Below are 244435 nucleotides of genomic sequence, written 5' to 3'. Positions count from 1 at the left end.
AGCAAACTTGTTCCAAAAGGAAAGATGGATCTTAAGTGCTGAGCTTTTTTCCAAGCGATGCTTGGAAATCAGTCCCCATTGTTATGAAACTCTTTATCATGATACCTAAAATCAGAGGGAATAAATTCCCCCCAACTTTTAGGCATATATGTGCAAATGGCCAGAGTCTCATCTGCAAAGGTAAGAGGACCAGTGACTAGTCCAGCCCTCCTCCTCCTGCTCTGATCATGTGCCTCTTAGCTTCACAGAATTGGTGGGAATGTTGATCTTTGCTTTTCTCTCCCCAGGGACAATCTCCTCCTAAGTCTTGTGGGGGAGAACCAGCAGAGGTGGGGGTGTCTCTTCTATGCGTGAGTCTGCTCTGACACAGATGGCTCCGCCTGAGCCGCGTGCTTGCTCTCTTCCCACTTCTACCTCAAAAGCTGCCTCCCCGATGGGCAGTTCCCAACACAGCCCCCCACCACCTGCAACGAGCTTTCATGAAGAGCTTTGTGGAGTTGATAAGTCAAACCTTATAGAACCCTGAGCATGGACCTTTTTGTTTAAAAAAATAATAATAATAATAATCTGGAGTTCCCGTCGTGGCGCAGTGGTTAACGAATCCGACTAGGAACCATGAGGTTGCAGGTTCGATCCCTGCCCTTGCTCTGTGGGTTAACAATCCGGCGTTGCCGTGAGCTGTAGTGTAGGTCGCAGATGCGGCTCGGATCCCGCGCTGCTGTGGCTCTGGAGTAGGCTGGCAGCTACAGCTCCAATTCGACCCCTAGCCTGGGAAACTCCATATGCTGCGGGAGCGGCCCAAGAAATGGCAAAAAGACAAAAAAAAAAAAAAAACTGACCTATGTTCTCTAAATAATGCCATTTACAGCAACGTAGATGGACCTAGAGATTATCATATGAAGTGAAGTAATTCAGACAGAAAAATAAATACCACGATATTATCTTATATGTGGAATCTAGAATAAGACACAAACGAATCTATCTACAGAAACAGGCTCTCAGACATAGAGGACACACTTGTGGTTGCTAAGGGTTCGGGGAGGGGGGGAAGGCATGGACCGGGAGTTTGGGATTAGCAGGTGCAAACTATTGTGTATAGACTGGGAAAAGCAACAAGGTCCTCCTGGAGAGCACGGGAACTGTATTCAGTATCCTGTAATAAACATAATGGAAAAGAACAAAAAAAGAACTATATTCTTTTTTGTCTTTTTTGTTTGTTTTGTTTTTTGCCTTTTCTAGGGCCGCTCCCTCGGCATATGGAGGTTCCCAGACTAGGGGTCTAATGGGAGATGTAGCCGCTGGCCTCTGCCAGAGCCACAGCAACTCGGGATCCAAGCCTCGTCTGTGACCTACACCACAGCTCACAGCAACGCCGGATCCTTAACTCACTGAGCGAGGCCAGGCAACCTCATGGTTCCGTCGGACTCGTTAACCACTGTGCCATGATGGGAACTCCAAAAAAGAACTATATGTTCTTTACTGAATTCCCATAGCCTTGGCTGTGAAGAATTTGACCTTCCAGAGGATTTGACAGTGATGTTTTTTATGCAGTTGATTTAAGAAATCAGTTTATGTCAAGAGGAACAAAGACAGAAAGAAGAGAGCTACGAAAACAGTTTACTTTTATCAAGAAACTTTTTTCTGAGATGTTTGTCAGCCAGTCACCAGGTTCTGGGAAGGAGCAGAGCTAGTGTTTTCTTCCCCACCTGTGATCCGGGGCGGGGGCAGGAGGAAGGGGAGGCACGAGGTTTGTGTTTTCATTGCAACGACAAGTCACCAAACAGGTTTTGTTTCTTCGCTTCACAACAAGGTTCTTTTCCCCTGCTTCAAGGTATGAACAAGTTCCCATATCTTTTCCTAATCTACCCGCTGGACAAGCCCCACTTTCAGGTATCTGAGAAAGGAGAAGGCAGGGCTGTCAGCTGCCGTGCCCTGGGAAAGTCGGAGCCCTGATCGGGCCCTGCCAGGGAGCGCCACCCGCCGCCTCCCGCGCTGCGCTGAGCCCAGGCCTCCTCTGCCCCTGCTGGCCCTCCCCTGCCAGAAGCACCCCTTCTCCAGGAGAAAAAGCAGTGTTGGGGAAGAGGTCCATGCGTCTGCAGGAGAAAAGCCTGGGCAACAGGACCAGGACGAAAGCGCATTTCCCATCCCATTCTTTTCAGTATAAAAACCATCAGCCTTTGTCTGGGATGGTTGCCATCCTTCTCAAGTGGCTCTGGACTCAAAAAAGTATAATAAATCTCTTTCTGACACATTCCAAATTCATAAGAGTTCAGAAATGCCAATCACTGCCGTCACCAGCAGACTCCCTCCCTCCTGGTTACTGGCCTTCTAGTGGGAACACTGATGACCCCCAGAGCCAGGTGAGGCTGCCCCACCACGTACAAACTTGGCTTTTTTTTTTTTTTTTCTTTTTAGGGCTGCACCCGCAGCATACGGAGATTCCCAGGCTAGAGGTTGAATCGGAGCTGCAGTTGGCGGCCTACGTCACAGCCACAGCAACATGGGATCTGAGCCGTGTCTTCAACCACAGCACACAGCAACACCGGATCCTTAACCCACTGAGTGAGGCCAGGGATCGAAGCAGCAACCTCATGGTTCCTAGTTGGATTCATTTCTGCTGTGCCACAACGGGAACTCCCAAACCTGGCTCTCAATGATGTACTTCAGCCTTGCTTTTATCATCTAAACGGCATGAACTGTCTATGCAATGACAAGCTAAAAGGTGGGGGGACGTGGTGGTTTCCAGAAATGATCCGAAAAAACCTAAACCACAAATAATCCCATATCCTCTGATCTAAGTGGGGAGAACCATAGATGGCCGTCAGGAGCTGAAGGTGCCCGGAGAACTGTGTGCTCCTGGGGTGCCCTCTGCAAAGTTGTGCTTTGCCTCCTGATTCCTTGGCAACCCCTAGATCTGTCTGTCCTGGCCCCTCGAGCCCTCCTGCTTTGGGGGGCACCACAGGGTCTAGAGTCTAGAGGCATCTGTGTGCCCCGCCACCTGCGCCCCCAGTTGAATTCAAGGTAGGCTTTCCTGATTGTCACTGCTTCTTTGGGATCCCTGAGGCCAGCTATTTCTCCGGCTGAGCGGGACTTCTGAGGTTCAGGGAGCATCTTGAGACCCTATCCTTGTTTTGAGGAGGCCCCAGGTTTACCTTCTGGGTGTGGAGGCCCCTAGCTTGGTGGCTTAGGTTCAGGACTCTGTAATTGCCCCCCCCCCCACATCCCCCAGCCCCCCCCCCCCCCCCCCCCCGGTAAAGGCGGCAGCTGTGATGGTCTGACTGGGCCAGAGGTAAGAATTCACATTTGGAAGCCGAGGTTAATGGAATTTAGTCACTGATAAACAGGTCACACGTCATAAACTTCAGCCTCTGAGTCTCCGAGTGAGAAGCAGAGCTGCCAAGGGTAGGAGTAAGCTTAGACATGAAACAGCTCCACGGGGTGGGGCTGAGTCAACAGGGACTCTGCGTGTTGGGCATAGAAGGCCCCAGGGAGCCGGGTGCCCTGTGCACCTGTGCCCGTGGGCTGGGAGGTGGCTGGCCAGCTTCGCCCCTGGCCTTCTCCGACGCTGCTGTGTGGTTACACTCCCTCTGAGTTTGGGAGCCTGCCTGAGAGGCCTGCCCTTGCTACCAAAGGTGCACCTGGGCCTCTGTGGCCTTTGGAGACGTTACCTAATTCCTCATGGAGCCACATCGCTGAAGGGCGCTGCGAAGGGCCTCTAACTAGTTCTGTTGGACAACCAGCTCCGGGACTGCACGAGAGGAGAGAATGTATCTTCTTCCCGAACCATTTGTTCAGTGTCTCAGCATTTTGAGTTTGGGGGGAACAGCCTCTGACTTGTGAAGACAGCTTCAAAGAGCAGGAGGTACAGGCAGGGCCTGTCCACGCAGGGCGAACTGTAGAGGCGGAAGGGCCTCATCTTTAGGGGCTTGGTTTGCAAACTCAGGGCTCGGGGCACACGTGATCGCACTCCCCTGCGTCCACAGCCCCTGTGTTTGCGAAAGTCTGGAAAGCGCTATGTTTTGCCAGTTCCAGCTTAGAGGCCAAAAGAACGGAATCAAAGCGTTTCTCTGTGAAAGGGTTCTCCGAAACTTGTCTTCTTCACCTGCGAGGCTGAGGAAGTGACCTCAGTGGCCCTGAATGTGACTGGCTGTGGGTGAGGCTAAACCCCATCACTCAGTCCTGGTGACCCCGGGGCCTCTTACAGAGGAGAAGACGCAGCCCCCTCCTCCTCACCAGGCCTTGTGGGAGCACTGGGGGCATGCCCCGCTTGGGTGAGCTGCAGACTCCCTGCTTCCCGCTCCTTCAGGGAAGCCACCCGTGATGATGTGCGGTGCCTCCCACCTTCCCTTCTCCCAGATGCCTCTGCTTCTCTCCTGCAGAGCTGCGCCCGTCAGGCCCTGTGCTGCCCTCGCCAGTCCCGCCTGTCATCCCGCTTCAGTTTCCGTGGATGGAGATGGGGCTCGTCTTTAGGGATGAGAGGAGAGGGTAAAAGCGGAAAGGGCATAACAGGGGCCGCCCAGGACCTGAAAGAGGAAAGGCAGGCAGGTGGCAGCCCGGGCCTCTCTGCCAGCCGGCTGGGGTGCCTGGAATCCCGGCATGTGACCTCTGCCTTAGGGGATCCGGTTCGAAGGAGGTCCTTTGGCCCCATCCCTCGCCCTCCTCCCTCGGGACTGGGTTCTGGAGCCCAGAATTGCCAGGGGTAGGGGCGGGGACAAGGGTGGGGGCATGAGCCTCCCACGCACACAGCTGGGTGAGTTCCCCAGGGAGACTCCCAGATCTGCTCCCTGCATGCTTTGAAGTCGAGGCTGTCATTGGAAAGGCAACCTGGCTTCAGTGGAAGGTCGGGGACCTGGCTCCAGGAGCTGGCAGCTCTGGGCAGGGCGAGGCCGGCAGCTGCCCACACCCGGCCTCCACGTTGTCCTCACCAGGGGCCACCTGCACAGAGTGGGGTAGCCTGGGTCTGCGGGGTCAGCCTGTCTCCCCACTGCAAATCCCCAAGCCACATTTCTGTGGGGACACAGCTGCAGCACCAGGTGGTGGTCCCTCTCCTGTAGTGTCATAAATTATTATACTTCTGCCAATATTGTAAGTGGCATTGTTTAAGTTTTTGTCTACACTTTACTGGGAAGCCCCGCTCAGAAAACTGAGTGTCTCCTTGCCTTGGGAGGGTTAACATTTAGCCTAGAAATGTCAATGTTGTTTGTTTGTTTATTTTGTAAATTTCTTCTAGGATAAATAATTTCAGTGATAGTTTGAGCCAATTTTCAAATCGCTTAATTTGTTTTTGTTTTTTTTTTCTTTTTTTGGCTGCACCCTTGGCACATGGAAGTTCCTGGGCCAGGGATCGAAGCTGCACCAGGGCAGGGACTTGGACCACTGCAGTTACAACACTGGATCCTTAACCCACTGCACCACAAGGAAACTCCCATCAATTTGATCTTTTAAACAAAAATGTGTTCTCATCTCAGCCATCCGCCTCACACAGACTTGATTCCAAACGACTATTTGCTGTTTCCAGATATCAGATCCACTTTGAAAGATGTATTTTGCTCTGAGTGTACCATTCAGACCACACACGGACTCCAGCCACATTTGATAAGGGGCAGAGACGGCCAAGAGGACAGAGCGTGTCAAACCGCAAACAGGAGAGACTCGAGAGCCTCTGCGCGTGACTCTGGAGGCTGAGGGCTGTCACAGCATCACACGACAGGAAATTTCAGCTCAACCCCAGGAAGGTGGAGCCTTGAGAGCTAAGGGAAAACGCTGGTGGATAGGAGTGTGAGCACTCACTTCGGTGGAGGTGTGCAGACACAGGACAAAGGCTCTGCAGAGGATGGGCCCATAGAGAGCAGGCTTTGTTACCATCCCGACCTGAGCCAGCCCTACAATTGCTGTGGGACTTAACATCGCTGAGCCTCACTTTATTCTTCCAAGAAAACGGGAGTGAACTAAAATCACCTCATAGAGTGGTTATAAGGACTGAACGAGACCACATATGTTAAGTACTGCTTACGTCAAGTGTATGCCTGTATGCCTGGTACACACCACTATCCTCCCCAGCACCATCAGCACCACCATCCCCATCATCATCCCCACCATTATCACCGTCATCATCCCCATCCCCACCATCATCCCCACCATCATCCCCATCATCATTCCCATCCCCACCATCCCCATCATCCCCATCATCATCCCCATCACCACCATCAGCACCATCCCCATCGTCATCCCCACCATCATCCCCATCACCACCATCAGCACCATCCCCACCATCATCCCCACCATCATCCCCATCATCACCATCCCCATCATCCCCATCATCACCATCATCACCATCCCCATCATCCCCACCATCATCCCCATCATCACCATCCCCATCATCCCCATCACCACCATCAGCACCATCCCCATCGTCATCACCACCATTATCCCCATCACCACCATCAGCACCATCCCATCATCCCCACCATCATCCCCATCATCATCCCCATCATCACCATCCTCATCATCACCATCCCCATCATCACCACCATTATCCCCATTATCATCCCCATCACCATCCCCATCATCCCCACCATCATCCCCATCATCACCATCCCCATCATCCCCATCATCATCCCCATCATCACCATCCCCATCATCCCCATCATCCCCATCAGCACGATTGGCACCATCCCCATCATCCCCACCATTATCCCCATTATCATCCCCATCATCCCCACCATCATCCCCATCATCCCCACCATCATCCCCATCACCATCCCCATCATCCCCATCATCATCCCCATCATCACCATCCCCATCATCCCCATCATCCCCATCAGCACGATTGGCACCATCCCCATCATCCCCACCATTATCCCCATTATCATCCCCATCATCCCCACCATCATCCCCACCATCATCCTCATCATCCCCACCATCATCCCCATCATCATCACCACCATTATCCCCATCACCATCCCCATCACCATTATCACCATCACCATCATCCCCATCACTTTCAAAAACACCACCAACAAAGGCTGAACCAGAATTCCTATAGAGCCTTCCAGAATGGCTCTGATCAAGCCCAGCAGTGTGACGGGTGAGGAGGTGCCAGCCTCACAGCTTGGTTCAGACTCCATCGCTCACCGTGGTCCTAGACATGCAGTCCAGAGGTTACTTCGGCAAAGAAGCGAGCCTTAGATTTAAATTCCACTGCCTACGGAGAAGCAGGGTTTTGCCACTTTCTAAAAATAGGTCTCCGGAGTTTATTTTCCTTCTCCAGGGCTGGGCAGGCCTGGCTTCCTGCTTAGATACACATGGGAGGACTCCCCATCCAAGTTCCCACTTTTCCACGTCTTCTTCCCTCCCCCCGCAGAGCTGGGCTCCCCCGCCGTCTCCCAGGGTCTCCTCCCAGATGAGGAAGTGCCCGCCCGGCCCAGCCCAGTGCCCCAAAGGCTACAGGGAACACTGGGGGATTGTGCGACCAGAGCCCCTTGGCCACCGCGAGGCTGCGGAGGAGGAAGTGCTTATTCTGAGTTGCTGGGCTGGTGGGGCTGGGCCCTCAGACTTTCCATGTTGCCCAGCACACTCCCAGCCAGTCCCCAGGGATCACGGCAGCCTCGCCAGCCAGAGCTTCCAGAGCAGCCGCCACAAAGCAGGTGGGAAGCTCCAGGCCTGCCTAAAGCTGCCTTGGGTCAGGACCCCCTCCCCCCGGCATGGCCCCTCCCCCGGCCTCCTCCACATTCTGGCTGGACGCCCAGAGCGCCTTCTCCAAGCAGTGATTCTCAGCTCGTGATGCCCAGGCCAGCCTCCTTCCAGAGGGATGGTGGACCCTCCCTCCCCGTAAAACGTCCTCCTGGACCTTCCTCTGGAAGTCAACCCCACGGCCCCCAAGAGGACCCATCGCTGCTTTCTCAGCACGCCTAAGGCAGTGGGGACTTTCAGAGGCCACCTGGCCCCTCTGAGCAGGGGCATCATTCCATAGAAAGATCTGGGTGTAAGAGCTGACTCCATCTCTCACCAGCTGTAGGCACTGCAGGTACTCAGGTGGGAGATTTTGAAAGACTAAATGAGAGAACGGGAGTGCAAAACTTCTGAAAACTGTTAGAGCAGTAGAGTCTAGGGCAGAATCAACGTCACCAGGAAGTGTGTTAGAAAGGCCAATTTCTGTACAGCAGGAACTGGCACAACATTGTAAATCTACTCTCCTTTAAAAAATGTTAAAAATAATAAAAAAAAAAGAAAGGTAAATTAGCAGAGTCACCCCAGCTCTACTGAATGAGATCTACTGAAAGGGGACCCAGGAGTCTGGTTTGAACAAGCCCTTGTGTGATGGATGCAACAAAAAACAGGCCCTGTCTTCTGAGCAGCACAGATGGGGAAGTGAGCGAAGATGCAGAAGAGATGCCACACTGTGATACCCTGGAGGCTAGGGACCGCCCCAGTGCCTAGTGTGACATCTGGCACAAAGCAGGTGTTTGGGGAATAGCTCTGACATTGAATAGGTGTGTAAACATAAAAGGACAAGAGTCGCTCTCAAGTCTGCCAGTGAACACACGCTACTTCTAAATTTCAGAAAGCAGATAATCCAGTTTGAGGGAGAGACAGAGACAAGGAGGGAAGGACAGGAGATTTGGGCCACGGTTTTGGTCTTGCCCGTGGCGGCCGCGGAGGAGATGAGCGGGAATGCTCACCTTGACAAGGGGCCAGGCCACACCATGTGGCTTCTGGGCCTCCCTGGAGTGGATCCAGGGGTCACCTGCTGGCCGTGGCCACCATCCACTGATTCCACCTACTTGTGCTGTCCCAGAGGTTGAGGAGACGGCTGTGACCAGGCACACATGGTCCCATCTTCCCAGGCTGGCAGTCCAGGGAGACAAGGAAGCAAGGTAATTGCAAGAAGGCAGCACTGCAAAGAGGAAACACAGGAGCCAGGGACAGAGCAAGGGGCGGCCATCACAGAAGGCGGCTATGCTGAGACTTGAAGGGTTCATGGGGGCTCGTGGGACTATGAGGTGTGTGAACAGTGTTCCAGGCAGAGGGCACGGTCTGTGCAAAGACCCAGAGGCAAGTTGGAACTAAAGCAGTTTGGAGGGGAGGCACCAAGATTGGCTGTCAGTCTCCAGTCACTGTTATGAAACCTCAGGTGAGGAGGGGCTGCAGAGTGAGGGGTGCAGTCCCTGCCCACGTGGCTCTCCATCTAGCAGTCATTCAACAAACACGTGGGCAACTTTCCAGACACAGGGACACAGCAGAACGGAAACAAGTCACAGGAGCAGTGGCTCAGCAGGTTATGAATCTAGCATTGTCACTGCTGTGGCTCTAGTTGTAGTGGTGGCACAGGTACGATCCCTAGCCTGATAACCGTCACATGCATCATATGCGGCCAAAAAAAAGAAAGAAATGAAGCATAACACAGACCCAACTCTTGAGGAGCCCGCATCCTAGTGGTGAAAACAGAAAACTTGCAAAACCAAAGAGGGTGCCTGGGAGAGAGGGAAGCGCAAGGCACGGCTGAAGGCCTGCCAGGGAGAGCGGGTGGGGCCAAGGCAGAGGGAGGTGCTGTCATCACCACGTGGGAATGTGCCACTCGGCCCTCGTGTCACCCTGCCACTCAGGGCTCTGGCTTTAACTGGATGCTTCCAGAATCCTGGTGGACAATCAAAGAGAGAAAAACCACCAAGCTCTCACAAGAGGAACAAGACGAAAGGAGTACTAGGCTATGCTAATACTCTCCTCTAGGGCACATCATCCACACTCCACCACACGCACGAGGCTCTGCTCTACGAAACTAACATAACAGTGCTCATATGCGCCTGTGCTGTACACACCGCACCACACACAGGATGCCACGCGGTGCCACACTAGTACTAACATGGTGCTAAATACTGACCATGGCCTGGGACACTGTACATACTATATACCACACACAGGATGCCACGCGGTGCCACACTAGTACTAACATGGTGCTAAATACTGACCATGGCCTGGGACACTGTACATACTATATACCACACACAGGATGCCACGCGGTGCCACACTAGTACTAACACGGTGCTAAATACTGACCATGGCCTGGGACACTGTACATACTATATACCACACACAGGATGCCACGCGGTGCCACACTAGTACTAACACGGTGCTAAATACTGACCATGGCCTGGGACACTGTACATACTATATACCACACACAGGATGCCACGCGGTGCCACACTAGTACTAACACGGTGCTAAATACTGACCATGGCCTGGGACACTGTACATACTATATACCACACACAGGATGCCACGTGGTACCACACTAGTACTAACATGGTACTAGTACTAACCATAGTCTAGGACACTACATACTATATACACACACAGGATGCCATGCTGGCTATCCTAGTACTAAACATTCTACTCTATTCTACATAGTAAATTACACATACTCTACTATCTAAACAGCCTAGTGCTTGACATACAATCCATCTTATGGAACGTAACGCTTCCCCAGCTGAGAATAGAGAGCCCTATCGGAACACCGGATGCTTAACCCACTGAGCAAGGCCAGGAACTGAACCCACGGCCTCATGGATACTAGTCGGGTTCTTAACCCGCTGAGCCACAATGGGAACACCGAGAGAATGGTTTTTAAAGCTGGGTCCCGCTCCATCCCAGTACCAGACCTGTCCTCATAATTCAGACGGAAGCGTCTGTCACAGGCAGGGAGGGACATTCCGTGTGAAACGTCACCCAGACTAATGACAGCTAATGGAAGCTGAATCCCAGCCACCAGCCACACCTGCCAAGCCTCACCTGAGAGGGTGTGTTTGGTGGGTGTGCCCACCACACTGGCTGCCTCTGGAGGCCTCACCAAGAGTGGGTCCCAACCAGTCAGCCTCTGAACAAAATGCACCCCAGATCCACATTTGGGTTTGGGAGGGAAGAAATGTCTTGGGGGAGGGGGCAGGAGGTATAGTGAGAATAAAGATGGCACTTGGCCACCACTGACAAGCTCTCCAGCCTGGCCTGCGTCACCTCCCACATCTCATTTCCTCAATGCATTAGTCAGGATGCATGAGGCTCTGCTTGGTAACAAATAAACCCCACAGTCCTAGCAGCTTAACAAAATAAAAGGTTCTCTACACAAACTCTCCTTGTGGGGCAAGCACCCCTCCTCCTGGTCACGCGGCTGCAAGGCCAGGCAGCCTTGATCTCCAGGGGCCCTGGCAGGGGAGGAAGAGGCGTCTGGAGGGTCCTGTCTGAGAGTGGCTGCTGTCTCTCCCACACCTCACAGCCTGGACTCATCCCGGGCGTGCCCACGGCTGGAGGCCAAAAGGCGGCCCCTGCCCAGGACGCGAACGAAGCCCTGAGAGCGCCTCCGCCGCTCAACCGTTAAAGCCACCGACTCATTTGTCACTTTGGGAGGGGCCCAAAGGCAGGCGCTACAAGTCTTCCCAGAACTCAGTAGGCGTTCAGGAGGTGAAGACTGACGGGGGGACACCAAAGCGGCACCTCGCCAGCCTGGGCATGGGGCGGGCAGCCGGCTGCGGGCAAGCGTTCCCCGTGTCTGCAGGTGCACGCGTACCTGTGGTTGTTCCAGATTTAAGTGACATGAGGGATGTGTGGCTCACGATTTACACAGAATCCTGAAGACACACAACACAGGCCCACCTCAGAGATACCCCAGGTTCAGTTCCAGACTCAGGAAATAAAAGGGCATATCACAATAAAATGAGTCACATTATTTTTTTGGTTTCCCAGTGCATCTATAAGTTTACACTACACCATAGTCTATTAGCTGTGCAACAGCTTTATGTCTAAAAAAAAGTGCATAGCTTAAGAAATACAGTATTGCTAAAAATTCCTAACCACCATCATCCAAGACTTCAGCGAGCTGCGATCTTTTTTTTTCTCCACCCGTGGCATATAGAGGTTCCCAGGCTAGAGTTCAAATCGGAGCTGCAGCTTCCGGCCTATACCACAGCCACAGCAATGCCAGATCCTTAACCCACTGAGCAAGGCCATGGATCGAACCTGCGTCCTCATGGATACTAGCTGGATTCGTTTCTGCCAAGCCACGATGGGAACTCCAGCAAGCTGTCATCTTTCTGCAGTAGTGACATCAAAGATCACTGATCATAACAAATATAATAATAACTTTAAAAGCTTGAAACGTTGTGAGAATTACCAAAATGCTACACAGAGACACGGAGGGAGCAGATGCTGTTGGAAAAATGGTGCTGATAGATTTGCTCAATACAGGGTTGCCCCAAACCTTCAACTTTTTTTTAAAAATGCAATATCTGCAAAGCACAGCAAAAGGAGCTCGATCTGTACGCTACGCTGTACATTCTGCACAGCCACCTGATTCTCACAGAACGCACAAAGTCTCGCTGACTTTGGCCAAGCCCTGGCAGTCGACCCTGACCAACAAATGGAGTTGCCTCCCCATCAGCTCACTCTTACCCCAACAAACCTATTGTCCTCAAATCTGATATGTGAGCCGGTAAACGATTTCTCACTTTCATATCAATTAGGTGTATTAAACAAACCTTTTTTTTTTTTTTTTTTTTGCTATTTCTTTGGGCCGCTCCCACGGCATATGGAGGTTCCCAGACTAGGGGTCGAATTGGAGCTGTAGCTGCCAGCCTACACCAGGGCCACAGCAACGCAGGATCTGAGCCGCGTCTGCAACCTACACCACAGCTCACGGCAACGCCGGATCGTTAACCCACTGAGCAAGGGCAGGGACCGAACCCGCAACCTCATGGTTCCTAGTCGGATTCGTTAACCACTGCGACTCGACGGGAACTCCTAAACAAACCTTCTTTGACCTGAATAACTTCTTGGCTGAGTCAGATAACCATTTTAAGACACTGGAAAATAATCCCTCCGTTTTTTTGTGTTATTCGAAAACATAATGGCTGCCCTCACTCACTTAAAGGTACCAAGGGCCAACTCCCAATTACACCACCCACCAATCAGAAGAATGTCCCAGAGCTGATCACATGTCCCATAGCCCCCCCCGCCCCCCCATCTTTTTTTTTTTTGGCCTCGCCAAAAGCATGTGGGAGTTTCCCAGCCAGGGATCGAACCCGCACCACAGCAGCAATGCAGCAGTGACAAAGCCAGATCCTTAACCTGCTGTGACATAAGAGCATTTCCCTCACCCTTTCAAAACTTTTCCCTGAAAGGCTTGGTGAAGTTCGGGCCTTTTGAGCACTAGCAGCTGGACCCCTTGCTTGGCACCTGCAATAAATGCTGCACTTCCCTTCACCACAACCTGGCGTCAGTAGATTGGCTTTGCTGTGCGCTGGGCGAGGAGACCCAGGTTTGGTTCAGTGATACCCAGAACCTCAGCTTGGAGCAGGGGTCAGAAAGGAAAGGCCGACTGATGGGCAGAGAAGCCAGGCTGGAGGAGGGAGCAGCGGGGAAGGATTCAGTGGTGGAGAAGGCGAGCGGCAGCTTCTGGGCCGATGGGCTGCAAAGGGAAGGCTCTGGGCCGCTGCCTGGAGAGGGTGTGTGCACAGGAGCAGCTGAGCTGAGGCCTCCCCCAGGAGAACTGTGCCAGCGAGCCAGCTATGCATGCTCAGTCTCCCCACGATGCTGGGGAAGAAGAAAGCAACACAGGTGAAATCAGGCATCTGAGTCCCCAGCTCTCTGACAACCAGGGAGAGGTGGGCAGGACTGGGGGCAGCCGGGGTGAAAACTCCCCATGTGATAGATCCCCACCGGTGGCTGGGAATTCCCGGGGGACTCTCCTCCGTGCTGTGTTTTTTCCGGTTCATGTCCCCCCTCACTTTCTTCCCAGACAGCAACCCTCCCAACAGCCCCAAACCCTAAGCCCTCCCAAGCCCGCCCCACCACGCTCATTTTCTTCTCCGTGGAGCCAGGGGACAGCTGGCCCTTCCCCGGGGACAGAGCCAGGAAGAGCACAGGGCCGAGGCTGCCGGCACCCACTCCCCCACAGCCAGCTGCACCCACCACGCTCTGAGTGAGCAGCCCAGGACAGACAGTCCTGGAATCAAAAATCTCCGAAATGTGACCGCTTTCAAAGCTTTTCTAAAGAAGGCAAAGAAGTGAGGAAACAATCTTTGACCTTGAAGCAAGCGGGGAGAATCAAAGACTCTTCAGGCTGTGGGACACATGACTTGCGACTTTCATGGTAGCTTTTTTTTTTTTTTTTTTCTATTCTGGCCACCCTGCAACCCACGGAGTTCTCAGGCCAGGGATCAGATCTGTGCCCCAGCTGTGAACCACACCCCCACTGCAATGCCAGATCCTTTAACCCGTTGCACTGGGCTAGGGATCAAACCTGCATCCTAGCGTTGCAGAGATGCCACCCATCCTATTGAACTGCAGTGTGAACTCTTTTTTTTTTTTTTTTAATTACATGGCAGGTTTTTATGAAGAGAGTTTAAACGGATGGATAGTACAGCTGAGGGCCATTTGGAGACTGTGTCTCCCCCAAGTAGATAGATGATAGAGTTCATAGCAGGTAGATAGATAGATAGATAGATAGATAGATAGATAGATAGATAGATAGATAGATAGAGAGGCAGGCAGGCGGGCAGACAGACAGACAGACAGCAAGACAGAATTCATACGTATGGGTGGGCACAGCACAGCGAGGGAACCTCCGGTCCCTCAGCTGGTAAGTGTCAGAGCTGAGATTCGAGCCCATGCAGCCTTGTTCCTCACCACACTGACTGCTCTCCTGCACCAGGTCCTGAGCTGGTCCTTCCTCACCCCCTGGGACTCAGGTGCACACAGCCTTGGACCCAGCACGGGCCAGGTGGTGGGCCTGCAGCTCAATCTGGGGGCCCTTCTTTAAGGCAAAGCCTACAAAGCAGTGATGACAAATTGCACAGGTTTTGGAAGCAGCCGTGCCAGTGTCAGGCCCTGGTTTTCAGCTCCGCTGGTCTCATGCAAACAGGCCCCTGCCCCGGGGACCTCTGAGCTGTCAGTCTATCCGTGTAAGGGCTTCTGGGAAGCCTTCGTCTGTCCACTGGCAGCTTGGGAAAGAGAAACGATATCCCAGGAGGGGAAACCATATGGGGGTCTGAGGGAAGCCCCCAAATCGCCCAGCACCCCTCAGCCCACTGCTGCGATGGGTGCTGGAATGTGGGAACCCTGGGCGGGGCCTGTGTGCCAGCTGCTCACAGCCACACAGGCCGGAAGCTGCTGGCACCCAGCCTGCTTTCAAAAAGGCATGAATAAGGAGGGGGAAGATATGGGAAATTTCCTGCCCAGACCTGAAGCTGGTGGGATCATTGAAATGTAACCACCCCCAGACACACACGTGGCTGCAGCACAGGAGGAGGGGACCAGCTTCTCTTGCGCGGCTCCTCTTGTAAGAGTCACAGATGAACCAAGCCAGAGAGCCTCCGTCCCCAGGGAACAGTCCGTGTGAGGGTCACACAGGTCGTCCTGGGTTTCTAAGTCTCAGGAACTGTCATCCCGGCTAGAATGTTCTGTGCTACCAGAGGCTCTCGCAGGCTCTCGTTTCCCTCACCATGTCATCTAGGAGCCACGAGGTGAGGCTGAGCAAGACTGTACATCCGTGCGGGTCGGGATGAGGAGGGCTGCTGTGTGTGTGTGGGGAGGGGGGGGGATGGCCCAGCACAGGGTCTCAGAGCCCAGGGGAGGGTGGGGGGAGGGTGGCATCTTCAGGAGGGAGGGGAAGTGTGACGAGAGCTTAGTCACCCCACACAAGTGACCAAGGAAGGTGCTATGTTAAGGACAGTGTCTGAGAAGGGGCTGAGAACCCTAAAATGAGGCTCTTGGTGTCAACTTGGAATCAGGGGTGCAAGCTGAAAGTGTGTGTGTGCCCTGCAAGTGTTTGGTCTATGTCAACCAAGTGGAAATAAACACAGATGTAACTGTGTGCAGATGCACGTGTGTTTACACACGTTCCGGAGCTCAGTCCCCGGAGAGCGAAGCATCTGGGAGTCCATGGGGTGCCCGTGAGTGGGCTTCTGTAACCCACTGTGAAAGAAAGCGTGACTCAGGACACTTGTGGAAGATGGGAGGTGGGCTGTTTGCTGTGACAGTCGGGGGTGATCACACTCAACTCCAGCTCCAGAGACTCGCCGGGGTGTATGTCCCAGGAGTTGGGGTGCGAGGGTCAGAGGATGGCAGATATCGGGGGAGCATCGAGGCCATTCCAGCCACATGGCTGCCTCACCTCAACAGACCTCTTTTTTTTTTTTTTTTTTTTTGCTTTTAGGGCTACACCTGCGGCATGTGGAGGTTCCCAGGTTGGGGGTCAAATCAGAGCTACAGCTGCCGGCTTACACCACAGCCACAGCAACACCAGATCCGAGCCACATCTGCGACCTACACCATAGCTCACAGCAATGTCAGATCCTTAACCCACTAAGCAAGGCCAGGGATCGAACCCGCAACCTCATGGTTCCTAGTCGGATTCATTTCCACTGAGCCATGACAGGAACTCCAGGGAGGAGGAATTTAATCACACAGTAAGGATGGTCAGACTACAGTGGTGGGCTATTCTGATAAACTGACTTAGCATGGTTCTTGCTCAAATGGGATTCTCCAAGGACAGAGAGGGAGCCCCCAGGTTCCCATAGCAGAAGGCTCAGAGGAGCCTGACTGACTGAAGTCAGATTGAAGAGAATCTCTGTCATCATTCATTCTCCACTAAAGAGTCAGGACCAGAAACCACCAAGATGAACCTAGAACATATTCTTTTTTTTTTTGTCTTTTTAGAGCCACACCTGCAGCATATGGAGATTCCCAGGCTAGGGGTCGAATCAGAGCTGTTGCTGCCGGCCTACACAAGAGCCACAGTAACACAGGATCCCAGCCTCGTCTGCGACCTACACCGCAGCTCACAGCAACACTGGATCCTTAACCCACTGAGCAAGGCCAGGGATCGAACCCGCAACCTCATGATTCCTAGTCAGATTTGTTTCTGCTGCACCATAACGGGAACTCCAAGAACATGTTCTTGTGTGAGCAGATCAGGAAGTGCCCAAAGAACAATAGGGACGTGTCAAAAAGATGCAGAGGCAGGACTGAACGGGCTCCTGTGGACCAGATCTGTGCTGATTTGAGCATCAGGAAAAATAATGATAATAATGAGTCATAACCTAGGAAACCACAAGTCCACACATATGTTAATTGATTAATTACATTAATTAGTTATATTTACTTGTATATTTAGAATTAATTATTAACCATAATTATTTGATGAGTAACTGGTTAGTTACACAGTTTCAAAGGACCTCCCGTGAAACACGGAATAATTAGAAACAAAGACTCACCTCAGGTGGAGATGCTTGGCAGACAGACTTTAATCAAAGGATAGGTTCCATCAGTGATGGAACAAACAGAAAACTGTGCAGCAATGAGAACATGGCACCACTTCCATTCCTACCAAGATTCAGATCCTGAAGCAAAGCATGAGGCAACACCAAAAACCTCAAATTGAGGGACATTCTATAAACAACAGAGTCTGTGCTGCTGAAAAGCACCCAGGTAATGTACGCCAATAAAAGACTGAGAAATGCTTCCCAGGCAGGGGGACTGAAGAGATGTGACAATTAAATGGGACGCATGATCCTGTACCGGGACCTTTCTTTCTTTCTTTCTTTTTTGGCCGCACCTGTGGCACTTGGAATTCCCGGGCCAGAGATCGATCCAAGCCAGAGCTGGAACCTACGCCACAACTACAGCAGTGCTGGATCCTTAACCCACTGCACTAGGCCAGGGATCAAACCAGTGCCTCCACAGAGACAAGTCAGATCATGAACCCCCTGCACCACAGTGGGAATGCCCCCTTTTGCTACAACGGACATTACTGGGGAGGCTGGGGACACCAGGGCTGGGTTGGAACAGGACAGACTGACTGCATTTGATGGTCGTGTTGGAAGAGAACATCCTTGTGTGTAGAAAATACACACCAAAGTATCCAGGGGTATGGCCATCACGTCGGCACTGTATTCTCTAGTGGTTCTGGAAAAACATCTATACCGTACTTGCCACTTTCTGCAAAAGTCTGAGGACGTTTCTAAAGAATCAGTCTTCCGCAGATTGCAGGTCTCAGAGATGGCAGGGAACTCAAGCAATCAGACAGTCTGTCCCTCCCCTGGGGTCCTGGAAGGGTTTTCTTGCCCCCATTTCACTGAAGAGATGGTTGAGACAGAGCAGGTTGTGCAGCCAGCCTTTGGTGGCTTATAAATGGAGCTGGAGGAGGGAAGAGGTGGCCAGAGACCAATCACAGAACAGCGCTGGCCCCTCCCGTTTCCATGGAGCCCTCAGGCCCCCTGCCCTGCCCCATGCAGTCCTTTCCTGACCAAGAAAATGCCACATTGAAAGCAGAAAAGAAGAGTTCCTGCTGTGATGAAACGGGATTGGCGGCACCTTGGGAGTCCCAGGACACAGGTTCAATGCCCAGGCCAGCAGAGTGGATTAAGGATAGAGCATTGCCACAGCTGTGGCTTAGATCTGATCCCTGGACTGGGAACTCCGTATGCCGCAGTGAGGCAAAAAAAAAAAAAAGGCAATAAAGCAGAAATGAAAAAGTAATAGGAATTGGGTATGGACGTTTCGGATGGATGGTCAGGGTTGAGGACCTTCTGCCCGTCTTCAAGGTCCTCTTAAAAAAGCTTTCACCTGGGGAGAGTTCCCTCAGTGGCTCAGTGGTTAACAAACCCAGCTGGTATCCCTGAGCACACAGGTTCAATCCCTGGCCTTGCTCAGCAGGTTAAGGATCCAGCGTTGCCTTGAGCTGCCGTGTAGGTCAAGGGCGAGGCTCGGACTCCACGTTGCTGTGGCTGTGGGGTGTGCTGGCGGCTGCAGCTCCGATTCGACCCCTAGCCTGGCAACTTCCATTCGCCACAGGTGCGGCCCTGAAAAGACAAAAAAAAAAGCTTCCACTGCCGCCCATTCAGGCCCCTGATGCCCATGGGGGAGGGGGTCAGGAGAGGAGGAATCCCTTGGGAAAAGCCTTCTCCGGGAGTCAGGTAGACACTACCAAAGAAACGGGATTGGTGGGAAGAGAGAACAAGTCAGAGATGTTTGTTTCAGGGCAGGCGTCTCAGGAGGAAGCAAACATGGAGAGAGAGGAGGAGACACGGGTGCCATGGGAGGAAGGCTGCCCGCCCCGCCCTGGCCCTTGACCATGAGCGGCTGCCCTGTCTGCGCCTGGAGGGGTCAGGCCCCACTTCCTCTCACTGCACACAGCCCGGACGGAGCTGGACAATGGAATGCGGGGCTTGTCCTCTAAAAGGAGAAATAACCACAGCTGCCAAGGTCCCGTGGCTGGGATGCGACAACACAGGCGGGCTGGCTCCAGAAACACGGACGTGACACCAGGCCGGAGAATCTTACATCTTGTTCCCCTGAAGTCACACCACTTGGTGCGTCAAATCAAAGAGAGCGGTCATCTCTAGAAAGGACGATCTGCCTTAAGGTGGAAGAGAGGGCATTTTCCCAGGCTCGTGGGGACAAAGCCCTGTGGACAGCAGTCACGGGCATTTCTGTTTTCTCTTCTGGAGAAACTGGGCCAGGGCCACTCCACCACCTGGTCATCAGAGTCAGAACCAGAACACGACTTTTCCTCCCCCACCTGCTGTTTTTACCCAGAGAACCTCGGTCTGAATGACACAGAGCCAGGGCTGGCCCATTGTGCTAGAACAGTGACCAGTCAGCCTGCCTGAAACAGGTAATAGGCTAGCAGGCGAGGAGGTTGCCTGGAACAGTCTTGTCTTCTGTGTCCCTACAAACTCACCCCATCAGTTTATTCCCATGAGGTGTGGCGCGTGTAGACCCTACAGCATGGTGTTTCATCCACGTGAGGAATCATAAACTCTACACCCCAAGGGTACTTGGGGAGTCCATCTTTGAGCTGCATTCTTGGGATATCAACCTGCCTGATGACCAAAGAGATTCACCTAATCTTGTTTTAAACAAGATGGAAATCTGCACCTCGCTCGTGGAAAAGTTCAAATGCACAGGCAGAAATAGCACGGCGGCTGCACCACCATCTGGGATCCAGGCCCCGGTAAACCATCCGCTCTGCCATCCTCAACATGTCCTTCCATCTCGTGGCCCAGAATGGCTACTCCAGTACCTGCCATCATGTTTACATTCCAGCCATGAGAAGGGTGGCGTGATGAAAGGCAAGGACACGCCACCTCCTCTGAAGGACAGGACTCAAAATTTGCACACACCTCACTTTCGTACACATTCCATTAGCCAGAACTTTGTCACATAGTCACAGCCAGCTAAGAGCAAGGCTACGAACCTAACAACGTAAGCACTAGTACCATGTAGCAAATGCACACTGGGGCACCGACCAGCAATTCTGCCACAGGAGTAATGCATTTGAGCTGCTCAGAACTAAGAGGAAAGTCTTTTTCTCCAGCGCTAGACTTTCAGGTATAAACCAGACCCAGTTTTCTCTGCTCAGAAGTGCACGCTGGGCCTGGGCCACTAGGCTGCTGTCCGCCCCTCGGCCTCTCTCGGGAATCTGTCCTAACATCGCACACTCTCCCTGATGTCTCTTCTGCATCCTTTCTGCTTTGGGCTTGACCCTGGGCCCCTGCTCTGTCATCCAGTGGGCTGGGGAAGTCACTAGGGCACCTCCTTTTGGACAGTGAGGGTGACGATAGAGGGGTGTCCCCATGCGAAGCAAGCCTCTCTTGGCCAAGGGTGGATCCTGAGCCCGCCCGCCCCACTGGCATGTGGGGAAAGGTGAAAATCATGCTCACCCATGTGTGGGTCTAGTGTGGGCAGCAGATGCCCGAAAACAGCAGGCATACCTGCCCTCGGGCCGGGCTGAGGGGCCGGTTGCACACATGCCTGGCAGCCGCTTTCCTGACTTTCCTTCTTGGCTGAGCCGTCTGGAGCATCCTTCTGCCCCGTGGTGAAGGAAGCACCACATGGTCTGATACGAGGGCCCTTCGGCAGAAGGTCAGAGACATGGAATCTCGCAGTCTTATGTTTAAAAGCTCAGAGACCTGGAGGGCAGTGCAGCCCGGTGGTGAAATACAAGAGCTCTAAAAACTCCTAGACTCCAGTCTGGGCTCCAGCATTTATTAGCTTGGGACAGGATGAGCTACCTGGTGACTCTACATCTGGGTTTCCCATCTATAAAACGGAGATCACTGTCCGGGGGGCGGGGGGGGGCAGTGAGTCAAAGTGAGCTGGCCCTTGTCATCAGCCACCCCTGCTCCTTAACCTCTTGGAGCCTCAGCTTCCTCATGCGTGTGAGCCAGGAAAACTTCTACACCCAGCGTGGGACACTGAGGGTAAATGTCTGGCAATTCTAGAAGGTTCTCTGTGTGTGCACATTCTTCTTCCTTCTCTGCTTTCCTGGGTCTGGCTTCTCTACAAATAGAAGGGAGACAAATGATTATCCCCACCTGTGCCCCGGAGAATTCACACAGCTCTCAATCCAGAGATGGGGTCCGAGAGTGCCTAGCTTGTCTGCTTGGCTTTCCTGCCCTTGATGCTATGTTCTGGTCAACCATGACCCACATGAGTGACACGCCACAGCCTGAGGACACAGGACAGAGGAAGGCAGGCGGGGTGCCCAGTACACACTAGAACCAAAGGCTTTGGGGGCCAGTGACCCAGGAAGCCCTACAGCCCATCCTTCAGTCAAAAGGATGTCATTGTTATCAGCCGCAGCCCCCGGGGGCTGAGGGCTCCGGACCAGATTTCAAGACGGAAGAGGAGGGCTTCAGAAGGGTGGCACCAGTGCCCCTGAGGGCGGGCTCTAGGAGGCTGTCCTTGACAAAACCCGTCTGTCCCCTTAGTCACCCACCTCATCTGCAATGCCCCTCATCTCACTCCGCCAACATCCACTGAGTAATCATGATGTTAGGCAATTTGAGAGCAATTTCGCCGCAACAAAAGTCATCAGAGAACAAATACAAGCTTTGGAAAATGGAGGCAGATTCTGTGCCAAGTCAGTTGCTGTGGCTTTGACTTAGAGACGGGCTGGACTCCAGGGATCCCTCCCTTTTTAGAGGGCATGTGGGACAGATGGCGGTGCAGGAGGACAGGGTGACTGCAGGGCCAAGAGCCTTCAAGAGCTTCCTGACCGTCCTGGTCCAGCCCTTCTGTGTGACCGCCTGGAGGTGGCCCTCTCTCCCGGTTTCCAAGCTTTCTTCTTTCCTTCCACAGTCTGAAGTCCACCTTTCTGTTCCTTGTAGTTTTACTCTGTCCTTGCAGTTCTTTCTACCAAGGTGTCATGAACAGATTTTTTTGTTTGTTCTGTTTTTTGCTTTTTAGGGCTGCGCCCACGGCATACGGAGGTTCCCAGGCTAGGGATCGAATAGGAACTATAGCAGCCGGCCTACACCACAGCCACAGCAACTCCAGATCCGAGCCGCGTCTGCGACCTACACCACAGCTCAAGGCAATGCCAGATCCTTAACCCACTGAGCAAGGCCAGGGATCAAACCCACAACCTCATGGTTCCCAGTCAGATTCATTTCCACTGCACCATAACAGGAACTCCTATCACAACCTTTTAAATCAACTATATTTAAATAAAACTTTAAAAATGAAAAAAATATTATTTAAATGTTCAGAAATGCATGTAAGCCCTGTATACCAGGTCACTACCAGCCTGTCGACAAGATTATAAACGACCGGAGAGGCTGTCTTGTCATCACTGGAGGTTCACGTGGCCCATGGCTGGAGTGACCAGGTGGGAACGCTGTCCCTCTGAGCCTTGAGCAAGTAAATTTAACTCCTGGTATGGAGAGGAGACTGTTTTGTCTTTAAAGTCCAGGAAACTTTTTTCTACTCTATAACACAGCTAGGTTTATTTTCATGGATGATTGCTTTCTCATCACTGAATCCAATGGACATTCTGGGGAGGTACGCCGGGTTGTCAGTGGGCTTTGTCCGTCCCACACAGCACGTTGCCAGGTATCCGCAGGGATTCCCAACCCCAGTCTCAGAAGCCCAGTACTGAGCCATAGAAAGCTTGTTAAAAAGCCAGAGAGAAGAGGGGAAGGCAGAGCATTGAAGGGCTGTCAGTCATTTACACTTTAGTCTAAATGTACTCCCCTCTCCTGAGGAGAAGTTTTAAGGTCAGAAGAGAGGAGCAAGAGGCCCAGGACAGGTAAAGGGCAGCAGAAGGTACAAAGAGGAAGGAGGGAAGCTTGGATTAGCAAAGTCAGCCTTTATCCCTGTGCCTGGCCCCGTACCAGCCCTGATCCTCTGACATCAGCAAGCAGATATTCATAGCATTTGTTACACACCTGCTGGTCCCAGAACATTCCATTCTGAGGCCCCGTGTCAGGGAGACCAAGCCCTGGCTGGGCCCTGAGCCGGCAAGTGACGGAGTCACTGGCACAAAACCAGTGAGTTCAGGCCACACTAAGGATCCACCTGGGAGACCCTTTCCCTCTCCAGGCACCTCTGGCTCCACCTTCAGTCTCAGCTCCTGAGCTGCATGGGCCCCACCCCTGCAGAGCAGGAAGACCTGATAGGGAGCTTCCAGGCCCACCCAGGAGGTGATTTCTGGGCCAGGCAGGAATGACATCATGCTCCCGGCCCTGAGAATTTCCCCACAGGGCCAGGGATGGGCTGCCAGAAGATCTCCCTCCTGCACCGTCTTCACTTCCAGCTGCTGTACCAGCTGCCAGCTGCACACTCGGCTCTCGGGGGTCTGGGAAGGGGCCCGAGCTGGCCCGTACGAGGTTAGAGCAGCCTGTCCCATGCGGCGCCGGAGCCCTTTTAGCAGAGGAAATTTGGGCCTGTTGGAGGGGACGGGGTCTCCTCTTGGCTCGTGTCCACAAAGGGTGGGGGCACAGGGTCCACTTAGTCGAGCTGAGTTCACCCTTTAGGGCCCAAGAAGCTCCCTCGGAGGTAAGACCATGCCTTATGGTTTGAGTCTGGACACCCCCCACCACATCCAAGTGGAGATCTGCCGTCTTCACCGCCTACTGAGCAGCAGGCATCTCGGACTTGGCCGTGATTCTGCCTCGGGTGGACGTCACTGGTGACGGAAAACCAGCAGGAGCTCCCAGGCTTTGGGTATTTCTGGGCCAGGGATGATGCTAAGAGCTTGGCCTTGATTCCTGCTCATGACAAACCCGTGAAGCAGCTCCTTTATCATCTCCACTGAAGAATGGGGAAGCGGGTGGTTAGAGACGCCAAGTCCAGGGGCAAAGAGCCTGCAAGTGACAGTGCCACTGGCACAAAACCCACCTTCCATCGCCCGCTGCCCTCATACCCAGTGCCTGTGGGTGGGATGAGGTGCCCCAGGGACAGGGCTGGCCAGGCTGAATGCCCATGTCCAAGGTCAAACGGGCAGGTCAAGGGCACCATCCAAACGTCCTGTCCCCAGCTCGGCAGAGGTTGATCCAGGCTTACACAAGCTCATTAGAAGGGCTTCCAGCCTCCATCCCAGCAGCCCCAAGATCTAAGTCGCACACAGGGGGTACCTGAGGGCGAGGCGAGGTCACACCCTGCTCACAGGGGACTCTGACCCCGGGTTAAAGGAGCGCTCTAGGATGGGAAGAGCTTCTGCCACATCAGCAGGAAGCAGGGCCTTCCTCTGTCCGCTAAGGCCTCTCTGTTCTTAAATGCACTCATTTCTTTAGTAAACCGGGCGCCAGGGAATGAGGGCTTCGTGCCCACTGACCACACTTCCCAAATCAACAGTCTCCACCCAGGGCCGCCTCCGGGGACAGGGGGCCAAGTGTTTGAAGCCGGGGCTGAACCAAAACCTGGATCCTGCCGCTTTCTGCCCTGCCCCACTCCCCTCCTCCCACCCACCAAGGTGGAACTGGCCAAAGTAAACGGGAGCAAACCCCTGCCAGCCCCCAGGGTCATGGATGGGGTGGGGTGGAGTGTGGGGCCCCACAGAGCAAGGCTTTCTCCCAACCCAACAGGCAGGTTCCAAGAGATGTACATTCTTTCAAGTTTTCTGGAATCCCTTTCTAAAGAGGGGATGTGATTTAGGCTGGATGTGGTTTATGTCAGCTGTGGTGCGCAGGCTTGGGAGGGAGTGGGGATCTCGGCCACAGAGAGCAGCCCTGCCACCCCTGCTCCACCCCACCCACCACAGATGCCCTTCCTGACAATTCTCGAGGGGCCGTGCCTTTGTCACACGGAGCCAGAAATGCAGGGCACAGGCCATGATAAGGCTGTACTGAGGGCGGGCCTCCCTTGAGACCTCGTTCTCCCACCGCAACTCAGGAGTGAGAGCGCTCAGAACCGCAAACACTCTTTATTATCTGACAACAGGGCACATCTCAGAATTTCCTATTCTCCTAAAAAGGGCATTCTGGGGTTAGAAAGGAATTGCCCAAATTCATTTTTCAATGAAAACATCATTTTTTCAAAAAAAAAAAATAATAAGAGCTTTTGGAGAGTTCCCATTGTGACTCAGTAGTAACGAATCTGACTAGCATCCATGAGGATGAGGGTTCAATCCCTGGCCTTGATCAGTCGGTTAGGGATCCGGCGTTGCCATGAGCTGTGGTGTAGGTCACAGACGTGGCTCAGATCTAGCATTGCTGTGGCTGTGGTGTAGGCCAGGGCTACAGGTCCGATTCAACTCCCCAGCCCGGGAACCTCCATATGCTGCAGGTGCGGCCCTAAAAATTTTTAAAAAGGGCGGGGGGGGGGGGAGAAAAGAAAAGAAAAAAGCTTTAACTTTTGGGCCTGGATCAGTACAGAACTGTGTGATCAGGGGTGTGCTGTAGAGAGATGAAGAAAGACACAAGGGCCAAGGAGGGAGAGAGAGGGAAGGACATTAGAGAAGATGCCTGCAGCGGAGGGGCCTCTTAGCTGGGCTCTGGCCGCTTCTCCCCTCCCCCGTCCCAGCAGCAGACCCTGGACCTCGGGCAGGCCTCACACAGCTCCTCGGCCACTCTGGCCTGACCTTGCTCACCCAAAACTGGCCCTGTCTGCAAACACAAACAAGGCCACTTATCTGCGTTGCCTAACCAAGGTAAACAGCCCTGCAAGGGCCCAGGTCCTGCCCTTACCCCCAAGGTTGGGCCGCTGGGCCAAAGGTATGTGCATGGGGAGATTTTTTTGGTGGCTATTTCCTCCTGGCCAGACTTCTGGATTCGAGTGGTTTCGGCTGAGTAGTTCCCTGTCATCACAGAGTCCTGAGTAAGGAGGAGCTTTAAGCTGTTAGCAAGTTCAGTCCCTTGCCCCTCCCCCAGCTGTCTGAGGAAGAAGCCCCATAACTGCCTCTGGCCAACTTGGCAGTGATCCCCCACTTTTTAACCAGGAAACCTTTCCACAGTCTAAGCTAAATCCTTCCTGTTTCGGGGTGGGCCTCTGCCCCTCAGCTCTTGTCTGTCCCGTAAACCGAGGCTGGTACCTGAGGACACACCTCCAGCAGCCTCACCACACACGCAGCCTCAGCGGCTGGAAGACACTGGCCTTTATCCCAAGCATTTGGGAGCTGACAGGCCTGACTTCTGATGCTGGCTGTGCTGCTAGCCAGCTGTGTGACCCTGAGCAAAGCACTTAACCTCTCTTAGCCTCAATGTCCACGCTTGTAAAATGAGGGGGCTGGATTTCTGGGTTTCTGAGGCTCTCTTATGAATAATTCATGTCACCCCGAATTCACCTTAATGTGACTGTACTGGAAGATGAGGCCGTCAGTGGCAATACTGTTGTGGCTCAGCGGGTCATGAACCTGACTAGTATCTGTGAGGATGCAGGTTTGACCCCTGGCCTCCCTCAGTGGGTTAAGGATATGGTGTTGCCATGAGCTGCAGTGTAGGTCACAGATGTGGCTCAGATCCCACATTGCTATGGCTATGGTGTAGGCCAGCAGCTGTAGCTCCAATTGAACCCCTAGCCTGGGAACCTCCACGTGCCACAGGTGAAGCCCTAAAAAGAAAAAAGAAAAAAAAAAGCCTACAAGGAGATAACTAAGGTTAAATGGGGATGTTAGGGTGGGGCCCTAATTCAATAGGGCTGCAGCCCTTATAAGAATGGAAGAGACACCAGGGTACCCTTTCTCACTCCCACAAATGCACAGAGGAAAGGCCACGTGAGAAACAGCTGGAGGGCAGCCGACTGCAAGTCAAGGAGAGAGGCCTCGCCAGCACCTTGATCTTGGACTTCTAGCCTCCAGAACTGTGAGAGTCAAGTGTCTGTGGGACTGGGTTACGGCAGCCGAGGCAGACAGGCCCTTCTCCCTCTGCCATCCTGGAGTCAGGTGGGAAACTCAGCACCCACAGTACCCCCTCGGGTTCTTACAGGGGCTCTGTCCCTGATGTCACCTCTGGCAGCGAGTTGCTGCTTCCACAGAGTTCTTTCAGGTCTAGATCTTTGCCGTCTTTCACCAGCCCCCATGCACCACCCCAGTCTCTTCACACTCCCCCGCCCCGTGACGAGGTGAAGGGATGGAGTACAGGGTGGGGAGGTGAGACAGGGAGAGTGTGAGTGTGTGTGTGTGTGTGTGTACGCGAAAGTGGAGTATGGGGTGAGTAGGGGGAGATTTTGTGTGTGTGTGTGTGGGGGGGAGACATTGAGTGTGTGTGTGTGTGTGTAGAGTATGGGTGAGTAGGGGGAGATTGTATGTGTGTGTGTGTGGAGTACAGGTGAGTAGGGGGAGACAGTGAGGGTGTGTGAGCGTGTGTGTGTGTGTGTGTAGCACAGAGTGGGTAGGGGGAGATAATGAGAGTGTCTCTGTGCATGTGTGTGTGGAGCATGGGGTGGGTGGGGGGGTGATAGCAAGAGTGTCTGTGTGTGTGTGTGTGCTTGGAGTATGGGATGGGTAGGGGGAGATTGTGTGTGTGTGTAGAGTATGGGTGAGTAGGGGGAGATTGTGTGCGTGTGTGTGTGTGTAGTACGGGTGAGTAGGGGGAGAGAGAGTGTGTGCGTGTGTGTGTGGAGCACAGGGTGGGTAGGGGGAGACAGAGTGTGTGTGTGTGTGAATGCTGACTCTAGCAGTGTCCTCTTCCTGGGGTCTTTCCTGTTCCCCATCTCCACCTCCAGGTCACCTCCCTGAGGAGCACTTCTGCCATGACTGTCCGGGGACCTCCTTCACAACCTCGCTGGTGACATCTTTCAGCCCAAAGAGGTGACTGAGGCCTTTGGCTGACCAATACCATCCTCCAGTTATGGCTGTAAGCAACACTCTCTTGGTCCACAGCTGGCAACAGTGCTCTAAAGCCAGGCCTCTGGCTCCTGCAGCCCTGAGACCTCTCTGTGAAACCAAGCAGGACCCTAGAGGGCCTCCTGGGTACAAAAACCCTTCCATGTCCCCCATTTCTTATTTGAGAAAAAGACTTTAGTCTCCTCAGTCTTCCCTGAGCTCCAAAGAGCAGACTCAAGCAGTTACTAATTAGAGAAGTAAAAGAATGCAGAAACAAAGGAAAAGCAAATAAGCAGGCAAAGAAATGAAAAGAGTTCAGCTATAGAACAGAATCCTCATTCCTCCTCAAGGGATCCACACTGCAGTCTGATGCATATCTTCAAGCTGTTCTGCAGAAACTATGACACTCCTCCTCCCCGCCAACACACACATACACACACACGTAGACCCCAGACTGGCTGGAACCAGGAGGTTGATGATTAAAATTCCTGAAATATCATGCTATTACCTCACCACCAACCAATGAGAAGAAAGTCCATGAGCTTTCAATGCTCACCTCAAATGTTGCCTTTAAAGCCCTTCCCATGAAAGCCATCAGGGAGCTCAGGTCTTCTGAGCATGATCGGCCCATTCTCCATGCTTGGGGCCTTGTAATAACGGCTGTACATTCCTTTGCCACAACCAGTGTCAGTAAACTGGCTTTGCTGTGGGTGAGTAGACCTCAGTTCAATTAGGACCATCTGGAGGACCCCATGCATCCCCCGAGCCTGAGCAGACGTCACAGCATTTTCCTGACTCCTGCAGGCCCCATTTATCATCCTCTCCTCATCTGAAGGTTCTCCTCCAGCCTGGCTACATGGGGCTCTGTGCCTGGCACAGTGCCACCTCTAACACCTTCTCCTCTGCCTCCCGCTGGAGGTTTTAGCCAGCACATCCACATCACCAGAGTGGTCCCCACCAGGCCAGCCCTTCCATCTCCCTCCCCTGCTTAGTGGGCTACATCTCTGGGCTCTGGAGCACAGCCAACTTAGCTTCATCCAGACCCCAGTAGCTGGGTGACCTCAGGCAAGCTACCAACCCTGGGCAAAGCTCTGAGCTTGATGCCTGGACACATAAACACGGACTCCAGCTACCTTTATGGGCTCCAAGAACAGGCACTGTGCCTTGGCTGATCACACCCTACCTGTATGGATACAATCCTCAGAGTGGGGAGGCACAGCTTGCCCTTGGGTACCTGCTTCAGCTGGTTCTCCAATATTCTGGTCAATTCTGAGAGCCACAAGTACACTGATGTAAGCAGAGATAATCCCTGTGGTTGGTGAGCAGGGACCCCACTGCATCTCTGGAGCCCCTGCTGGCTAAACACCATACCCCTTTAGGCTCCTGGCTGTTACCCACACACATGGCACCACTGCACACCTCTGGCTTCTGCTTGGGGGGGGGGTGGTTTCCTCTAAAATGGAGTCTTCTTTATCTGAGTAATTCCCATTGCTCTTTGAGAGCTCTCAAGGGTTCCTCCCTTCAGGAAGCCCCTAGCTCACCCCCTTATTCTGTGCTCCTGTAGAACCTGCACATATAACACAAGTGCATCAACCCTGCCAGGCTCTGGGATCCCTGGTGGGGGGACATTGGATCTTCATTCTTCCCCAGGGCCTAGACCATAATGTGTACCTGACAAACATTAGCGGGTGGCAATTAGCAGATATGTTGGGTAGATGCAGAAATGGATGGGTGGATACATGGATGGATGACAAATCATTGTCCCTCTAGTTGCCCCTGCTATGTCTCTCCATTGAGTAATTTCCAGACTAATCTTCCTAATGTCCGGCTTGGCTCACTTCATGACCCAAATACCTTCGGAGTTTGTGTAATGCCTGCCAAATACAGTTTGAACTCCTCAGCCTGGAATCTGGCCCCCACCTACCTTTCCAGTTCTGCTCTCCTTCCCTCCCACTGCTCTCCAGCCAAATCATATCAGATGTTCTCCACACCCTTGCTACTAAGGTGACCCTCTGACCTACAGCATCGGCTTCACCTTGAGAGATTATCAGAACTCTCAAGTCTTATACCAGACTCATGGAATTGAAATCCACATTTTAACAAGACTTCAGGTGAGTCATGCCCACATAAAAGTTTGAGTCACTGCTCTATAGTGTCCCCCAAACTCCTGAAAGTCATGTGTCAAAATCCTGTATGCCATTTAGAATTGCCTATGCCCTGCTGCTGGTTATAGCTCCCATCCCATATGCCCTAGCCACACCTCCTACACGCACACACACACACACACACACACACGCCGTTGCCTTTCTCAGAATGACTGTAGCACTTGGTTCATGTCTCTCTCATCCCAGGGCTCACATTGTCGCTGAGGTATAAACATCTGAGACTCATCCCTCTGCTGTAAATTACAAGAATCTGGTGAATAAGGACCTTGTTAGTCTATTTCATCCTATATCATGTCTCAAAAGATGCCTTGCATCTAGCAAGTGCCAGATGGATGCATTAAATAAATGAACAGATTAATGGAGGAGGAACAAATGAAGATCAGGTTCCTAATATGGGAAGAAGGTCCATCGTATCTGCATCGGTGGCAGCTGCCCAAGGCATCCTAGACCAGAGTTTCGTGTCCTCGGCCCTGCCTTTCTTCCCTGGAACATTTGGGGGCATCTCCATTGGCCTGCCCCCCTGGAGTGATGGGGAGTGAGCTGCAGCCTGTGGTGGCACAGTACCGTGGAGGCCACTTGGCTGTCTCATCCATGGGTGTGGTGAGGAGCTTGACCTTGTCAGGGAAGCACAGCTAAGCCTGCACCAGCATCAGCAGTGCTGAACCTGTCCTCTTTAGCTGTCAGTTCCCACACTCCAACATCAGGACAAACTCACAGACTTCCTGCCTTCAGTGAGCTCTACTTCCTCCCAACCCATCTTCTCAGGAGGCTTTTCAAGATGCTCTTCCTCAGTGCCCCCCCACCCCAACTTCATCAGGGCTAGGTACGTGGTCAGTATATGGTGCTCTCTGTATCATACTGCATGGTTTTTTGTTTTTTGCTTTTTAAGGCCACACCTGCAGGATATGGAACTTCCCAGGGTAGGGGTCGCCCTATAGCTGCCGCCCTATACTACAGCCACAGAAACGTGGGATCCAAGCTGTGTCTGCAACCTACACCACAGCTCATGGCAATGCTGGATCCTTAACCCACTGAACAAGGCCAGGGATCGAACCTGGATGCTAGCCAGGTTCATTACCACTGAGCCACAATGGGAACTCCCTATACTGCTTGGTTAAAAACAGAATACTTTTTCCTAAGATCAGGAGCAAAGCAAGAATGTCCGCTCCCACACTTCAACTGATTACTGTATCAGAGATTCTAGCCAGTGCAATCAGTTAAGAAAAAGAAAAGACATCCAGACTGGGAAGCAGAAGTCAAAGTCATCTGTACTTGCAGATGACGTGATCCTGTACAATGAAAATCCTAAGGAATCACTAAACAACTACTACAACTAATTGGACCAAGCAACATCACAGGATACAAGACCAGTGTAAAAAAAAAATCGACTGCATTTCGAGATGTTAGCAATGAATGATCTGAAAATGAGATTACAAAAACAATTCCATTCATGATAGCTCAAAAACAATATTGCAATTAATACTGAAATCCCAAAAAGATATTTTGTAGACATAGATAAGTTTATTCTAAAAGTTATATGCAGAAGCAAAGGGACTAGATTAGCTAGCAGTCTTGACAAAGAAGGATAAAGTGGGAGGAATCACTCTACCTGATATCAAGGTTTACCACAGAGCTATAATAATCACAACTGTGTGGCTTTAGTGGAGTGACAGACCAAAAGCTCAGTGGAACAGAACAGAGAACCCAGAAATAGAAGCACAGAGTAGAAGTCCCCATTGTGGCTCAGCAGAAATGAGGATGCAGGTTCGATCCCTGGTCTTGTTCAGTGGCTTAAGGACCCCATGTTGCCGTGAGCTGTGGTACACTTGAGGGCACAAATGAGGCTCGGATCTGGCATTGCTGTGGCTGTGGTGCAGGTCAGCAGCTATAGCTCCTATTTGACCCCTAGCATGGGAAGCTCCAAATGCCATGGGTGCAGCCCTAAAAATACAAAACAAAAAAAACAAAACAACCCTCATGGTAGGCTCTGTGGGTTTTTTTCGTTTGTTTTGTTTGGCAAAAGTGCAGAAGCTGTCCAAAGGAGAGATGATAGCCTCTCCAACAAACAGCGCTGGAGCAATTGATCACCCACAGGCTTAAAAAAATAATCTAAACCTCATAGCTTACATCAAAATTAACTCAAAATGGATCATGGACCTAAATGTAAAACGTACAACTATTAAACTTTAAGGACAGTGGAGAACCTTTGAGATCTAGAACTTGTCAAAAAGTAGAGATCTCAGACATGATCCCCCAAAAATAATTTATGGAAAACAAAGATAGGTTGGATTTCATCACAAGTGGGAACTTCCAGCGAACAAAAGACCCTGATCAAAGGCATGCTACAGATTGGGAAAAAAAATATTTGAAAACCATGTATCTGACTTATATCTAAATCTTTGAGAGAATTTAAAGAATTCTCATAATTGAAAACTACAAATGCAATAAATACACAAATGCAGGCCCTGCTTCTAATCATATTAGATAGGCAGAAGATATGAACCAACAATTCATCAAAGAGGAGATACAAATGGCAAATAAATACATGAAAAGATGTTTAACATCAATAGCCAGTAGGGGAACAGAAATCATAATGACAAAGAGATACCAGAAAACACTGATTATATCAGCTAAAATTTAAAAAAAAAAAAAGTGATTAAGACCAAGTGCTGGCAACAATGTGGAGAAACTGGTCTTTCCTACATTGCTGGTGGGAATGTACAATACTGCAGTGACTCCGGCAAAGAGTTTGGCAGTTGTTTAAGAAACTAAACACACACTTACCAACATAATCCAGCAATTGTACTCTTAGGCATTTGTCCCAAATAAACGAAAACCTACATTCATACAAAAACCTGTACACATACTAAATTGCACACTTAAAAATGGTTACAATGGTAAATTTTATGTATATTTTACCACCAAGTTAAAAAAAACACCTTGTCCAGAAATATTCATAGCAGTTTTATTCAGAATAGCCTCAAACTGGAAACCACCCAACGTCCTTTGGCGGTAAGCAGGTTAAGCTCTGGGACCTGCCCACAATGGAGTACCCCTCACACACACACCAGCTTGGGTGGACCTCAAGGGCATCGCAGATCCATACTGTGCAGTTCTATTTATATCACATTCTCAAAATGACAAAACTATACAGGTGAAACCAGGAAACCAGGCTAGTTGCCTCCAGGTGTGATGATTAATTTCACGCATCAACTTGACGGGGCTGAGAGATGCCCAGAGCATTGCGGAGACGTTACTGGGGGTGTCTGTGAGGAGCATTTGCGCCAGCGGACTGAGTAAAGAAGACCCTCCCCCCACACGTGGGTGAGCATCAGCCAGTCCACTGAGGGTGGGGGTAGATGAAGGTAGAAGAAGGGGTTCTCCTCTCTGCTGAGCTGGGCATCCACCTTCTGCTGCCCTCAGACATGGGTGGTTCTCATCTTCAGGGTCAGAGAGGACGGACACCGTTAGCCCCCAGTTCTCAGGCCCTTGAACTTGGACTTAACACCATCAGCATTTCCAGTTCTCAGGCCTTCAGAGTTGGGATTTATTGCAGAACTGAGGTTCCTGCTTCTCTAGTTTACAGACAGCAGATTGGGAGACTTTTTGGCCTCCATAGTTCCATAAGCCTATTCCTATAATAAGCAGCATCCCCACAAATGTCTCCAAGTGTCCTTTTGGTTTTGTTTCTCTGAAGAATTCTAATGTACCAGGGGACAAGGAGGAGCACACAGAAGTGCCTTTGTGGTGATGGAGCATTTCTGTACCTTGATTGTGGTGGTTACTACACACACACACACACACACACACACACACGTGTAAAAACTTGTGGAAACTGAATGAGGTCTACATTTTATTTTTTATTATTTACTTACTTATTTTGCTTTTTAGGGTCATACCCACAGCGTATGGGTTCCCAGGCTAGGGGCTGAATCAGAGCTGCAGCTGCCAGCCTAGGCCACAGCCACACCAACACCAGATCCTTAACCCACTGAGTGAGGCCAGGGATCAAACCCACATCCTCATGGAGAGTCAGATTCGTTACTGCTGAACCACAACAGGAACTCCTATTTATTTTTATTTTTATGGCTGAACGTGTGGCATATGGAAGTTCCCAGGTTAGGGGTTCGGTCAGAGCTTCAGCTGCCGGCCTACACCACAGCCACAGCAATGCCAAATCTGAGCCACATCTTTGACCAACACTACAGCTTGCAGCAATACCAGATCCTTAACCTACTGAGTGAGGCCAGGGATTGAACCTGCATTCTCACAGACACTATGTCAGGTTCTTAACCCTCTGAGCCACAGTGGGAACTCTGAGGTATACAGTTTAGTTACCAGTATTGAACCAAGGTCACTTTCCTGCTTCTGATATTGTACTATTATATAAATGTCACCACTGGGGGAAGCTGGATGAAGGATTTGTAGGACTCTACTATTTTGCAACCTCTGGTGAGTCTGCAATTATTCCTACATAAAACATTTTTTAAAAGTAAAAAGCAATTAGGGATTTTATACTTATTTAGATTTCCTGTCTCCGTTACACACAGGGTGGCCCAGCTCTCATGCACTGGACCCCCATGCTTGTGTGCAGATTGGAGCAGCAGGAACTGAGAGCCCTGGGAGCTAGGATGAAGCACTAGTGCACCATGGATGGGGCGGGACACCAAGGTCACCCAGAGCTGGCTCTAGGACCTAAGTACAGAGATCTTCCCTCCCACCCTCCACCACTCTCAAAGGATAACATTCTCTTGAAGGGACTCCGTGCCAATGGCACCTCCCAGGAGAGGAAGAGGTCGGCCAACAGCTCAAGGTGGGTACCGGTGCTTGTGCTGAGGCTTCAGGAAGCCAGTGGGGGTTTGCAGAGTGAGGCCAGGCCTCCATGAGGGACAGGGCAGCTGTGGCCCTGGGAGGCCCCGGCCTGATCCAGGTGCGCATCCACCAGCCTGGGGCTGCTTGCTCTGCCTCCTGAGTCTCTCATAAACAATGCAAAGCAAACAAAGTCAAATTAAAAAGGAAAATCCAGGTTGGGCAGAACAAAGAGGGAGATCAGCTTACAGTCGGCCCCTTTCTCCCCAGCCTGAGCAGGGCCCCGAGGAGCGCCCCCGACTCCTCTCGCCCTAAAGGCTCTGCAGCTGAACAGCGTCCCAGAGAAGAGGCCTCCTTCCCCTTGCCCAGAGCAACGCAATCTCCTCAGCTCTCTGGTGAGACCTTTGGCTGCTCGTCTGCAGGCTAGGAAGTCTCCAGAAACCAGGTCCGTGTGGCAGGGGCCATTTTCCCTGGCAGCCCGTGAAAACATGCGACGTGGAGCCAGGCCATGCAAATGCTCCATGAGAGAGAGCCCCTGGGGACCAGCCGCACCCACCATCTCCCCACTCTCCATCACCCCAGGTGCGCAGCCAGGACCCCAGCGCTTCTTTCATCCCACCCCACCCCAACATCCACCCACCATCCAGCCCTCTCCCCTCTTTTTGGGGAGGCTGTCCCTTCTGTCCACCGTCACCCCCATCATCGCTCATCCAGGATCTTGCCAGACCCCCCTCCCAGGTCTCCCCAGTTCTACTTTCACCCCTACAATCTGACCTCCTCTCAGCAGCCAGAGGATCCTTGAAAACCAGATGAAATCAATCGCATCGCACCCAGAAGAGCCCAGTTCCCCTCTGGCTCACAAGTGCTCTCCAACACAGGCCCTGCCTCTGCAGCCTCCTCTCCTGTTTCTGCCTTTGCTCCTCAAGACAGAAACTGGTGAGAGGTTTCTCTCTGACCTCTCGTCCGGAATGTGCTCCCGCATCTGCCAGGGGAGCATCCGTCCTTCAGGGGATCCATCGAGGGGCCGCCGGTCATGGTCTCAGGAAAGCAGAGCCTGGGAAGGAGTTTAGAGCATGTGCTGTCCGCTGGGGAGCTCTTGGGATCATCTGCAGTGGAGGGGCAGGCAGGGCGGGGAGAGGGCCACGTCGGCTGGGACACCGGCTTAACAACAGTTGGAATCATCCTGAGTTGGGCCCACGACGAGCCAGGCCTTCAGACTCCTGCTTCCATCAGCCCTTGTGTGTGGGCCTCGCTGGGCCCCGTCCCGAGAGCATTTGCACCGGTGCCCTTCCCAGGGGAGCTGACAGCTGAGGGCCTCCTGCCAACAGCACTCCCGGAAAAAGGGTCTTCAGCATCACGTGCCCACTTCAGCTTCTCTCATTCCGGCTTTTTTTGGCGTTTTTTTTTTTTTTTTTTTTTGCTTTTTAGGGCCGCACCTGCGGCATATGTAGGTTCCCAGGCTAGGGGTTGAATCGGAGCTGTAGCGACCAGCCTACACCACAGCCACAGCAATGCCAGATCTGAGCCGCATCTGTGACCTACACCACAGCTCACGGCAACACTGGATCCTTAACCCACTGAGCAAGGCCAGGGATCAAACCCACAACCTCATGATTCCTAGTCAGACTCGTTTCCACTGAGCCACAATAGGAACTCCAACACCGGATCCTTAACCCACTGAGCGAGGCCAGGGATCGAACCTGCGTCCTCACAGACACAATGTCAGGTTTGTTACTGCTGAGCCACAAGAGGAACACCTCAAATATTTTCCTTAATTTTTCATTCAGTGTGTCTCTCCCCAAGAACGGGAGCTCCACAGAAGCAAGGCTCGCCTGTGTGCCACCAGGACCTCAGCCCAGCGTGGGGTAGGTGCTGAGTCAATGCTTACATTCGAGATCACCCTGGAAAAGCCATCGTTTGATGCTCATGCACAAGTGACTTGCATGAAGCTTAGGCTTAGAAACTTACCCACCGGCTCCCGCCAGCGCCCCACTGCCTCACCGGGATCTCGGGAGGGGCGGCGCCGTGGCTGGTCCTGGGCTGACGTGGTGCACATTCCGTGTGTGGCTCTGAACAAGATTATAAATTACTGGAGGATTTGGGCCATTCCTTACAACACCCCCCAGGCTCAGTGTTTAATCAATGGCAACACGACACAGAAGTCTGTGTGAACCAGCCCAAGTGGCCCTCGTGCTCCACGCACAACGGGTGGTCAATGTGATTAAGGGGGCAGACAACTCTGCTTTCTCTTTTCAACACTGCTGGCTGCTCTGCTGTGCCCATTTCCCTCCTTTGCCAATGTCTTCTCAAGGGAGCCTGGCAGAGATCCCACCTGTCTCAAGAGGACTTTGGAGTCCTCTGGCCCCATTCTGTTGGCTGAAAGAAGGCATCATGCAGGGGGTTTCAAGAATGCCTGTCTCTTCCTAAGAGAATCCTGGGATTTTGCCGGTCTGCCTTCTAACAAGGGTATCGGGCTGGTTTGAGCCAGAAGCCCGTGCTTGTCGGGGACGCCAGGACTCCGAAATTGCCATGCTACTTTGGAGACATACTGAGGACCCCATGTAGTTCGCCTAAATAGTCAAGTGGCCCACCAACCTCCTGCTACTGGAGAAGGAAGAGAGATACAGGGGGGGAAATTTGAGAAAATAAAAAAAATTCTGCCTGAATTAAGTGGCCAGTGATCTCCGGGGAGATAGGGGCTTTATTTCTCACTTTCGCAAAGAAATAAGATGTGGTCCAGGCCTGACTCACCTGAAGGGTGGCATTCCCACTGCCGCTCAGGTGCATTTTTCTGTGGATAACAGAGTTTGTTGGGAGTTATGTGTGATTTTAGCCACCCAGGTCTAAACCTGGTACTCACTCTCTGTACACTCAAAGGGTTTATGCTTCAAGGGCGAGCCAGCTTGCTCAACTCTGTATCCAGCATGCATCTGGCACACAGAAGCTGCGGCGGTAATCTTCCTGCTTCTAGTCAACCTTTCTTGAGCACTTACCACACAACAGCCACTACATTTGGACCCTCATGTGCATTATCGCCTTAATTCCTCATACAACCCTGGTGAGTACTGCCCATTTTACAGATGAGAAAACTGAGGTTTCGAGCCAATGACCACCCAAAGTCATACAAGTAGGAGCATCGGAGCTGGTGCTCAATATACACTTGAGTGAGTGAGGGGGTCCATCTGGCATCTGCGCTGCCTCTGGGCTCCATTGGGAACACGTTCCCAGGCCCGAGGGTTCCCTAGTGTGGTGTGTGCACAGGTGCACACAGCCCCCAGGGGAACGCATGAGCCCACCTGCTCACCTCTGGCCTCACAGAGCAAACAGCATAAGGAATTAGACTGACACTCTGCCCATCAGTCCAGACAAATGTCCTGCCAGTACTGATCCCAAAGTCACCAGGCCACCACCCAGAGTCAGGGTGAATGGGGAAGGGGCAGACTAGCAGAGCCTGTGACCACTTGCTAATTTCCTGGGCTCACCTGGTCAAGCAGACAGGAGAGAGCCCGTGGCGGGTCTGAGGTTCATGGTGTTTGGGTCAAGGGCAGAAGTCCTGCTCTGAACCTGGCAGAACAAGCAGTTCAGAGTGGCCACACGTGCTTCCTGGGGTTGAGAGGTTTCCTCAGAATTCCCGTAGTTGGGGGGCAGGAGGCTCCTGTTGAGCACTTCACAGGGTCCCCCATGCCTGGCCTGGTGCGCCTATATTGGGGCTCTGCTGATCCATTTTGTAAAACAGCCACTAAGCACCACTGTCCGACTAACCTCATCCCCCAAGGGGCAGGCAGGCAGGTAGAGCCCCCCTCAGATGAAGCTCAAGGAAAACATCTAAATCAAATCAGGGAGTGAAGAGACAGCAAAGTTTCCTAGAGGAGGCGAAGCTTAACGACATCTTGAAAGGCCAGCAGAGGCCGGGCAGTCGGAGGACGCGTCTGGCAGAGGAAAGGGCATACGCAAAGGTGATAGCACAAACCCTGCCATGAGCCACATGCCACACTAAGCACTTTACAGACAGAATCACTTCACATTCTGACTCAGGAAAGTAATGCAAGCCACAGACACTAACGTGAGAGCAAGAGCACTGGGGAAATGCTAAGGAATGGCCTCTGGGAGTATTTTATAAAGGACGAGACGACTGGAAGATGCCCATCTACCCATTTAATAGGTTTCCGAAACGCAAGCCAAATAAGACACAACCACACCAAATCTAAATGACAACACTTTATTGCAGCATCGGCAAAGGTCAGATTCCTGAAGCTGGTGAAGATCGGGCAGCATTTCCATGTGAAATGTTACAACTTTACAAGTTTTGTTTCTTATTTAGTTCTACATGCAGAAACTGAAACATGGTAAAAGAAAAAAATGCAAAATAGCTCGAAAAGAAGATGTACTCAAGTTGTAGCATACAGAAGTGCTCTTCAACTAAATTTACTATGCCTACTGGAAAGCAAACGAAAGACAACTATCCTAAGAAATTAACAGACTGCCAGAAACAGACTAAGAACTCTCATTTCTATTTTTTTTGGGGGGGGGAGGGGGAACAAAACAAAACAAAATAAAAACAAAAGCAAAATAAAAGCTCTACTGTTTCCAGACTTTGTTTAGAGACAGAGGCTGTAAACCCATGAAGGTCAACAAAATCTCCAGGCCCCCTTCTCGCTGTCCTTCGTCCATCTTCTGTGACATCTGCCTGGCACGCTGTTTGTTTTCAATGATACTTACAATGGGCTCGACTCTCCCTGTTCTTAGCTGGTGTCAGACTCCCCTCAGCCCCTGGGTTCGTGCTTGTGTACTAATCGTCTTCCCATTTCCTCTGACCCTAACAGGCAATGCTTTGTTACTGACTCTGCTGGATAAAACTGATTGGTCGCCCTCATCCCGTGTTCCTCTTGCAACAAATTCCTAAACGAAACCCTTCCTGGTGGATTACCTGGTATTTGAATATCTTTCATCATTTTGTTGTCCTGCATGTCAGTTTTTACTAGAAGATTTTACTGCTTGCTCTATACTTTACTACTGTAGTCCTGGAGCCCCCAAATGTTTCTTCTTCCAACATGGGATGTTCAATTCAGAGACACTGTAACTCAATCAAGTTTAAACTCAAGTTCATTTCCCCCATACCATTACCATTACAACTGTTTCTTCTCCGGCTCAATCATCTCACTGACGCTCTTCTTGGTGTAACAGCTCAGGAGTCAAGTCAACCATCTCATATCTTGACTGCCATTCTCAAAAGAAGATTTAACCCTCACGTGATTTCCATTACAAAAGGCCTTTTATGCCTTATCTGGAAGCGTTGGCTTGTTCCCGGTGTTGGCAGAGGCTGCTGTTTCCGCCTCATGGCCCCAGCCTGTCCAGGTTTAGATTCTCAACTCTCTAGACCGACATGCTGAGATGTGTCCACTGCTCTCATTCAATTGCTGGAGGACTCCACTATCCACAACATCAGATACAGGACCTAATGAAATGACACGTGCTGCTGGATCAACGTCTCCTAGAGGCACAAACAGGGCAATGTTAAAGAACCAGTACCGAGGACACATCTCAGGCAAGAACAGGTCCCCCAAACACCACCAGCCACTGTTTATTGACGTCTGTGGACAAGCCAGGGCTTTGGTAAGAGTGCACAAACTCCTACAGAGTGACACAAGACTGGACGGGAGACACCAAAAAGAGCAACTCTGACGGTGACCAGATGGGTGGTCCCAGAGCTCCCCTCAACTACTTTCTAAGATGCTGAAAATTCATGGTTTGTGTTGACGGCTGAATTGTGTACCCTCAGATTTGTATGTTGAAGTCTAACCCCAATACCTCAGCATGTCACCCTCTTTGGAGACAGCGTCACTGCAGAGGGAATTAGGACAAGGCCAGACGGGAGTAGGATGAGGCCCCTGATCCAGTGTGACTGTGTCCTCGTCAGAGGGGGACATCTGGACACAGATACACAGCCTGGGAAAACACCACATGAAGATGAAGGCAGCGATCAGATGGTTGTGTGGAAGCCAGAGGATGCCAAAGACTGCTGGCAACCCATCAGAGGCCAGGAGGGAGCCTGGAGCAGATGCTCCCTCTCAGAAGGAACCAACCCTGACCTTAGATTTCGGCCTCCAGAACTGTGAGACAAACAGTTCTGCAGTCTTTAAGTCACAGTTTATCATGCTTTCTTTTGACAACTCTAGCAAACGAATATAGTTTGTCTCTCACAAGGCAAGCTGCACTGGTTTTATTTCCAAGAATGAAATGCAAACATGGAGAAGTATTTCTTTGGCTGGATACACCTGTAAGTCTGTAAGTCGCGCAGTTGTGCAAAAACTGAACTGCATAGAAAAAGGTAAGACAGTTCAGAACTCTCTGAGAGTAAGAAAAAACCTCTCTCCAGATGTCAAGACAAATCAATGTTCTGTAAGAGACTACTTGAGAGAAAGGCGGTGACTGAAAGAAGCAGCGTCCAGTCTGCTAAGTACGGCACGTTTCTCCCAGGCCCTGGCCGCTCAGAGTGTGGCCCACACTCCAGCAGCTCTGATATCACCCGGGAGCGTGTCAGAAATAAACCAGAACCAGCCTTCAGTAAGAGTCAAGATGGCTAAAATATGTGTTTTAAAGTTTAAGGAGTACTGGTATAATCCACATGAATTTATAGCATATATACTATGTTAGTCCTGACACTTGTCAGAGAGACTGAGTCTCAGTTTTTTCAACAGTGGAAAGCAGTCCTGTCCCGCACTACAGAATGCCTGGGTCACTGTGCTGCCGAGAGTGACGCTGGCATTTTAACTCCTAACAAGCAAACGCTTATACTTTTCAGGGCACTACTGCCCAGAGGGGCTGAAATTTTAACTGACAGCCTTATTTCAACTCGGATTAGAAAATATGAAAATCATTATAAATTAATGTCTGGGAGCCCTATCAAAACCCACAGCTAAGAAAAACTTAAAACTGCTTCGATAGCCAGTTTCCAAGTAAATTTCCCTTTATCTGCCATTTAATGTCAACAATATTAACAACTTTTAATACAAGTACTAGCTAAGTTAAGAGTCAAATTGAAAACAGTTTCTCAGACCTCACTCACAGATTTCCTCCTGCCTCCTCTGTACGGGAACGCACCAGGCAGACGGCTGCGGAGCCGCGGCTCTAGACACACATCTTCCTACCAAGTCTGGCCCAGCATTAAAAATAGAAGAGAAGAAAGAGGAGCCAAACCACCGAAAGACTCCACCCCAGGGTTATGTTCTTCCACAGGCTGCACTCCTCACACAGGTTTTAAAAAACAGCAAGAGCCCCTGGCACTCAAACGGCCCAAAAACTCACGCTTTACACGTCTGCTTGTTCCTCTACAACATTCATCTGTACCTGCATTTTAAGAGCACTGGCTTTGAAAATACCATCAAACCAAAAGACTTTACAGAGTCATTATCAAGCATGCTGGACAAGCTAGGGGTTTTTATTTTTTATTTCCCCAAGTCATGATTTTTGGAAAAGATTTTAAACAGGTAGAGCGCGTAGCTCAAGAGTGGGGAGTCACACAAAATCAGGAAAACCAAAGGGAAGGCGAGAGCTCAGGAGCATAAGATAGAAACGTTTATTAAGGGATGAAACATAGGTTTTTAGAAGTCCCTCTGTCCATTCAGCAAATATTTACCGTGCATCTGCTAGGCACCAGGCACCAAGAGCTGTGAGAGAGAAAACGGCCAACAAGACGAGGCTTCTTGCCTGCCCTGGGCTTCACTCTCCTGGGGGTGGAGACAGGCCAGCCTGTGACAGAGCACAAGGTCTGGGGAAACACAGTGACCCGGGGCTGGAAGGTCACACTGGAGTATCAGGGTGAGACCCGAGAGAGGAGCAGGAGTTATCCAGGGGAAGAGCCTGAGAGGGTTCGGTTCAAAGAGAGGGAGGTGAAAAAGAGTCTAACTAGAAGAACCAAAAGGCCAGCTGGGTCACGAGTAGGGGAAAGAAGAGCAAGAGATCCAGCCATGAGGGGAGTGCGCTCCCACCACGCAGGGCACATGAACCAAGCTGAGGAGCTGGGACTCGATCCCACACGCCATGAGGAGCCGCCACGGGGTTTAAGCAGAAAGCTCACTCCCAGTCCAACAGTGGACCTGCATTCAGAAAACACTGGTAGAGCAGAGAGGATGAACTGGAGGGGCTGAACTGAGAGACCAAGAAGCCGCTCGGATGGGGCGGGCAGTAACACAGACGAGAGGGATGGGCGCCCGATCCAGGACCTCGGCGGGGGAGGTGGAGCGAACAGGGCAAGTGCGAGAGAGCCGCTTTCTGGCAGCATCAGGGCATTTGCTGACGGAGGGAGAGGGAAGAGTCAACCCGCAGCCTCCTTTTCTAGTGTGGACACTGGGTGGGCAGTTTCCATTCTCTGAGCCGCAGAGCAGAGGAGCAGAGAGGCTGGTGTTCCCCTGAGCTGCCGAGGCGGGTGTGCAGGGGAAAGCTAGGGGCACACTCACAAAGGAAAATGGAGGCTTGGGCTGGAGACACGGACGATGACTGTCCGTGGACCATGCGGGGGGGAGGGGCACCTCTGCGGAGAGCACGTGGGTCAGGGAGGACCCAGGACCAGCCTGAGGGACACGAACGTCTCCAGGCAGAGGCAAGAAAAGGACCAGAAGAGACGGCAGAGCCACAAAGGTGAAGGGAAGAGACTGGCCCAGAAGAAAGGAGGGTCCTCGTGCAAGGTGCTCCGGGACCACTGAGGGCGACACGAAGCAGCAGTGCCGGGGGGAGGCAGACGCGGCACGAGGCGGCAGAGGGCAAACGTGGCCCATTCCCACTGGAGGGAGAGAAGGAAAACAGAGAGGTAACAGAGCTTTGAAAAGTGGTGGAGTAACTGGTAGCAAGCTAAGAAAAGTTCATACACACAACTGCAGCCGTGTGCATGTCAGCGGACACATCTGTTTCCCTGTTTTTACTCCCTATGGTCTAAGGAAGGCTTGGTACTCAGACTCTCAATCAACAATTTTTTAAACAAATGCATGACTAGGGCAGAATCAGCTCTTTCAAGTACCTAGACAGGTTTCCCCGCTGGACCATAAGCTTGACAGTAAAGACTCTGTCCTCTACGTCTGAATTTTTCCATGGTACAGGACTGAACCCATGGAAGGTGCTAGACAATGTAAGCTGAGGGGAGCAAAGCCTGCTTTGTGCAAAAAGTAATTAAGAATCAAATGTCATATTTACGGATTCTGTAAAGTCACCCAAGCATTAAAAAAATCAGGAAAAGATGCTATATAGTTGCAATATCTGAACAGAGAAGGGACTGGGGACGAATGGACACAGTGCTGTCCAGAGAGGGTTAGACTGCAATACGGCAGGTGAAGCTGATGGAAAACGTCAGGATAAAAATATTCCAATCATGAGACAAGAAGAGAGAACAGACATTACCAACAGCACAACGGTACAAATTTAAAGCCACTCTAAGAAAAGGTAAAAGGAGGAAACTAAAATTTCCAAAAAGGCCTCTTTCTTAACCTGGCTGGCTTCTACATCTTAACTGCAAATAAAAGATATTGTTAATGGACTTTAATGAAGGTAGAGTAATTTAAAATAACCTAATATCTTATGTCTAAATAAAAAGGTTTGTACATCATTTCTTAGATTTCTAAAAAAATCACACTCAAAAGAGACATTAAAAAACAGATCCCTAAACTGTCAGTGGCAAATCAATTTCCTAAACTGCAATCTGATTAGAGCTGTTTTAGCACATAGTTAAAAAAAAAAAAAACCTTATCGGGAAGCACACAAACATATTTACTGAGTGAGAGACACAAAGGCTCTACCCTCTGCATTTCCCCCAAAGCTACTACTCTCAACAGGGACCACTTCTGCTGCCCTGGCACCTGTCTTCTACACCTGCTTGCCTGTCTCCAACAACAAGAGGACATCTGAGGCGGTGAGCAGCTTCAGTCTCAACACTAATGCCCCCAGGGAGGCCCATAAGAGCAGCAAAGCCCATGTCACTTTTGATAATAACCCAAACACGAGACAGAAAACAGAGTTGATGGGTACGAGTCTTTAGACCAGATCCCAGGAAAACTTTGAACAATTTTATTCCTTAAAAAAAGATGAGTGAGGTCTTATTAGAGGATACCTTCTATATGAAATTCCTTACATTTTTAATTATCTCACATTAAGCAACTCAGGTTTAAGAAGAATAGCCATGGATCCCAGCAAACATTTTATAATTTCAAAGCAAACAAAACAAACTCAACCTGTAGGCTTCAAAGTCTAGCAAACAGGTTTTGAGTTTTCGTAAACATCAGGCTTATTTAACAGTGGCTTGAGAGATTCTAATGAAAAGTCTATGACTTCTCTCACACTAATCTATGACTAGTCTTCTCTATAAATGCAAAAGAGAAAATTTTAAAGCTGTAGTAGTCCAATCGGAGAAAGCAAAAGCTGAGAGTGGTGTGGCTGAAATCAAGATTTAAAAACCAAAAAAACCCCCCAAAACTCCACAAAACTTTAACAATTCTATAAATAGGCTTTCTTTCCTCAAATATCTACAACTCAAAGATTTTTCTCTTCTGCTAATAATTAGGCCTTTATCCTTAAAATAATCCGAACTATCTAACTTGTTCACGTGGACACCATGAAAAACGAAGAGCTGAGGCAGAGATAAGAGAGACCATCCTACCTCCCACCAGTCTTAAAGATTAGATCCGCGTTAGGCGCTCCCTTTGGATGTTGGTAACGAGGCCGCCGCTCCCGATTGGTGTTTGCTGGAGCCGGGCGCTGTGCAAGAGACTGCAGCATCTCTGGATCAGGAGCAAAACAGAAAAGGCGTTTAGTGTTGGTACATACTCCCACCCCCGACAAGAAGCACACAAAACCCTAGGGAGATGAGGTTTAGTAGTTCTGTCTAGTAGGTGACCGAAGAAAAGTAAGTATTACACAGACTAAAATGCTTAAGAAGTACCCGAAGAGTAAGATATGCTCTTGAATGTCATTTAATGTCCAATGTTGCCCTTCCAGTTACCGTGGCCACTACCTAAGAGTCCATCGAGTGAGGCAGTGAAGCAGTGTAAGAAGCAGTCCAGCACAACAGCTATGAGCATGCTATTTGGAGTAAGACAATGTTGGCTCAAATCCCAGCTCTGCCACTGATTAGCTAGGGGAGGTTCGGTTCAGTTTCCCCAAATGCAAAACGGGAGTAATAATAAGCACTTATCTCATGGAACTGTTGAGGATTAGATGCTGTGACTAAGTACAGAAACATCCAGCTATAGTAAGCACTTACAGTGAGAAGCAGCTACTGTTATTTATTATTAAGAACAGTGGTTTATCAACTGGAAGGGAAGATTCCAGAAGTGGGATTTAAAGATTAAAAAAACAAATATTTATTTACACAACAAGCTCTTGCACAAACAGTAGTCTGACTATACAGCACTGTAGAAATAATCACACTACGGCTCTAAAATCTGGATTCCGGAGGAATAACAAAAGGCTGGCTTAAAAGGTGTCCAGGGACTCTACAGTCCAAGTTCCGGTTAATCCAAGTGGGCTGGGTATGTCTACATAAAACTGGAATCTTAACTTGATGCCCTCAAAACTGAAGCAACATGGGGTCTATGCCATCAGGATTCTCAAGCACACAAAATGAGATGATTCTTGTTGAATAACAATTTGCTCACAATTGACTGGCAACATGAGGCAATTAAAACTCGATACTACCTCACCTGCAAACATAGCTCTAACAGTATAGAATCTAATGGAACCATGGAGGAAATAAAATACAACAAAAATTAATTAGTGTTATTTTACAAATAAGTGAGAGAAAAATGAAGACAGAATGGAATATAAAAAACAATTTCTCGGAGTTCCCGTCGTGGTGCAGTGGTTAACGAATCCGACTAGGAACCATGAGGTTGCGGGTTCGGTCCCCCCCCTTGCTCAGTGGGTTAACGATCCGGTGTTGCCGTGAGCTGTGGTGTAGGTTGCAGACGCGGCTTGGATCCTGCGTTGCTGTGCCTCTGGTGTAGGCCGGTGGCTGCAGCTCCGATTCAACCCCTAGCCTGGGAACCTCCATATGCCGCGGGAGTGGCCCAAGAAATAGCAACAACAACAACAACAAAAAGACAAAACAAAAAGACAAAAAAAAAAAAAAAAAAACAACAAAAAAACACAATTTCTCAAGCTAAATATACACAAACATGACATGAAAAGGCAGAGAATAACAAAAACCAAACAGCATCACAATTTTCCACTTCTGTCCTGGAAACGATTTGATACCTTGATAATCTTCTTGTTCTTGCCGTTCATTGATATCTAGTGTGAGTTTTTTCATTCTCATCCTCTCTTCTTGTTCTGCCTGTTGTTGGTTCCAATGATTTGCAGCAAGTTGGGAAGACATGGGTACATTAAGGATTTTAAACTGAGAAAAAAATAAAGAAATCACAAATGGCTTGAGAAAATCAAGAGAAAAAAAAGATTTCAAATAAATCAGTATGCAGAATTAAAGAGTTCTGAAAAATAACAATCTTTCCTTTCCTAGTGAGTCAGTAAAGATCGTAGCACTGAAGACCATAAATGGACAACGGTGCTACTCTGCTAGAGACAAACCATGAGGGATGGCTGGGAAGCGGAAAGCCACCAAATGCAACCTCCACGAACAGCAGATGCTCCTCCTTCCTGCACCCTGATGAGAAGTACACATCTAAGCAACAGGGGATCGTTGTCCTTTGTGCAGACACAGCACATACATGCGGCTGTTGTCAGAAAGGGTTTTATACAGCAAGCTGTAATCTGCAGCCTTATCACGTCTACCCTCTGGAACCAGTTCTGCCCTCCTAAACCATATAGAACAAGTCTAGCTCACCTTCCCAATGAACAGACCTGCATATTTCTGAAGACAGCTGTAATGCTGGCAAAGAGAAAGAGATCTATTTCTGCTACAGGGAAGTGTTCTTACCTACGGAATGTTGTTGTGAGCAGGATATGCAAGGTCAATAAACCTAGATGGGATCTATGAACTTACGGACCGTGGCTCCCTGGAAACTGTGAGGTAAGCCACAGAACCACCTGGGTATAAAAGGGAGACATTTCATGACCTAAATTGTCCCTGCTATGTATAACCTGCACATCTCACTTCGGAGACCTCCTCCAATACCCTGGACCAAAAGGCACATCAATTGTGGAACAGAAGGCCTTGAGGAGCAGTGCTCAGGATCTAGGAAGCTTGAATGCTGTATCTTTGAAATTACTAGTAAAGCTTAACACTGCAAAAGATCTCTGATATGCCTAATTTTGAATAATCTGATTCTCTGTATTGTCTTAGGTGTCCTCTCGCGCATTCTTTTTACAATGTACTTTAGTTATTAGTCAATATTCCTCTTAAAGTATAATACTCAGAATACTAAATGACCAGGCCAGATACACCATGGTGATAAATATTAAGTGGGGGTGCTAAACTACTTCCAAAACCAATTAACTCATTTCATATTTATCACAGAGGATCATTAAATATGGTGCATACAAAAATAAAAATACACAAGTTCCCATCGTGGCTTAGCAGAAACGAATCTGACAAGCATCCATGAGGACACAGGTTTGATCCCTGGCCTTGCTCCATGGGTTAAGGATCCAGCGTTGCTGTGAGCTCTGGTGTAGGTCACAGAAGTGGCTTGGATCAGGTGTTGGCTGTGGTGTAGGCCAGCGGCTACAGCTCTGATTTGCCCCCTAGCCTGGGAACCTCCATATGTTGTGGGTGCAGCCCTAAAAAGACAAAAATACGTAAATAAATAAAAAATAAAAATAAAAATATATTCAAGGCAGCCCGTTTAGCTCCCAGTCTAGCAGACCTCCCTCCTCTCCGCAGTGAACTTAGTTTGACAGGACCTGCTCTTCATGTCTTATACCCCCGCGCTCCTTACAACTATCACCTTTTATTTTATGAGCACAAACCCACCACTTAAAAACTGTAACATTAGTCAGGTATATCTGATATAGAGACTGCACATATTTACACACACAATTTGATGAGTTATGATACAGACATACACTCAACAAAACCTCACCTCCAACGAGATAATAAGTATATCCACCACAACCACCCTTCCAACCCAGCTCTTCCTCTCCCCATGCCCAGGCAACCACTGACATGCTTTCTGCCTCTACTGCCTAGTTGGCACTTAACTACAATTTTATATAAAATGCGTCACATATAAAACATATTCTATTTGTCTAAATTCTTTTCCTTAGCATAGTGATTGAGATGCATCCATGTCATAGGAACCGACAGTTTCTTTTTACGGCACAGTATTTTTCCCTTGGATGAACACACCAGTTTGTTTACCCATTCACCTGTTGACAGCATTTAGGGTGTTTCCAGTTTGGAGTTACTATAAATACAGTCATACATTCGTGTACAAAGGCTTATGTGGATGTATGTTTTCATTCCCCTTAAATGAACCATGTTAAGCATGGAAAAGCTGGGAATATCTGGCATGTTTTACTGGTTAAGAAACTTTCATTTTCCAAAGTGGTTGCACCTTTCTGCATTCCTCTAGCAGTGTATGAGAATTCCAGTTCCCTTACAACCTTGCCAACACCTGATTTGGTCAAGTCTTTTTAATTTTAGCCAGTCTAGTGAGTATATAGCGGTATTTTCGTTTTGGTTTTCATTTTCATTTTCCTAATAACTAAAATCATCTGTCTTAAAGCTCAATTTAGAATTATGCTAAAAACTGATATCAAGTTTACTGGAATGTAGAGTTTTCAGAATGTACTTTTTCCTTGATCTTGAAAAAGGAAAGACTTGCCCCCTATGAATCTTTTGACTTCTGTCCCGTTCTGTAGGACTTTTCTGAGCTTAATGACAACTGCTCTACAATTACAGATAATACTCCTTTCAGCCCCTGAGGATATAATATGCTTATGACCTGAAGACTCAGACTCATTTAAAGATGATGAATCATCTCTTTAATACTATCTAACTTTACCCAAATTTTAATTTACCCTTTCAGGCTGAAATCTTTGCTTTTTTCTTTCTTTTTTTTTTTTTTTTGTCTTTTTAGGGCTGCACCCTCAGCACATGGAGATTCCTGGGCCAGGGGTTAAATCAGAGTTGTAGCCACAGGCCTACACCATAGCCACAACAATGCTGGATCTGAGCTGTGTCTGGAACCTACACCACAGCTCATGGCAACGCCAGATCCTTAACCCACTGACCAAGGCCAGGGATTGAACCTGCATCCGCATGGATGCTAGTCAGATTAGTTTCTGCTGAGCCATGATGGGAACTCCGTGAAATCTTTCTTCTCAAAAGTAAAGTAAATAGTTTTTTCTATAATCTCTCCACAAATCGTTCCTTTCCTTATTCCTATAGCTCTGAGCACAGTCTTCTAAAAAAGCACTTTCTTCTTTTTTTTTTTTTGTCTTTTTTCTTTTTAGGGCCGCACCCGTGGCATATGGAGGTTCCCAGGCCAGGGGTCTAATCAGAGCTGTAGCCACCGGCCTACACCACAGCCACAGCAATGCGGGATCCAAGCTGTGTCTTTGAACTACACCACAGCTCACGGTAAGGCCAGATCCTTAACCCACTGAGCAAGGCCAGGAATCGAACCTGCAACCTCATGGTTCCTAGTCAGATTTGTTAACCACTTCGCCACAATGGGAACTCCTAAAAAAAGCACTTTCTCATGCTCCCAAAGCACACCTCCTTTAAAAACTGCTGGTTGTCCACTGAATGGGAAAAAATATTTGCAAATGAGGCAACTGACAAGGGATTAATCTCCAAAATATACCCCAAACTCATGCAGTTAAATATAAAAACAAAAACAACCCAATCAAAAAACAGGGCAAAAGATCTAAATAGACATTTTTCTAAAGAAGACATAAAGACGGCCAAAAAACACATGAAAAAATGCTCAGCATCGCTAATTATTTGAGAAATGCAAATTGAAACTACGAGGTATCATACATACCTCACACCGGTCAGAATGGCCATCAAAAAATCTACCATTAATTTTATAAATTGTACATGTAAGTTGGCCTGGGAACTTTCACATGCCATAGGCACAGACAAAAAAAAAAAAAAAAAGTCTACAAATAACAAATGTTGGAGAGGGTGTAGAGAAAAGGAAACCCTCCTACACTGTTGGTGGGAATGTAAGCTGGTGCAATCACTATGAAAATAGTATGAAGGTTCCTTAAAAAACTATAGAACTACCATATGATCCGGAAATCCCACTCCTGGGCACATATCCAGAGAAAACCATAATTCAAAAAGATACACGCACCCCAATGTTCCCAATGTTCACTGCAGTACTATTTACATAGCCAAGACACGGAAGCAACCTAAATGGATAAAGGACGACTGGATAAAGATGTGTGCGCGTGCATGTGTGTGTGTGCGCGTGCATACGTGCATACACAATGGAATATTACTCAGGCATAAAAAAGAATGAAATAATGCCATTTGCAGATACACAAATGGACCTAGAAATTATCCAAAATGAGGTCAGACAAAGAGAGACAAATATCATGTGAAGTCATTAATATGTGGAATCTAACAAAAACGAGACAAAAGAACTAATACAATAGAAACAGACTCAAAGATTTTGAAACCAAATTTAAGGTTACCAAAGGGGAAAGGAGGGGCAGAAGGGGTAAATTAGGAGGATGGGATTGAAACACACACGCTACCATATATAAAATAGATAGGTAATAAGGGCCTACTGTACAGAACAGGGTAACCTACTCAATATTGTATAATAACCTATGTGGGAAAAGAATCTGAAAAGGAACAGATATATGTATATGTCTAACTGATTGACTTTGCTGTACACCTGCAACTAACGCAACTTTCCAAGTCAACTACACTCCAATAAAATGTTTTTTAAAAAACTGTGTGAGCTGTTTATTTCTAAATCCTAGGGCATGTGTCTGATGATGGTCAATTTTTCCTCCTTCCACAATTACGCATGCTATGCTCTTTTTTTTTTTTTTTGGTCTCGTCCCCAAGTTTCCTTTCATTTCCACAATCAATTCCTTCATAAGATAATACATATTTGCCAGGAAGTGCTGCAGAGAAGTTAAGAACATGGATAGATTAGGTTCATACCTCAGCCCTCTCATTTACTAGTATGACCTAGCAAATCACTTAAGAACACTATTTTTCTCATCTATAAAATGAGGACATCAATACTGTCTTTAGGGCTGCTGTGAGAATTAAATGAGATGCCTAGTGCATATTAGGTACTTCCCTACATATTACCTATTAATAATGCACTTAATTTATTGACATCTGGACTCCTAGTCTCTCTCATTACTTCCTATACACCACGATAAAAAAACTATTAGCAAAATAAAATCACAATTAAAAAAAAATCATCTTCTTAGCAGAACAAGATTAATAACCAACAGGAAGAAACTGAAATCCTTAACTACTTTGTACACCAAAGGCCCATGTAGTAAGTAATCTGAATCAGAAATGAGACTTGTCCCAACTGTTTCTTATTTGTACTAACAAAAACAAATGAAATAAAGTTAAATAAAATGGCCACATTCCCTGTACTAAACTTTTTCATTCATTTTTCAAAATTCAGGAAGACACACAAAAAATAAGTAAATGAAAAAGCTTAATTAACTCAAACACACATACCTAATATGTGAGGCCAAAACTTCATCATAAATTCACTCTTCCTAAGTAGTAGTTATTGTGAGATGTCATAATACCTCACAATGAAATTCTTTATTTCATTTGATTGTACCTGTACTTTCAAATCTAGATGCTGTAAAACTATTAGCAGGAGTTCCCTTGTGGCGCAGTGTTGTCACTGCTGTGGTGTGGGTTTGATCCCTGGGCCCCAAACCAACTATTAGCAGAGAAAAGCTCTACTAAACAGGCACTGGAAACAGAGTTGGGCCAAATTACATGACACCAGAGAGAGAGAGATGGCAAATTCTACAAAGACCACAACTATGAGAATTTCAGAATGAGAACTTTAAGCAAGTTTCCAATCTGTCTCTAATGGAATAATGAAATCTGGTTAGCAGGTATATCCACAAAGACACTCTAAGTTAACAGTTAACCTGTTAGTACAAATTAAAGACACAGCTAAAATAAATCAATACATTAATTTTAAAAGATATGATTACATGTAAATGAACAATGAATTCCATAAATTTTAGTGTTATTGTTATCACAGTTACCTTACTATTTTTATTATAGGTAGGCATTCTGGGCAATACTGAGTATTGTCTCAGTAAAACAGCTATGTTTTTTTTGAGAGTGACGGCTAAATTTTAAGTCATTCTCTATTCAATTAAGATGTCTTTTGAGATGGTAAGGGTTAAAAAGAGGTGAAAGTCTGAGTTTCTTTTTTGTTGTTGTTGTTTGCTCTTTAGGGCTGCGCCCACGCCATATGGAAGTTCCCAGGCTAGGGGTCAAATCAAAGCTGTAGCCACAGGCCTACACCACAGCCACAGCAAGGTGAGATTCAAGCCTCGTCTGTGACCTATACCACAGCTCACGGCAATCCTGGAGCCTTTAACCCACTGAGCAAGACCAGTGGTCAAACTCACATCCTCATGGATACTAGTTAGGGTCTTAACCCGCTGAGCCACAACGGGAACTCCACAAACTGCGAGTTTAAGATGCTTCTATCTGTCACCACATAAACACACTTGGCAATATAACAGGATGGTCACTTAGCTTCCCCTGATTAGTTCTGAAAACATTTGCAATGTCACTCATAATTAAGTAATGGTAAGTCTAATGATGACTATTCTAATCATACTAATAAAATAAAATTGTATTAAAAATTATAAAGAAAACTCATAATGATTTGATCGAAATGTTAAAAATACAGGCTTTCCTTCATTTATAAGACTAAAAATTTTTTCTAGAAAGTTCCAGATCTTCTAAGGGGAAATAATAATAAAAAAAAAAGCCACTCACATATTATGGCCCAAGACAAGTTTTACAAAAGGAAAAGTTCTCAAGCATTACAGACTTAAAAACAACAGAAGAGACAGCAAGAAATACAGAGAGCACAAGAGATGAATTTCCTGGTGCTGCCTTCACCAGGTGTGTTTACTGTAAAGCTGCTAAGATACTTTTGAAAGAGAGGCACCAACTTAGGGCAAATTAGATGACAAGAAGATAGAAGTCACTCAAACTAGATTTGCTGGAGCATGACAATGGCATTAAAGATGATTTTAAACAAAGGTTTTTTTTCTTTTTTTTTTGCTTTTTAGTGCCATACCCACAGCATATGGAAGTTCCCAGGCTAGGGGCTGAATCGGAGCTACAGCTGCTGGCCTTGACCACAGCCATAGCAACACTGGATCCCAGACCCACTGACAGAGGCCAGGGGTCAAACCCACATCCTCAGGGATACTAGTCGGATTTGTTTCTGCTGCACCACAAAATAACCCCAAAATAAAGGCTGTACTTTCAAGCTACTTTGTGGAGTGCCTACTGTGGCACAATGGGCTAAGAACCCAACTGCAGCAGCTCGGGTCACTGAGGAGGCACAGGTTCCATCCCTGGCAAGCACTGTGGGCCAAACAATCCAGCAATGCTCAGGTTGTGTTGTAGGTTGGCAGCTGCAGCTCGGAATCAACCCCTGGCCTGGGAACTTTCATGGTCATTTAAAAAAAAAAAAAAAAAAAAGTGACTTTGTAACTGAAATTGAAATCACACACACACACACACACACACTCCCAAATTACTATGACAGGTAAGTATCAACTACTCCAGTCAAAAGACAAGCAAAACAAATCATAACTTAAATACTAACTCTAAAAAAATGGGTTAAGTATTAAACTATAATAAATATATCGTGCATTTGTTTAAAACAATTGACAAGTTCTTTAGGAGTTCCTGCTGTGGTGCAAGTGGATCAACAGTTTCTCTGCAGAGGTAGGGACGCAGGTTCAATCCCTGACCCAGTGCAGTGGGTTAAGGATCTGGTGTTGCCACAGGCTGCAACTTTGGCGTGGATTTGATCCCTGGCCTTGAGAACTCCATACGCCGCAAAGCAGCCAAAAAAAAAAACCAAAGAGGTTCTTTAAAAGGTTCTATTACATAATGGTTCTACTACATTAAAACTTTTGCTATAATAATCAAAACAGTTTATTTCAATTAATGATTCTAATTCATCGGAATTTAAATCTGGAAGGAAACTGTCCACAGTATTATCCTTCCTTTTCAACTACACACTTCACTGGTACAGATTTCTACTTTCCTACTGACTACAGAAGAAAGTTATTTCTGGACACAAAATTTGGTGCACAAAGAAATCTTTCACTTAAGAACTAAAGATTCCTATAAGGCTATGCATTTCATGTTTCTAGAAAAACTGTTACACCAGAAGGGCCAACACCCAAAACTCAAATAAAGAAATAAAAGTCAGAACAAAATACACTTTCTTTTTCAGGCCACAAAATACCAGTGACGTTTCTTCAAATAATGTTCCTAAAATTGAGCCTTTTCCAAAATTCCAAATAATGTTTCTGAGTTGAAAATTTACTTACTAACCAAGTACTTTTGAGCTCTTGTTTCACGTTTGTTAAAAATTTTTAAATTTAAAAATTTTAAAAATAAAGCTCAATAAAAACATTTCCTTAAACAAAACTTCACATTTTAAGAAACAAGGATTTCACTCCTCATTCTGAAGTTATTTGGGTTACACAGTACATAATCTACTCGCTTTGAATCAAAAACATTTCCTCTAAAATACAGATGCATTGGAGTTCCCATCGTGGCTCAGCGGAAACGAATCCGACTAGGAACCATGAGGTTTCAGGTTCCATTCCTGGCCTTGTTCAGTGGGTTAAGGATCCAGTGTTGCCGTGAGCTGTGGTGTAGGTCGCAGATAAGGCTCGGATCTGGTGTTGCTGTGGCTCTGGCGTAGGCTGGCAGCCATCGCTTCAACTAGAGCCCTAGCCCAGGGACCTCCATATACCGCGGGTGTGACCCTAAAAAGCAAAATAAAGAAAGAAGTAAATACAATAAAATGCAGAGACATAGTCTTATTTCGACCCATACAATTAAGAATTTAGAACTGCTGAATTTTCAAAGCCAAGTTTCTCAAGGTCGGTTTTAATTTACTGGCTGTACATCGTGAAAGAGCAAATGCGGTACACCAACGAACAAAGTTTAGTGAATTTTCACGTATGCCTCAGAAAAAGGAGGGACACACACAAAAAACTTAACTATTTGCTGTTGTGAAATCTGACCTTCACAGAAAGATACTCCTAAGGCCCCTTCTAAATAAGAAAAGTCAAGGCTCAGGAAGTGTGACAATGCAGTAAAAATGTTCGGGAGCTGTGCAGGAATGGGAACCAAGGCCTACTTACTTGAAGTTGCCATGCAATTGCCCTGCCTTTCGCAATTAAAAAAACACAAACCTTTCTTTTTATGCCAAAAAAATCTGGTGATGAGGGGACAGTGAGGGAGAGGAAGGAGGGAGCCAAGAGATTTTAAAGAAAAAGAAAATGAAGCAGTCTCAAAATGTGATGACTGAAATAAAAAAGTCTACCCAGAGAACTAAGTCATCCCTAGAAAAGCAAAGCAAAAACTCTGGGCTATGAGAACCCTGCTAACCATGGTGAACTAGCAGCTCCCAGTGCTCTGAGGAGAGTGGTTTATCAAGATCCCACTCCACCGTCAAGCTTGGGGTCTTGATCAAAAACAAACCCGTATTTCTCTAGGGACCGGGTGAGGGATGAGGGAGATGGAAAGTGCTCGGGCTCAATGCTGGACTGAGGGTGAGAGAGGGCGCAACTTTCCTAAAAATCTGATAACCCCAGAGCCTGGAATGGAGGCCTAGAAAGGACTTCGAAAGACATTTCCTAAAACAGAGCAGTGCTCCGAATCTAAGTCAAGGTTAACTATGTAAACATCAATCATCATGTTTTGAAAAAGCCTTTGTCCACCTTTCCATTCTAGGCTTCTAACTGGTATATAGTTTTAACATCTCGGGATTTACTTACACTACAGCAAAATAACGGTATACTGTGTAACTCTGACCTTTTAAATAACACGAAGTTATCCGACAAAAGCAGCAGGCCTCACCTCCCGGAGGGTGCTAGTGGACAGCGAGCAGAGGACCCCTCTCCTGCCAGAGGACCCTCGCTTGGGGTCTTCCCGACCTCCCGGACCACAACAGCAGTCTCCTCTCATGGCCTCCTCCCCACCCCACGTCTCTTTCTATCCTCTTTTCTTGCTTTATTTTCCTTCATAGCACTGTCCACAACCCAGCATTATTTCTTTTTGACTTTTTTAAAAAAAATTGTATTGGAATATAGTTGATTTACGATGTTGGGTTAACTCCAGGTGTACAGCCAAGTGACTGAGGTACACACATAACCCATTCTTTCTCAGACTCTTTCCCCACACAGGTCACTACAGAACACTGAGCTGAGTTCCCTGTCCTCTACGGTAGGTCCCTGTTGGCTACTGGCATTGTTTCTTTACTGTCTGCCTCCCAACATCAGAACAAAAGCTCTGAGAGAGGAGGGCCTTGATTGACTGATCTATGTTCTGCACATGGAACAGTGCCTGGCATGTAGCAAGTGAACAGTAAGTATTTGTTAAATGACTATTTGAATGAATGTGGGAGCCATTGATTGGACCTGTCTATGATAAGCTGTGGTGGCCACCACATTTCATAGACTCTAACACCCATTAATTATAAGATGCACCATTATTTTACCTATCACTGAAACAGGAAAAAAATGCTGTCGATTATCCCTAGATTCCATTAACTCTAAGAGGCCGCTCGATTTTAGAAAAATTAGTGTGAGTTTTTTCATAATTGGTAATATATGATGCATCCCCGAGTTGTGTCTGAGAGCTGGGCTCTATTTCCTTCAGAGCATTTTTCAGTCTGCAAATATATCATGTTTGTCTCTCTCCCTGGGCAGGGTGTGTGCTCACGAGGCCAGAAGCTTCATCTTGTTCATCACTGAAGCCCCATACTTAGGAAGACAGCACTGGATGAGTGACACATGAATCACAGTGGCAGCTCAGTAGTGGGGAAACAATTCTGAGGGGGAAGGAGGAGAAGGAGGTTTAAGGAGAACAGAGAAGGATCGGGGTCAGGAAACAATGATTTTTCGAAAGAAGTCTTGGCAAGTGAGCACTGTTTTGAGATTACCTACTACCACCTCCCTTCCTTTCCTACTCTGAGCTCACTTGTGAAACCTTCCTCTTCAGAGTCAAGATATTTATACAGTCACACAAACATTCATGGTTTAAACTTTAAAGGTCCTTTCCATTTGAGAGAAGTCAGATGTATCTTCTAAACACACAAGAGATAAATTTCTACCACTGAACATCTTCAATGTCTCCAGGTCTTTTCCCCCTTGTAAACAAAAGATAATTTAGAACCTATAAAATAGTTACTACTTACACTTGATAACTAACAACCCATTGTGAATACACAGTGGACAGATTCTTACCTGCTGTTTATTGCCTTTTCTGGTTAACATAACGAACGGCATCGTATCTGCAGACTCTGCCTCTCCTTCCCCACCCCCGAGTGGGGGCCCTTTCCTCAGCTGGCTTTTGAGATGCAAGGGAATGGCCACATCAAGTTGGTGCACCTTAACAGATTCGCCACTTCGTTGCTTAAAGACCGAAATGAAAAAACTGTGAATATTCCAAGTATACATGAGCATGTGTAAACATAAATGGCAAACAACTCCTTCAGGGCTCTATTCCTTACGACAATCATTAGGACCAGAGTAATCTCTCTGAAACCACAGTGGCATCTCCTGCCACCAACCCTTGCACGTTCCCTGGAAGCATGACGTGACTGGGCTCCTGCTGACCGCTCCAGCGCCTCCCAAGCTCAATGCTGTGGGTTCTACTGTTTCTCTGTTCTTGGATGCACTGTGCTCTTCCTGTCACAGCACACCCCCTCCTCATAATTAGCATGGGCCACAACTGACTGCTTATCCTGACTGCAGTGGGGGGAGTTCAACACTGAACCCTTTCGGTGTCTCTGGCAGTGCTTTATACACAGCAGGAGCTCAATTAATATGCAAGAATGAATGGAATCTATTAATGTTCAGATTAACTTCCTGCATGTTAATATCAATTATTTTTAATAACCATACTGCATTTATCAAAAAATTATTATCATCATCATTATTATTTGTCTTTTTAGGGCCACACCAACAGCATGTGGAGGTTCGCAGGTTAGGGGTCAAATCGGAGCTGCAGCTGCCAGCCTACACCACAACCACAGCAATGCAGATCCGAGCCGCATCTGTAACCTACATCACAGCTCATGGCAATGCCAGACCCTTAACACACTGAGCAAGGCCAGGGGATTGAACCTGCATCCTCATGGATACTAGTCGGGTTCATTACCACTGAGCCACGATGGGAACCCTCAACCAAATGCTTAAAAAAAACCTTCACCAGTGACTTACTGTGTATTAGGCTTGGGGCTATTAATACTAAAAAGAGAGTCTCTACACTCAAAGAGCTCATAAAGTTGTTGAGAGAAATTAATTACAATTCATCTTAGTTATGTATAATTTGTGCTGGGGAGGGAGTGACCATACCAGCCTGGTTGAGAGTGCATAGGTGCTCTGATTTCACAAAAGGCTGAATGAAAATGGGATTTCGAGAACATTAAAGACTTCACATGACTTTTTGCAAGCAGATGGTAAAAGAGCATTTTTGGGGCTATGGAGGGAATTTAGGCAGGAGAAGAACAGGTGCCAAAGCAATAATGTGACAGCAGGTGCATTTAGGGAACTGCAAATAATTTTCTCTGTTTGACGAAAGGTGCACTAATGAGAAAAGAGATGAACATGACTCTTTAAAACTAAACAGGCACCACAGAGAGGACACGAAGATGTTAACCTGCTTTATTGCTATTTAAATAGTCTTGATTTCAACACCATTTTTGCAAAAGACTTGCAAATAAACAAAATGCTAATAAAAGTATAAGGTTGCCCTGTTTTTTATTTCTAAGTTCTAATTTGTTAGAATTTACTTGAAGTTCTCCCAGGTTCATAATATTTATAAAGATTTTTTACTTAAAATTGAAAGAATCATATTAGACGAATCTTGATTTATAAATTATCTTTCTTTCTTGATTATAAAATGAACATATTCTCTTCATAAACTATTTCAATACAAAAATATATTTATTACCCAGTGTGTCCAAACCAGTCCCTCCAGCTACTTCCCTCTGACCAACTCCAAGTGCAACAACTACTAACAATGGGTCATGTGATTCCAGACCTTCTTGCATATCTACACATACACACATATATATGTGTATATGGGTATGTATACATATATATATACACACCCATACACACACATAAACAAGAGCAACCATGATATATATTATTCTATACTAAACATACATGTTTTTCTTCTTTTTAATTCTCACTACCAAACCATTCTGTTCATTTAGTTCCTAAGCAGTTACCACAACCTGAAATTATGTATTTGTTGTTAAATACCTATCTTTACCCCTAAAACTACATTCTCCAAGAGTAGAAAACAGATCTGTTTTTATTTACTACTCTACACTAAGCATAAAGACTGCTAGGCACACAGTAGGTGCTCAGTAAATACTTGCTAGACAAATGAATGACTGAGTAAACTGCTACCAACTCAGGTAAGATAGGAAAATTTTAAGGAGTAAACTGTTTATCACCTCTTCAAAGGGATTATAATGGTTATGTTTTGATGACTAGTGCTCCTAAATGACATGAATATAAGATTTCACAATTAAGAGCTTTTTAGATGTATGCAGAAATTTTAATATATGTAGGATGAAGCAAATTGGCCTAATATGTTTATAATGCTAATTTGTACATTATCACAGTTTTTGGCGTTGGTTGCACCAATGAATGTAAAATCCAGTATTTTGTCCCTAAAGGATTACTCCATCAGCACACACCCCATCATATCCTCTATCTTGAGAATAACCCTCCTCTTTTAACTCTGACCTTCTCTGGCTACATCTGCATTTCTCTCCCCTTTCTAATAAAACTTCTTGAGAGTCAGCTCCAACTGTATCCAGTACTTTCACTTCCTCCTTTTCCATTTTTCACTGAGCCCACCCCATGGGGCTTTTACCCACGTTCCAACAAAAGCAGTCTTCTCAAATCACCAAAGGTTTTAACAACAGCTGTGAATAGGGCTGAAGTAAACAGTCCATAGGATTTTACTTCTGATTACAGAAAAATATAATTATCTAAATCACTGGGAAGATGGAACTTTTTTATAAAATTCAGTATCTTAACATCACGAATATATTAAATAATTAATATTTCTTTAAACATCAAATAAACAATATTCCTCTAGATATTTATATACAAGTTATTCAAATTGTAAATAAGGAGTTCCCATTGTGGATCATGTGTTAAGAACCCAACTGATATCCTTGAGGATGCAGGTTCAATCTGTGGCCTTGCTCTGTGGGTTAAGGATTGCCATGAGCTTTGGTATAGGTCACAGACATGGCTCAGATCCCGAGTGGCTGTGGCTATGACGCAGGTCAGCAGCTATAGCCCCGACCCAACCCCTAGCCTGGGAACTTCCATATGCCACAGGTGCGGCCTTTAAAAGAAAAAAACTTATAAATAAAACTTAAACATTTATTATATTAAATTTCCCCAAATTGCTACCTTCTGCATTGACTCCTAAACAAACTGCAAATAAAGGTCCTTAGAAGTAGAGATATGACTTCAAAGAGAAAAGGCAGAGTCTGATAAATTACTCTGCTCCAAGTCTTACATTTATTACATTTTTCCCAATCTATTTTATTTTATTTTATTTTATTTTTTATTTTCCCAATCTATTTTAAAGGACCGTGGCAAATCAGGATTGGGAGGCAAGGAGTACTGGAGGCTTCAAACTGTTGAAATTAGGAAAAAGTTACTGCAGAGGTAAATGTTTAGATAGTAGAATCCTTCAACCACAATCAAATGTGCTGCCATGTTTTGTACTGAGTACTTTGGAAGCGAGCAACATTTATTACCTGAAGATTTTCCAGCATCATTTTATCCAGAGCTTGAATGAAGTCCTCATCTTCTACACAAGGTACGTGTTTCAGTCCCCCTCCTTTAATCATTACCTCCTTATTGAAACAAAAAGAAACGGGCATTCAGACCAGAAATTTTAACTGTAATGTTTTGTATGGCAGAGCCTTTTGTATTGATAACTTGTTCAACATAACTCAAGGAATGAGTGAGCAAAATATATAACCTTACTAAATATTCAAAGAACCTATTAATAAAGGAAAGGACTTAGGAAAACAAATTGAAAAGAAATACTGTTTCATTAATCATGAAGGCCAAAACTTCAGTGGCTAAAATTAAAATACCATGAAAATGATGCACAATTTCAAAAAGCAAATTTTCAGCCATACATACAGTATTTTCTTCATCAGTTTCATTCTCCTTATTGGAATCTGTGAGGTAATCTGTATTCTCTTCCTCTTCTTCCTCTCCTTCATCATCATCATTATCCGAACCCTCCTGAAATTTAACATTTGTAGAAGATTAAAATTTTGAAAAAATTACATTTCGCATGCCTTAAAAAGATCTTAAAACTTCTGTATAATTATTATTCTCCAGTTTCAGTCTTTTATGCAGTCTGCCTAGAATGGTAGGACAAAGTCAGCCGGCAACACTACATAACACAGTAGCTGAAAACCCACGTCACATCTTCCATTGATCTAATAACACAAAGATCCTTTGTAGTAACTTCCCTTATTTCCACAAGGACCAAGTTTCCTGAACCTTTTGTATTCTTCTACTCCCTAACCTGAGACTGATTTTTCTCAGAGTAGTTCTTTAATACCCATCTAACTCTGAAAGTGAAAATTAATTGTTCAATTAACATCACTACCATCTGAAAGCAAAGACACTACATTTTATAAACTCCTTGGTATACAGAGCATCTGGGTCTGGAAAGTGCTCTCAGATCATTTTGTCTGCTCTACCCAAATGTAAAGAATGATAGGGAAGCTTTATTGTCTTTTTTTTTTTTTTTTGCTTTTTAGGGCTGAACTTGTGTATGGAACTTCCTGAGCCGGGGGTCGAATTGGAACTGCAGTTGCTGGCCTACGCCATACCCACAGCAATGTGGGATCCTTAACCACTGAATGAGGCCAGGGATGGAACCCGCATCCTCATAGACCTAGTCAGGTTCATTTCCGCTGAGCCAGGGGAGGAACTTATTGTCCTCATTTTTATATGTGAAAAAAACTAAGGCTCAGAAAACTGAAGTGACCTGCCCAAGGACACATGCTTCATTAAGCGGAAGAATGAAACATTCTGACTCCCCTTACTCCCCATCCTCTCCTGTGAGTCTATCAGCCAAAATTCCTTTTCAAACAGAAGACTGGGCAGAACCCCAACAGATTTTCAAAGAGGCACCAAAAAAACCAAAACCATGACTATAACCTAAACCAAAAACCACAACCACAGTGGCAGCATTCCATCTGAGTATCCTTCCAACACAATTCATTCCCATTTTGTTCCATGAAAGCTGTTTTTTTTCAAAAGACTAAACTAAACCCAGCTGCTTCTCACTGGGCCAAGAGAAATAAAGTGAATGAGAAATAATTACTAAGAGAAAACAAATGATTTAAATTTGTTACATCTGTAGTATACATAGTAATCAATTCCAAGAATCCAAACAGTGTATTATCAGCGACTACAAAGACATTTGAAAACTTTTAGAGTTTCTAAAGTGGAAATATTTGGGCAAAGTACAGAAATGCATTAATTCTTTTTTCTCAAATGCATTAACTTTTTAAACCTAATTTTATAATTCAAAATTAAAATGCAATAGGAATGGTCTTAAATCGGCCCTTGAAAAAATTAATCATTTCTTAACACTTGAAAGACTCTTCCTATTCAAAAACTAATGGGTTAGCTTTTTTTCCTTCACTGCTTTTTATACTGCTCAGGCAAAATAAAAGATTCACTTTTGAAATTAAAACGTTGAACAAGAATCTCACTGTCCTAATCCTACTACGCAAGGTCAAAATAACCTGTGGGGTGAGGAAGTCAATGGAACACACAACCTGAGCTGGTGGGGAAACAGGATGGGCAGCACTGCAGAAGTCAGCTATCCAAACTCAAGTGCTGGCTTGCTAGGACTTGGGGTAGATTAACGTATCTGTGCCTCACTGCTCACCTAACTCACAGGCTGCCCAGAGATATGCTAACAGGAATATAGTGACCATGTTCAATAAATAACTATTACTGCTATTACAATAATAAATCTTGTGTTTCTTGCAAACTCTATAAATTCTGCAGAAAATCAGAACTCAGCAGAACATTTATTCCATCTTTAAAGAAGAGTACAACTCTCCTGAAGAGTTCCTCTCCAGTCTTATTCCTTCTCGGTCAAGGCAAATATTTATCAAATATCCTACATTGTTCTTATTGCTTTATTTATTTATTTATTTATTATTTATTTATTTATGGCTTTTTTTATGGCCACGCCTGCAGCATATGGAAGTTCCCAGGCTACAGGTCAAATCAGAGCTATTAGCTGCTAGCCTACACCACAGCCACAGCCATGAGGGGATCTGAGCCACATCTGTGACCTACACCACAGCTCACGGCAACACCTGATCCTTAACCCACCCAGGAAGGCCAGGGATTGAACCCACATCCTCATGGATACTAGCTGGGTTTTGTTTCTGCTGAGCCATAATGCGAACTCCTGTTTCTTACCACTTTATAATCAATGTACCTTCTCTCTTTAAAAATGTTCTACTCCCTGTTTAGAGAGAAGTCATGGGAAAAAGTGGCCTCGGGTGGGACAGTAAACGAGTCCAACTCCATTTCCCTAAAGCAAATTACTCCTTCCACTTCTCCCAGACAAGGCACACAGGTCATCCTATCAAACACTGTTCTTCCACTTAGCAAACACACAAATATTACGTATGATATTCACTTTGCAACCAGAAAAGAAATAGTTAAAAATGACACAATTCTTAAAATTACAAAGCTCACTTTTGAGGAGAGAATGCATTTAAAGGAGAAAATATAATACATCACAACTACTGAAATGAAAGTTTATAGGAAAATGAGTCACTCTTTAACGTCACATTTACTGAGGATGTTTAATTTACGAGATCCTGTTTATCTAATTAGCACAGTAGCAAAACCCAAAGACAGTCATAAGAGTAGTCTAAAAATACAAAATGGAAAAACTCATTTCCTTCTGTTCTTATAAAATACTTAATAAGCCAATTTAAGTTGTATAATTGAATGTTTCTATGACAACTTCCTTTTTTAAAAAAGCAATATAGTAGTGTCCATCTATTACACAGAAATCAATTATAGGAACATATTCCAGTTCTAAGTTTTTATCAATTTATTTCTATCTACTTTAGGGGAGTTCTCAGGTTAGAGAAAATGCTGGCAATATAGTATTACATATTTAAAATTTGCTAAAAGAGATCTTAAAAGTTCTCATCACAAGAAAAAACATTTGTAAGTATGTGAGGTGATGAATGTTAACTTATTATGGTAATCAGTTGTGGCTCAGCGGTTGAGGAACTCAACTAGTATCCATGAGGATGCGGGTTCAGTCCCTGGCCTTGCTCAGCAGGTGAAGGATCTGGCATTGCCATGAGCTGTGGTGTAGGTCAAAGATGTGGCTCAGATCCTGTGTTGCTGTGGCTGTGGCGTAGGTCAGCGGCTTCAGCTCAGGTTGGACCCTTAGCCTGGGAACCTCCATATGCCGCAGGTATGGCACTAAAAAGACAAAACAAAACAAAACAAAATTATTATGGTAATCATTTATTTCAGTCTTGTGTCTTTTTTAGGATACACACACACACACTAAAATATATATATTAAAAAATACAGAAAGATATAAAAGCATTATATGTACACCTTAAACTGATATGATGTTATATCTTATATGTCAAAACTGGGGGGAAAAAGTGGTAGCCAAATAACAAAAAAATGCATTTCTACTGCCTATTAAAATTAGCCGATTATAAAAGCCACACATTATAGTTTACACTGCCTTTTACACATACGGTTTTTTTTTAATTAATTAATTTATTTATTTTTGTCTTTTTTTTTTTTTGCTATTTCTTGGGCCGCTCCCGAGGCATATGGAGGTTCCCAGGCTAGGGGTCCAATCAGAGCTGTAGCCACCGGCCTACGCCAGAGCCACAGCAACGCGGGATCCGAGCCGCATCTGCAACCTACACCACAGCTCACGGCAATGCCGGATCCTTAACCCACTGAGCAAGGGCAGGGACCGAACCCGCAACCTTATGGTTCCTAGTCGGATTCGTTAACCACTGCGCCACCACGGGAACTCCTACACATACGTTTTTAACTAACAGCAAAGCTATCTGCTATGCAGCCAAATCATATGAAATGTTGTTTAACAGCTACAGAACTTAAGGGCTAAAAGAAACAAAGATTAAGAGACTTTTATTTCTAACTGTAGAAAATTACAATTACCTTAAATTATGAGTCATTTTTCTTTCATTCTAAATGAAGCTTTCTAAAAACCTAGTTTATGAATCTATTTTATGAATGACTTAATTTACATTCCTTTATTCATTAAACAACTCGTATCCTCTAAATATTTATATTCTATTTTCTCAAATCAAAACTTAATAATTTAATAAATTCAACTTCCCCAAAACATTTAAATATTGATTAAAAATTTAAACTTTTTCAATATTTAATTAAAACCATACTGGTAAATTATCACACTCTCCTAAATGCTTTAAGCACAAAAAAAAAAAACCCACAAATGAAACCAATTATAAGCTTACATTTACACTAAAATAAGTGGAAAAAATGCTAATTCCATGGTTGAAATTTTATATTCACTAGTATTTGTTATTCATCCTTCTTATTTTAACTAATTTCAATGTATATATAGCATGATGAAGCCTTACTTACCCATTACACAACTGAACAACTAAATGGTCAGTTCACAGTTTCTTCTACATCCCCAACTCACTGCACAGTCTACTTAAACATTATGGAGCAAACCCCAGATACTCTATTACTTTAGATAGAAATTTTCAAAATTTAAGCAGGTTTAAGAATTTCCACTGTGGCTCAGCACTAATGAACCCAACTAGTATCCACGAGGATGTGCGTTTGATACCTGGCCCTGCTCAGTAGGCTAAGGATCTGGTGTTGCTGTGAGCTGTGGTGTGGGTTGCAGACATGGCACAGATCCTGTTGCTATGGCTGTGGTGCAGGCTGGCAGCTGCGGCTCCGATTTGACCCCTAGCCTGGGAACTTCCATATGCCCTTCATACAGCCCTAAAAAAAAAAAAAAAAAAAAAAAAAAAGCAGGTTTAGAAGAAAAAAGGAAAGAATTAAAACTGTTAGGTTGAATCATATGAAAATAACACTTTGGTAGGTCCAAAATGGTAGAACAGTCATTTCATGTGGTTTGGGCTAATAGTTATGAAGTAAACGGGCAAGTCAATGATTACAGTGCATGACTTCCAGATTTCATATACTATTAGATCTGGTGGAAATAAACCAGTCATTAATATCTAGTCAGAAAATTTTTCAGGTTAAAAACTCCGTATTCAAAAGTAGATTAAGACACAGAGCAAATCAAATGAATTTTCTTCGAATTGCTTATTAAGTAAAAATTCTAGGCCTAATGATGGATACATGTCATTATACATTTACCTGAACCCACTGAAAGTACACCACCAAGAGTCACCAATAATGCAAACAATGGACTTGGGGTGATTATGCTGTCTTGCTCTAGGTTCATCAACTGTATGTAACACTTTGGTGGGGGACATGCTGATAACTGGGGAAGGCTGTGTAAGAAGGCAGGGGCAGAGGGTATATGGGAAATATCTTTATCGCCTCCTTAGTTGTGCTGTGAAGCTAAAACTGCTCTTAAAAAATGGTCTTTGGAGTTCCCGTCATGGCTCAGCAGTTAACAAACCCGACTAGCATCCATGAGGATGCCAGGTTTGATCCCTGGCCTCGCTCTGTGGGTTAAGGATCCAGTGTTGCCGTGAGCTGTGGTACAGATTGCAGATGCAGCTCAGATCCCACATTGCTGTGGCTATGGTGTATGCCAGTGGCTACAGCTCCAATTGGACCTCTAGTCTGGGAACCTCCATATGCTACAGGTGTGGCCCTAAATAGACAACAAAAAAAAAGGTTTTAATAACAGTAATTTTTAGGAGTTCCTGCTGTGGTACAGTGGGTTAAGAATCCGAATGGATCAGCTAGAGTTGCTGCAGAGACGTGTTTGAACCTCTGCCCGGCGAGGGGAGGTTAAAGGATCTGGCAGTGCCGCAACTGCAGTACAGGGCACAGTTGTGGTTTGGATTCAATCCTTGGCCTGGGAATTTCCATATGCCATGGGTGTGGCCATTAAAAAGAAAAAAAAGGCTAATTTTTTAAAATTCGGAGTTCCTGCTGTGGCTCATCGGAAATGAAACTGACCTAGCATCCATGAGGACACAGGTTCGATCCCTGGCCTCGCTCAGTGGGTTGGGGATCCAGCGTTGCCAGGAGCTGTGGTGTATGTCACAAATGTGGTGCATGTCACAAATGGCATGGATCTGATGTTGCTGTGGCTGTGGTGTAGGCCAGCAACTGCAGATCCAATTTGACCCCTAGCCTGGGAACCTCCATATGCTGTGGGTGCGGCCGTAAAAAGACCAAAAAAAAAAAAAAAAAAAAAAAATCCTATGAACACTATTTTCTTACTTATAAAAAAATCCCTCTTAATTAATCCAAGGATTTTAAAATAGACATATCCTACTAATAAAATTTACCATAATAAAACTAAGAGGGAGACCTTATTTTACACATTAAAAACCTTGGCTCATAAAATCGAAATACTCTTATACAAATGTACCTATTTGCTATAAACAAAAGTCATCACCTCTTCCTCTGGCTCATTCACTTCACTTTCATTTCCAGATTGTTCCTCTGTTTCAGCTCCTCCTTCTTCTTCTTCTTCGTCCTCTTCAAGATTTTCTCCTTCTGTCAGAGAATCTTTTGAGTCTTTGTCATTTACTAGACCTTGAAATGAGGAGAAAGCAGAAAAATGCAAGTTTTCCACAGTGGATATTATACCACATGATTTGAAGTATGTATTAAGATAATCCAACAGCTGTATTGTCAGAACAACAAAATAAGAATAGAATTTAAAACTATTTTGAGAAACATTTAAAAAACCAAATAGTTAGACTTTGATTTCAATGAATAAGTACTGATATATTTCTTAACCACTAGCAAAAATACATCCTGTCTCAGAGCTTCAAACTGTTTATCTCAGTCTCAGATGAACAAGGCAAACAGGAGCAGCACACAAGGTGCTGCTTAAGCCACCTAAGATGCAGCCTTGGTCACACGTTTTAGCAAATGGCATTTCAAGAACCTCTAAAAACTCAAAGATATAATAAAATTATGTTGCTTTCATAGAGAAATCACATTTGGCTATCATTTGAATGTCTGCAAATTAAGACAGGGAAGGAGGCAAAGCCAAATGGTGACACAGCTGCAAGATCACAGCTGTGTCACCACAGAGCTGCTTTTTTCCTTCAGGAACAGCATTTTCCTCCAAAGGGAACTCCCTAGCTAGAATCCGCTTTCCACCTCCCATGTACATCCGCATCTCACTGCCTAGTCAATTCTTCTTTATTATCATTTGAATCCCAAACTACTCTACTTTCCAGATGCACATAACACGGCCAACACGGCTGCATGTGATCTGACCCTTCCTCATTCTCTCTAGTCCCAGTCGTGCCTTCTCCTACAGTTGGGTCACTTTCTCTATCACACAGCACTGTCTGGGAACCTCCTCATCAGATATGCTTCTCAACATACATTATCCTTCAATATGCACTTTCAAATTCTATACATTCTTCTGATTCAGTCTAAGCTTTACTTCCTGCCTAAACCCACTGAGTTTTTCCTCCTACTTACTCCTAAAGTACTTGGAGAATTTATCACAGCACTTTAGATTTAAGGATATACCATGTAATCGTTTTTCTAACGATTTCAATAAATCTTACACAACAACACAAGAGTATAAGACCCCTGACTACAAAAAACTTCTTTTATATATTCAAAACTTCTTAGAGGCCATAGATTGATAAATACACAGTAGGTGTTTAGTAAATACCTGCTTATTCACAGAATCTTAGACAATTAGGGCAGACAGAAACATCAGTGATGAAGTGATTTAGCCCTTTCATCTTATGAGGTATTCTGAGGCCCAGAAACTTGGAATAATTAACACAACCAACAAAAGCCAAAAATTAGTCTAGTGTCTTAAGTCTAAGCAATTAATTAAGAACTGACAAAAACAAAGATGTACAGTGATTAAAGGAGGTACATTAAAGTTTAAAAATTTTTAAAAATTGAGAATAGATAGATGAAGTCAGAGAGATCTATTTTAAAAGGAAAGTAATACTGAGGGGAAAAGTTGCTGTCTCAGATTTAGATTCCATTAACTTTCTATTTTATTTATTTGGACATTCAGAAGCAAAATACTGAGCTGTTATTTATGTTATCAAAGGCAAAAAATTAAAAGTCAGGACTATATAAATCTAAGCACTCTCAATAAAAATATCACAGTGCTGATAAACTCACATTACACATTTTTTATAGCCACTTTAAAATACGTGGCATGGGAAGAACTCTAATGGATAAGGAGCTTTTGTGTGACAGCTAGACTTCTAATTTATAAGGAAAACACTATTTCTAACACATTCTCGTTTGCATTGCAAGTTAGTTTCAAAACAGTCTGTAAATATACTTTGCATTTGCTAAACTGTATACACGGACTTCTAGGACACTGTACATCTAAAATCAACAATGCAGGTTAAAAATGCACATGAAAAAGACAAAGGGTTAATAACCACGAAAAATTTAGACATCAGAATTAAGTGTGCTTGGGAGTTCTTGTTGTGCCTCAGTGGTAATGAACCCAACTAGTATCCATGAGGATGTGGGTTTGATCCCTGGCCCTGCTCAGTGGGTTAAGGATCTGGCGTTGCCGTGAGCTGTGGTGTAGATCACAGATGTGGCTTGTATCTGGTGTTGCTGTGGTTGTGGCGTAGGCTGGCAGCTGCAGCTCCAATTTGACCTCTAGGCTTGGAACCTCCATATGCCACGGATGCAGCCCTAAAAAAAGAAAAAAGAATAAAGTCTGCTTGGGGACCAAAATCAAACACTATTCTCTTCAATGTGAGCTGCTTGGTACCTGAGTTTTCCTACTCCTAACAGAGATAGTAATAATTGTAATACTTCCTTTCAAATGGTTTTCATTTATATTTCTTTTTTTTTTTTCTTTTTTTCTCTTTTTAGGGCCAGACCTGCGGCATACAGAGGTTCCCAGGCTAGGGGTCGAACTGGAGCTGTAGCTGTCGGCCTACACCACAGCCACAGCACCGCGGGATCCAAGCTGCATCTTTGAACTACACCACAGCTCACAGCAACGCCAGATCCTTAACCCACTAAGCGAGGCCAGGGATGGAACCCGCATCCTCATGGATACTACTCGGGTTGGTTAACTGATGAGCCACGAGGGGAACTCCAGTTTTCATTTATATTTCTCTTCTCACTAGATATGTTCAGCATTTTCTCCACAAAGTTAATATGTCAGAAAGAGCAGAGTCTTCGAATTCTGGCTTGATCAGTTAACCTAGTGTTCTGACTTTGGCTTTACTTAATTTATTAGTCAAATATGAATAACACTACCTTTCACTTTAATTCTGGCAAACAGGCAGTACTCAATATAAAAATATCAACTTGTCCCTGCCTCCCCTTACTTGATTAGGCTACATCCAATTATCTATTGGGTGTTCTATTTTATGATCAATTTGCCTGCTCTTACATAAGTGCTAATAATAACCTGGCACAGAAACTACTTTCACTTCAATCTTAGTGATTTTTTTTTCCATTGTATAAAAGTTTTAAACACCCCATTCTGCCTACACATGCGTGCTTTCTTGTATCACTTTAAAATTTAGGAAAAGTAATACCTTTCCAAATATCTGATGATCAGATCTATTTTTAACTTTTTTAAAACGGTTGTATTCATGGCATGTGGAGGTTCCTGGGCCAGGGATGAATCTGAGAAACAGCTGTGACCTACACCATGGCTACAGCAAAGCCGGATCCTTTAATCCATTGTGCCAGGCTGGGGATTGAATCCTGAGTTGCTGCAGTTGGATTCTTAACCCACTGCATCACAGTAGGAAGCCCTATTTTTAACTTTAAAAAAATAAGTGTTTAACTCTTTAACCCATCAGGAGTTTGATTATATATGATGTGGCTCAAAAAAACTTTCCTCCCAGATGTTCATGTGTTGCCTTTATCCTACTTTTAAGATTCCCATTTCATCATATACTAAATTGTTTTGTATTTAATTGGAGCAACTTCTGGGCCTTTTATTTTATTCTACTGATTTTATGCCAAATTTGTGAAATATACTCTTCTGCTTTATAATTTATGCATGACTTTTTTTAACTTTTATTTCCCATTTCTGTTCCTTATAATATAATCTAGAACTTCCAAACCAGAATTAAATTATAATGCCTATTACTATTTTAGTTTGGTTCTTAAAGAGAATGTCTTAGATCCAGCAATTCTATCTATCCTGAGAAAACCAAGATACACACAAAAATAACTAATACTATTTATAGCGGTACAAAACTGGAAAAAAAAACTAAGTGTCAAACAAAAGAATTAACACATTCATACAATGAAATACAGCTTTTTTTTAATTAAAGATTTAGAAAAATATTTTATATAAGGAAGAAATTTCATAATAGATTAGGTAGGAAAAAATCCAGTTATAAAACTGCAAACATGAACAAAAATGTTTAAATAAAAAGAATATTTATCGGAGTTCCCGTCATGGTGCAGTGGTTAATGAATCCAACTAGGAACCATGAGGTTGCAGGTTTGATCCCTGGCCTTGCTCAGTGGGTTAAGGATCCAGCATTGCTGTGAGCTGTGGTGTAGGTTGCAGACCTGGCTCGGATCCGGTGTTGCTGTGGCTCCGGCATAGGCTGGTGGCTACAGCTCCGACTGGACCCCTAGCCTGGGAATCTCCACATGCTGCAGGAGCGGCCCCAGAAAAGGCAAAAAGACAAAAAAAAAAAAAAAAATTTATCAAAAGGTTAACACATGATTATCCTTACACATAGAGTATCAGTGATTTTCATTTTCTTGGCATTTTTCAAATTTTCTGCCACGAATATTTCGTTACTTTTAAAATACTAAAATGATTTTTTAAATATAAAAAAATGCTAATATGTTAGCTCTGAGTTGTTGTATATAAAATTAAAATGACAATGAATTTGCAAGTGCTTGCGAACAAAAAACAAAATGCTTTATTATCTTATGGTTTATCAACAAGAAATAGATTTAGTACAGACACATTCATGTACGTACTCTTAGACTCTAAAACAAAAGGAAAACGGGACAACTTGAGAGCATACTGATTCTAACTACCACCATCTTTAAAGCTGCATTCACACATGGTGACCTATTTTTTCCCTTTTCATATTCTAAACAAGGACAGACTCCTCAAAAGAAGCATGAAGTCCTTTGATTTAACTCTTTGCTCTATCAAGAATCAAGTATACTGCTCTCTTTACTGATACCAAACTGGGTGTCAAACTAGTATTTCCTCATGCCCACTAGACAGAGAGTACCATTCATAAAGCTTTTGAGAAAAAAAGGCTAAGACAACTATTTCAAAGCATATAAAGCAAAGTAAATTAAGTAAATACTCTGCTTGATATGATCATTTTATACAATTAGAAGTCTGAAAAGAAAAAGAAAGTAAACTTGGGACAAAGATGACAGAACAAAAAGCATCACTTATGCCTTCATGGGCTGAGAAGTAGGAAAGGTGAATAATCTGCACAATCAGCACCTTTAAAAATGATGCTCAGGAGTTCCTGTTGTGGCTCAGCGGTAACAAACTCGTCCAGAATCCATGAGGACGTGGCTTCGATCTCTGGCCTTGCTCAGTGGGTTGAAGGATCCAGCATTGCTGTGAGCTGTGGTGTAGGTTGCAGACGTGGCTCAGATCCCATGTTGCTATGGCTGTGGGGTAGGCTAGCGGCTACAGCTCTGATTCAACCCCTAGTCTGGGAACTTCCATATGCTGCGGGAGCGGCCCTAAAAAGCAATAAAAAAATAAAAAAATAAACAATAATGCTCAAATAGAAAACCACAATCATATTCTCAAAAGAAGATTTACTTTGGAAAAAGAAACCCTATTAATATGCTGGATGTAATGTAAAAAATAGTTTTAGAGGAAAAGAATCACCAACGCCTTTGCCATCTGAAAAATGGTTTTTCAGATATACATAGTAAATTTATACAATTAGTCTAAATGGTCAAGGTAAGGGTCTCCTAATAAAATACTAGCTTCAGAGGCTGCAACCTTATGTCACTCTGAAATGTCTAAAATACAACATGCTAAGAACTGTCAGCAAGCAAACCAGACTGGCAAAGCCCCACCGTATTCCAGTTATTTCCACTGGCAACGCTGGTTGGCTCCTACAACCCCTCTAGGGAGCCATTCAAATGCTAACTCTTCTCTAGAACCTCAGAAGGACACTGAGAAAGTACACAGACCAATTCCCCTGTAGCACGTTTCTCCCATTTTCTCTAGTTTTTAGAGAGAGAGACAACTCCCCCAGGGATTCTGCAGGATAGTTTCACACTTCCTTCTATAGTCATAGCCTGCACTGTCCTAGGAAATAATGCCTGTTGAAAATATATTCTGTATATGAGATGCTTTCATCAAAAGCAGATTTTACATTAGCAACCAAAAATTGTAAAATTGAGAGAGGCTGACAGGATTCTGTTTTTTTTCCATCACTATCTTTTGCTTCAAGTTTTACATGACTGTTTTCCTCCAATTTGGGATTATTTAATGAAAGCAAGAAGTGAGCCACCAGGTCTTACCTACCACTACTACGTATAACAACTCAACACTGAAAAACAGTATGCAAAAGTAAACACTAACTGAAAACAATATAAAGCAAATTCTAGACACAATCTGCCAAATATCATCTTTATTTTCTCTCTGTAATTAATTGCTTACCTAGTTTTATTAAGAATTCTCGTTCCAAGTCTTGTACCTGCCTGATGGATTCTTCCAGAGAATTACAGAGTTTGATCTTTGGTCTTAGCAGTTCTAGTGTGTCACTGATCATGTAATCTATGTCAATAGGAAATGGATGGTCTTTTGTCCAAACCTCCAAACTTTTCTTCCACCAAACATAACGCTGATAACAAATGAAAAATAAATTTAGCTATAATGAATAACAAAATATTTTAAAATAATAATCTGTATTGTGACATCACCTAGTTATAATAACTAAGCTAAAGAGTTGTACAAAACACCTACTATTTTTACAAATGGTCAAGAGCAATGATCCTAGCCCATTTATTTCCCCCTATCTGTTCAGTTTCTAAGCCATTTGATGAGTTTAAATATATTCTTTACTATAACTGTCATTATCTTTTTTTAAAGGCAAAGAAAATTATAATACCAAATAAATTTTCAGGTACTGAAACCAGACAGAAACACCACTCCCAAACCCCAAATGAGGCTTAAATATTTAATTTTATTTAAAAAACCAAATACAAGGCCATAGTTTTGATAAAATTTAATTGTTTTCTCTATACTACCCACTTTGATTTTTTTTTTTTTTTTTTTTTTTTTGTCGTTTTGCCATTTCTTGGGCCGCTCCTGCGGCATATGGAGGTTCCCAGGCTAGGGGTCCAATCGGAGCTGCAGCTGCCAGCCTACGCCAGAGCCACAGCAACTCGGGATCCGATCCAGGTCTGCAACCTACACCACAGCTCATGGCAATGCCAGATCCTTAACCCACTGAGCAAGGGCAGGGACCGAACCCGCAACCTCATGGTTCCCAGTCGGATTCGTTAACCACTGTGCCACGACAGGAACTCCCACCCACTTTGATTTTTTAAAGGTCAATTAAAGCATCTGAAGATAGAGTTTCTGAATATATAAAAAAACAGTAATCAACAAGCATTTACTGAACATCTACTGTGTATATGGCATTGTTAACATATTTTCCCTGTCTTCTCCCAGCCTGGTTCCTTGATTCTATTTTGTACTTGTAATTCTTAAGTTTATTCAAACATAAACAGGTGTTCCTCTGAATCTTCCTCTCCAGTGTGTTTCAGATCCTTGCTCCTCTAAATGTGAGAACTAGGAAATTGTTAGACACACAGAATCTTAACCCCCTAGCTCCCCAACCAATGAAACATGTATATCCACTGACGTGTAGAAGCACTGCTGCCAGCGACCTTTTCTCTCTGCCTTCCTACACTTACCCGCACTTTCTATGTTACAGGAGGCACGCAGTGGTCACGTGGCCCAGGGCTCACTCACTTCTTACCCCCCCTGCCCTAAGCATACCCCTGCTATACATTACTGCTATTGAGCAATGTGGAAAATTCTTTTGTCCCTTTCTACTCCTGAATTCTGAGTGGCTCTTTTCTCTTTGCCTGTAATGTCTGAGTGAATGCAAATAAGGATATTCTTCTGAAAGATCCTACTTTGGATACTGATAGTTACAGCTGACATTCTGCAGCAAAACTTTGGCTTTCAATACAGGCACTCTCCAACTTAAGGCAGTTCTTACATGCAACAGAGAATCTGACTCTCAAAAGTGCAAACGCCTCCGCCCCGTTTTTGGCTCATCAATTCAGAAAATAAGGGAGTAACGAGTTATCCTCTAATGCAAAGGTACAGCAGTAGGAGAGAGTTAACAAATGGGTCTTCCCCAAGAGTAGTTACCCCCACTTAACATCAGCAACTATGTGGATGTACTTTTGACGCCTTAGGTTGTATTTTGAAATTCTTCTTCCTCATCAATGGATAAATGAAAACAAAACTAACAATAGGTTACATAGATAGGAATGATCAAACAGAACTGAATGGTACCACTGGTACTTTATTTCAGTAACATCCAGAGAAGTAGATAGTGAGCTATTCCCTCTAATCAGTACTTTTAACACTGCCTTTTAGGGGAAATGGTGATTAGGTTCCAAACAACCAACCTACAAGCTAACTTTTGGAACAAACTGTATAGCAGTTATAGAATTGTCTCTGTATTTATATCTGAATTTGGTTTATACTGTACTTGCTTGCTCTAAATCACAAGTTTACATAAGTAACTTAAATTAAGATATGGGAAGCACAACCCAAAAGCTTAGCAATGAATGAACATATATGTCTTTCAGTGTTAATGATGAGTATTTTTTTCTTAAAAAAATTTTTGCATCATTTAGAAGTAAGAATTCTAGATATAGAACCAGAACACAGGAGTTCCCATTACAGCTCAGCAGTGATGAACCCGGCTAGTATCCGTGAGGATGCAGGTTCAAGCCCTGGCCTCGCTCAGTGGGTTAAGGATCTGGCACTGCCACAAGATGTGGTGTAGGCTACAGAGGCAGTTTGGATCCTGCGGTGCCATGGCTGTGGCACAGTCCAGCAGCTGCAGTTCCAATTCGATCCCTAGCCTGGGAACTTCCATATGCCATGGGTGCGGCCCTAAAATGACAAAAACACCAGAACACAGACGTATAAATGTGAGAAGATTATCAAATGTATAAATATTACAAGTAACTTAATTCATAAATTACTGTATCGAATACAAAATAATCCATACCATACCAAATTTATAAACTGCACCAAAATGTCCCAAATCAATGATCATCATCAATCATAAAACTTAAATTCAGTCAGAATGTTTATGATGGAATTCATCATATATTTTTAAATCTCTAAAGCTAAGTATCCTTGTAAGAAGAATAAATCTAACAGGAATATATCCTAAACATACGAATGCTACAGTGTTTCTCCTCTAATATTTTTGCAACACAAGCAATGTATTATATGATGTCCAACTGCTTATTTTAATTTATATACCTGAAAATACACAAGGAAGCAATCAAGTTTCCGTTTACTGGATCCTCTATCAAAGTACTGGCCACAGGTGTCCAAAATAGTGCACACTAGTCTAATCCTGAAAAGGTGCTCAGGCGGGTCCAGCGAACTTGGAGAGCCATCAGGGTTGACCCCAAATGAAGTAAAAGAATAAAGAGTTCTAAAAATTACAGCCGATTCCACCATTCGGTAATTATAAAGTTCTCCTAAGAACTTGGCACTGCTGATACGTCTCTGATTAAATTTAGGTTGATTAACCTAAAGTAGGAAGGGGAAACAAAAGCAGATTCCCATTAAAGAACAGCAATGTGCTTGAGAAGAGATAAAATTCCTGTCACTTGACAATATCATTCAATGAACAGAGAAAAAAGAATGGGTTCTTTCCTGCTTTTCAAATAGGTGGTCACTTCTGGGTGTCCTTTTTCCTCTCTAGAAAATGGCTATCGAAAATGTTTTCATAAAAAGAGCATGCTAAATATTAAGTGCTAAGCTATTGTTAAATGAATTAATAGTTTTTAAAACAGCTAAAATGGAATTCTCCTTAGCAGCCCTCCGTAACTTATCTTCTCTGCAATCCATGAATTAAGGAAACAACAAGAGGGAGCTGCTTACAGAAATTCCTATCAAATGATAATTCTTCTAATGAATAAATTTATGAATTCTTGTGAGTTCCAGCAGAAACCCAGAAAGAATACAAATTTGCCATATTCTTCTAAAGTTAAGTTTAACTGGACTTGAGAAAAAGAGGCAAAAAAAGAACCTTCAGGGTTAGCCTGAGAGAAAACTAGGAAATCTGACACCACAGGGTTTCTTAAGAAACCACTCTCTCCAAAGAACTAATAGTAAATGACACCATGTGGGGAAACAAGGTTTCCAAATCCTGACTTTTCAATAGCAAGACTTAAAAGCTGTCTAAACTGTCCACAGAGTCCAATTCGGTGCCTTTACAGCAAGTCTTGGTTACCTCCATTCCTAGTCGGATATCTTCTAAAACTCCGTCCACAACATGGATTCCAACATCCTCCTGATAGAGCACTAGTCCTGCCAAGAGATTGGCTACACAATGAATGCTGTTGTACTTCACATTCCAGATGTTTATCATACAACAAATAACATAGTCTTTCACTTCTTGGTCCTGCCAGGGCAACTTTCGCATCTGTCTCAAAACCTAAATGAAGAAATTTTTGTTGAAATTATTAAGATAAACATTTCGTACCCATCATACCCAATAATACAGATATTTTATTATGACCATGCAGTCACAGAACTTTTGAAATGGAAAACACTTTAGAGATTCTCTATGAGCCTCTTCACTTCACAAATAAGAAAAATGAGATTTTTCTAATTATTCGCAAAAGTTTACATTTTCCCTCTATCTTTCTGCAATACTCTCAAATTTCTAAGAGTTGCTAGGACTTCAATCAAGCTAACAGTATATATTCATACTCAGGTCACTGAAAGAAATGCCCCAGATTTAACAAAAATAATGTTTTCTTTTGTACTTCATTCAAGTAAATAACCTCAGACACTTCTTTTTATAAATGAAAAATTCGAGTAAGGAAAAAAATCCAAGGTCAACTGGTTAAAAAATCACTTAAGGTGGAGGACACAAGAGCAAGACTGACACTAAGGTTTCCCCGTACGTAAAAGAGGGAAAGAGGCACTTCCTAAGTCCGCTGTACGGGTGAGACAAGGTGAAGTGTGTGACGACACAGCAAAGTGTCTGGCGCAGTACTAGCACCCCGTAAAAGTTAGCTATTTCTTTCAAAAACTACTGGTAATGAGATAATCCGCAGAGCTCAACTTAGCCTCAAATTCTTTCCATTTTTATTCTGAAAGAAAATGGAAATAATTGGCAGACTGCAGTCTTTTCATCTCCATATCTACAACCATCCTTCAAGCACTAAATATCTGCTTCAAAAGAAATGTTAATATCATCTCCAATGCATAAGCATTCCATGCCTTTCCAACTCCTCGCTGATTCTCAAACAGCTTTCAAATCCTGTCTTAAACAGCTACGGCCTCTGGCTCCCAGAAGGTGGCTTTAGTTTTCAAAGTTGTGCTATCCTATCATTCCTCGTCACCTCCCACCCTGCCCACTATAATACATCTATTATTCCATGCCTCTTATCCTCCTCATGAAGTTTCCCCTGTCCAGAATTTGCTTTTTTTCCTGAAAAGAAAAAAGTTCCATAGTGTTTCAACTTATAGTTAACCCAGAAATGTTTTGTTCAACATGTCTTACTTAAAAGTAAAGGTTCTAACAAGGTAATTATAATAATTAAGGCAATAGGTCAATAGTTCTTAACCTTTTCTGGAAATTGACCTCTGCAGAAAATCTAAAGAAAGCTACAGATCCTCTTCCAGAAAAATACAGACAGGCCCAGAAACTAAGAAGGGCATGAGCATCCTAAAGCCAACTTAAGGTTAAGAACCCCTGTCCTGAAGGCAAATTCATTATAGAATATCAAAGTCAGAGTTTCAAATACATACACAGGATCAAGATTAAATTTAGAAGAATCGCTGTTTAATTAAAATAAGAAGTTACTATCATAAAAGGAAACAGAATCTACACCCCATATATGTTATGTATCATCATATGAATTCCTTGCAATGACTCGCATAGGGTCAATCCTAAGGGTACCGGGGATCTAATCCAAGCTCTCCTAGACTCCACTGCTGTGACTTTAACAGCTCTGCTTCAATTTCTCCATTTACAAAATGTGAATAATGCAAACTCCTTACATTTCTTATTGCTACTCTGTGAGGCACTGAATCAATTTATAAACAAGCTGATATAGGAAAACTGAAATATAAGTCCCTGACCTAAAAGAATTTGGTGCAGAGCTAGAAGCCAAGTGCACTGTTCTCAGTACTATTATCACTGGGATGAAAAAGAATTAATTTGGTTGAATATTATATAAGCTTAGCACTACCACAAACTCAAGGTGACTATTGTTCCATGGTTTCATCAAGATTTACCTTCTCTGTGGTAACCTTGGAGAGATCCTTGTACAAAAGTTTCCGGACATATTCCTGGAGAGGAGGACGTTTCTTTTTCACTGTTTTTTCAGCTGGAGGCGGGTTGCAGTAGTAATAGGCATTCTCCACCATTGTGACATATCTTGCATCGAGATGCATCGCCTGTTTCTTTCTCATCATTTGTTCCTGAGATAAAAACTCTGTATTAGTCAAAATACTTTGATTCTAAGGTTTCTCTGTTCCTAACTAAAGTAATATTCTCAGTGATAAGATTTCAGGATAATGGGGCCAGAAAAGGGAAAAAACAATCACTAGGTATTTCTAAGAGTGGCAAGTGCACTAACTGTTATACCACGAACCATTTTTAGAACAAATTAGTACTTGACTACTTGGTCTTCAAACTTATACAATAAAATACTCAGAGAAGTTGGCTACAAACACAACTTTATTTTTAACTCTGCCAAAATATATGAACTCTACCTAAAACAGGGCTTATGCATGTGTGACTGAAACTAAGGACCAAGAAAATAAAGGGGCGAAGGCCTCTGGCTGTTCCACATAAAACAGCTGAGACTAAGTTTATTTTCAGAGCTTGTGCCCTTCAGTGCTGTACCAGATAAATCTGATATATCTCTACAGACACAAAATGGGGGAAAAAAAGCCTCCAGCCTCTTACTGCTTGCCTGGAGCCCTCAGCATGGACTGAGAGGAAGTGAGTAACAACACAGACCTGATCAATCATCATCTGCTTAAGGTTTCTCAACCTCAGCACTACTGATATCTGAGACCGGAACACTCTTTGTCAGGACGGGCGGGAGAAGGTGGGGGAGTGGTTCTGTGTGCTGTTAAATGCCCTACCCACCGGATGCCGGTTGAGAACCACAGACTAACTAGTTGAAGATCTTCACACAGCACCCCTAGTTCTTCATACAGCACTATACTAAGAATTTTAAGATTACTGAATTTATCCTGCCAATCCACACTTTACTTGGCCCTTCCTATGTGCCAGGCACTATGCTAGGTGCTGGAACTCACCAGTGAGTGAGACAGAGATGGTTCCTACTTTCCTAAAGCCCCAGAATCTCATGTAGGAAGACAGAATAAACAAGCCAACAACAAAATATCTTTCAAATACTAATCGTGATGAGTGGTACAAAGGAAAATGACAAGGCACTAAGATGGAGAGCACCGAGAGCCCACGTTGGTCAGGGTGGCTTAGGGACGCCTGAGAATGAGACATATAGGCTGTGCTCTGAAGGAGGACAAAAGGCTGAGAAGAACCACGGAGAGCGGCAGAAGCAACAGCAAGAACAGAGGCAGTGAGGAGAGAAGGATCCATTACAAGAACGAAATGAAGGCCAGCATGGCACCAACATGGGATGGCAAGAGATCCGCTCTAGGCGACGAGGTGGGGATCAGCTGAGACCAGACTGCAGCACGCTGGGTTCTAAATGCGTAGACAGAAAGCACTGGTGAGCTTCACACAGGTGTCTGAACTGGGGTGGCAGATGGAGGCAAGACTTCAGGTTTTGAAAAGATGGCTGTGTATATACAAGCTCAGGGAGGACTGGGGCTTCAGCGTTTTCACTGTTGTAAACCCACTGACTAAATCAGGGCCCAGCCCAGCACACGGGAGGCCTGCAATTAATTAATTGTTATTAATACATGAATTAAGGATTGAATTTTTAAAAACACATTCAATCTTTTCCATGGTCTGCTTTTTTTTCCACTTTTATGGCCACACCCACAGCATATGGAAGTTCTTGGGCCAGGGACTGAATCTCAGCCATAGCTGCAACCTATGCCATAGCTGCAGCAAAGCCAAATACTTTAACTCACTGCACTGGGCCTGGGATTGAACCCACACCTCCAGAGCAACTCGAGCTGCTGTGGTCGGATTCTGCACCCATGGTGCCACAGCGGGAACTCCTCCCACGGTCTGCTTTTCTTTTCTTTTTCGGCCCCCCACCTCAGCCTATGGAGTTCCCAGGCCAGGGATCAGATCCAACCCACAGTTGTGACCTAAGCCACAGCTGCGGCAATGCTACATCCTTAACCTGCCACGCCAGGCCGGGGATCAAACCTGCATCCCAGTGCTCCCAAGATGCCACCGATCCCATTGTGTCACAGTGGGAACTCCTGGTTTGCTTTTCTATACACATAAAACCAACACAAACTGGGCAGAAATTTTGCTCTTTCTAAGTTCAATGACGGGTATACCAAGTTTCATAACTGTTTCTCTTATCTATGAATACTGCTAAGGTGCATAGGTTATAGCCTAGCTCTTATAATAACATCTATTTTATAATTTGTGAATGCTTATTAAATGTCAACTCTTTCAAACAGAGAACAGTTCCATATTTAATAGGGTTAGAGATGATGACCACATCCTGTAAGTTCTTTAGACAAAACATAATGCATCACTGATCATTTGTACATACATAATACAGTTTTAAACTTAGTAGCAACCTATATATAACAGACAATCAAGAAGGACCTACTGTATAGCACAGGGAATTCTACTCAGTATTCTGTAATAAGCTACATGGGAAAAGAATCTGAAAAAGAATAGATATGTGTATATGCATAACTGAACCACTTTGCTATATACCTGAAATAAACACAATATTGCAAAGCACCTACACTTCAGTAAAAAACAAAATTTAGTTCAAACTTATTAGATTAATTTAGAACCATTTCCCCCAACACAGACGCCAAACTAACTTGAACACTAGCCACAAACAATTTATTTTATTTTTTAATTTTATTTTATTATATTTTATTTTATTTGCTTTTTAGGGCTGCACCTATGGCATATGGAAGTTTCCAGTCTAGGGGTCGAACTGGAGCTGCAATTGCCAACCTATGCCTCAGCCACAGAAACAATGGATCTGAGCCATGTCTGCAACTTATACCACAGCCCACGGCAAACCAGATCCTTAACCCACTGAGCAGGGCCAGGGATGGAACCGGCATCCTCGTGGATACCAGTCAGGTTTGTTACTGCTGAGCCACAGTGGGAACTCCACGTGTTTCCAAACAAATATGGATAGTTTTCAGATTATCCATAAGCATTCACTTTTGTCAGACTCAGCTTCAAATCAGACTCAGTATCTCTTCCCTCCTCCAACTGCCTCATCTCATGTCAGAATCTAGGGTCTTATCTTGGGGGGCATTCCTCTTCCTCACTCCAAATATCTCACAAGTCTCATCAGTCACACTTCCTAAAATTCTTCAGACAGCCAGTCATCATTCCTTATGCCACCGTCCTCACAATTTCTTCACCATTTTCCCAATAGATTTTTGAGAAGTCTTTTCGCTGTTCTGTCTACCTCTGGTCTCAGCCACTTCAATTATCTCCTCCACGCTGATCTTTTTAAAAACAACGAACTGGAGTTCCCGTCATGGCCCAGCGGTTAACAAACCCAACTGGTATCCATGAGGATGTGGATTCCATCCCTGGCCTTGCTTAGTGGGTCAAGGACCCAGTGTTGCCGTGAGCTGTGGTGTAGGTCACAGACACAGTTGGGGTCTGGCGTTGCTGTGGCTGTGGTGCAGGCCAGCAGCTACGGCTCCAGTTCAGCCCCTAGCCTGGGAACCTCCATATGCTGTAAGGGCAGCCCTCAAAAGACAAAAATGAATTAATTAAAAACAACAATCTGATGTCTTCTATCCTACCATAGCTGCCCACTGCCACTGGGGGAAACCCTGGTTCCCCACCACAGCACGGGAGGCTCTTCATAATCTAGTTTGTGCCTACCTGTCCAGTCTTATCTGCAGCCACCTGACTCAGTGTCTCCCTCTTCTCTGCCTTCAAGACTCAGATCAGTCTCTAAACGAAACACCATTTCCCCCAGGAGCCTTTCCTGACATACCCAGACGAGACTGAGCTCCTCTTCTATCTACACACATAACACCCTATGCTGACCCACTTTATTACGCTGCATTCCCTCTCCATTTACTCCCATGGAGGGTTCATTTACTCATCTTTCTGAGTCATCAGACTGTAAACTCCATGACGGCAGGGGCTATTTTTTCACTTTTATATCGAAAGGGTCTGACAGAAGAGTCTGCGCTCCATGAACACTGTGAAGCTGTTAGGGATGATCTTTCCCGACTCACTCAGTCTGGTTTCCATGCGCCTCCACAAGCCCGTAATACCCTCAGCATACCTGTTCAAGCACCCACAACACTGCATTGGAATTGGCACTGGATACAGACCACTCTGAGGATGGCAACTCTGTTTCACTTCTTTGTACTACCCCTCCCAACCAGCCCTAACCTCTCTGCAGAGCTGAGTTCACTGCCTGACACACAGGAAGAGCCCCCCAAGCCATTCTATCATAAATAAACAAGGCTCCTATCCAGAGAGCAGGACAATCAATGATAAAGGCTAGCTGCTTTTGCTACAGGAGGTGGAAAGATCCACTGAGCCAAGAAAACCAATCGGGCAGAAAGACCTTTGGTTTTCTGCAATGGCCTGTGCATTCATACTATCGTGACTAGTAAACACTTTCTCTAATAAGAAATTATAGCGAGTTCAACACTGTAAATAAAAAATAGACACTTTTAAAAGCTAAACTTTTCTGGCCTCTCTACTACATTTTCATCTCTAAGGTTAAAAGGTGTCATCTTGAGCCAAAAGAAGGTTTTTTTCCCTGTTACAATAAAAATTTGAACTTGAAATGACTATTATATGAATAAGCCTAGACAGTGTGTAGCAATCAATTCCACTTGATGGCCTTCAAATTAACATTTTTGTTTATCAGAAATAAATTCCCATGTTTTTTCATTTTAAATATCATTGGCAGAGAAATATTCAAGCTTACAACTAGATTCTAAAAAAATAATATAACTAGAGAGGATGACACAATCAACACTTCTATACAAGCTACGATGCTTTAACGACTGGCTATGCCCAGTGCTCGCTACACTGTTAACAACGTCCTCCCCCCCCACTCTCTCCCTGCAAAGGCTGCAAGCAAACAAATGGATATTATCAATAAGCATGACAATTCAATTGCCTAATCAACTTCATGGCCATTTTGGTATCCTAATTACTTTAAGAAATATCTTCTCCCCCAAGTTAATTTTTCAAGCTAATTTTTTAAATGTTTTTTCATGAAGAATTTTTAAGCTTTATAATGTAGGTGCTTATGGCACAGTAACGATATACCAAGAACATCCATAAAGATGGCTCTAATACAACAGTATTTAAAGTGCCTGCTCCTTTGCCTCATTGGTCAAAAGTTATCTGGGGCTGAATTAAATCCCCCTTTTACAATAACATGAACTCACTGGCAGTCAAATGAGAAAAATTCCTACAGCTCTCCAGAAATGGCTGGAGTTCTAGTTTAGGTAATGTAAGGGCTATTGTAGTTTAGGTAGAAAGGTTTCGATGGCAAAGTAAGATAAGAGGCATTGGTCAAAATTTTTAATCCCTGGAGTAAATCAAGAACCTCAAGCTCTCGACAGGCTCGTCAAGCCCTTACCAAAAGTACACTGGTCCTCAGGTGAGATTCCGGAGATCTGAAAAGAAATCTTCCACATGTTTCCAGCAGGGTACATGCCATTTCAATATGGTGATGGGAGAAGTCTGATAGAAGCATCTGTAATAATAATGATGATGAAAAAACCACGAAACAACATTTCAATGGATTAAAAAAAGAAAACATTATACATCAAATGTGCAACAACTTAAAAAACGTCATCAAAAAAACCCTAGTCTACTTTAGATGCCAAGCTTCATCTCTGTTATCTTTTGAGTTCAGTCATAAAATTTTATCTGAAAACTTCACTGAATTTAATGTCTTTCCTTTTAGATAGATATATGAAAACTAACATATCAAAGCCCTTTCCATATTTTTTAGGAGATGCTATGTATTTAAACAAATGTCATATATACAGCTAACATTTTCTAAATAGCTTTTTGGCTTTGGCCTTTGAAATTCTGACAACGAAAGGCTTGGTGTACAAAATTCAAAAGGACAACACATTACCACATTTTAGTACTTATCTTCCCAATCTTTTTCTGTGCACATTTTCTAAACCAAAACTGATTTAGATATATTATTTAATAACTTGTTTTTTTGGCTAACAGGAGTTAGTAAATAATACAAAGAAATACACTAAAATGTTTAAGTTGTTCAAGGCATGATTCCTTTCAATTATAGCTTTGAAAAAACTTACAACTCCTCTTAAAATGCTGTCCAAAGTTTCCCTAATGTACTTTGTAGTCTCCTGAGATGCTCCAAATAAGTTTAGGAAACTTAACTCCTTGAATATTTACAATGATTATTAATATTTTAAAAACTCTTAAGAAATAATGTAGTAAAGAAATCTGTTTAACTCAGGGTTTTCCAAATGTATTTGAATCCATGAGACTCATTTTGAGTGATATACCTAGCAATATTCCAAGGAAATCGACAAAAAAAAATGTGTTGTTAGTAATGACCAATTCTAAATATAGAAGAACTCTTTCATCTATGCTGCATCAGCTTTACCACATATAATTAGTTACTAACAAATTTCCAGCTTAATTCTATTATGGACAAAAAAACAATATAAATAATTTCAATCTTCTTATATTTGACTTTGGTAAATGATCCAATGCTTTTGAAGAGATTATAAATTCTGATCCTGGTGGGTACAGTGTCAATTACACTACGGTTATTAAGTGTGTTGTTCAGTCTTGTACTTACTTACTGATGCTGTTTGCCTTTTCATTCAGCTACTGAAAGGTGTTTTCAAATCCCTCACTATAATTGTGAATTTCTCTTTCCTTTTTTTTTTTTTTTTTTTTTTTTTTTGGTCTTTTTACCATGGGCCGCTCCCGCAGCATATGGAGGTTCCCAGGCTAGGGGTCGAATCGGAGCTGCAGCTGCCAGCCTATGCCAGGGCCGCAGCAACACAGGATCCGAGCCGTGTCTGCAACCTACACCACAGCTCACGGCAATGGCCGATCGTTAACCCGCTGAGCAAGGGCAGGGATCAAACCCGCAACCTCATGGTTCCTAGTCGGATTCGTTAACCACTGCACCACGGCAGGAACTCCCCTTTTCCATTTTGATTTATGTGTTTTGACGTTACATTACTAAAGGAATACTGATTCAGGAAGGTAACACACTTTCCTATTAAAATGACCTAATCAACGTTATGAACTATTTTTTATTTCTAATATAATGCTTTGTGCCTTAAAATCTACTCTGTCTGATAATAATGAAACCAGGTGTTATTGGGGTTTTGTTTTATTTTGTTTTTTTCTTTAAGTGCTTCCATGGTATATTTCCCCCATCTTTTTACTTTAGGCTTTCTGTTGTTAATATATGTCCTCTCCCTTGCAGGCAGCATATAATGTTGTTTTAATTAAATCCTATATTCTTAAGGATTTTACTTAATGTATTTTGTCATTTTACATGTCATGTAATTACTTAGTAGCTGTATTTGTATACACCATCTTATTATTTGTTCTCTATTTTACTCATCTGTTTAATGTTCCTTTTTATTCCTTTTTTGTCTTCCTTTAGATTAATCAAATATTTCTTAATTTTATCATTTTTTCAGCATTAATAAGTAAAACAAATTTTTCTATTAAAAATATTTCAAATGATTCAGCACAAACCTTTAAACAATGCAGTGTATCATTTTTTGTGAACATCTTAAACTTAGTGAGTTCTCCAATAAATCGAACAGTTTTGTTCTTTGTTTCAATATTGATCTGGTCCTTTTTTCGTACCTACAAATTAGAGCAAAGAGACATTGCTTAGACAATTAACACTTTGAAATCTGTGATAAAGAACTGCTATTTTAATAAGACTGAATTCACTCTAGATATTTTTAATAAATCTGGATATACTTTCTTGCTATTTTCAAATTAAGTTTAGACAAAATAAGTTCTACAGAACACCGGTGCCAGGATGTGCTTTGCAAAAGATCCACAGTCAAATAAACTGGGGAAACAAAGCATTTTATCAGTTTTAAAGATGCTCTCCAATAAAGAAACCTGTTTAACATAATTTAATTCAAGGTTTCTCAAATTTAATTGGCAATATCAGACCCTCTTTTGAAATGTTAATAACTACTAGTTTGTTAATTAATATTATAAGGAATACACTCTTCAGGAAACACTGCTTTAAAAATAATAAATGCCAAGAGCTCACTTAAGCAAAAATATTAAGGCTCAGTATATTACAGTTATGAACTATAATATATACTGCATTTTTATTGTAAATTCATTAGTACAATGAAATTCCCAATATAGTCACTATTCTGTTTTATCAACAATTATAGTCATATATCCAAGTTTATAAAGTCTTTTATCACATCTTTTGCAAACATAAGCCCTCTACTTAGGCACACATTTCAGGAAATACTGACCATAACAAAATCCCAGTTCAACATACAATGTGAACAGACACATCAAGATAAATATAACTGGATTTAACCTCAGAATAACATTTTCATCAGAAAACCAAACCTAGAGTCTAGAAACCTTTCACGTGAACAACAATAACAACAATACGGTAGTGCTCTGAACTAGTTTAATGTTCCTTATTTTTTTCAGACTACTACCCTGTTTTATTTGTTCCACCTTACAACATTCTGAGAGAGGAGCAAAAGCTCTTATAATTCCGATTTAATAGTTAAGACAACAACACAAGAATACAAAGCTGTCAAATGATTTCACCAAGGATCAGTACCAAAACCACAGTCTCCTAACTCACACCTAAGGATTACACTGTTCTAACAGATGCTGGGATTCAAAATAAGTCCTGACTTCACCCACTCCTGGACAATTAGTGACAGTCTTTTACATAAGTATTAAACTTTTACATACTCAGCTTACACTTAAATGGAGTTTTTCATCTTCATTTTTAAGGACCTATGTCCTACAGCAAGCAGAGGAAGGTGTCTGGACTTTCTAGAGCTTTAGGAATAATTTTTAAACAAAACCATTTTTATTCATTTAAAAGATCAGAGCAAACTAGAAACTCACTATGACTGTATTTAATCTAAAGCATCAATAAAACTGGAGCAACTAAAAATCACAAAAACTCAACTTATAGATCATTTAAGCATACAAAATAGCTTTGAGATAAGAGACAAATAGGAAAAAATAGAGCTAACTAGATTCTAGTTTATAATAATAAACTAATATTGAATAAACTTAACTATTTTAGCCTTGCAATTTAGAAAAGGGTACAGCCTTCATAAAGATCTTTTCACAAATAGATGTTTGATATGGACTGCATACAAAGCCTCCTCCTATCAATTTACCTTTTTCTGTGAACTATGAGGTAAATTTACTCTATATTCTAGATTAAGACTGTAGACACAGGAACAGATTTGTTAGGTTTAATTCCCAGCTCTACCACTTACTGTTACTTAAACCCTGTGCCTTAATTTCCTCATCTGTAAAATGGAACTAATGAAAGTAACCTATATTATAGGGTTGTGTGTCTTAAAGTACAGTCAATAATGCCTGGGACCAGGAAGAGTTCAACAACTATTAGCCATTATTCATTTTATCCATATTAGTATACTGTGTCATTAATACACAGACATGAAATCAATGTGCACTGAATCAACAAATTAATGACAATGTTTAAGGTTTATTTATATATGGCAGTGATGTGAAAAAGTAAAATAGCCACAGTCACAACATCTGAGCTCTTGTGGTCATTTTGCGCCATTTGGGGTGAGGGAGTATATAATCTTGGACAATTCAGGAAAATTCCCTGAAACTAAACAGCTCGCTTGGATAAAATAAGGATGATGACAGTGCTGGTGGCAATGACGTTAACTAAACTTCACTTGATACTGAATAATTAATGCCCAGGACAAAAGATTATATAAACTTCAAAAGGATGTTGGAGAAGTGTTTTAAATGATACTACAAAATGCTTCTGAGTGAGAAATAAAAAATTAAAATATAAATTCATCCATGAAAAATTACAAAAGAAAAAAGGTAAAGAAAACATACCAAAATATTAACCAGGTTTGCTTTAAGTAATGAAATTATGAAGAACCCCCTTCTTTCTACTTTACATAATTTGCATTTTTTAAATCACCCACACTGAGTATGCATTTTTTTCATAGTTAAAGAAATGTGGAAATAAAAAAAAGGATAAAGTAGCACTTTAAAAATGATACACTCAGTGGGTTAACGATCCGGCGTTGCCGTGAGCTGTGGTGTAGGTTGCAGACGCGGCTCGGATCCTGCGTTGCTGTGGCTCTGGCGTAGGCCAATGGCTACAGCTCCGATTGGACCCCTAGCCTGGGAATCTCCATATGCTGCGGAAGCAGCCCAAGAAATAGCAAAAAGACAAAAAATAAATAAATAAATAAATAAAAATTTAAAAAAATAAAATAAAAATGATACACTGAAGCTGAATCTTTAAAGGGAGCGGGGCTGGGAAAACATACATGTTTTTAAAAATCTCCTAGGGTAATTCTTGATGTACAAGTTCTTAACAACTGCTGTGGAGGATTATACAATTTTAAGTATTACTGAGCTTCACAGCTTTTAAAACAAGTAACAGGGTATATTACTCACAATTATTTTTAAATGTAATTGAGGTTAAAGAGGTACAATCTAACTAACATGATGAAATTATAGAACTTTTAAATTAAGTGTTAGAAATCAATTATCTCTTTCCACAGAAAAGAAAATCATGGACTTGCAGAATAGACTTGTGGTTGCCAAGGGGGAGGGGGAGGGAGTGGGGTGTTTGGGGAGCTTAGGGTTAACAGATGCAGACTATTGCCTTTGGAATGGATTAGCAATGAGATCCTGCTGTGTAGCACTGAGAACTATGTCTAGTCACTTATGATGGAGCATGATAATGTGCGAAAATAGAATATGTATGTGTAGCTGGGTCACCACGCTGTAGAGTAGAAAAAAAAATTGTACTGGGGAAATAACTATTAAAAAATAAATAGGAGTTCCCGTCGTGGCGCAGTGGTTAATGAATCCGACTAGGAACCATGAGGTTGCGGGTTCGGTCCCTGCCCTTGCTCAGTGGGTTAACGATCCGGCGTTGCCGTGAGCTGTGGTATAGGTTGCAGACACGGCTCGGATCCCGAGTTGCTGTGGCTCTGGCGTAGGCCGGTGGCTACAGCTCCGAATAGACCCCCTAGCCTGGGAACCTCCATATGCTTCAGGAGAGGCCCAAAGAAACAGCAAAAAGACAAACAAACAAACAAACAAAAATAAATAAATAAATAAATAAAATAAATAAAGAAATCAATTATCTCACTCCCTCATTTCCAGATGAAAAACACTGACGTCTCTTCAAAAGACTATGACTTATAAAAAAGACTAACTTATTCTGACTCCTCATTTAATATTTTCCAATTTCACTTGACTCTTTACGATCAAATGGTATGTCAAACACTTCTGCGAAGTTAATACAGATGAATTAGCAGTGTAAAATTTTCTATATATGCTTCAGTTCAATAATGTCTCATAATCAAATCTGGCAAAAATGGTACTTATTTACTGTCTTCCATGATTTGCTCATTTGTTTTATATAAACATTCAATTATTTAACTAATTTTTTGGAAAGTCTACAATATGTTAAACATAAAATGGTCACGGGGTCTAAAAATAAGTAAATTTGCCTTCAAAGAAACTTATTTATTTTGTTCTATGGATCACTGATTTCCAAAGTAGATAGGGAAGACTCACCATCTACTGAGGTTCAGGAAAAATCTTGAAACTTCTGTTTATGTTTTTGTTTTTTATCTTAAAACTTTAAAGTTAATGTTGTATGTTTTAGATATACATAAAATATCTGGTATAATTATAAATGCACACAAATATAACTACAAATAAATATACCTATACTGGGATATGTTGTCAACTTATTAAACCAACAGAAAGGCTTGATCAAAAAAGCTAAAAGACTATTGATTGCAAAAATGTCCATCAACGAATATGGCTATATTAAAAATAAAAGTTGTCCCCTCCATTATTAAAGAAGTAAAGCCCTGCTAAAAATTTGGAGAACACAGAAAACTAGAAAGGGAAAAATATTTCGCAAAACTCCACTCTCCAAAGACAGCCACTGCTAACACACTAATGCATTTTTTTAATTCTTTCTTTCCAAGTATTTTAACATAACTAGAAATTTATTATGTGTAAAAATTTCTTTTTTCTTTTTTAAGGCTGCACCTGCGGCATACAGAAGTTCCCAGGCTAGGGATCAGAATAGGAGCTACAAATGCTGGCCTACTCCACAGCCATAGCAATGCAAGATCCAAGCCGAGTCTGCAACCCACACCACAGCTCACGGCAACGCCAGATCCTTAACCCACTGAGCAACGCCAGGGATGGAACCCGCATCCTCATGGATCCTAGTCGGGTTTGTTACCGCTGAGCCACGATGGGATCTCCTATGTGTAAGATTTTAGAGTTAGCTTTTTTTCCACCCCATTCTCTATGACATGAAAACTTTTTGGTAAATAAGACTTTCAATGGCTCTATATTATTTCTGCATTGTGAGTATATGACCATTTTCTTAATCCACTGTTGGGCTTCTAGATTATTTTCCTTTTCTTCCCTATTACAATTCATGATGGGAATAAAGTTTTGGGGGTACTTAGGACAGATTCTCAGATGTGTCCAACACATAATTCGGCAGTGAAACACACTACCCAACTCCTTCTCCAAATTCTGACCTCAAGTATATGTGAATGGTTTCTCATTTCTACCACCTTTACCAACTGCTGTTTTAACTAGAATTCCTCTGACTACTAGATGAGATTTCAGACAATGCTGTTAACCAGCATATTTCTCAGGTGAGGTTATTAAGGGACAAACAGGATGAGATTGTGACAAAAACGTTGGAACTAGATAGAAGGCAGCGATGGGGAAACCTCATCAAAAAGCTTTTCTCCTAAGTGAAGCTACCGAGAGTGAATGTCGGAGGCTCTGAGTATGAGGAAGAGATGCCAGCCTTGAGGAGACATTTCAGAAGATTTATTAGTACAATCTGAAGAACACAGGCTCCTGAATGTCAGGGGGGCAAGAGTAAAGGTATTTCCCTTAGTGATGAGGTAAAATATGCTGAAAATTTACAGGGAAAATATAGACGCTGGTATGAGAAAGTGAAGGATAAAGACATTTTTGAAAAGAAAGTAATGAGTTTGTTTTACGGGCGTCTTTAGCTAGAAGTACATGGGAACTTACTAAGCACCAGGAGAGAGGTTCTGGCAAGAGCTATGTACGTGAGGCTGCTGGCACAGATGAACCCCAGGTAATATACGTTCCATCAAAAAAGAGGGTGAAGGAAGAAAGTCTGGGGAAGGAACACCGACATATAGGCCCAGCTGGAAAACAAAGGGGAAGGATGTTGAGGACAGCAGTCACGAGGAAGAAGCCAGAGAGAGAGGTGGCAAAGGAGGGATAGCTGTTACAATGACATCTATGCTCAGGGAATGCGTGAAGAACTTTATATGCATTATCTCCTTGAATGGGTAAGAACACGCCTATTTAAAAAGATACAAACTATCCCATTTAATTAAAAGGCAAGGAAACTGAGGTTTGGAGCACTGAAGTAACTTGGCCAAACTTCAAATACTAGCCTGTGGTGGAGCCAGAATGACAGTTTCCCAAAATGCAGGAGAGTCTAGCAGTTTGGAATCTGTGGGGACATCAGCTAAGATGAGGCTTTTCAGAGGACACTGGTGGTTTCTGCCAGGGTGCTATCATGGCAAAACAAAGGGTAAATGTCAGAAGTGCAGGAGACAAGAGACTCCACAACAAGAAGGAAATGAAAGAGGATGGGGGAGGGGTGCAGTTGAGGAAAGTTTTCTCATTTATTTTCATTTAAGGATGGTAGAGTGTTGAGCACATTTATTGCCTGATAGAAAGCCAATGACCAAGTCTGCAGATTTGCAGGTAGGAAAGGCTAGATCCTGGAAGAAGCAGAAGTGACAAATGACATCAAGTGCCCTTTCTTCTCTGCTGAGAGCAGCAGCAGCGGTTTCCAAAGTATACCCTGGGATTCTGAAACCCTGCAACAATAGCAAAAATGCCAATTCCCTCAACTCTGACCCCAATTTTCAAAGATAGGAGGGGACGTACACATGAACAGAATGTATTTTTAATTTTAAGTTTCTCACCAAAAGCACTAATTATGCTTAGTCCAGCAACTTATGTTTTGTTTGACTGTGGCTTTGGTTGAGGGATGTATGCATGTAACCCACACAATGCAGCCACGCTGCCTGCTATTAACAGCTCCTTCTCTGTATCTGCATGATGGCATTAAAACATCAAAACAGGACATGTCTCTGAGCTAGCAATTAAAATGCGTCCTTTGAGTGACTGACTATATATTCAGCCCCTTCCAGGAGGTTCACAGTACTCATTACCATATTAAAGCTTTGAAATACTTAAAACAAAAGCAAAACAGTTCAAGTTGTTTGATCTCAGTGTTTTCCAAACTCCTCTAGGCATAGAAATCTGTCCTTGCTTAATATTATCTACGAAAATCTGAAACACACTTCGGCGAAAAAAGAGCCAGTCCAGAAAAGTCTAACGCGCAAATCTCACACTAACAAGTTAACACCTACAGCCAGAAGCCAAGAAGCCTCTCGTGATCATCCCCTCCCTCACAGAGACTTCTGCTTCCCCAGGACTCAGGGCACTCACTCTCCAACAATTCAACTGACAAGGGAGCACGCTTTTCCTTGTATCGAATACATTTAGGGTTTAACTTTTTATTTCACTCCTGCTTTGTGAGTGTTTATGCTTTATCTTCCCAGTTGTACTGTGAGGTTCCTGACCTCAGGAATTATGTCTGTCCTGGCGCTCAGCAATACTACTGATTTGTATTGTACAGTGAGTGCAATAAAGTGTATATTGTGCATAGCAAATATTTATCAGCATTCCAAGCAACTTGCTTTTATAAAGTTAAATGTTATTTAATTTTTCCACTGGCATATATGAACATTTGCATTTCATGTCTTTTCCAAGTCCACTGATGTTCACTTTCAATCACCTCCAGGTATCTTTCTCCTTTCAAGTCTGTACCCACAAGATGATGGGGTAATGTGAGTTTGGGAGAACCACTAACAGGCAGTCTGTTAAGATTTCTCAAACTGGACAGAGAGGGAAGCTATTTGCCAACAGATCCTGGAACTTACCAGGTACCTTTAAAGAACTCAGTGCTACCCAAGGAAAAGATTCTTAAGGCAAGAATCAATAAAAACATGAGCTATGACAGCATTTGCTGAGATCAGAGAGCATTTATGCAGCTTTGTGTGCCCCCAAGACTGGACCTCCAACACCTAAAGGGCATCCTACAGGCACTGTGCCCTGATTCGTCACACCCATGCTTATGCTTCTGGGAACACCAGTGAGGCCTGCTGGCTTGCTTGACCTTGGAGAATGGTTTTTACATTACAAAAGCAAAAAGCACAGTACCGACAAAGGAGTAGTGACAGCTCACCTCCAAACTGTAATATAATTTATCAGTTTCAAGCTTTATTGAATAAATGTACACTTTAAAAATTTAGAAATCCATACATTCCCAACTGTGGTACCACTATCAAGTTTCAAATAAACTATCTTACTTCAATAAAATAATCATATTCTTAAACTAAAGAATCCTCACTCAACTTATAAGTATACATATATTACAAAATAAATGCTTAAATACATACATGAAATCTGAAATCCCCCCTCAGCATGGAACAAAGATCCTCTGCTACATCAGACATGCAGGGATGCAATGTAGCAACCAATCTTGCATAAAATGGTAGCAAATCCAACCTGCAAAAGTTACATGTGATACGTGTAAAAGGGAAGGCAAACCAGAAAAAACTCATTTTAAAATCAAAACTTTCTCAGATATATTCACACATTAAATGGTTATAAAAACTAAAAATCATACAGACATGCCTACTTGTTGCCATCATAATGAAGTACTTGGAAACTCAATTTGCCTTGTGAAAGTTGATTCATAATCTGGTATTTTCCATTCAGTGAATTTATTGCACACCTGCAATTTTCATCAAGTATGCAATTTTCATTAAATATGAAATACCAAGTGAAGAAAATAAGGCTTAAATTTCTAATTGCATAATTACTGAGTAAACAAACCGAAAGTCAACTTAAATAGTACAAAACAATTCTTTCAATTTCCTTCATTTATCCATGAAAAAGCTATTTGGAAACCTCGAGGTAAAGTAAAAGGGTAGCCAATAACCAAAAGGCTATCTTAGAAGTCAAAAAAATTCACAAAACCCACATACTAACTTATTTTACCCATTAGAGAACCCACCCAGATTCTTCCAAGGGGCCTAGAGACTCTTACTCCTCAACACACAGTATGTGCAAATATGCAATTATTCATGCTGTCACCCCCCTTTCATCATCAGACCACTTTCTCATCAAAGTTGGAGGCAGCTCTGGAACCCAGTGCTTGAGGCAGCCATTACTCATCTGAATCAATACACAAGCTGAAATCATATTTTCCATTCCTGCCACAGACTTCATTTTACAAAACCTGATTATCCAATGATTCAACACTCAGCAGATCAGACTCAAGATGAGAAGCCGTGAGGAACTAATAAAAGCAGCTCCACTGACAGCAGCAAGTAATGGGAGCTGACAGTTGAGGAAAGAAGTGAAAAACTAGGAAAGTTCAAAACAAGAGCTCAAAAACTGACAACCAGAAGCCATTAAGAGTAGATATAAATAATTCTACGAGTCTTACATATTCCTGTATATAACACTATACTACAGAACAGTACCAGAAAATGGTCTGATCATCAGAGAAAACTCTGCCAACTGTGAAAGGCTTAGAATTAGATCTGGAAAACTCCCAGTGTGGACAGACGAAACCTCAGCTGGGAGAAGGGTCGGAGTGAAGGAGGGTAGAATGGAAAAAAAATTTGAAAGGTGTAGTCAAGAGGAGGAAAGTACTCAAATTCATGCCTAAGAGCCTCAAAAACTTTGTATTCCTCTTTGACCACTATACTTGCCTTTTTTTTTTTTTTCTTTTTTTTTTTTTTAAGGACTGCACCTATGGCATATGAAAGTTCCCAGGCTAGGCGGGTCAAATCAGAGCTGCAGCTGCCAGCCTAAGCCATAGCCCCAGCAACACTGGATCTGATAAGTCACATCTGCAACCTACACAACAGCTCACAGCAACACCAGATCCTTAACCCACTGAGCGAAGCTGGGGTTAAACCCACACCCCCATGAATGCTACTCAGATTCACCTCCTCTGAGCCACAGCAGGAGCTCCCTGTTTCACTGAGGTTTTAAAGTGGTTTTTCAAGTATTTCCAGCACATCATCTTGCTCGTTCTTAAACTTTTCGTAAATTTTATTTCACTTTTTTTTTCTTCTTTGGTCCCCCTGCAGCACATGGAGTTCCCCGGCCAGGAATCGGATCTGAGTGGCAGTTGCGATCTACATCACAGCTGTGGCAATGCCGGATTTTTCGACCCACTGTTCTTGGCCAGATAAAACCTGCATTCTAGAGCTAGAGATATGCCAACTATCCCACTGCACCACAGCAGGAACTCCTCATTCTTAAACTTTTTAATCTTTTTTTTTTTATATTTTATACATGGTTCTCTACCTGGATCTTCTTCATCCCTTTTTTTGTATTGTTTTTTCTTGGCCGTACCTACAGCATATGGTTTCCAGGCTAGGGGTTGAATTGGAGCTACAGATTCAAGCCTAAGCCACAGCCACAGCCACAGCAACCACCAGATCCAAGCCACATCTGAGACCTACACCACAGCTCATGGCAACATCAGATCCTTAACCCACTGAGTGAGGCCAGGGATCAAACCCAGGTCCTCATGGATACTAGTGGAGTTTGTTAACCGCTGAGCCATGACAGGAACTCCACTAGTCAAGTTTTTAAGCTGCTGAGCCACAATGGGAATTTCATCATAGGAAATTTTTTTTTTTTGGTATAATAGAAAGAAATGGGGTTTTAAAAATATTTTTTTATTTTAAACATTCTTTTTTCTCTATTATTATTATTAAAATAGAGTTGTTGTTGTTTTTTTTTTTTTTAGGGCCACACCACAGCATATCGAAGAGTTCTCAAGCTAGGAGTTGAATTGGAGCTGCAGTTGCCGACCTACACCACAGCCATAATAACTCGGGGTCTGAGCTGCACCTGTGATCTATACCACATCTCACAGAAATGCTGGATCCTTAACCCACTGAAAGGGGCAAGTGATTAAACATGAGTCCTCATGGATACTAGTTGAGTTCGTTAACACTGAGCCACAAAAGGAACTCCCTCAAGTATGGCTGATTTACAACGTTTCTTCAAGTTCTGCTGTACAGCAAAGTGACCCAATTACACACATTTCCCTGTGCTGCACAGTAGGGTCCCCACCGCCCATCCATTACAAATGTAACAGTTTGAGTTTAAAAATTAGTTTAAGGATCCCCTAAAACATCTTAACTCTTTTCATTAAATCTTTCCAGGTAGTTAATAATCCAAGTTTCTGTTTCTTTTGGAATTGTCATATGAAAGTAAAGTCAGATATTCCATGTTCTCAGAATCCTCTACTAATAAACTCACCAAATCCTTCTTAAACTAATAAGTTCCTAAAATTCTTTTTTCCACTATACTTTGTACAATTAAATGGATAGTTGATACTGTCATCCTGCCCTACTTAAATCTTCAAGTTGTGTAACAGTTCATTACTTCACAAAATAAGATCCTCTAGGTTGTAAATGTGTGAAATTACGTATTTTTTTCAATGTTAGTCACTGAAAAAGTAAAGTGAGTTTTGGAGTTCCCATCGTGGCTCAGTGGTTAACGAATCCGACTAGGAACCATGAGGTTTCGGGTTCGGTCCCTGCCCTTGCTCGGTGGGTTAAGGATCCGGCGTTGCCGTGAGCTGTGGTGTAGGCCAGAGGCTACAGCTCTGATTAGACCCCTAGCCTGGGAACCTCCATATGCCACAGGAGCGGCCCTAGAAAAGGCAAAAAGACAAAACGAAAAAAAAAAAAATATATATATATATATATATTTTATTTGACTTTTCTGAAAGTGAACTAGAAGAAGTAAGTGAACTAGAACATAAACATAGGTCCTTCCTTTAAAAACTGAATTTATACTCTTCTGAGAGAATAATAATTACTTTTACCAACAGTTAATGAGTGAACCACTGAAAAAGAACTTTTTTTCTTAAGCAATAATAAAACCTTGCTTATTATACTTTCAAGGTCTCCTAAATCACACATTTAAGTATCCTATAAGCAATTAATGATCATCAAGTAATAAACATCTAGTTGCTAACTACAAGTAAGAACAACAAAGCAGAATTAAACGCTTGCGTTCCTGAGGGGTAAAAAAGGAATTTTAAAGGCTTTTATCTCATAATCAATCAGCTTTTTAAAAGAAATGTCCAGCTTTTTTCTCTCTCTTTAAAAAATTCGACTGTTGAAAGCTATTACATCTCTGTGTTCAAAAAATGCCTAGGAAAAAAATAATTTGAAAGAATACTGTTATTGTTCAACTAAAGAATACAAAGGTTTTTTCTTCATGGGAAACACTCAAACAGATGATGATTCAAATAGGATGAAATATAATAAACAAGACTGGGATCATTTACTCTGAAAGAGACAACCGAATGCTCCAGCGACTTTCTCCACAACATTCACGTTCCCAATACAACAGTGCCATCAAGTGGTATAACATATTAAAGGATTTCTAGGAAACTCATTTTTTCATTTTTTAGCAAGGGGAAAGAGCCCAATTAGAATGTTTCTCACAAAAACTCTAGCAAATGTTCCTAAAAGCATCATGAAAAGCTGTTCAAGCTTCAGGTGAAACATGTCACCTCTGAAGAGTACTCTGTTTAAGGCAAACTATTGTGCATAGGATGAATAAACAAGGTCTTACTGTATAGCCTAGCGAACTATATTCAATATTCTGTGGTAAATACACCATAATGGAAAAGAATATATCTATGTATAACTGAAGTATATAGTGGAAATTAACACAACACTGTTAATCAACTATATTTCGATAACATTTTTTAAAATGAAGAGTATTCATCTGTCTACATTCATGTAAGAAGATTCTGAACATCTATCCATCTGCTAAAATGTGGCAAAATCCATACGGTTTCAAAGTCACTAAAACCAATACCTGGTCTATCTACCTTTAAAACAAGGAATTAAGAGATTCTTAGGTACTTGCCCTGATTCTGGCTGACTTTTCACCTGAAAGTTTGCTTAGGTGAGGAACCTTCTGAGGTGCTAGGACTATTCTCTATCCTGATCCAGGTTGTAGATATATAAATACATGTAAGATATAAGCACTTTATGTGCAATTTCAATTATATGTGTGGACAGTTATACTATGAATCAACTACAGAATCATGTGTAAATATATAATTGAGTATTTCTGGTAGATTTCATTTTTGTGGAGTCCTTCAAATTAACAGGCTAATAGATATAAAGCCAGCCCTTTGAGATTTTTTAACCACTACTTTTATTTAAAGAAGGAAGAACGTAACTGAAAGTGAAAACACTGCTTCAGATCAGACCTTGATGAAATAAACCAATTTTTAAAACCTTTGTGCTGCAAATGATACCAAGAAAGTGAAAGACAACACAAAGGAAAGAAAACATCTTCAAATTTTACGTGATAAAGGACGTATACAAAGAATATATAAAAAATATGTACAACTCAATAATAAAAAGATAAATAACATAATTTAAAAGAGAACATGGGATTTGAATAACTTTCCAAAGAAGACAAATAAGTGGTCAAAAACTGCACAAAGATGCTCGAAATCATTAGCCCTTAGGGAAACGCAAATCAAAACCACAGAAAGACAGACTTGACTCCACTTCACCCTATGATGGCTGTAATCAAGAGGGACAGTAGCAACTGCTGGTGAAGATATGGAGAAACTGAAACCACACATTGCTGCTGGGAATGTAAAATGGTGCAGCCGCTGTGACAAACTAAAATGTTAAATGTAGAGTTACCCTGCAACACAGCAATTCCACTCAAAAGTATAAACCCAAGAGAACTGAAAACTATGTCCATCCAAAAACTTGTACACAAAGAGTCACAACAGCATTATTCATAATAACTAAAAAGTGGAAACAACCTATATGCCCGTCAACTGACAAATGGTAAGCAAAATGTAGTATAACTACAATGAAATATTATTCAGCATTAAAAAGGAAGGAAATTTTTAATATGAATTACAACGTGGATGATCTTTAAAACATTGTACACTAAAGAAATGACAGAAACCAGGCACAAAGGCCACATATTTTAAGATTTCATTTACAAGAAATACCCAGAATAGGTAAAATTCATAAAACTGAAAATAGAGAAGTAGTTTCTTAGAACAAGAGAGAGAGTGGGTAGGGAGAGAATAGAATATAAGATTCTTTGGGGGGAAAAATGTTTTAAAATTTTATTACTGTGATAGTTGAATATATTTAAAACACTCAACTATGTACTTCAAATGGGTGAACTCTATGTGAATTATATCTCAATAAAGCTGATATTTGTTTTTCAAGAAGAGCTGTAACGAATCTTAACAGTAACCGAGTTTAGTGCTTCCTAAACCCAACCATACAGACTAGGCAAGAGAGCTGAATTTTCTACCACATACAAATACACATAAAACCTTCAGGTCCTCACAATCATAGGCACTATTAGATAATGCATACTGGTTTTCTCGGCTGGCTCTGGATAAATGGGTCAAACGGATAAAGGAGGGAATCCTGGCCGTAGAGGAGAATAAAGATGTTCCCGAAGATTCATGTCCTTTGAAGGCAGTGAGGGGTGGGGTTGTGCGGAAGATGCTACACAAAGAGGAAGGCTTCGCTTTTCCCAAAAAACATCTGTAGAATGTTCATGAAAAGTGACCATATAATAGCTTGCAAAGAAAATTTCAAAAAATTCCAAAAAGTAAAAATAACACAAGATTCTCTAACCACAGTGCAATAAAAATATGAATTATTAACTAAACCAGAAGAAAAAGCAGTCCTACTACCTGGAAATTTCAAACTTCTCTCAAATATCTCCTTAGGTATAACAAAGGAAATACAAACGAAGTGGAAAATCTCTAGAAAACTTAAAAAAAGAAATCACCACATGTCAGAACTAAGAGATTCAGCTAAAACCAGAGTCAGAAGACAGCAATATATTAAATGCCAAAAAGGAACAAAATGAAAGAAAGAAACCAAAAAAGATGAAAATAAATATAAAAGCTAAAAAATGAGTAAGAAAACAGTAAAAGAGTAGAATACATAAATAATCTAGAAGGTGGGTTTTGTGTGCATTGAGTGTGAAAAAAACTAAAACAAATAAACCACTAGCTAACATAATAAAGAGGAGAAAGAAAGGAAAAGTACAAATACAAGACTGTTTGAAATGTCCAAAGAGGTATGCGTGGGTGTGGATATATACACATAGTATATATAAAGTACATGCATTAAAAGCATATATATGAATATAGTATATTCATGAAAAGAAATACCGCAGCTTAAAAAAAAAAAGAACAACAGGGAGTTCCCATGGTGGTGCCACGGTAACAAACCCGACTAATATCCAAGAGGACGTGGGTTCAAGCCCTGGCCTTGCTCAATGGTTTAAGGACCTGGGGTTGCTGTGGCTGTGGTGTAGGCCGGCAGCTATAGCTCTGACTCGGCTGTGGCTGTGGTGTAGGCCGGCAGCTATAGCTCTGACTCGACCCCCAGCCTAGGAACTTCCATATGCCGCAGGTGGGGCCCTAAAAAGAAAAAAAAGAGAAAAAAAAAAGGGGGCAAGGGAAATCTTTATGTACTGATAATAAAAAGATTTCCAAGATATACTGTTAAGTGAAAACAGTACAGTCAGAACAATGAGTACAATAAGTTACCCTTATGCAAAAAAACAGGAAATATAAGAATCTATAACTGTATGTTCTTGTACATGCAAAAGAAACTCTGGAAGGACAGGCAAACATCTGGAAGGACAGGCAAACATCAGGACAGGCAAACAAAACCCATCTCCTATTGGGTTTTGTTTTTGTTTTTGTTTTTTTGTCTTTTCTAGGGCCGCACCCGAGGCATATGGAGGTTCCCAGGCTAGGGGTCTAACCAGAACTGTGGCCGCTGACCTATGCCAGAGCCACAGCAATGCGGGATCTGAGCCGAGTCTGCAACCTACACTACAGCTCATGGCAACAGCTGATCCTTAACCCACTGAGCGAGGCCAGGGATCGAACCCGAAACCTCATGGTTCCTAGTCGGATTCGTTAACCACTGAGCCACGATGGGAACTCCAGTTGTCTCCTATTGGGAAACATAGGAACTGGGAGGGTGAGGAGATAGGAACAGGAAGAATACTTTTCAGCAGAATGCTTTTTTTACATTTTAGGGATTTGAATACTGTGAATGCAGTACTTATTTTTTAATAAAATTTTGTATTTGCTTATGACCAATATTAATTCATCAAGTATTTTCAAGCACTCACTGTGTACCAAACACTACACCTGATGTTGGAGATGCCCAAAATAAAAGGAGCTAGTCCTCTTTCAAAGGGCTGATAGTTCTTACAGCTCCACAGGAATACAGGCAGCAAAGCAACACTGGGCTATACATCATATGCCTAATGTAATGTGCCTAATTATTTGTATGTATGAAAATACTATGTGAACGCTATAAAGAACACCTATATACACATGAGGGAAATAAGGATTGCTGTTCAGAAAGGCTAACTCAGACTGCATTCAAGACTAAGCCAGAGAATTTCAGTGGAAAGATACAGGATATCCCATACAGAGCAGAAACCAGAGGCTTAGAAGTAGAGAGCAAAGGGTATTCAAGAAATCATTACGGATCAGGATTCTGCAAGAAGAGTGGCTAGAATGAAGACCAAAGAAGTTGAAAAGGGGCTAGATAAGAAAGGGTATTATATATCATGTTACATAATTTTATCACCTTCTGTTAAACATTGTGGTAAGTGCTAAGGATAAAAAAGTAAACATGGTCTCGTTCCTGCAGCTTAGTCTAGACAACAATGTCCAGGGAAGCCAAGAAAGAGGTTTTTGCAACAGTATGACGCATGACCTTTCCTGTCTCTAGTTCTTTGCAAGTACTACTGCCTCCATCAAAAGGCTCTCTCCATTCTCTTTCCTCACCCATCCCTTACCTAGCTCCTTCCTTTTTCAGGACTCAGATTCAATGATCCTGCTCAAGGCAGCCTTCTCTGACTCCTGAGACTAAATCATTAAGTTCCACTTGTTGTATACTCCAAAGCATACTGTGATTCTTCTTAGTAACTGCACTTAGAATTCTGCCTTTCTTCTCCTCCAAACCATAAGCTGTGTGAATACAGAAGAGTTGAATCTGTCTTGTTCACCACTGTCTCTATCTCCAGCACTAATCCTAGTACATGGTAGAACCTTAGTAAATGAATAAAACCCTTCCCGATCACTCCACCTGACTATAAGAAACCTAAATTATTATATTTATATATTTCAGGTACATAAGACTATGTAGACTCTTCTTCAAGGCTCCAAAATGCTTTGCATTTTAAATACTTTTATCTTTTTTCCTCTCCTCTCAAACCATAAACTGTCACTTCCTACTACTATGTTTCTAGCAGATTCCAACTACTTCTAATTTGTTTGTATTATTCTTAAACTTTTTCTCTTAAAATAGTAAGAAAGCATCAAAAGAAATATTTCCACTAAAGCTAATGAAATAAGTGGATAAAAATCAATGAGAAACAAGCTCTAGAAAATATGCTAACAATGATAATAACCTCTGTTGATAAGGGATATTTTTAAAGAGATAATTAAATAAGAACATAGGTCTTACAATCATCACTGCAAGGTAAAAACACTAAGAAATTACTCTTTTTTTTACCTACCTTTGTCTGGGAACTATAAAGAGTGCCCGCACCAATTTCTTCCTATTTGCTTTCGTGTTCATGTTCATGCAAAAATCCATTGCTGCCTATAGGAGAAAAAGCAAACTTTTTTCTTAAAAAAAAAAAAAAAAAAAAGAAAAAATTCTCAATTTGGCTACTGAAAGTAGAACCTAGAATGCGACAATGGATTTCTTTTTTCTTTGGGCCACTCCCGCGGCATATGGAGGTTCCCAGGCTAGGGGTCCAATCGGAGCTGTAGCCACTGGCCTACACCAGAGCCACAGCAACGCGGGATCCGAGCCACATCTGCAACCTACACCACAGCTCACGGCAACGCCGGATCGTTAACCCACTGAGCAAGGGCAGGGACCGAACCCACAACCTCATGGTTCCTAGTCAGATTTGTTAACCACTTGATGGGAACTCCTTTTTTTTTTTGTCTTTTCAACAATGGATTTCTAACAGTTCCTAAACACTTCACAATGGTTCTAAGACATTAGTATTATAAGCATATCCCAAACTTTAAAGATCACAAAGCGTAAACTCCTCTTCCTTATATATCTCAAAATACATTTCATAAACCTTTTAATTGCAACCTAGTGTTAGAAATAGAACTTAAGTGGGTAGACTGAAGACCTAGCATGACATGTTTGGCAAATGAATATATGTAATCAATGCCTTTGATCTCATCAAAGTCAAATAAATCAACATTAGCATCAGGAAAATTTTTTGGGTGTTTTGTTTTTCTTGTATTTTTAGGGCCACACCCACAGCATATGGAAGTTTCCAGGCCAGGGGTTGAATCAGAGGTACAGCAGCAGGCCTATGCCACGGTCACAGCAACTCAGGATCCAAGCTGCATCTGTGATCTACAGCACAGATCACAGCAGTGCCGAACCCACTGAGCGAAGTCAGGGATCAAACCCACATCCTCATGGATACAAGTCAGGTTCATTATGCTGGGCCACGATGGGAAATCAGGAAAATTCTGACAGACTGTTACAAAGCAGAAAGAAGCCAGGAGCCAGGAATCTACTAATGCTAATAAGGATAACCAAAAAGGAATAAAAATAACTAGTTACGAGAAACTAGACACAGATTATCCCCAGAATCATGTAAAAGTGCCTAAACACTGACTAAAAAGGTTTATTGCCAACAGTCAGTTCTGAAAAGCTACAGAAGCCACCTCAAAGGACTACAGTAAATACCCACAATTGTTATTTAGTAGAGCAATCCACTATTCTATATTTTAACTATAAAAATGGGTTTGATATCTCACAAATATGTCTAACAATCTAATACAGGTATAGAAGAAAAGCTAGGAGAGGTATATGTTCTGGGAAGCCACTAAAAACAAAACTATGAATAATAGGGGTTTTTTGGTTTGCTTTTTTTGCCCCCCCCTCCTTTTTTTTAGGACCACACCCTTGGCACAAGGAAGTTCCCAGGCTGAGGGTCAAATCAGAGCTATAACTGCGGGCCTACACCAGAGCCACAGCAACAAAGGATCCAGACCGCATCTATGACCTATACCACACCTCACAGCAACACTGGATCCTTAACCCACTGAGCAAGGCCAGGGATTGAACCCGCATCCTCATGGATACTAGGCAGATTTGTTTCCGCTGAGCCATGATGGGAACTCCGAGTAATTGCTTTTTTAAAATACAGGTATATGTATTTTTTGACCATTAAAAAGATTTTCAATATACATGGTTTAAGAAAATAAGTTTAAATTACACTTTAAAAAGGAATAAACTATTATCAAATATCCTTTGGAGTACCTTACATATTTCCTTCTATGAGTTCCCATAGGTGGGTTAAGGATCCAGAGTTGCCATGAGCTGTGGTGTAAGTCGCAGATGCAGCTCGAATCCCATGGTGCTGTGGCTGTGGTGCAGGCCGGTAGCTGTAGCTCCAATGTGACCCCTAGCCTGTGCACTTCCATGTGCTGCATGTGCGGCCCTAAAAAGAAAAAGAAAAATTTTCCTTCTATAGGTTCACATGATTATTTTATCATTAATCACATCTTTAGGTAGATTTAAGGATCAGATGCAAATAAAAAGATCCTCAGACTTTCCTCAACTACAAAGGATTTCAACTGCTGAGTAACGCGCTCACTGAAACACTTCCCATTTGGTTAAAGCTTTTGATGAAATAAATGGCACAACTAGTGTTGATTAGATTCAAACCTACGAAGCTAACTCACATTGAAAATACTCCCCAAGATTGAAACTTTATATGTGCATTAGTCAAAAGACTAAAACCAATTTAAATTTTTTCTTCTGCTTGTAAAGGAGTATAATAACATTAACGTTTATAACATTAAAGCTTATTATAACTAATCAGAATAACAAAGAAAATCTGAAAGTACACTAAAGTTCCTTCAAGCAATTCACCCATATGAAACACTGAAAAATTCCAGGAGTTCTCTTGTGGTGCAACGTTGTCACTGCACCAGCTTGGGTCAGTGCTATGGCACAGCTTCAATTCCTGACCCAGAAACTTCCACATGCCCCAGTTATGGCCAAAAAAAAAGAAAAAAAGAAAAATTCTAGACTCGTATAATAAAAATCCCAAAGGTCATATACTCAGAAAACTGGTTAACACTGGAAAACTTCACACACAAACCACTCAAATCAACATTTTAAAAAATTATTTTAAAAAATTATAATGGTTAATAATGGCCTATTTCATCATAAATTAGGAAACCAAAAATAAAATGTACTTCAATAGATATTTTAGGACATTATCCTTTAAAATACAAACATACTTTACATGACCCATGAAATAAATTTTATAAAAACAGAGAAGGCAATAAACACTTTTCCTACCACAGTAATCAAAGGTCAGTTAAATGGGAAAAAAACATAATGCTCAAAATTCTGCAAAAACTAGGAGTTCGTAAAACATGTCAATGCTTGGTAGACACAGTAATACCTCGATAAATGTGTAGAATAAATGAATAAAAGACTACCTGAGTGAGAAAAACTACCAGAATTCATAAGTTTGAGAAAATCAAAAAGAAAAAATGTTTCACATGTACATTAATTCTCAGATTTAACCAGTCCTGCCCTTTAGAGAGAAACAAAAACAAAGGAATCACTGTGGTGGTGTCTGTCTGCCAGGTTACAACTGCTGCCTGCTCAAAACTCAACAAGCAGTTTTTTGAAAACTTGTTTCAAAACGTTTTCAGTAAATCAAAGACTATTCAACAATCGTTTTTTATTTTATTAAGTAAAAATAAATTCTTCTGATCATCAAATGCACATAGAAATAGGCATCACCACCAATGACATTACTTGCAGAAAATCACCTAAATCTTCACTGTGCATTATATATTATTACATAATTATTGAATTCAAAATAATTCTTAGATTTTTCTACTTCTCAACTACTTTTCCCTCTTAAGCCATGTGAAGCGTTGCCAATATACATGGAATAATTTCTTTCATGAGGAAGCTGACTCCCAGAGGAACTCACTGGGGTCCAATAGGGAAGGGTAAGTATAGCATCCTGTTTTCCATCTGAACCTCCAAGAGCTCATCCAGAATTTATTATGTGGTCATTACTGGTAAGAGCTCTTAATACTGAACTGGGTGCTGCAGGATATTTTCCAATACAGATTCACACCTGATCTTCCCATTCAACTTTCAGTACGGCACTCAAAGGAGGTTGGAGGGGTGCCCACAGGCATGTCAAGGTATCTCTCTCATCCTGTTTCCAGCCAATGAACATATGAAAATTGAGCAGGGGAAAGACTGTCATATCCCAACCTTAAAAAAATAAGCAACTGTTTAAGAGGTAGTTTCTGCTCTATTCTACAGAAGAAAGAAAAAAAGAGACTCTAAAGAAAACAGAAATAGGAGTTTCCACTGTGGTGCAGTGGCTTAGGAATTCGACTGAGGCAGCTCAGGTCACTCCAGAGGTAACCCCTGGCACCGTGCAGTGGACTAAAGGATCCAGTTGGGTTACAGGATCCAGCACTGCAGTAGCTATGACTGACATTCAATCCCTGGCCCAGGAACTTCCATGTGCCATGGGTGCAGCCATTTAAAACAAACAAACAAAAAAAAAACAAAAACCAGAAAGAAATGCTATAATTACTAAGTTTTTGAAAACTATACAACGACCTAATCACTTCTAGTGATTACCCAATGTGGATCCAAGCCTATCTGATTACATGAATAGGTACTGAAATACAAATTAAATTATTTGTAAAAAAGCTAACAAGCTGAAGGTCAAAAAACAATCTAATATCTGTAGTTCTTTATAGGGAACCATCAAAACATTATGGGGTGTGGGGAGATAAAAGATTATATTACATCTTAACTAAAAACTGGCCTAATGCAATGATTTTCAAACTTTGACGTTCAAGAGTCCTTTACAACTCTTAAGAACTAACTTTATGTGGGCTAATATGTTTATCAGCATTTACTGTTTTAGAAGTTAAAACTGAGAAATTTTTAAAATATTAATTCACTTAAAATACCAATAAGCAGGGGAGTCCCCATTGTGGCTCAGTGGGTTAAGAACCCAAATAGTATCCATGAGAATGCAGGTTCAATCCCTGGCCTCGCTCAGTGGGTTAAGGATCTGGCATTGCTGCAAGTTGTTGCATAGGTCACAGATGCACCTCAGATCTGGCATTGCTTTGGCTATGGTATATGCCAGCTCAAACTCTGATTCGACCCTGAGTCAGGGAACTTCCAGGGAAGGGAAAAAAAACCCCAATATTGGAGTCCCCTCTGTGCCACAATGGGTTAAGAATCCACCTCAATGCGGCAGCTTGAGTCACTGCAGAGGCGTTTCAATCCCCAGCCCAACACAGTAGGTTAAGGGATCTGGAGGCTGCTGCAGCTACAGAGTACGTCACAGCTGAGTCTCGGATGCAGTCCCTGGCCTGGGAAGTTCTACATGCCATGGGTGTGGCCATAAAAATAAAAATAAATTTTAAAAAGAGTGGGGGAGTAAATACCAACAGGGAATTCTGCTGTGGCACAGTGGATTAAGGATCCAGTATTGCCACAGCTGTGGCACAGGTTGCAGCTGCAGCTCAGACTCAATCCCTGGCCCAGAAACTTCCATATGCTGGGAACTTCTACATGCATTGGGTTCAGTTGAAAAAGAAAAAACTGGAGTTCCCGTCGTGGCACAGTGGTTAACGAATCCAACTAAGAACCACGAGGTTGCGGGTTCCATTTCTGGCCTTGCTCAGTGGGTTAAGGATCTGGCGTTGCTGTGAGCTGTGGTGTGGGTCGCAGACGCGGCTCAGATCCCGTGTTGCTGTGGCTCTGGTGTAGGCCAGCAGTACAGCTCCGATTCGACCCCTAGCCTGGGAACATCCATATGCTGCAGGAGCGGCCCAAGAAATAGCAAAAAAAAAAAAAAAAAAAAAAAAAGAAAAAACAAAACAATAAACTTATTAGTTGTTAACATTTTGTAGAAAAATTTTTTTAATTAAAATGACAAGAATGGCACTCAGAAGATGGCTGGATTCTCATACCAATTATGCATTCAACTTACTGTGATGTGTTGTTTAGGATGAAGCATATGAAGAACCCCCAGTTTCACACATATATGGAGTTGAAAAAGGAGGTGTATTTTAATATCCTTTTCAGTAATTTTAAGTAGATATTCTTTGATATTTTACCAAAACTTGACAAGTGGGCTTCTTAACCATTAGTCCACAAAGTGAAATCTGAAGCCATGTCAATGAACTTTTCATGCTCTATTAGATTAAAATCCATTGGTTCATCTTGAACTCAGAGTGGATTTTTAATACCCAAGCAAAATTTTGTTGACTTGTGTATTGCTCACTGAGAATAGTGGTTCACCGAGCTTTGCAGATCTTTCAAACACTTAGATAATATTTTTAATTATATTATTTAATATCACCACCAATCTTACTAGAAAAGTCTCATCACTGAAGTCTCTTCAGAAAAGAACTGGAAAGCTGTCAAACTTACAGGTGGTGGACCTAAGTAAGTATGCCAAAATTCTAATTTTTGTTGGAAACTCAAATCATAAACTGGCAGTAAATACTTCTGTTTCCCTTGAAATGAGAGGCTCATTTTATGTTAGAAAAATGGCTGCTAAATAACCAAGGTTTCTTTTTTCTTTTCTTCTTTTTTTTTCGCTTTTTAGGGCTGCATGTGCAGTATACGTAAATTCCGAGGCTAGGGGTCAAACTGACACTATAGCTGCCAGCCACAGCCACAACCACAGCAACGTGGGATCTGAACGAAGCCAGGGATTGAACCCAAGCCAGGGATTGAACCCAAGTTTTCATGGGTACTACGGGAACTCCATACCCAAGTTTGAGTAACTACACCATTCATCAGTTCTTTCAAAAATGGTATTCTATGTAAAAAGCAACTAGTTTAGCTTGCAAGTCAATCACACACGTGGCTTTTTTAGACCACCTGAGACAGTACACATGCTCACATTTCATCAGATTAAAAAGTGTACTCAAAGGTTGAAATGAAGGAATTCCTGTCGTGGCTCAGTGGTTAACGAATCCAACTAGGAACCATGAGGTTGAGGGTTCGATCCCTGGCCTCGCTCAGTGGGTTAAGGATCCGGCATTGCTGTGAGCTGTGGTGTAGGTCATATGTGCGGCTCGGATCCTATGTTGCTATGGCTGTGGCGTAGGCCAGCAGCTACAGCTCCGATTAGACTCCTAGCCTGGGAACCTCCACATGCCACGGGAGCGGCCCTAGGAAAGGCAAAAAGACAAAAAAAAAAAAGGTTGAAATAAAATAAAATCACTAATTTTTATGGATTCAGCAAAGAGATTCTTTTTATTTTTTTATTATTTTTGGTCTTGTGTCTTTCTTTAAGGCCGCACCCATGGTATATGGCCGGCAAGATTCCAGACGACGTTCCACCCCCAAACATCTACAAATTGGCTCCAATTGTATGTGTTTAATTTTGGATTCCCATATAAGATTCCACCTGAAGAAATGGTTCATCTATGGCCAAAGCAGTTCAAAAACCACAGTCATTTGTAATTAGAGCAATCCTACAAGGTCTATGCACTTGTCAAAGCCACCGAAAAGCATACCTTGTCTATGAGATCACGGTTGACACAGTTGGGCAATTGCTGGAGGAAAGCATCAACTATGAGCTTGAGATGAGATCCAGTGCTGGCTTCTTCATCCTCTTGTTCTAACATAAAATTAGTTTTTAAATAGGTTTTAAAAATACACAGACAATATAAGAATGCAAACATCCAATAATAAGTTATTTATGACATAGAAAATCTAGAGCACTTTTCTCACTTATGAAAAAGTAAAGCATTTTTTTTGAGATATTACCCTGGAATGTTTGAGTATCTCTAGAATCAGAACCCTAAATCACTACCGTCTTTCAGTGATCAGCTATAAAAAGGCAAACTTGGAGTTCCCATCGTGGCTCAGTGGTTAGCGAAACCAACTACCATCGATGACGATGCAGATTCAATCCCTGGCCTCGCTCAGTGGGTTAAGGATCTAGCGTTGCTGTGAGCTGTGGTGTAGGTGGCAGATGTAGCTTGGATCCCGACTAGCTGTGGCTGTGGTGTAGGCCAGAAGATGTAGCTTCGATCAGACTCCTAGCCTGGGAACCTCCATACGCCATGAGTGCAGCCCTAAAAAAACCAAAAGACCAAAAAAAAAAAAAAAGGCAACATTTTACATGAAGTACAAAATCTAAATCCTAAGTTGCATGTGGTTCTAGAGTACATCTGTTATTTCCATCTGTCGAGCACCCCCTCTCCCATGTCTTCAAACAACAATGCGATCACCTGGAAGGTGATCCTTGGCACTCTGATGGGGCAGCCCAGACACCACGCTCGCTTTCAGCCATGGTCAACACGACACAGAACTAGCCAAGTCCCTCCTTGATGTTTATACACAGACAGTGGGAGAGAACCCCCGTTTTCCTCGGATGTCACTAGCTGGTCCGAGCCAGGCGCAGCCTCCTGCCATGCCCCTCCCTTCTTCATGATGTGGAGAGCGCCTCGGCAGTAGTAAACAATGAAGTCCACAGAGAGAAAAGCAATACTGACAGAAGGTAGACTTCTAATAGACTCCTAACTAATAAAGAACCTGATAGGAAGTACTCAGGAAAAAATTAACAATGTGCTATTTTCAGCACTAAATACATTACTCAATTATAAAGACAGATAAAATTATCACAGATGATATACACAGGCAAGAGCTTTGCGTATAAAAAATAATCAAAAATCGAAAATTTTGGCAGAAGTTTTTTACCTTGTTCATCAAGAAGTTTCTTCGTAAGATCTTCAGCTTCATCTCCACCCTCTAACTCCAACGGATCATCATTAATTTCTAGGTTCTCCAACTCAAGCTCCAAATCATCAGGATTTGGTATCTCCTTATTATCCTTAGGTTCTTTTGCTTCTGTTTAAAAATCAAAAAATATCTCTAAATTAAAACTCATACTGAAATCCTGCTGCAAAAAGTACAGAAAGATTCACAAAATCTGCATCATTTGTCTACACTAGAATCTACACTTACACCTGGCAAGAGATTTAATACATTCAGAATTTTAAAAATGCATTATGTTCACTGAGAGCAAAGACCATGACGTCTTTTCGGTATGCCGTCTGTTCACTGAAGAATGGATGGAGAGACTGATGAATAAAGACATACATAGCATGAGGATTTGTGATAAAGATGGGAGAAAATAAAGCTGACTAGATCAAGTGGACTCAAATTAAGAAGGATCTAAAAGGAGTTCCCGTCGTGGCGCAGTGGTTAACAAATCCGACTAGGAACCATGAGGTTGCGGGTTCGATCCCTGCCCTTGCTCAGTGGGTTAAGGATCCGGCGTTGCCGTGAGCTGTGGTGTAGGTTGCAGACGTGGCTCGGATCCCTCGTTGCTGTGGCTCTGGCGTAGGCTGGCGGCTGCAGCTCCGATTCGACCCCTAGCCTTGGGAACCTCCATATGCCGCGGGAGCGGCCCAAGAAATAGCAACAACAACAACAACAACAAAAAGTCAAAAGACAAAAAAAAAAAAAAAGTAGCTAAAAAAAAAAAAAAAAGAAGGATCTAAAACTCTCAAGTTGAGGAGTTCAGACTTTGTCTTTGACAGAGTATGTCTTTGGTGGGTGGTCTAGGGCAAGAGATAAAACTGTAATGTGATATGATTTGAAAATTAATCTACCAAAAATATGCAGACTAGATGTAGACATAGAAAGATGTAGAAAGACCAATTAGGGAAACATCCTTATAATTAGATACCAGGAGTTAGAGACAACCAAAAACTTCGAGTTGCCAGAAATTGTAGATAAAAAAGAAAGAAGAACTGAACTGGATGGATTTCAGCAAGATTGGCAGTGTTGATAACTGTTGCTGGGTGATAGGTAACTGCCAATTTACTCTACCAGCCTTACATTTGTGTTTGAAAATCTTCCTAAGTAAAAAGCTAGAAAACCCAAGTTCAAGAATTTATGCTTAAAAGAGTGGTAGAATTACAGCATAAATGACTAAAATTCCAGTTGACCCTTGGAATAACACAGGTTTGAACTGCCCATGGCCACCTACACACAGATTTTTCTCAGCAGCAAACACCACGGTACCACATGATCCACAGTCTGGGTGAATTCACTGGCATGCAGAACTATGAATGTGCACAGCCAATTACAGGACTGACTGTAAATTGTGCTCAGATTTTCCACTGCACAGAGGGTGGCGCCCCAACCCCCACCTTGTTCAAGGGTCAAATGCATTACATTTCTCAGCCCCATCTTCTCTGACAGGTCCTGATCTCATAATTTCTGCACTGAAAGTGGAAATGTTTTACTGATACAGGATGCCATAACGTATTTGGAAGAATCAAAGCTCTAGTATGGGTTGGCTTTGCTACCTCTAAATGGAGACAGACCATTTTCTCATTCATTCATCCTTTCATTCAAACAACATTTTTATTTCCTTTTTTGGCTGCCTCATGGCATATGGAGTTCTGGGCCAGTGATCAGATCCAAGCTGCAGTTACAACCTATGCCACAGATGTAGCAATGCCAGATTCTTTCACCCCCAGTGCCAGGCCGGGATTAAATCTGTGTCCAGGCACTCCAGGAAGCCTGCCAATTCCATTGTACCACAGCAGGAACTCCTCAACCAATATTTAAATTCCTACTACATGCTAGGCACTAAGGATATAACTTTGTAACAGACAAAACTTCTGTGTTTATGGAGCAAACATTCACTCCCCAGCATTCCCTGACGTCTATCAAAAATCCAGCATTTACTGATTAGCTGTTGAACGTTCCTAGAAGAACTTAAGACGTGACCCTGCTCCGAAGACATGTACACTCTACTGAGGGAATCAAACTAGAATGCATGAAGGAGTCAAGTAGGATATGGTGAGGAGAGAAAACAGCAATGTACGAAGGCCAAGAGGCAAGAAGACTGGCCTACTGCAGAGGCTAAAATGGAGAGACAAAGTAAGGGTAATGTGTTCTGAGCCCTGTAAGGGAGGCTAGGCCATGCCATGGTGTTTGGAGGGTTGGGGTATTTTTGACTTAAGGTATTTCAAACTTACAGTGGGTATTTTAGGACATAACCCCATCATAAGCAGAGGGAGATCTATATACAGTAGCCCAGGCTAAGAGGTGAGATGGTTTAGATTAGAAAAGTAGCAATAAAGATAAATCAAATCTGAGATATATCTAAGAGGTTGGATTAACCATAAGCAGACTTGGTTACTAAACAGACTACGCTCTTCTCTTCCATCTGACTCTGAGAAACACTGACAGCCAAAAGAGCAAATGAAAGTGGAAGCCCAAGGTAAGAACAAGAAAATCCAGGAAGGTTTGGTACCACAAAAGCCATGGGGAAAAGAAATGCTCCAAGAGGAAAGCAGCAAGTTGAGTTGAATGGTTTTAGAGATCCAACAAGACAAAGACTGGAAGCTGCCCACATGACATAGTGACACGAAGGTGACTGGAAATTTAGGCAAAAGCGGTTTCAGGTAAAGGTAGGGCTGAAGCGAGATTACAGTACACTCAAGAATGAGGAGACAAGAAAGTAAAGAATCCAGATACAGCCAATTTCCTCAGGAGGAATGCTTAACAAAGAGATGGGACAGTAGCTGGAAAAGGACAGGAGGCCCAGGGGGTTTCTGAGTACTCACAATTTGCTTTGATTTGTTTTTTAAAGGATCCAGTAAAGAGGAGAGGGAAAGACTGATTGTTATTAAGACACAGCAAAAGGAAAATGGATGGATATCCTCTTGTTCACTTCTACAATTTGGCAGAATTCCCTTTAGAAAATATGTAACTGGTGTTCAGGACCCCCACTCTATTAATGATCACAAAGCTTCTGACTTCTCTAAAGTAACTTCCTCACAAAGAGTTAAGGATTACCTAGCCTAGAAAGAGCTTCCTTCCCTAACAATCCAACTGGGGGAAATGCAGATCTTACAAAGATTTCACATGAATTAATCACATTATAAATAAACATTTTCAAATTGTTTCACATTAATTTAAATGTTTATCAATCTTTCATGCTCCATTCCATATTATTCTGTCATTCATTTTATAAACCAAATGACTCAAAGTTAGTATTACATAACTAGTAGCTAAAATTTTTTTTTTTTTTTTTTTGTCTTTTTCTTGAGCCGCTCCCACGGCACATGGAGGTTCCCAGGCCAGGGGTCCAATCAGAGCTGTAGCTGCCAGCCTACACCAGAGCCACAGCAACACGGGATCCGAGCCACGTCTGCGACCTACACCACAGCTCACGGCAATGCTGGATCCTCAACCCACTGAGCGAGGGCAGGGATCAAACCTGCAACCTCATGGCGCCTAGTTGGATTCGTTAACCACTGCGCCACAATGGGAACTCCTAAAAAAAATTTTTTTACAAATATTATTTTGAACTAATTTTTATTGCACTTAATAGAAAATTTGTCCTCCAGAATTACCTTTGGAATCATCCTTGTTGGACTCTTTATTCAGACAACTTTTTTCATTATCTTTAAATAAAATGGCTGGAACAAAAGCTTTCAAATCAATGAGGTTCTCATAAAAATTCCGAGCATCTTCGTCTTCCCATATACCACCTTCCAGGTCATATTCTCCAGGTTTACCAGGTGTAAATATGTCAATTCCAGGCCCATGCTCTACAATAAAACCAATCACATGGAATTAAAACCAATGAATCTTGAGTGTTTCAACTGAAAGAAGCTTCTTCAATCAACAAGCACTCTGGACTATTTATGTAACCATCTTTACCATCAGATCACAAACTCTGTTTTAAGTAAAGCTCTAAACCAAACAGACTGGAGTAAAACCTAGGATAAAGAAGCTCTTCTCTTAAATGTTTTAAGCAATGGATATGAGATTAAGTAGCCATTTAATATATTAGGCCTTCCTTCATGAATCTTAAAACCAAAATAAGAAATATGTAAGCCTGGCCATTCCTAAAACTTAAAAGTCCTAAAAGCTCCCACCTCCCTCACAAAGAATTTTTTTTAAGACTCCCAACCCTCTGTACTACTTATATCACAATTATCTTCAAAAGTAGACCATAAGCCCTTAAGAACCATCCTCCTTTTGAAATAAAACTTGGTATAATGCAGACTGCCTCAAATGGTCAATTGATAAATAACTGGAAAGAGGGTAAAGAACCATGAAGAAATACAGATATTTCAGTAGAGGGTGGAAAGCCAGATATATTTACAAACACACACACACACTCTGAGTCTATCTTTACATACAATTATATATTCTTAAATTCAGAACACTAAAAGTTTAATTAACTTCTGGAATTCCCATTGTGGCACAATGGAAACAAATCCAACTAGTATCCATGAGGATCCAGGTTCAATCGCTGACCTCGCTCAGTGGGTTGGTGATCCAGCATTGCTGTGAGCTGTGGTGCAGGTTGCAGATGAGACTTGGATCACGAGTTGCTATGGCTGTGGTGTATGCGGGCAGCTGCAACTCTGATTGGGCCCCTAGCCTGGGAAACTTCATATGCCACAGGTGTGGCCCTAAAAAGCAAAACAAACAAAAACGCCATCCATATTCAATAATACACATCTGACAAGATATAAGTAATTAGTGCTTACTAAAATAATCACGATATATTTTTTTTTAAGGATATCTTACCTTCCGGTGTTGGTTTGTCTTGAGGAAGATCTGGCATATTTTCATCCAAAAGGTCTGCTAAGGATTGAGAATTTGCCAGCAGCTTCTGATAAGACATAGCAAATTCCTCATATTGTTTATGTCTATCTTCACTTAGCTCCCCTTTAGAATGGAGAATACGCCTATAAACAAATGAAATAATCTGATAATCTTACCAAAGCAGATGAGATAATGTATTATTACACTGGGAATGTTCCATGAAATTTGATTTTATCACACAATCTTATTAACAACCTTCAACAACTTATTAATACTTAACATTTCCAAGATATATCTGAAAATTAAAACTTATGTTATCAGATTCACCTAAACAACTAAAAATTTTTATACAATTAAATTTTAACATTGGTTCTTTAGAAAATATGAAGAGCGATTAACAATTATGCCTGCAGATAAACGAAAAAGAAATAAATTTTAAAAAGAACAATTATGTCTGCAGAAATATAAAATTCAATAATATGCCACTAAATAATTTTTAGTATTTTGTCACAGCCATATTCCCCTCAGACATACAAATTAATTTTCAAAAACAACAGGTTACAAAATCAATACCTTTAAACTTATGAATATGATTTGAGATCATGAAACAGCCTACATCTTCCCTGCAGTCAATTCTCACTCTACTGTGCAAGTACTTGTTATTTATCTATTTAACAAATATTAACTGAGCAATCCACTCAAACAAAGCCAGGCCACCGGAGGAGCAGAGGACACAGGTTTTCTTCTATTCTGCAAACAGTTCACTAATAAGCCATCCATAATTAGAAATGTAAAACTAATGAAATGTTTTTTTTTAATTTTCAAACTGTACAGAATCAAGTAAAAATTTTACTCTATTAGTATAGATGACTAAAATGTCTACAGGTGGACCCAATTTTTCTATAACTAAATATTTATGTAGTAAACATCTGGAATTTTTAAACCATTATTAATGCAAATTCAATACGGATTTCAAAAAGTCAATCATAAATTATAAATTCAGCCATTAAGTTTGTTTTTTTTGTTTTTTTTTTGTTTTTTTTTTGTCTTTTTGCCTTTTGTAGGGCCACTTCCCTCAGCATATGGAGGTTCCCAGGCTAGGGTCTAACTGGAGCTGTAGACTCTGGCCTACACCAGAGCCACAGCAACGTGGGATCTGAGCAGAGTCTGCCACATACACCACAGCTCACAACAATGCCGGATCCTTAACCCACTGAGCAAGGCTAGGGATTGAACCCGCAACCTCATGGTTCCTAGTCGGATTCATTAACCACTGCTCCACAATGGGAACTCCAGCCATTAAGCATTTTTGTTCCTTGTTTTGGGTTTTTTTTGTGAACAATGAAGAAAATTAGTTCAAGGTTTTTTTGGTGTTATCTTCTTAAAAGTTATAAAAAAGAAGCAGAAAATCCATGACTAAACTTATTTATCCCTGCTTATCTGGAGCAATTTCCAAGCTTTCCAATCTTAGCCCACTCCTATTCACATAAACCTTCATTTAAATGCTACACCATTTTAAATTTCATCATGTTCTATTTTATAAATATCAGTTCCCATTTACAAGCACAAGATAAATCAACACATTACTATTCATTAAATCCAAATCTTTTTTTCCCCAAATCTGGCCTATTAGGATCTAAAGTAAGAAAATTTCACTCATTTTCTTGTAATTATACATTACACAATATCATTCTACAAACATATTAGTAAAATGCCCAAGATAGTTTAACCATTATCCAAGCTAAAACGTATTCCTCAAAAAGCACTGTCATTAAAGAGTAGTTTCTTTTTCTCTCCAAATATTTATTTCAGACTAAATTTACAGGCAAAAACAAAATTTCAATAAGTTTTATGAATAAATTTTTAAAATTAAAACAAAAATTTAAGCATTTAAAAACATTTAAGTCATGAAAAGAATGACTGCCATTACTTTGAGCTTGTTAGAACTTTTAATTAGAAGTTATGTCATTTTTGGACAGTGGCGCAGCAGAAACGAATCCAACTAGGAACCATGAGGTTGCAGGTTCAATCCCTGGCCTTGCTCAGTGGGTTATGGATCTGGTGTTGCCATAAGCTATGCTGTAGGTCGCAGACGAGGCTCAGATCCAGCATTGCTGTGGCCGTGGTGTGTGTGGCAGCTGTAGCTCCAATGAGACCCCTAGCCTCGGAACTTCCATATGCCGAGGGTGCAGACCTAAAAAGGAAAAAAAAAAAAAAGTTATGTCACTTTTGAAGTTAAAAAAAAAACATTAAAATTAAATGATTTTAATAATTAATACTCAAAAGCAGGCTACTCTAAAATATTCTGTAATTATTAGAAATTGCTATCAAAAAAACTTAAGAGTTTATTCAGAAGCAAATCATGTTAAAAAAGTGGGGGGAAAAAAGCTTAGCTTTTGGTTGGTTTTCTAATCAAATCTTATACTACACAAATCTTATACTACAGAGAAAACAATACAGGATACCAATGAAATAGCATTCGAAGAGTTCTGTTATACACAAAATTTATACAGTCATACAGTTTCCTTGACCATTTTTAAATACACATTTCCTAAACATCTGACTAAACCCACAGAATACAGTTAAGACTACAGACTTCAAGCAGAGAAAGAACCCATCATAGGTGCCTGAACATTCAAAGTCCTTAGAATCATTCAGAGGTTCTAAAGAAATTTAAATGAAAACAATTTTTAATAAGTGTACTATAATGTCAGGGTTTTTTATATAAATTTATGAGGTCCACAGGAAAAATTTCCAGTTTGGTTAAATTTTTAGAAGACCTGTAAGAGCAAATGAAACATACACAGCACATTTGACCCAGAGTACCTTTTCTGCACATCAGTGTAAATCTCACCAAAATTTCTTATGTGAATTCCATAGGAATATATCACTAAGCAAAACCAAGATGAAGATAAGATTCACCAGATATTATTTTAATTACAATCTCTTCAGAAGCACCTCTATTACAGAAAGTTGAAGACATTCTTTTGAGATTGTCATAAATTAGAGGTCTGCAAACTTCTTCTGCAAAGGGCCAGATAATAAATATTTTAAGCTTTGCAGACCATATGGTCTTTGTTGCAATTACTCAACTTTGTCCATATAGCACAAAAGCAGCCAGACAGTATGTAAACAAATGAGTGTGACTATGTTCCAATATAACTTTATTTATGGACACCAAAATTTGAACTTTGTATAATTTTATATTTCACAAAATATCCCTCTTTTGATTCTCCTCAACCATTTAAAAAGGTAAAGACCATTCTTAGCTCACCGGCTATACAAAAATAAGTGATGGGCCTAATCTGACCCACAGACCATAGTTTGCCATCCCTCTCATAACTGAGATAACTGAGTATCACGTTAAATATATAATTTTATAAACAAGTTCACTCCCTCTCGTGCTATCACTGCACTAGGGAGGTACTGGTATCATTTTAAAGACAAACAGTAAAAAATAAAAACAAAACTAATTCCAAGTCTTATTCACTGAAATAAAACATAAGAGGAGTTCCTGCACAACAGGATCACCAGTGTCTCTGGAGCACTGGGATGACAGTTCCATCCCTGGCCCAGCACAGTGGGTTAAGGAGCTGGTGCTGCCAAACTGTGGCTTGGATCTGATCCTTGGCCTAGGAACTCCATGTGCAACAGGGCAGCCCAAGGGGTGGGGGGTTAGACCTCCTTCATTCAATACATGAGACATCACTACCTGGAAGCACCTCTAAGGTATCAAGTACATGTTTGATTTCTGAAGTGTTTTAAATATTGTATTTAATATTGATTTAATATTGTCAAACTGACAAAATCCCCAACAGTTCATTGTGGAATCAAGCATTACATCTTATAAATAAGAACAGCCATAAATGCCGCAAAAATTCAAGTATTGAGATATTTTTCTTTTTTCTATTTTTTCATTTTTACTGTTATTGCCTTTCTTGCTATTTCTTTTATTTTGTACAGTGTTTACTGTTCTGTATTGTTTCTAAAATGATTTCTTTAAAATAAAGCTATGAAAGTTTAAAAAGTCTTACAAACTTTCAAAATCATGAAAAAAGCACAAAGAGAAGTTCTTATTCAAAAATCTTTCTGGGAGTTCCTACTGTGGCACAGTGAGTTAAGAACCTGACCATGTCTCAGGTCACTGCAGAGGCATGGATTCAATCCCCAGCCCAGCAGAGTGGGTGCTGCCACAGCTGTGGCTCAAATTCAATCCCTGGCCAGGAATTTCCATATGCCACAGGTGCAGCCACTGGAAAAAAAACAACTTTCTGAAGGATTGAGCAGGCAATATACTACTAACAGCAAACTAACATTTACTGAATACTTACAATGTGTCAAATACTGTTATTACATGCTTTTAAACATATGAATTCACTGCATTGTTCACATTTACCCCAGAGGTAAAGTACTGTTATTCCATTCTACAGAAGAGAAAATCAAAGCACAGAAATGTGAGGTAACTTGTTACAGAATGAGTAAATGACACCTAAAACTTAAACCCCAGAGTTCCCATCGTGGCTCAGTGGTTAATGAACCTGACTAGCATCCAGGAGGACAAAGGTTCGATCCCTGACCTTGCTCAGCTGCTGTAAGCTGTGGTATAAATCAAAGACGTGGCTCAGATCCCATGTTGCTGTGGCTGTGGCATAGGCTGGCAGCTGTAGCTGATTCGACCCCTAGCCTGGGAACCTCCATATGCCATGAGTGCAGCACTAACAACACAAAAAAAATAAAAACTTAAACCCAGGTAGTCTGGCTCCAGAGTCCATTCTCATAACTACTGGACTACATACTGATTCTGAAATTAAAGTAAAATGATTCACTTGGTACCCTATACTGAATTAGAATGTTTCTCAAATGCAAACATCAAATGCCAGACTTCCCACATAGAGGTGCTTGTTCTCTGTCCTCTTATGGGTCCTTCTTTCATTTGGGTTTGACTTTGTAAGTCCTGAGTAACTAATGTGTTTATTAGACACTTTTAAAAATAAGTACTAAAGGGAGTTCCCATTGTGGCTCAGCAATAACGAACACAAATAGTAGCCATGAGGTTGCCGGTTCGACCCCTGGCCTCGCTCAGTGGGTTAAGGATCCGGCATTGCACTGAGGTATGGTGCAGGTCGCCGGTGCAGCTCAGATCTGGTGTTGCTGTGGCGTAGGCCGGCAGCAGTAGCTGATTCAATCCCTAGCCTGGGAACTTCAATATTCTGCAGGTGCAGCCCTAAAAAGCAAAAACAAGTACTAAATGCAGATGAAGACAAGTACTATGGAAGATATGAAAAGCATACTTTGAAGAGGTAAGAGAGAACCTGATTCTGTCATTTGCTGTCCAAATCACAATGGGCAAGCTCTTTAATCCCTAAATCTGACCTAGCACCTTCAAAATGCATGTTTCTTTCAAGAGTAATACAAGGATCAATTAAGATCATACATCTGATTCACTGCATCAATGTAAAAGAGAAAAAAAATGTCAGAGCCTACTGTAGAAAAGGCAAAAACTTCAATACCATGTATTCATCTTCTATTAGCCAAATTAAAAAAGAAAAAAATCTTGGAAAGAACACAGAAAATCCATTTTAGCCTTGTCCTTACGAAGACATAGAAAATAACAGAACATATAGCCAAATCCTGAAAACAACCATGAAAACCTACTAGGTTTCATTTCTCATTTCCTTTAACACTCTGTTATAGTCTCATGAGAACTTGTATTTTCCGTGGTTTCATTTTAGAACTTAGTTATCAATGTCATATAATCTTGTATGAAAAGCAACTAGAGCATAGTCAAGCATAACTGTGACCACAGATTTATTAACTAGCTATGTCAGTCATTATCTCGAAATTAGAGAACATCTAAGAGACAGTTTTAGGGCACTTATAAAATTGTTGTCTAAAGTATAATGATACAGTATTTTAACAGTGTCTAAATACTTACAACACAAAACAATCTACCTGTAAAGGTAAGGTACAACTTGCCTGGAAGGAACATGAAAGGTAAAAGCAACACTATTTAATTTCAGGTTAATGTCTTTTTAGGTTTCAACATTGTTCAAGTAATGCCTCATGAGTTTGCATTAATAAAAGAAAACTCTCTGGTTTTATAACAAGGGAAAAGCCTACATTCTACCTACATTTTTTTCCCTTACTAAACTTTACATCAAATCATGTACTGCTTCTGGACTGAGCAGACAATCATGAAGATCATAATTCACCAGTATTGAAAAGACAAACTTGCCATCCTTCCCACCAATTAAGAAGAAAAAAAAAAAAAAATTAAGACACTTGAGAACTATTCAAGCAAGAATTCTGACCTAATATCTAAATTCATAATTTCACTATGGCGGAAGAAATGAATTGTTACATAATTAACATTAAGTTATATCTAATAAAGTTAAATCATTTCTTAAGCCAATTTTTTTTTTTGCTTTTTAGGACTGCACCAGAGGCACATGGAGGTTCCCAGGCTAAAGGTCTAATCGGAACTACAGCTGCTGGCCTACACCACAGCCACAGCAACACCAGATCCAAGCCTCATCTTCGACCTACACCACAGCTCATAGCAAGTGAGATCCTTAACTCACTGATCGAGGCCAGGGATTGAACCCGCAACCTCATGGCCCCTAGTCGGATTCATTTCCGCTGCACCAAGTCGGGAACTCCTTAAGCCAATTTTTATTAAATGCCCCCAAAATACTAAGTAATATTACCTCAATGAGAATATCTCAAAGTACAAGGCATTTCAAGTATAAAGAGCAATGAACGTAATAAAAAGCAAAACTTAGCAAGGAGTAAAGCTACTACTTTAAATTGGTAAAATTAATATTTACACATTTAAAAATATCCAGCAATATTTTTAAATGTATAAATATTAATTCCCAGATCACTTAACCAAAATGCATTTAAAAAATAAGATTCTGTACTTAAAATAAAAAAGCTTATAAATTCAATTTATTAAAATGCACCCAACCCTAGGGTCAATTGTATTGCTGGCTGACAAGTGGAAATCCTTCAGCTATCTGATATCTATCCACCCAAGTAACAGTAAAAGAACAGCTGAGACTCAACAGGTCTCATTCAGTTACGGTTTTTATTCATACATTACAGTATTTTTAAGAAAATACCAGAGGAATAAACCATGATGGAAGATGACATAAGAAAGGGAATGTGTATATGTGTGTGTGTGTGTGTGTGTGTGAGAGAGAGACTAGGTCAAATGTGTGTGTGTGTGTGTGTGTGTGTGTGTGTGTGAGACTAGGTCACTTTGCTAGAAATTGGCACACTACAGATCAACTATACTTGAATAAAAAAAATTTTTTTACTTGTTTAAAAAACAATTACTCTATTTTTTTCAATTAGTTAAATGAATGTTTAAGCATAGACTTTTTTTCAGCCAAACCTGAGGCATGTGGAAGTTTCAGGGCCAGGGATCGAACCCGCTCCACAGCCTCAGCAGCATCCAGATTCTTATCCCACTGCGCCACAAGTGGATTGCCTAAGTAGAGACTTTGATGAGTACACACTAACACTTCACAACCTCTAAGCACAGTGCCATCTCCTAAGTTAATTACAATAACCAAGAGCATTTATAATCCTTGGACTGAAAATACAGAGTATTTCATTTTTTAAACCATCATTAAGATACTGAATAAAGGCTTAGAGTAATTTAACCATGTATGAATCTTAAATATTCACTAACTTGGCACTTTGATTTCTAGCATTATCTTGCCTAAGAGAAACCTAACTGGGAAAAACAACTAACTGCCTATGATTTATTCCTCTGATGCAGAAAAACCTCAAAAACACCTACCACATAATGACTGGGAAGGACACACTTTTGGAAACTGGTCATTTTAACGGGAATGTACCCTCTTAGAAGTAAGGTGACTAACAGGCCACGTAGAACTCTGCACTAATCCAATTCCTTGTGTCTTCTTTGCTCAGTCAGTCCTTTAAATCTTCACTACAAAGGCTGCTCAAATTGAAGCTATCCTAAGGCACGACTGACTTATTTAGCTGTATGCCAAAGATTCTCACCTCCCCCAAATTACTACACCTAACTGGACAGTCTCCTGTGATAAAATGACTGCCACTATGCTAAGGTTAATTTACAGAGTAAATAACCTCCTTTAATAACTACAGGCTAACAGTTCTGTATTTAATGAATAAGAGTTTCTAGGAAAAAGCCACAAAGCTGTGTTCTCAACACTATCCTGTTCAAGGATTTGGCATTGCCTCAAGGTGCAGTGTAGTGGAAGACACAGCTCAGATCTGGTGTCACTGTGGCTGTGGTGTAGGCCCACAGCTACAGCTCTGGTTTTACCCCTAGCCTGGGAACTTCCATATGCCTTGGGTACAGCCCTACAAAGACAAAAAAGAAACAACTAATGGAACTATAGGTCACAGGAAGATAAGAAGGCATCCAAACAAATGACCTAAGGTTAATGAAGTGTCTTGAAACCATGGAGCAAACTGAGGGAACCAAAGGTATTCAGCCTGGAGAAGATGAAAGGGAAGCATCCTGGCAGTCTGCATATATTTGAGACATCATGGTATAAAAGAAGAGACATGTCCCATGCCAACGCTTCTCAAACCATCTGCCATAAAGGAATAATTTCTTTCCCAATCAATGTACATCTATAAAATACAGTAATACCATGGCAATGGAAAATTACTATCAAAATGTCTAAATACTTAGTCTCTCTACTTAACTCACCGTGAACAAGTAAACAGTTCATGGACCCCCACTTTGAGTAGCTTTATTCCAACTAAACCAGAAAAAAGAAGTAAAACAAAAGGAACTACTTTATGGGGAGTTAAATTTCAGCTTGAATTCCTAACAGATGTGTTCAACAGTGGAATGGCTCAGAGCACTAACTTGAGATGTTTGCAGAATAGCTTACACCAGGTAATGGATTCCATTTTGCATTGGAAGGATGACCGGATTAAATCATTACAGAATCTCTCTACCTTCTTAACTTCTATGAGGCCAAACACACACACACACACACACACACACCTTTAAAATACCAATTAAAAAGTAATCAAAGCATACTTTCAAAATCAGCTATGATATATTAGGTAGAATATATGGGAAAGGGAAAAGAGTAGAAAAATGACAAAATACTATGTAAATCATAATTAAGAAACCTTAAATATGTGAGAACTATCAATAGAGGACTACTACTTTCCTTTTTAATCCATTACTGACTCTAGAAATACATTTCAAAGTTGTCTCTTCAATGTTTGAGAGTCATCGCTGTTAAGAAACATGTAATAAGGATCATTTCTTTTAAAAAACATTAAAGAGCACCACTGCCATCTTAAATCCTCACCTGAGTGATCTTCAGCTACCAGGGCTGAGCCAGATTGCCTCTGCACCTACCTATCTAGCTATCGACCAAAATGAGCTCATGGCATACACTGCTACAGTCTTACCTGGTTAAGTCAATCACCCTCTAGTGGTAATTACTTAAAGGAGTCAGTCCTCTAACTACAAGCTTATAGGCGTAAGTGTCTCTCGCACATTCACACTTTAAATAGCTGTAAAGCACTCAGCCAAAGGCTGCGCCTTTCTGTACAGCCCTCCTCCAAATCCAACCCTCCACAGAAGGTGACCTAATACCACCAAGTGCATCAACTTCCAGCTCGTTGCCACTGTCTAGGTACAGATGCTACACAGTAGTCTATGGTATCTTATCACAATCAAGGCATCTTCACCACAGGCACACACATTGCTCCTTTAGAATCTGGAATGGATGTCCCCAGAGAAGCCTCCTGTAAATGCACTTTACACAGCTGTACATAAAGAATTTCTCACAGCTACTTTGGTAAACTATTTTCCAAATTTCTTATCTAAAAGATCAGTGCTAATGAAAGACTTGTTTTCTTAGAATGAGCAAGTGTCAAGAGTAACATCAATAAACTAAAATACAAAACAATGAAAGCAGGACTGTTAAAGAGAGGGAACAGTGAAACACAGAGAAAAATAATAGCAGATAAGTGACAGAAAAAAGAAAATTTATCCCTCATCATTAAAAGTTTTTTAAATCACAGGCAGATAACAGATCCACAAAGTAAAAATCACCATATACTTGCCGGATTTCTTTTAAAATCAGAGATAAAATCTATTGAAGACTCACATTTAAACATGAGTACTTAGACTGTTACACTGTGAACTTTTCCTGAAATGTTAAGAAATCACCTGCAATGAGCCCTTTTCCACAAGTTCTTTCAGTGGCATGAAGACTTTAAAATTTTTTAAGTATGAGCTCCAAAATAAATTCTCAATTCTGAGAAACAATTGAAAATCACCTGTTTTGTCTCTCAGTATTCTGTAGCTCCCTGTGGTCCCTTTTCAGGTGTTTGGTCAAAGACGTAAAGTACTCTTTTAAAAGATTCTGGAAAGGTTGCTGTTTCTCTGGACTAATTATCTCACTAGGAGGAAAACTCAAATTAAACTTCTCTGCAGCACTCTTTACTTTCCTTGGTACAAGTCCAGCAATATCATCTCCACAATGTCGACAAAAACTAATCACCACAGAAACATGGGTATGGGATTCCCGATCAGCATTAATAATATTTTTTAGCTGTTCATAGATTAAGGAGAGACCTTCCTTGTCGGTGAAAATCCCAACTATTGTCAATTCTGCAATGAAACGCAAATCAGTTCTTAGCTTGGTAATGTTAGGTGTTTTCTCTTCTTTCCTTGCTTCAAAATGTTTTTTCCAAACCTGAAGAAGTGATGGGGCAAAGTCAGCGTAGCGCTGGTGAAAGAGAGAGCATAAGTGCACAGCACAATTCACATCAGATATTTTTAGCTTTGCTTCCACAATGGAAGCTACAGCCTCTGCAATGTATTTGCTTAAATTCAGGCCATTAAAATCATGGGACAAGGAGTCTCTCTGTTGTTCCGTAATAGTTTTTAGTTTCTTGACAAAAGCAGTATTTTTCTTCAAACTTGAGTCTAGTCGGCTGAAGAAATTTTCCTCTGGTCGGTTGTCTGGAGCATTTTGGTTTTTGCTACGAAGTTCCTTCCTTAACTGATGGCGTTCCCAAGCTTCTTGATGAAGCTGGAGGGATTCTTCTTTCTCTCTATAAAAAAACAAACAAGTAAATAAAATACCCTGTCTATTCTGAAGCATCACTGATGAATCCCATAAGAGTAAACGTCAATGAAAAAGTGATCAGATGAGCAACAAGAATCCAAGAGGAACAAAAGATGCAAGAGGTCCCTTCATTACTTTAAAGGCATTTGATAAATGACCTCGGATGATGACAACACTGTCTACTAATAACACAAAAAGTGGAGGGCTCTGAATAACTAGATTAAAACCCATTCTGGGAGCTCCCATTGTGCTCAGCGGGTTAAGAATCGAACTACTATTAGTATGCATGAGGATGCAGGTTCAATCCCTGGCCTTGCAGTACACTAAGGATACAGCACTGCCACGAGCTATGGTGTAGATAACAGATGAGGTTCAGATCTGGTATTGCTATGGCTGTAGTATAGGCCAACAGCTGCAGCTCTAATTCAACCCCTAGCCTGGGAAATTCCATTTGCTACAGTTCAGCCCTAAAAAGAAAAAAAAAAAACCAAAAAAAACAAAAATGGACTGAATCCACAGCCTCACAGATACTGGGCAGGTTCTTAACCCTCTGAGCCACAACAGGAACCCCTAAACAAACCTTTTACCTTGCTAGGTGTAGGTCTTAAAAGTCAAGAGTAATTAAGAAAACTTGTAAAGGAGTCAGAACTATATGATAAAAGCCCTTTAATAAGAGGTTAACAGACTAGGTTCATCCTGAAAAAAAACAACTAAAAATGAGTCTACCTTTTTAATCTACCATTGAAAAGATGAAACATGTTTAAATTGTAGAAGTAGTAAAATAATTTGGGCAGGAGTGGGAGAGTGGGAACAATCTGACTTTGAGGTTTCTGAGATACCAAAATATCTAACTTTAAAATATACACTGCTGGAGCTTGTGCTATGGTGCGGTGGGTTAAGGATATGGTGTTGTCACAGCTGGGTCTTGGATTCAATCCCTAGCCCAGGAATATGACAAGGGTGTTGCCAAAAAAGGGGAAATTTTTTTAATTTAAAAAAACAAAAAATAAGATAAATTTCTAAAAAAGTAGGTTTTCATCTTTCTGAGACAACCCTCTCTGAGCTACCCAATAATTCTATGATTTTTTCCACTAAAAGTCGCAACGTGTTAACAGAACTGCATCTATAACTGGGAATATGGACATGTGAATCTCTCCTAGAAGTCTTCCAGCCACAAAACACAAGGTAGCAGTGAGCGTATATGTTAAGAAAGCATATCTCATTATATATATGTATTAAATAACTCAATTATCATCTTTATTTAAAATTGATATAGAATGAATATTAATCTAAGGTAGATATATATACATATATATTTACAGGTGAAACAATGTGATGCTTTAAAATACTCCGGGGGGGAGGAAGGGTAATTGTTGATGTAGAGTAGACGGGGAGGGGTAGTAGATTATTCCATTCCATTTTGCATGTTTGAATTTTTATCAGTAAAAAGTTGAGTTTCACTGCTGTGGCACAGGTTACATCCCTGACCCAGGATCTTCCCTATGCCTCAAATAACAACAAAAAAAAGGAACTGGGAGCATTTTCACTATGGCACAATGGGATCAGCGGCATCTCTACAATGCCAGGATGTAGGTTTGATCCTTGGCTGGGCACAGTGGGTTACAGGATCCCACACTGATGCAGTAGCTTCGGTGTAGGTCACAACTTCAGCTCAGATCTGATCCCTGGCCTAGAAACTCTATATGCCTCAGGGAGGCAAACAAACAAACAAACAAAAAAAACCAACTTGGGGTATTGGCTGCTTTTTTTGTTTTTAAGCTCTTTGTATAGGGGGATGAAAGAACCAATATTACCATGAAATTAAATATCCTTGTGAATATTTTTTCCCGTCTTTTTAGGGCCACACCCACGGCATATGAAGGTTCCCAGGCTAGGGGTTCAAATGGAGCTGTAGCCACTGGCCTACACACAGCAATAGCAATGCCAGATCCGAGCCTCATCTGCGACCTACACGATAGCTCACAGCCCAACACCAGATCCTTAACACACTGAGCGAGGCCAGGGAATGAACCTCGTCCTCATGGATGCTAGTCAGATTTGTTCTCACTGAGCCATGATGGGAACTCCCATTGTAAATATCTAAAAACTAAAATAGAAAATAAGAAATGTTCAAGAATCATGGTTCTGAATATTCCAAAACTGAATATCCCACTACTAGTGTCTTTCAGACCTAAGGCTCTAGTTCCTCATTAAAACGGAAGTACTAAAAGAACTTTGGTAAGAAAATAGGTAGCTGAGCTATTCAAGAGTCATAAAAATTCATGCTTGCAAACAGCTTTTTAAATTATATATGAAGAGAAGAGCTCAAAAACTATTCAACTGCCATTTCTGCTATATCCTGGTAGTCTTCCCATGATGACTATACTTCATTTTTCATAGTGTATTATATCACTTGCACAAATTTACAAGGTGAAAGTAGATTTAAATAAAGATAAGACTGGAAAGCTGTTTTTTTAGGGTTAACCGCTGAGCCACAATAGGAACTCCATGGGAGGCATTTTGGAATTATGCTCAAGGACAAAGGTTTTAAATTCAGCCCAATCTATGTTCAAATCCCAGCTGCTCTACTATTTACTATGACCTTAGGCAAGTCATTTAACCTTTTGAAGCTTCATTTTCTTAATCTGTAAAATAAGGATCATAAAGCTTACCTCATTAGGATTGCCTTAGAGACATGTACTGATAAAATCAAAGTGCTTGGCACAGAATAAGACAACAAATGGCAGCCATTAAGAACTAAAGATTTTCAACCTGGAAAGATAGCATATTATACCATAATAAAAAGCTTTAAAAAACAAAAACAAAAACAACTCAGATTGCCCTACACCTCAAAAAATATTCATTGAAGATGAGATTATAATTATTTGGAGTTCCCATGTGGCACAATGGGTTAAGAATCTGACTGCAGTGGCTCAGGTTGCTATGCAAGTGCGGGTTCAATCCCCAGCCGGGCACAGGGAGTTAAAGGATCCAGTGTTGCCACAGCTGTGGCTCAGATTCAACCCCTGGTCTGGGAACTTCCATATGTGATGGGTGCAGCCATAAAAATGAAAAAATAAAAAGATCACAATTATTTAAAGAATGAAAGCGCTGTAAGCGTGCCCCTAATCAAGTGAAACTAACAGAACAAGTAAATTAAGACACTCCCAACTCTCAAGAAACTGCACCCTGGAAGTTTTATTTCAAATAATCACTGTTTTTCTAAAACATTCCAATCTTCCCATTCCTGCATATCAATAACTAAAATAAACGTTCTTACTTCAACTGGGCAGCCTCTTCTTCCTGCTGACGTTTCACCTGCTCTTCTTGCTTCTTTTTCTCTTCTTCTTCATGTTTCTTTTTTCTTCTTCCTCTTTTTTCTTTAATTCCTCCTCTGCCTTCACCTTTTCTTCTTCTTTTTTCTTGCGTTCCTTGTCTTCTTTTTTCCTCTTATCTTCTTCTAGTTTCTTCTTCTTATCTTCAGGGACCTTAATAACCTCCTTCTTGACAGTAAGCTTGATCTCGTCTTTTGGCTTCTCCCTGCTGCTCACTGGCCGCCTTTCACTGCAGTCTTTTTCTTTGTTGTTTAGTAAAGATTCTTTTTCTTCCATACTTGCTGGCTTTTTGCGCTCAGCTGGCATTATGTTACCCAGGACAATCTGTAAGAGTAAAAGAATGTTAGCATTGTAGATGCAGCGACTTTTTTTAGTGATGTGACACTATTTTGTTAAGTAAAGCATATTAATGCAACTTAGCAACTGTAAGAGATTAAATAAAATATATGCAAAATGAATACTACTTCTGGGATAAAATAATTCACTGGTCATAGTCCATATTCTATCATTATTAGTTATGCCTATGTCTAAGTACTTTTTTTCTTTTTACTTTTATTTAGGAAAAATTCAAACACAGAAGTAGAGAGCACAATATAAGCAACTTCCATGTGCCCATTACCTAGATTCAATCACTATCAACTTCAAACCAACATAACATTTAATCATAAATACTTCAAGATGTATCTGAGAACATTCTGAATCAGTTTTAACTCCCACATTTCACAACCATTAAGAAATGCTAGGAATTCCCACTGTGGCACAAGGGATCAGTGGCATCTCTGCAGCACCAGAACCAGAATGTAGGTTCAATCCCCCCGCTCAGTGGGTTAAAGGATCCAGTGCTGCCACAGCCAGATTGCAACTGGAGCTGGGATCTGATCCCTGGTGCCAGAAACTCCATATGCTGAGGAGCCACCAAAAGGGCGGGGGAGTGAAAAGAAAAGAAAAAAAAAAAAAAAAAGAAAAAGAAAGAAATGCTAGTGACACTATTTTTTACAATATTAAATACAAGTATTTAAGGGGGAGCATAAACAAGCTATTGCCTCCTATAAAGCATCTAACAAAATGGACAGGATAGAAATTTCACCTCACTGCTCTAACCTTATAGGACTTTCAAATACAAAAACTGTTATTATCCCAAATTAGACTACATTTTCCATCTCTTTATTAGTATTAGTCAAAATTAATTTATAAACAAACATAACGATGACTATAAAAATCTGCATATTGTGTTCTGTATCTGCCAATACAAGAGCCACCAGCCCAGGGTTTCTGAGCTTTGGAACTACTGATATTTGGGGCAAGACAATCCTTTGAGTGGGGAGGAGGGGAGCATGCTTCTGTGCACTGTACAAAGTTGAAATGCTGCATCCCTGCCTTCTATACAATAAATGCCAGTAGAACCTCCCAAATTTTAAAAACCAAAAATTACTCCACACACGGCCAAATGTTCCCTGAAAACCACTGCAGTAGCCACATGTGGCAACTTACACTGTGAATTAACTAAACAGAATGTGAAATTCAGCAATCTAGTCACTACTCATGTTTCAAGTGCTCAATTCCACATGTGGCTAGTGTAACATCAGACCGTGCAGGTATAGAACATTTTCATCATCACAGAAAGTTCTGTTGGATAGCACTGGTCTACAGGCTCCATATAGTTAACTGGAAATAAATTCTAGAACAAAAAAATGTACTCTCCAGCAAAATTCATGATTTTCTTTTCTAAAAATATATCTCTATTTAGAACTTAATGTTCTAATTTCTTCTATGGACAGCATTTCATGTTTTAACTCCTAAATCACTGAAAACTGTACACAAGAAAATCAAAATACTTTCCATTTAAGAAATATAGGATTACTTAAACTACCTAGTTTTTTTAGTAAAAGCTAAAAACAAGCATAGTATTTTCAAATACAGGCATTAAATTACCCCAATAAAAACTAGGTCAGCAAACAAAACATCTGCAACAATAAATATTTTATAAACACAAAGCATTTATTTCAGTATTTAATAAAGTATTATCACAGAAAGACAATCTAGGTCCAGAGAAGCACTTTCAGCATTTCCCAAGGCACATGTCATAGTCAGTACCTTCTCCTGACCACCTCATCCCCCTCCACTCCTGTGACCTATGCATTCATTTTGACAATGACACCCAAAGGCTTTAGTTAACACCACTGATGGAACTTGAACAAAAAAAGCTGTTAATCCTGTTTAAACAATCATTAAAATATGTAAGGGCATAACTACTTGCTTATGTGGCAAGATAATGTTAATACTTGCATTATCTGGGAAGTGTAGTTATCAGCTTCTCATGCAGCTTCAATTAAATACCCGCCTTTGCCTTAAAGCAAGCCAACTGTCTAGAGGCAACACAAATAGCTACTACTCACTGGTACCACAGTAAACACCTCACATTATCTTATTTAATACTAAAATCTTTATGAGGTGGGTATTATTTTCTCTATTTTATAAATGAGTAAACTGAGACATGACCAAGTAACTTGACCAATACCTCCACAGCTGGTGACAGAGCTAGAAACTGAACTCATCCTTCTAACTAACATTATTAAAAACCTTGAGCGTATGAAACTGTCAGTTGGAAAACCTGATCATAGATACTAACTACAACAAATCACAGAATTATGTTTCTCAGAATAGAAAGAGTCTCTGATAATGGCTAAGCAGTTTTTACACTGTTTTAACTTTAGTCATAGTCCAGCTAAAATACTGGGGACGAGGTAATTCCCAAGGTAACAAGACAATCTTCACTTAGGGATATTTGTAATTATGTGCAAATAATAATAATAATGTTTGTAAAAAATTTGTATTTTCTGATGTCTAGCAGCAACACACAACATTTCAGCTGATACAAGAAAGTACAGTTCTCAGAATACAAAAAGAATAGCACCAGGGGTTCCGGCCGTAGCACAACAGGATCAGCAGCATCTTGGGAGCACTGGGACACAGCTTCAATCCCTGGCTCCATACAGTGGAAAAAGGATTCGATGTTACCGGAGCTGCAGCTGAGGTCACAGCTGTAGCTCAGACCTGATCCCTGGCCCGGGAATGCCATATGCTGAGGGGCAGCCAAAAAAGGGAAAAAAAAAAAAAAAGAACAGCATTAAAATTTCTATTTGTAATTAATATCTCATTTATGAAGATGAAATTAGACATTAAATTCTGTTAAAATATTAAGACATTCACTTGGGGAGTTCTCTTAAGGTACAGCAGGTTAAGGATCTGGTCTTGTCGCTGTAGTGGTCTGGGTCGCTGCTATGGCGTAGATTTGATCCCTGGACTGAGAACTTCCATATGCTGCAGGACCAGCCAAAAAAAAGAAAGAAAAAAGAAAAAAGAAATTCATTTGGAACCTGACAAATTGAAAAAAGATCAACATTTATTAGCGTAACAGTCTCTCAAACTTTGGTGACTCAACTTTTGTGACTCTCTACAGTATTTATTCAATGGACTTTTTTTCTTTCTTTGGTCTTTTTTTTGTCTTTTTAGGGCCTCACCCGCGGCATATGGAGGTTCTCAGGCTAGGGGTCATATTGGAGCTGTAGCTGCTGGCCTACACCACAGCCATGCCAGGTCCAAGCCTTGTCTGTGACCTACACCACAGCTCACAGCAACGCCAGATCTTTAACCCACTGAGTGAGGCAGGGATCCAACCCTCATCCTCATGGATACTAGTCTGGCTCATTAACTGCTGAACCATGACAGGAACTCCTATTCAACAGATTTGTGTTTTCTGTATCAAACTGCAGTAGGCATTAATGACTTAGATTCTGCTCTGGACCATGACAAAACAGATTCTCAATAAGACCCTTAAGTCTTGGTCCTGGTGCCTTCTTTGAGTCATTTCCTCCTTGCATTACAAACATATACTGAAAGTACACACAGAACTAAATTTCAGTGAACAAAAAATACGATGAAAATCTAAAGGTTCATGTAAAAGCAACAATGCAACATGTGAAAATACTATAAGCTTTAAAGTCACTCAGACTTTAAGTTTGCATCCCAACTCTGAAACCTGCTAGTTATCGAAACTGGGCAATGTAACTTCTCTGAGTCTATTTATCAATAAAAAGGAGATACTGCTACCTCTCCGACAGAGTTCTTACACTTTTAGCACAAGAGTAAGGCAGCATTCAACAAATGTTTATTCTTTCACAGACAACACCGAAAAGTTCACCCTAAAATGAGATTTTTCAAGTTAGAAGTACTAGATTTTAGCTACTCCAATCCTCAAGTTTTACAGAGTGACCTGCCCAAGATTACACAACTAGTTGTAGTGGCTGCACTGAGACTGTGTGTCTAGTGCTCTTTTCAACTACATACTATGACTCTAAAATTTTAAAAACCAAATAAAAGATATAAACATAACTCAGATTATGCATTTCTGTATCAATTTAAAAAAATAAAACTGAGCATTAAATTTTATTGAATGAAATACAAAAATGTCTTTAAATTATCTTACCAAACACATGCCCTAAACAAATATTTTACCTAAAGTATTCAAACAGTCTTTCAAATAAAACCCAAAACTTTTAAATAGGTTCTATCTCAAAATAAGATAAAATCAGTGACCTTTGAATTGGGATACAATCAGCTTTTACAAGTTATTTTATCAAGTACAATTACATTCACACAGTCCTTAAAAGGAAGCCACGCTTTAAAACCACCTTCCTAGCTCCCAAAATAGTGTCCTGGCCCTGGGCTGTGTATTTTATTTGGTTTTCTAAGTATACTCTGAACTTGCAAAAGAAAGTAAAACTACTTTACTAGGAAAACAGGTACTACCAATAGTGTGTACCTGGAGTGCAGAGAAAGGGGGGTTTCCCTTTTAATCATATTCCTGCACAAAGTACCAAATGAACTATGTATGAAATCACAATGAGTCTGCTCCGAAAATGCTCCAGAGTAAAAGAATGCCGTTTTACCTTTTAATTCTGGGTTATTCATTCAAAATGTTCTTAAGGGCAGAACCGCACCAGGGGCATTACCTCCCAGTCTTTGACTTTAAAGAAACGTCCGCAGTAAAAGGGACTCATTCAAAGTTTTCCCAAATTTCGCCAGAGTTCAAAAACGGTATTCTTGAAGAGCTGTACAATTCTCATCAACACCTAAAAACTGTGCTAAATGAGAAGAGCGAGTGGTAGTTTTGCTTAGATCCGATGCCTCACTAAGTACAAGTCCGGTCCTGAGGGTACCCCCCCCCCAAGCCTGTAAGCTGGCTCTGCTTGGCCAACCTGGAGACCAAATACCCCGAGATCATCTCCTTAGTTCAACTGTGCCAACAAGAGAAGACCTGGAGCCCCGGGATGAAGGCAAAGTGAAGAATCACCGGCCCATGGGACTGAAAAGAAGCACACCGAATAATCCTCGCCCACCACTCCCAAGTACACCCAAACCCCTGCGCCTAAACACAGCGCTCCCACAACCCCCTGCTCCTGCTCCACACGCCTCGACCCCCCTCGCTTCCCGGCCACAACTCCCCTTCCCCCGGGGTCCACGGTCACCTGCGCCGACCACCCCCGCCCCAGCCCTAACTTCGCACCCCACACTCCCTCACCACCGGAGCCCGACACGCTCCGGCCGGTCCCCGGCTCCGCATCATCCCACACACGCACCCGCCCGCTTCCTCGCCCTCGCTTCGTTCCCGGCTCCCGAAGAGCTCTCCCCAACCTCCTCGCCTCCTCCACACCCCCAAGCCCCTTCACCCCGCCGCGGCGGGCTCCCGGCCTCCGGCCCCGAGGCCCAGCCCCGGCATGTGGGGCAGGCACCCCTCTAGACCGCCCCTCTGGCCGACCCCGGGCCGGCGGCTCCCGCGTTGACGGGAACTCCCGAGAGAGAGGGGTCTGAGGAGGAGGACGCCGGACCCGCGGTCCGGCTCCCGCTCGCCGCCCCCGGAGCGCTGAGGTGCGGAGTCGCCTCTCGGGTCCCCCAGGGAGTAGGAGTCCAGGCCGGTGCCCCTCAGCCCCGCTCCCTCCCGGTCGTTGGAGCGGAGGAGAAGGAGGTTCCCCGGGACTCACCTCGAGCCTGTTGTCAACATTAGCCCCGGGTTTCCCAGCACCAACTCCAGCGCTCGGGCTCTCCCCTCCCCTCCCCCACCTAGCTCGCAGCCGAGGGCCCGCCTTCCCTCAGCTCCCCCTCCTCCCTCCGCCCGCCGGCCCTCCCGCCCGCCACTCACCAGCGCGGCCCGGCTGCGAGTGGGGGCGGGGCGGAGGGAGGTGGAAAGGAAGCAGCCGTCCGAGCGATTGCCGGACCGAAAACAGTCCGAGGCGCCCTTCCGCCGGCATCTCCACGTCCTTGGCTTAGCTTCGGGGTGGCGGGTCACGAGCAAAGTCTCAGATAGGTGCCGCACACATAGCGGCTGCTTCAAATTACCCACTCCTTTAAGAGGAGCTAATTTTTTCAGACAGGCAATGCGTAGGGCAGCCACAGCAAGCCCCTCAATCCAGGGCCTCAGTGGAGGGGGAGGAGTGTTCCGAGGACCGGAGGCAGGAAGTGGATTGGTCGCCAGGAAAGGGAAAGCTCCTGAATTGGAGGTACGCAGGCGCAGGCACTGAGGTGGGGGGGCCGGGGGGTAAAGCGAGAATGGGGAGGGGCGGAGCTAACAGGAGGTGAGGAAGGGCGGTGGAACGGTAGGCGAATTACGGGGCGCCATTAAGGACAAACTTAGCCACGTGACTCTCATGGGAGTTTCCTGGAGCGAATGTAAGGAAGAGGTCTAAGAAGGGAAAGTTTGATTGGATTAATGCATGGGGTGAGGTTGAAGATTTAGGAAGTTGAAAACTGGAGAGGTTAAAGAATATGGCTGGTGAGGAAGGTGCAAGTTGGTTAGGAACAGGTTTCGATTTAAGAGTGCCCTAGAAAGACTACGAAAGTCCGGTTGGGGAATTTCCAGAAGCAGTTTCAGGTGTTCCACCTAAAAGTACCCCAGGGTGAAGACAATTAAGGTTTTTCCTACACAGGTCTTAGAAAGTACCGTTCTAGCAAGCAGATTTTTTAAATTACAATGAATTATTAAATGAAATGACCAGGTTAAAAAAAATTTGCTACGCTTGCCATTTCCACTGAATGCGGAACCAAATCAACTTTTAAAAGTGGTACCAGCTTATTTTCTCTTAAATGTCTGAATTCGTGCATCTGGCCTCCAATTTTTATCCAAACATTGCTAAGGTTTGCCAGCAGAATCTGGCTGGGTGTTCAGTACTGGCCGGCTTTGGCTGGTCAGGAGCCAAAGGAGCAAAGGTGCAGAACTGGTCTTGATTCTTGCTCCACCTGCGGCGCCCCGCCCCCAAAGTGAGCTAGGAGCAACTAGAAACACTTGAGGCAGGTCCCTCCTATTCAGCTTTTGCCCATTTGCTTCTTTCTGTTTACTGTTTTTACTTACCATTTATTATTTTTTTCCCAACTGGGATATAATTGATTTTCAATATTGTATGTTTCAGGTATAGAGCGTGGTGATTCGCGAATTTAATAATTATTATAAAACATTGGCTATATTCTTTGTGCTGTGCAATATATCCTTGTAATGTTGCGGAAACCACAAAAACCGTGGCAATGGAAGGAGACAAACAGCACTCGGAAATATGGAAAAGCAAGGTTTATTCAGCACCGGTGCGGGCTCAGAGGAGTCACCTCCAGAGTCTGAGCACCAGGTCTTTGTTCTCAGTAACTTTTATACACTACAAGGTCTTGATTTTCCCATGTAAGCATCCCGGACCTCCCCCATCCCCAAGCAGTCTTCCTCCCTAAGAAACTGAGCCGGCAAGGTTGCAGAAGCGGAACTGATAAGCAATGCTGGGTACCTGATGAGCAGGGCTGCTGGCTTGGATATAGAGTACACAGTTGTTACATTATTATAAGAAGGGTGGTATAGTGATAAGCACAGCTGGAAAGGCTTGCAGCTGCCTTCTTAGCCAAGGGGGGGGGGTTGTTCTTTGGTTAAAACTCCATTTCAGTAACTTTATTATGCATAGTAGTTTGTACCTCTTAGCCCCCACCTCTACCTTGCCCCTCCCCCTGCCCTCTCCCCAGTTGTAACCACTAGTTTGTTCTCTATATCTGTGTCTGTTTCTTTTTTTGTTATATTCAGTAGTTTTTTTTATTTTTTAGATTCCACATATAAGTGATTACCTCAAGTATTTGTCTTTCTGTGTCTGGTTGATTTCACTAAGCATAAAACCCTCAAAGTCCATCACGTTGTTGCAAATGGCACAATTTCAGGTTTTTACTGCTGAGTAGTATTGCAGTGTGTGTGTGTGTGTGTATTTATGTGTATGTATGTACACGTGTGTATATATTTTATATATTACATCTTCTTTATCCATTCGTCTGTCGATGGACACTTAGGTTGCTTCCACTTACCGTTTATTCTTAGCATACACATTGCCCTTCCAAACTGAGTGTTGATACTTCCTATACTTAAATTAAAAACAAACAAAGGCGTTCCTGCTGTAGTGCAGTGGGTTAATGATCTGGAGTGACTCTGTGGCAGCACCTGTTCAATCCCCAGCCGGGAGCAGTGGGTTAAAGATCTGGCTCTGCTGCACCTGTGGCATATGTTGCATCTCTGGCTCAGATTCCATCCCTAGCTCAGGAACTTCCATATGCCACAGGTGTGGCCGAAAAACAACAACAAAAAAACGCTATCACTAGGTTTGTCATTTAAAGGGCAGTGAAAGAGAAAGAAAGACAAATACTGCTGTTCTGTACAACTGATGAATAGTTATGAGAGGACTATCCCAAAACACCATGGCAATGGCCCTCACATTCTCATCAAAGTTCTCTTTCTCATTTTATCTGATTGTCTTTAGAAGATTGGCCTATGCTGTTGATAAATCCTTCTCCTCAATCAAATCAATCTTGGCCTTTCCTCAGGTGTTAAAGAAGAAAGCATGTGGAGTTCCCACTGGGTTCCCTCAGTGGGTTAAGGATCTGGCATTATCATTCCAGTGCTGTGGCAGAGGTTCGATGCCTGACCTGGGAATTTCCACATGCAGGCACAGCCCAAAACAAAGAGAAAAAAAGAAAGTGAGTAAAGACTGTTATTTGAGGCATTTTATTGTGAAAAGCAGCAGAAAAATATAACCCTAGGAGAATGTGAGGTCAGGGAGGATTTTGTTTGTGTATCTTTTATATTGCATTTTTTAATGAACGATATAGAGAGTGTGGAGTTCCTGTCATGGCTCAGGGGTAACGAACCTGACTAGGATCCATGAGGACAAGGGTTTAAACCCCGGCCTCACTCAGTGGGTTAAGGATCTGGCATTGCCATGGGCTGTGGTGTAGGTCGAAGACGTGGCTCATGTCTTGCATTGCTGTGGCTGTGGGATAGGCCAGCGGCTACAGCTCTGATTCAGCCCCCCTAGCCTGGGTGCTTCCATATGCTGTGGGTGCAGCCCTAAAAAGCAAAAAAAAAAAAGAAGGAAGGAAGAAATAGAAATAGAGAATGTATAGGAATGGAATCTGGAGGGAAATATTGAGGATGCAGGAGAGAGGAAAAAAGATAACAAAAGAGCAAAATCCTTGCAGTGAGAAGGAATGGCATCTCAAGTACCCGTGGAGGGAGGTCCCATTGTGTTTCAGCGGGTTATGAACCCAACTGGTGTCCATGAGAATTGGGTTCGACCCCTGACCTCGCTGAGTGACCTATGTATGGATCAAGCTGCAGTATAGGTCGTAGATGCTACTTGGATCTGGAGTGGCTGTGGCTGTGGCATAGGCCAGCAGCTGCAGCTCTGATTGGACTCCTAGCCTGGGAGGGGTCCAGTGCTGCAGATGCGCCCCTTAAAAAAAAAAAAAAAAAAAAAAGCGGGGAGGGAAGAAGGAAGGGAGAAAGGAACAGGAGACACACAAAGGCTTTTGGACCTGGGAGTTTTCAATGAGAAAAGAAAAACTGCTGCTCAGGTTCAGTGAGAAAGAAACATGAAGAGCATGAAAGCAATAGAGATCACCTGCTGCGAAGCTACTTAAAGTTTGTGGTCGTGAATTTAAAGTAAAACCATCCAGCCCACATAGGCCAATTTCTCCGGAAGAGACGGACAGTTAAATTTAACTTTGGCTCGCCACCGCCCCCATGAAAGTAATGACAGAGAAAGAGACAACTGCAGGAATTGTGGGTGTTTGCAGAAGAACGCTTGTAGTGAAGGATCATGGGATCCACACTGGGCACAGGGTAGGTTAAGGGAAATGAGGTGTGCGCGTGAGTGTGGGTGGGGTTAATGAATTGACAGGAGCAGGGGTTGCAAAGAAAACAGTGATGGAAGAGCCAAAACATCCATGAATTAACAGGGACAGGCCAGGAAGTCTTAAGGCAGTTCTGAAGAGCTGCAGTAGCAGGAGGCTTAGACAGAAGAAGCGAGCCCAAAGTGGCCAAGGCTCTTGAAAGAGGATGGAAGAGAACTGGTTTGGAAGCCACCATGGGAAGCAAGAAGCACACACCACTGAAGTCAGACTACATGAGATCAGATTTTAGTCTGGGAGTTCCTGTCGTGGCGCAGCAGAAAAGAATCCGGTTAGGAACCATGAGGTTTCAGGTTCGATCCCTGGTCTCACTCAGTGGGTTAAGGATCCAGCGTTGCTGTGAGCTTCGGTGTAGGTCACAGACACGGCTCGGATCCCGCGGTGCTGTGGCTGTGGTGTAGGCCGACAGCTACAGCTCCAATTAGACCCCTAGCCTGGGAACCTATGTATGCCGCAGGTGTGACCCTAGAAAAGGCAAAAAAGACAAAAAAAAAGAAGAACATTAAAAAGAAAAAAGTCAAATTACCACAATATACACTTTAAATTCCTTACAATTTTGTCTATCAATTATACCTCAATAAAATTGAAAAAAAAAAGGAGAAAAGAGGAACAGTATTCTCAGCTACTGTAACCAATAATAGAGATTAGTAAAAGTCATTTCTAATTCTGGTTTCACTTCAATTTGTCCAGCAGAATGACCATTCTCAAAGTTCTTCGGGAAAGCTAATGGGTAAGTGGTGAGAAAGCTAACTTGATATCATCTAATTGATCTTTTTCTCTTTTTTAGGACTGCACCTGAGGCATATGGAACTTCCTGGGCTCGGGATCAAACCAGAGCTGTACCTGCCAGCATCACAGCCACAGCAGTGCAGGATCTGAGCCACATCTTGGGCCTATACCACAGCTCATGGCAACGCCAGATCCTTAACCCACTGAGTGAGGCCAGGGATCAAACCCAAGTCCTCATGGATGCTACTCGGGTTAGTTACTACTGACCCACAACAGGAACTCCCTGAACTTAATTTTGGCCTCCAATCCCGTCTACCTTTTTTTCTATTTTTCTTTTTCCTGTTAGCGGTGCTACAGGGAATCAGATAGGCCACCTCAAAATGTGCCACTTCATCCTAAAGATTATTCTGAGCTGAAGGCAATTGAGAATCAACAGATGCAGGAAGAGTTCTCTCAATCTCTCCTTATCTGCCTAAAAGCAGGGCATGAATTTCCCGTTGTGGAAGTATCAACTCCCACCCCCAATCCCAGTATCTAGAAGAAGAAAGAGACTCTTACCACCGGAAGTGGGGAGTCGACACCCAGATGGGTTTACATGAACAGATCTTCCTAAAATAGCCCTTGCCTTCCATTAGTTCCCTGTATATTTCCTACCGATTTCCCACAGTTTGTGATCCCTCGAAACCCAAGCCCTCTTTCCTTTGTTAAAATGGAACCTAAGCTGGAAGTCTAACTGCTTTTTTGTGCTCAACTTTTCTGTGGAAGCTTATGCACATAGATATAAGTGCAAATCGTATGCCTTCTCTCCAGTTAATCTGTCTTTTGTTAGTTTAATTTGTAATTAAAGAATATTAAAGAATATAAGAGGATAGAGAAGTTACTTCTTCCCAATAATTTCTTAGTTCCTACACTCCATCTCTTATCCAAATGGAATTGATATGTCTTGAAAAGATTGTGCCTGGGTTCTCTTCCAAATCCCCACTGCCACAGCCTTAGTTCAGGCCCACACCAACCCAAACCCACACCGCTGGCAACCACCTCTTAGTTCTCCCCAACTGCTTCTAATCTTGCCCCCTCTTGACCTTAGCATTGTTTCAAACACAAGTCTAATCATTTAACTCCCACCATGCAAACACCCATTAATGGCCAATGTCTCCACATTTCTTTGATCATACAGTCCAGTGGGGAGGGGAGAAGGGCATCCATGCCTGACTCCTTCAGGTTTACCTAGATAGAAACAGTGTCTATATGTACCACTACACAAATATGTGCATTAAAGCATATGCCCTGGGGAATTCCCATTGTGGCAAGGCTGAAACAAATCTGACTGGTGGCCATGGGGTTGCAGGTTCCATCCCTGGCTTCAGTTGGTGGGTTGAGGATCCGGCGTTGCCGTGGGCTGTGGTGTGGGTCACAGATGTACCTCAGGTCCTGCGTTGCTGTGGCTGTGGTGTAGGGTAGCAGCTGTAGCTCCAATTCATCCCTGCCCTGGAGGTCTCCATGTGCCATGAGTATGGCCCTAAAAAGCAAAGCTTTTAAAAAATTATAAAAATTTTAAAAAGTCTATACCCTGAATTTTTTTTTTAATCTAAACGGAAGTTATAATATTTTTCCTAAATGTATCACCTTGCATACCATCTCGTGCTAAGCCACTTTATTTTTTTCTTTTTTGGGGCCACACCTGCTATGTATGGAAGTTCCCAGGCCAGGAGTCCATGCCACGGTCATGGCAACTCAGAATCAGAGACTCGTCTGCGACGTACATCACAGCTCATGGCAACGCTGGATCTTTAACCCACTGAGTGGGGCCAGGGATCGAACCCTCATCCTCATGGATATTAGTCTCAGCTGAGCCACAAAAGAACCTCCCTATACCACTTTAGAAGTCAGCAACCTGGAGTTCTCATCATAGCGCACTGTTTAACGAATCCGACTAGGAACCATGAGGTTGTAGGTTCGATCCCTGGCCTTGCTCAATGGGTTAAGGATCTGGCGTTGCTGTGAGCTGTGGTGTAGGTTGCAGACGCGGCTTGGATCCTGCGTTGCTGTGGCTCTGGTGCAGGCCAGCAGCTACAGCTCTGATCAGACCCCTAGCCTGAGAACCTCCATATGCCACAGAAAGTGGCCCTAGAAAAGACAATAAATGAATAAATAATAAAAAATAAAAAAGAAGTCAATGACCTACAGGGTCAAAATCATAGCCTTTAGCAGGAGCCCTTAAGATTCTGTTAACAGGCTCTTGCCTGTTTGTTTGTTTTTCCTTTTCTTTTTTTTTTTTTTTATGGCCGCACCTTCGGCATATGGAAGTTCCCAGGCTAGGGGGTCGAATTGGAACTGCAGCTGAGGTCTATGCCACAGCCATGGCAATGCTGAATCCAAGCTGCATCTGCAACCTACATGAAGCTTGCTGCAACCCCGGATCCTTAACCCCCTGAGCAAGGCCAGGGATAGAACCCGCATCCTCATGGACACTGTGTTGGGTTCTTAACCTGCTGAGCCACCACAGGAGCTCCAATCTTGCCTGTGTCTCATTTCCTGTCGATTCCCCACAGGTCTGAGTTCTAGCTGTGGTCAACATCCTGCATCTGCTGGACCTCCTCTTCCTTTAGTGTACCTGTTACGGCTTCGCCTAGAATGCCCTTTCTCCCATGAATGTTTTCAGACCAGTCCCTCCAGCGTTATTTCCTGGGGGAAGCCTTACTCTGTCACCTCCAACCTGCATATATCGGATTAGGTCTCTGTCCCTACCTGGGTCCCCAAAGCAGCCTCTGAACAACTCAGTTACCACATTCACCATATTATATTGAAGTAATTTGTTTATGTTTGTTTTCCCATTAAGACTATGAGCTCCTTGAGGCTGTGATTTGTAGCTTATTAATCTTTGTGTCCTAGGACCATAATAACATTTTGATAGAAGAAATAAAAGTGGAGTTCTCTGTGGTTCAGCAAGTTAAGGATCCAGAGTTGTCACTGCAGCAGCTTGGGTCCCTTGTGTGGCAAGCCTTTGATACCTAGCCTGGGAACTTCCACATGCCTAGGGTGTGGCCAAATTAAAAGAAAGAAATGGAACCTAATACAGCATTGTAAGTCAACCACATTCCAAAAAAAGTTTTTTAAAAATGAATTTAACAGGAGTTCCCATTGTGTCACAGCAGGAATGAATCTGACTAGGAACCATGAGTTTGCAGGTTCGATCGCTGGTCGCGATCAGTGGGTTAAGGGTCCAGCGTTGCCATGAGCTGTGGTGTAGGTCGAAGACGCAGCTCAGATTCTGAGTTGCTGTGGCTGTGGTGTAGACCAGCCTCTGTAGCTCCAGTTAGACCCCTAGCCTGGGAACGTCCCTATGTCGAGGGTGCGGCCTTAAAAAGACAAAAAAAAGAAAGAAAAATAAATTTAACAAAAGAAGAAAGTGAACGAATATGAAGGGGATTAGAATATACCAGGCCAGAGAGTTCTCTGGTGGCCTAATGGTTAGGACTTGGTGCTTTTACCACTATGGCCCAGGTTCAGTCCCTGGTCTGGGAACTGAGATCCCACAGCTGCTGCACACTGCGGCCAAAAAAAATTGGTTTTTTTGCTTTTTAGGGCCACACATTTGGCGTATGGAAGTTTACAGTCTAGGGGTCAAATCAGAGTTACAGCTGACAGCCTACACCACAGCCACAGCAACACCAGACCTAAGCCAAGTCTGCAACCTGTACCACAGCTCACGGCAACGCCGGATCGTTAACCCACTGAGCAAGGGCAGGGACCGAACCCTCAACCTCGTGGTTCCTAGTCAGATTCACTAACCACTGCGCCACAACGGGAACTCCCACAAAATTTTTTTTTAAAAAGAGGAATATACCACCTCAAATATATGCCAACTGGCATATGGATTATTTTGAGACAAAGGCAATTGAGAACCAACAGATGCAAAAAGACTTCTTGGAGTTCCCATTGTGGCTCAGTTGGAATGAACCTGACTAGCATCCATGAGGATTCAGATTTGATCCCTGGCCTCACTCAGTTAAGGATCTGGCTTGCTGTGAGCTGCTCTGTAGGTCACAGACAAGGCTCAGATCTGGTGTTGCTGTGGTTGTGATGTAGGCTGGCAGCTGTAGCTCTGATTCGACCCCTAGCCTGGAAACTTCCATATGCCGCTCCTACAGTCCTGGAAAAAAAAAAAAAAAAAGACTCTTGGAGTTCCCTTTATCTGACTAAGAGCAGAAACTTCTTTTTTTTTTTTTTTTTTTTTTTTTTGTCTTTTTTGTTGTTGTTGTTGTTGTTGCTATTTCTTGGGCCGCTCCCGCGGCATATGGAGGTTCCCAGGCTAGGGGTTGAATCGGAGCTGCAGCCACTGGCCTACGCCAGAGCCACAGCAACGCGGGATTGGAGCCGCATCTGCAACCTACACCACAGCTCATGGCAACGCCGGATCGTTAACCCACTGAGCAAGGGCAGGGACCGAACCCACAACCTCATGGTTCCTAGTCGGATTCGTTAACCACTGCGCCACGACGGGAACTCCCCCTTCCTTTTTTTTTTAATTAACCCTTTTTTTTTTTTTTTTTTTGTCTTTTGGCCTTTTCTAGGGTCGTACCCATGGCATATGGGATTCAAGCCCATCTGCGACCTACACCACAGCTCATGGCAACGCCAGATCCTTAACCCACTGTGCAAGGCCAGGGATGGAACCTGCAACCTCATGGTTCCCAGTCAGATTCGCTAATCACTGAGCCAGGATGGGAACTCCCCCTTTTTTTTTTTTTATGTATTTTTGGTTTTTTGTTTTGTTTTTTTAGGGCAGAAACTTCTGAGAAGGGAGGATTACCATTACCATAAATACCCTCCCTATGAGATTTATGGCCATGAAGGAAACATAAAACCAACACCAAAATGAGTCTGCACCAAAAAACCTTAGTAAAGTAACCCTTATATAGGTGTTATTTACATAGGTGATACACCTTATGTGGGTCCCATTGGTTAGCCCGTATATTTGCCTTGCCACGGTTTTCTGCCCCTAGGAGCCCAACCCCCCTTTCCTCTGCCTGGTCGCTTCTCCATAATTTAAAATGGAGATTTAAACTTTGTTAAAACAGAATTTAAGCTTCTGAGTCTTACTGTTTCATAGCGTTTTCACTTCTTTTCTGTGTAGCCCTAGGCATACAATATAGAAACATCAATTAAATTTGTATACCTTTTCATCTTGCTAATCTATCTATTGTCCGTTTAATTCACACACACCAGGTATTGAATGTAAAAGAGTCTAGGAAAAAGTTTTCTCTTTCTGACAAACACTTTCTTGGAAGAAAGAGTGAAACCTATGAACTTCTGCAGGAGTACGTGGGATTAAGCTGGAGTGGAAGGAACAAACTATTCCTGCACTGTTGGTGGGAATGTAAACTGGTACAGCCACTATGGAGAACCGTTTGGAGATACCTTAGAAATCTATACATAGAACTTCCATGTGACCCTGCAATCCCACTCCTGGGCATATATCCGGACAAAACTCTACTTAAAAGAGACACATGCACCCGCATGTTCATTGCAGCACTATTCACAATAGCCAGGACATGGAAACAACGCAAATGTCCATCAACAGATGATTGGATTAGGAAGATGTGGTATATATACACAATGGAATACTACTCAGCCATAAAAAAGAATGACATAATGCCATTTGCAGCAACATGGATGGAACTAGAGACTCTCATACTGAGTGAAATGAGCCAGAAAGACAAAGACAAATACCATATGATATCACTTATAACTGGAATCTAATATCCAGCACAAATGAACATCTCCTCAGAAAAGAAAATCATGGACTTGGAGAAGAGACTTGTGGCTGCCTGATGGGAGAGGGAGGGAGTGGGAGGGATCGGGAGCTTGGGCTTATCAGACACAACTTAGAATAGATTTACAAGGAGATCCTGCTGAGCAGCATTGAGAACTATGTCTAGATACACATATTGCAACAGAAGAAAGGGTGGGGGGAAAAATGTATACATGTAAGGATAACTTACTTGATCCCCTTGCTGTACAGTGGAAAAAAAAGTAAATTAAAAAAATAATAAATAAAAAATAATAAAAAATAAATAAATAAAAAATAAAAACTGGGATTTCACTGTTATTTACCAAGCAAAATACTAACTCTTAGCCGTCCAGATGTAGGATTCCATGTCCCTTTTTGTGATTTTTATGAAAGGTAATTCAAGATTTTAACACTGGGTGGTTGAATGAACGAATGGAGCGAAATGAATAGACACCTCTTTCTTAATGTGTATGAGGCATTAATCCACCCAATGATTCTATTTGGTAGATATTGTTTTTTATTTATTTATTTGCCACACCCACAGCATATGGAAGTTCCCAGGCTGGGGATAGAATCCGATCTGCACCTGCGACCAACACCAGTCCTTTCACCCACTGTTCGAGTTTGAGGACGGAACTCACACATCCTCAGCAACCCAAGCCACTGCAGTCAGATTCTTAACCCGCTGCACCGCAGCAGGAACTCCTCTTGTTTTTATAAATGGGGGAACTAAGGCTTAACATAGCTTAATAATGTGCCCAGGATGACACAGCTGCTAAGTAAAACCTCCACTCTGGACTGATTCCAAAGTTCACAGTCGTATGTAATATTTCCTCCTAGAGGGCATTTTCTCCACCTTATACAACTGAATACCATTCACAGGTTAACATAGATTTTCCCTTTTACACAATCGGAATACAGAACACGAAAAGACATAATTTCATAATCTAGTCCTAACAAGATCATCCAATACAAAGAGTAAAACAGCCTCTGCCTGGGTCAGACCAGTGCATCTCTAAATTCCTACTTCTGAAAGCATAAAGGGAAAAGGACTTGGTCTGGTATGAGAATAAAACACAGGGAACTCAGTGAAACTAGGGCAAGTCATTTGCAACCTGTTTGTGATTCAGATGCTTCATTTTAAAAATGAGTACATAAGACTTTATGACCCCTAACTTCATTATTTTAATTTAATTTTGGCATCGCACCTTGTCATGGCTTCCAAGTGTTCAAGAAAACAGTGGTTGTCTTCCAAACCCAGGGCATTTCTGTCACATTGAGAAATAACAGCTGGAAAGAAAAAATTATTACTCAGAGAGTCTTCTGGCATTCTCTCACTTCTTGTGTCAGTTGCTAAGGGGAAGGTAAAGGAAGGAGGGTCATTTCTAGCTTTTCTTCTGGAAGTTTCCACCCTGCAGTCATAATACTATGTACATTATATGCCGCCCTGTTTTGCCAAAAGAAGCTGTAGACATAGCCATATCATTGTGTTTTACCTTCTTCCAATTGAATGAAAGACTCCTTTAAACAGGGATTTTACTTTGTGTCAATATTCTATACCTAACATTTAATATCAGTTTAGTAATAGGAAGCTAATAAGCATAGTATCAGCTTTTGGGCAGAGTGTCCTGGTGGCCCAAGGAAGAGTTGCATGAAGAGAGTACATGATTGCTAGGCCGAGGATGCGCACTGCATACACTTCAAACAAACATTTCTAAAAGTGGTCATGTGGCTGTGGCAGGCGGCCTCTAAAATGGCCCTCAAAAACCTGCCCCCTGGCATTCACATCCTTGTGTAAGGCTCTCCCCTTGAGCGTAAACAGGTTTAGTGATTAACTTCTAGTGAATATAATGCAGCAGAGGTGATGGGTGTTGGTAGCAATATTAGTTTATAGAAAGACTGTGGTTCATCTTTTTTTTTCCTTTTTTGGCCACCCCATAGCATATGGAGTTCCCTGGCCAAGGATCAGATCTAAGCAACAGTCACTACCTAAACTGCACCTGTGGCAATGACAGATCCTTAACCCACTGAGCAAGGCCAGGGATCAAACCTCAATCCTCATGGACACTGTATCAGGTGCTTAACCTGCTGAGCCACAACAAGAACTCCAAATAAATCTGTATATATATATAGTTTGTTTTTTTAGGGCCACACCCGCAGCATATAGAGTCCCAGGCTAGGCGTCTAATTGGAGCTATAGCTGCCGGCCTACACCACAGCCACAGGAACGCGGGATTTTAGCCTCGTCTGCAGCCTACATCACAGCTCACAGCAACACCAGATCCTTAACCCACTGATCGAGGCCACGGATCGAAACTACATCCTCATGGATGCTAGTCAGATTCGTTTCCAGAGGGCCACAACAGGAACTCCCCAAATAAATACTTTCTTTTTTTTTTTTTTTTGTCTTTTTGCCATTTCTTGGGCCACTCCTGCAGCATATGGAGGTTCCCAGGCTAGGGGTCTAATCGGAGCTGTAGCTGCCAGCCTACACCAGAGCCACAGCAACGCGGGATCCGAGCCTCGTCTGCGACCTACACCACAGCTCACGGCAACACCAGATCCTTAACCCCCTGAGCAAGGCCAGGGATCCAACCCGAAACCTCATGGTTCCTAGTTAGATTTGTTAACCACTGCACCACAACAGGAACTCCATAAATACATTTTTAAGGTATGACATTTTCAGACTAAATATTCCTCATAAACACTTTTTGGTTTTCTTTAGCCTTGCCCAAGACATGTGGGAGTTCCCAGATGGGACACAAGCCACAGCAGCAACCCAGGCCGATGCAGTGACAACTCCAGATCCTTAATCTCATGTACCACCAGGGAACTCTGAGACTTCATTATTTAGAGCAGTTTTAACTTCACGGCAAATTGAGACAGAGGTACAGACATTCCTCATATACTGCCTTCCCCCATATCTTCGCAGCCTCCCTCATTTTCACCATCCCCACCAGGATGGTGCATCTGTTACAACTGATGATCCCGCATGAACACGTCAGCATCACCCGAAGTCCACAGTTTACATGAAGGTTCTTTCTTGATGCTGTGCCCTCTGTGGGTATGAATAGCTGTGTAATGACACGTATCCATCTTTGTAGTGTACAGAGTATTTTCACTGCCTTCAAAATCCTCTGTTCTCCGCCTGTCCATTCCTCCCTCCTCAACTCCTGGCAACCACTGATCTTTTTGTTATTTCCATAGTTTGCCTTTTCCAGGGTGTCATAAAGCTGGGATCATACTCTGTAACACTTGCAGACTGGCTTCCTCCACTTAGTAGTATGCATTTATATTTCCCCCAGTCTTTTCTTGCCTTGATAGCTCATTATTTTAGTGCTGAAAAATATTCCATGGTCTGGATGTACCACAGTTTCTTTCTTTCTTTCTTTTTTTTTGTCTTTTTTTTTTAGGGCCACACCTGCTGCACCTGCCATCTACACCACAGCTCACAGCAACGCCAGCTTCTTGACCCACTGATAGAGGCCAGGAATGGAACCTGCATCCTTATGGATGCTAGTCAGATTCATTTCCGCTGAGCCATGATGGGAACTCCTCACAGTTTCTTTTTCCATTCGTTTACTTGAAGGACATCTTGATTGTGTGCAAGTTTAGCATTTGTGAACCAAGCTGTTATAAACATCTAGAAGCTGGTGTTTTAGCAGCCTAAGTTTTCAACTCATTTGGGTAAATACCAAGAAGTGTGATTGCTGGACAATATGTAAGAGTATCTTTAATTATGTGGGAAACTGCCAAACTGTCTTTCAACGTGGCTGGACCCATGTTGGGCCCCAACAATCTATGAGAGTTCTTTTTCTTTTTCTTTTTTTTTTTTGTTTTTTCTAGGGCTGCTCCAGCGGCATATGGAGCTTCCCAGGCTAGGGGTCTAATTGGAGCTGTAGCCACTGGCCTACGCCAGAGCCACAGCAACGTGGGATCGGAGCCGCGACTGCAACCTACACCACAGCTCACGGCAATGCCGGATTGTCGACCCACTGAGCAAGGCCAGGGATCGAACCCCCAACCTCATGGTTCCTAGTCGGATTCGCTAACCACTGCGCCACGACGGGAACTCCACACCATTGTTGTTTTAATTTGAACTTCCTTAATGACATATGACACATCTTTTCATATGCTTATTTGCCATCTCCACGTCTTTTTTGATGAGGTGTCTGGTAGAGTCTTGCCCCCCCCTTTTCTTTTGGCTGCAGACACAGCATATTAGCCCATTTTAAAAATCAACTTGTTTGCAGCAATAACAACAAAAAAGGATTTCCCTTGTGGCACAGCGTGTTAAGAATCCAGCATTGTCACTGCAGCAGCTCAGACCATAACTATGGTACGGGTTCAGTTCCTGGCCCAGGAACTTCCACATGCTGTAGGCACAGCCAAAAAAAAAAAAAAAAAAATCAAGTTTTTCATTTCCCTATTGTTGACTTTAAGCCTTCTTTGCACATTTTGGATACCAGTCCTCTATAGATACACCTCTTTTTTTGTAAAGGCTTTATATTTTTAGGAGTTCTCGCTCTGGCACAGTGGATTAATGGATTAAGAATCTGACTAAGTAGCTTAGTGGATCTGGGTGGAATCCCTGCCCTGAGGCAGTGGTTTAAAGGATCTGCTGTTGCTACAGCTGTGGCTTGGAGTCAGTCTGGGCCCAGGACCTTCCCTGTGCTGAGGGGATGGCAAAAAAAAAAAAAAAAAAAAAAAAAAAAAAAAAAAAATCAAGAAGGTACTATCCACCTGAATGAGTTTTCTGAGCTCTAGACCCATATGTCCATTTCTGTGGCAGATGCCTGCACTTGGAAGTCTCACAAACGTTCAAAATCATTGTGTCCTAAATGGAATTAATGCCACCTCACAGTTTTCTGCTCCTCCAGTGCTCTTTATCTGTTGTTGACATCACCAACCATACAGTGGTTCACTTCAGAAGCCAGGAGGTCTTTGTCTCCCCACCTTCTCACCTAGTGTTCGTATCCAGTCCCTGCATCCCGTAGTCTACTTATTTCACTGGATCACATACTCAGCATCTACTTGATGTTAGACAATATTTTGGGCACTGGCGTTAGAGCAATGCAGTAGACATAATCCCATGCTCTTGCTGTTTACAATTTAGTCAGAGGCGTATCTACAATGGAATATTATTCAGCCATAAAGAAGAATGAGATAATGCCATTTGCAGCAAGATGGGTGGACCTAGAGATTACGGTACTAAGTGAAGTTAGAACCTAGAGATTACCATGCTAAGTGAAGTTAGACAGTGAAAGACAAACATCATATGCTACCACTTACATGCAGAATCTAACACAAGGTTGCACATGAATTTATCTTCAGAGTAGAAACAGAATCACAGACTTTGAAATCACACTTATGGTTACTAAATAGGATGGACTGGGGGTTAGGGATTGGCATATTTACACTGTGATATATGGAATGACTGGCCAATGGGGACCTGATGTGTAGCACAGGGAACTTTACCTAATATTCTGTGATAATCTAGATGGGAAAAGCATCTGAAAAAGAAGAAAAAAAAAAAAACCAATTTAGTGCGAGGCCAGGGATCGAACCCACATCTTCATGGGTACTAGTTGGGTTGGTAACCGGCTGAGCCACAACGGGAACTCCCAAAATAAATTTTAAAATAAAATAACATTTTAAAAAAAGAATCATTGAAATACGCTTAAGTAGGCAACAATTTAGTTAACTCAAATTATGACATATCTAGTACTCAGGAAACATCAAAATTGTACTAATGTAATAACGAAATGTATGGAGTACCATGAAGGTGTCTAATAGGGAGAATGAAATTAGCCATGGGGGCCAGGAATACCTTTCTTCAGGAAGTAACTCCAAGCCCAGTGGAGAAGGAGGGTTGGAATCATCCAGTGTTGTTGGGGGTGGGGTCGGGAGGAAGAAGAGCTGTCCTGGTGGAGGGAATTGTTTGCGTGAAAACCCTGAAGTTCTAGGGTGCCTTCCACTTGGAGGTTCCCCTGACACACCTGTCTATGCTTGCAGGGCAACTGTACATGTCTGGATTACAGCGTCTTTCATACTGTGTGTTGAAGTCAGCCGGCAACGACTGGGAATGGATTAGGGGCAGAGACTGTATTTTAGCAATCTCTGTGACCCAGCAGAGGGCTCTGTGTGAATAGTGATTGAAAGAGTCTAGGGGGAAAATATCTTGGGCTCATGTGATGTGTGTAATGTTCTTAGAAGTTTGGGGTGCAGCTGCCCTGGTGACTGGAATGATGAATGACTGACTGGGAAGAATTCAGAGCCCCTCTTCCCCATCATGCTGGTAAAGGTACACCACGAGGGAAACTCCAAGGTGAGCCTTGAAATAAAAAGAAACTCTAGGAGTTCCTTCATTGCGCAGCGGAAACGAATCTTACTAGGAACCATGAGGTTGCAGGTTCCATCCCTGGCCTCGCTCAGTGGGTTAAGGATCCGGCTTTGCTGTGATCTGTGGTGTAGGTCGCAATCGCGGCTCGGATCCCGAGTTGCTGTGGCTGTGGCTGTGGCGGAGGCGGCGGCTACAGTTCCGATTGGACCCCTAGCCTGGGAACCTCCAAGTGCTGCAGGTGCGGCCCTCAAAAGACGAAAAGAAAATCTGTCGTAGAAAGACCAACCAAGAATTGCATCTATATCTATACTGCTGAAATCCGCTTCCAATTTCTCTTCACTTCTATTCGTTCCTATAGCTGCTTTCTCCTCTAATTTACTCCTTCTCCCTCAGTGTTTCTTGCAAAAATACAGATGGACGGGGTGTTGATTTTCTGGCTCCTTCCTGCGACCTTCCCTTCTTGAGTCCCTTCGTCTCAGTCCCAACCACTTTTGATGCACCCCGTCGTTTTCATAGGAGACTGCATCATGTGTGTGGGGTTGTGCTCCGGGGCTTCCAAGGAGGAGGGCGTGGGTGATCACTCCTGCGGGAGACTGCAGCATATACAGATAAATCATGGTTTGTACCAGAAAGCTGGTGATGCTCGGCTCAACACTCCCCGCTTTCCCAAATCCAGGGCAGCCCTCAGCCTCTAGGACCGCTCGAGTCCAGCGGGATCTAGGGGCGTGGCTACGTCCAGGGGGCCGCTGATCTGGATTGGCTCCAAGGGCCGAGATGGCCAATTAGGAGTGGGGGCGTTGTCTCGGAGGCGGAGTTTCAGCGGAGGGCTTATTTCTCTTGCCTCCCGCCTCTCCCTAGAGGTGGATACCCAGTAGTCCAGCGGCGTAGGAGCCACCTTCCTTCCTGGTGGCTGCAACCCCTCGATCTCCCGCCGAAGTCTCCAGGCCTGAGAGCCTGGCCGAACATGGCCTTGGCTACTGTGGCAGCAGCAAGACTGGGCCTCAGCCGGGCTCCTTCGCTCCTTCGGCGTGGCTACCAGACGGAGAGGGGTGTCTACGGCTACCGGCCGAGGAAGCGTGAGAGCCGGGAGCCCCAGGGCGGCCTGGCGCGTCCCTCAGGTGGGGGTTGGGGCCCGGGCGGTGGGCATGGGGGTTGAAGAGGCAGGGGGCTTTCTTGCCAGGCCTGCTGTGGGGTACTGCTGTGGGGGCGGGGCGTCCGGGGAGCCTCAGTGTGCGCGCGGCGAATTGGGAGAGAGGGGAGGCGAGAGGGCAGAGGGAGACAGACGTGCGTATTGTCAGTGTCTCCTCCCCGTCCGGAACGGTTTTGTGATCTCTAATCTTCTTTTCTTGGTCGTAAAATGTCTGGGAACTTAGCTCTTTGCCAAGGCGGGGCTTCGGGAAAAGAAAAGTTCTAAGATGTTCCAGCTCCTGGAATGTCCCCAAGGATACATTTCCAGGGCCCTCTCCAGGGCTGGTGTGAGCTGGGATGGGTGGGGATCACGACTGTACTGCTGGGGTGAAGAGAGCAGTTAGCTGGTACCAAGACCATAGTATATATTATCCGTTTGTCTCCTCTATCTGGCCTTTTTAATTTCAGTGTGGTTTTTTGTTTTTTTGTTTTTTTGTTTTTTTGATTTTTTTGGTTTTTGTTTTCCTCTTCCTTGGCATGTAGAAGTTTGGAAGTTCCTGGGCAGGGATCAGGCAGTGCCAGAGTGTAACAAGGCCAGATCTTTAACCTGTTGTGCCACAAGGGAACTCCCTGATTTCAGAGTTTAAAACTTTTAGTTGAACAGCAAGGTCCCACTGTATAGCACAGAGAACTATGTATATATGTGTATATGTGTATAACTGAGTCATTTGTGGAATAGCAGAAATTAACACGACATCATAAATCAACTACACTTCAATAAAATTTTAAAAGCGTGCTGAATTTGGAACCATGTTACTGGTGGTTTTAATGGATTAGGAGACATGAGTATCAGTTTTTGGAACCTCTGTTGGATTCTCATGTGTAAGAGACTAATTTTGAGTATTTGGATTATGCTCCAAAATGATTTGTTTGTTTGTTTTTTGTTTTGTCTTTTTGCTATTTCTTTGGGCCGCTCCCGCAGCATATGGAGGTTCCCAGGCTAGGGGTCCAATCAGAGCTGTGGCTGCCGGCCTACACCAGAGCCACAGCAATGCGGGATCCGAGCCGCGTCTGCAACCTACACCACAGCTCACGGCAATGCTGGATCCTCAACCCACTGAGCGAGGCCAGGGGTTGAACCTGCATTCTAATGGATATAAGTCAGGTTCTTAACCCCAACAATTAAGATCCCTTCATCATCTAAGCACTTGATATTTGAATAGTACATCACACACTGGAACCTTAATACTTTGTTCTTGATCTCAGGGGACATTTAAAATAAAACCGATTTCTCTTTCTTGAGTGCAAAGGGTTTCTTTAGGGAAAGCATTTTAGCCAATTAGACTGGTACTCCCTTGAGAGTAAGACTATAGGTATCTTATTTCACTTTGCAAATTGAGTATTTAGAATTTTACACATTAGTTGTGCTCAAACTGAAATGTACATTCAAGTGACTTTGAATGGTGTTTAAAATGTTAGTTTCCAGGCCTCCCTCTCTCCTCCCTGCCCTTCCCTTCCCCCTAACCCTGTTCTCATTCAGTGACCTGAGGTGAGGTTCAGGAATATGTATTTTTATCAGTTACTCTAGGTGATTCTCTAGCAGGAGATCCACGGTCACCGTGGTCAAACGCTGCTATGGTCTTAAGGGATATATGTGCAGGATGTGTTTGACAATCTCTTCTTCAGTTAAGGTCATATTAGTGTGCAATTATCGTGATCTTATTTGAGGTTTTCCCTTACAATTGGGTCTCTGTTTGATTCCTGTTAAGAGCCTGATGGCTGAGAATGAAGCCTTGCCTTGTAAAAGCCTATGCTGGTTGTTCTGATCGTCAAAACTGCATCTGAATCATCCAGGAAACTTTGGCTGGTGTGATTGAAAAATACCTCTGGAGTTGATTTTACCTGTATATAATCTCTTCTCTTCCCTCATCATCAAACTGAGCCCCGCCCCTTCCCCTAACAATGAACTTGCTCTATCGAGAGGTGCTTGGTGAAATTTGAAAATTCAACTTTGAGTTAGAACTGCAGGCTAAGGATACAATCTTGTGTTCTCCGGAGCAAAAAGTGAAATCACTATCAAGAAATAGTCGTTTGAGGACTTCCTGTCATGGCACAGCAGAAATAAATCTGACTAGCATCCATGAGGATGCAGGTTCAATCCCTGGCCTCACTCAGTGGGTTAAGGATCCGGTGTTGCCGTGAGCTGTGGTGTAGGTGGCAGATGTGGCTTGAGTTCCCAGTTGCTCTGGCTGTGGCCTAGGCCAGCTGCTGCAACTCCAATTCAACCCCTAGCCTGGCAACTTCTATATGCCACGGGTGCGGCCCTGAAAAACAAACAAACAAACAAAAAAATTATTTTGAGAGAGAAGAGGAAAATAGGTGTCAGAAAATAACTAACAATCACCATTCTCTACCCCTTTGGCCATTCAGATATCCTAAGCTTTTCTTCCCACACATAGAATGTATTCAACTCTCTCTATCATTCAATTCCTGAATCCACCTCAAAGTCCATCATCTCTGGAGAATGGACGGTCCTTTCCATCACATCTGGCCATGGCTCCTCATCTGGAATTTTCTGAACTGCCATCCACCCCGAATATACACATTCATTGTACAACAGAAACTCTCATCCACAAAAGGAAAGGACGTGGAACCCATAGCAGCCACTGGTTCAGACTGGTTATCAAGTCCCGTTGGAGAGGGATTATAAAGGTTCTCCATGAGGCTAAATTGTAAGTTCATTAAATAATCCCCGGCCCCGCAACTCTGCCTCAAGTCCATTCCACTGGTTTTGCCTTATGGATTCTTCTTTAACCATTATCTTCTGTGGCCATCTCTCTTTCTCTTTCTTTTTCAAAAAAAATTTTATGGCTGCACCCACAGCATAGGGAAGTTCCAGACTAGGGACTGAACTCAAGCCACATCTTCAACCTATGTCACAGCTGCCGCAGTGCTGGATCCTTTAACCCATTGTGCAGGGCCAAGGATGGAACCAGAACCTCTGTGGTGACCCGAGCCGCTGAAGTTGGGTTCTTAACCCCTTGTGCCCTGGCAGCAACTCCCCATGGCCGTGTCTTCTGAGGGCCCTGGGGAGCCTGCCCTCCTTGGGGGCTGCACATCTTCCGTGATCTGCTTTATTTCAGCCAAGTTAGGATGCTGAGAGTTACTTTAGGTAGTCATCAATTACAGATTTTTTTTTTTTCTAGCCACACTTGGGATCTCTCTGGCAGTTCTGTTTTTAAAATTAAAAAAAAAAATTTTTTATTGCTAATCATTTCATGTGCAGGTTGCCCACCATCAAAGAGCTCATTTATTTTATTTTATTTTTTTGCTTTTTAGCACCGCACCTATGGCATTTGGAGGTTCCCAAGCTAGGGGTTTAATCAGAGCTACAGCTGCCGGCCTACACTACAGCCACAGCAACTTGAGATCCAAGCCACATCTATGACCTACACCACGGCCCACGGCAACGCCGGATCCTTAACCCACTGAGCGAGGCCAGGGATCAAACCTGTGTCCTCATGGATACTAGTCGGGTTCATTACCACTGAGCCACAAAAGGAACTCCCAAAGAGCTCATTTAGACCTGGTTTTTAATCCCTGGAAACTGGTCTTTTATTTACTGTTTATGTGCTCTACTCATTGTGCTCCCTGAATTTAATGGTGCTTCTGTGAGACCATCTGAAATAGCATGGTAGTGTGGAAAGGCAATACCTTTGGTATGACCTTGAAGGTTTAGCTTGATTTTATTGTCTAACCAAAAATGCTTCCTGCAAAGTACTTGAAAAAGGGGGTTGACTTTTCTCGGATCTGCTGACACAGCCTCTTCAGAACCACCCTTACTAATTTCTACTCTTCCAGCCTTGCCAGGGTGGTACTGAGGCCACAGATGGAGCAGACCTCCTGGTAGCCAAGTGAATTTCTCTCCTTCTCTTCTTGCTGATTAATTAGCTCCAGTGTGACCTTACCTTTCTCCTGGGGCGTTCCTGAAATTGACGCAAAACTAGGACCACAGACTGAGCAACAGGCTCCAAGGGCATGTAGCCTGCCTTTCAGGCTATCACAAGGGACCGTTTAACAAATGTTTTGACAGATAACATTACACTGCTCATCTGAACTGTTTGGATCCATGGTACCCACGCCCTGACTGTGAAGCTGGTGTCATAAACATTTTAGGTTCTGTTATGGCAGCAACCCACCTCTGGAACTAAATGCAACGTCAGGTAGGATCAGTTTTTGGGCTGTGCCAGAGACCTAGAATAAACATAGCATGAATAGGAGTTCCCTGGCAGCCTAGAAATTCAGGATCCGGAATTGTCATTACTGAGGCATGGGTTTGATCTCTGGCCTGGGAACTTCTACATGCCAGGGGTGCAGCCAAAAAAGAAATTGGCATGAATAAAGTAAGTAAAAGTCTGAGCTAGAGAGAGAGCTCTGCTCTGCAAAGTCATAGGGGTTCAAGTTCTTTCTAGGTTGTTTCTGTGGGTGCTGCTTTCCACTCTGGTCCAGGATGGCTCACCACTCTAGCCCTATCCTGGCCAGCAGGAAGGATGAAGAGGTGGAGGGGAAGAGAACACTGTCTCTTTAAGGGGAAAACCCAGAAACTGCAGCATCACTTCTAACTGCCTTCTCATTGGCCAGAATATAGTCCCACCACCACCCTGGCTACAAGGAAGGCTGGAAAGTGCTTTTCTGGGTGGACAGGTACTCAACCACCTGTTACCATGAAAGAGAAGGGAAGATGGACGTTGGGAGTTAGAGTAGCCTCTGCTGCAGATGTACTGTAAAAATCTGGGGCAAGCAATCCAGCAGCTTTCTCACCTATACTTCCTATCAAATCTTGAGCACTCTATTACTCAAGCATTGCTTTCTTCATATTGTCACCAACTAGGATCCAAGTCTAGGCCTTTAATTCTGGTCTGCTACCAAAAAAAAAGAGTTTAATTCAAAGGTTCTTAACCTAGGTCCATAGATCCCTATGAGAAAGGTTCAGGGGATCTGTGCACTTTTTTTATTTTTTGGCCGCCCCATGGCCTATGGAGTTCCTGGGCCAGGGATCAGATCTGAGCCATATTTTTGACCTATGGTGCACCTGTAGCAACACTGTATCCTTTACCCATTGTGCTTGGCCAGGGATGGACCCTGTGTTCTGGTGCAGCAGCAATGCCGCTGATCCCCTTGTGCCACAGTGGGAACTTCACAGCTCTGTGTACTTTGCACAACTCTGCGTACATGTCTCTCTTTGCAGGTAAAAGACCCATAGCTTTCATTACATCCTCAAAGAGATCTATGACTTCCAAGACCTAAACCTGCTAGCCTAGCTGGTATTATACTTTATAGCTTAGTTCCCTTCCAGCCTAGTCCAGTCTTTCTAAAACACTGGTTTAATTGAGTCATTTTCTTTCTTTCTTTTTTGGCTGCACCCACAGCATGTGGAAACTCCCAGATTGAACCCAAGGTCTAGCAGTGACCTGAGCTGCTGCCGTGAAAATGCTGGACCCTTGACCCACACATTAATATGTGGAGTTCCCTTATGGCACAGCAGATGAAGGATCCAGCATTGTGACCTGAGACATTGTCACTGCAGTAGCCCGGGTCACTGCTGTGTTTCTTTTCTTTTCTTTTTCTTTTTTTAATGGCTGAGTAGTATCTTTTATTTTATTCTTGTAATTACTCAATGAATTTTATTACATTTATAGGTGTACAACAATCATCACAACCAAATTTTGTAGCATTTCTATCCCAAACCCTCAGTGCATCCCCCCACCCCCAAACCTGTCTCCTTTGGAAACCATAAGTTTTTCAAGTCTGTGAGTCAGTATCTGCTCTGCAGAGAAGTTCATTTTGTCCTTTTTTTAGGTTCCACATGTAAGCAATAGCATTTGATGTTGGTGCCTCACTCTCTGACTGACGTCACTTAGCATGATAATTTCTAGGTCCACCCATGTTGCTGCAGATACCCTTATTTCTTTCCTTTTAATGGCTGAGTAATATTCCATTGTGTATATGTGCCACATCTTCTTTATCCCCTCCTCTGTCGATGGGCATTTAGGTTGTTTCCCTGTCTTGGCTATTGTATGTAGTGCTGTAATGAGCATTGGAGTCCATGTGTCTTTTCAAGTCATAGTTTTCTCTGGATAGATACCCAGGAGTGAGATTCCTGGATCAAATGGTAATTCTATTTTTAATTTTCTGAGGCATCTCCATACTGTTTTCCACAGTGGTTGCACCAACTTACATTCCCACCAGCAATGTAATAGGGTTCCTTTTTCTCCACACCCTCTCCAGTACTTACTGTTTGCATAGTTTTTGATGATGGCCATTCTGGCTGGTGTAAGGTGGTACCTCAGAGCGGTTTTGATTTGCATCTCTCTAATAATGAGTGATGTTGAACATCGTTTCATGTGTTGTTTGTCCATCTGTATGTCATCTTTGGAGAATTGTCTGTTTAGATCTTCTGCCCATTTTTTGATGGGGTTGTTTGTTTTTTGGTATTGAGCGGTAGGAGATGTTTATAAATTTTGGTTAATTCACCCATTTTCAGTTGAATCATTTGCAACAATTTTCTCCCATTCTGTGGGTTGTCTTTTTCTTTTGTTTAGGATTTCCCTTGCTGTGCAGAGACTTTTAAGTTTAATTAACTCCCATTTGTTTATTTTTGTTTTTATCGTCATTTCTCTAAGAGGTAGATCTGAGAAGATGTTACTCTCATTTATGTCGGAGAGTGTTTGACCTATGTTTTCCTCTAAGAGTTTATAGTATATGGTATTTATGTAGGTCTTTAATCCATTGTGACTTTATTTTTGTGTATGGTGTTGGTAAGTGTTCTGATTTCATTCTTTTACCTGTGGCCATCAGTTTTTCCCAGCACCACTTATTGAAGGGGCTGTTTTTTCTCCATTGTGTATTCTTGCCTCCTTTGTCATAGATTAGTTGGCTGTAGGTTCGTGGGTTTAATTCTGGGCTTTCTATCCTGTTCCACTGGTACTGTCTTTGTGACAGTACCATACAGTTTTGATGATTGTTGCTTTGTGGGATAGTCTGAGGTCTGGGAGCCTGATTCCTTCAGCTCCATTTTTCTTTCTGAGGATGTCTTGGCTATTCTGGGTCTTTTGTGCTTCCAAACAAACTTTAAAATATTTTGCTCAAGTTCTGTGAAAAATGTCCCTATTAATTTGATAGGGATTGCATTGAGTCTGTAGATTGCCTTGGGTAGTATGGTCATTTTGATGATATTGACTCTTCCAATCCAAGATCATGGTATGTCTTTCTATCTGTGTCATCTTTGATTTCTTTTATCAGCATCTTATAGTTTTCAGAGTACAGGTCTTTTGTTTCTTTAGGTAGGTTTACTCCTAGGTATTTTATTCTTTTGGATGCGATGGTAAACGGGATTGCTTCCCTAATTTCTCTTTCTGAGCTTTCATTTTTAGTATATAGAAATGCAGTCGATTTCTGTGTATTAATTTTGTATCCTGCGACTTTGCCAAATTCATTGATAAACTCTAACAGTTTTCTGGTAGAGTCTTTAGGATTCTCTAGGTATAGTATCATGTCATCTCTTGATGTGACCTCCTCTTTGTCTTCTGGAATAGGATATCTTTTTCAAAGTTTCCAGTCCATTTGGTTGAAAGTTGCTTAGCATTTGGTTGTAATTTTGTTGTTATGAGAGAAGTTGAGCCCCAGTCCTTCTATCCCACCATCTTAATCCCTTCTCATCTCTTCTGCCTTCTTTCTTACGTCTCTCCATTATAAATTCTTCTACTTTCCAAAGCTCTCCTTCATTCTGTGCCTTTCCACATCTTACCCATTCTCCACAGTCCAGCTCCATCCCCATCTCCTCCCTGACATCTTTCAAGACAACTCCAGGATCTCCTAATATGAACTCCCTTAACCCACCTCTTGGACACTATCGAACCTTTTCTAATTGTGTATGGTTTTGTGTGGGGCCCTCTTCTCATTTACATTTGTCAGATCCTGCCTGGTAAAACCTTGTCTTATATTCCTGTTAGCTCTACACTTAACTGAACACTTATTAACTGATTGATTCCTCCTAAGACATGGAAATAGGGTTCTGTATGTGCAATTTCTTGGTGACATTTTGTACATTTGAACTTTGCATTTACAACCATAACGCCAAGAATTAAAGGAAGCACTTTATATATAGGGTAATATACTGTATTACCATGTTCTAGAAAAAGTAATAACTTCTTTTTTGCTGATGAAGACAATTAAGATTTGCTGGGGTTTTTTCCTTAAATTCTGTTTAACTGTATGCATATGGTCTGTTCCATTAATTACAGGAGGCTGATGAGACTAAGGACACAGTCTCATTGGCTTTAGTCTTTTTCATGACACCACCAGTTATCCTGAAGGTACCATCTTGGTTGAGAGGAATGACTGAGTTAGTGGGGTAGATTGTGTTCATTAACTTTTGGTATTGGCAAAATAAATCAAAGAACAAACCCTCCTGAGAAGGGACACATGCGTCCTTCCACATCCAAGGTGATGTTGTGAAATGGGAAGAGGTATCTTCAAAGTTATGGTGCCTCCTGCCTCCTCCTCTTTGCCTTCATTAGCTTTCTTTCTTCTTCCTCTTCTTCTTCCTCTTCCTCTTCTTCTTTCTTCTTTCTCTTCCTCTTCTTCTTCCTCTTCCGCTCCTTCTTCTTCTCCTTCACCTTCGCCTTCTTCTTCTTCCTCTTCCTCTCTTTCTTCATTTTCTCCTTCTTCTCCTTCTCCTTCTCCTCTTTTTAGAGCTGCACCTGCGGCATGTGGAAGTTCCCAGGCAAGGAATCAAATCGGAGCTGCAGCTGCTGGCCTACACCACAGCTCACGGCAACGCCAGATCTTTAACCCACTAAGCGAGACCAGGAATTGAACCTGCATCCTCATGGATACTAGCCAGGTTCATAACCAGCTGAGCCACAGTGGGAACTCATCTTCATATGTTTATCTTGGTCAAAAATCAATGCCTGCGTAAGACAGCTACCTCACTTACTAAGGTTTTCACTGCAGTGAAGCTTCAAAGGGATATTGAATTTGCTTCTAGTAATCTTTTTGGATGACAGTGGTTTCAGTAGTTAAAATTTGACCTGTGTTGAGTGTCCTTTGTATCTGGCTCTTAGTAACAGCTTGTTCTTTAACCTCTGTAAACCTCAACTTCCAAGTAAACTTGAATTTATTTATCAACAATCCCAGTTTAAAATGAAGGTAGGTTTCCATATACATTTTAGAATTATTTGTTCTAGTTCTGTGCAAAATACCGTTGGTATTTTGATAGAGATTGCACTGAATCTGTGATTGCTTGAGTGGTAGGATCATTTTAACAATATTACTTCATCCAATCCAGGAACACGGTCTATCTTTCCATCTGTTTGTATCATCTTCAGTCTCTTATAGTTTTCCAGACGTAGGTATTTTACCTTCTTGGGTACATTTATTCCTAGGTGTTTTATTCTTTCTGATGCAATAGTAAATGTGGTGTCCTTAATTTCTCTTTCTGATAGTTCATTGTTAGTGTATAGAATTGCAACAGTTTAGGACCAGTGACCCATAGGTATAAATTTCATTACGAAGATTTGACTTGTTAAAAAATGGCAAAATTTAGAGATCATCTGCAGATGGGAGCCATGAGATTCCAGTCTTTAATGGTTACCGCTCTTGGCAATGAGCTTTAGTAGTTGAAGGGAGGTTGCAGGCATGGTGCATATGAGAAAAAATTGGAGCCTTTACTGGAGGTATAGAAAAAAAGAGTTGGGAAAAATCTTATTACATTAGCGATTTTTTAAAGAATTAGATAATTTAAAAAAATATTTCAATGACTTTGAGTTCTCTGATCCCTTTTGCTTAGATCCTGAACTTTCCTTTTTAATTTTTGTTATGGCATATGGGTAAAACCGTGTAGTAAAATCAAGCACACTTGAGTACAAATAGTTAAATCCTAGCTTCTTCATTACCTTTATCACCTTTTGCAAGTCACTTAACCTTTTTGGGCCTCAGCTGACTCCTCTGCAGATAAGGGCGCCTATTTCAGTGTTGCACGGATTAGGTAAGATGATGTGCGTGAAAATTCCAGCACAATGTGTCGCAAAAGTTAGTACTCAATAAATGGTCACTATCAGTTATTATCAATCTGTGACCCTTACTTATCAGTGATTTAGGAAAGGAATAAGAAAAAACAGAAGGACCAGAACAAGGTTTGTATTTAAAGTCTTTTTTTTCCAAGAAGGACATATATGGCAAAATAAATTTACAGAGATACTGTGTTTGAGATGGGAAGATGATTTAAAATAAATGCAGCTCCCTGGCCTAGGTATGAGTGTGTTATGTAGAATGTAGTATTCTGGTACACAGTCTTGGCCTTTTGTTTGTTTGTTTGTCATTTTAGGGCCACACCCATGGCATTTGGAAGTTCCCAGGCTAGGGGTCAAATCGGAGCTGCAGCTGCCGGCCTACACCACAGCCACAGCAGCACCAGATCCGAGCCGTGTCTGTGACCTACACCAAAGCTCATGGCAGCGCCAGATCCTTAACCCACTGAGTGAGGCCAGGGATTGAACCCACATTGTCATGGATCCTAGTCAGGTTCGTTAACAGCTGAGCCATGAAGGGAACTCTGCTTTTCTTTTCTTTCTTTTTTTCCCCGTTTTTGGCCGCCTCATGGCACATGGAGTCCCCAGGCCAGGGATCAGATCTGAGCCACAGTTGTGACCTATGCTGCAGCTTTGGCAGTGTTGGATCCTGTAACCCACTGTGCCTGGCCAGAGATTGCACCTACATCCTGGCGCTTCAGAGATGATGCGGATACTATTGTGCCATCTAGGAATGCCAAAGTCTTGGCTTTTGATGTGGTAATCTATGAAGTTCCTACATTAAAACTGGTATCAGCCATCTCATTTTAATAGGGCTTAAGGGACTTCTCTTTCTTGGAATCCTCAACGTGTTTATAGATATTCAATATTCCCACTTGTATTAAAATTTATGCTGCCTAGAATGCAAATAGACTGTGGATTGGACCTAGATATTTTGGGGGAGGCTGTTTATGACCAGATGATGAAAAAGAACTGTATTAACTTTTAGTTCAAGTACTAAGTTTAGTTGAGTTCCAGTCATCAGTCTATTTCATGCTGGTTAATATGAACAAATTCCTTCCTGAAAATAAAATACTCTTCAACACTAGTCGGTGTTCCCATCATGTTTGCTTAGAGCCGAGAGTAAAGTAATTGATGTAGATATCCCTATCATAATATTTTTTACTCTTGTTTTATTTATTTATTTATTTATTTATTTCTACTCTTGTTTTAGATAAGATTCTTTGGGTCACAGCAATAGAAAGCCTCTCTGGCCATCTTAAGCAAAGAGGGGAGGAGTTCCCAGTGGATTAAGAATCTGACCACAGCTGCTTGGGTTGCTGGGGAGACTCGGGTTCACCCCCAGCCTGGAGCAGTGGGTTAGAGGATCTGACGTTGCTGCAGCTGTGGCTCAGATTCAGTCCCTGGCCCAGGTGCTTCCATATGCCACGGTTGCAGCCATAAAAAGAAAAAAGGGGGGGGTATTTATTGGAAGGGTGCAAGGATATCTCCTAGAACCGAAAGATGTGTCCAGTAACCAAGAAAAGAGCTGACTCTAGGGATACTGGCAGAAGCTGTATATGGTTCCAAAAGGCACAGTGGTGAAGGCACTTAGCTCCTGTGTCACCCATAATGTGTGTCGGGGGGTCCTCAAGCCACTCCCACATTTAGAGATTTCCAGAAGGGACGCGTGGCATCAGAATATAGTTGTGTTCGTGGTTAGGATGGATTGTAGTGATGCGATAAGAATGCACAGCAGGACCATTGTGGCGAAGGCACAGGACAGGCCCAAGGAACCACTATGCAGGCTCCCTTCTGCTCTCTCTCCCACAAGGGGTCACCCAGAACACACTCCTCTTCCAGAAACACAGCAACATACATGCAGTATTCCTGCCTAGGGAAGCCTATTCAAGACTTGGCCCCAGGGAGATGTTCATATAAGCACCTTCTGGGTGTGTCCAGATCCAGACTCCCAGCAGGAAAGCAGGTGATGACATAAACCACCTTGTTGGCACATACAGTCTGGGCACAGTGGATCACCTGTATCAGTTAGGGATGGGTGAGGACATTCCTGAAATTCAGGTTCCCAGATGCCACCCAAGGGCATACACCTTGCATGCTGGTGTTTCTAAGGACCACACGCTCACGCTCTTCCTTCTCGTGGCTCTCAATTCCAAGTCTCCAGTTCTGGGAAGACTGGATCTGACCTGCCTTGACTCGGATATCTTTGGAATCCACGGACTTGTTGGGAGGCAGAGTGGAGTGATATAGACATGGTCACTGGAACCCACCTGTTGGGAGGGGAGGGTGCAGGTCTCAGAGAGAGAGGCCCTGAGGGGGCAGGAAGGATCCACCGCAACTCTCGTACCTCATGTTTGAGGGCTCTGGAAATCTTTGATCAGGAGGTTCTGTGACACCATTACCATACGCTGGATCTCAGGACTTGACTCATTCAGATAATAACAAATCTTCCTCTAGCATCTACTATGAGCCAGCCTCTTGAGCCAGAAGCATGCTTCCAATACTTTCCGGGTGTTTGTTTGTCTGTCTGTTTTTTGTCTTTTTGCCATCTCCAGGGCCGCTCTTGAGGCATATGGAGGTTCCCAGGCTAGGGGTCGAATTGGAGCTGTAGCCGCCAGCCTACACCACAGCCACAGCAACACGGGATCCGAGCCATGTCTGCGACCTACACCACAGCTCACGGCAACGCCGGATCCTTAACCCACTGAGCGAGGCCAGGGATCGAACCCGCAACCTCATGGTTCCTAGTTGGATTCGTTAACCACTGAGCCATGACGGGAACTCCCAATACTTTCTGTTTTGAAGAAGTGTGTGTCCATACTGCTGTTGTTTGCCCTATTCTCTCTGGCTGTTTAGGGATTAAACATCCAATTAAATTCCTCTGAATTTTTGTCAATATCATGAGCACTAAGTTGTTAGGCTAGTCTTATGTCCCAGGGTGAAGGAACTCATTTTTCTCTTATAGTAATCTTTTGATATATAAGGTAACAAGGATTTTGTTTGTTTTTCTGAAGAAGATATTGCTGTCATCTCATCCATTTAAATCTTTTAAGGAGTTCCTGCTGTGGCACAGTGGGTTAAGGACCTGGCGTGAGCTCTGCAGCAGCTTGGGTTGCTGCTGAGGTACAGAGTCCATCTCCAGCCTGGCGAGGGGGTTAAGGATCCCGCATTGCTGCAGCTGTGGCATAGGTCACAGCTGTGGCTCTGATTCAGTCCCTGGCCTGGGAACTTCTAAGTGCTGTGGATGTGGCCAAATAAATAAATACATAAATCTTTTAATTTCAGTATTTGCTACCAATGTATTCCAGCTGAGGCAATTTTATCCAGTACATTTGAAAATGAAACTTGGTCAGTTAAAGACAAGTCTTTAAATTAAGGAATACCGGAAGGAAATGAGAGATGCTTTATGTATTTTAACTTACATATATTTATTTTTAGTTTTGTATATGCAGATCTTTAAAATGAAGAGCACTTATGAAAGCAATCTGAATGCAGAACCTCCTGGATTTTTATCATTTTTCCCCTAATGTTTTACTTTTCCCCATAGCAACGACCTTAGGAACACATATAATTTATTCTTACAAGCATGTAGTCAACTAGTGAAGGCAACGGAGAGATCCAGGAAGTAAAAAGTTTTCTGCGTGGAGTAGATTGCGAGTCAGTTAAATGGATACAATTTAAAGAGCTCTACTATACACGTTCACTGAGGAAAACTTAGGAAATATGATAAGCAAGAAAAAATTAGGAATTTTGACATAGGATCCTTACTAAGTTTTTGGTCTATTTCCTTTATATACGAAATATATATATGCAAATGCATATGCATATGTAAATGCATATACATATAGGAAGCTTAGAAAGATACTAATATGCTAGATATGCCATATAATGAAATTAATATTATATATTATACAATCATTTTAACAAAAATCAGGCTCATGCTATATATATTGTCTTAGAACCTTCACTCATCTAAACAAAGTGACACCTTTGCAGTAAGCATTCTACCACATTATGTTATGATGCCTCTTGGCCAGTGGGGATTAGTTAGCAGCACTGTGGCGTGTCCTGCCGAAGGCTGGGGGTTTATAGAGTTAGAGGACTAACACAGGAAAAAGTCAGTGCACAACGCGGACGCCTGGGCTCCACCCTCCCTCCCCCATGCTTGAGGGCCGTGGGTGTGGGTGGTCCGGAGCTTCAGCCTCTACCTGTGTCCTCTGGGGAAGGCAGATCCCCGTAAGGACAGGAGTATAAGGATCGTTTAGGAGGAGGTAGAGAATGTAGGGAGGCTTGTTCATCACCGAACAGGATTCCAGGGGTCACAGTGGAAGGATCTGGGAGGCAGAGAGAGAAGAGGTCCAGGACTGGGTCTGGCAGAAGAAAACAGCGATGAACCGAGGATCTGAGAGAAAGCCTTGTCAGGGTGGATGTAGGATGTGCCCGAGGTGGGAGGGGAGCAGCCCTCTCTCTGGTCCTTCCAGAATAGAAGCTGCCATGTGTTCTTTGGGCGAACAACATCCTTTTGTGCCAACTCCCCCGCCAGTGTTCTAGAGCATCATGAAAAGCTTGGCTTTTCTTTTTTTCTTTTTAAGGCCGCACCTGCGGCACATGGATGTTCCCAGGCTAGGGGCTGAATCCCAGGCTAGGAGCTGCGGCTGCCGACCTATGCCACAACCACACCAGATCTGAGCTGCATCTACGACCTACCCCGCCGCTTGCAGCAATGCCGGATCCTTAACCCACTGAGTGGGGCCAAGGATCGCACCCCCATCCTCATGGATACTGGTTGGGTTCGTTTCCACTGAGCCATAACGGGAACTCCAAGCTTGGCTTTTCAATGAAAAATTTCAGTTAGAAGTTGGAGCAGTGATCTCTCCGAGCTGACATGAGTTCATTCAGAGAATGTTTTCAAAAGGGGGCTAGTAGATTGCTGTGAGCGTGTGACGATAGCGCTGACAGTTTACCGTTGGACTTCCTCCCCAAGGATGTAGTTTTGTGGGTGATGTTGGAAGTATGGAGGAGATCACCCAGAGGGAAGGGAGACTGAGACCCGGGGAGCACCTGAGACCCAGGGAGCACCAGTATTTTAGAGATGGACAAAGAGGAAGACCGCCCCGCCATCGAGCCCAACCCCAACTCTGGCCACCCCCAGCCAGTGAGTTGTGAGGAAACCCAGGAGCTTGCAATGCCAGAGAGCCCAGGGAAGCTGGTGTTTTTAAAGAGGCATGGCCTGGAGTTCCCATTGTGGCTCAGCCGTAATGAACCCGACTAGTAGTCATGAGGAGGGTGTTCGATCCCTGGCCTCGCTCAGTGGGTCAGGGATCCAGCATTGCCCGGAGCCGTGGTATAGGTCGCAGACACAGCACGGATCCAGCATTGCTGTGGCTGTGGTGTAGGCCAGCAGCTGTAGCTCCAGTTTGACCCCTTGCCTGGGAACTTCCATATGCCTCAGGTGTAGCCCTAAAAGGAAAATGAGATAAAATAAAGAGGCGTGGCCAACAGGGACAATGCTTTAGACAAATCTATCTCGACTTTATCCAGAAATATGACGTTGTCCTACAGCAGTTGAGAACTAGAATAAGGTCAGAATAGAACCTATAGCAAAATGACTAACCTCCGGCTTGAAATTGGTTCACTTCCTGGGATTGATTAGTTCATTAGATATAGTCTGGCTCCTCTTAACTGTTAGATTAATGCAGACACATCCTTCTTATTCAAGATGAATATTGAATGCATATTCAGTACATATCTGTTCTTTCCTCTAAGCCTGTGACAAGAGGGACACCTGGCAGTACCCTGGATGCAGACCCAGCACGCACGCATTTAGCTCTGAAGTCATTGCGTGGCAATACATGTTTATAAAATGCTCATTAGATGTTTCAAAATATGCTAACAATTTTCTTTGGCTTCTGAAAATAAAAACACAATTTTTTTTTTTCTTTTTTTGGCCATCCCACAGCATATGGAGTTCTCAGGATAGGGATCAGATATGAGAGCTGCAGCAACACCGGAACCCCAAACCTGTGTCTCATTGCTCCAGAGATACCACCAATCCTGTTGCACTGCAGTGGGAACTCCAAAAACACAATTTTAAACAACTGTTCTGGAGTTCCCGTTGTGGCTCAGCAGAAGCGAATCCGACTAGGATCCATGAGGATGCTGATTCGATCCCTGGTCTCCCTCAGTGGGTTAAGGATCCAGTGTTGCCGTGAGCTGTGGTGTAGGCAGAGACGTGGCTCGGATCTGGCATGGCTGTGGCTGTGGTGTAGGCTACAGCTCTGATTCAACCCCTAGCCTGGGAACCTCCATATGCCGCAGGTGCAGCCCTTAAGAAAAGACAGAAAGGTAAAAACCTGTTCAGAGAATGTGTGCCTTTAACAGTGGATCTGCTCGTCCAGAGAGTTGTGCTGCATTTTTGCAGGACCACCTTGATGAACTGAAAGCTAACTGAGTGCGGGCTTGAAGGATTTCCCCCCGAATTTTAGGAGGGCTTTCATGTGGGAAAGGGAAAAAAAGGAGCTTTTGGATCGATATACAATCATATAAGATAGAACTGGCTTCATTGAAAGAGAATAAGTCCCCTTTAAGTAGAGACTGAGGAATTACCCATTTAAAATGGTACAAATGGGATTTTTTTTTTATTATGTGAGTAGCAAGATCATTTCTAAAGTCTCTTCCTCGTCTGTGGTTTCATGAGTCTATGAAATAGATAAATATAAATATATCCGTGGGGTCTTAAAGAAATAAAGGAACAAAATGCAACATTGGTTTTGTAGTTCAACTTGTCTCTGTTTTTTATGTATGATATTAAAATCTCAAATAATAATTATGAGGATTGTAACTATTCATAATCTCAGTGTTTTAACTGTTGTTTTCCATTTGGGGTGTTTCCTTTGAATATCCGTGGGCATAGTTATTTTCACAAATGTGCACTCTTGGTTCTGTTTTCTTTCTGTAATCTTTCAGTGACTTTTGCTCTCAGGAGATAAATTTAAGGAAATAAGTGTTTTCCTGGACACGGGTAATCTTTAATCCTGAAAACCTCTGACAGACGGGGTGGGTAGGAGCAATGTGTGAGAAATGTCTGAGGTCTCAAAGGCAGCTTTGAAGAACTGATTTTGTGGCTTGTGGGCATTTCCTAAACTGTTTATTTTCTTCTTTTTTCCCCTGTGATTTAGTGGATCATGGCCTTGCCAGGTTGGTAACTGTATATTGCGAGCACGGTCATAAAGCGGCCAAAATCAACCCCCTCTTCACTGGCCAAGCGCTGCAGGAGAATGTGCCTGAAATCCAAGCCCTCGTGCAGACTTTGCAGGGACCCTTCAATACTGCAGGTAAAACCCCATGAACAATCAACTGTCCTCATTAATAGTTAACTGCCAGCAGAGGTGGGGCTCCCTTCTTTTTTTTGCTTTTTAGGTCTGCAGGTGCGACATATGGAAGTTCCGTGGCTAGGGGTCAAATAGGAGTTATACAGCGGCCAGCCTGCGCCACAGCCACAACCACGCCAGCTGCATCTGTGACCTACACCACAGGTCACAGCCACACTGGATCCTTAACCCACTGAGCGAGGCCAGGGATTGGATACTAGTTGGGTTAGTTAACCACTGAGCCACGACAGGAACTCCTCCTTTCTTTGTTCTTGAAGAACCCACATGCCTGCTGGAGCTGAGGTTTCCCCAGGGTGAGAGGAGAGAGTGAGGGGCACGTCTGAACACCATCTGGGAGGAGCAGTCTTGAGGTTCTAGAATGGTCTCCCCATAGGGTGCGTTTCCGCTGTGTTCAGGTCATATAAACAAATGGCCAGCAGGTACGTGAAAAGGTGTACCGCATCAGGAATCTTCAGGGAAATGCAAATCAAAACCGTAATGAGCTGTCACCTCCCACCTGTCAGAATGGCCATTGGCCATCCTCAGAAAAACAAGCCATAGCAAGTGTCAGTGAGGATGTGCAGAAAAGGGAGCCCTGTGCACCATCAGGTTGAAATGCAAGTTGGTGCAGCTGCTATGGGAACAGTATCAAGGGTCTTGAGAAAATTAAAAATAGAACTATCCTATGATCCGGTAATTACATGTCTGGGTAAAGAGGAATTGAAATCAGTTTTGTTTGTTTTTGTTTTTGTCTTTTTACGGCCACACCCATAGCATAGGGCAATTCCCAGGCTAGGGGTCAAATTGGAGCTGCAGCTGCTGGCCTACACCACGGCAACGCTGGATACCTGCATGTGAGCCATGTCTGCAACCTACACCATAGCTCACAGCAACACGATCCTTAACCCACGGACCAAGGCCAGGGATCAAACCCACATCCTCATGGATACTTGTCAGGTTTGTTACTGCTGAGCCACAAGGGGAACTCCTGAAATCAAGAGACATACATAGTCTCATTTTCACTGCAGAATGGTCAATCAGTGTCAAAGAGCTAACGTTTAAGAAACCGCAGTGACATGTAGCAAATGTTGGTTTGTTAAACTTACATTGTAGGTTTAGGCAAATGATGGATAAGTGATTTAGTGCTGGGCTAATGCCATATTACAAGCCTTCCTGTTCTTTGGCTAAGGTTCAGGGAGATTTCCTTTTACCTTAGAATGTTGCATTGCTATCAATATTAATTCCATTAAGACCAATTGTTTAATAATAGGCATTGCTTTGTAGATATTAATATAAGATGAACATTTTGGTAGATAGATATTTTAAATAAGGGTAGTATATTTGATTTGTAGCTATAAAGCAGTTGAAAGGTAGGTTTCAAAGTTAAGTTTGTACTGACTATAGAGTCATAATTTGGCGTGAAGCATCATGGCTCTATTTGGGGGAAGAAAGATTTTTATTTCCTTTCTTAGCTTCACTACCTTATGACCTTCCACCATATTTTTACTTTCACTTTAAAAAAATTTTTTTAAGGGTTGCACTCTCGGCATATGAAGGTTCCCAGGCTAGGGGCCAAATCAGAGCTGTAGCCTACACCACAGCCACAGCAACGGCAGATCCTTAACCCACCGAGTGAGGCCAGGGATTGAACCTGCGTCCTCATGGACAGTAGATTCATTTCTGCTGAGCCACGACGGGAACTCCCACTTTCAGTTTTAGAAAAATCTAGATAACCACTGATGATGACCCAAGCTATTTGGAATGAAGCACTCGGAATTGCAATAAGGCGTTTAGTGTGTTCGATCATGAGTTACGTGGTTGCTTGTTCTCTAAAACAATCTCTTTGTTTTCGTAGGCTTATTGAACATGGGGAAGGAGGAGGCCTCTCTCGAGGAAGTCGTGGCCTATCTCAACCAGATCTACTGTGGGCAGATTTCCATTGAAACGTCCCAGCTTCAGAGCCAGGAGGAGAAGGACTGGTTTGCCAAGAGGTTTGAGGAACTGAAAAAGGAGGCATTTACCACAGAAGAGCGAAAACATTTGTCGAAACTCATGCTAGAATCTCAGGTATAAGAGTAGCAGCTAAGGAGTTCCTGTTGTGGCGCAGTGGTTAACGAATCTGACTGGGAACCATGAGGTTGCGGGTTCGATCCCTGGCCTCGCTCAGTGGGTTAAGGATCCGGTGTTGCCGTGAGCTGTGGTGTAGGTCACAAACGTGGCTCGGATCCTGTGTGGCTGTGGCTGTGGCGTAGGCGGGTGGCTACAGCTCCAATTAGACCCCTAGCCTGGGAACCTCCATAGGCCATGGGAGCAGCCCAAAAAGATGAAAAAAAAAAAGTGTAGCAGCTAATAGCAAAGGAATTGGTTGGCTCATTTTCCACAAAGATCTATACATGTGGAAGAGAGGGAGTTAAGACAGGAGCTCCTGAGCTTACCCCATGGCCTCAACACAACAGACTATAATACACACCACTTTATTCCAAGCAGAAAAAAGTAGATTGCCAAACAGTGGATCTGTTGATTCTCCTCAGCGTCGATGCTTTTTATGTATTTGTCTATCTCCTGTATATGAGACCGAAAAATCCTTAAGATCTGATTTCTCCTTTTATGATCTGAAGTGATAAAAAAGTAAAAGAGGAGTTGCTGTTGTGGCTCAGCAGGTTAAGAACCTGTCTAGTATCTAGGAGGATGCAGGTTTGATCCCTAGCCTTGCTCAGTGGGTTAAGGATCTGGCCTTGCTGCCAGCTGCAGTGTAGGTCACAGATGCAGCTCAGATCCAGTGTTGCCCTGGCTGTGGTGTAGGCCGGTAGCTGCAGCTCTGATTTGCCTCTTAGCCTGGGAACTTCCATATGCCACAGGTGTGGCCCTAAAGAGCAAAAAACAAAACAACAGCAACAACAAAAAAGAAACAAAGAAAAAGGAGAACTCGATAAGGAAGAAGCTCTCTATACAGAGTAATCCACTGAGTGTGTGTCAGGGCTGTGAGCTGGACTCAAGCACATCAAGATGACAAAAAAAAAAAAAAAAAAAGAAAGAAAAAAAACAGGAGTTCCCGTCGTGGCGCAATGGTTAACGAATCCGACTTGGAACCATGAGGTTATGGGTTCGGTCCCTGCCCTTGCTCAGTGGGTTAAGGATCCGGCGTTGCCGTGAGCTGTGGTGTAGGTTGCAGATGCGGCTCAGATCCCGCGTTGCTATGGCTCTGGCGTAGGCCGGTGGCTGCAGCTCCAATTCGACCCCTAGCCTGGGAACCTCCATATGCCGCGGGAGCGGCCCAAGAAATGGCAAAAAGACAAAAAACAAAAACAAAAACAAAACAAAACAAAACAAAAAAACAAAAAAACCCAGAGTTCCCGTTGTGGCTCAGTGGGTTAAGAACCTGACTAGTATCCATGAGGATGTGGGTTCAATCCCTGGTCTCACTCAATGGGTTGAGGATCTGGTGTTGCCCTGAGCTGTAGCTCCAATTCTACCCCTAGCCTGGGAACTTCCACATGCTGAAGGTACGGCCCTACAAGGAAAACAAAATAAAAAGCAATGACAAAAAACCTGTTCCTAATTATTTGGGTCGTTGGCTAGTCTGCAGCCCAGATGAAATACTGCTGGAGAGCCCCATATTAAACCCAAGTCCTGGGAGAGGCCCTGGCCCCTAGTATAGAAGGAAGTGGATTCTGAGGGGATTCTGGCTGGGGTGGGTTATTCTATCATGCAGGTTATTTTCTCCGTGTCCCTGATGCTGTCTGGTGTCCCCGGCAGGGCATTACTGCCGGGCTCTGGGTGACTTTCTGTCTGTCTCTGGGGTCTGAAGTGTCGGGGCTCTGGTGCAGCTGCTTAAAGCGGCGCGGGGGTCAGAATTCTTACACGTGTTTGACTTTGACCCGAGCCGTCAGCCCTCCTGTAATGAATGCATCGACGTGGTGTTCCATAGGCCTTTGACCACTTTTTGGCCACCAAGTTTGCCACGGTGAAGCGATACGGAGGCGAAGGTGCTGAAAGCATGATGGGCTTTTTCTACGAGCTGCTGAGAACGGCTGCCTACAGCGGGGTCACCGATGTCATTATTGGGATGCCCCATAGAGGGAGGCTGAACCTACTGACAGGCCTTCTGCAGTTCCCTCCAGAGGTAAGTGACTCGGTGTGTTTCCCACCAGTGATGTGCAGTGGATTATAACAGAATAGAACCAAAGGTAATAATTCTTTCTTTGAAAACCAGCTAAGCATATGAGTCATTGGTCCAGGAGTATCGTGGAAATAATCAATGAACAATGTATCCTGAGAACAGAAAAGAGGAATTCCAGGAGTTCCCTTCTGGCTCAGCCGGTTAAGGATTTGGTGTTGTCACTGCAGTGGCTCTGGTTATTTCCATGGCACAGGTTTGATCCCTAGCTCAGGGACTTCCACAAGTCTCAGGTGCAATCAACCAAAAAAAGAAAAAAAGAAAGGAAAAGAGGAGTTTCCTGGTGGCCTAGTGGGTTAAGGATTCAGCACTGTCACTCAGTGGCTCTGATGACTGCTGTGGCAAGTGCTCGATCCCTGGCCCAGGAACTTCCACATACTGCAGGTGTGGCCAAAAAAAAAGAAAGAGGATTTCCCTGATGACCTAGTGGGTTAAGGATCTGGCATTGTCACTGCAGTGGTCAGGTTACTGCTGTGACAAAGGTTCGATTCCTGGCCCAGGAACTTCCGACTGCCACAGGCGCAATCAAAAAAAAATTTTTGCTTATTAAAAGGCAGGGGTGGAGTTCCCGTCGTGGCGCAGTGGAAACGAATCCGACTAGGAACCATGAGGTTGCAGGTTTGATCCCTGGCCTCACTCAGTGGGTTAAGGATCCAGCGTTGCCGCGAGCTGTGGTGTAGGTCGCAGACGCGGCTCGGATCCCGTGTTGCTGTGGCTCTGGCGTAGGCTTGGCAGCTACAGCTCCGATTGGACCCCTAGCCCGGGAACCTCCATATGTCTGCCTCAGGAGCAGCCCAAGAAATGGCAAAAAGACAAAAAATAAATAAATAAATAAATAAAAATAAAATAAAAAATAAAATAAAAGGCAGGGGTAACTTACCATCTGTATGATGCTAGACTCTTCTTGAAGTATCGGAACTTTATTTGACTGTGAACATCTCCAAATTTGTTCTCTTTGAGCAGTTATAAGTTTGTGCCTAACTTTAAATAATGCATCGTCCATAATAGCTGTAACAGCATTTGCATAAAGTTTTTTATTGTATGATTGAAATGAACCACCTCTTTCTTCCCTACTTGTCTATTTGATGAAAGACATTTTTTCTCGTATGTTCACTTGACATAGTTGATGTTCCGTAAAATGCGAGGCTTAAGTGAATTTCCGGAAAACGTCTCCAACGTTGGCGATGTCCTGTCTCACCTGACCTCCTCGGTTGACCTGGACTTCGGGGCACACCATCCCCTCCACGTGACCATGCTCCCTAACCCCTCCCACCTGGAAGCCGTGAACCCCGTGGCTGTCGGGAAGACCCGTGGGAGGCAGCAGTCGAGGCAGGATGGGGACTACTCTCCAGACAGTTCGGCTCAGCCTGGGGACAAAGTCATTTGCCTGCAGGTACTGGTACCTTCGGGAAGTGAGGCCAGAGGTTGGGAAGATCAGGAAGAAAGGGCCCGGGTGGGCACTTAGGACAGGAGACAGCAGACATGTCTCAAGATGAGATGGATTTGTGTGTGTGTGTCTTTTTCTTAGGGCCACACCCAAGGCATATGGAGGTTCCTAGGCTAGGGGTCCAATCGGAGCTGCAGCCACCGGCCTACGCCACAGCCACAGCAATGCCAGATTCAAGCCGCACCTGCAACCTACATCACAGCTCACAGCAACGCCTGGATCCTTAACCCACTGAGCGAGGCCAGGGATCAAACCCGCATCCTCATGGATGCTTGTCGGATTCGGAAACCACTGAGCCACGATGGGATCCCCCTAGGCGGATTCTTAACCCACTGAACCACAGTGGGAACTCCTGAGATGAACTTTTGGGAAAAGAAGATTCTAGGGTTGTTTTAAACATTCATAGCAAATGTGAGATCTAATCTCAAGGCAGCTGGCTTTGAGGTCTTTACTGTGGTTCCTTTCTTAAGTAATGAATTCGTTAAGGGGGGTCCAGACCAGCAACCCTGCCTCTGCTAAGACGACAGGTGTCATTATTTTTCTGAAAGTATAACCCTCTTGGAGACAACATGGTATCCTTCTGTCTAACAAGGCTGCAGGAGTCTGGGTTTATTTTGTTTGCTTGTTTGTTCATTTTATTTTTATTTATTTATTTAGGCTGCGCCTGTGGCTCATGAAAGTTCCTGGGCCAGGGATCAAACCCATGCTACAGCCGTGACCCAAGCCACAGTGCTTGCAATGCCAGATCTTTAACCCACTAGGCCCCCAGGGAATTCCTTGCTTCTTCATTTTACAGTGAATGTCTTTGGGATTAAGGCAAACAGTACACGTTGTTAGCATATTACTTCCTCTGCTCCCCCCAGTTTTTGGTAACCTAACAGGTGTATTTTAGAAGTTTGGAGCGTGGGTCATATTTTTCTTCTGCAAGTATTCACTTCCATAGGAACCTTTATGGAATCTAAATAATACAACAAACTAGTGAATATAATAAAAAAGAAACAGACTCACAGATAAAGAGAACAAATTAGTGGTTACCAGTGGGGAAAGGGAAGGGGCAAGATAGGGGTAGGAGATTAAATAGTTTATACAAACGACCACGTATAAAATAAACTACAAGGATATACTATACAGTATAGGGAATAGAGCCAATATTTTATGAAAACTATAAATGGCGTATAACCTTTGATAATTATAAAGCACTACGTTGTACACATGAAACTTAGATACTATTGTAAATCCACTATATCTCAATAAAAATTTTAAAAATATATGAACCTTTGGGAGGTCCCACTGTGACTCAGTCATTTAAGAACATAGTGTTCACGAGAATGAGGGTTTGATCCTTGGCCTCCCTCAGTGGGTTAAAGGATCCAGTGTTGCCGCAAGCTGTGGTGTAGGTCGCAGACACGGCTAGGATCCTGTGTGGCTGTGGCTGTGGCGTAGGGTGGCAGCTGCATCTCCTATTTGACCCCTAGCCTGGGAACTTCCATATGCTGCAGGTGTAGCCATAAAAAAGAAAAAGGTACTCCTATTATGGCTCAGTGCTAACAAACCCAATTAATATCCGTGAGGATTCAGGTTCGATCCCTGGCCTCGCTCGGTGGGTTAAGGATCTGGAGTTGCTGTGAGCTGTGGTGTAGGTTGAGTATGTAGCTTGGATCCTGTGTTGCTGTGGCTGTGGTGTAGGCCGGCAGCTACACTTCTGATTTGGCCCCTAGCCTGTGCACTTCCATATGCTGTGGGTGCAGCCCTAAAAAGACCAAAAAGGAAAAAAAAAAAAAAAAAAAAGAAACTTCAAGTACTGGAAAATAATTAACTCAGTAACTGAGTTATCAAAACCCAACAGAAATCAATAAATCTACAACGCAGTAGACTATTTGACTGTGTATATAAATAACCACTTTATCTTATTCGTGTTAATTTTCCGGGGGCCAGACACTGGCTGAGTCACAGTGGGACCTCCCAAAGGTTCATATATTTTTAAAATTTTTATTGAGATATAGTGAATTTACAATCGATTGTAAGCAAAATTGGATTTGATGGAGTTCCCGTCATGGCGCAGCAGAAATGAATCCGACTAGGAAACACGAGGTTGCGGGTTTCACTGGAAACACTGGCCTTGCTCAGTGGGTTAAGGATCTGGTGTTGCCATGAGCTATGGTGTAGTTCACAGACTCTGCTCAGATCCTACGTTGCTGTGGCTGTGGTGTAGGCCAGCAGATGTAGCTCCGATTCAACCCCTAGCTTGGGAACCTCCGTATGCAGCCCTAAAGGAAAAAAAAAAAAAAAAGATTTGATTATGTTGTAGTATTTCTAAGTAGAAATCCTTGGAGTTTCTGTGTGGCTCAGTGGGTTAAGGATCCAGTGTTGTCACTGCGGCGGCCCGAGTCACCACTACGGCGTGGTTTAGATCCCTAGTCCAGGAATTCCCACATGCTGTGATCGCAGCCAGTCAACCAATCAGTAGAAATCTTCAGGTCATTAGCTAGACTTTCTCTTTACCTTGAGTTAATTCATGATACTCTAAAATATTCACAGTAAGTAGATCTGTGTGTGTGTGTGTGTGTGTGTGTGTGTGTCTTCCAGGCATATAATGCAAGAACATAAAATTAATTATCAATTATTGTACAGATTCAGAACATCACTGTGGATTTTCAACAAGCCTAAAAAAAGAGAAAAATCCTGTCAGCTAACTCCAGGCAATCTCAGCCTGCTGTATATAGATAGAAATGGAAGCAAGCTTTATCATGCTAATTACAATATATCTTATTTAGCAAACCATGGAGTAGTTCAATGAAGTTTATTTAATTCTGAGCTATCCTACAATGATTACTAGTTGCTTAGTTTTTTATTTATTTATTTATTTATTTTTTCTTTTTGACATTTCTAGAGCCGCTCCCGAGGCATATGGAGGTTCCCAGGCTAGGGGTCAAATCGGAGCTGTAGCCACCAGCCTACGCCAGAGCCACAGCAACGCGGGATCCGAGCCTCGTCTGCAACCTACACCACAGCTCACGGCAACGCTGGATCGTTAACCCACTGAGCAAGGGCAGGGACCAAACCCACCACCTCATGGTTCCTAGTCGGATTCGTTAACCACTGCGCCACAATGGGAACTCCAGGTTTTCTGAATCTTAGAGGTTAAATGGGAGTGTATTAACTCCTCATAGTGTTCTGAGGATTAAGTGAGAATATTATAAGTTCCTTAATCCATGAGAAAGGCTTAGCGAGACGAGGAAATAAGTAAAAAAAAAAAAAAAAAAAAAAAAGGAAGCATCAGAGAGAGTCAAACGTAATTCAAGCCATGGGAGATACATACTCTTTCTGAACCTTGGTTTTCTTACTGTAGAAAGGACAGTAGTGATTCCCTTACCTGGCCTCCCACACCTGGTTGTTGAAGTGATTGATGGAGATAACGTGTAGTGTTTCGGACATAATGTAAGGGTAGGCTTTGGCTGTGTGTGGATGCTCCAAAGTGTCGCTCATCCCTCTGGACCCTATCGACGGAAAGGTGTGGGCTGGAGATTGCACCAAGCAAAGGAGTGCTTCCCTTCTTAGCCTAAATGTTCCACTTACATAAAAATTACCCTTTTAAGGACATTTTCAGTGTTACTAGGGGAAAAAAATATGCTTCCCTTTGTTGTTTTGTTTTGTTTTGTTTTTTACTGCCCACATGTGGTTTATGGAAGTTCCCGGGCCAGGGGTCAAATTGGAGCTGCAGCTGAGCAACACCAGCTCCAAGCCACATCTCTGACCTTTGCTACACTCACTGCAACAGTGGGTCCTTAACCCACTGAGTCACAGTGAGAACTCCCAAGGATTCTTTCTTCATTCATATTTAAGTCTTTTATTTCTGCTATTATTAGAACCCCAAAAGTTACCATATCAGGTCGTTTAATTTTTTTTTCCAGATCATTTTATTCTTTAAATCAACATTTTGGCTATTTGTGATAATAGCCTTTTATTTAATTAATTTTTTTTTTTTTGGCTGCACCCACAGCATGCAGAAATTTCCAGACTAGGTGTAGAACCTGGGCCACAGCAGTGACCTAAACCTCTGCAGTGACAGTGCTGGATCTTCAACTCACTGCACCACACCAGAATTCCCTTAATTGATCCCCCCCTTTTTTTTTGTCTTTTTCTGGGGCCGCACGCACGGCATATGGAGGTTCCCAGGCTAGGGGTAGAATCGGAGTTGTAGCCACAGGCCTACACCACAGCCTCAGTAATGCCAGATCTGAGTTGCGTCTACGACCTACACCACAGCTCACGGCAAAGCCGGATCCTTTAACCCACTGAGTGGGGCAAGAGATGGAACCTGTGTCCTTGTGGATGCTAGTCAGATTCGTTTCCACTGAGCCACAACAGGAATTCCTTTTTTTTTGCTTTTAAAAATGTATTTATTTACTCATTTTATTTATTTATTTATTTATTTTGCTTTTTAGAGCCACACTGGCAGCATATGGAGGTTCCCAGGCTAGGGGCTGAACTGGACCTACAGTTGCCGGCTTATGCCATAGCCACAGCAGTGTCGTATCCCAGCTGCATCTGTGACCTACACCACAGCTCATGGCAAAGTGGAATCCTTTAACCCACTGAGTGAGGACAAGATAGAACCTGTGTCCTCATGGATGCTAGCAAGATTCACTTCCACTGAGCCCCAATAAGAACTCCTTTTTTATTTTATTTTATTTTATTTTACTATTTTATTTTATTTTATTTTATTTTATTTATTTTTGCTTTTTAGGGCAGCACTCGTGGCATTAGGGAGGTTCCCAGGCTAGGAGTCTGATCAGAGCTACACCTGCCGGCCTACACCACAGCCACAGCAACTTGGGATCCAAGCTGAGTCTGTAGCCTACACTATAGCTCATGGCAAAGCCGGATCCTTTAACCCACTGAGCGAGGCCAGGGATCGAACCCGCATCCTCATGGATACTAGTTGAGTTCGTTACCGTTGAGCCCACCACAGGAACTTGTCCCTTAATTAATTTTTTAATTAAAATATATTTGCCGTATAACATCGTGTAAATTTAAGGTGTATGATATACCGATTTGCTGGATAATAGCCTTTTATTTAGGGTGAAGTCGGCGGAGCTCATGTTTCCTCCTAAGGCCTACACTCCCCTCATTATTTGCCTTCAGCTTTTCTCAAAAAAACTTACCCCATTCTCTACCACTTTCTGTCTACAGTTTTTATGATATCATGATCTAGCAGATTTCAAAAGTTCTGGAAGAACAGTGCATTTCAGAGATACTCTTAGCATAGTATTTTGCTTTTTCCTTAACACCCCCTTTCACTTGTGTCTAATATATTCTCCCCTAACACCTCCTGCCTTTGCTGTCACATCACTCTCTTATGTTCAAAGTGGGGGCCAGCCCAGCCAGTGGGGATCAGGCGATGTAGACTACACCTCGGTCTCTTTCGGGGGCAGGATAATTGGGGCAGAGGGAGAGTTGAAAGCTGTGCATCCTTCCTGCTGTCTTGCAGCCTGTTTTTCTGGAGCTGCTTTTCCTGCTCCACCTCCAGGCGCCCTTCCTTCTCCGGCGCTGCTGTATCTGCCAGCAGTTTGATGGGGATGCGCCAGGTGATGGCTGTGGGCAATAGGGGATGTGGAGTGGAAGGAATTGGTCACCACTGGTGGCTCCAGGAAGGAAAGGGCTGATTTAGCATCTTTGAAAGCTGCTTGTGATCAGCCTCATCATTCTAGAAAATCCTGTAGCCAGCAGATTTTTAGGAGCGCAGGGGGAGCGGGGAGAGCATGGTTCTTTTTATTCCTGTTGCTCTTTGAAAACCTAACTTTTTCCAGTCCTTATGTTCATTGTCTTTCTTTTCTCCCCCATGATCTAGGTTCACGGTGATGCTTCTTTCTGTGGCCAAGGGATCGTTCCTGAAACATTTACGCTCTCGAATCTCCCACATTTCAGAATTGGTGGGAGCATCCATCTGATTGTCAATAACCAGCTGGGCTACACCACTCCTGCGGAGAGAGGAAGGTCTTCCTTGTACTGCAGTGACATCGGTGCGTAGCACAGGGAGGACCTCATGTGGCTGAGGCAGACCAGGAGTGCCTGGAGGCATTTCCAGTTCACTCAGAGCAGTGAGCCTCCCTGGTTGTCTCATTTTAACTTTCGGATCAGGGAGTTCCCGCCATGGCTCAGTGGTAACAAACCTGACTCGTATCCATGAGGACATGGCTTCGGACCCTGGCCTCGCTCAGTGGGTTAAGGATCCAGCATTGCCGTGAGCTGTAGTGTAGGTCGCAGTTGAGGCTTGGATCCTGCATTGCTGTGGCATAAGCCAATTTGACCCCTGGCCTGGGAACTTCCATATGCTGTGCATGTGTGGCCCTGAAAAGACCAAAAAAAAAAAAAAAAAAAAAAAAAAAGATAAACAAAAAAGACAAATTTTGGATTAGATATGGTCAGTGGTCACCAACAGTGTTAATATTTCTGTAATAGTCTTACATCCTGTAACAGTCTTAATATTCCGGTAACAGTCTTACATCTAAGGAAATAAGAGTGGAACTCAGAGGGTACAGTCTCAAATTGCTTAAGGATCCAGTTGAATGATCGGAAGAATCCAGAAATCAACCCAGTTGGTACAGCTAGAGTAATTGTCTTTAGGATATTCAGATTTGGACTACCCCAGACCTCAGCCCAAAAGGATACGTTCAACACGTAAATTCGGCCAAAGGGTCTGGTTGGAAATCAGATGTGAAGAAGCAGAATCAACTGTTTTAACCTGTGGAAATTGGCAGTATTAAAAGAAAGGTGGGGCTTTTTACTATTCTCTGTTTCACAGAATTGCAAGAACTGTTAGATGGTAAGAACTGTTGTTTTTTTTTTTCTTTGTATGGCTGCACCTGTGGCATATGGCGGTTCTAGAGCTGGGATCAAATCAGACCTACAGCTGCCAGCCCACACCACAGCCGTGGCAAGGCTGGATCCTTAATCCACCAAGAGAGGCCAGGGGTTTAACCTGCATCCTCATGGGCACTATGTCAGGTTCTTAATCCATTGAGTCACAACGGGAACTCCGGAACTGTTTTGTTTTCACACCTGGAGCCTGGCCTGGATGCCTGTTGGGGCTATGTAAGTGAATTTTTTTGTTTGAGACTCTGAAGATTTGATCTCAAACTTCTCATTGGAGAAAATCCACTTTTTTCTAGGATGCATCTTTTTTTTTTTTTGCTTTTTAGGGCCATATCTGAGGCATATGGAGGTTCTCAGGCTAGGGGTCTAATCGGAGCTACAGCTGCTGGCCACAACCACAGCCACACGGGATCCAGGCGGAGTCTGCAACCTACACCCTAGCTCACAGCAATGCAGAATCTATAACCCACGGAGCGAGGTCAGGGATCGAACCCGAAACCTGATGGTTCCTAGTCGGGTTCGTTTCCGCTGCGCCACAATGGGAGGTCCTAGGATGCATCTTTTAACGACATTTTTATCTCAGGAGGAAGGATGACAGTAATGATGATCACGGCAAAGTAAGTATCAGTGATCATGTCCGAGGCTCTGTGAGGGACTTTATTTTTTTATTTTATTTTTTGTTGTTGTTGTTGTTGTTGTTGTTATTGTTGCTATTTCTTGGGCCGCTCCCGCGGCATATGGAGGTTCCCACGCTAGGGGTTGAATCGGAGCTGTAGCCACCGGCCTACGCCAGAGCCACAGCAACACAGGATCCGAGCCGCGTCTGCGACCTACACCACAGCTCACGGCAACGCCGGATCGTTAACCCACTGAGCAAGGCCAGGGATCGAACCCGCAACCTCATGGTTCCTAGTCGGATTCGTTAACCACTGCGCCACGACGGGAACTCCTGTGAGGGACTTTATGTGCATTGACTCATGGACTCTTTACAACATCGCCAAGCGCTCGGACCCCTTAGGCCAGTGTCACAGATACAGAGACCAGGATTCCGCCCTTTACCAGATCGCACAGTAAGTCACAGAGCTGGGACTTGAACTCATTCTTGTCAGCTGGCCTCCAAAGTCTGGGCTCTTAACAACCACGCCACGCTACCCCTGAGGCCGCAGGCCCTCTGTCCGTGCAGACAAGAGGACGTGGAGGTAGGTTAAGATGTTGACTGGCCAGCCTCATCTCCGTCTTCTCTGCCCCAGGGAAGCTCGTGGGCTGTGCCATCATCCACGTCAATGGAGACAGCCCAGAGGAGGTGGTCCACGCCGCACGACTGGCCTTGGAGTATCAGCGCCAGTTCCGGAAGGACGTGATTGTAGACTTGCTGTGCTACAGGCAGTGGGGCCACAATGAGCTGGATGAGCCCTTGTTCACCAACCCGGTCATGTACCAGATCATCAGGTACCGCGACAAACCTTCATTTAACAAGGAGTTATCCGTAGTGCTCACGTTATTATTGGTACTGATGTGTGCCTGGGACATGAAACTTTCAGTGCCACAGCTGGGACAGTCCTGGGCAAACTGGAATGGTCACCCTCTGGGTCTCAGGAAAGCTCCCCACGCTCTTCAAACTCCCCATGTGTCCTCGATGAATAGACATGGGCAATGGGACAGCCTCACTTAGCAGATGGGAGGACTGAACAGGAGACTGAGGCAGGGCCGCGCCACCCAAGCTGCTCAGTGTGACCCTGGCAGGACCTCTGGAAGTTCTCTGGTGGCCTAGCAAGTTAGAGATCTGGCAATGTCACTGCTGTGGCACAGGTGTAATCCCTGGCCTGGGAACTTCCACATGCCTTTGGCAAGGAAGGAAAGAAAGAGAAAAAGAAATAGAGAAAGGAAGAGAGAAAGAAAGGAAGAGAAAGAGAAAGAAAGAGAGAGAGAGAAAGAAAGAAAAAGAAAGAAAGAAAGAAAGACAGGAAGAAAGAAAGAAAGAAAGGAGGAAGAAGGAAGAAAGAAAGAAAAAGAAAAAAAGAAAAGGAGTTCCCGTCGTGGCACAGTGGAAACTAATCCAACTAAGAACCATGAGCTTGTGGGTTCGATCCCTGGCCTCACTCAGTGGGTTAAGGATCCACCATTGCCATGAGTTGTGGTGTAGTTTGCAGATGCGGCTCGGATCCCGTGTTGCTGTGGCTGTGGTGTAGGCTGTCAGCAAAAGCTCCAATTAGAGCCCTAGCCTGGGACCCTCCATATGCCGCAGGTGCAGCCCTAAAAAAAAAAAAAAAAGACAAAAGACAAAAAAGAAAGAAAGAAAGAAAATAGAAAGAAAGGCATTGTCACTGCTGTGACATAGGTTTGATCCCTGGCATGAGGACTTTCACATGCCTTTGGCAAGGAAAGATAGAAAGAGAGAAAGACAGTAAGAAAGGAAGGAGAGGGGGAGGGCGGGAAGGGAGGGTGGGAGGGACCTCCATGAGTTGCTTCTGCAGACTATAGACGTGGACCTGCTCTATGCCTTGGCAAGAGGTTCCTTGCTGGATTTCAGTGACATTCAGAACTGTGCTGTCCAAAGGGAAGCCATGAGCCCTAAGCGGCTGTTGGACACTTGAAGCTGCCAAGTCCCGGTGGAGGTGCTGTGGTGTAATGCGTCCACCAGATTTCACAGACGTCGTGGGAAGAAAGAGTGTAGACAATCACAGTAATAACTTTTGTATTGATTAGGTGTTGACGTGACACTATTTCAGATATGCGGAGTTAAATCAATATATGATTACAGTTAATTCCACCTGTCACACCGTTTCTAATGTGACCCTGGGGAATGTTGAGTTGCAGCCTTGGCTTGCGTTACGGTTCTGTGGGCAGCATTGAGTAGGCAGTTTCAAGTGATGGAGAGGACGGCGTTACTTTGGGATTTTCTATCTGTCCATCTGTCTGTCTGTCTATCTGTCTAATCTGTTGGCTCATCCCCAGCATGTGGAAGTTCCCAGGCCAGAGATCAAACCCAAGCCACAGTAGTAACAACACCAGATACTTAACTGCTAGGCCACCAGGGAACTCCTGGGATTTCCTTTTTAGAGGCTAGAAAACAAAATAGATCCCTCTTCCCTGCTTTATTTCCTCATGGACTTAAATTACAGCCGAGGAATAAACTTGGTGACATTTTATGGGACTTTCTCAGTAGCAGATTGTCCCCTGGAAGTACAAATTTGAGTTTTCCATTAGCCCTGAGCTTAGAAGCTTAATGACCTGATGTCATTCAGGACCCTGTTTTTGTTTGTTTATTTTTGTCTTTTGTCCTTTATGGCTGCACCTGCGGGCATATGGAGGTTCCCAGGCTAGGGGTCTAATCGGAGCTTTTGCCAACGGCCTACACCACAGCCACAGCAACACCAGATCTGAGCCGAATCTGTGACCTACACCACAGCTCATGGCAATGCCAGGTCCTTAACCTGGTGAGCAAGGCCAGGGATTGAACCTGCGTCCTCATGGATGCCAGTCAGATTTGTTTCCATTGAGCCACCATGGGAACTCCAGTTATGGGCTTCTTAAAGAAAGCAAAAACAGATGATGGCAACTTTGGGTTCAGAATTTTTTGAAATAAAGGAATGCAAGAATGGTAGACACTATCAGTCAGCCTTGTAAATCACTGTTCAGAATTATCAATTCATAGAAAAACTACTACTCATCATTTCTGCCTGACTGTAGACAGAAACTCGTAAAGATGAATTTAGGGGTTTGTTTTTTGTTTTTGTTTTTTAGCTTCCCTGAGGCACATGGAGTTCCTAAGCCAGGGATCAGATCTGAGCCACAGTTGTGCCCTATGCCACAGATGTGGCAACACCACATCCTTAATCTACTGTGCCAGGCCCAGGATTAAGCTTGCATCCCAGTGTTCCAGAGATGCCACCGACCCTATTGTGCCATAGCAGGACCTCCTATAAAGATAAAATTGTTTTTTCTTGCTTGCCTGGAAGAAGTGGTTACTCACTACTGCCCTCCCCCCCTTTTTTTTTTAATTTTAGTTTTTTGCTTTTTAGGGCCATATCCTTGGCATATGGAAATTTCCAGGCCAGGGATCCAGTCGGAGCTGTAGCCGCTAGCCTTCACCACAGCCACAGCCATGCAGGATCCGAGCAGCATCTGCAACCAACACCACAGCTCATGGCAGTGGTGAATCCGCAACCCACTGAGCGAGGCCAGGGATTGAACCCACATCCTCATGAATACTAGTCGGATTGGTTTCTGTGGCGCCACAACAGGAACTCCCACCACTGCCCTTTAAAAAAAATCAGTTCTTGGATTGAAAGTGACATGACATAAAGGGGACCATTTTAAGGTGACCAATTCCGTGGCATTTAGTTCATTCACAGTATTGTACAATCCCCCCTCGGTCTAGTTCTAAAACGTTTTTTGTGGGCATTTTTATAGTGATGACACTCCATAATACCTTTGACAATGACTCTGTCTCTCTTCAGCTTTTATAGATCAGATTGATTTTTTTTTTTTTTTTTGGTTTTTCGGGCCACACTCGCGGCCTATGGACGTTCCCAGGCTAGGGGTGGAATCGGAGGTGTAGCCACTAGCCTACAGCACAGCTCACAGCAACGCTGGGATCAAACCTGCAACGTCGTGGTTCCTAGTCGGGTTCCTTGACCACTGAGCCACGACGGGAACTCCAGATCAGATCGATTTTTGTTTCCCTCTTTCTTGGACAGAGCCCGGAAGAGCATCCCCGACACATATGCCGAGAACCTTGTGGCCAGTGGACTCATGACCCAGGAGGAGGTGTCAGAAATCAAAGCCTCCTACTACGCGAAGTTGAATGGCCATTTAGCTAACATGGCCCACTACAGCCCACCTGCCACGCACCTGCAGGCCCACTGGCAGGGCCTGGTTCAGCCGGAAGCGTCCATCACCACCTGGAACACAGGGGTGCCCCCTGACCTCCTGCGGTTTATCGGCAAGAAGTCTGTGGAGGTGCCAGAGGAGCTCCAGGTGCACAGTCACCTTCTGAAGATGTATGTTCAGGTGGGGAGCCTGGAATTCTCCAGGTATTGTTTGTTCTGTCATGTGTAGCAAAGGAATTGGTGCTATTCTGGTGTCGTTGGTTGGCGAATGCGTTTGGCAGCTATTTACTGTGCATCATTAGGCTCTAGGAACAGATTCTATTGGTGTTTTGATACTAATAGTCGATAACTCAGATTTTATCTACCTCTGTTTTTTGTCCTCTTATCTGTTCACTCATTCTTTTATTAATGCATGCTATGTACCTATGCTACACGAACCTTATTTTATTTTGTTTTGTTTTTGTCTTAAAGGGCCGCACCCAAGGCATATGAAGGTTCCCAGGCTAGGGGTCAAATTGGAGCTGCAGCAGCCAGCCTACACCACAGCCACAGCAAGGCAGGATCTGAGCTGCATCTGCGACCTACACCATAGCTCACAGCAATGCCAGATCCTTAACCCACTGAGCAAGGCCAGGGATCAAACCCGCATCCTCATGGAACCTAGTCGGGTTCGTTAGCCCCTGAGCCACGACAGGAACTCCTTATTATTTTAATTTTTAAGTTTTTAACCTTTTATGGCCATACCCACGGCATAGGAAATGTCCCGGGCCAGGGATTAAATCTGAGCCGCAGCTGTGGCACCACTGGATCCTTTAACCCCCTCAGCAGGGCCAGGGATTAAATTTGCACTTCTGCAGGGATCTGAGCCACTAGAGTCAGATTCTTAACCCATTGTGCCACAGTAGGAGCTCCTGTTTTAATTTTTTATTTTTTTATTTTTTGTCTTTTTAGGGCTGCACCCATGGCATATGGAGATTCCCAGCTAGGGGTCTAATTGGAGCTGTAGCTGCCAGCCTACACCACAGCCACAGCAACGCCAGATCTGAGCCGTGTCTGCAACCTACACCACAGCTCATGGCAATGCCAGATACTTAACCCACTGAGCAAGGCCACGGATTGAACCCGCAATCTCATGGTTCCTAGTTGGATTTGTTAACCACTGTACCACGACAGGAATTCCAGTTTTTTAAATTGAAGTATAGTTCATTTACAATGTTGCATTAGTTTCAGGTATACAAGAAAGTGATTCAATTATACATATTTATAATCTTTTTTTTTCAGATTCTTTTCCTTTGTAGGTTAGTACGAAATACTGATTAGAGTTCCCTCTGCTATCCAGTAGGCCCTTGTTGGTTATCTATTATTTTATACATAGTAATGTGTGTATGTTAATCCCAAACTCCTAATTTATCTCACCCCTGCCCCCATCTTTCTTGAACTTGGATGAAGTCACTATGAATTCTGGGTTACTTTTATTTTATTTTTTTTTGGCCACAGCATGTGGAAGTTCCTGGGCCAGGGGTTGAGCCCTCTCCACTGCAATGACAATACTGGATCCTTAACCTGATGTACCACCAGGGAACTCGCATGAATTATTCTTAAAACACTAACTTAATTTGTAAGTTTCTAAGTATGGAGACTGTTAACACCGTCTGTGTGCCCCATCTGGCTGGAGAAATGGAATATTGCCACTACGCTTCCCCCTTCTCTCCCTCTTTTGTGCCACCTCCTCTCATCCATCCGCTGGGTTAACCACTCACCGAGATGCTGTTTGTCCTGCCTGTTTTCAGATGTCCTGTAGCTGCCGTCAGACTCCCACGTTACCTCCTTTCTCTTGCATTTAATCTTCTGTTCTTGATCATTAACCATTATTGCATTACCTTTTTTGAATTGAGTGTGAAAAAGGATGATGTGAATTCCTTTTTTTTTTTGTCTTTTTAGGGCCCCACCCACAGCATATGGAGGTTCCCAGGCTAGGGGTCGAATTGGAGCTGCACCTGCTGCCCTACTCCACAGCCACAGCAATGCCAGATCCAAGCCCCATCTGCGACCTATAGCAGATGCTTAACCCACTGAGCAAGGCCCGGGATCAAACCCGCATCCTCAGTCAGGTTCGTTAACCTCTGAGCCACGACAGGAACTCCCCAGGATGTGAATGCTTCAGTTTCCGTTTCCCTCGCCTTCAATTTCACAGTCCCGATTGGAGAAAGTGATGGACGGAACAAAGTTAGACTGGGCCACAGCTGAAGCTCTTGCCTTGGGTTCATTGCTTGCTGAAGGTAAGACACCTCTGCGTGGCTGCACAGCGGGTAGGGGATGCTTTCTCTGACATTTTAAAATATGTGACCCTTGCAGCTTTGAGTTACAACCACCTCTTATCATTTTCATTAACTAGAGCGGTTCTGAAACGTGCTAACTTTTCTTACCTGAACACAGGATTTAGTCTTAGTATAAATTATGCTGACAACCTTCATCAGTGAATAGACTCTGGAAACAAAGGACTCAGTGCTGGGTGTATTGGAAAGAGAGTTTTCTCTAAAGATTGTAGGGCAGGAGTTCCCGTCGTGGCGCAGTGGTTGACGAATCCAACTAGGAACCATGAGGTTGCGGGTTCGGTCCCTGCCCTTGCTCGGTGGGTTAAGGATCCGGCGTTGCCATGAGCTGTGGTGTAGATTGCAGACGAGGCTCGAATCCCGCGTTGCTGTGGCTCTGGCGTGGGCTGGCGGCTACAGCTCCGATTCAACCCCTAGCCTGGGAACCTCCCAAGAAATGGCAAAAAGACAAAAAAAAAAAAAAAAAAAAAAAAGATTGTAGGGCAAATGCTGACCCTCTCTCCTTATACATCTCAGCTTGACTGTGGATTTTGGAACAGGGGGCAGGTATATTTTAAAAAGGAGAATCTATTTTCCTAAGGAAAATTCTCAGGATGAGCTGGTGTATAAGAATTCAGGGAGTCCCTGTTGTGGCTCAGCAGGTTAAGAACTTAACTAGTATCCATAAGGATGTGGGTTCAATTCCTGACCCTGCTCAGTGGATTAAGGATGCAGCATTCCTGCAAGCTGCGGTGTAGGTCACAGATGCGGCTCAGATCTGGTATTGTTGCTGTGACTGGCAGCTGCAGCTCTGATTTCACCCCTGGCCTGGGAACGCCCATAGACTGTAGCTGCAGATGTAAACAGAAAAAATAAAACAAAATAATAATAATAATAAAAATTCTGAACTACCATGCCTTATTATTCTTACTTAGGTTATTCATGGGTATCTGGATGTTTTTCCCCTCTTGCTTTCTTAAGGTTTTAATGTCCGACTGAGTGGCCAGGATGTTGGCCGTGGAACCTTCAGCCAGAGGCATGCAATGGTTGTCTGCCAGAAGACTGATGACACCTATATCCCCCTGAACCATATGGACCCTAATCAGAAGGGGTTTCTAGAGGTAGGAGCCTTTATTATCGCATATAAAACCTAGGTGCTGATGGGTTTTACAGCTACAGACTGCTTCTTTTTTTTTGGCTTTTTAGGGCCGCTGCACATGGAAGTTCCCAGGCTAGGGGTGAAGTCAGAGCTGCTGCAGCCTACACCACAGCCACAGCAATGCCAGATCTGAGTCGTGTGTGCAACCCACACCACAGGTCACAGCAACGCCGGATCCTTAACCCACTGAGTGAAGCCAGGGATCGAAGCTGCGGCCTCATGGATACTAATCAGATTCATTTCCACTGAGCCATGATGGGAACTCCTCCACAGGCTTCTTAAAGGAACCAGAAGCAGATGTCAACCACGTTGGGTTCAGTCCTTTTTTTTTTTTTTTTTGTCTTTTGTCTCTTTAGAGCCACACCCGTGGCACATGGAGGTTCCCAGGCAGGAGTCGGAGCTGTCACTGCCGGCCTACGCCAGAGCCACGGCAACGCAGGATCCAAGCCACGTCCATGGCCTACACTACAGCTCACAGTAACGCTGGATCCTTAACTCACTGAGCGAGGTCAGGAATCAAACCCGCAACCTCATGGTTCCTAGTCGGATTCGTTTCCGCTGCATCACGACGGGAAGTCTGGGTTCAGTACTTTTTGAAGTAAGGGGCCGCTGGATGGGCAGACGATGTAGGTCCATCCACTTGGATTGGAAGAAACCTACCAGCGAGGGAACTGGAGCTGTTTGACTCTGGCTCCTTATCTGCAATCATGTAAATGTCAAATGGACATTCATTGCGTCAGCCCTGAACTGACATCGTAGCTGGTGTGCTACTGAATCCATTAAAGCAAGCTGACCATGTGGATCATAAGCCAACATTTCCTGCCTACTTTAAAAAAAAAAAAGAAAAAAGAACACCTGCTCAAGGTTCCCTTCCTCCTGAGGGTTGAGTGGCTTGATGAATGTGCCCATTGCCATGTATTTCTGTGTGCCTGTCCCTGAGTCACTGTCCTTAGAGTCAAGGGCAGGGGCTGGGTCTCCCCAACAACTAGCACAGTGCCTGGCACATGAAGTTTGTTCAACTATTTATTGAATTAATTAAGCTGCAATTAGGGGCAGTGTATCTTTTTTTCCTATTCTAGTCATTTGAGAGTATCGGGTTCACTGATACTCAATATTTTAAAAAATGCACTTGTCAAAAGCAAGATTCCAGGACAGTTTCTTAGAGGACACGCCCTTCATCTTTTCTTTTCTTTTTTTGTTTTTTCAGGGCCTCGCCCATGGCATATGGAAGTTCTAGGCTAGGGGTCCAATGGGAGCTGGAGCTCCCAGCCTACACCACAGCCACAGCAATGCTACATCTGAACTCCATCTTCGACCTACACCACAGCTCATGGCAATGCGGGATCCTTAACCCACTGAGCAAGGCCAGGATTCGAACCCACAGCCATGATACTAGTCGGCTTCGAAACCTGCTGAGCCGCAATGAGAACTCCTGTTCTGTGACATTTTTTAAAAAGGCTTTAATGACACCATTTTACTCTGTTTCAAAGGTGGTTCATCCGAGAAATTAATTTTACAAGAAAATCGTTAATGCCCACACTGCAGCCTTTTTAACGTCTTCCGCTCTTTGCTCTCGCTTTCCCCACACCCTCGGAGACAAGCCGATCTCCCCTCTCCCAGGGGCGCGGGGACGGATGAAAGCAAAGCGGCCCTCGCGCCCTTCGCCCTTGGAGAGGTTGGCACCAATGCCATGCTCTCCTGTTCCCGACTCGGGTCCCAGCCTCCCTGTCCTCTCCCTTTGTCCCAGGTTAGCAACAGCCCGCTGTCGGAAGAGGCTGTCCTGGGGTTCGAGTACGGGATGAGCATCGAAAGCCCGAAGCTGCTGCCCCTCTGGGAGGCTCAGTTTGGCGATTTCTTCAACGGCGCCCAGATCATCTTTGACACGTTCATCTCCGGAGGTTGGTGTCGGCCTGTGGGCGTGTGGCAGACGCCTGGCACCAGCCTCACGGGGGCCATCTCTGCCTATGAGACTCCTATGAGCCACAGCACTCCCACCCCCCGAGAGCTGGTCCTCTCATCCGCTGGGGCACAGCTGCCAGCAGACCGTTAAACAAGCTGCTGGCAAGAGCGCATCAGTCCTCTGTCAGCAGGAGGCCGCGTCTCCGGGGAAGGCGCTGGACCGTGGGAATCAGTCAGTCCATGTCTTTGCCAGCTCCTAACAGCTTTGACGTTAGGGTGTGCTCTCGGGCCGCGGTGAGTGACTCCGGCACGAGTGCCACGTAGGCAGTGGTGACATAGTGAGGATTTGTGACCAGTGTGAATGGCAGCCTTGAAAATCCACTTCCTGCAAGTGTCTGACAGTTAGGCATCTTTATTATAGTGTTGTTGTTTATTTTACTTGTTTGTTTTAGGGCTGTAGGTGAGGCTTACAGAGGTTCCCAGGCTAGGGGTCGAATCAGAGCTGCAACTGCTGGCTTATGCCACAGCCACAGCAACGCCAGATCTGAGCCATGACTGTGACCTACACCAACCCAGAGTGAGGCCTGGGATCGAACCCTCATCCTCATGGAGACTAATCAGGTTCGTTTCCGCTGAACCACAACAGGGACTCCAGTGATGTTACTTTTTTGGTTTTTGTTTTGGCCGTAGGCACAGTATGTGGAAGTTCCCAGGCCAGGGACTGAACCCCCACCACTGCAGTAACCAGGGTCACAGCAGTGGCAATGCCAGGTCCTTAACCCACTGAGCCAACAGGGAACTCTCATCTTTATTATGTTTAATCATCACTTACAAAAGCAGTACCTGCTTGCTCTAAAAAATTCTAGGTATATAAAGCACATGTCTGAGTCTTCCCAGGACCCTCTCCTGGTTTTCTGGGGGTTAGCATTCTTGAATTTTGAGGGTGCACCTCACACCCTTCCCATGGTTGCTTCTCTATGACTTTGTGGTGGTGAGAAAGAAAAGAGCCTTGAAGAGACTGGACTTTGACAGGGCCAGAGGCTGTTCTGGTTGTCGCCCCCAGCCTGAGGATGGCAGCCTATGTTTTGGGTGCTGCTGCAAGGAAAGGGAGGAGCTGCCCAGAACTGTGCGCACGGTGGAGTTCCAGGGACACTGCTGTCACACAAGCCAGGACATTCCCGTTTGTGTTTGTCTCCCTCTTGCTAAAGCCCAGTGTGTGCATCCTAATGGGGCTTCAGCCAGTATAATGGATACGGCAGACCTCATTTTTACTGCACTTCGCAGATACTGCATTTTTTCTTTTCTTTTCTTTCTTTCTTTTTTTTATTTTAAACAAATTGACGGTTTCTGGCAACCCTGCATTGAACGCATCTGTCAGAGTCATTTTTCCAACATCATTTGCTCTTCCTGTCTCTGTTACATGTTGGTAATTTTCACGGTATTTGAAGCTTCTTCATAATTATTATATCTGTTTTGGTGATAGGCAATTAGTGACCTTTGATGGCACTATTGCAAAAAGATTGACTTGCTGAAGGCTCAGATAATGCTTAGCTCAGATAATGCTTATCTTTTAATTAGGATAGGTCGTTTTTTCAGACATAATGCTTTTTGCACACTTAAGAAACTAGAGCGTAAACAGAAATTGTATATGCGTTGGGAAGCCAGGCAATTCTTGTGACTCACTTTATTGTGGGGGCCCGGAATGGAACCTGCAAGGTCTGAGAGGTTGGTTTGTAGTTTCCTCCCAAGGAGAAAGGGGGGGCAACGAATGCAGTTTTAGGAGATCCGGCAGCAAACGAAAGGGTCTCACTGCGCAGCCGCAAAGGCTGCCCTACGCGGTAGCATCCTCACGCCCGCGCCGCTTTGCTGCTTCGCAGGAGAGGCCAAGTGGCTCCTGCAGAGCGGCCTCGTCGTCCTCCTCCCGCACGGCTACGACGGGGCTGGGCCGGACCACTCGTCTTGTCGGATAGAGCGTTTCTTGCAGGTATGTCCACCGCCTTCCGGATTCCAAGACATGTTTTCCTGCTTCCTAGGTGTTTTGAAATAGAACCGCCTCCTGCAGAGATACTTAATAATATAAAGCTTGAGCTCTAAAATGTTATAGTGTTTGAATGAGACAGATTTAATGCAATGTCAAGATCAGTATCCTTTGGGAACACGATACCTCGAGCATGTTAGTATTACAATTTTATGGCAATGAAAGCGCTTCTTATGCGGCGAAGATCAGTGGTTTCGGAACTCAGCTGATCATCAGAATCATCTCGGGGGCTTTTTATAAGCAGAGATACAGGGACCAACCCCAGGTCCAAGTAGTGATAGTATTTTTAATAAAAGGATGCATGACCATGAACTTCATTTTTTTTTTTTTTTTGCTCCCTTTTTTTCCCCACACCTGCAGCATATGCAAGTTCCCAGGCCAGGGCTCCAGGGGTCCAGGGGTCAAATCGAAGCTGTAGCTGCTGGCCTATACCACAGCCACAGCAATGCCACATCCGAGCCACCTCTGCCACGTGCACCACAGTTCACAGCAACACTGGATCCCCGACCCACTAAGCGAGGCCAGGGATTGAACCCACATCCTCATGGATACTAGTCAGATTCCTTTCCACTGTGGCACAACAAGAACTCCTAATTTTATTTATTTATTTATTTATTGTCTTTTGTTGGTTTTTTTAGGGTCGCACCCACGGCATATGGAGGTTCCCAGGCTAGGGGTCCTGTCGGAGCTGTAGCTGCCAACCTACACCACAACCACAGCAACACCAGATCCGAGCCGTGTCTGTGACCTACACCACAGCTCGTGGCAACACCGGGTCCTTAACCCACTGAGCGAGGCCAGGGATCCAACCCACAATCTCATGGTTCCTAGTTGGATTCGTTAACCACTGAGCCACAACAGGAACTCCTTATTTTTTTTAATTTTTATTACTTTTTGTCTTTTTAGGGCCGCATCCACAGCATGTGGAGGTTCCCAGGCTGGGGGTGGAATCAGAGCTACAGCTGCTGGCCTACACGACAGCCACAGCAACTTGCAATCCGAGCCACGTCTGCAACCTACACCACAGCTCACAGCAACGCCAGATCCTTAACCCACTGAGCGAGGCCAGGGATCGAACCTGAAACCTCGAAGTTCCTAGTCGGATTCGTTAACTACTGAGCCAGGATGGAAACCCCTCCATGCTTTTTGAACAGGATTAGGAGCCATGCCTCAGCTTTCTGTTCCAGCCGAATCTTCTGAGATTTCATTGCTTGCCCTAAACTTTTCAACCCTGTTGGCCACTCTACTTCTTGTCTCTAAAACAAACTCTAATTGCCTTTATTTCATCAGGAGAGTGAGGTTCTGATAGTGCATCCTTCTGCCATCTGCATCCCACAGTCATTAGCATCTGTATTTTTCAAAAAGTCCCCTCCAGATGCTTCTTCCCTCAGCTGTGTTGGGAAACAAGGACGTTAAAATACAGAGACCCAGCAGATGGAGAGAGCCATCCGGCTTCTCGAGGCGAATTCCTCACAGGTCATCCGTTTGCCTTCTGGCATTTTTCTGCAGTGAAGAGACACATCATTGCTGGCGCTCACCAAGGGCCCTGGGCCCCCTGAGGGCAGCCGGTGCCCTGGGACCTGAATGTGTGCCCCCTCCTTTCCCTTCCCTCCCAGATGTGTGACAGCGTGGAAGAGGGCGTGGACGGGGACACCGTGAACATGTCCGTGGTCCACCCCACCACGCCCGCCCAGTACTTCCACCTGCTCAGGAGACAGATGGTCCGAAATTTCAGGAAACCCCTCATCGTCGCCTCTCCGAAGACATTGCTCAGACTCCCTGTAAGTAGAAAAAGCTAGTTAGTCGGTCTTTCTCTTCCTGTCTTTTTTTTTTTTTTTTTTTTTTTGCCTGCATTTTCATCTGTTTTCTGTATCTGCCTGTATCTACCTTCTGTCTAAATGATGGAAACATCGCTTTAGTCTTAGTTGGCCATGCTGCTTTCTCTCTCTCTCTCTTTTTTCTTTTTCTAGGGCTGCACCCACAGCATATGGAGGTTCCCAGGCTAGGGGTTGAATCGGAGCTGTAGCCACCCACCTACATCACAGCCACAGCAACACCAGATCTGAGTTGTGTCTGCGACCTACACCACAGGTCACAGCAACACTGGATCCTTGACCCACTGCATCCTTATGGATGCTGGTCGGGTTCTTTACCCACTGAGCCATAACAGGAACTTCTCCTTCTTTTTGCCCATTTTTTCCATCGGGTTGTTGGCTTTTTTGCTGTTGAGTTGTATAAGTTGTTAGTGTATTTTAGAGATTAAGCCCTTGTCAGTTGCATCATTTGAAACTATTTTCTCCTTTTTTTTTTTTTTTTATGGTTTCCTTTGCTGTACAAAAGCTTGATTCAGTCCCATTAGTTTATTTTTGCTTTTATTTCTGTTGCTTTGGGAGACTAACCTGAGAAAACATTTGTAAGGTGGATGTCAGAGAATGTTTTGCCTATGTTCTCTTCCAGGAGTTTGACAGTGTCTTGTCTTACGTTTAAGTCTTTAAGCCATTTTGAGTTTATTTTCGTGCATGGTGTGAGGGTGTGTTCTAGTTTCATTGATTTGCATGCAGCTGTCAGGTTTCCCAGCAATACTTGCTGAAAAGACTGCCTTTTCCCCATTTTATGTTCTTGACTCCTTTGTCAAAGATTAATTGACCATAGGTGTCTGGGTTTATTTCTGGGTTCTCTATTCTGTTCCATTGGTCTGTCTGTCTGTTTTGGTACCAGTACCACACTGTCTTGATGACTGTGGCTTTGTAATACTGCCTGAAGTCTGGGAGAGTGATGCCTCCTGCTTGGTTTTTGTTTCTCAGAATTGCTTTGGCAATTCTGGGTCTTTCGTGGTTCCATATACATTTTTGGATTGTTTGTTCTAGTTCTATGAAAAATGTTATGGGTAATTTGATAGGGATTGCATTGAATCTGTAGATTGCTTTGGGTAGTATGGCCATTTTCACAATATTAATTTTTCCCAAGTATTTATTTAAATAGAGCTCAGGGATAAAATTTCTGTTCATCATGGAAATATTCAAATATTGTATTGTTCCTATTTGTTCTGATTGATTATGTTTGGTTTATAAATTGTAGATTATAAACTGTAATTTATTTCAATCAAAAGAAATAATTGTCCTAGCTTATCTTAGCTATTCTGGCTCACAATATAAATGCTATAAAATGTTGGGGTTTTTTTAAAAACATTTTTTTTTTTTTTTTGCCCATACCCATGACATGTGGAAGTTCCCAGGGCAGAGCTCAAACCCACACCACTGCAGTGACAACACTAGAAACCTAACCTGCTGAGCCACATTCGAAGTCCAAAATGTGGCTTCTGATTCCAAAATATTAAGGCATGTTTTTTTATTGATAATGAAGTTGAAATTTTGATTGTTAAAATTTTATGGTACCAGATGAAAGGCGATCTTATGTAATCTTGGAAAAATAAATTTATTCTAAGGTATACAGAACAAAAATTTGGGAGGAAAGATATTGTGTTTAATAAATACATGTTTGGGAGTTTCCTTTGTGGCTCAACAGTTAATGAACCCGACTAGGATCCATGAGGATGCAGGTTCGATCCCTGGCCTTGCTCAGTGGGTTAAGGATCTGGCATTGCTGTGAGCTGTGGTGTAGGTCGCAGATGTGGCTCAGATCCCGCGTTGCTGTGGCTGTGGTGTAGGCTGGTGGCTACAGCTCCGATTTGACCCCTAGGCTGGGAAGTTCCATACGCTGTGGGTGTGGCCCTAAAGAGCAAAAAATAAAAATAAAAACTAAGATAAAATAAAATACATGTTTATTTATAGTCCCAGGAGAGAATTTTGATGATAGCTCTTGGTAAAGATCCTGGTAAGAAAAGTATCTTCAGCTGCTCCTTTCCCTTGGTTGATAGACGTGTGGCTTTTTCTCCCCCTCCTTAGGCAGCTGTGTCAACTCTTCAAGAAATGGCTCCAGGAACAACATTCAAACCGGTCATCGGTGATTCATCTGTGGATCCCCAAAAGTAATCTGATGTGGAGCTCCGTTTTCATACTGGGCAGAAGATTTGTAATTCGTGGGAAAACCAGTTCATGTTAAGGAACCCAAGTGACCAAATCTTCTCTGTCTTGAGACAAGTCCTTTAGTCTATGGGGCAGGAGTTAGAATACCCAATGGGAGAGTGGATTTTGAGACATATGTTGCTAAAGAAGGTTGACTGGGGCTCAACCCAGCTACAGCGCCCCCACTGCTTTAGCATTCAAATCTCCGTGGTCCCCTCTTTCTTCTGGTACAAGTCTTAACTTTAAGATATTTGTCCCCCCCCCCCACTGTCCCTTTTCTGTCTAACAGGGTGAAGAGTCTAGTGTTCTGCTCTGGCAAACATTTCTATGCTCTGCTAAAGCAAAGAGACTCGCTGGAGGCCAAGAGGCATGACTTTGCCATCATCCGAATAGAAGAACTCTGTCCCTTCCCATTAGAGTCGCTGCAGCAGGAGATGAGCAGATACAAACACGTTAGAGGTAAAGGGTCCTTCTCGTTAGGCTCTTTGGCTTTAGATTTCCTGAGACCTGTTTGCATGATCTCAGATGAAACGACGGTATGGAGCAGTGCGAGTGACTAGACAGCTGAATCTCATCGAATCTGGAGATACGAAAGTAATACAACTAGGAGTTCTCGCTGTGGTGCAGTGGGATCAGTGGTGTCTCGGAAGCCCTGGGACACAGGTTCGCTCCCTGGCCTGGCACAGTGGGTTCAGGATCCAGTGTTGCCGCAGCTGCAGTGTAAGTTGCAGTTATGGCCTGGATCTTATTCCTGGCCCGGGAACTCCATATGCTGTGGGGCGGCCAAAAAAAATTTTTTTTTTTTTGGTCTTTTTGGCATTTCTTGGGCCACTCCCGCGGCATATGGAGGTTCCCAGGCTAGGGGTCTAATCCGAGCTGTAGCCACCAGCCTATGCCAGAGCCACAGCAACGCAGGATCCGAGCCACGTCTGCGACCTACACCACAGCTCACGGCAACGCCGGATCGTTAACCCACTGAGCAAGGGCAGGGACCGAACCCGCAACCTCATGGTTCCTAGTCGGATTCGTTAACCACTGCACCACGACAGGATCTCCCAAAAAATTAAAAAAAAAAAAAAAAAAAAAAAAGAGAGAGAGAAAAGACTACGGCGAGAGTCAATGTTTCTGGGCTTCTTTTGGTATCCCATTCAGTCTCTCCTGCTCTCATATACGACATCTGATTTCTTGAATTTGGAGGGAATCAATGCTATCCTATCATTTATGATAAATCTGGTATAATTTAGCATAATAAATCTTAAAAGATAGGCCTTTCAACAAGTGGGGCTAGAATAATTGGGTGTTTGTATGCACCTTATGCAGAAATTAACTCAAAGTGGATCATAGACCTAAGTATAAAACTATAAAACTTCTAGAAGGAAATGGATGAAAATCTTTGTGACCTTGGCTTAGGCAGAAAGTCCTTAGACATCACACCTAAAGCACATTCCAGAAGAGAAAAACGATTTTACAAAGTGAAAAACTTTCTCTGAAAGGCACTGCAAAGAATAAAAGAAAGACAAGCCACAAACTGGGAGAAGATGGTTTAAATACATGTCGGAGTCCAGCTCCAACAACCAGGTCCAGCAGCCAGGGCGTACGCCCCGAAAGGAGATGAACGGCGTCGGCGTTTGTAACAGAGACAGTCTCTTGGTCCCTTCTTTCAGGGCGCTGGACTGCTCAAATTTTATTGGCATTAAGTGGTTGATCATACGGACAGTTTTTCACTACAGATTACATCATAGTGTTAAAAGTACATTGGTTAACTAGTAGGCTTTGTTTTTTGATCACATGGTACAGTAGCACTACGTCATGGTCTAAAATCTTCAGTTTAACTAAGTTTAGTGAGTACAATTCAAGGACAGACAGGCACAGCATATCGTGTGAAAGGGGAGACCCAGCACAAACCATCTCATGGCCAGCCAGTTCCCACAAGCTGAAGAAGTTACAGACACACAAAATCTTGTCTTCAGACTAGTGTCTATCTTCAAAGTGTCCTTGGCAGGGAGATAGTGTGAGAAAATACACATCAATGTAGCGAGCTATCACTAAAAGCTTCTAAAATCAAGGACAAAACTCACAGCTAGGTTTCTTTTAGTCATGAATAATATATGTCTAACTTCTATAGACCTCATTAAAATCCTAACTCTAAAGTTTACTGTATAATGAGTTAGTAGATAAACACTATGTTTTAATTGAGTTGGATTCAAATAGGGGAAAGTCCTTTAGAATGAAATTCTTATTATATTATTATTGTAATTTTGTTAAATCACAAATCACCACAGGAAAATAAGAATGGGAAATAAGAATAATAAGTAAATAATCAGGAAAGACACGAAAACTGAATAACTAATAAAACAACAGGAAAGACTAGGTCTCCTGAGAAACAATCCATGTTCTCTGGTGCAAACATGGAAATTGTTTTCCCAGGAAAGCCCCAGTTCTTCCCCATCAACATCGAGAGCCGTGTAGCCTGAGGGCTGCCCTGGGATTGCACCATACAGGCGGGTTTCAGCCTTCCCTTGGTTTTTTACTGTACAGACAGGCTTCTATCCTGACCAGAAGCCCACCTTCGGCTTGCACCGTTCAGGTGAGCTTCCTTCCTTGGTTAGGAACCTGCCTTCGGGTTTTTCTGCTGTCAGGCAAGGTCCCTTCCTCGAGTCCCTGCATTTTTTTGGCTCCCCGCAAATACACATCTCACAAAGGACGATACAGAATGTTTAAAGAGCGCTGAAAACTTGAATGGTGAGAAAACATATAGTCCAGTTTTTCAAAAGGTACAAAAGAATTGAACAGGGATTTACCAAACACCCAGAGGCAAATAACCATATGAAAAAGCCCCTCAATATAACTAGAGATAGAGAAATGCAAACTAAGCCAGATTGAGATATGGAAACATACCTACTAGAATGGCTAAAATGAAAACAAAACAATATCAAGGACTGATAAGGATGCTGAGCAGCTGGACCCTTATTCACTGCTGGTGAGGATGCAAGCTGGTACAGCTACTCGAGAAAACAGTGTCAGTTTTTTGTTTTTTGTTTTCTTTTTACAGCCGCACCAGCGGCATATGAAAGTTCCCAGCCTAGAGGTGGAATCCGAGCTGTAGCTGCCGGCCTACACCACAGCAACACCGGATCCGAGCTGTATCTGCCACCTGTGCTGCAGTTTAAGGCAACGCTGGATTCTTAACCCACTGAGTGAGGCTAGGGATCAAACCTGCATCCTCACAGAGACAACGCTGGGTCCTTAACTTGCTGAGCCACAACAGGAACGCCTAGTTTGTCAGTTTCTCATGCAGTCACACACAGAGTTACCACTCAGCCGTCTAACTCCTAGGTATTTACTCAAGAGAAAAGAAAAATCCAAGTGCGAATGTTGATAGCCGCTGTGTTCATAATTGCCCCAAACTGGAAACAACCAGAACGTCCTTCAGCTGGAGAATGAAGACACGTTCTAATTGTGTGTGCTACAGCATCACACTTCTCAACAATAAAAGTGTGCACCATTGCTCTCGCACAGTCACTGATGGATTTTGCTGATTCCCGGAAGTCAGACCCAAAAGCCTACATGCTGTGAGATTCCATTTATCCGATGTTCTGGAAAACAGGAAACTGTGGGGATAGAGGAAGGGATCAGAGGTTGCCAGAGGGTGGGGGTGAGAGGAAGAGTTGAGTACCGAAGGGACAAGGTGAGACAATTGTTCTGTATCATGATTGTGCTGATGGGTAGATGACAACGCATTTCCTTTTTTTTCAGCTGTAGAACTTGTTTTTTTTTAATTGAAGTTGTAGTTGAATGACAGTGTTGTGTTCATTTATGCTGATTCAGTTATACACACATAATACTTTTTTAAAAAATTATTTTCCATTATAGTTTTTCATTGGGCATTGAATATAGTTCTCTGTGCTATAGCATAGGACCTTGTTGTTTTGCATTTCTTAAAAAAAAAAAAAGACAACCCTATGCCATATTGGAAAGAGAGATATTTACTTGAGGATATATATATATGTATAGGTATGTGTGTGTGTATGTGTATATGTATACACACATGTATATATAAAATGTATATAGCATATGATGTGTATGTGTGTACACACATGTGTAGTGTGTATGTGTAGTATATTGTACATAGGTACTGAGATGAACTTTTTTCTTTTGCAGATTTTATTTGGAGTCAGGAGGAGCCTCAGAACATGGGTCCTTGGTTTTTTGTTTCTCCAAGATTTGAAAAGCAGCTGGCCTGCAAGGTGATAGCTCTTTCTCTCTTGCAGTGTTTTGTGTCTGTGTCTCGTTTCTCCTGGAGCGCCAAAAAATAGGTTTATCCCCTGTTATCAGTCCAAAGCTTCTTAAAAAAAACCTAAAATATAAAACCTGGTTTTAGGTTCCTCTTTCAGAATAACAGGTTGAGTGCTGGAGTTCCCATTGTGGCTCAGAGGTAACAAACTCAACTAGTATTCATGAGGATGTGGGTTCAATCCCTGGCCTCGCTCAGTGGGTTAAGGATCTAGCCTTGCCGTGAGCTGTAGTGTAGGTCACAGAGGCAGCTCGGATCTGGATCTGGCATTGCTGTGGCTGTGACGTAGCCCAGTGGCTACAGCTCCTATTAGACCCCTGTTTCCATACACCCTAAAAAGACAAACCAACCAACCAAACAAAAAAACCATGCTGTGTGTTTAGCAAGCTGTATATGTGTCCCTACTAGCATCATGTGAAAGAACACTGACCGTCATGAAGCCCTACCCGTGGGCTCCCTTTCCCGGGAGCCTACTGAGCATTCTTGGCCAAAGGTCAGCGTCCAGTCCCCTGGGAGGAAAGCACTGAGCAGGCTTGTCTTACAGAAACACCTATGCCAGGCCCACCTACAAAGCCGGTAGACATCAAAGGCCAAGTTCTTGGTTATGCTTTAAGAAGAGAAAAACAGTGAGAACAGGAGTTCCCGTCGTGGCGCAGTGTTTAACGAATCCGACTAGGAACCATGAGGTTGGAGGTTCGATCCCTGGCCTCGCTCAGTGGGTTGAGGATTCGGCATTGCCGTGAGCTGTGGTGTAGGTCGCAGAGGCAGCTTGGATCTCGTGTTGCTGTGGCTGTGGTGTAGGCTGATGGCTACAGCTCGTTAGACCCCTAGCCTGGGAATCTCCATATGTCGTGGGAGCGGACCTAGAAAAGGCAAAAAGACAAAAAAAAAAAAAAAAAAACAAAAAACAAAAAACAGCAGTGAGAACAATAATTGTGCTTCTGTTATCTTTCAATTCTGCTTTGATTAGAACTCATGTGTTACCAGTCATTTTCACCTGTAAATTGATCTAATTTAAGAAACCCTGTAGTCAAACCAATAGTCAAACCAATTTCCATTAACTTAAGGACAAATTGGAGAATATGTCTCACCTTATCATGCCTGGAATTTAGTTGTGTTTTTTTTTTTTTTTTTTTTTTTGTCTTTTTTTTTAGGACCACCCCACGGCATGTGGAGGTTCCCAGACTAGGGGTCCAGTCAGAGCTATAGCTACCAGCCTACACCACAGCAACAGCAACGCCAGATCTTTAACCCACTGAGCGAGGCCAGGGATCAAACCTGAAACCTCATGGTTCCTAGTCGGATTCGTTACCGCTGAGCCACGACGGGAACTCCTGCAATTTAGTTTTTAATTGTGACGTATATCTCCCTGCAATCTATTTTGTGTGATTCATTATTTCCCCAAAAGGTAACTTAAGATTAAACAACTTCAGGGAACTACACGCACCTCCTTTGCTGAGCCGAGCAGAGTGCTGATCTAGTCAAAACACTTTATTCCAAAAGACCAAAAAAAAAAAAAAAAGGAGTTCCCATTGTGGCGCAGTGGTTAACGAATCCGACTAGGAACCATGAGGTTGCGGGTTCGGTCCCTGCCCTTGCTCAGTGGGTTAACGATCCGGCTTTGCTGTGAGCTGTGGTGTAGGTTGCAGACGCGGCCCGGATCCTGTGTTGCTGTGGCTCTGGCGTAGGCCAGTGGCTACAGCTCCGATTCGACCCCTAGCCTGGGAACCTCCATATGCCACGGCAGTGGCCCAAAGAAATAGCAAAAAGACAAAAAAAAAAAAAAAAAACACTTTATTCCTTTTCAGCTTCGACTTGTGAGCCGACCTGCGCTGCCGGTCCCCGCGGTGGGCATCGGCACCGTGCACCTCCAGCAGCAGGAAGAAGTCCTCACCAAGACCTTCACCTGACCATGTGCTTTGAAGAGGTGCCACTTCCTTGGAAGAAAACTGGCATAAAAAGGGAGGCTGCTCCCCCCAATCTCTCCTCCATCCGTTGAGTACCACGGAAAGATGCCATTTTTCTAAGATGCTGGGATTGATGAGCAAAAGCTTTAATCCAGAATACACACAACAGCCAAACGAACTGTTCATCAAGACACGAATCCCACAAGTAACTTGCATCCTCCAACATACAGGAGTGTTTTCCTTTCCTAAGATCTGAGCCAGTTGTGGAGCAGGGTCCTTTGCCAGACTGTTTCAGATGCTCCTCTTATTAACTGAATGTACCCAGGAAAAGTTCTTGAGCCTGAATTCATAGCTGCCTATGGATTACTTCAATGTTACCTCTCGATCTTTTTTTTTTTTTTTTTTCACATTTTTAGGGGAGTTCCCATTGTGGTTCAGCAGGTTAAGAACCCGACGAATATCCATGAGGATGCAGGTTCGATCCCTGGCCTCACTCAGTGGGTTAAGGATCTGTCTTTGCCGCAAGCTGAAGTGTAGGTCGCAGATTCGGCTTGGATCTCTGTTGCCATGGCTATGGCGTCGGCCTCAGCTGCAGCTCCGATTGACCCCTGGCCTAGAAATTTCCATATACCAGAAGTACCATTAAAAAAAAATTTTTTTTTCTTGGGAGTTCCCATCGTGTCGCAGTGGTTAATGAATCCTACTAGGAACCATGAGGTTGCAGGTTCAATCCCTGGCTTTGCTCAGAGGGTTAAGGATCTGGCGTTGCTGTGAGCTGTGGTGTAGGTTGCAAATGCGGCTCGGATCCCGCGTTGCTGTGGCTCTGACGTAGGCTGGCGGCTACAGCTCCGATTGGACCCCTAGCCTGGGAAACTCCCATGTCACGGAAGCAGCCCAAGAAATGGAAAAAAAAAAAATTTTTTTTTTCTTTTAAAATTTTCTTAATCTTTTTTCCCCATCCCAATGTTCTTGTTTTTTTGTTTTTTCGACCCACCCGTGGAATCAAAATCTGAGCCACAGCTACAGCAATGCTGGATCCCCAGCCCACCTCACTGGGCAGGGATTGAATCTTCACTGCCACAGACGCAGTACAGGATCTTTAACCCACTGTGCCTCCTCTCAATTTTCTTGATGCACGTCGTTTCACTAATTTTTTCCTTCTTTTGTCAAAGTCCTTGACTACCTACATTTTCATTTTATGTCATCATTGGTGCTGCTTTCCAGCCACTGTGAGGAATTTTGGACAAACACTGTAGTAAAACTGCATTATTCCTGATTTGAATTCTTCAAGATCACTGTTTTACCCATTATCCTGAAATATAGGTCCTGTTATATACAGATCTCTGGGTGTTTGATCCTTTAGCACAGTATTATTATTTTTTGGCCTGGGATGCAACATGCAGCAGTTCTGCAGTCAAGGATCGAACCTGTGCCACAGCAGTGACCTGAGCCAAAGACGATGCTGGATCTTTAACATCTAGGCCACCAGGGAACTCCTAGCACAGTATTAAGTCTAGGAGTGAAATCGATTTGTGGCCTACTTTGCCATGGTATCTTTTTTTCCCCTAAATTGTTCTTAATATTTTTAATATCAAGCCTCTGGGGGTCTGATATGAGGATGTCAGCCTCTGGTTCACACGTCTTGCCTTAAAGTCCCTGCTGTCATGTGATGTTCACTTGTGGTACTTAAGGGTCACTTTAACTTTGATAGTGGGAACTTCCCAACATCAGGTGCTTTGGGGATTTCTAGAGATCACCCCCGCCCTCTTATTCTGAAATTAAGCTGAGTACTGGAGATATAACTAAACATCAACCAGCTGTAGCTTTACGTCGCTTGGTGCTGCAGAGACTACCATGTACCATTTTTGTGCCAGGACATTATTTTTCTCAGAAATGAGCAAGGTGCCAGGATCCTGGAACACCCTCTCCAGGTTTACTGACACCTGTTAATGTCTTTCAGTATCAATGTGTAGATTGTTCTGGCCACAGCAGAAGATTCATGATTCATACCTTAATTGTGTACATTAGTGTATTGATTAATTACAAAGGTCAATTTAATAAGAATGGTTAACAACATTGTATGTTGAACTAGGAAAAAAATAAAAATACAGTGTCATTGTTTTTCAGAATTCTTGGTTTCTTGAATTAAAAAAATTTCAAAAGTCTAAGCACAAAATGAGATGGAAAACCAGATTTTTCTTTTTCTTTTTTTTTTGCTTTTTAGGGCCGCACCCATAGCATATAGAGGTTCCCAGGCTAGGGGTCTAATCGGAACTACAGCTGCTGGCCTACACCACAGCCACAGCAATGCCAGATCCAAGCTGTGTCTGTAACCTACACCACAGCTCATGGCAACGGTGGATCTTTAACCCACTGAGCAAGGCCAGGGATTGAACCCGCAACCTCATGGTTCCTAGTCAGATTCATCTGCACCGCGCCATGATGGGAACTCGCAGATTTTTTTTTTTTAAGCTTAGTTTAGATCGCTCCAATTTCTAACTGGACACCTCAGCAGTCTGTTTATGGTTTCTTCTCACATCTCCAGATGTGTCTTCGGTATCTTAACCTTCTTACTCTCAATCAGCACCGCAATGTGGATCAGCATGTTGAATTACCTTGCAGAAAGGGACCATTTGAAGAATTCCACATCAGATACTCCCATGATAAAGTATGGGATAAAAATATTAAAGTAAAATATTTTAAAAATTGATGATGTGATATTAATATCAATTTATGCTAAATTTCATATTCAATGAAGACTAGAGCTCAAATTGGGTAGTCAGTGAAGAGAAATACATGTTAATAGATATATTAACAATATCTTTTGTTTAAAATGACATATTATTCTTTTTTTTGTCTTTTTGCCTTTTCTAGGGCCGCACCTGCGGCATATGGAGGTTCCCAGGCTAGGGGTCTAATTGGAGCTATAGCCACCAGCCTACACCAGAGCCACAGCAACGTGGGATCCGAGCTGCGTCTGCAACCTACACCACAGCTCATGGCAACACCAGATCATTAACCCACTGATCGAGGCCAGGGATCGAACTCACAACTCATGGTTCCTAGTCGGATTCGTTAAGCTCTGAGCCACAATGGGGACTCCTAAAATGACGCATTATTCTTAGTAAAATAAAATTTTCTTTTTTATAAGGACAATTTTGTTCCATTGTACTAGGTTTTCCATGCACATACCATAAGCAAAAATATTCTAAAGCATAGCCTTTTTTTGTTCTGATTACATTACCTTAGTTTATTATTTTAAAAAATTCCTTGACTGACAATAGATAAAGTATTGCTTTTACAAGATTGAAGAAATACGGTTTAGAGAAATAAAAGAATTTCTTAATTATTATTATTTAAAGAAATTAAGAAGGAAGTCACAGGTTAAGAATCAAGACCTTGGAATTCCCGCTGTGACACCACAGGAGCAGCTGTGGCATCTCCAGAGCACTGGGATGCAGGTTCGATCCCCAGTCTAGCACAGTGGGTTAAGGATCTGGCATTGCTATAGCTGCAACTTTGGCTTGAATCTGTAGGGAAGCCTAGGCCACACAGAGAAGCCATTTGGAGATGTTCAAGCTGCCAGCTTCTGCTGAGGTCTTAGCTGTGAACCAGCTTCAGATGCCAGACTTGGGGTGAGAGAGCCTCCTGACAATTCAAGCCCCCAGCCTTGGAGCTGTCCCTGATGATCCCTAATGGAGCAAAGAGCCACGCAAGCCCAGTCTAAATTGTCATATGTACGTGCATGTGTATGTGTGTATACGTAAGTATGTAAGTTTGTTGAAAGACAAAGCTGGACACTAAAGTGGTAAGGACAGCTTTCAGTGGGTAATATACCATGTATGGCAGCAAAGAAAAGAATCCAGCGTGAACTAAATCCCACTTGAATGTGTATAGAGATGGCTGGCATTTAAGAGAAACAAGGGAGGAGAGAAAGGGGGTAGAATGGGGGCTCAGAGTAGAGTCAGGGAAGTGAAAAATTACACAGAACGGGAGGGCTTGGTCCATGTGAAAGCCATCCAGGCCTGTTAAGTGGTGAGAACTGCAGTTAGGCTCCTATCCTTCCACAGAGGCTGGGAGCCATGGATGCTGTCCATCTCCGAGTGCAACAAGGGGTCAATTCTTCCGGCAGCCTTGAGCTCCCCAGGCAGATACTTTAAGGGGGCCGGGGTCAGCCTAGGGATGGATGTATTAGGAATTACATGTTGCATTTATTCAACTCTTTATTGTCCAAGGTAAGGCCTAGTGGAAAAAGGGTTCAGAGGAGCCTGGCTAGAGTGTGGGCAAAGAGAAGTGTGTGTGTGCGCGCACGCCCGTGAGCACTTATGTATTTTGCTTCCTTCTTGGACATAGATCTGAATGTTAAAACGGATCATTGGATTTGGTGATTATAAGTGATTAAGTGACCTTTGAAGTTGCTTGTTTCATCAGGTGTTAGAGCAGAAGTTAGATCACAGGGGTTTGAAATTTGAGTAAGGAGGAGTTCCCATCACGGCGAAGTGGAAATGAATCCAACTAGGAACCATGAGGTTGTGGGTTCGATCCCTGGCCTAGCTCAGTGGGTTAAGGATGTGGCCTTGCGTGAGCTGTGGTATAAGTTGCAGACGCAGCTCAGATCTGGCTTTGCTCTGGCTGTGGCGTAGGCCAGCAGCTATAGCTCTGATTAGACATCTAGCCTGGGAACCTCCTTGTGCTACCGGTGTGGCTCCAAAAAGACAAAAAAGAAAGAAAAAAAAAAAGAAATAGGAATTAGGAGTTCCCATCAGGGCTCAGCGGTTAACAAACCTGACTAGCATCCATGAGGAGGCAGGTTCCATCCTTGGCCTCCCTCAGTGGGTTAAGGATCCAGCATTGCTGTGAGCTATGGAGAAGGTTGCAGACACAGCTTGGATCTGGTGTTTCCGTGGCTGTGGTGTAGGTGGCAGCTGTAGCTCTGATTTGACCTCCATATGCCTCGGGTGCGGCCCTAAAGATGCGGGAAAAAAAAAAAAAAAAAAAAAAGAATTAAAAATGTGAGGCCAGCAGATTTTTAAGGCTGTATTGCTTTCCTTTATACTATCCTGTCTGAGAGGGGACAAAAGGGATTAGTCCAGAGGGACAAAATTCTGATCTATTTCGGAGAAGCTAAAGAGTGTAGAGTGTAAGAGGGAGATAGTGGAGCGTTCAGAAGCTATTAATTTGGACAAAATGTCCCAAGTTTCTGAAAACTTCCTAGAGGTTCCAATAATTTGGAAGCAAAATAAAAAGTTTGTTTGGGTGACGCTGGTTCTAGGGGCTGCTGTTTCAGGCCTTGGGATCGAATCCGGCCTGCGTTCCTGGGGCTGCCGCTCTGGCTGGCAAAGAGATGACCCTTGCTGGACACTGAACTCGGAGACGTGCTCCCAGCATAAAGGCCTGGTTTGCTGTAGCCTCACAGAGCTTCCCTGCTCCAGGACCCCGCGTGAGCACGCCCTCGGGAGCGCCGGCGGTGGCCATGGCAACGCGGTGACGTCAGCGCACCAGCGGCCAACGGCCAGCGCCTCGTCGGGGGGCGGGGCAGGGCGCGTGTCACGTGGCTCGGGGCGGAGCCTGTGCCGGGCTGGCCGGAGCGCGTCGGGAGCTGGCGCCGAGGCCCCAGACGCGGGACCCGAGCTAAGGCCGCTCCGAGGCCGCTGGGCCCCGCCGGGCCACCGCAGCCGCCGCCATGGGCAGTGAGTAGCGGCGGCGAGGCTCCCGCCGGGGGCGCAGGCGCCGACGAACCGCGGGAGTGGGGTTGGCGCCCGCCCTGGCGTCGTCCGGCCCGCGGGCGGGGAGGCGCGGGCTGCGCCGGGCAGCTGCGGAGGGCGTGGGTTGGGGACCTCCGCCGAGGCGCCGCCAGTGCGAGGCCTCGCCAGGCCAGTTGCAGGGACCCGACCTGGAGGCCCAGGATCTAAGTTCAGTGGGTGGCGAGGAGCGGAGGACCGCGCGGGGAGGCCATTGGTTTCGGGGGCGGGGAGTTAGGCAACCGGGCGAAAACTGGACCACTGTTAATTTTTCAGGGGCTTTGGAAACTCATATTTTTATTCCCAAGTCACCCTTCCTTGGTATGTTAGTTGTGACGAGTGAAGCTCCCTGATTTGTTTCATTTTTTTTAAAAGCGATGCATGGCGTGTGTTGTAGGCGAGGAAAGGAGGTTGGTGGTATAGCATTTTCCTTAAATTTTGTATTTAAGTCATTCTGTAAGCATTTACTGAAAACTCAGCATAAGGGCATATAAGCTTTGGGGACAAGGCCTTGTATAATGGGGATCTTTTGAGGGCCGTCTCCCGAACGCAACACCACGTATCTTCGCAAATATTCTTACATAGCTGTTCGGGTGATTGTTGGATGAATGGATTACCGCAAACCCAAGCTGTGCACCCATTGGCCAGCCAACTAGGAGACATTTGGGGAAGCTAGGAAGGAAGTAGGGGCGACACTTGGGCTTGAATTTTCAGTATAAAGGGTTAAATTTTGCAACACAGGAGTAGACAAGTGGCAGACAAAAGCATTGCTTGAACCTGAACACTCCAACGCATGTGATCATAAGCCAAGAAACCTGGGAGGGCACGTGGTTGAAATGGGAACGAAAAGGGGTGACGGGGATTCCAGGACATTTCCTGATGGGATTGACGTTGGTTCTGCATTGGAGATGAACATTTTCCATAATTCACATTTACTTTCAAAGTCATCTGAAATGGTACGTGGCCGACACACACCTGCCCATGAGCATTTTCGGCATTCTTCTGCCAAACATCAGTGGCTGCCATCATTTTGGGAGGTTTTATAGCAAGAGCGTAGAGTCCCCTTTTGGCTAACTGCTGAGGTGTCACTCCGCACGTCAGGTGTAAAACAATTTCGTGATGTCAGTGAACAGAATCCCGTGTTTGTGAGGGAAGATGACCACCGCTAATAGCTCGTTGTGGCTTCTTGTGTTTCTGGACATGGCAGACACTGGCAAAGGCTGAGGAATTGTCATTTTCATCCTCCAGTTCTTTGGCAGGACTTGACTCAAGCCATGCCAGAAGAGAGTGCCTAGCCTTAAAGAACCTTCAGTGATCTTACTTTTATATATTACGAGTTGTCTGGGAAAACAGTACTTTCTAATGAAGTGTCATTGTCCTTACCTGGGCTGATGACTGCACAAGGGCTGAGAGGTCCTTAGGTGGGAGAGCGACCCGCAGTGAATAGTGACCTAAGGAAATGAAGCAGAGATTGAATACAGTGTTTTAAAAACCTGTTTATAAAAGGTGGTGCCGTGATGTTTCTCACTTGTGCATCACGGTGTGTTTCAGTCCCAGATGCAGTCGGCCCTGCAGTTTCAGCCCATTTCCTGTTGGACTTTCCCCCTCTGATTGTCCTGTTTCCTTCTGTGGTGTATGGACTTGTGGGTGGCCTGGGTTTGCTCTTTTTGGTGTAGGGATAGTATCCCCTTTTTTTTGCATATATTAAAGAGCTGGGATTCCGGCATGAGAAAGCAAAATTGTGGCACCAGGATCATCGCATCACTTTGCTTCTACTGATCAGCCCTTAAACCTTTTGGATTCTTTTGTCCCTTGAATTATGTCTCCTTCCTCATAGATTTGAAATGGAGACCATCATGATTAATTCTTTTGGGGGATGAGGTTGGGATGGATTGCCCTAAAAGAGAACCTTTGTATTTGATTCTGTAAAAAGATACGTCTCTTTTTTTAAAGCTTTGTAATAAGGATATTTACTTATTTATTTTAACAGTCAAATTTTTAGAAGTTATCAAACCCTTCTGTGCCGTTCTACCAGAAATTCAGAAACCTGAAAGGAAAGTAAGTATGATATTTTAGTAGTATAGAGGGTCGCTAAATGACCTGTGCTGTTAAACTAGCTAGATTGATTGATTTTCCCCAACCTTTTTTTGGTTGTAGTTAGAAAAATATCACCTGATCTTCCTCCTTTGCGAGAGGCACGGAGTAAATAAAACTATTTACAGACCTTTTCAATCTAGATGCTGTATCTTGTGGTTTCAGAAGTGACTGTTCTTGGAGTTCCCGTTGGGGTGCAGTGGGTTAAGAACACAACTGCAGTGGCTCCAGCGGTGGAGGAGGCAAGGGTTCTGTCCCCACCAGGTGCAGTGGGTTAAAGGATCCGGAGTTGCTGCAGCTGAGGCGTAGGTCACAGCTGTGGCTCGGACTCATTCCCTGATCTGGGAACTTCCATATGCCATGGGTGCAGTCATTAAAAAAAAAAAAAAAAAAAAAAAAAAAGACTTTAAGTTTTGCCGTTTCCAAAGCAGGCGTTTCTTTGGCCTGTGTGTTAGATAAGATTCCGTATTCTGTCTGTCATGATCCATCGCACTAGGAATGATCCAATCTCTTGGGTCAGCTTTGTTTTTTTTTTTAAATGGGGTCGACTGTGATGAGTACAGCTGTTTCCCATAAATGGATTGCGGCTGTGCAGGTGTGTCCCTCCCATTTCTGGATTTCTTCCATCCAAAGGAAAATCACAGAGGTGCACTTGGAAGATATTGTGATGGCGTCAGATTGTTCCTTCATCATTGTACATTTTTGGAGCGGAGGCATTTTACTTCCAGAAATACTGTTAATCCCAAACCAGATCTGAGACATTCCTCTTCTGCCATACTCTCAGTTTTTCATGAAATTACCCAAAATAGGGAATGGGAAGAGATAAGTAAAACTTTTGTTAAACTTATTGTTTTATGGAGAAGTATATTTCCTTTTTTATTGCTATGAGAGTATAAAAATAATTATTCGAGTTACAGCTCAGGCACTGCAAGAAATTCTAGCTTTTCGTATGCTGTGAAATATTGATATACAAGTGTTAGAGGCAGTCCTCACTTTGCACAGTACAGCGTTAGCTGTAATGCCTGCATGTTGGACGTGTCTTTTCATCCTTTTCAGTTTCATTTAACACGGTACAACGCATTGAGGCCTGAATGTGTTTACTTTTTTTTTTTTTTTTTTTTTTTTTTTTTTTTTTTTTGGTCTTTTTGCCATTTCTTGGGCCACTCTCTCGGCATATGGAGGTTCCCAGGCTAGGGGTCGAATCGGAGCTGTAGCCGCCGACCTACACCACAGCCACAGCCACATAAGATCCCAGCCTCGTCTGCGACCTACACCACAGCTGATGGCAACGCCGGATCCTTAACCCACTGAGCAAGGCCAGGAATCGAACCTGCCACCTCATGGTTCCTAGTCGGATTTGTTAACCACTGAGTCACGATGGGAACTCCTGCATGTGTTTAAATTACTTAATTCTTGGAAAAGTTAAGAAAGATGTTTGAGAAGTTTAGCTCTTTTGTTAGCTGCTACTAACTAGAGTGAGAGTAGTGGTAAATTTTAATAGTAAGTAACAGGAGCTTGTCGTGATAAGGAATGTTGGTTATGCTCTGGTATGGGTTTTTGCTTTATATTTGCTGCTTTTGGTTTTGATTGATCATTCTTTGTTTTGTGGTGCAGATCCAGTTTAGAGAGAAGGTACTATGGACTGCTATAACTCTCTTCATCTTCTTGGTGTGTTGCCAGGTATGTAACCAAACATTAGACAAATGTCTGTACTTTTCTAAGGTCTTGGTTGGTTAGAACTTGAGAAACTTACTTTTTTTTTTGTTTTTTGTCTCTTTAGGGCCGCACCCGTGGCATATGGAGGTTCCCAGGCCAGGGGTCCAACCAGAGCTATAGCTGCTGGCCTACACCACAGCCAACACCAGATCTGAGCCACATCTGCGACCCACACCACGCTTAGGCAGTGCCGGATCCTTAACCCACTGAGCAAGGCCAGGGATTGAACCTGCAACGTCATGGTTCCTAGTCATATTTGCTTCCGCTGCACCATGACAGGAACTCCCGAGAAACTTTTAGTTAAAATAATAGTTATTTTGGGTATCATTTTTTTAAAAATTACTTTTGATTAAAGAATACTTGATTTACAATGTTGTTAGTTTGCTTTTTAGGGCTGCAACTGCGGCATATGGAAGTTCCCAGTTCAAACGGAACTGTAGCTGCTGGCCTGTGCCACAGCCACAGCCAAACTGGATCTGAGGTGTGTCTGCAACCTACGCCACAGCTCATGGCAACATGGGATCCTTAACCTACTGAGTGAGGCCAGGGATCAATCCCGCATCCTCATGGATACTAGTTCGTAACCTGCTGAGCCACAGTGGGAACTCCCATGATGAGTCTCTCTCTCCCTCATTTGTCTGCTGTTTCTCCCCACCTGTGACCATCAAGTTTATGATCCCTTTTCTTTTTTTTTTTAAATTTTGTGGCTGCACCCATAGCATATGGAAGTTCCTGGGCCAGGGATTGCATCTGAGCCACAGCTGTGATCTGTACCACAGCTGCCACATGCTGGATCCTTTAACCCACTGCACCAAGCCAGGGTTTGAACCCTTGCCTCCTCCAAGACCTGAGTCGGATTCTTAACCCACTGCACCACAACAGGAGCACTTACGAGCCCTTTTCTTGTTGGGCTGCTTGACAGGTTATTTTTCTTTAGATTTTAAAATATTCATTAGCTTTTACTACTTTACATGTGTGTTCTTTTTGTTTTTTCCTTTTTTTGGCCTCTCCTTCAGCATGTGGAAGTTCTGGGGCCAGGGATCCAGCCTGCGCCACAGCGGCAACTCAAGCTACAGCAGGGACAGACCACGCTGGATATTGAACCCCGGGCACCACCAGGGAACTCCCTATTGTACATGTTTTGAAAGACATATGTTCTTAGGCGTTGGGGAGGGAAATTCTGTTCAGTTAATCACGGCTTGCCCTCTTAGCCCAGAAAGAGCTTGTTTGCTTTGAAGATCCCCAATCCTGTTTTGTGTGTGTCCATTTGACTGGTTCACTGTTTCCATTCAAGCCTGGAATGCTTGTTTTTTCTGAAGTGCACACTGTGTTTTGTCAGGCTGAAACTGATTATTTTATGTAATATAGGGCATCGTCTGAAAATTTGCAACTCGGGGAGTCATAGAAAATAGCTTTTGGGGTGCCTGCTGTGTTGTTGCTGCAGAGGTGCGGGTTTGATCCCCAGCCTGGCACCGTGGGTTAAGGATCTGGCATTGCTGCAGCTGTGGTGCAGGTTGCAGCTGCCACTTGGATTCAGTCCCTGGCCCCGGAACTTCCATAAGCCATGGGTGTGGCCAAAAAAAAAAAAAAAAAAAAAAGCCATGGTTCTGTTGTCCAGCTCTTGTTGGACATGGTCCTGTAGCCGTGGAACTTAGGAGGAGGAATAAGTTAGACTCTGAGTTTGGTGATCCATCGACTACAGGAAAGGGGGGAATCTCATTACTTGGGGGGGGTGGCTGCCTTGTTGGTGTTTATAACCCCACAAAGCATCTAATCGTGGACCTAATGGCTGTCTCTGTGAGGTCATTTAAGGAAAGGGGTTTGATTGATCTCTTCCCAGCTTAGGGAGTGTGGTGGTATGGGCTGTCCTGTCGTGTTAACTGGTTTTTATGCAATGACTTACCTCCTCCCCATCTGTCACATTAGGCGAAGAGTGTTTGCAGCTATAGAGCGTGCGTAAGATATCTGTGCTTCTTGCTTTTGCTAACTCAGTTAATAAAGTCAGCTGTCTAAAGAGGTTTAGGTTGACCAGAGGGACTGTTTATTCTTTATTTTTATTTTTTCAGAGGGACTGTTTAAAATTGCTGGCAGGATCTTCTGAAACTTTTTTTTTTTTTTTTTTCCTGGTCTTTTGTCCTTTTAGGGCTGCACCTGAGGCATATGGAGGTTCCCAGCCTAAGGGTCTAATTGGAGCTACAGCTGCTGGCCTACACCACAGCCACAGCAGTGTGGGATCCGAGCTGCATCTGCGGACTACACCACAGCTCACGGCAACGCCAGATCCTTACCCCTCTGAGCAAGGCCAGGGATCGAACCCGCATCCTCCTGGATGCTAGTTGGGTTCGTTAACTGCTGAGCCATGGCAGGAACTGTCTGCATTGCTTTTATTTTCGTTAAAACACTTTACTTTTCAGATGTGTTTGTTTTGTTACAGAACATGAGATGGAGTGTTTTTTAAGTATTGCAAATGTTGAGTGAATGCCTTATAAATTAAGTTCAAATTTAATTTATGTACTGCGTTTTTATAAAATATTTTGTGTGATCTATAGATACCCCTGTTTGGAATCATGTCGTCCGATTCTGCAGATCCTTTCTACTGGATGAGAGTTATTCTCGCATCCAACAGAGGTGGGTGCTTTTCTCTTGCCTCCACACTAGTGCTGACATCATGTAGACACGAAGATGTGGGAACAACTATTTCTTGATGTCTGTGGGGGGGGATCATATGGTAAAAGAAACTCATGCTTAGGAGAAGCGACCAACATGTAAATCATTACAAACTGTGTATTTGGAGTTGCTGTCATGGCTCATTGGTAACGAACCCAACTAGTATCCATGAGGACATGGGTTTGATCCCTGGCCTTGCTCAGTGGGTTAAGGATCTAGCCTTGCCGTGAGCTGTGGTGTAGGTCACAGACGTGGCTCAGATTGTGCGATGTTGTGGCTCTGACATAGGCTGGCGGCTACAGCTCCAATTGGACCCCTAGCCTGGGACCCTCCTTATGCTGTTGGTGTGGCCCTAAAAGGACCAAAAAAAAAAAAAGTTGTATTTGTTATAAAGGAAATGCACCAACATTTCAGATTTGCATAAAGCTGAAAATGAAAGTCTCACTTCTTGGGGGTTACTCCTGGGAAGACAGCACATCAGTGAATATCCATCCAGATTTTTCTCTGCATATATATTCACATACATGAATTTCTATACCTTTTTTTAATAAGAGCTTTTTTTCTCAGCCGCAGTATGCAGCAGCTTAACCTGGGATCTTGATTCCCAGGCCAGGGGTTGAACCTGGGCCACAGTGGTGCAAGTGCTGAATCCTAACCACTAGACCACCAGGAAACTCCCTATAGTTTTTTTTTTAAACTGAAAAATAAAATCTACTATGTAACTATTCTGCTCCTTGGTGTGTTTACTTAATATGCTGGATAAGCTATTTCACTGAGTGGCCATATACCATTCTGATATATGGATATGCTCGATTTATGTAATCATCCATTCATCAGGTGTTTGTGGAGTCCTTACTGTGAGTAGAGCTTTGTGTTGAGTGCTGATGTTAGAGTTTTGATCAAGACAATGTTCCTTTTGTTGTGGAGTCACTTTCTGTGTTGGGTGGTAGACTCTACAGGACGTATATTTTGGGAGAAAGAAGGGACATTTGAGCAGAGACCTGCCAGACATGAGAAAGAAGGCTGTGTGAAGATCTGGGGAGGAGCGTTCTAGGGAATAGCAAGTGCAAAGGCCCTGAGGTGCAGCTATACTTCCTATGTTCTGAGAACAATGAGGAGGATGGTGTGGCTCAAAGAAAATAAGGAAGGGGGGGTGTGGTGGGACGTGATGCTGCAGATGAATCCAGGAGTCAGATGATAAAGCTAGACAAGGCAGGCAGTGTGCTCTAGGAATGGTTCTCTTAGGGTTTTCTGTCATGCATTCACTGTTTTTCCCCCAATTTTATATCATTATAACCAATGCTACCATGAATACTGTCACACTCTCCTATACATTTTTGTTTTATTTATTTTTTATTTTTTGGCCACAGTGTGCAACAGCTTGACATGGGATCTCAGTTCCCAGACCAGGGATTCAGCCGTGGCTGCGGTGGTGAAAGTGCCGGATCCTAACCAGTAGACCGCCAGGGACCTCCCCTCCTATTAATTTTATTTTTTTATTTTTAATTGTTTTTGGCCATGCCTGTGGCATGTGGACGTTCTTGGGCCAGAGATTGAACCTGTGCCGCAGCAGTGACAAAGCCAGATCCTTAACCTGCGGAGCCACAGAGGAACTCCCTATAAATTTTTAATAGAATGGATTTCTAGAATTTTGACTGTTTGTTTACAAGGAACGTTACTTGAGATACTGCTGAGTTTTCTTCTGAAAGCTTTGAGGTATTCTACCCTCTCCGCTATGGTGTATGAGAATGACCATTTCTCTTCCAGCAGTGGTCATAGTTATCCTTTAGACTTGGTCAGACAGGCACACGCTGCTATCTGTTATTTAATTTGTATTTCTTTGTGTGTTGGTGAGCTTGAATATTATCTTACATTTTTATTGAATATTTGTGTTTCTTCTGTGAGTGGACTTGTTAGAAGTCATAGGCAATTACTGGCCAGTTTAAACGCAAAAATGGAATTTACTGGAAGGATACTAGTTATTTTTTGGAATCCAAAGAGGAGGTAGAACAAGTGAGCTTTGGGGAGAAAGAGCCAGGCAGTTTTGGAGCTCATTGTGGTTCTTTGACTCAGTTCTGGATTCCAGCTTAACCAGGATTTGCACCAGAGCCAGTCAGCTGTGCGTAGAGTTGCCCGGTGACCTAGTACAGATGTGGGGGCTCTGGTTCCTCCTATATACTTGGTATTTTCCTGAGAAAGACCATTATTGGGAGTGGCTGTGCCTGTGGCATGTGAAAGTTCCTGGGCCAGGGATTGAACCTGCATCATAGCAGTCACCAGAGCCACTACAGTGACAGTGCCAGATCCTCAACCCACTGTGCACCAGGGAACTCCCATTTATCTCATGATTTTTCTGTTTTGGGAGGGTTGGGCCATATTCCCCATGTCGTACAATACATTCTTGAGCCTGTCTTACACCCTGCCTCACCCTCACATTGCCCTTGCCTTCTTCCCTCCCTGCCCTTGTAACTTCTAGTTCGTTCTGTGAGTCTGTTTCTTTTTTTTGGTTATAGTCACTAGTTTGTTGTATTTCTTAGATTCTACACACAAGTGATGTCATACAGTATTTGTCTTATTTTAGTTTTGCTGTTTGTTCATTTTAAAATTCTTTTCTGGAGTGCCTGTTAGATGGCTCAGTGGGTTAAGAAGCCCACTAGTGTCCATGAGGATGTGGGTTGGATCCCTGACCTCGCTCCGTGGGTTAAGGAAGCTGCGGCATAGGTCGCAGATGCGGCTTGGATCTGGTGTTGCTGTGGCCATGGTGTAGGCCGGCAGCTGCAGCTCCAGTTCCGACCCTTCGCCTCGAAATTTATATGCTGTGGGTATGGCTGTAAATTTTTTTTTTTTAATAAAATTCATTGTTAGGAATTCTTTGCCTCTTAGAGATACGAGCTCTTTGTCATACATGTTTGAATATTCTAAACTATTCTGTCTTTTGCCACTTGGAGTTTTCATAGTTGTACTAATCACATCATCCATCTTTTTCCTTGTGGCTTTTAGGTATTTTGTCATACTTAGGAAGGCTTTTATAAGATTATAAGCATACTCCCTTCTAGTACTTTTGTTTTTTGTCTTTTATGGCTAATTTTTCTAAATATCTGGCCTTGATTTTGATGAAGTCATGAGTTAAGGTATCTAGGCTTAATTTTCTATAAATGGCCAGTCATTAGCCGAGGTCCATTTATGCTTTTCCCTGCTGAACTGAAGTGCCGTATTTCCTAGATGAACTGTTCATTAAAGCTTGATTGGATTAGTTTTTGGACTTAGATCCATTTGACAGTTATAAATTTTGGTGATTTCATATAAAAAGAAATGTACCTTCCTGCCTCTTTCTTGGCTTTAACAATAAGACGTGTTTTTATCTTTTACCGCTGAGAAATCCTCTGAGAAGGTAAGAAGAATCCTTTGCAGATGGAATCTTTTTTCATATGGAGGGCACCTTTCCATTATTTATAGAAGCCAGGATTTAAAGTTGTGATGTGACAGAATCACCAGTGGAAACATGGTCTTGGCCAGTTTCTTAGTTTTTTCATATTACCTTACACACTTGGTATGTTTGGCTTTGTTATTTTTTTTCCTAAAAGTGTAATGCATGCTTTCGGCAAAGAAAAACTTGGAGGAGTTCCCGTCGTGGCACAGTGGAGACGAATCCAACTAGGAACCTTGAGGTTTCGGCTTCGACCCCTGGCCTCACTCAGGAGGTTAAGGATCCAGCGTTGCCGTGAGCTGTGGTGTAGGCCAGCAGCTGTAGCTCCGATTAGACCCCTAGCCTGGGACCCTCCATATGCCTCGGGTTCGGCCCTAAAAAGACAAAAAAAAAGAAAAAAGCTTAGAAAATGGAGAGAGGCAAATAAAAAGAATAAAAATCAGATAATAATACAGACATCTTGATAACCAAACTAAAATAACAGGGAACGATCTTCCACTTAAATGAAATCAAACTGTATATATAATTTTTTTTTTTTTTTTGTCTTTTGTCTTTTTGTCTTTTGTTGTTGTTGTTGTTGCTATTTCTTGGGCCGCTCCCGCGGCATATGGAGGTTCCTAGGCTAGGGGTTGAATCGGAGCTGTAGCCACCAGCCTACGCCAGAGCCACAGCAACGCGGGATCCGAGCCGCGTCTGCAACCTACACCACAGTTCACGGCAACGCCGGATCGTTAACCCACTGAGCAAGGGCAAGGATTGAACCCGCAACCTCATGGTTCCCAGTCGGATTCGTTAACCACTGCGCCACGACGGGAACTCCAATATATATAATTTTTGAATGTTTTTTCCTACCCACTATGTCATTAACATTTTTCATGCCACTATTTTATTTTATTTTTTATTCTTATTTTTTTGTCTTTTCTAGGGACGCATCTGCAGCATATGGAAGTTCCAGGCTAGGGGTTGAATCGGAGCCGCAGCTACCGGCCTACACCACAGCCACACGACATGGGATCTGAGCCTCATCTGCGACCTACACCACAGCTCACGGCAACGCTGGATCCTTAACCCACTGAGTGAGGCCAGAGATCGAACCCACAACCTCATGGTTCCTAGTCTGGGTTTGTTAACCACTGAGCCACAATGGGAACTCCCATGCCACTGTTTTATAATGTTGAATTTGGTGACTTTATAATTTTAGATTTTGAATTAGAGTCACAGATATGCTTAAATATAATTTTTAAAATTAATTTGGTATTTAATTTTTGGGCTTAGTATGTAATTTTTAAATTGTGCACCAAAATAAAATTTACATTAGTACATTTAAAGATGGTTATTTGGACAGAAATCCTGGATGATGCTTTCAAAGGATTTCTTTAAGAATTTAAGTTTAGGAGTTCCCTGGTGGCTTGGTGGGTTAAGGATCCAGCATTGCCACTGCTGCTCGGGTAACTGCTGTGGTGCAGCTTCATTCCCTGGCCTGGGAACTTCTGCATGCCGCAGGCGTGACTAAAAAAAAAAAAAAGGTAATTAAGTCTAGAATGTACAGAAATTAAATTTTTGTAGTCTATCTAGTAATTTTGACTCAATGCATTGTTTCCAGGTTGTGTTAATAAATGAGTCTTTAGCAATTAATGTTTAAGGAATGAAAATGTGTGTGTTAACATTTAAGCATGTATTTCAGTAGACATAATTAAGGACTGGGATGTTTCTGAATTAATCTGCATTGGGTTTACTAAGGATTATTTATTGCTTTCCACTTCCTTTGTAGGAACTTTAATGGAGTTGGGTATCTCCCCAATTGTAACATCTGGTTTGATTATGCAGTTGTTAGCTGGAGCCAAAATCATTGAAGTTGGAGATACACCCAAAGATAGAGCCCTATTCAACGGAGCCCAGAAACGTGAGCATTAATACAGTTAAAGAGCCTTTTCCAAACAGACGAATTCGGTGTCTTTTGCTCTGAGGCTGTGAGCATGTCCTCCTTTCCCGTTTCTGTCAGTGTTTGGGATGATCATCACCATCGGCCAGGCCATCGTGTATGTCATGACGGGCATGTACGGGGACCCTGCTGAGATGGGCGCCGGGATCTGCCTCCTGATCATCATTCAGGTAAGAAGTGCAGTCGCACACGTGCAGACAACAGCTGCATCCCTTCCTTCGCTTGTAGCATTTCCTCAGGCGATGGATAGATGGATTTTCTTAACCTTTGAAATTATTTTACTTAACTGTAGTATGTTCATTATTGGTGTTGCTATAAGAAGTTAAAATTTACTGGAGTAGCCCCACAGACGTGTAATGAAAACATTGTGGCTCAGCCGTACGTCACAGGCTCCAAGATGCACCTTTTTCACATTTTGTTGACTCTTGAGATCAGGATGCTTGGCGAGGCGATAGTGTCTGGCACTTGCCCTCAGCCAGGTGGCAGTCCTGATGGTAGTCGTTGCCTGCCTGTGCGTGTCAGCTGGTCCCAGCCGTTTATATCATTTCCTCAGCTGGTTATATGTGGTGTATAACCATGTCATGTCATTGAGTTTAACTGCTGTTTATATAACATGTCATTGAGTTCAGTGGCTGTTTGAAGTCTTCCACAACCCGCTGTGATTTATTATTGAAATGAAATTGTATGTAAACAAATGCATAGAAAGAACAAGTTAGATGATAAACATCTAAGTCTAAACTTTTAATACATGGAAAATAAAAATTCTGTGTGATAAGTTATTGTGTCATAGTTGTTTTTTTTTGTTTGTTTTGATTTTTTTTGTCTGTTTGTTTGTTTTTTGCTTTTTAGGGCCGTACCCGTGGCATGTGGAGGTTCCCAGGCTTGGGGTGGAATCGGAACTATAGCTGCTGGCCTGCACCACAGCCACAGCAACACGGGATCCGAGCCATGTCTGCGATCTACAGCACAACTCATGGCAATGTTGGATCCTTAACCCACTGAGCAAGGCCAGGGATCGAACTTGTGTCCTCATGGATCCTAGTTGGGTTTGTTAACCACTGAGCCACAAAGGAAACTACCCCTATTGTCATAGTTTAATTGGCAGTAATTTTTTTCTTAGTGGTACACAAAACAATGGCATTACAAATAATATCTTACAGTCTATGAAATACCATATAAACATACATATATATAGTCTATGGATTTTTTGAAATGGATACTTTGGAATGGGATTTTTAATTATTTTTATTTTATTTTATTTATTTTATTTATTTTTTTGGTCTTTTTTTTTTTGTCTTTTCCAGGTCCACACCCGCAGCATATGGTGTTTCCCAGGCTAGGGGTCTAATCGGAGCTGTAGCTTCCAGCCTCCGCCACAGCCACAGCAACTCAGGATCTGAGCCTCATCTGTGACCTACACCCCAGCTCACGGCAACGCCAGATCCTTAACCCACTGAGCGAGGCCAGGAATTGAAGCTGCAACCTCATGGTTCCTAGTCAGATTCATTAACCACTGAGCCACGACGGGAACTCATAGAATGGGATTTTTAAAGGCCAACATAATTTTTGCTCTACTAAGTATCTTAAAATATGTAAAATTTGTTTGTTTTTTTTTTGTTTTTTTGTTTTTTTTGGCTTTTAGGGCTGCATCTGTGGCATATGGAAGTTCCCAGGGTAGGGAGTTGAATTGGAGCTGCAGCTGCTGGCCTCCACCACAGCCACAGCAACGAGGGATCCGAGCTCCATCTTCAGCCTACGCCACAGCTCACAGCAATGCTGAATACTTAACAGAGTAAGGCCAGGGATCAAACCCATGTCCTCATGGATACTAGTTGGGTTCGTTACCACTGAGCCACAACAAGAACTCCAAAATATGTACAGTGTGGAAGCTATTTTTCGAATGTAATCCTTAAAAATAATTTAGAGAAGTTGCCCAAGTATGGATTGTACTTAAGTTAATGGTTATGTACTGGAGTTTTGAAAAGAGGTTTAAGTTAAACACTCAACATCTAGAGTCCTGATTATCTTGGAAATGGCTCTTACATACTCTATGAAATTCGGATTAATTTAGAAAACTGCTTTTTTTTTTTTAGTGGTCAGAGGATCAAGGTCATAAAAATCGTTTAAAATGAAACTAAAACACAACTTTATTAGTAATAGTTCTATATACACATATATGCAGAAAGAGAGAAATTAGACCATTTCAGACTTGCGTCGTTGACCGTCTCTCTTTTTTTTTTAATAGGAAATCCTAGTAGGAAGCAAGTTGTAGTAAGGAGCTGGTTTAGCCAGGATGATTCAGAACAAGGAGGATGGGATTGCTGAGGTATTTCTCAGGCATCATTGACACACATCGCATATCCTAGGACGTTTCTAATAAAATGGAAATATTTTGTCTTTTGACCAGAGAGGCATTTTTAATGGACTCTTAGGTAGTTTTCTGGAAGAGCATGCAGTTGGTATTCATTTTTTTTACCACTGTTCTATTCAGTGAGGGGCTGTCACTTCTGCTCTCTCATTCCCCTCATAGGCATGCACGCTTTTATCTTATTCCTTTAATTATGGAAGTTATTTCCTATTTAGATTTCTCTAAAATTCCTTTGTCCAATTAGAAAAGCATGAGTTTGATTTTCACCAGATAAAGACGAATCACTCTCTAGTCTGATGGTGGGAACAGGGGTTTGGGGAGCTCCTGTTGTTTCAGAGCTGCCTGTGTGATCTTGGACAGGTCATTTAATCAAAAGCCCATGATAACGCCTCATGGTTGGCTGATGGTCCGTTCGTGGACCGCGGTTCTGTGCTGTCCAGGGAGGGCTTTGGTATTTATGATGGGGAGTATGTACGTGTTATGTAATTGTGGTCAAAATAAAATCTCAGTAGTTAAGTCCTAACTTGTCTTTTATCTTGTCAGATTGTTAAACTTGGTTTCCAAACAGTAAAGGATTCCTGAGCTCGCTTAGAAGTTTTGAGGATTTTACCTTTTCTACAGTCCATTGAAAGTCAAACTGAAAGAATGGGAATAGACAAGTTAGGCTCTGTACAGCCTTGAAATGACGCTTAAAAAGAAAACACTGTAGGAGTTCCTGTCGTGGCGAAGTGGTTAACGAATCCGACTAGGAAGCATGAGGTTGCGGGTTCCACCCCTGGCCTCGCTCAGTGGGTTAAGGATCCGGCATTGCCGTGAGCCGTGGTGTAGGTTGCAGATGCGACTCGGATCCCGTGTTGCTGTGGGTGGTGTAGGCCGGTGGCTACAGCTCTGATTAGACCCCTAGCCTGGGACCCTCCATATGCCTCGGGAGCGGCCCTAGAAAAGGCAAAAAGACAAAAAAAAAAAAAAAAGCAAACGCTGTAAGGTAAGCGTGCTTCAAGTGGTGCCCTGTAGTTTTCTCTCTTTCTTAACAGGGCGCACGGGGTGGGCTGTGTGAGCCTGAGAGCTGGGAGGGATGGAAGCAGCGTCTCCCAGCTTCTGGAGGAGGGGCTGTCTTTGAAGTGGGGACAGCTGCCGACTGGGGACATTTTCTTCCCATCCTCATTAGTGACCGAAGTGCAGGAAAGGAGTCATGACCACAGAGGTCACTTGCAAGCCGATGGCTTATTTTTATGAACACTTTTACTGAAATGTCTGAGGAAAGAGGAAAATGAAAAACTTTTGATTTCACGTAAAGTTAGTATGCTTTCATCAAAAAAAAAAATTACGAGCTTAAGAACCTGCTGACCCTTAGACGCCTTCAGATTTTTCTTCAGTTTTTGTCATTGGATGTATCAAATGCATTTGTACATTGTTGTAATCTGTACACATTTGTCTCTATTTTTGACTTATTCTATATATTTTATATCGAATCAACATATAAATATGTAATACTTAAAAATATACCAACATAGTTCACATACTTTTCCTTTAATGGCCTATAAAATGACCTCTTGTTACTGTGTCGTAGTTCATTTGGCCTTTCACTTACTCAGAGCCGTTTAGAACGGTTTCAGTTTCTTGCTGTCATAAACACTACAACTATGAATGTTTCTGTTTTTGTGTGCTTTTCAGTAGTCCTTATTTTCAAACATGGTAAGAGAAATGAAAATATACTTTGAAAGTCACAGTCTGCTTTATAATATAATGACATTTCCAATCCTCTGATTTGCAGAATTGGCCTCCCGCTAGATTAAACTGGGTTAAAAGACTCAGAGTGTCAATTTTTTTTTTTTGTCTTTTGTCTTTTCAGGGCCGCACCCGCGGCACATGGAGGTTCCCAGGCTAAGGGTCGAATCAGAGCTGTAACCGCCGGCCTACGCCAGAGCCCCAGCAGCTCGGGATCCGAGTCTCATGGGAAACCTACACCACAGCTCACGGCAACACCATGAGGTGTGGGTTCCATCCCTGACCTCGCTTAACCCACCGAGCAAGGTCAGGGATCACACCCGCAACCTCATGGTTCCTAGTCGGATTCGCTAACCACTGCGCCACGACAGGAACTCCAGACGCCGAGGGTCCTTAACCGTGATTTTGCAGCCGTTGGGTTTTAAGTGTTGAGAATACTGGGATTTCAAAGTAGTCAATGATGTTCACCCTCCCCTTTCTCGAGTGTATTCTGGCTTCAGCTTACTTGCCTTTCTTTCCCCACAGTTGTTTGTTGCTGGTTTGATTGTGCTGCTGTTAGATGAGCTGCTACAGAAGGGTTACGGCTTGGGGTCTGGTATTTCCCTCTTTATTGCCACCAACATCTGTGAGACCATTGTCTGGAAGGCCTTTAGTCCCACCACCATTAACACTGGCCGAGGTACAGTGCACGCGGCTGCCCCTGCACGGGTCCCGCTGGATGTGCGCTGAGAGGAACACGAGGTGGTGCCTTGCCGTCCCGGGCGGCCTCGGATGCTGATTGTTCCAAGGCCGATGAGCAGAGATGAGTGAAGTAGGAAACACTACTTCAGCAAGAAGACTATCTAAAATGTAGCCTCTGCTCACTTAAAATTTCAGTGGTTGCAAGCCTTTAAAAAACTTTATCTGCCTAAGCCATTGCTGCAGAAGTACTGACTTTGATTTCAGCATTCCTAGAGGGCTGAAACGAGAGTGGGTGAAACTTTTCAGACGAAAACCTATCTCTGTTTGTACCATCAGGGAGCACTAGTACTTTTGCAGCTGTTCTCCTTGGCTTTGTAACAGCACTTCAATTTTGAAATATTTCCTTGTCATGCCTTACCCATCTCTGCTTCTCTCAACTGCCATCCAGGATTTGTACTGGTTAACAACTAACCTGGTCCCAGCCTTAGAAAGTAGCAGTGATGGTGACTGACGTACTTGGTAAACTGAACTTAAGGGCCAGCTCGCAGAGGAACAGACAGCTCTCTCTGCTTTGCTGCTGCTGCTCCCCACCTCCGCTCTCCTGCCCCTTATAGTCCTTCCCCTTCCCGAACCGAAAGGCCAGGCGAGTTGTTCCGAATGAAGTAGTTGCTTTAGTCCGTCCTCCTTTTCCTGTTTTCATCAAGAATAGTCTCTTGAGAAAACTTCAGATTTATGCTAAAAAGAAAAAACAAATCTCCTTGCCCCAGTGACGTAAGGACTTTGAGAGGCTCCACACGTGGGCGTATCGGGAAACAAACGTGGGTGACTTATGTGCCTCGTGTTTTCTGCCTGGTACTGGAGCTCCGGGGTTTTGTGTCGTGACTTTGGGGACGACTGTGCGTGATGAGGCTGCGGCTGACTTCCGTCTCCCCTTCTCAGGTACGGAGTTTGAGGGGGCCGTCATTGCCCTCTTCCATCTCCTGGCCACCAGGACAGACAAAGTTCGAGCTTTACGGGAGGCTTTCTACCGTCAGAATTTGCCCAATCTCATGAACCTCATTGCTACGGTTTTTGTGTTCGCAGTCGTTATCTACTTTCAGGTAAGCCTCCTGTCCTGGCTGAAGTCACTGGGGTGTGGAGTTTTATTTGGCTCCTCGAGAGCAGAATGCCGTTGCAGATGTTCGCGCCCACAGGCCAGTGTGGGCAAATCTGCTTCAGCAGATGATTCCGCGGCTTGGTCTCTACGGCACCAAGTGGCAGTGGTCAGGCCGAGAGACGGATGCCTCTCTGCGGGCGTCCGTGTGGATGGGAACGTGTCTTGGCGTCGCCTGGTCACGCGCCCCGCGGCCGCTGCGCCCTCGCCCGCGTCCTCCCGGCCTGCGGCTCCGGTGACCCGCGTCTGGCCTTCCCTCCTCAGGGCTTCCGTGTGGACCTGCCCATCAAGTCGGCGCGGTACCGAGGGCAGTACAGCAGCTACCCCATCAAGCTCTTCTACACGTCCAACATCCCCATCATCCTGCAGTCGGCCCTCGTGTCCAACCTGTATGTCATCTCCCAGATGCTGTCCGTTCGATTTAGTGGCAACTTTTTAGTCAATTTGCTGGGCCAGTGGGCTGTGAGTATTTTATGGTTTATTCTCAGTATTCACATGTATGGTAATTTGCATTTCATGCTTATATATTTTTATTTATTTATTTATTTTTGTCTTTTTGTTGTTGTTGTTGTTGCTATTTCTTGGGCCGCTCCCGCGGCACATGGAGGTTCCCAGGCTAGGGGTTGAATCGGAGCTGTAGCCACCGGCCTACGCCAGAGCCACAGCAACGCGGGATCCGAGCCGCGTCTGCAACCTACACCACAGCTCACGGCAACGCCGGATCGTTAACCCACTGAGCAAGGGCAGGGACCGAACTCACAACCTCATGGTTCCCAGTCGGATTCGTTAACCACTGCGCCACGACGGGAACTCCTCATGCTTATATTTTTAACCGAAAGGGAGGAGCCACAGTCGAAGCAGTTGCTTTAACATTTTCAGATTCCTTTACGGTTTATTATCTATTTGGAAGCGTTGTAAAGCTGTATGTGTTGTAAAGCTAAGATTTTTGGCCAAGTACTTTTTATTTTAGGGCCACTGTTCCCAGGCTAGGGGTCGAATTGGAGCTGCAGCTGCCGGCCTACCCCACAGCCACAGCCACAGCCACAGCCACGCAGGATCCGAGCTGAGCCGAGTCTGCAGCCTGCACCACAGCCACAGCAATGTCAGATCCTCAACCCACTGAGTGAGGCCTGGGATCAAACCCATGGATACCAGTCGGGTTCATAACCCACTGAGCCACAACAGGAACCCCTAGCCAGGTTTTTTTTTTATTATTTTACACCTAGGATTCATTTTCACATCTCCTTTGAGTTTCCTTCCAGGTTAAAATCACAGTTGCGGTTATGAGTGGGATTTCCCAGGAGTTCCCTGGTGGCCTACTGGTTAAGGATCTGGCATTGTCTCTGCTGTGGTGTGCGTTTGATCCCTGGCCCAGGAACTTCTGTGTGCTGCCGGTGTGCCCAAAAAAAAGAAAAAAGAAAGCGGTTCCCTGCTTTGTAATCTTATTCCACTATTGCCTAGAGTGTTTTTTTCCAAAGATGGTATTTGCTGATTATATTGATACTGAAATCATTCTCTCCCACCTCCCCTGCTGATTTGCATGGCCTCAGTGGCAGTAAACTAGTGGGTGATTAGCTGGAGAAAGGCATGGAATTACTAGATCTTCTTTCTTTCCTTTCCTTTTTTTTTTTTTTTTTTTTTTTTTTGCTTTTTAGGGCCCTATCTGTGGCATGTGGAGGCTCCCAGGCTAGGGGGTGCAATCAGAGCTACAACTGCCGGCCTATACCACAGCCACAGCCACGCTGGATCCTTAACCCGCTGAGCGAAGCCAGGGATCAAACCCTATAGTTCCTAGTCGGGTTCATTTACACTGTGCCATGATGGGAACGCCTGCAATTACTAGATTGAAGAGAGAATAGAGTTGCTAGAAATAGAATCTAGTAAGTTTTCGCCTCCTCTTTTAGATCCTCTTCCTCATAACAGCTTTATAGCAATCCAGCTTCACTCACTGGGATTGTGGTGTGGTTTTTGTTCTTTTTGCTTTTTAGGGACGCACCCCCTGGCATATGGAAGTTCCCAGGCTAGGGGCTGAGTTGGAGCTCCAGCTGTTGGCCTACACCGCAGCTGCAGCAGCGCAGGCTCAGAGCTGTGTTTGCAACCTATACCACAGCTCAGGGCAATGCTGGATCCCCGACCCACTGAGCCGGGCCAGGTATGGAACCAGCATTCTCCTGGATCCGAGTTGAATTCATTTCCGCTGTGCCACAACGGGAACTCCCAGTGTTGTGAGTTACCGTGGCGTTGAATTTTGATTGACGTAAATTCTTTCACCTGACCAAGGGGTAGTTTTCTCCTTGAAAATTAGGGGATTAGTGAAAACTAAGATCCTTATGTTTTACAGAATATGTAATTCTAGAATTTGTATTTCTCCCCAAAATATAATTTTTTCATCATTCCTGAAACATGGGGCTTATTCTGTGCATTTGTCTCAATATGCTGCCTTTTGCATTGTAAGTTATAGTGACACATCTTTAAGTTTCTTTTTAGGGCCACACCTGTGGCATATGGGCTGCGCGGGTCCATTTAGGTGCAGATTTTGTTCAGTAGTAAATACTTCAGTTCCACACGGTCCGCAGCAGGTTGAGTCCTGCCACACAGGACCTTGGATACGGAGGGAGGAGCCGTTTATACAGAGGCACGGCTGTAAGCTCTGTGTGTATTTCTCAGCTGTGTGCGGGGTCGGTGCCGTAAGCCCCACGTGGTTCAGCGATCAGCTGTGCTCCTTTTCCATTCATTTACCAGAAACCTGATTACCTGTGGAGAGGGGAGGGTCCCTCCACACGTGAGCTGATGGTCTGGCAGTAATAATTACTATGCGAATTTTACAGCAGCGATTGCACTGAATGGTTGTATAGATTGTGTTGGATCTTAACGAGATTAAAAAAAATTTTTTTAATGATTTTGATTTTTTCTCCATATAGATGGTTTATAGTGTTGTGTCAGTTTTCTACTGTACAGCAAAGTGACCCAGTCACACACACACACACACGCACACATATATATATATATATATACATTCTTTTTCTCACATTATCCTCCATCACATTCCATCCTAAGTGGCGAGATAGTTCCCAGTGCTACCCAGCAGGATCTCATTGCTTCTCCACTTCAAAGGCAATAGTCTGCATATGTTAACCCCAGATTCCCAGTCCATCCCAGTCCCCACCCCCCCACCCCCAGCAACCACAAGTCTGTTCTCCAAGTCCATGAGTTTCTTTTCTGTGGAAAGGTTCATTTGTGCTGTATATTAAGAGTCCAGATATAAGTGGCATCATATGGTATTTCTCTTTCTCTTTCTGACGGACTAAGTATGAAAGTCTCTAGTTCCACCCTTGTTGTTGCAAATGGCATGATTTTGTTTTTTTTTTTATGGCTGAGTAAGATTTTTTTTTTTTAAATGAGAATTATTGGGAAGTTAAATTTGTCTGTAAACAGTGCTTCTGATTGAGATTAGTGACTCCAGGGACACAGTAAAGGAGTCATTTGGAAATTGTAAATTTAGGAAACAGACGTTTTGATCGTTGCAACTCAAAATTGCTTCCCCACCCTTTATGGCCCTGAACTTGTATTTAATATGAGCAAATACATGCGGTTCCCATTTCTTTCTTTTTTTTTCTTTTTTTGGCCGCCCGACAGCATGTGGAGTTCCCTGGTCAGGAATCAGATCTGAGCTGTAGTTGTGACCAAAGCTACAGCTGTGGCAACGCCGGATCCTTAACCCACTGTGCCAGGCCAGGGATCGAACTTGTGTCCCACCGCTTCCAAGACACCACTGATCCTGTTGCTCCAAGGCGGGAACTCCTGTTCCCATTTCTTTTATTATAAAAATTCTTAAATATTTGTGTGGATAAAAATGCCATTATAAGTATTTATTAAAAGAGCATTTGTTTATAATATACAAGTTATATAAAGTTTAGCCGGTGAGTTAGTCTTCTGTTAATACTGCAATTGATTGCATTCTTATTAGAAACTCAGAAGTGAAAGAATCTGTGCTTACTCTTAAATAGTTCAGAGGATTTCAGATTCTGAACATTATCAGAGATCAGTGTAAATGTCATCACGTTCCCAGCTTTAGGAAGAGAAGGATTCTTCTTGTAGATGTATTATGTTTTTCTAAAAATCGCTCTTCTGTTAATAGTGTAGTCACAGTGTCTTTTATGTAATAGATACTGTATAATTTTGAAGGAGTAAAGATATTAGACACAAAAGCAAATCCTTAAGTTACATGGAATCATTAGTTGTAGGTGCTTTGAGCTTAAAACATTGTCCTAATTTTTTTTGGCTGTACCCAGTACCCATGGCATGTGGAAGTTCCCAGGGCAGGGATTAAACCTGCACTGCAGTTGTGACCTGTGCCATGGCAGCAGCAATGCTGGATCCTCAACCTGCTGTGCGACAGGGAGCTTCCAGGAGTTTCAAAAGTCGCAAAAATGTGACGCTCTGTCCTTTTTATTCTTGTTCTGTAGGATGTCAGCGGGGGAGGTCCTGCTCGGTCTTACCCAGTGGGGGGGCTTTGTTACTACCTGTCCCCCCCGGAGTCCATGGGCGCCATATTCGAGGATCCTGTCCACGTGGTGGTTTATATCATCTTCATGCTGGGGTCCTGCGCGTTCTTTTCTAAGACCTGGATAGAGGTGTCTGGTTCCTCCGCCAAAGATGTAAGTATTTGGTTTATTTGAAGATGAAAGAAAATTCGTAATTTTTCATGGTACCTGATACGTGTAATTAGTTTTATAATTTAAATTCTAGTTCATACTTCTTCATGAAGTATTACCTCCAAGGAGTTAAAAACTAGTTCCTGGAAAGTGAAAAATTCTGCTATGTTACAGTAGTTTGTGACTCTCCAGAGTCAGCCCTGCCTGAGAAAGGCTAACTCCTTAATATCTGCGCTCTCCTTGGCGATTAGCAAAGATTGAGAAGCACTGGCTTCAGGTCGGGGTGACGTGCTTGTGCAGCAGCGCAGCTGCAGGGAATGGGGAGGTCTCTGCCTGCCTCCCGCCTCCCACGGAGCCTGGCGGATGGTGGACGGTGGACGGTGGACGGTGAAGCAGCTGAGATTGCTTTGGAAACCTGTTTTCTCTTCGCAGGTGGCGAAGCAGCTTAAGGAACAGCAGATGGTGATGAGGGGCCACAGGGACACCTCCATGGTTCACGAGCTCAACAGGTGAGGCCTGAGGCTGCGTCCTGATGGGAGAGTGTGTGCCTTACACGCACAGGTACCCGGTTTTCCATTTATTGTCAAATGTTGTAATTTGTCTAAATTCACATTTGAGGCATTTTTCCTTTACTTAACACAAAAGAACCAGAATTTGACACAGAACTGAATTGTTCGTCACATCAAAATTGACACCTGAAATTATTGTTCTAATTGAAATTGTGTTCCCATCACTGCTCAGCCCATTGTTAAAATGCTACATACATAGGTCAGAGGTTCTCATTGTTGGCTGGCTGCGTATCAAGTCACCTGGGAACCTTAAAAAAAATCTGATATCCCACCTCTAGGAATTGGGATGTGTTTGGTCCGGGGTGGCGGCTAGGCGTGTTTTTTGTTTTTTGATAACAGCTTTATTGAGATATGAATTTACTGTGTGAAGTATATGGTTTAGCGGATTTTTTTCAGTGTATTAAGTGTGTAATCGTTACAATAGAGTTTTAAGAACCTTTTCACCACCCATGAGCTACGTCCCGGCCCCTCCTACCTCTCAGCCTCCAGCTTTTTCTTTAGTCTCTTGGATTTGCCTGTGCTGGACATTTCATAGGCATGGAGTTACTGTATGTGATCTTTTGTGAATATCTTCTCTCACTTCGTGTCGTGTTTTCCAGGTTTATCTGTTATTTGTGCATTTTATGCCATTGTATGGATTACCGTGTTTTGTTGACTCATTTCGTCAGTTGATGGACGTGTTGGTTGTTTCCACTCTTTGGCTCTTAGGAATAATGCCCTTGCGAACATACCTGTACAAGCTGCGTGTGGACCTATGCTGTCAGTTCTCTTGGAGCGGCACTGTTGGGTCATTTAGGAACTCTGTTGATCACGTTGAGGAGCCGCCAGACTCTCGTAGGGTGGCCATCCCATTCTCTGTTCCCAGTGGCAGCGTCTGAAGTGGTTGCACAGCCTCACCAGCACTAGCATTGGTTTTTTCTTTCTTTTTTTTTTTTTTTTATGTTTTACTGTATTGTTTTTTAAAATTGAGGTATAGTTACTTTTCATTTTTTATCATCTTTTTATTTTTTGTCTTTTTCGGGCTGCACCTGCGGCATAGGAAGGTTCCCAGGCTAGGGGTTGAATTGGAGCCATAGCCACAGCAACGTCAGATCTGAGCCGCAGCTTGTGGCAATGCCAGATCCTTTAGCCCACTCAGCGAGACCAGGGATCAAACCTGCATCTTCATGGATACTTGGGGTTTTTTTTGGTCTTTTTGCCATTTCTTGGGCCGCTCCCACAGCATATGGAGGTTCGCACGCTAGGGGTTGAATTGGAGCTGTAGCCGCTGGGCTACACCACAGCCACAGCAACATGGGATCCAAGCCACACCTGCAACCTACACCACAGCTCACAGCAACGCCGGATCCTTAACCCACTGAGCGAGGCCAGGGATCAAACCTGTAACCTCATGGTTGCTAGTCGGATTTGTTAACCACTGAGCCATGACGGGAACTCCAATACTTGGGTTCTTAACCCACCGAGCCACAGTGGTAACTCCTTTTTATCATCTTTTTAAATTGAGGTATAACTTACTAAAAGCAATTTTTTACCATCTTTTAAACATTGAGGTATTTTGTTCTTGCTTTTTGATTCTAGCCCCCTAGTGGTATGAAATGGTATCTGGTTTTTCTTTCACGGTGGTTTTGATTTGCTTCTCCTTGAAGAGCCATGATGTTGAGCGGCATTTCATGTGTTAACTAGCCGTTTGAATAGGTTCTTGGAGGAATCCTCTCTTCAGTTCTTCTGCTCATTAAAAATGTTGAATTGGGTTGTTTCTTGTGACCGAGCTGTAAGAGTAAAAGCATTTGAGGGTGTCTCTCATGTCAGGCGTGTGATGTGCAAACACTTGGCCTCATCCTGTGGGTTGTCTTTTTTCACCTCCTCCGTGGTGCCCTTTGATGCTTAAGTTCTTAATTCTGATGTTCAGTTTTTCAGTTTTTTCTTTGGTTGCTTTGTGCCACTTTTGGTGTTGTATCTAAGAAGCCAAGGTCACAAAGATTTATCCTCTTCCGTTTAGGTCTGTGACCACTGTGAGCTAGTTTTTGTTTGATAGGAGATAGGAGTCCAGCTTCCTTCTTCCTCACGGATATCCTCGTGTTCTAGAAGTGTTTGTTGAAAAGACATTGGTATTGCTAACTTGCTGCCAGAACACAGAATAGACTGCAGAGAGTGGCATGAGGACCTCTGCGTCCACCCGTGCCCAGCTTCAGTGGTTATCAGCCTGCCGTCCTTGTCTCCCCATCCCCTTCTTTAAATACCGTCCCATTATTTTTCAACAATTCTCCAGATAACTTGATCATGTGACCACCGTTGAGTTACTGCTGAAGAGGTCATCATTTGATACTTAGGAAGCATTTGGAAATTTACTCTTCCTGTGCTAGAGGGAGCTAATGGTTACCCACTTAGCAACACTGTTAAGCAGTCCAGTACTCAAACCTCAGTTGTGGCTTTTCCTTTTCTTCCGTAAAAATCATGTATTGCCTGTTCAGCTGTGAACTGGTTTCTTGAACTCGGGAAGTCCAATCGTCCCCTTAATTAAGCACAGTGCCCATCTGCATGTGACTGTCGGTGGCTCTGGACGCGCCATCGGTACTGCCAGATTCATCACGCCGCACAGGTCAGTGCTGCTCACCGGCGCCCTGCCCTCTGACTGCGGGTTCTGTCTTCCAGGTACATCCCCACGGCCGCTGCGTTTGGGGGTTTGTGCATCGGCGCCCTGTCGGTCTTAGCCGACTTCCTCGGGGCCATCGGCTCTGGCACCGGAATCCTGCTTGCAGTCACTATTATTTATCAGTATTTTGAAATATTTGTTAAGGAGCAGGCTGAAGTTGGCGGGATGGGTGCTTTGTTTTTCTAAATGTTGCGATATTTCTTTGTGTGTGAAAGGGAAGGTATTTTGACGCATTGTTTTTGTCAAGTAATGCGGTCCCCCTCTTCTCCTGCCACAGTTCGTTTTCCAGGGCGAAGCGTCCCATGTCTGAAATGGGCACGGAGCTGAGCCCGTGTGCAGCATGAGTACCAGCTGCCTTAAAACTCAAGTTTACATTAGTCAGTCAGAAACATCCACGCAGTGTTGCTTGTGATGCTGGAAAGCGCTGTACCCGCCTCGCCGTGTTCAGCTGTGACAGCGAGACGGTGCCGGGGATCAGTTCTGCACACTCATCCCAGCACTCCCCCTCCCCTAACCCGTCTGAAAATACACGCCCTTCCAGTTGCCACTTGCCCGTAGCCTGGAGCTTATTTAAGGAGTTCTGGAACATTTATATCGAATCCGTACTTGAGATATAATCACTGTTCGTACTCTTTAAACTCACAGTGTCCCCGTTCCCACGTCCCCCCTTTTATTGGTTCCTCCTCAAATCCAGCTTTTAGTGTCACCAGTGTCACGTCTGTTCCCAGAAGCAAGTGCTTGTATGAACAGTTTCCCATCCCCCTTCCTTCCCAGTGACAGCAGGTAGTGCTGTTGGACTGTATCGGCTGTGCCTTCCAACGCCAACAAGTCGCTTGAGTCTCTTTCAAGACACCATGCCCCCATTTTTTTTTTTAAATCCCTAAAGCAAAGATCTAATGCTCCAGCAGTGTCTCTAGTTGAGTGGGGAGAAAGTGAGTAACTCATGCTAGGAGTTTGTGTAAGTTGTTGTACTTGACAGCAGCAACATGAGTGTAAACAGTAGACAATAAAGTTTTATTTAATAAAACTGTCCGTTGTGTTAGAAAAATACAATTTGATATTAAATGATGTCTAAGATTATCTGTATAGGTTCCTTGTATTCATGCATGATTCATCCCGAAATACCTACTGCACATGTATTAGTTTAACCCTAAAAATACTGAGAGACAGTGGCCCACACAGGGTAGATTTATGACTGACACCTGCAAAGACCAGAGAAACAGTTGTCTCTATGTCCCAGCCTCCACTGGCACTAGCACAGTTCTTTTTCAATAATTCATTTTTTTAACTATGTGCTTTATTGTCCAAAATGAGATCAAACTTTTCAAAGACATCCTTCTCATAAGTGGTTTTCCATCCCTGCTTAATTTCTTAAATGCAGGAAGTATCTATTTTTTGACTTTTTAGGGCCAAACCCACAATATATGGAGGTTCCCAGGCCAGGGGTCAAAATGGAGCTGCAGCTGCTGCCTACACCACAGCCACAGCAATGCCAGATCTGAGCCAAGTCTTCAACCTGCATCACAGCTCCTGGCAACCCACTGAGCCATAATGAAAACTCCAATATATCTTGTTTAGTTTAAAATAACAAAGCCAGCAAATTTCGGGAGAAAGGCAGAGAAAATAAAGGCAGGCAGGACAGTAGCTATGGTCAACAGGAGAGCGTGTCCTGAGGGCCTCAGATGATTGTTACTATAGAAATACCGTGTTCTAGCTATCTTTCCCTAAAAGAGGTGGAAATAACAGCCTTTCATAATAACCAGCTTTTAAATGCTGACATACTGTCAGCTGATGGAAACATTCAGACCACTCGTTGTCCAGCTCAATTCCCAAAGCATAGCCTTTGATATGTATAGACAGTGTGAATTGCATTAGGGGATGATTTAGCTGTCACTTTTAAATTGCACTCTTAGGGAGTTCCCACCGTGGCACAGAGGAAATGAATCTTGACTAGGAACCATGAGGTTGCAGCTTTGATCCCTGGCCTCGCTCAGTGGGTTAAGGATCCAGTGCTGCTGGGAGCTGTGGTATAGGTTGCTCCGATCTGGCGTGGCTGTGGCCAGCAGCTGTAGCTCCGATTAGACCCCTAGCCTGGGAAGCTCCATATGCCACAGGTGTGTCTGTAAAAAGACCAAAAAAAAAAAAGCCCTCTTAGGAAGAGAAAAAGGCAGAAAGGATAGGCAGGGGTTACCAATCTGTCTCTTCCATCAGCATTTAAAAGTGGATTAACCAGCTGTCATGGGAAGTGGTTTTGAAGGGTTGGCCTGTGTTTTATGGACACCTTGGTGCTTCCTGATTTTGATCGAACAGCAACAAGGGGAGTTAGAGGACTTGGGCCTTGAGAGCTCAGGAAAAAGGATTCCAGTCTCTGGAAAGGGTGATGCCATGCTTTAAAATAAGGATTTTTTGTTTTGGAGGCACAAGGAAGGCCTCTATCAGAGCAACTAGCTGGGGGCTGAATCTTCACTGCATTCATAGGGAGAGTGGACTTGATCTGTACAGTTCCAGGTCCACCTTCCTTCCCGTTATTCTCATGTAGGGAGTACAATAGAAGCATCTTTTCTCTGGGAAGACAGTGAGCCTGCAGACAGACGGCTATATACTGCAGCCTCTCTGGCACTCACCCCCTGATTGTGTCTGGTTCTGCGGGGCCTGACTAACCCCTGGGGCCAGGGCTGCAAACATGACCTAGGAGTAGCCGGGGAGGACCATCTGGAGACTCCTGCTTGGGCTACCCTGGAGAGGCAGTAATCCCGAGGCTACAGAAATTCCACCGAAGAGCCAAGCTCAAGAAAGAGTAAGCTAAGACAGTGGCCAGTGAGGATGGGGGGTCTTAGGCACGTCCTGAGCCCGAAGCTGCCATGTTTTCCTTGTAGAGAAGCTTGTGTTGAAATAACACGTATTCCTCGTCCTTGTTAACCTGGCTACACACGTGGTTTAAACACCAAGACAGGGCCCCAACCAGGTAT

General features: G+C 43.7%; 3 protein-coding genes across 6 annotated transcripts; 2 read left to right on the top strand and 1 right to left on the bottom strand.

Moving 5' to 3' along the window:
* UPF2 (UPF2 regulator of nonsense transcripts homolog (yeast)) lies at nucleotides 39216–139513 on the bottom strand. The gene is given in 24 exon segments (XM_021064994.1): nucleotides 39216–40501; nucleotides 45653–45773; nucleotides 47248–47389; nucleotides 58429–58596; nucleotides 61983–62081; nucleotides 62377–62481; nucleotides 68876–69015; nucleotides 75071–75254; nucleotides 77933–78208; nucleotides 78915–79118; nucleotides 80933–81118; nucleotides 86425–86541; nucleotides 88554–88667; nucleotides 96602–96710; nucleotides 105810–105895; nucleotides 112876–112979; nucleotides 114065–114214; nucleotides 117745–117942; nucleotides 118934–119094; nucleotides 129263–130042; nucleotides 133337–133421; nucleotides 133424–133715; nucleotides 138341–138535; nucleotides 139433–139513. Coding segments are annotated over 22 exon segments (3813 nt in total). The 5' UTR covers nucleotides 133698–133715; nucleotides 138341–138535; nucleotides 139433–139513; the 3' UTR covers nucleotides 39216–40491.
* On the top strand, nucleotides 157297–212201 carry DHTKD1 (dehydrogenase E1 and transketolase domain containing 1). 2 transcript variants are annotated; one of them, XM_021064992.1, is made up of 17 exons: nucleotides 157297–157635; nucleotides 174915–175070; nucleotides 176962–177173; nucleotides 179035–179229; nucleotides 180407–180676; nucleotides 186582–186753; nucleotides 188857–189055; nucleotides 192307–192619; nucleotides 194633–194717; nucleotides 195732–195871; nucleotides 197657–197807; nucleotides 199686–199792; nucleotides 201463–201627; nucleotides 203752–203834; nucleotides 204161–204330; nucleotides 208033–208118; nucleotides 209974–212201. In XM_021064992.1, the coding sequence occupies exons 1-17, from the start codon at nucleotides 157482–157484 to the stop codon at nucleotides 210073–210075; spliced, it is 2760 nt and encodes a 919-aa protein (XP_020920651.1). In that variant the 5' UTR covers nucleotides 157297–157481; the 3' UTR covers nucleotides 210076–212201. The 2 variants fall into 2 exon arrangements, with proteins under 2 accessions (XP_020920651.1, XP_020920652.1); XM_021064993.1 differs by lacking the exon at nucleotides 201463–201627.
* On the top strand, nucleotides 215580–242546 carry SEC61A2 (Sec61 translocon alpha 2 subunit). 3 transcript variants are annotated; one of them, XM_003130808.6, is made up of 12 exons: nucleotides 215580–215762; nucleotides 217804–217871; nucleotides 219522–219587; nucleotides 222173–222251; nucleotides 227489–227620; nucleotides 227720–227829; nucleotides 232281–232434; nucleotides 233376–233536; nucleotides 233854–234051; nucleotides 238056–238247; nucleotides 238677–238753; nucleotides 241466–242546. In XM_003130808.6, exons 1-12 carry the CDS (start codon nucleotides 215756–215758, stop codon nucleotides 241650–241652), a joined length of 1431 nt encoding a protein of 476 aa, XP_003130856.1. In that variant the 5' UTR covers nucleotides 215580–215755; the 3' UTR covers nucleotides 241653–242546. The 3 variants fall into 3 exon arrangements, with proteins under 3 accessions (XP_003130856.1, XP_005668256.1, XP_013835765.1); XM_005668199.3 differs by lacking the exon at nucleotides 222173–222251 and having other exon boundaries at nucleotides 215659–215762; nucleotides 241466–242498; XM_013980311.2 differs by lacking the exons at nucleotides 215580–215762; nucleotides 222173–222251 and adding an exon at nucleotides 215907–216769 and having other exon boundaries at nucleotides 241466–242498.

The sequence above is a fragment of the Sus scrofa genome, chromosome 10, assembly GCF_000003025.6.
Source record: "Sus scrofa isolate TJ Tabasco breed Duroc chromosome 10, Sscrofa11.1, whole genome shotgun sequence".
In the NCBI taxonomy this organism is placed as follows: Eukaryota; Metazoa; Chordata; class Mammalia; order Artiodactyla; family Suidae; genus Sus; species Sus scrofa.
The sequence above is the reverse complement of the archived record's forward strand: the minus strand, read 5'-3'. Positions and strand labels throughout refer to the sequence as shown.

What these genes read in the sequence shown, in the direction of transcription:
- DHTKD1 (XM_021064992.1), top strand. Translation starts at nt 157,482, where the DNA reads ATGGCCTTGGCTACTGTGGCAGCAGCAAGACTGGGCCTCAGCCGGGCT. An exon ending in GTCATGTACCAGATCATCAG is followed by an intron (nt 189,056 to 192,306) that starts GTACCGCGACAA and finishes TTTCTTGGACAG; the next exon opens with AGCCCGGAAGAGCATCCCCG. An exon ending in TCATCTGTGGATCCCCAAAA is followed by an intron (nt 203,835 to 204,160) that starts GTAATCTGATGT and finishes TCTGTCTAACAG; the next exon opens with GGTGAAGAGTCTAGTGTTCT.
- SEC61A2 (XM_003130808.6), top strand. An exon ending in ATTCAACGGAGCCCAGAAAC is followed by an intron (nt 227,621 to 227,719) that starts GTGAGCATTAAT and finishes CGTTTCTGTCAG; the next exon opens with TGTTTGGGATGATCATCACC. An exon ending in ATGGTTCACGAGCTCAACAG is followed by an intron (nt 238,754 to 241,465) that starts GTGAGGCCTGAG and finishes TCTGTCTTCCAG; the next exon opens with GTACATCCCCACGGCCGCTG.